We start from the raw sequence: 215,047 nt of genomic DNA on the forward strand, positions 1-215,047 counted from the left end.
ACTTAGTTGAACGGTAGGTGGGGGGAGGTGTAGCATCAGGGTTAAGTGAAGCGTGATTTCAAATTAGTATAAAAAAGTATGATGTAATGAAGTGAAGCAAAGAGCTAAAAATATAAAGTATAATTGTGAATGAAACTCATTTCTTGATATAATTTATCTTAGCTTAGTTTCAATGGAGAAAAGTTTAAAGAAATAGGGCAGGGTATAACTCGAGCTTGAGCTAGAGTTGAGTAAACTTAATATTTTTGCACTACCGGACACACCTGTCTGTTTCTTTATAATCGTGCTAATTGCGTCTCCGTTAAATTAAAATGTCGTGAGAAAAAGAGTAAAAACACTGTCAAGTCATCTGTATAACTTACTAATTAATAAGATTATAAAATAAAAAAAAATTAATAATGTTTTTAAAATTAAAAGTTGAATAATTAAAAGAATTTTTTTTCAAATTGAAAATTCTAGTTGGATAAAATAATTTTAAATTAATCAATAAGTATTAGAAAAAATAAAGCAAAGCGAATGTAAATCAATCAAAGTGGAAGTGAAACTAAACAAATTAATTTCAAAGGCTAATGCATTTACATTTAAGTTCTCAGTAGCCAGTATGTCTATGTACTCTGTATTGAGCCGTGGTGAATGTAGTGATGGAATAAGTGAATGAACCAGGATCGATGTCCCTGCAGCTTGCAATCAGGATCAGCCGATCTGCGGGCAACCTCAAGCCCGAGAAATTCTAGAAGCTAATGGTATAGAGATAGAGTAAATGAAGTTGAGGGTTTGCGAGCACTAACAAGTACTAAAGTCAAACTTCAACACACATGTAGTAAATTTAATTAATTGTTTCTCTACGAAGTATATTTATATTTTATATTTAGTATAATAATATTTAAGTTCATTAGTATATTATTACTAGCTTGAGTATATTTTGTAATTACGTTTTAAGTAGTTTGTAATTCATTTATTATAAGGATAAAATTTAGTTTTAATTACGTGTCCTTTGGTAATTGAAATTAAAAAAAAAAGAACTTAAGTACGTTCTAATTGAATCAATTAAAATGAATTTCTAGTTATTAACTCCTTGATACATGATACTAAAAACGATATTTATCATGACATTGATATTATTCGTGATATTCATCATGAAATCGATATTGTTGAAAATATCCTGCATGATATTGTTAATAATAGTCTGCATGATACTGATATTCATCATGATATAAATATTTTCAATAATATTCACTATCACGTTAATATTGTTAGTGATATTCATGATAGAAGTGATATTGATAATGATATTCATCATAATATAAAAATTTTTAGTGATATTTACTATAATGATAATACTTATGATATTTATCATGATATTGATATTCCTCATATAATGAATATTTTCAATAATATTCACCATAACGTTAATATTGTTGATGATATTCATGGTGGCAGTGATATTGTTAATAATGTTTTTCAGAATATGGATATTTTCAGTAATATTCACTATAACATTAATATTATTGATGATATTCATGATGGCATTAATATTGATAATGATATTCATCGTGATATGAATATTTTCAATAATATTCACCATAACGTTAATACTCATGATTTTCATCATGAAATCAATATTGATAATGATATTCATCGTGATATGAATATTTTCAATAATATTCACCATAACGTTAATATTGTTAATGATATTCATGATTGTAGTGATTTTGATAATGATATTCATCATATTATCGATATTTTCAGTAATATTCAGCATAAAATTAATATTCTTGATGGTATTCATTATACCAGTAATATTGACAATGATATTCATCATAACATGGATATTTTTAGTGATATTCACTATAATGGTAATTATAGTGAATATTAATATTAATTAATATTAATGAGTATTAACTCATGATATTCATCATAAAATCGATATTACTGATGATATTCATCATGATGTGAATATTTTCAATAATATTCACCATAACGTTAATATTGTTGATAATGTCCATGATGGCAGTAATATTGACAATGATATTCATCATAACATGGATATTTTTAGTGATATTCACTATAATGGTAATTATAGTGAATATTAATATTAATTAATATTAATGAGTATTAACTCATGATATTCATCATAAAATCGATATTACTGATGATATTCATCATGATGTGAATATTTTCAATAATATTCACCGTAACGTTAATATTGTTGATGATCTCTATGATAACAGTGATATTGATAATGATATTCATCATAATATGGAAATTCTTAGTGATATTCATTATAATGGTAATATCCATAGTATTTATCATGAAATTGATATTTTAGATGATATTCATCGTAATATCAATATTCATCATAATATTCACCGTAATATTGATAGTGGTGATGATATTCATCATGACATTGATAATGATATCGATATTCATCATGACATTGATAATGATATCGATATTCATCATGACATTGATAATGATATTGATATTAAACATGATTTTTCTTTCTGACTAAAATTTATTTTTTATCACTGTAATAAAGCATTATTAAAACGATCGTAAAGAAACTGATAAAAAATCAATATCAAACTTCAACTGATAAATGAAAAGAGCTTTAATTGACTGTAAGTATATGAGAGTGAAAAAGTAGAATTGCAGTACTTGTTTTAACGCCTATAGTATCTTAAGCGTTGACAATGGCGTCCATAAACACCGATTGTCGACATTGTTTTGTGTTATTTATATTTAACTTTATATTTATTTATTTTTTATTTCCATTAGTTATTTTTAAAAAAAAAGTTTAACTCTTTTTGTTGAGAAACAAACGGTACTTCTCCCAAGAGCCTAAGGTATACTCCTGCTTCACCGGAAGAGATTAGCCGTGGAGAAAAGTTTCCGTAGAACGTCGACCATCCAAGTTTCACGAGAGTTTTCAAGTTCTTCCTCCTCCTCTTCCTCCTAACCCCGGTCTCTTCGCCCTCATTTTCTCCCTTATTCTTTCTACGCTTATATTCTCGCTCTTTCATCTCGTGGCATCATCACGACGACGATCTGTCGCCAACTGGCTCGGTACTTTCCAACACAATACTGATATTTATTTTGTATTTTTCTTTTTTTTCTATTTTGTAAACTTTCATGATAATTATTTCGAATTTTGTTTTTAAGAGAAAATTAAACTGATAAATTACGATCCGATGATAATTAAAGTCAAATAACACGACTAAGCCTTAGTCTCGAAAGATAATAAACTAAACCAACATACCTATGTCATGTTGTCAAATTAAATCCCGTACGTGCCTGATTCGTAAGCAAGTTAATAACACAAAGTCTTCCTTAATTAGAGTATCGCTGTATTCTCGGGTATATCATGTTATGTATCTTCATCTTTATCTAGATCTACGTCTTCTTGTTGTACTCTTTAGGTATAATATAATCATGAAAAAGTTAACTTTATTTAAGAAAATTATCTTTAAAAATATCAATATCAGTATTACTATTACTATTAGTTTTTACTTATTATTATAATTATTAATTATTATGATACCGCATTTTAAAACAACAAATAAATGTCATGATGAATATCACTATCAATATCAATACCATCATGAATATCATTATCTATTATTATACAATAATATCAGAATCTTTGATATCATCGAAAATATTAATTTTATGGAGAATATCATTAAAAAATCTATGTCATGATGAATATCACTATCAATATCAATACCATCATGAATATCATTTTCATTATCAATGCTATGGTAAATATCATCAACAACATCAGAATCTTAGATATCATCGAAAATATTAATATTATGGAAAATATAGTTAAAAAAATCGATATCATGATGAATATCATTATCAATAGCAATGCCATCATGAATATCATTATCAACATCAAAACTATGATAAATATCATCAACGATATAAGAATCTTGGATAACATCGAAAATATCAATATCATTAGGATTATCGCTCAAAAAATTTATGTCATGTTTCGTTATCAATATCAATGCTATGCTGAATATTATTATCATTATTAATGCTATAATGAATATCATCAATAATATCACAATCTTGGATATCATAAAAAATATCAATACTATGGAAAATATCGTTAAAAAAATCTATTTCATGGTGAATATCATTATCAATGCTATAATAAATATCATCAATAATATCAGAATTTTGGATATCATCAAAAATATAAATATTTTTGGGAGTATCGTTAAAAAAATTTATGTCATGATGAATATCACTATCAACATCAATTCCACGATGAATATCGTTAACAATATCAATATCACGATATATATTATTAATATTCTCGTAAATATCGTTGTACATATCTATTTCATGATGAAGATAGTTAATAATATCATGATGAATATCATTATCAACATCAATACTATGATGAATATTATCAATAATATCACAATTTTGGACATTATCGAAAATATCACAATTTTGGATATCATCGAAAATATCAATATTATGGATAATATCGATGCAAAATCTATGTCATGATGAATATCGCTATCAATATAAATTACATGATGAATGTCATTGATAATACCCATAACACGATAAATATTAACATTATCAATATTCTGGTGAATATCATTAGACATATCCATTTAATGATGGAGATAGTTAATAATATCATGATGAATATCATTACAAAAGTCATATTATGAAGAATTTGATCAATTTGAGTCAAATAAAAAAATTCCTGAACTCAAAAATTGTTTTTAGTTTAAGATTTAAGCTTTAATTAAATTTTACTTAGTTCAAGAATTTTTCTGATTTATTTAAAATGATCAAACTCTTTAAAATAATGTTCGTCGTTTAAAATTTCTTCTCTTTAATCAGGTTAATTTTTTTTATCAATGTAGAAATGTTTTTAAGAGAAATTTTGAGATTATTTTCCAATATATGTATATATATTGAACAAAAAAAAATTATTTGTTGTATTGAAAAGCAATTCAATATTATTTATGAAATTGTGTTACCAATGTATGTGTAAAATTTGTTGTTACGTAGGTAAATGTCTGTAAACAAGTTTTATTAAATCTGATTTACATACAAGTTTTAGTAAGTTGACTCAAATATATATTTCATAATAATAATATATCCGGGTATAAGTTTTGTCAACCGATTTTCCATATATGTATCGTTTACCGCAACTTTTATTATTATTATTATTATTATTATTATTATTATTATTGTTGTTATTGTGATTGTGATGCAGTTAGTACTTTGAATACAATAAAAATCGAGAGTTTGAAAAGGAAGTTAAGGTGTCCCGGTATAAAGTACACCAGCGTGTATATAATATCAGTGTAGAGTATGAACGGTCATAACTTTATTTCGCCCCAGCTTTCTCTCTAGCAGTCTATATAATAGTTTATATAAAGATTTATTGGGCGTACAGTGGACACGCTATTTTGGAGGTTATTTATATGAAAACGTCAGACAGTTAAGTCGTGGATATAAGCAACAATGAATTGCACCATCGGATTGTAATTTTATGGAAATTTATAAGAATTTTTTTTCCGTTATTATGCATAGATAATTTTAACTATTCATCAATTTAAATAATAATAATTATAATAATAATAATGCGGGAAAAGTAGTATCTTGGCGCTCTCTGTTGCGGTTGAAAAAGAGCTGTTTGCCTATTTTAAAATTACGCATGAATTTTTTCATAAATGAAACCGTTATTTAAGTGCGACAAGTTTACTTGTCGCACGCGAATTATTTTTGGCGCACTCAAACTATCCTTGTCGCATGCAATTGACTGTGAAAATTGCTAAAATTAAAATAAATAACAAAAAAAAAACACAATCTAACTGTCCATATTAAAGAAGTGAGGTTGACATTACAAAGTTCATACTTTTAACGAAAGTAATAACAATTAATTAATATTGAGCTAACTGTGATAAAAATTAATTGAGCAGAAATTTGATCATTTTAATAATTTTTGTAAAAAATAACTTATGACAAAAAAAATTTTTTTTTTAAATTGACATGAAGGAATTTTATAAAATAAAAAATGCAATTTTTCTCACCTCCGGGCGGAAAGCGTCAACTTTCGTCCCGCTGCGCTAAACGAAAATGCCGCTTTCCGCCTCCGTCGAGGAGAAATAGTATATTACACATCTAGGGCAGTAAAATAAGAAATGTCTCAGATCACATGTAATTGTTGTCCGAGGCGAAGCCGAGGTCAATAAACATGTGATCTGAGGCTTTCTTATTTACTGCCCGTGGTGTGTATACTATTTTTCTCCTCGACGGAGGCGGAAAGCGGCATTTTCGTTTAGCGCAGCGGGACGAAAGTTGACGCTTTCCGCCCGGAGGTGAGAAAAATAGTATACACACCACGGGCAGTATATAAGAAAGCCTCAGATCACATGATTATTGACCTCGGCTTCGCCTCGGACAACAATTACATGTGATATGAGACATTTCTTATTTTACTGCCCTAGATGTGTAATATACAATTTTATGAGTAATTTTTTGGAACAAATTTGTTTTTTTAAGAAGATTAAAAAATTGTAGTGACAGCTAAATTTAATGTCATTTAATTTTATGAGTTGATTGTTTCAATGTGTAAATTTATTTTTTGTTAATTAATATTAGTGACTTTGCATTTATTATGTGATATATATTTGTTTCTTTATTAACTTTTTATTTGTTTTTATGGACTGGAGGGGCTCCGCTCCCCAACCCCCCGCCGGGGCTTTGCCCCTGGAACCCAATTTTGTACCCACATCTATCGCCGCATTTGTAATATAAAATAGTATGTGCAACTCGTGCGACGTTGTCGCACTTGTTGCACAATATACTATTGCTTTATTAAATAATGAATTTTGTTAAATTGCACTGTACTTTCTTAAATACTGACATTTTTAAAGATATAAGCTCATCCCGGTGTTATACTTATCAAGAGTTTTCATTTAAGTACCCAAAGGTATTTTTGATATATTTTTCATATATACGTATATATATAATGTATATAAATATATGAAAAATTGATGTGGGTACTCAAATGAACGGTCTTGATGAGTGTAACATCAGGATGAGCTTATATCGTTTAAAATCGCATCAGTGGACAAATTACAACGTCATTGCTTTACTAGTCACATTTTTTAAGATATAAACTCATCCTGATTTTACACTCATCAAGAGCTTTCATTTGAGTACCCACATGCATTTTGATATATTTTTCATATATACGTATATATATAATGTATATAAATATATGAAAAATTGATGTGGGTACTCAAATGAAAGGTCTCGATGAGTGTAACATCAGGATAAGCTTATATCTTTAAAAATGCTAATAGTTCACAAAATACAAGGTAATTTCTTAATTATGTATCTAGAGATAGAGCATTTTTGAATGCAGCCTAAATATTTATCACAATAAATTGACTATCGGTGAGAATGATATGAAACCTTGAAAAGGCATAAATTCAAGTCAAGACTTTTGAATGATACTAAATTTTACTAAAAAAACTGATTTTATCATGTGAATAATAATAATAATAATAATAATAATAATAATAATAATAATAATAATAATAATAATATAGATAATAATAATAATAATAATAATAATAATAATAATAATAATAATAATAAATTCTATTGTTTTATTTAGTTGGAACTTACTTAAACTCTTTTATTTGTGACATCCGCGGATAATTAACGGTGTGAATTATTCCCAGTGGCATGAAGTATATAGCAGTATGGAACTATACCAGCGGTTTTCGCAAGAGGGTGTGAATGTGGGGCTGGTAATACGAGTGAATGTATTATATAGGGTATAGAGAGACTCCCCGAGGAGTTTCCTTCCCCTGTTACTGCTACTGGTGAGAGTTTATTTTTCACACTCGTGAAAAGCTATATTTTTGCAGCATTATCGTTTATAATATCTCACGCTGAATCGCGGGACCGCCTCAATAAATACCCCGGACTTAGTGGATCTATTCAATAAATATTTTATTGTATTTAATGCAAAGAGACCAGAAATTTATCAGAGTTATTTCAAGAACAAAATTTTTTATCAAAAATCCTTGAAATAGTTCATGTTGTCAAGTATCAAGTGTACATAAGTATTACAGTAAAATATTATAGCTTATGCACTTATTTTAATGTAGCTACACAGAAAGAAAAATTTCTTGACTGGAGAACAAAATTCTTGGCTCAAGAAAATTTTCGGGTACCTGAAGGAAGACCGAAGTTGTGTTGGCCGAAGTAAAAATTATTCTTGAAATTCTATTCTTGGTGGAAGTAATTTTTTTCTAATTCAAATTATCATAAATACTTGATACAATAAATTTTTATAGTTGATCAAGATTTTTAGATACTTTAGGGAAGCAGCGCCACCTACTTCAGCTGAAAAAAAAATTTTCTTACCTTGAGAAAATTTTTCTCTTGAATATTTGATTCCCATTTTATATTATTTTACCGTGCAATTATACATATTGAATGAAAAAAAATGATGAAATATTATTTTATCTTCCCATTTGACATGTTAATCAATAAAAATATTTATGAAAATTTACTTCTATCTCTATATTTAATTTTCGGAGCCAGAGAGAAATTTTCTCAAGACAAGAAAATTTACTTCTATAAAGAACTAAATTTTTTGGAGCAAGGGGCTGAATTTTCTCAAAACAAGAAGATTTTCTTGACTTAAATAAATTTTTTTGGATCAAGATACGTATTTCTTAAAGCAAGAGAATTAATTTTGTTTGAATAAGTGAAATTTCTTATGTCAAAAAAAAATTTTTTTTTCGCTGAAGAAAATAGTTAGGAAGAAAAATATTTTCTTGGCTCAAGTGAGCCTTTTTTTCTGTGTATAAATATATAACATATGTAAAACGCTCCACTTGAGTTGTAGGGGGCGCAGCGTCAACTTTCTTCTCTTCAGTAAATTATAAATAAATCGATCAAATTCCCAATTCGCGATAAAATAAATCCATTACTCGCATTAAAAATTTCTTAGATAAATTTTACAAAGATTTTAGTTGAATCGAGGTTTTATCGCAGATCACACGAACTCATCATCTTTTTCAATCCTCTGATTTCCAATCCCGTTAAATTTTCTTCCTTTTTCTTTTATATAAGTATTCTTGACGATCCTTTTTCTCATCTTCATCCTCATTCTTATACTTTAACCCGCCATCACCCTCCACCTGCAATCGGCACTCCAGGTTCTATCACAGAAGTACTATTTGAAAAACCATTTAGCTTGCCCTATAATGGATAATTGAAAGTCACACTCGATCGCGACTATTATCCTTTCAGAATAAAAAACTACTTTACCATAAAAAAAGTAATAATCGTATGAATGATTTTTACTGCAATAAATATTTGCAACCTACGAATATATTGATGTTGATGGGTATATTTTTTTACCGATGCAATACAGTATATTGCTGTTTGTACCTCCTTTATTTCGATAGATGTTTCATGTTTTTATTTAGCCGCGTTGATGAAAAAAAATTGTAATTGATCCAGATAGAAAATAAAATGTGGATGTAAAATATTTACCTTTTTTTATTTTTAAAGCTCCTGTTATTGGTAAATTTCGTTTTTTTTTTAATTTTTTATTTTTAATGTTGAAATTTGATACTGAAATAACAAATATTGAGTAAATAATTTTAGTACATTGTATTTTTAAACAAATAATAATAATAATGATATCATTCCTGTACTCTTGTAAATTTTTTATGAATGTTAAAATTTTTGTTAACTCTAATATTAATAAAAGTATTGATGTCGATGCAATAATTATTTTTTATTATTTTAATAATTAAAACTAGCAACCTTGCAGTCACTATGTTACTGCCATAACTTGTGGACTATAAATGAATAAAATTTTGCTTTATTAAATAATGGCTTTTGTTAAAATGCACTGTACTTTTTTAACTATTGACGTTTTTAAAGATATAAGCTCATCCCGATGTTACACTCATCAAGAGCTTTCATTAGAGTACCCACATACATTTTGATATATTTTTCATATATACATATATATAATATATATATAAATATATGAAAAATTGATGTGGGTACTCAAATGAAAGGTCTTAATGAGTGTAACTCCAAGATGAGCTTATATCGTTAAAAATATCATCAGTGAACAAAATACAACGTCATTGCTTTATTATTCACATTTTTAAAGGTATAAGCTCATCCTGATGTTACACTCATCAAGAGCTTTCATTTGAGTACCCACATGCATTTTGATAAATTATTTATATATACATACATATAATATATATAAATATATGAAAAATTGATGTGGGTATTTAAATGAAAGGTCCTAATGAGTGTAACGTCGGGATGAGCTTACATCTTTTAAAATATCATTAGTTGACAAGAAACAATGTCATTTCTTAAGTATTGACATTTTTAAAGATATAAGCTTATCTCGATGTTACACTCATCGAGACCTTTCATTTAAGTACCCACATCAATTTTTCATATATACATATATAATATATATATATTATATATGTATATATGAAAAATTGATGTGGGTACTTAAATGAAAGGTCTCGATGAGTGTAACATCGAGATAAACTTATATCTTTAAAAATGTCAATAGTTCACGAGATACAAGGTCATTTCTTAATCATGCATCTAGAAATAGAGCACTTTCAAATGCAGCCTAAATACTTATCATCATAAATTGACTATTGGTCAGAATGATATGAGACCATGAAAAGGCACAACTCTAGGTCAAGACTTTTCCAACGATACCAAACTTAATCATAAAAACCCATTTTATCATATAAATTCACTGGCTACAAAATTTAGCTTATTATCTTAATAATATGTGTTAAGATAAATAATTCTAGTACATTGTCAAACAAAAAATAATAATAATATCATTCTTCGACTGTTGTAAATTTTTTATTAATGTTAAATTTTTTTTTAACTTCAATATTAATAAAATATAGCCAAATATTATTTGTAAAAATGTACTTTAATGACAGTCATTATTTTTTGTTATTAGAAATTATTCTACATATATTTTCAAGTGAAAATGACCATAAAAAATAAATTAAATCAAAACCATTAATTTAACACTTAATCTTATTAAATAAAAATCTAGTTTTTCCAAATCATAAAGTTTTTAAAAATAATAATAATATTCTATTTATAAAAATAGATTTATCTTTATATTATTAAATTTATCTTTATATTATTAAATTTTTCTTACTGTCGAAAATAAATTTTTTTATTATCTCACAGGTAAACTCCAATAAATTTTTCTGTACAAAAAAAATGTTTTCAAATATTATTGAATTAAATTTAAAAAGTTTAGCTCTCGTATTTCGGTAGTGTAGCGTGTGTAGGATGAAAAAGACGGAATTATTAAATGAACTGCGGGCGACAGGCGGCACAATCGAGTAAAAATGAGACGCCAAGTCGCGTCTGGTATAAAGTCTTGCCTAAGGCACAGATCATTTGTCAAGCTTCCTCGGTAGTAGCAAACGCTATTTTCTCACCTCCTTTGCAAATCTATTCAGGACAAAGTTCCTCATTTATTTCCTCGTTCCTGCATGTGTTCGAGAGCCCCGTCTCTTATAAGCTTACATTTGTCTTTATTTTTACTGCATGTCTTTTTTCTGCCACTCACTCTAATCACAATTTTATAAATTATTTATCAAAACTTTAAGCGATCGTTTATAAATTTTTTTTATTTTAAGATAAGTTAAAATAATTTCCTAGTGACATCTTGTCCGATACAATCTCTATTTATCGTTAACAAGTAATTAGGCCACGAAACCAGCGGGAAGGTACTTTGAATAATAAATTAAATTAAAGGGTAGTTGATTTTCTTGAAAATGATTTAAAGTACTGGTATGTGTGTTCAGCTTCGGATCTTTTAACGCCCTTACTTGCCCAATTAATTTTCTTTTCGCACTTGATCTTTCGAAATCAAATAACAAAGTTAATTACTTAATTTAACCTTTGTTTTTTTTTCTTCTTCGTTACCTTTCTAAGACCTTAAAAATAAAAAAAAAAAACTTGAGAAATAGTTCGCTAAATCCCGAAGAACAAAACTGTAACTAATCTGATAAGTTTACGAGAAAACTTGTATAAAGAATACTTTGTTAATTTTATTTGTTTTTAATTATTATTATTAAGAGAATAAGGAAAATTTTGTGTCCATGATAAATTTAGTGTTATTGCAAAGGTCTTAATTTGAATTTGTGCCTTTTCAAGGTTTTAGATCATTCTCATTGATAGTCAATTTATTATTATAAGTATTAAGGCTTCATTCGAAATGTTCGATCTCTAGATATATAATTGAGAAATGATCTTGTATCTTGGGAACTATATACATTTTTAAGGATATAAGCTCATCCTGATGTTACACTCATCGAGACCTTTCATTTGAGTACCCACATCAATTTTTCATATATTTATATATATTATATATATGTATATATGAAAAATCTATGAAAAATTGATGTGGGTACTCAAATGAAAGCTCTTGATAAGTGTAACATCAAGATGAGCTTATATTTTTAAAAAGGTCAATAGTTAAGAAAGTAAAATACAATTTAACAAACATCTTGTGAAATATTGATATTTTTAAAGATATAAGCTCATCCCGATGTTACACTCATCAAGACCTTTTATTTGAATACCCACATCAATTTTTCATATATATATATATATATATATATATATATATATATATATATATATATATATATATATATATATATATATATATGGGTGATTCTCTGTAAAAACATCTTAAATCTGTACAAAATTTTCCGACCAAATTATTTTTGATTTCATTAGAAAAAAAATTAACAAGGGCTACAAAACTATCAGCTTAGTCATAATAAATAAACAGCCGAACTTATTTTTGCTTTTTCGATATTTGTGTATCTTTTGCCATAGAACATGACAGGGGACTGCTTTCCAGGGAACTGTTTTTTTTATCAAATTGAGAAAAATCAAGCAAACTATTTCAATGCATTCAACTTTTCAAGTTCTCAATGAATGTTTACATAAATTAGAATAATATTAAGACTTATGGATCCAATTTTATAAATAAATTATAAATAAAAATAGCTGCCAGGGGACTGAGTTTTGAAGTGGCCCAGACACATATTTCCAGCACAAACGGCGTTTTGACACTAAATAAAATGCCGATAAAGCGCTAAAAGCCCTATGGTTATTAACTCAAGGCTAGTTAGATCCTTATAAACCTTACAAAAGGTAAAATAACACGCTGGATTTTTTTTTTGGCTTTGAACTTCTGGCAGGGGACTAATCTTAAAGTGCCTGGGACAAACTTTGATTTAATGAATTTAATGAAACAAATTAATTTTCGGTACTTTTTATTGAAGAAGATTGTTAGTTAACTAATTAAGTTTATAAACATTATGGACCAAATTATATATTATTGACGAATAACTTAAAATTTAATCTTAAAGTTATAATTTTGGGAATGTGACAGCCCAGGGGACTGTTATTTCGGTGATTTACGAATTTATAGCAAAAAAACCAAAATTTATTTCATTTTAGTTTTCAATGCTCCAAATAGAAATGTTTTTTTACTTTCGTAATAAATTTTTTTTAGTAACAAAATAACAATTTTTCTAATAAAAAATGCCTACTGGGACAACAAAAAACATCCTTACAGAGAATCACCCATATATTATATATATGTGTAGATGAAAAATATATCAAAATGCATGTGGGTACTCAAATGAAAGCTTTTGATGAGTGTAACATCAGGGTGAACTTATATCTTTAAAAATGTCAATATTTAAGAAAGTATAGTGCATTTAAACAAAATTCATTATTTAATAAAGTAAAGTTTCATTTATTAAAGTTTACAAGTCACGTAGTGAGTGTAAGGTTGCTAGTTTTCATAATATAATATAAAAATTTATTTTAAATGAGGGCACAGTCTTTATTCTTTTTACATACTCTGAAAAAAATTTTTTTTATTATTATATTATCATTATTATTATATAAATAAGAATGGAGGTTATAAGATGAGTATGAAAATCCATCAAGGTGAATTAGCGAGCCTCGCTCGTCATCCGTAGTTTAAATTTTGCTCGATAACCTCGCCTCGAACCGCTTCAATATAGCGCGAGCTGGAGGCAGTCTACTGGCGCACTTGCGTGGGCAAAACGTCGTTACCAGCTTGCCATGGAAAATTAGGTTACGTCAACACCATTGATAACTCGTGAACGCTCGGGCAAGTGGCTGAATAACGTCATGATCGTGATGTCTCATGAGAATTTTCTCATTCACTCTCTCACCCTCCGCTCTCTAATCCTCTCACACTCTCACCCTTTCATCCTCTTCATACTCTTCATGCTCTTCCTTTAACCCTATTCCGCCCTCGAGATACAACTCTTTTACCGTTTTAAATCTCATATTAACACCAACTAAATACTTTCAACTTTTTAAATTAATTTTACACTAAATATTATATGTATATTTCATGTGTTTTTACTGTTGTTGTTATTGTTACATCAATTATAATAAATACACTGTAAAAAATGGAGAATAAATTCGGTGTTAATTTTTAAACCACAATTTATAATTTAATATCGAAAATGTGATTAGTAGCTGTCACTATAGTAAATAACGACTCTCTCATCTTAAAAAATTACAGTTTCAAACAGTAAAAATTGCCGTTTCAATATATAGTCTATACTATGAGCAGAAGGGGAAGGTCTCACACTCGGAGAATTTAACACTTGAAACAGTAAAAATTCTACTCTTAAAATATATATTTTACCAGTCCACGCAAATCATTAATAATAGTTTGATTTTTAGCGTTGCGTTTAAAATTTACCATTTTACTTTGTAAATATTGACGTTGCTTGTATAGAAATTTAGTAACTGTAGTTTACATTTTTGACCTATCATGCGATCATTTTTTATTTATTTTATTTTATTTATTTATTCAATTTTTATGTCAAGGCAAACTAGCCGAATGGCAATAATATACATAATTTTTATAATAAAGTACACGTATAACAATATTAAATATATAAGATATATAAGACTAACATCATCATATTTTAAGGAAGTTAATAATTTTGAATGATTTAATAACATAGTTGCAAAATTTAATAGTACTGTACTATTTATAAGAATGAGAACAACAATAGAATCAATGAGCAATATTTGAAAGCTAATTTTTTCAATGGTAACATATTAGATGCTTTAGTAATTTAGAATGTAAATTTTTTATTTTAAATTTTTAAATGGCCTGTTTGACATTTATAGTACATTTCCTCGTTCTAGTTTCACAAAAAATTCAAAAGCTTTATTTTTGAAGGAGTCTTGGCTGAGTGATTCTATGACTTCAGTGGGTAGCTCTTTCCAGATTCGAATTGCAGAGATTACAAGTGAATTTTTTAGGTACCAAATGATAAATATCAAAGTCAAAATTCTTAATTATTATACTTAAACATTTTCGACATTCACATAGCGAATATTACTGTTTGAAATAGTATTTTCTTCCCTGTAAATAATAAATTGTAGCATTTAAATGATAAATATTATAGATTAATTGTTAAAATCACGATTTTACCGTTTGAAATGGTAATTTTTTCCAATTGATCATCAATTATTATAAATCGCCTATTATTTATTACAGTTTACTTTTTTCCGTGTATACCATAAGATGCAACATATTTCGGAGAAGGTTTTAGTATATGATATGTGGGTGATTATTTATCCGGAATCTATATTTTTTTGACTTAGAAATAATGAATTTTTATTGTAACTAAATTTATTCTATTCGATTGTCATTTGTTTAAAATAAATTTTTTAATTTTATTGGTTATCTATATATGCTAGGCAGATTTCTTCACTTGTGAGACCTGCAATTTCTTTAACTGAAACTTTCAATGCTCATTACAAATTTTTTTTTCATATCAATTATTTTTCATTTTTGTAAAAAAGCCACAGAAATTTTATAATGATTGCACATTGAAAGTTACAATAAATATTAGCTAGAATAATTTCATGGATAAAAGGTACATGCCCATTCGATGGAATTTGGAATTTATGCAAATCAAAACAATACTCTAATTAAATTTCAAGTTTAGATATAAAAATGCAATTCTATAAAGCGCCCAGTGAAGCGGGTGAGTTATAGCTAGTTATTAATTAATTAATTAATTTCGACTTTATTAATTTTCGAACCATGATTATTTTCTATAATTCCATTCTGAATTCCTCTAGAATTCATATTTATGTCAAAATATGAATTCCTGAGGTTTTCTTTGTGGAATTCCGCAACTTTTTTACACGAGTTATTATTATTATTATTATTATTATTATTTACTATTTTTTCCGAAGATCGGTGTTTTTACTAAATAAAGAGTTCTATATTTTAAAGCCATTATCCCCGATCCAAATTGATGTTAGACTAATTTTTAAATTTTACATTAAATTTTTATTTATTAAATTCTTTAAATTTTTTTAATTTTTACTTATTATTTATTTTCACCACATTATTGTCGGTATGAGCACTCATACCATCCTTGGGTGAATATATCTCACAATTAAAAATCTTTATTTTAATTTAAGATTAAGCAAAGATGTTATATTCTTTACTCAGTGAGACTTTTTTCGGCCACCGAAAAAATAATAACTCGGAAAATGCTCAGACCAGGAATCGAACCTGGATCTTTAGGTGTCGCGCCAACTGCTCTACGCTTAAGCTATCCGAGACACATTATTATTATTAATATTATTGAATAAATAAAAATATAACAATAAATTGAAAATTTCAAGAATTAAAATGAGGAAAAAAAAGCTTCAGTAATTCATATAAATAAAAATTTATTTACATTAAAGTATTAAGCGAAGCTATGCATTTTTAAAGTACTCATAGAAATGTTAAAATATATACATATTAAGATTCCCGGGTCACAGAAATATAAGTATACATATAGTATCTGTACAAACGTACACCTATAACTAGAAGCTGTAGCAAGAAAAAGTCGGAGAAATAGAAGCAGTAAAGTATTTTGTATTTTATTTTTTATTTATATTCCATTTTATATTTTTTCTACAGTTGTAGTTTCTCCTTCCTCCTTGCTGGTATATATTTTATTCATACCGCTTTGCATGTACAAATATGTACCTGGTTACCGCCTTTTCCTCACCAGACTTACTGAGTATTTCTAACGTACAAATGTACGTGAATATATTTATTATGTCGCTGCACAGTTGGCTATTGAATCATCCAAATAATTTTCCGCATATCAATTTTTTTATCCATTTATTGTCGACTTTTTTTTTTTTATGAAAAAAAAAAAACTAAATAATAATTATTAGAAATTTTATAAAGTGAATTTTTTGTTTACTAGAATGTTAATTTTTTAAAATTATATAAAGTGAATTTTTTGTTTACTAGAATGTTAATTTTTCAAAATTTACGACCGTGATATTAATCCCACTTAAATTATTTCAGTTAAAAAGTTTTAGAGATATTAGTTATAGTGTAGTGCGTGTGTACGAGGAGGCGCAATGCACGGATGCAGTAAAAGCTTAAGCCCAAAGATAATTAACGTGGAATGCTAATTAATTTAACCGTTATAATTACGGTGGTGGAGCTATTAGTAAGAAAGTATTATCCAATGGGTCTAATTTACGCCTGGCTTATTTTCTGCTGTAATATACTAATGCAAGTGTTATTGAAAAAAATGTTTTGATATTTCGCGTGACTAATGCAAAAAGGGCGAATGGCAAAATATGCGCTCTTTTAGCTTTGCAAAGCTAAAAGGGCGCATAATTTTTTTTTTTTATCACAAATCGACTAGTTGACATATTCTTCGTCGAAAAATCAAGCATTGATTTCCTAAAGCTAAAAGGGCATATGTCTCTAATTATGCGCCCTTTTAGCTTTAGGAATTTAAAAATTTTATGACCTAAAGCTAAAAGGACTTATAAATTTTTTTTTTTAAATAATTCATTAAAATGCTCATTTTTAGCCTAAAAATTAAAAAAAAAAACGGTAGATTCACACGAAAGAGGCGTATTCTAACTCAACATAAACTCTTTTAAAATTACAATTAAAAATATTTTTAAAAAATTGCAAAATATGCGTGATTGAATTAATTTATTTTTTATTTGAACATTATTTCAATCCCATTAGTTTTCGATTAATTTAATTATCCATTGCTTGTATAAAAATAGTTAAAAATGATTATTTTTTCAATATTGTTTAAGTACTTAAAAACAGCCGATCCCCTCTTTTTCTCGCGTCGCATTCACTGCAAGAAACGGTACTATCCTCGGTGCATTCATGATTATAAAGCTATTGAAGTTTTATGTTTTTCTTTTAAACAAATGAGAATTTTGAAAAAAATACCCTGCTATACGAATAGATAATTAAAAATCTATTACGTAGCAGAGCGTTTTTTTCAAAATTCTTCTTCATCTAGAATAGAAATATAAAGCTGCAATCGTACGCAAAAAGAACAAGATGACACTGGATATCATCCCGGATTATACTGAGTAAAAAAAAATTTTAGATAGTAGTTAGTATAATCCAGATGACAATGAGTATAATCCAGATATCAGGCAGTATAATCTGGATTTTTCTAGCAACTATCTGAATTTTTTTTTCACCACAGATATCACTGAGTATAATCTGGGATGATACCCAGTGTCATCTTGTTCTTTCCGTGTAAGGACCGACTGTTAAGAAATTTTTTTTTTATTCATTAAACTTTTTTATTTTATGTCTTGTGAAGCTATTTATCAAAATTTTTTATAAAAACTTACATTTTTTTTATGTGCCCTTTTCGCTTTAGGCACTACTTTTCTAAAAGCTAAAAGGGCGCATGTCTTGAGTTACGCCCTTTTAGCTTTAGTAGACTCGAATTTTTTTTTTTACAGATCTTTGTGTTTCGAGTGATTTCAAGAAGAATGACAAAAAAAAATTTTTTTATGCGCCCTTTTAGCATGGATCCCTACTAACCTGTAGCTATGCGCCCTTTTTGCATTAGTCACGCGATTTAACCTCTGTTACAATTATTATCACGTCTCAATATTAAGAAGAATTTTCTCTAATTACTAGTTACTAATTTTTAATCACTTACTCGCTTGAATATATACTACAAAATTTAGGGATTGAAAGCGGAGTTAATTGATTAATTGATTCAATCTCTCTTGAGTAAAATTTACTCCAAAAAGAATTTTATTTATTTTATTTTTTATTGAACAAATTTTTTATTAAATATTGATATATTTAGTAAAAAAAATTACATCAATATTTATTTTCATTTCTAAAGTAGCATTTTTTGACAAATTCTCTCTATTTAATAATTTTAGCTTAATATAATATTAGAACATTTCTCGTCAGGAATAAAATGCCCTCGTTTTATATATGATTCAATATTTATTTAAGACTCATATTTATTTTTATGACAAACAAGTAAACGAAAAACCAATTTTAGTGTAATTACTACACATGTAAGGTAATTCAATTAGTTAAATAAATTTCACATGTTCATATCTTGGGGATAATTAATTAAGTATCCGGTTGTTCATTAAAACTATTTCGAGCTGCCAGCCTGTATCACATGCAGAAGCTTTTAAATTAATCACTATTATTCTTGACCACTGAGGTGGAACTCATTTACCTAGATTTACTAGATAAATATGAAGCTTTATTTACCTAAATAAATATCAAGTACATATTTGATTGGAAATAACGCTATAGAAAACATTACAAACTAAAATCGCTTGCGTTTATGTCAGAAGCGTGCAGTGGATGTTTAATCTTGAAATTGAAGTGGAATTAAAAAATTTGTATTTATTTTTTCTATAACTAGCAAAATATTTTACTAATTAAAAAATTGGATTTTTCTTATAATTTTATTAGTGTAACTGTAAAATTTTCAAACACTATTTTTTTAGTCAGGTAATAAGAATAAAAAGGACGTCAGTGAGTGACTTTTATTAATTGTTAAGGTTAATTATCAGAATAAATAATTATTCAATCGAAATAATTTTATTTTTGTTTGTCAAAAGTTTATTTAACTCTCAGAAAATTTATTTTTAAAAAATTACCAACGAAATTTTTTAAAATTGTATGTATACACAAAGTCTAAATATTTGGATAGTAATTAATAATTTATAATTTATTTTTTCGATAAATCAATTGAATAATTATATTCACAACTAACTATTTTATTTAGACACTTGAATTGTACTTAATGTTTACTTTTAAAAGTTAAATTTTCGAAGAAAAAAATAATTTACAACAGAATTACTTTTTTTTTTATCTTAAAAATTTTCTTTAATTTATTTATTAGTATTTTTTCTGTAAATATTATAATTAAAAATTTTTAAGAGCTTGTAATTTAAATGTGAGTATTTTTTATAAATTATAAAAAGCTTCATATTAAATCGTAGAATTTTTTGATTACATACAATGTATTGTAATTAAAAATTTATGACCAAGATTAAAAAAAAATTGTATTTACAGACAGGAAATAAATATTTGGATAATAATTGAGATTTTTAATTTATTTTTTTGATAAATCAATCGACTAAGTATATTTACAAAAACTTTCAATTCAAATCATTGAACTTTATAGATTACATACAATATATTATAATTAAAAAAGTATGACTAAAAATATCTTTCATTTTTCCGCATTAAACTTTCACTAATGTGAATGATAAAAAAAAAATAAATTCACTAAATAACAGCGTATGAATAATAATAATGATAAACGAAGAGAATGGAAGTATAAAAGTAAAAAAGTAAAAAGTATGTAGAACACTTTCCGATAATTATTTAATGGCGTCTTTCAATTTACATCCCACTGACTGAGTTTTTTTGGTCCCATGCGGCAACGAGAATTCACTGCTGAGACGGCGGATAAAAATAAAAATAAAAATAATAATAATAATGATAAATAACAGAGATAATAGATTTTGTTAATTATCACTCTATCTTTGTTTAACAAGTGGTCCGGCCGTTGGGGCTTTAACTCTCTAATACTTGACAATTTATAACGAAGCTATTAACCAACAAGACTTTATGTATTATGTAACTCTCTTGTGTCTTTTAATTAAATAATTTTATCAATAGTTTTAATGAGAAAGAATTACAATTCTCGATAGGAGAGAATGGTTATAAATAATGGAATCTATTAATTAACTTTAATTAATTTTTTTAATCATTTTGCATTAATTTTTTTTTATCATCTAAAGTAACGCACTAAAGGACTTTCTCAATGAATATGAGTTCAATTTTCTGTCGTTTAATTATCTATATTATTAAGAGAATAAGCAAAATTTTGTGGTCAGGATAGTCACATGATGAAATAGGTTTTTTTTTTTAGTGGCATTGCAAAGGTCTTAAATTGAATTTGTGCCTTTTTAAGGTTTCATATAATATTCACCGATAGTCAATTAGTTATAAGTGTTGAGACTGCATTCGAAAATGCTCTATCTCTAGATACATAATTAAGAAATGACCTTGTATCTCGTGAACTATTGGCATTTTTAAAGATATAAAATTATCCTGATGTTACTCTCATCAAGAGCATTCATTTGAGTACCCACATGCATTTTTGATATATTTTTCATATATACATATATATAATATATATAAATATATGAAAAATTGATGTAGGTACTCAAATGAAAGGTCTCGATGAGTTTAATGTCAGAATGAGCTTATATCTTTAAAGATGTCAATATTTCACAAGATCCTATATACTAAAATTGATGGTAGAATGAAGTTAGCTTAGTATCGAAAACATGGACCCTGATTCCTTATTGGTTCAAGATTAGAGCGCGCGCCTATGCGCGCAATTTGAATTTCTAGTATTTGTTAAATTGCATTGTAATTTTTTAAGTATTGACGTTCTTAAAAATATAAGCTCATCTCGATGTTACACACATCAAGAGCTTTCATTTGAGTACCTACATGCATTTTTGATATATTTTTCATATATACATATATATTTATATATAATATATAAATATATGCAAAATTGATGTGGGTACTCAAATGAAAGGTCTTGATAAGTGTTATGACGAGTTATGGAATTTAGGAAATTTATGCTGTTAGTCCGTAGTCCGTCAGGTTGACGAAAGTTTAGAAAATTGAAGAATTTAGAGGATAGATGCGTAATGGTCTATGATAAATTAAGAGTTTAGATGCGTGATGGTGTATGATTAAAAAGAGTTAGATGCGTAATGGTCTATGATTAAAAGAGTTAGATACGTAATGGTCTAGGCTTAAAAAGAGTTAGATGATATTTAGTTTGTAAGATTTTGGCAAGTGCCGGGTTAAGTGAGCGTTTTCTCACAATTTTGTATTCAGATTTAAGTCGTTGAAACAGTTCTGTTATTTTGTTAATTTATAAAATTTATTTTAATGCTCAATAAATTTTATTAACTGGATAAATTTTTCCTCAGTATTTATTTACAGCCCTGCCTCAACTTCTCACGACCCGATCTTCCCTTCTCATGCTACCCCGGTTTCAGGAACACCGAGTATAAAATCCTAGTGGCGCCCTTATCAAAGAGGAAAGGGGTGACCAATTGAATTGGGTTAACCACCCCGTTACAAGATATAAGCTCATTCTGACATTACACTCATCGAGACCTTTCATTTAAGTACCCACATCAATTTTTCATATATTTTATCTATTTATATATATAAATATATGAAAAATATATGAAAATGCATGTGGGTACTCAAATGAAAGCTTTTGATAAGTGTAACATCAAAATGAGCATATTTCTTCAAAAACATCAATATTGAAGAATTTACAGTGTAGTTTAACAAAAGTCATTGTTTAATAAAACAAAATTTTTTTTATTCATAGTTCACAAGTCACAGCAGTCACAAAGTGACTGCAAAGTTACTAGTTAATTAATAAATAATTTTCTAGGAAAAAATTTTTTTGTATGGCTAAGATTGAGAAATTTCAACAATTTTGTCTGTAAAAATGTAAACAATTGTACATTTTTACAATTGATATTTAACTAATTGCATAAAATTTAATTAGAATGATAATTGCATAAAAGTTTGTCAAAATTAACTCTAACTCAGCAATGATTGATCATAAAAATGTCTAATTATATTTACATTAAATAACTATTTTAGTTAGCCACTTTCCTCAAATTCTGCGACATTTAACGCCCATTGCCGGCCATGAAACTAGAGAACTTGACTAATTATAATTGCAATGGAGTATCAATATCAACAATAACGACGCAATAAATAAGTCTATCGGATAATCTTATGTATCTGTGTGCGATAGATGCGGAGTGTATGTGGAGTGCACATAAGGCCGTTGGTGATTAGCGTTCGAGGTTTCTAAGCGGCGCAGACATAAACGCCACTCGAGGTGATACTGAGGGTTGATATAAAGCATATATTCCTCGAGTAGGAGGAACAGAAGTATGGTAGGAGGTTAAACTCTCAGTAGCATTAATACCACAACTCCCTATTCATTATCAAGCCCCAGTGCCGCTCCTTTCTCCTTCGAGTACTCGTGTCTTCCATGGAAATCGTTGTTAATATCTATCCACACATCACCCTAAGCAACTTTAATCATCTGATGCCGAGTACTCTGCCGAGGTGCCGTAATACCTTTAAAACGCTCTATTATTCGCCATACATCATACATTACGCGTTAGACATTATACATTCAAATCTCCGGTTAGATTTTGATCCGCTGAGGGTTTATGCACAGCTAACAATTACCAAATAAATTAATACGTCTATAAAAGATTCATTAAAAATTCCTCTTGGTGAATATCTTTAAATGTATTTGGTTAAATTAACAAACGGAAAATTTTTTGATGAAATTTTCACAATAAAATTGATTAAAATAAAATACAAAAAAACAGAAAACTCTGCTATGGTTTAGTGGCACCATAATTCTAAGGTAAGGAAAAAAAATACTATAATAAAATGTCTATATAGATATACAAATATACAGTCGTATCTTAGTTTTTTATAACTAACTAGCAACCTTGCAGTCACTATGTGACTATAATTAAATAAAATTTTGGTTTATTAAATCAATGAATTTTGTTAAATTGTACTGTACTTTATAAATGTTGACGTTTTTAAAGATATAAACTCATCTCGATGTTATGTTCATCAAGAGATTTCAATTGAGTACTAACATGCATTTTTATATATTTTTCATATATACATATATATAATATATATAAATATATTAAAAATTGATGTGGGTACTCAAATGAAAATTCTTTATGAGTAAGATCAGGGTGAGCTTATATCTTTAAAAGTGTCAATAGTTCACAAAAAACAAGGTCATTTGTTGATTATTGATATTTTTAAAGATATAAGCTCATCCCGAACTTACACTCGTCGAGAGCTTTCATTTGAGTACCAACATGCATTTTTGATATATTTTTCATACATACATATATATAATATATATAAATATATGAAAAATTGATGTGGGTACTCAAATGAAAGGTCTCGATGAGAGTAAGATTAGAGTAAGCTTATATCTTTAAAAATGTCAATAGTTCACAAGATATAAGGACATTTTTTAATTATTGATATTTTTAAAGATGTAAACCCATTCCGATGTTACACTCATCAAGAGCTTTCATTTGAGTACCCTATACATTTTTGATATATTTTTCATATATACATATATATAATATATATAAATATATAAAAAATTGATGTGGGTACTCAAATGAAACGTCTTGATGAGTGTAACATCAGGATGAGCTTATATCTTTAAAAATGTCAATAGTTCACAAGATACAAGGTCATTGCTTTATTATTCACATTTTTTAAGATATAAGCTCATTCAGATGTTACACTCATCAAGAGCTTTCATTCGAGTACCCTATACATTTTTGATATATTTTTCATATATACATATATATAATATATATAAATATATGAAAAATTGATGTGGATACTCAAATGAAACGTCTTGATGAGTGTAACATTGGGATGAGCTTATATCTTTAAAAATGTCAATAGTTCACGAGTTACAAGGTCATTTCTTAATTATCTATCTAATGATAGAGTATTTTCGACAGCCTAAATACTTATCATAATAAATTGACTATTGCGGAAAATGATATGAAACTTTGAAAAGGCACAACTCTAGGTCAAGACTTTTCCAAAGATACTAAATATAACCATAAAAAACCATTTTATCTTATAAATACACTGGCCACAAAATTTTGCTTCATTTATTAAAAATTATTCACTAAAAATCATTTATTTAATAAATATAAAAATTAAATCATCAGATTATGTTTATATTATATTTTTAATTAAAAATTGTTATATAATGTAAATGTAAAATTGTTATATACGATGTAAATATGTTTTGCCAATTGGCCAGTTTGGCTTTGGCATAAATAAAGTTATCTATCTATCTATCTATCTATCTATCTATCTATCTATCTATTAAAAATTAATAAAATTAATTTAATATTAATAAATATTTCTATTAGTGCATCAGATAATTTTTTTGATTTTACCAATTTTATAAATAAATATTTAAAAAAATTGGCATTTAGATTTTTAAAATTTCTATATTTATCAAATTTAGTAGAACAAAAAAAAATAACATTTTACAGCTAAAATAAACAGCAAGCTAATTATTAAAAAACAGTAATTTTATAATTCATTATAACATTTTTATTGGTATTTATTAAAGGTTTTGTTTGAGCGTAGAAAAAAGTAATGAGAAAAAGGTAAAAGAGTATTAGTATTTTTATCTAGCCGGGTACAATACGATGTTAATGCAATTTCTAGATGGTTAGCGGAAACGAGCCATATCCCTTGGCAGTCGTCGGATGATTCTATACTCAGCTGTACCAGCAACAACTTCCACCCTCGCTTGACGGTGTCCAATGCTTTTTTGCATATCTGCAAAAATATTCTGTTCCAAGGCCGCAATTCGTTCATCACACCCGTGACGTTCTCGCCTCTTTTTTCCATTATTTTCCTTCCACAACTTTTCTTCCTTTTGTCCTTTGTTTTTCGACTCTTTCTCCGTAGCTTCATTTTTTGCTGTCTAGCTTATGGCTTCTCTGTGATAGCGATAGAAGAGTACGGATAGAAAGATTAATAATAAAAAACAAGAAAAAAAATAACATAACAGAACGCCCTCACATATTTTCTTGGGGCCGTAGTTGTGGCATCAATATTCATAACCTGGATGTTTATTTCGAATTGTTTGAATGAGTAACTTGCTACTTTTTGAAGTATAAGAAAAATTGAACAAATTAAAAAATTGTCCATTTATAATTTTTTGCATAACTACACTGATAGAAGGATTTATTAACTATTGGGGCATTCTATGCGAAATGGGAAAACGACAAAAATTTTAAAATTTCTCTAATTCATTCTAATTTAGTCCTAATTTATTATTAAAAGTCTATATTTTACTAATTTGTAAAGAAAATTTTTTTTTAATCAATAAGAAAATCGATTTTTCTCTCCTAGTAACTTTTCAGCCGTACTAACTTAACTTGTATCCGGGTCAAATGTTGTTTTAATAATTTTAAGAAAAAATTCATTTTATGTTTATTATTAACTAACATATTTATTATTATAGTTTTAAGAACAAATTTTTTTATGTTCGTTATTAATTAACACCTAAGTTTATCAAGATCGTGTTGTCAGCATGCTAAATCATTTATTTGTGTTTTTTAATTATCCTAAATAATTTATAGTTAAATATATAAACAATAATGTTTCTGAGGTTAAAATAATATAAAAGTCTTTTTAATAAACAACTTGATGTAGACATTTTGTACTTGTCCACCAGTCGCAAATGCCTGTTCCACCAGTCACGATAAAAACAAATTTTTTTAATTGTTTCTACGTAGGTAATCAGTCTAATTCTTCATAATATTGAATGTTTGTAGGATAAATTTTGTATTTTCGAGGGAAGTATTTTTTAAAAGTTTAGTGGTCGAACTGAAATTGGACTTTAAGTGTACCTTTGGTAAGAGAGAAGGATTTTTCTTAGTCCCACCAGTCACACTCAGTCAAATGATAATTACGAGAAACTTAAAAAGTAATGGAGGTTTTTGACAAAGGGATGTTCTTAATTACATGGAAAGAATTTAATGGTAAATACAACTATCCGAGTATTGTAAAAACAGGCTTCTTAGTATGAATAATTGCAAGAACTATCCAAATTGTTAACTGAACCATCCAGATAGTTACATTTACCATCTGGATAATAGTTATTACCATCTCGCTGGTAATTTAAAGATGGTAAACTTAATCATAATATATGTTAGCCGCTAAAATCATGTTGATTGTAAATTCTACAATCATGATGGTAATTATTACCATCGCAGCTAGTAATATGATTAGTCACTATGTGACTACCGTGACTTGTGAATTATAAATAAACAAAAATTTCGCTTTATTAAAAAACGACTTTGGTTAAATTGCACTGTACTTTCTTAAATATAATATATATAAATATATAAAATATATGAAAAATTGATGTGGGTACTCAAATAAAAGGTCTCGATGAGTGAAATGTCGGAGTGAGCTTATATCTTTAAAAATGTCAATAGTTCACAAGATAGCAATGTCAGTTCTTAATTATTGACGTTTTTTAATATATAAGCTCATCCTGATGTCACACTCACCATGAGCTTTCATTTGAGTACCCACATGCATTTTGATATATTTTCTATATATATACATATATGTAATATATATAAATATATGAAAAATTGATGTGGGTACTCAAATGAAAGGTCTTGATCAGTGTAACATCAGGATGAGCTTATATCTTGAAAAATGTCAATAGTTGACAAGATACAATGTCATTTCTTAATTATTGACATTTTTTAAGATATAAACTCATTTCGATGTCATACTCATCGAGAGCTTTCATTTGAGTACCCACATGCATTTAATATATATATATATATATATATATATATATATATATATATATATATATATATATATATATAATATATATAAATATATGAAAAATTGATGTGGGTACTCAAATGAAAGGTCTCGATGAGTTTAATGTCGGGATGAGCTTATATCTTTAAAAATTTCATTATTTAACAAGATAAAAGGTCATTTTTTAATTATGTGTCTAGAAATGGAGCATTTTTGAATGCAGTCTAAATACTTATCATAATAAATTGACTATCGATGAGAATGATATGAAACCTTGAAAAGGCGGAAATTCAAGTCAAGACCTTTGCAATAACACTAAATTTCATAAAAAAAAAAAAAACCGATTTTATCATATGACTATCCTGGAGACAAAATTTTTTTTATTTTATTAATAATATAGATATACTTTTTTTAATACTCACTCTTATGTCAAACATTAGAATGTTATTATATTCTGACTCTAAAATCGAAAAAATTCAGTTTTTTATACTTCCTGTTTATTTTTTTTATGATTGCAATCATGATGATTTTAACTATCTCCGATGATAAAAGTTACTATCTAGATGATAAACCGTATCATCATAATTGTGGGAATTAATATATACTGATTGTACTAATTACAATCGCCGGATAGTTGCATTTATCATCTTAACTTTGTAAAAGTTAATAACCATCCTAGATAGTGGAAGCTACAAAATCGGGATGGTTACCGTAAACATAAAATTCTCTCCGTGTAGTTATTCTTCTATATTATAAGATAAATTTTACTATAGTATAAGTTTCAGTCACATAATTATAGCTTACAATTGATGGAATTTCAGAGTCAAATGTCCCACCAGTCACTATGGAATGCCCCATGTAGAAATTTAAAAAAACTAAATGCCAATTTTTTTAATACTTCTTTATAAAATTGGTAAAATTAAAAAAATTATCTGATGTTCTGATAGAAATATTTATTAATATTAAATTAGCTTTATTAATTCTTAAAAAGTGATTTTGAACATCAGATGATTAAATAAAAATTAGTTCTTAATAAATAAATAATTTTTTTGGAAAATATTTTTTTATATGACTAGGATTGAGAAATTTTAACAATTTTCGATTAATTTTTTAGTAGTTAAAGGAAAAAAAAATTTTCTTTAACTGTAATTTTAAATGTTAAAACAGTACAAAATTTTTTTTTCGTTTAATAAAACGAATTCATAATTAATTATAATTTCTAAAGGATCGAATGACTGAAGTAATGAGTGATAGGTACTAATTACTCATCTAAAATAAATGAAATAAGGAATTAATGTAAAGCATGAATTTGACATATGTACCGACAGTAACAACAACAATAACAACAATAATGATAATGATGATGATATATTTAACCGAAATTTAATACAGTGATAATTTAACGCGGTCTAAAATGTATTTACCAGGCGTGTCATCGTGATATAACAGAAATGCAATTGCACTCTATGGAATAATACGAGGAAATCATAACATTTCACGGGTTCCGTGGTAACTCGTTGTCATTGTCGAAGCCGCCGAGCTTTCAAACATCTCACTGCACACTGCTACATGCTACATATTGTTCATACAGTATGTTATTATCATTATTATTATCATCACTATCAGTATGTACATTGACGTTGTCAGATTCTCTTCCTTTGTCATTAGAATTTAGATTCCAGTCACAGTTACAGTTGTACTCATACTCATAACTATCACCACATTCTCCGCTTATTCGATCAGATTAATCCTCCTCCAAACTTCAAGCTCACTTCAAACCTCTGGTTAACTAAATTATTTAGTGTCACATATATTATATATTACACGGAAAAACAAAAGTTGAACAAATTTAATTTATTGCAGTTTTAAATACCAATCGAGTCTCTCTAGTGTGAAACTGTAAAAATTACATTATTTCTGAGACTCATAGCAATTATTACAGTTTCATAAAATAAGTAGTTTAATTTAATTTAAATTGAAATGATAAGTGGTTAAATCTTCAGATTTTATATTTTAAACCATTAATATAATTGATTAAATTTTTATATTATATTTATACTATCTTTATGCACAAAACTGTTGTATACGATGTCAATATGTTTGACCTTGGCATAAAATAAAATTATCTATCTATCTCTTTGTTGTAATAATAAAATACAATAAAAAATAAATTTTAGGATATTATCGCCTTTTAATAATGTGTTTTTTTTTTTCAATATTCAAACAAGAAATCTACCTATCCATGTCGGGTCTGGCCGAGTGGTGCTTTTCTTCTACAAAGGACTTTTTTATTTATTTTTATTTTTATTTATTATTAAACCAGAAAATATTACAGATAATCAAATATAATATAATATAATAAATGACATATCTGTCCTATAGAGATGCATAACATCTGTTCATAGGACTGGTATAAATTAAAATACAAATCAAGAAAGCTAGTTTACATATATAATTAATTTATAATAGTAGTTTAGAGAAAAATCATGTCACATTGCTTTATCCATCGAATTAGACTTATTTTCAGTAATTTTGTTGTTCCGGCAAAATATTTCAATTCGTTCGGTAATAAATTAAAATATTTAAAGGCCGTGTATTTTGCACTTTGACTTGTGATGTTATTATTAATTTTAGGAAGTGAGATTGACTTATTTCTAGTATTGAAAAAAGTATTTGAAAGTTTGTGCCTGCAATCATTGAAATAGAAGATGAGTGAGTTCACAATGAAAGTTTTTTGTATATTTAGAACATTACAATTTTCATCTATAATAATTTTTTGAATCAGTCTATTTTGAGTTGATACTATAGAATTTCTAGTGGTACTATAAGCACCACGCCAGGCAATTAATCCGTAGTTAATAATACTTTCAATCATTGCATGGTAAATTATTTTTAAAGTCCTTCTATTCATAAATAAACTAAGTTTATGGAAAACACTTGTTTTTACTCTAAAAACTCTAATTTTTTCCTGAAAACTATTATACTCATGAGAATAAGAAAATTTCCCAAATCAATATCCAATTTATGCTCACATCGCCGGCTTCCCCGATTTAGCATCAGGTGTCGGAAAAATTAAAGCGCCCTGAAATAGAATTTGAAATTGAATTAACTCAGATTGCCCTCGATGGAAAATTATAAATTGAAAGGTTAAAGTCATGTTTAATAAATTTACACGAACATTATTGCCACTAATTAATTTCAATTTCAGAATAATCTAACTGTATGACCCAATAAATTATTTTTTAATTAATTAGCGACATATTAATTGTGAAGCTTAAGAAATTATCGAAGTTTTTTAATTTTTTTCTTACATTTATAGGAAATTTAATTTGATTAAATAAAAAAAATTGAAATGTTAGCTAAAAAATCTCAATTTTTCTCCAAAAAAAAAATAAATAAAAATCACTATAATTTTCCCGAAACCTCGAAAGCATTAGACAAAAAATAAACTAAATCCTGTATGCAACAAAATGAAAAGCGTGTGCAGACACAGCAGGAACACAAGAACTAGGCAGAGCCAGGAGAATACAGAGTATGAGACACGCATCGCTCCAAACGGAATTAACCATAGTTTTCCTCGGCGAAAAAACCGGGGCGTACAAAAGGGTGGATTTTCCATTATGCAAAACACATTCGTCCTCGTGGTGAAATAAAAGGAAAAATTCTCTGGAGCACTGGAGCTAGACTATGGGCGAATAAGAGAAAAATAAAAAAGACTCTCAAAAATAGGAAAGACTGTGGAACAATGCACAATCAGGCGAAGCGAAAGAGGATGACTAGACTCGGAGGATCTATGATAGGAACCCTGTTTAAAATGTCCGCTTAGTCTGTACCAGGTGACCCCGTTTTTCCCATCGGGGAAAATTTCTTCGAGAAAATAAAAAACACTGCAGCCCAGGAATTCTCGCGTTCTGTTCGTCAACATTCGTTCGCCTGAGTATATATTTATATTTATTAAAATTTTCTTCCTTTTATTTAATCAGGTTACGCGGAGCCTTTAAAAAAATCTCCAGACTCTAGCTAATAAAATAATAAATACTTTTGTATATATAGATAAGGTGATGAAAAAAATTTAAAAAGCTGGGAAAAAGTATCTCGGGCATCTTATCGATAAAATCCTCACACCAAAGTCTCAAGTGATTCGAGACTCGTTTCTGTAGACGCGTGATTAGACTTTCTTCTTCTTCTTCTTCTTCTTCTGCTTCTGCTTTTTTTCATTCTTACTTTTCTTATTTCTCTTCTGCAGCCTCGTCCTTTTCCGGCACTTCTTCACTTTGACACTACAGCTTTCGTGACTTGTACGCTAAAGAAATGGTTATGAATTTAAATGTATTTTTTTATCAAAGCCTGAAAAATATATATCTTCTCTTAGCTAATCTTTATTTTAATAAATTTTCTTCATTACTTTTAATAATTTTATTTATTATTATTATTATTATTTTTTTTTTGATGGAATTTTATCTAAAAATGGGGGAAAAAAATAAAACTCGAAATTTTTGCAATAAATAAAATTTTGCTTTATTAAATAATGGCTTTTGCTAAATTGCATACTGTACTTTTTTAACTATTGATGTTTTTAAAGATATAAGCTCATCCCGATGTTACACTCATCAAGAGCTTTCATTTGAGTACCCACATGTATTTTTGATATATATATATATATATATATATATATATATATATATATATATATATATATTGAAATATATGAAAAATTGACGTGGGTACTCAAATGAAAGGTCTCGATGAGTGTAATGACGGGGTGAGATTATATCGTTGAAAATATCATCAGTGGACTAAATGCAACGTCATTGCTTTATTATTCACATTTTTTAAGATATAAGCTCATCCCGATGTTACACTCATGAAGAGCTTTCATTTGAGTACCCACATGCATTTTTGATATATTTTTCATATATACATGTATGTAATATATATCAATTTATGAAAAATTGATGTGGGTACTCAAATGAAAGGTCTCGATGAGTGTAACATCAGGATGAGCTTATATATTTAAAAATGTCAATATTTCTCAAGATACAAGGTCATTTCTTAATTATTGATATTTTTAAAGATGTAAGCTCATCCTGATGTTACGCTCATCAAGAGCTTTCATTTGAGTACCCACATGCATTTTTATATATTTTTCATATATATATATATAAATATATGAGAAATTGATGTGGGTACTCAAACGAAAGGTCTCGATGAGTGTAACTCCAAGATGAGCTTATATCTTTAAAAATGTCAATAGTTCACGAGATACAAAGTCATTTCTTAATTATGTATCTAAAGATAGAGCATTTTAAAATACAGCCTAAATACTCATCATCATAAATTGACCATTGGTGAGAATATGAAACCTCGAAAAGACACAACTCCAGGTCAAAATTTTTCAAACAATACCAAATTTAACGATAAAAGCCCATTTTATCATATAAATACACTGGTCACAAAATTTTGCTTATTCTCTCAATAATATAGATGATAAGATATCTTTTTTAAAGAAAATTTCAAGCTCTATAAAAAAAAGTACTTATCAATTTTTTTGTATCTTCAATCCTTTTGTCAAAATTTAAGATCCAAGTCCAAAAGTCAAAGTAACTAAAAATAACTCAAAAAAGCTCGATAAAAAAGTTAAAACTTAAAATTTTGAGTTAAAAATTAAAGGAACAAAAAAATTATAAGATAAAAAAATGTTTTTATCAACTTTCGCTCATCTCTTCTTTAGATAGTTTTTATTTCAGTACTATACATTTTTCATTCGTCTACTTTATTAAAAATTTGTTATTCTTATTTTCGTTTTTCTAGCTGAAAAAAAAAAAAAAAAAAGTTAATAAAGTAAGTGTTTTATTTTTGTAGTAAAAATGTAGAAAGATTTTTTTTTTTAAACTGAAGTTATTTACTAAAAAAAAAAAGTGAGTTTATTACAGCGGCTGAAAGTGTGTGCTTAAATCAATGGAAATTATGACATTTTTTCCGTAACGTAAACCCATTTTTTATTGAAGTATTAATGGCTGTGTTTGTAACAGTCAAACAGAGAAAATTTTATTGTACCATGAAACTTATGGCCATTAAAAAATTCGAATATAAAACAAACCAAACAAACGAGTATAAAAGCTTAAATAATTTTTTTTGTTCAAGTAATAGAATTTTTTTTTGACAAGTTTTACTTTTTACTTTGAAATGGGAAATTTTATATTAAGTTCATAGGGTAAATGCATCAATTATTGACCAATTAAGGTTTTCTTTTTCTGTACTAAGCTATAAAAAAACTATTAACTTATCAACTACAATTTGTAATGGATTTTATTAAAGTTAAATACTTAATTAATAATAATTAATAACTATTTATAATAAAAATTAACAAAATTATAATAATTTTGTTATTTAAATCTTGAAACACTAAAATCACCAATTATTGACCGAAGAAACCCAATAAATGACCGACCGTTCTCCAATTAATTGACCGCTGAAATAATTATAAGTAATTTTGTAAACTACATGTATGTAATTAAATTTATTCAGTTCTTTTGAAGTATTAACGACATCTTTAACAAAACTAAACTTCCAATATAATTTTAAATCGTACTTTTTTATAAAATAATATAAATAATAGCAATAATTAACATAAAGTCACATTTCTTTAGGTCACAAATAATCACAAATTCATTTTGATGACGATAATTCTTCTGACCCTCGCAGATTTTGAAATGCCGTAAATTTTCGGTATTAATGCGTTTACCATAAATTAACCGTTATAATTCTGAAATAATACGGTATTTCTGTGGTTTTTTTGGCCAGTTTTTCTACTACAGTTATACAGCATTTCTACCGTACTTTTGCTGTAAAGTTCAAAAATTATACGATAAAATTACCGTAAAGCTCTAGAACTTTTACCGTAAAAAATCTATGTATTAACGATAATATTACTATAATTTTACAATAATAAAATGGTATTTCTACGGTAAAAATACCAAAGATATACTGCAATTTTACCGCGTTTATACTGATATAATTAAAGATATAATGCTTTCTACCGTAAGATGGATGCACTGATAAAAGGATTTGTTTATAGTTAAAAATATTTGTTAATATTTAACAAATCATTTATTAGAGGCCACTTTTTAGTCCTTAACAAATATTTTTTGGTCGTGAAAAAGATTTATTAATATTTAATAAATGAATATTTGATTTATTAAATACAAACAAATCATTTTAAATACTAAGAAATATTTGTTTGATACTAAAAATGGTCTCTAATAAATGATTTGTTAACTATTAACAAATATTTTTTAATACAAATAAATCCTTCTATCAGTGTGGTTGTGTTTATTACTCGGTGAGTCTTATTAGGTGACTGAGTATATAGATACGGATAGTATCTCTGATAGCTCAACTGGTAGAGCCTTCGGCGCGTAACTAGATGATCCGGGTTCGAATCCCGGTCTGGACAAAAGAAAATGATAATAATAATAATAACAGAGAAATTAATTTATCAACCTCTTAAAAATTATTCATGATATTTATAATATTATAAAAAAATTTTAAGCTATTGAAAAATAGTAGTAAAGCAGCATATTTTTGGTATTTTGCCGATAATAGAAAGTAGGGATCTTTTTTTCCCGTTTTTTGCTGCAATAGTGCCGCAGATATAAAGTAAATATGCGGTACATTATGGTTAAAATGCTGTTTATGTACCGTAATTTTTCTATTGTATTGCCGTAAATATTCTGAATTTATTTCGTAATTTTTTCGTTGTAATTCTACAAAAAAACTGGCTAAAATAACTGAAGTAATACGGTAAAAATACAGCATTTATATCGTATAAATACCGAGTCTTTACGGCATTTCCAAAACCATGAGAGGATTCACTTGAAATTTTTTTTATTCTTCTTCTTCTTTTTTTCAATTAAAGCTTTTTTACTAGCTTTTAACTCTTTTTTTTTTTTTTTAATTGCTTAGCAATTTTTTCTTCTAATAATTTGTTCTTTAATATAACCGTTCACCAAAAAAATTAGAACAAAATAAAATTTAATAATCAAAAAAGATTTTAAGTATTATTTTAATTATAAATATACATTTTATAATCATTATTTTTATATTTACAAAATATTGAATGACTAAAGTACTTTAAGCACTTGACAGATTTAATTTTGAGGTTAAGAAGTTTGTATTATAAATATTCGGTCATTAATTGGATTGTGATAAAATCAGAGGGTCTAATAAATGACCGAATGAATTTTTTACTGGGTAATGGGCTTCTGACGGATCCAATAGTTGACCGGTCTTAAAATAATATTAAAACTGATAATTTTACTGTATTTTTCTATAAAAGTTGGAATCTGATCTTTAATTAACATAATAAAACGAAAATATTTTATATTATTTCAACACAAATTATTATTTCAAAGTTCAACACAAATTCCTTAAATTTTTAGTATGGAAAATTGACCGAATTTACCCTAAACCGGGCTCGGATAAGGAAGAACTTTGTCGTAGATTTAAAATGCTTTCTTTAAAGGACCGCCGACTATGTGCCAGTGCTATTTTCTTGACGCGACTGATACAGGGCAAGGTTGATTGTCCGAGACTTCTAGAATCAATTACTTTCAGAACTCCGACCTGGAGAAGTAATGTTCCCTTTCAACTTCCACTAACGAGTACTAACTTCGCTGCATCTGCTCCTATTTATCGTTTAATGTATGCTTTTAACTTGTTTTATAAAATTGATAACAGCCTTGACATCTACACGATAAATAATGTTGGCTCTCTTGCAAAACTTTGTTCCTCAATTGGACACTGACTTAGTGCATCCTATCTAATTGTTAATTACTATCAAATGATATATGATCAATTTATCAGATAAAGCATAGACTTACTACTATTAATTTTATATTTAAGCTTTACTATAATAAAACAATTGTTATATTCATTTCTTTTCTATGGAACCCAATTATTGGCATTGCTGTAGGGTTCAATGTACTGTTAAAATAAATAAATAAATATTATCTCACTCTCCAATTGTACACTGATAGAAGGATTTGTTTATAGTTAAAAATATTTGTTAATATTTAACAAATCATTTATTAGAGACCACTTTTTAGTTCTTAACAAATATTTCTTAGTATTTAAAAAGATTTATTAATATTTAATAAATGAATATCTGATTTATTAAATACAAACAAATCATTTTAAATACTAAGAAATATTTGTTTGATACTAAAAAATGGTCTCTAATAAATGATTTGTTAACTATTAACAAATATTTTTTTAATACAAATAAATCCTTCTATCAGTGTACGCTAGTTATTTTTGACCGGTTTATGGCTGGTCGCGTTGTAAACAAACATAAAATATTTTTTTTAAAGCTGTAATCACTGCGCAATAAATTGCGTAATTTTTTATTATGATGATTAATTAACTTTTATATACATCGGTCAATTAATTGGTGACCGGTCAACAACTGGTGCATTTACCCTATGTAAAAAGAAATTTTTCTTACCCTCTGAAAGAAAAAAAAAATTATTTTCTAGCAGGATAATTATGATCAGTGTAAAAAATAAATGAATAATTTATTTTTTCAATACGATATTTATTATACATTTAATTAATGGAAGGAATAATTATTTACATATAAAACAAAATAATTATTTAATTAAAAACGACAATTATTGGCTCGAGTTATATAATATAATTTTATATTATAACTTACTTTAATAACTTATCGATACATACAAGTGTTAATTCATTACTTTTTTTTTATCAATATCAATATTAATATATGCTTTGTTTAATTGTAAATAACAATTTACATCAAAAGATAACATACATTTTTTTTTTTTAAAATGAATGAGTGTTTTTTTTAAATACAAGTGTAGTGTAGCTTAAATTTAATTTAACATTACTTATACATCTTAATTAACCACTTAATTTATTATAATTATCATAATTATTTATACTCTCGGATAAAAATGATTCGTCGTCTATCTAGGTCATAAATAGTTCATATTGTAACATACAATAAATATATATAATAACTGGAAGCCCTAGACTACTAGGTTTTACATGGACGATGTTAATCGCGTATCGATGACGAATAAGTCCGGTGATGAATAAAGCTACCTATTGAGCTTGGACAATGCCAGTGCGCCGGCGATCAGCCAGAGTATCCTCATCCATCGGTCCTCGAGTGTCCCGGACAATGTCGTCTCGCATCCGTTCTCTGTAAAGCAGACCAAGGAACCGTTTTACAACAGACAAAAGCTTCAAGATACTTTATTGTTTTCAGTTATTTACATTCTTTCATTTTACTTTGTTGAATTTACTCGATATGGGTGGAATGAGATAAGGATCTGGAATCCGGTACGTGATTGTCCGTAAGATTGAATTCTTTGTTCTAAGAATCAAATAATGACAATAAACTAACTGGGTAAATAAAGTTCTATTAATGACGATAATTGATCGGGAAACAATTAAAAGAAAACAGAGGTTCATTTTTTTCGAAAGCTTTAATTTTTAATGAGTCTATTTAGAATTTTTCTATTAGTTTTTGACGATATGCCATATATGGGATCGTAAGTCATATATGTGATCTCATCTATACTAGTAAATAGAGAGCCGGTTTTTTTGTTCGGTTATACTGCGAAAACTACTGAACCGATCGGAATAATACTTATACTATAAGATGCAGCGTATTTCGGAGAAGGTTTTAGTATATGATATGTTGGTGATTACTTATCCAGAAGCTATATTTTTTTGACTTAGAAATAATGAATTTTTATTGTAACTTAAATTTATTCTATTCGATTGTCATTTGTTTAAAATAAATTTTTTAATTCTATTGGTTATGTTTGTATACTAGGCATATTTCTTCACTTATGAGACCTGCAATTTCTTTAACTGAAACTTTCAATGGTCATTACAAATTTTTTATTTCATATCAATTATTATTCATTTTTGTAAGAAAGACACGGGAATGTTATAATGATTGCACATTGAAAGTTACAATAAATATTAGCTAGAATAATTACATGGATAAAAGGTGCATGCCAATTCGATAGAATTGGGAATCTGTGCAAGTCAAAACAATACTCTAATTAAATTTCAAGCCTAGATCTAAAAATGCAATTCTATAAAGCGCCCAGCGGAGCGGGCGAGTAACAGCTAGTGTTACATATATGATCATATATATCTCATGTGATCATATATGCCATTTCTGAAACTATATAAAACATTGATAATCACATATTAAATATATTTGATCATATGCCTTATATGTGATCATATATGACGTTTATATAATCTTGTATATCATATATATGACCATGTATCCCATATATGGGATCGTAAGTCATATATGTGATCTTATGTTACATATATGATCATATACATCACAGATGTGATCATATGACATATGTGATCATATATGATCGTGTATATCATATTATATAACCATACATACCATGTATGGGATCATAAGTGATGTATGTGATCTTATGTTATATATATGATCATATATATCACATATGTGATCATATATGCCATTTCTGTAACCATATACCACATTAATAATCACATATCAAATATATACTACATGTGTGACTATATATGTCAGATATGTCATCATATCTGACGAATATAGAACCATATGTGTCATATATACCACATATGTGATCTTATATATTATGGATAATTACATAATTTTCTTAAGCGGTCATATATGTGACCATATATGTCAAGGATGATCATATTTATCATCTATATGATCATATACATCAGATATCTCATCATATATCACAAATATCTGGTCACATATGTTACAAATGCCATATATCGACGGTCTAATTAACAATTGGTCTTACTTATTTTTTAGAAGAAGGTTTTTTAACATTTTGATGTAGCAATAGTCTAATTATAAATTATTTGAATAATCTAAACCAAAATATTATACCTCTATTAGATATTAAATTGTTTTTTAAAGTGATAATAAATTTTGAACTAATTGTTTTTTCGCACAAATGGAAGATTTTCTAAAATGGAGTTAGACAATTTGCTAATTAGAACGTCGATATGTGACCATATCTGTCGTGGATGGTAACATTTATTACATAGGGTCACAGATATCATATATGTGACCACATAAGTCAGATATATTGAATATTTAGCCATATATGTCATATTTACTATGGAATACATCATATATAAGATTATATGTCACATTTGTGGCCATATATATCATATATGATTATTTTTAAGCATTATTTTTAAGAAAAAATTCAACAAATGTCAAATAAACTATCTATTATTTTTTTTCCAGAATTACAAGAACAAAAAAAAATTAAGAACGTCCAACCTGAAATTGTTAAACTTCAGAAACAAAAATCCGATAACTACCCTTTTTTATAAAAACTATTTTTGTTAAAAAAAAAAAAAAAAAGTAGTAATTCTATTTACTCATTTTATATTTTAAAAGAAGCTTTTTTTTACAGCAAAGCTTCTTTTGGTAGTAGAGTAAAAGACTCACTTGAGCAAAGAAAAATCGCATTAGCGACGAGGTGGTTTTTTTTCATAGCTTTGTTTTAAAGACAGAGGTAATGCTGATGTGAATTATGATGATTGTGTAAGTGAATTTCACCATTAAAGTGAGTGTATTATGCAGAAAGTTGAACTCTTTCCCTCTCACCGAGTATTTAAAATTATTTTTAAAAATATATTTTTAAATTTAAATGACTAAGAATTTCATTGGAATTGTTAATTTTTTATCAAAGCCAAAAAGTTTCCAAAAAAAGTGATAAATTTGCTTAGAAAAGTTTATTACTCGATAAAAAGATTAATCACCAGCTGGTTCCATTACGCTCGATGTTGGTGTTCTTTTTTTTTTGCCTTTTTCGAAAGCTCGATTGATAAAAATTCGTAAATTTAACGTCTCGTCATTCAATCTCCGCGCAATGTCAATCCTTATATCTACAAACACACACACACACACACACACACACACATGCATTTATTTATCTTTTTGGATTAGTAAAATTTACTATCAAGGATTTTTCATGACGTGATTAATTTGTATTGTTACTACTTCGTCAATTCGTATCGTGTCAGATTGAAATGTTCTACGACTAATCCGCGTAACAATGTTTTTAAAAAAAATATTAATGGACAGATTTTTTTGGCACTCCTCCATATGACAATTGTTACACATCCCGGGTTTATATGATCGATGTTTTTATTTTCTTTTTTTTTTTTTTTGTCAGAAAAAGAGTATTGAGTATTGAGTTGCGATCGGATATAAATGAAAATAACAGCTTCGAAATTTATTTTCAACGCCCATTTATATTCTTTTTTTTTTTTTCAAATAAAAACAAAGAGATTATTGCCATATATTAATTAAAAACTATCAAATTTTTTTGCTTTACAATCGACGTAAAAATTTTTGTGGTGAAATTGATAGTTTTGAATAAAAATATGAAACTTTTAATGATGTGAAAAACGTTCGAGTTTAATGTTTTTAGAAATTTTATCGTAATTAGACTTTAAATAGTAGATTTGATCCGAAATATGTTTGGAGCTTTCAAAGGGAAAACTTTGAAGCACAGATATGAAATAATTGCCTTTTTATCTGTAATACTGTACTTTATACTGTAATAATTAAGATTATATCTTGTAATAATGCAATTGCAATTAGAAATATAGAATTTAACAGTTTATAATGTATTTTTAGTTGCGTGAAATTTTAAACTAGAAGTTAATTATTATTTTGTAACAGTTATTTATTGAGAAATTAATAATTAATAACTGAAACTGTCAAAATTCTCTTTTATCGGTGAATTTTTTTGTTTTATCAGAATAAATGAATTTTTAATTGTAAGAATAAGATTGAAAATGTAAGCTATTAATTATCGAGAATAATAGATATCCTGTGAATTATAACAGCTAAACCTGTAATTGTTAAAATTTCAAGCTCAGTTATAGAAATCTAGTAAAGAATTTTTACAAAAAAATAAAGTGAGAGTTATTAAATGAGAGAAAAAAATTTAAAGGTTTAAACCTTTAACTATTATAAAAATTGTCCAAGGTTTTAAATAACATTTTTAATAATCGCTTCATCGCTCAGAAATAATGTAAATTTTACAATTTCATACTAGAAGGACTTGCCTGGTATTTAAAACTGTAATAAATTAAATTTTTTCTTCCTAATTATTTTCTTGAGCGAAAAAAAATTTTTTTTTGACACAAGAAATTTCACTTATTCCAACAAAATTAATTCTCTTGCTTTAAGAAATACGTATCATGATCCAAGAAAATTTATTTAAGTCAAGAAAATCTTGTTGTTTTGAGAAAATTCAGCCTCTTGCTCCTAAAAATTAAATATAAAAATAGAAGTATATTTTCATTAATATTTTTATTGATTAAAATATCAAATGGGAAGATCAAATAATATTTCATCATTTTTTTTCATTCAACATGTATAATTGCACGCTAAAATAATATAAAATGGGTATCAAATATTCAAGAGAAAAATTTTCTCAAGGTGAGAAAATTTTTTTCTCAGCTGAAGTAGGTGGCGCTGCTTCCCTAAAGTATCTAAAAATCTTAATCAAATATAAAAATTTATTGTATCAAGTATTTATGATAATTTGAATTAAGAAAAAATGACTTCCACCAAGAATAGAATTTCTCGAAAAATTTTTACTTCAGCCACACAACTTCAGTCTTTCTTCAGGCACCCGAAAATTTTATTGAGCCAAGAATGTTGTTCTCCAGTTAAGAAATAATATATATAAATATATAAAATATATGATAAATTGATGTGGGTACTCAAATGAAAGGTCTTGATGAGTGTAATATCGGGATGAGCTTATATCTTTAAAAATATCATTAGTTGACAAGATAGCAATGTCAGTTCTTAGTTATTGACATTTTTTAAGATATAAGCTCATCCTGATGTTACACTCATCAAGAGTTTTCACTAGAGTACCCACATGCATTTTTGATATATTTTTCATATATACATGTGTATAATATATATAAATATATGAAAAATTGATATGGGTACTCAAATGAAAGGTCTCGATGAGTGTAACATCGAGATGAGCTTATATTTTTAAAAATGTCAATAGTTCACAAGACATTTGTTAAATTGCACTGTACTCTTACCTATCAATGATTTTGAAGATATAAGCTCATCCCGATATTACACTCATCAAGAGCTTTCATTCAAGTACCCACATGCATTTCGATGTATTTTTCATATATACATATATATAATATATATAAATATATGAAAAATTGATGTGGGTACTTAAATGAAAGGTCTTGATGAATGTAACATCTGGATGAGCTTATATCTTTAAAAATGTCAATAGTTCACAAGATACAAGGTCATTTCTTAATTATCGATATTTTTAAAGATGTAAGCTCATCCTGATGTTACACTCATCAAGAGCTTTCTCTTGATCCAAAGCTTTTCTCTTGATCCAAATTAATTTTTTTTTCAGTCTACTCTGCTGCATCTTTAACTTTATTTTCTTCCAAATTAGCATTATCATTTTGTCTTCCATCATAATCAATATATTGACTTGCGATCAAGAATTCGAGGGTGAAAGCCAGTGCGAGGGCACAGTGGTCGTCTTCAGTATCTTACTAATGGAATATGCGCTGGCGCTCTCACCTTCATCTCCCGTCTGTATTCCATTGGTTGTGAGTGGCTGCATACCAAGAACACACCGAATTCCTCCGGTTAATAGTGGTTGATATAATTCACATCCACACAGACCCATAGGTATCAATCAACTTGTCTATTAGCTTCTGTTCCTTCATTAATTGGCTGGTGCATTAGTCGACATCAACATCAACATCAAAATCTTAATTCCTCTTTATTCCTCCAATCAACTGGTCGAGTGGATTAGATGTTTGGAAATAATTGTTAATTTGATTTAAGCTGTCTGTGATGTGTATCACATCTACTCGCCCTGCATCTGTCAGTTATAACACGTATAAACTATTTCTCTTCCTCTCAACTCGGAAAACTCATCCTCAAATATGAGGTTTTCGTTACCTACATAAACTTCTGCAACGGCAAATACTCCGCCACTGGAGAGGAGAGTTTCGCGTACTTAGTGCTACACAAAGGAGTGTGTGAGTGTAAGAGAGGGTGAGCGTCCGAGAAAGATAGAGACAGATAAAGAGTTAGTAACTGCAACTGTAACTGCAGGTACCTCAGTTGTAATTTACTCAACACTCGCTACCAACATCCAACATCCCACGCTCAACTCCGGAACCTTTCTGTCATTAATTTAATGCTCTGAATTCATTTATATGTCTGAATTAGACTAGACGCTTTAATTTATTATTTTTCGATAACTTTTATGTCGAAATTATTTCGGAATTAAAACTTTTGGTATTTGTTAGCAGATTAAGGAAAGTTTGTTTGCTAATTATGTATTGGTGTGTTGTAATCAGTAGTACAACTAATTCTGTTGAAAAAAAAAAGGGGGATTTAAATGAAACTTTTATTAAAAGTGCTTATAATGATTTGAACTTTAAAACAGTATTTACTCTCGAATAAATACTGGAGAAGAAAATTCTTGGCTCAAGAAAATTTTCAGGTGCCTAAAGGAAGACCGAAGTTGTGTTGGCTGAAGTAAAAATTTTTCGAGAAATTCTATTTTTGGTGGAAGTCATTTTTTCTTAATTCAAATTATCATAAATATTTGATATAATAAATTTTTATATTTGATCAAGATTTTTAGATACTTTAGGGAAGCAGCGCCACCTAGTTCAGCTGAGAAAAAAATTTTCTCACCTTGCGAAAATTTTTCTCTTGAATATTTGATACCCATTTTATATTATTTTACCGTGCTATTATACATATTGAATGAAAAAATATAATGAAATATTATTTGATCTTCCCATTTGACATGTTAATCAATAAAAATAGTAATGAAAATTTACTTCTATCTTTATATTTAATTTTTTGGAGCAAGAGAGAAATTTTCTCAAGACAAGAAAATTTACTTCTATCAAGAACTAAATTTTTTGGAGCAAGAGGATGAATTTTCTTAAAACAACAAGATTTACTTGATTTAAATAAATTTTCTTGGATCAACATACGTATTTCTTAAAGCAAGAGAATTAATTTTGTTGAAATTTTGAAGAAAAAGAATTTTGACTTTGATATTTATCATTTCGTACCGAAAAAATATAAACTACAGTTACTAAATTTGAACAATTAAGTTTAAAATAGCGTCACTTATAAACCATTGAAGAGAATGGCGCCCAAAAAAAATTAATTTGAAAAACTATGGCTAATTTTAAAATTTTTTGTTTATCACACAAACAAACATTTATTTTTTTCGCAAAAAAAAATTCAAAGTAGTAAAAAAAAAAGCGATAAATAAAATAAAGACTGCCCCGTACTAATTTGGACTGATTGTATTGTCTCGAATGAGAGGCAGTTGGATAAATAGTGTAACTTAAAGAATTTAGATAAAAGCCTGATTTCCATTACTGGAGTGTCTTGGATAAAATAACAATTTTGGGAGCCATGCCATCGTTTCAATTTTCCTCTTCGATTTGTATCTTATGGGCGCTTACTCCGATGCCGACGTCACTCTCAAGGATTTGGAAGCGAGCCAACGAGGACATGACAAGAGCGACAGATCCTTGGCGTCGCCATAACAATTAAATACTGTTTTATTGTTACTATTTTTTTACCGAAAATTAAATTGAGGAAACTATAAAAATATTATTACGATCATTAAACATTATGTTTTTACAAAATATCTCGTTAAGATCTTCTGCAATATTTTAATAATTTTCATTGAAAATTTAAATAAATTTTAGTCATAATTATTATGAGAATTGAGCAGGGAAAAAAATAATTACTTAAGATTAAGATTTTTAACTGAATAAGTCTTGAACTCAAGATTAAAAAAGTAAAGGACATATTGAAATAATAAAAATGGTTTGCAAAGCCGCAATTAAAGAAACCCCGGAAAGTTGAAAGTAAAGTGGTTAAGAAAACATATTTCTCTGGTATTTATTAAGTATAATTCCGAGGAGAATTAAACCGAACGTTAGGGAGAAAAAAAATAAGTCGTGACATTACTTTAGTACAACTTTTGTGTCACAGGGTAAGAGCAAATTATTTATTTAAATTTAATCTTTTATTTGAGAAACTCTTGGGAAAGTAAAAATAATAAAACTTATACAATTTTTTATAAAAAAATATTTTTAAGCGATCAGATCAAAATTCGTTCCATAAAAATATTTTTTAAAATTTTATTTTTTATTTTTTAATAAATAAAAACTTAAAATTAATTTTTTTTTTTTAATATATATGAAGCTTAATATTTAAATAAAATAAAGAACATAAATAAAATAAATTAAATAACATTTAATTGAATTAATAATAAATTTTTGATTAAGAAATTTTTGATTGAAATTTTTTTGAGCCTAATTGTAAGTTTAGAAATTTTTACCCGAAAAATTATTTTTTTGGAACGAGTTTAGGTTTGACGGGGTCAAAATATTTTTTTCTTAAAAGTTGATATAAATCAGTGGGACTAAATTAAACGATTTCCATTTTCCGATCATTTTCAGCCGCTATCAACTGCACCTGTCTGAAACATTAGTTTCTAAAGTTTCTGGAAGCAGCTTTGGTACTTGGAAGCAAAGTGTTCTATTCGGCCAAGAGAAATTCAGCCTGACAAGAAAATCCGACCTTAGAACTTAACTTGTGTGTCCAGTTGTGCTTGAATTATTTATTTTGATTATATTATGCAAGCCTTGTTTGTGTTTCATCAGGTATGCTGTTTGTTGTACTTTTTATGGCCGTCACTATACTGATAGAAGAATTTATTAAAAGTTACACTAAATAAAACACTAAGTTTTGATAAAGATTATGTTATTTTCTTGGTAATAAATTCTGACGTAAAAAATCACTACGCTTGATTAAATAAAATTAATTACTCTAATGTTAATGAAATTAGTTTTTATATAGCATATTTTAGGGTTTTTTAACAAATCTATATTATTAAGAGAATAAGCAAAATCTCTAGATACATAATTAAGAAATGACCTTGTATCTTTTGAACTAATGACATTTTTAAAGATATGTCCATCCCGATGTTACACTAACATAGAACTTTCATTTGAGTAGCCACATCAATTTTTCATATATTTTATATATTTATGGGTGATTCTCTGTAAGGATTTCTTAAGTCTGTACAAAATTGTCTGACCAAATTATTTTTGATTTTATTAGAAAAAAATTAACAAGGGCTACAAAACTATCAGCTTAATCATAATAAATAAACAGCCAAATTAATTTTTGTTTTTTCGATATTTGTGTATCTTTTGTCATATAACATGACAGGGGACTGTTTGCCAGGGGACTGTTTTTTTTTTATCAAATTGAGAAAAATCAAGCAAACTATTTCAATGCATACAACTTTTCAAGTTCTCAATGAATGTTTACATTAATTATAATAATATTAAGACTTATGGATCCAATTTTATAAATAAAAATAGTTGCCAGGGGACTGAGTTTTGAAGTGGCCCAGACACATATTTCCAGCACAAACGGCGTTTTGACACTAAATAAAATGGCGATAAAGCGCTAACAGCCCTGTGGTTACTAACTCAAGGCTAGTTAGATCCTTATAAACCTTACAAAAGGTAAAATAACACGCTGGATTTTTTTTTTGGCTTTGAACTTCTGGCAGGGGACTGATCTTAAAATGCCTGGGACAAACTTTGGTTTGATGAATTTAATGAAACAAATTAATTTTCGGTACTTTTTATTGAATAAGATTGTTAGTTAACTAATTAAGTTTATAAACATTATGGACCAAATTATATATGATGGACGAATAACTTAAAATTGAATCTTAAAGTTTTAATTTTGAGAATGGGACGGCCCAGGGGACTGTTATTTCAGTGGTTTACGAATTTATAGCAAAAAAACCAAAATTTATTTCATTTTAGTTTTCAATGCTCCAAATAGAAATATTTTTTTACTTTCGTAACAAATTTTTTTTAGTAGCAAAATAACAATTTTTTCAATAAAAAAATGCCTAGGACAGCGAAAAACATCCTTACAGAGAATCACCCATATATTTATGTATATAAATATATGAAAAATATATCAAAATGCATGTGGGTACTCAAATGAAAGCTTTTGATAAGTGTAACATCGGGATGAGCCTATATCTTTAAAAACATCAATATTCAAGTAAGTACAGTGCAATTTAACAAAAGTTATTATTTAATAAAAAATTTCATTTATTTATAGTGACTGCAAGGTTGCTAGTAAATTATTATAGAGAGAATTTATCAAAAAATTTTACTTGTAAAAATTAAAAAAAAATATTAATGCAATTTTTTTTTAAATATTGAGATTTATCGTATTAAATTAAGGAAAAAATCTAAACTAATTTTTAAATATTTATTTTAAAAATTTTTAATATTAAAAAAAAGAATTCACTCCTTAAATTATTGACAAAGTAATAAAGCTTATTAAATATCAACAAATCCTTCTACCAGTGTAAAATTTAAGATTTAAAAACAAGTACTTAAAGTCTGGTTCTGAACTGCAGCTTTAAAATGATATCTCTTACAAACAAATTATTGACCGTTCAATACTTAATACTCAACCAGCAGTAAAACAAGCAATAAAAGCAGCAAGTTTTAAGAAAGAACTTTTATCTTTCCTATCGTGGAAACTGAAGCCCTGTTAAAGTTTAAACCCCTTATAGTCCGGAGTTCTGGATGTCTTATTCATCCTGGGCTCTATAAAGTACTAGAGTAAGTACATATAAGCACAAAATACAACACAAAGTACATAATTTTGATAAGCAGCCTGATGTAAATACCCGAAGTGGATCCGATAAATCGATATTTTATTGTCAATAAAAAGGATCGGGAATTTACGGGGCCTGAGTTTGTGCTCGGTCTTATTTGCCTTTCGAGTTTATTTACACTTTATTCCAGGTGATGTGTTGCCTTTATTTATATACATGCTCGATACATTTATATCCACTTGTACCAGTACTAACACGAGTGTAGCACCCTCTCTGATCATTGAAACAGTTTTTTTATCAAATGTGCACATGCTTGAATTTACAAGACTCTTGTCGCTCCCAAGTTTCTTGCTCTGGCATTATTGATGCCGATAAAAAATCCCTCTATTTTTCAGCTCCCTTCGGGAGAGTTTCTCTTCGCGGGGATTTTTACAAGCCCTGTACAAGTGAAAACAAGTGTTTAAATGTATTAAGCCACTTGGAGTTATTTCGGAATATTTTTCTTACGCCCTTTGTCTTATACTTATAATGCTACTGTGTTTCTTCAGCTGTGGTGTTTTTTTGGTATTGGCAAAGTATTACTTTCTATTTGTTATTTTTCACTCACAATATTATTATTATTATTTCTTATTATTATTATTAATATCAAGCCTAAAATGGTTATATATATCCACACCTAATTTTTTTATTAAAAGTAGTATTGAAAAATTCCAACAGATGGCGCATGATAGCTTAAAATTCTCATTACAAGAGAGTTAAGTTTCAGAAATTAAGTAATAAAATAAAAATTATTTACTTTTCTAAGGAGTTCACCTGATATAGTTTTTTAATTTAGTCAACTACCTATTTATATATTAATTAAAATTTATTAAAAAATACAACTTAGAATATATAAAAAAAGTTTGGAAAATCCAAAAGTGCACGCCTCATAATCTTATTTTCCATAATAAAATTGATTAAAATAAAATAGAAAAAATACTTTTAAATCTTTCGCGCCATTGTCCACCCAAAAAAGAAAGGTACTGCGCATTTATTGTAAACGAACCTTATTTACATAGACATAGATATACTAACGATTAGTAGATTTTTAGTTTATTGCTAATTATAAATAAACGACATTGAATTAGACCGTGATCTTCGAAAGGACTTAGTTTTAAATCATACTGAAGCGTATAAAAAATAAATGGACTTGATCAGTTAAGTTTTTCGGCAGTTATCGTGAACACGCTAGTTTTCATACATACATTTGACAGCCGGACGTCCACGGAACAATTGAAAAAAAATTTTTTTTTTTTTATTTATAAAGCAAAATGTCTTTTAAAAATGTCATAAGTGTTGAAACTAGTGTTTTTTCATTACATTTATATGTAAATATTGTTCTACAAGTGCGATAGAAAATAAATAGAGATAATTTTAGTTCAATAAATCACTTGATTTTTGTAAGGCGAGTGTAGAGCATAACCCTATCCGCTTCGCTTATAAGACGTGCAATAATTTTAGTTTAAAACGACATTTTAATTGGAAAAATATATTTTAACAGCTAATTTATTACTGATTTTTGTATATATAATTCACATATTTTTTATATTAATTAAAAATATAATTTAGAATATATAAAAAATACATATTGTCATTCAGATATATTTTAGACAAATTTAAATATTTATTCAATAGAATATTTAAGTATTTTACTCGTATATGTATTTTTTATGAATTCTAAGATTTATTTACAATGCTTTTAAATTACATTCAAAATATATACGAAAATCGGCAATAAGTTGTCTATTAAAATACATTTTTTATATGAATAGAGAATAAAATTCTTGATTCAAGAAAATTTTCGGGTGCCTGAAGGAAGACCGAAGTTGTGTTGGTCGAAGTAAAAATTTTTCTTCAAATTCTATTTTTGATGGAAGTGATTTTTTCTTAATTCAAATTATCATAAATACTTGATACAATAAATTTTTATATTTGATCAAGATTTTTAGATACTTTAGGGAAGCAGCGCCACCTACTTCAGCTGAGAAAAAAATTTTCTCACCTTGAGAAAATTTTTCTCTTGAATATTTGATACCCATTTTATATTATTTTACCGTGCAATTATACATATTGAATGAAAAAATATCATGAAATATTATTTGATCTTCCAATTTCGCATGTTAATCAATAAAAATATTAATGAAAATTTATTCCTATCTTTATATTTAATTTTTTGGAGCAAGAGAGAAATTTTCTTAAGACAAGAAAATTTACTTGTATCAAGAACTAAATTTTTTGGTTGCAAGAGGCTGAATTTTCTCAAAACAAGGAGATTTTCTTGACTTAAATAAATTTTCTTAGATCAAGATACGTATTTCTTAAAGCAAGAAAATTAATTTTGTTGGAATAAGTGAAAATTCTATTCAAAAAAATTTTTTTTTTCGCTCAAGAAAATAATTAGAAAGAAAAATATCTTCTTGGCTCAAATCAACCTTTTTTTCTGTGCAGGTTAAACCACATATAGTTGTATGTAGCCATAACAGATTACATAATAAAATTTTTTTACAAATAAACTAATCTAATCTTTATCCCCCTAGTCTAGTTTAACACACCAAAACCTAAAAGAATATCACCCTTAACCCAGTGATTTTATAAAATTTGGCCTCATTTATACACACGAGGATATATTTTCCCAAAAGACCAGCGGAAGTAGACTTGTTATTTTCCGGGTGATTCTCGTTCACTCTAAGTGGTCTAAATGTTACGAGTCATAAAGTAAATAGTCCTCGGATTGAAACGGAACAATTCTAACATAGAGCACTTTTGGTGTTTGATCCTTAACTCAAAATATAAGTATACAATACTCCCAATGTATTCGATAAATATATATCTATATACACAGACATACATAGATCCATATATACGTAGTTTTTTCAACCTCGCTGAGTCCAGTGCTTATTTCGGAAATGGAAAGGACAATTTAGCTGAATGGACAGTAAGGGAATAAAAAAAACTGTCAGCATTGTATTTGTTTTTTCTTTTTCTTTTTTTCCACATTCTCTTCTGTTTCTTTCTATATATATATATATATATATATATATATATATATATATATATATATATATATATATATATATATATATATATATATATATATATATATATATATATACACACAAAGGATTATAGGAGGTGCAGTTATTTCCTGGTAGAATATCACGGAATCGAAATTAAATATTTGAGTAGTTTTTACCCAAGACGATGAGGTTGGCGCCTTACTCGAGCTTCATCTCAGATGAATAAAATTCAATGTTATTATAGTATAGTATAGCATAGATAGTGCTCAGAAAATAAAAAATAAAATTTAAGTATATCTGTTTAAAGCGCAGGACGGCGCTGGGTGTCTGGTCGGTGGTCTAAGCGGAGGACAGATAGTGCTCCAGTACATCCAGATAAAAATAATAAAATGACAACGAGCTATACTTAAGACAATAAAACCCGTTACATTTTCGTGTATAACGAAATCTCAAGGTTCGAGCACAGACACTTTCGATGGAAATTCTACGGGATTAAAAAAAATTTTATAAGAATTATGATAATAATAATAATACACGGTAATTTAGATAACTTTCTTTTAGTCTTCCCTTTATAAGGTCCTTTAGTGGTAAGAGAAATGGAAATATGGAGAAAAAAATATGAAATTCTGGGGGATTAATGGATTATGGAATTACATCAGAGGTCATTATTTTTATTGGGGTGACTAATAAGCTTCATTAGGGGTTAATTTTTAATCGCTGTTTATGGGGTCATGTAGGGTTCGAAAAAATTACTTTTGGTTTAGTGTTATTATAATAATATAATTGTAAAAAATTTGTCTGGTATGATTATATATGGTCTCATCTGGTCCTATGACCATATGAAAATAAAGAAACAATTTATTACAATGTTTTTTTTAAATTAAAAAAAAATTAAATTAATTCTTTGGTAGTTAATAAAATAAAAAATAAATGTTTCATAGGATCTTTAAAAGAGTAAAATAAATTATTTTTATTTTGTTACTTAACTTATAAAAATTAACTCTCTTATAGAGAACAAATTTAGCGATCATGCGCCACCTGTTGGAGATATTTGGAACTAATCTTATTCAAAAAATTTATCATATTATATGGCCATTTGTGATCATATAAAGCTATATGTGTGCATATAAAGACAAATATATTAATATATGGCCTGATATATGTATAATAGACATTGTCTATATATGGCTTAATATGGCCAATTGTCATATTAGGTCATAAAAGCTACCACTAGTACGTCAATTAAATTTTTTTATTTATTAAATAAAAATTCTTTGGCAGTTAATAAATTAAAAAATGTTTATGAGATCCTTAAAAGAGCAAAAAAAAATTATTTTTATTTTTTTACTTAACTTATAAAAATTAACTTTCTTATAGGGAACAAATTTAGCGACCATGCGCCGTCTGTTGGAGATATTTGATACTAATCTTATTCAAAAAATTGTATACGGCCGTTGATGACTATATAAAGCTATGTGTGTGTATATGAAGACCGAAATATTAATATATGTCTATGTATAGCTCAATATGGCTAATTATCATATCAGGTCATAAAAAACTACCACTAGTACGTGAGTTAAAATTTTTTATTTATTAAATAAAAATTATTTTGTAATTAATAAAATTAAAAATAAATGTTTTATAATATCCTCAAACGAGCAAAAAAATTCTTAAAAAAAATTATTTTTATTTCATTACTTAACTTATAAAAATTAACTCTCTTGTAAAGAACAAACTTAGCGATCATGCGCCTCCTGTTGGATGTATTTGGTACTAATCTTGTTCAAAAAATTGTGTATGGTCATTTATGACCATATAAAGCTATATGTACGCCTATAAAGACAGATATAATAATATATGGCTCATTATGGCCAATTATTATTTGTTAAAACTGGATATAAAGAATTATTACTCTAAAAATGTCGATATTTATAGTATAAATTTTTTTTATGGATAAAAATTGATTAAAATAGAATCAGAGAGAAACTAATGATCTCTTGCTTCAATAACAGAAAGTAATACAGTGAACAAATAGATCGAAGACTTTCTCATCACAGAAAAAAAGTTTAAATCTGACAAATATAATTATATCAGAATTCAATAATGAAGATATTGCTTTTAAAAGAATGTTCCAATTCAATTTCAAAGAAAGTAAACTTCAATTATTTTTATAAAGAAGTACTAAGGTTCATTTAATTCTGGGAATTATTTTCAATCGATTGATTTTTTTATATAATAGTAATTCCAATTATTTTTTTGAAAAATTGTTTATTAGAAAAGGATTATAAAAATTAATAAAGTTGAGTTGAAGTGAAAATTTGCTCACAGCAATAGTACGAATAAACAGAAAATTTAATCTAAAATTCAATCAAACGGAATAAAAAGTCCATTGAATGAATATTCCTCCCACAAATCCTCAAAGACCGAGTCTATAGATTTTGGTTTTATGAAACTCAAAAGTAAACCGAGCCTGCGAGCGATGAAAAATGCGGGCCATGAATCCGTCTCGTAGCTATGTTACATATAGACAGAAAAAGAGTTTAAAAAAGCCCGGAGTAGTGCGAGTGCGATTGAAAAACTCTGGTTTCACCCGGTGAAAAACCGTGAAAAGTTTCCACCAGAGTTTGTTCCATAAACCTCTGAATTGCTCCGCGAACTTACTCAAGTAAATCAGGTGGGTAAAAAAGGGATGGAATAAAAAATGATAAAACTTTTTAGGTAAATTACGAATCCTGGACGGATAAATTATACGATAAAATAAGGAGAAATAATAACAGTGAATGATAAATCATAGACTAAAATCTGGGAAAAATAAAAATAAAAAAAAATAATGGAGGCCGCCATCTACTTACTACCCCTATGAGGAGATGCATCACCAGTGATCGGAGCAAGAAGAGGTGCGTCTTCTGTTATCTCGTACTCCGCAGTCGCGGTGTAAATTCCGTCGATGTTGGCGAAACATCTCAATCCTAGTCTGCTGTCGCGGAAGAGCCCGCTGGCGGCTTTCAGCTCGAGAGAGGACCAAGTCATCATCATGTTGCCCTTGGGGATCTTTCGGCTGGTGATTTTGAACTCCATTGTTTCGTTGTTGAGCTAAACAGAAATAAAGAAGGTTTCTTATTGGAAAATTGTTAATTTATTTCGCAAAATTAAATTGTATATCATTAAACATATAATTCAGTCAAGATTAAGTTTCCAATTTTCAAAAATTTATTTGTTTTAAAATGATTCTAAATTTTAAAAAATTTTCTTTAAATAGAAGTTCTACGATTCAAATTTTGAATTTTGTCAACTCATTATTAATTATTATTTTTTCGACCGAATTGTATATATAAATTAAAGTTTTATTGCCTAGCAGTCAAGTGAGAAGTAAATCTAAATTCAAGCCAACTTTACATAATTTCGATGGGGGTCCATCGAACTTGAATACTACACGGAAAAAAGTAAACTGTAATATTCACTCGGATTCCGGTTAATTTTTATAGTTTCAAACAGTAAAGCGGACATCGGGGTGGCAAAAATATAAATATTACAGAACTTAATGTAGAAAGTACAAAAACCACAATTTATTATTTAATATCCAAAATAAGTGATCAGTAGCTGTCACTATAGTAAATAACGACTTTTTTATCTTAAAAAATTACAGTTTCAAACAGTAAAAATTTCCATTTCAATATATAGTCCATATTATGAGAAGGGGAACTCAGATAAAAGAGAAGGGGGTCTCACTCTGGGAGAATTTAACATTTCAAACAGTAAAAATTATACTTTTAAAATATACATTTTACCAGTCCAAGCAAGTCAATAATTACAGTTTGATTTTCAGCGTTGCGTTTAAAATTTACCAATTTACTTTGTAAATATTGACGTTGCTTGTATTAAAAATTTACTAACTTTATTTTATACTTTTTACATATCATAAGATCATTTTTTAGGTACGAAATGATAAATATCAAAGTCTTAATTATTATACTTTAACATTTTAGACATTTACATAGCGAATATTACTGTTTGAAATAGCATTTTCTGCCATGTAAAGAGTAAATTGTAACGTTTAAATGTTAAATATTATAAAGTGAATGGTAAAATCACGATTTTACTGTTTAAAATGGTAATTTTTAGCAGTTCATCATTACTTATTATAAATCGACTGTTATTTATTACAATTTACTTTTTTCCGTGTAGTGAAGCTGAAAGCTTTTGTGGTATCTGTTCGAGTTAGAAAGATGTTTATTGAATGAAAGAATGACTCATTATTAATGTTCAAACTATCGAAACTTTTGAAATATTGAAGATAAAAAATTGGTCCAATTTTTTTGGGTAGATTACTTTTTAAGCTTCAATTTCATTTTTGTAATGATTAACTTTTGATTAATATTTTTTGAGATATAGAATTTTGAATAGTATTTAAATCATAAAACTTTGAATTTTTGGAAACTTGTTATTAATGTTCAAACTATCGAAACTTTTCAAATAATGAAGATAAAAAATTGGTTCAATTTTTTTTTTTTTTGGTAGATTAGTTCTTCAGCTTTAATTTTATTTTTGTAATGATCAAATTTTCATCAATAGTTTTCGAGATATAAAATTTTGAATAGTATGCAAATTATAGAACTTTGAATTTTTGGCAACTAATTATTAATTCTTGAAAAGCTATATCTTTTAAACCATTGAAGATTAAAAATTGGTCCAAATTTTGTTCGGTTGATTAGTCTTTTAGCTTCAATTTCATTCATGTAATGATCAACTTTTGATTAATAGTTTTCGAGATATAGAATTTTGAAAAGTATCCAAATCATAAAACTTTGAATTTTTTGAAACTTATTGCTAATCTTTAAGCAGCTATATCTTTTAAACCATTAAAGATAAAAAATTGGTCCAAATTTTATTCTGCAGATTTGTTCTTTAGCTTCGATTTCATTTGTCTAATGATAAGCTTTCGACCAATAGCTTCCGAGATATAGAATTTTAAAATATGATCTTTCTAAATCATGATTACGAATTTTTGGAAATTTATTATTAAACTTCAAGCATTTATAACTTTTGAACCATTAAAGATAAAGAATTGGTCTAAGTTTTCTTCAATAGATTACGAAACTAAAATAATTCGTATACTATCAAACGAATAATTCAATCCCCAATTTTCAAAAATCCATTTAGTGTAATAACGTAAAAATTATTGAAGTGGATCTTTGAATTTTCCAAAATTTGACCAATAAATAAAAACCTAATCGTATCTTCTTATCAAGTCAATAAATCCGGACTTAACGGTTGAATTACATGACTAGCAACCAGCAGATTGATAAGATATTACCCGTTTATAAATATATATTATCTCTCCGATTTTCCAATTCGTACTTAAACAATTCTTACCCATAAAAAGTTGAATAAAGTAAAAAAAGCTCGCCGGATATAAGGTTGATGTCGTGCCAAACTCAAGCAATTCGACGTGCAGTCGAATAAAATAAACTTTCAATATTATTTCCACGAATTCGGCAATTCCCTTCCACTTAACTTGGCAAATTTTATTTTATCGGTATTTTTGGTCGCTATGGCAACCATTTAAATGCAAACAAAAGTTTACAAACACAAACAAGGATACTAAAGAGCCAGTAGAAGATGAAGAAGACAAAGTGGGGGCTGAATTTTTCTTTTGGAGTTGAGAAACAAAGGGAAAATTCTTTTGTCACTTCCTGCCTTGCTTGACACTCAGCCTTCATTTATCGCGAAAACAAAATGAAAGAGTAATAAAAGATTCCACCCGGTAGCTAGCGGTGCACTCGAGTGATACCATCATGGCATCCCTGTTGTTACATTCGACTTGTCGTGAAACGTCGTAATGCAGCCATCTGCACCGCTCGCGACACTGCTGAAGATTCAGCCTAGAAAAATAATAACAGCCAGTGGAATGAAGAAATGAAGAAAGAAGAAATAAAGGCCAGCTCCCCTGGCAAGTCTTATTCGCACTTGGACAAAGGTGTTGACAAGGAGAATCAAAAGCTATCTCTTGCGAATGTAATGTGAGGACGCGAGGTGGGAATGAGGGTGAATATCATCCCGAGTGCCGAGTAAATTTAAACGGAAACTGAAACCGATAGTGCAGAAACGACCTCACGCTCCACTCGTTTCATTTCTTTTTGTCTCTTTTATATGAATGTGTGCTTACAAATGTGTGCAAGCTCACAGCTTTTGCGTGCTTTTTACAGGCACCACCCTTCTCATCCTCATCCACCTACAGAAGGGCTTTTGTTTGCTTCCTTTGTCACAAGTTTTATTTTTTTCAAACTCACCGAGGATTCAAATGAACACGCCGTGCGATTGTACAATGAAACGTCTTGATATGCCTTTTTGTACCAAGAAACAACCTCGATTTTTCCGAACACAACCATGGCTGACACGCTTTGTCGTAGCGAGAAAAATTTTCGTCTCTTCTGAATCTCGTTGGGGCCAAATTTATGCACTTGGGTGTGTTGATTAAGAGTAAGAAAAATAAGGTGGTTCAGAAGAGGTGTTCTTGGTCCAAATAAAATTATTTTGAATAAAGAATTGTTGATTAAAGAATTTTAAGTACTGATATTCGGTTTTTTGGTGGAGAATTGAAAATTTGGAGATCAAGAGAGTGTTTTAATATATGACAATATTTTTTTTGAGTAACAATTATATGGTTTTTTTTTTTGAGAAATGTACTTGATATTTTTAATTTTTCTTTCTATTCGTTAATATTCTATGTATATTTTTAAGCAAATAAATATTAAAAGAAATTAAATCAAAAAAATTGATTAAATCTATATTATTAAGAGAATAAGAAAAATTTTGTACCCAGAATAGTCATATGATAAATTAAGTTTTTTTAGTAAAATTCAGTGTCATTGTAAAGGTCTTGATTTGAATTTGTGCCTTTTCAAGGTTTCATATCATTCTCATCGATAGTCAATTTATTATGATGAGTATTTAGACTGCATTCAAAAATGCTCTATCTCTAGATACATAATTAAGAAATGACCTTGTATCTTGTAAACTATTGACATTTTTAAAGATATAAGCTCATCCTGATGTTACACTCATCAAGACCTTTCATTTGAGTATCCATATCAATTTTTCATATATTTATATATATTTATATATGAAAAATATATCAAAATGCATGTAGGTACTCAAATGAAAAGTCTCGATGAGTGTAATGTCGGGGTGAGCTTATATCTTTAAAAACGTCGATAGTTAAAAAAGTACAGTGCAATTTAACAAATATCTTGTGAACTGTTGACATTTTTAAAAATATAAGCTCATCCCGACAGTATACTCATCGAGACTTTTCATTTGAGTACCTACATCAATTTTTCATATATTTATATATATATATATATATATATATATATATATATATATATATACATATATATATATATATATATATGTATATATATTATGTATATATGAAAAATATATCAAAAATGCATGTGGGTACTCAAATGAAATCTCTTAATAAGTGTAACATCAGGATGAGCTTACATCTTTAAAAATATCAGTAATTGACGACGGACCTTGTATCTTGAGAACTACTGATCTTTTTAAAAATATAAGCTCATCCCGACAGTATACTCATCGAGACTTTTCATTTGAGTACCTACATCAATTTTTCATATATTTATATATATTATGTATATGTATATATGAAAAAGATATCAAAACGCATGTGGGTACTCAAATGAAAGCTCTTAATGAGTGTAACGTCGGGATGAGCTTATATCTTTACAAACGTCAATATTTAAGAAAGTACAGTACAACTTAACAAAAGTCACTATTTAATAAAGCAAAATTTTATTTGTTTATCATTTACAAGTCAAGGCAGTCACAGAGGGACTGCAAGGTTGCTAGTATTTAATTTTATTAAACTAGAATCTAGTTTTTCCAAAATATTAAGCCTATAATATTTAAATAATGACAATATATGTAATCATAATTCTATTGCATATGTTCTGTTGACATATATGAAAATATCCGGCTCAATATAGCTTGATATACCTCCATATAACTCGATATGTTTAAATCAGGCCAGATATAGTCATATATAATTTTTTATCCAAATTAGTTATGAAAATAATCAACAGGTGGCGCATGATCGCTGAATCATCTCATTGCTATATACTTAAGTCTCAGAAATTAAATTTCAAAAATAAAATTCATTGTTTTCTTTCTTTTGAAAAATCTTATCTAACGTTAATTTTTTTTTTTATTAACTAAAACTTATTGGTACTTGTTTTAGAATAATTAAAAAAAATTATAATGCATTATTTATTTTCATATTAGAAAATTTGTTCAAGGAAACTTACTACAAAAAAGAAAATAATTCAAAATGGGATTTATCACACCGATAAAATTCCTCATGATATCAAGAATGTAATCTCCTTGTAGCTTATATATTTTTCGGGCGTAATGTCTACTTAGTCCTGCTTAACTTGGCATATGTAGATGCGGTATATAAATAGGAAGGAAACGAACAATAGAATATGGAGGGTGATGTATATACATATATAAAAAACACACAAAGATGTAAAATGAAAAAGAGTGGGTGGGAAAAGTGAGTCGTCGTCTTGAAGAGTGAGTCGTAAAATCTGTTTTTCCTTCGTGGATGCTTTCTGAATCGGTTATCTTATTTTCTTAGCGTTCCTTATTCCTTATGCTTAAATTTAACTCAAGTAAAGAAAATATATGTGTGTATTTATAAATGTATGCATGAGAGTTATAATACTTTTATCTGAAATGAAAGTATTTTTTATGTTTGATGCTATTTTAAATTTAAAAAAGAACCTCTTGGACTAGACAGATCAATGTGATTTATGAGACTGGCGTAAGCTTATTGAGACGAACGACCATAAAATATGAATTTTGTTTTTTTTTTTTACAAAGAAACTGAACGCTGTTTTACTTTTGCTAAGTAAAGTGATTCCGAGGATAGGATTTATTTAAATGTCTGGATCATTCGTATTTTTATTTTATTACTTTTTTTTTTTTTTGATAATTTTTAAGCCAGAAAAGGAAGAAAAGATTAGGATAAATTTTTGGTGAGGTGAAAACTTTGTGTCAACAGAACGTAAAAGCTTTTAAACAGAATAGAGGATTGGAGCCGATGAATAGTAAATGGACTAGACTGAGTAAGAGAGGATTAAACGAGAAAGCAGGTGAATATAATATTGCGGAGTAATCGACAGGCTGTTCGCGTTGCTTACTTTAGGCATTGCAGAGATTACGCCGTGTTTAACAACCAGGGAATAATGGACGCTATCTCCGAGATTTCATTGTTTTTGTTGATAATGGGATGCTATGACTATGCTGGATTCATTGTTTGTATTAATAACTTGGGTAACGCGGGAAGGGGCTCAGTTGCTTACAAGGAAAAATTATTTCGTTTGTTGCGAGTCGTTGGTAAAATTGTTAAAGAATTTTTTTGGGTAAAAAAAATTGTTTGATTGAGAATAAGTATTCTTGAAAATTTTATTCTTGATAAGGAATCTTTAGTTCGAATTAATTATAGAAATTCAATGAAGAATCAAGAAAAGAAAACAAAAACCACAAGCAAAAATAGTGAATTATAAATAATTAAATTTTGCTTTATTAAATAATAACTTTTGTTAAATTGTACTGTACTTTCTCAACTATTGACATTTTTGAAAATATAAGCTCATCCCGATGTTACACCGGTCAAGAGCTTTCATTTGAGTGCCCACATGCATTTTGATATATTTTTCATATATTCATATATACACTGATAAAAAAATTGACTTGACTCAAGAGCCAAACTCTTGGACCAAGAATACCATTTTGAAGAAAATGATATTCTTAAGTCAAGAGAATAAATTCTTGAGCTAAGAAATTATTCTTGGTCTAAGAAAATTTTCTTGAGTCAAGAATTTATTCTCTTGACTCAAGAAAATATTTTTCTTCAAAATGGAATTCTTGGTTCAAGAGTTTGGCTCTTGAGTCAAGTCAATTTTTATCAGTGTATAAATATATATAAATATATAAAATATATGAAAAATTGATGTGGGTACTCAAATGAAAGGTCTCGATGAGAATAATTACGGAGTGAGCTTATATCTCTTAAAAATATCATTAGTTGACAAGATAGCAATGTCGATTCTTAATTATTGACATTTTTTAAGATATAAGCTCATCCTGATGTAACACTCATCAAGAGCTTTCATTTGAGTACTCACATGCATTTTTTATATATTTATCATATATATATATATATATATATATATATATATATATATATATATATATATATATATATATAATATATATAAGTATATGAAAAATTGATGTTGGTACTCAAATGAAAGGTCTCGATGAGTATAACATCGGGATGAGCTTATATCTTTAAGAATGTCAATAGTTCACAAAGTACAGAGGTCATTTCTTAATTATTGATAGTTTTAAAGATGCGTAAGCTCATCCTGATGTTACACTCATTAAGAGCTTTCATTAGAGTACCCACATGCATTTTGATATATTTTTAATATATAAATATAAATAAAATATATAACTATATGAAAAATTGATGTAGGTACTCAAATAAAAGGTCTTGATGAGTGTAACATCAGGATAAGCTTATACCTTTAAAAATTTCAATAGTTCACAAGATACAAGGTCATTTCTTAATTATTGATATTTTTAAAGATGTAAGCTCATCCTGATGTTACACTCATCAAGAGCTTTCATTCGAGTACCCACATGCATTTTGATATATTTTTCATATATACATATTTATAACATATATAAATGTATAAATATATGAAAAATTGATGTGGGTACTCAAATGAAAGGTTTTGATGAGTGTAACTCCAGAATGAGCTTATATCTCTAAAAATGTCAATAGTTCTCAAGATACAAGGTCATTTCTTAATTATGTATCTAGAGATAAAAAATTTTCAAATACAGCCTAAATACTTATAATCATAAATTGAATATCGGTGAGAATGAAATGAAACCTTGAAAAGGCACAAATTCATGTCAAGACCTTTGCGATTACACTAAATTTCACTAAAAAAACCGATTTTATCATACGACTATCCTGGCCACAAAATTCTTCTTATTCTCGTAATAATATATACATAGATTATATAATTTTACAAATTTATACTTGAATCATGACACAAAATTCTTTATAAGCTAAACTTTTTCGGTCAAGAATGTTTGTTTTGAATAAATAACTTTTTTTGTAAGTGTACAAAAATTATGAAATAATTTTTTAATTAGAGTCAACTATAATTATCTATTTTAAAACCGAATAATTTTGGCAGCGTATTTATCGTCAGTATTGCGGTTTTAATATGAAATAGCTCGAGCCCGAGGACCTATAAAATATTTTAAAATTACTCTCACAAAACACACGCGTCATATTTAATTAATCTGCGGTAACTCTAGTGAATTAAATGACATGTAGTAATTTATAGCGTTAATAATTACTAAATTAAATATCTATGATAAAACGGTCAAGCTGTACATGAATAACGTCAATTATAAAATATCTATTGATATTAATTAAATATTCATAAGATAAATATTCCAATTTATTTTCAATTTTCAATCAATATTATATCAAGCAAATTATCCAAAATTTACATTATAATTTTTAAGTGCCGCAATTTACCGCCATTATATTTTAAACTAAATTATCCTTTTTGTAAAAAAAAAAAAAATACATTAAAATAAATAAATTTAAATTGGATTCCTTTGTACTATTTATTATTTTTTTTCCATCATGGAGACTTAATATCATTATAAAAGCCAACCCATGTAATCCTCTTTTCATTTAGGATTAATCTTTATTTCTCTTTTTGTTTCCATTTACTCTTTTTTGTTTTAATTTACGGGCAAGCTCTGCATGTTTTTCAAATTTTTCTTTTTATTTTAAAAGACTGTTCTTATTAATGATTATGATTGTTATTATGAGATTGTTGAGCTTCATATTCATGATATTTTACTTTCTTCGTTTGAGTTAAAATTCCCTTAATTATAAATGTAAATATAAAATAAAAAAAAAATCGAAGGTATTACATTAAAATTAATGTTCAGTTTTAGTTATAAAAGTTGTATTAATTCGTGATTTTATTTTGTTTGCCGAGTTAAAATTAATATTAGCTGAGGATATAATATTAATTATATCAAGTTTATATATATTTTAAGTTTTACGTTAACGGCGGGATCTTGGTAACTTTTAATCTGTTCAATCAATCCACCGCGTAATTTCAGTTATGGCTTAATAAAGAACTTATTTCATTTTCTCATAACTGATTAAATGATAAACTTTCATTTTAAATTTAATTATAAATTTCAATAACAATGCCATTTTTTTTTTTATTTTTTTTACATTGTGCGACTTGTAATATGAAGCGTAAGAGAGTGCTTCACTAGAAAAAATATTTTGGCCTCTTCTAGAGAGCTATTTTTATTGGTGTATTTTTGTAAGCTTACTTACCCAACGTAATTTTTATATTATCATGATTAGGTTTCCAATTTTAAAAAATATATTTGTTTTGGAACAATTCAAAATTTGAAAAAATGTTTTTTGATTGTTAATTTCAGGGTTATAAAATTTTCAAAAGTATCTAAATCATAGAACTTTGAATTTTTGAAACTCATTAATGTTTAAACTATCGAAACTTTTGAAATGTTGAAGATAAAAAATTGGTCCAAATTTTTTTGGATAGATTAGTTCTTTAGCTTCAATTTCATTTCTGTAATAATCGACTTTCGATCAATATTTTTCGAGATATAAAATTTTGAAAAGTATCTAAAGCATGGAACTTTTAATTTTTGAAAACTTACTATTAATCTTTAAACAGCTATATCTTCTTAACTATTGAAGATAAAAAATTGGTCCAAATTTTTTTTTGATGAATTAGTTCTTCAGCTTCAATTTCATTTTTGTAATGATCAAAATTCGACCAATAGTTTTTGAGATATAGAATTTTGATTAGAATGTTAATCATATAACTCTGAATTTTTGGAAACTTATTATTAATCTTTAAATAGCTATATCTTTTAAACTATTAAAGATAAAAAATTGATCCAAATTTTGTTCAGTAGATGATTTTTTTAGCTTCATTTTTATTTTTTAATGATCAACATTCAACCAATAGTTCTTTACTTATAAAATTTTGAAAAATATCCAATTCTTAAAACTTTAAATTTTTGGAAACTAATTAATCTTTAAACAGCTATATCTTTTAAAAATAAAAAATTGGTCTAAATTTTTTTTAGGTAGATTATTTCTTCAGCTTCAATTTCATTTATGTAATGATCAACTTTTGACCAATAGTTTCCAAAATATAAAATTTTAAAAAATGATCTTTCTAAAAAAATTACTACGAATTTTTGAAAATTTATTATTAATAATTTAATTTTTCTTTTAATACACTTTTTTTGGCCTTTTGTGAAATTTCTATTTGAAATACAAATAAATAACAATAATAAATTTTTTTACTTTTATCAATTACCAACATAATATATTTTTCAGCAAAAGTTCTCTGATCATTATTAATCATGCTCTTTTTGACTTTCCAAACTTTTAATTTCAAATTAAAAATTAACTCCCAATAAAGTTTTCAACCAACCATCAATTAATTGAAAAATCAACTTATTTAAAAGCAATAAATATTCAACCGCACCTGAACCGTAACTAAAAAAACTAGGTAAAAAAAAAGCCAATAAATAAACAAGTGGTAAAATAATCAGAGTAAACACCCGGCTGGTCTGGTACGCGTTGGAAACTAAAAATTACTCGGCAAGTTCCACTTAACATAAATTAAACCTCCAGATTATTTATCACCGCGAAATATATAACCCGTATAAAATCCCAGTATTTATATTAAGTAATTAAACCGGATACAAAAAGCTCTCACTGAATGTTAATTATGTTGAATAAAATTAATAAACAACAGGGATCTTGTATCCTAGGCAGACGCAGCAAAAAAAGGGCAATAAAAACCTCGGAATAATGCTCCGAATACAAATTAATGTTATATGATAATGATAATGGTTTAGTTCAAGGTTTTCAAAACGCAAAACGTAAACCAGGTTTTAATCTGTACAGAGCATTACAGTGAGTAAATATACAGATTTACTCACTGTAATTCCTCGATAAAAATTTTTTCATATATATATACATATATATTCTCCCGATATCTATATTTCCGCATCTACACTCATCGAGTCACTACACGGATAATATTTATCCACTAGCTGGTCATTATAATCCTTGTAGGTAGTTAAATATGAATTCGCCATTGCAATTCTCGATAAATAGAATTAACTGATAGCTCGATCATTTTCGAACAAAGCCCGAGTATGAGCGAGTTTGCACTTCATATTATATAACTAGGTAAAACTATATATGTATATACATCCGTGTACAAGAGTGTTCTTTAGTTAACGATCCAATAGACATTCAACTGATTACGTTCATTTAATATCCATCAAAGCTCGCTCGACGGAATAGTAAATATTTTAACGTTTAAAAATCTTCACTCTGAGAAGATCCGAACATTTTATTATAATTATTAAAATTATTATCTATATTATTAAGAGAATAAAAAAAATTTTGTGTCCAGGATAGTTATATGAAAAAATCGGTTTTTTTTTAATGAAATTTAGTGTCATTATAAAGGTCTTGATTTGAATTTGTACTTTTTCGAGGTTTCATATCATTTTCAATAACAGTCAATAAATATATAGTTATATATATTACATATATGTATATATAAAAAATATATTAAAAATGCATATGGGTACTCAAATGAAAGCTCTTGATGAGCGTAACATCAAAATGAGCTTGTATCTTTAAAATTATCAATAATTAATAAATGACCTTGTATCTTGTGAACTATTGACATTTTTAACGATATAAGCTCATCCTGGAGTTACATTCATCGAGACCTTTCATTTGAGTACCTACATCAGTTTTTCATATATTTATATATTTTATATATATGTATATTTGAAAAATATATCAAAAATACATGTGGGTACTCAAATGAAAGCTCTTGATGAGCGTAACATCAAAATGAGCTTGTATCTTTAAAATATATATTATATATATGTATATATGAAAAATATATCAAAAATGCAAGTGGGTACTCAAATGAAAGCTTTTGATGAGTGTAACATCAAGATGAGCTTATATTCTTAAAAACGTCAAGATTTAAGAAAGTATAGTGCAATTTGACAAAAGTCATTATTTAATAAAGCAAAATTTTAATTTTTCATAGTTCAATTTATTATAATAAGTATTTAGGCTGCACTCGAAAATGCTCTATCTTTAGATTAAGTAAGTACTCGTAAGTACTTTACGATGCAAGGAGATACATAATTAAGAAATGACCTTGTATCTAGTAAAATTTTGACATTTTTTAAAATATAAGCTCATCCCGATGTTACATTCATCGAGACCTTTCATTTGAGTACCCACATCAATTTTTCATATATTTATATATTTTATATATATATGTATATTTGAAAAATATATCAAAAATACATGTGGGTACTCAAATGAAAGCTCTTGATGATTGTAACATCGGGATGAGCTTATATCTTTAAAAACGTCAATAGTTAAAAAAATACAGTGCAATTCAACAAAAGTCATTATTTAATAAAGCAAAATTTTATTCATTTATAGTTCACAAGTCACGGCAGTCACATAGTGACTTCAAAGCTGCTAGTAATTATTATTATTTTATAAGAACATTTTTTGATTAAGTACCAAAATATTGTCTAGCTGCTATAAAAATGGCTATAACTCCTGAAATATTAATTTTATCGAAAAATTATAAGACCAAAATTGTAGCTCAGAAAATTTCCTACAATAGTATATTACATACCTAGGCCAGTAAAATAAGAAATCTCAGATCACATGAAATTGTCGGCCGAGGCGAAGCCGAGGTCGACAAACATGTGATCTGAGGCTTTTTATTTACTGGCCGAGGTGTGTATACTATTTTTCAGTTCGACGTAGCCAGAAAGCGGCAACTTCGTTTAGCGCAGCGGCCCGAAAGTTGACGCTTTCTGGCCGGAGGACAGAAAAAAATGTTTTCATACTATGGAACTATTAGTATTTTAATATGAAAATGATTTATTGGAAATCAAATATGTTAGATTTGATATATTATTTATTTGATTAATAAACATAAAAAGTAAAATCAGATAATCTTTGTAACAAATTACTAACTATAGAACGTTGGACGAAGGTGAAATAAAAAACCAAATAGGGTTATAGTTATTATTATCATAATTATCATAAAATCTAATTACATTAGTCAATTATAGGAATTCAAATTTCAGCGTGTTCATTGATTTCAATAAAGAATTTTCGGAGGTTATGGTAACAACATTCTGTGGTATACTCAACAAATAATAGTCAGGTAGCTGCAAATATACCCAGTAATACCACAATCATATAATATCATCGAAAATTTGTATAGTTATCGCTAGAATCACTGGTTTGTAAAATAACGATTTCAATCTCTACGGTCGACTATTTAATGTAGACCATTCGGTCACACAAATATAATAATCATTCTTCATTATTATTATTTATTATAATTCAATAACCAAAACAATAATAATCTACATAATTAAGAGAATAAGCAAAATTTTATTACCATATTTTTTTATTTTAAAAGAATTTTTATGAATTGAAATATTTTTAATGATAGTTAATTTTTTGTCAAGTTTTTGGATGAGTTTTGAATAGTTTGTTGGTTATATGAGTTTATTCGAGACATCTGATCATTAATTTAAATAATTGGTAATTGATCCTCTCATAGGATATGATATTTTAAATTTAGTTTATAAGCAGCCAGCCAATCTATATATATAATCATTAAAAATTTTGAATTTGTGTCCAATTATTGTTATCATTGTTGTTGAAAAAGTAGTATATAGTTATTTATAGCCGACTCATTACGAAAACATGAGTAAAGTTTGTAAGAATAACGAGAACTGAAAAAATATTGAAATAAACGTAAGAAGCGTCTTCAAGTTTAAATGCGACGGTAACTAAAATACTTTGTGAACTGTATAATATATATTATATAGGAGTAGTATATAAAATATAGTATATAGTGCAGTATAAAGGAAGACTCTTTTAGTTAAAAGGAGTAGGAGTTACCGGTGGTAAAACGAAGTACCACTACCACAGCGAGGAGTAATATTTACTTGCGGCTTAAAAGGTAAAGAGAGTATAGAAGCTAAGTTGCAAAACACCAAAAAACCAGACGGTAAATAGTTACATAGTTAAGTGCCACCTCAAAAAGGACAATTTCACTTTTTTGTAACCTTGTTAAATTGTTAAATTGCTACGATAATCTTTTTGTATGAAGTTAATATTATGTTTAGTATCCGGAAGGAAATTTTATTTATAAATTACCGTGAAAATTATAGCAATTGTAGAACGTGCAGTTTTTAATATAATTACACGGAAAAAAAATCCTATGAAAAATTACTATAGTAACATCGTAATCCAGGACTAGACTTTCAGTATCTCGATTTTTACGATGCTGCCGTCTACAGAATACAATTTGAATTATTGAAAATTACGATGTTATTTAGTAAATTTTTTTTCCGTAAGAGCAAGTGAATAAGGACGCATACTATATGTTTTAATAAAAGAGAGACAGAGTCTAGTAGTTTGCGATGCCACCACCGAAAAGATAACGAGGGTCTTATTATGTGACTGAACAGAAACTTTAGTTAATCCCTCCGATAGCGTGAGGGAATAAACCTTGGACTTGAGTCGGAGAGGACACCAGGTTCGATTCCTGGATGATACAGAGTTATTTTTTCGGTGACCTAAACTTCTTTTTAATTTGAGTGATAGAAATTTACGATGTTGCATCGTATAAATTACGATGTTTGAGTTCTGGTCCGGCACTGCAATATCCGATACTAAAAATTACGATGTTTTCATTGTAATTTTTCGTACAATTTTCTTTCCGTGTACAACTTTTTTTAATTATTTGCAAATATAATGTAAAAATATAGAGCAAAGTACTTTTAAAATAATTTTAAAGAGTTTCACTGTCTTTAATCAAGACAAAAAATTCTCGAATTAAGTAAAATTTACTTAAACCAAGAAAAATTTCTTAACTTAAGGACGTTATAAGAAAAAACCATTTTCTTAAAATTTTTTAAAAATTTTTAGTACTTATACTCATAAGTATCCTCTATACGCACACAAAAAGAAAAATTTCTTGACTGGAGAACAAAATTCTTGGCTCAAGAAAATTTTCAGGTGCCTAAAGGAAGACCGAAGTTGTGTTGGTCGAAGTAAAAATTTTTCTTGAAATTCTATTCTTGGTCGAAGTAATTTTTTCTTAATTCAAATTATCATAAATACTTGATACAATAAATTTTTATAATTGATCAAGATTTTTAGATACTTTAGGGAAGCAGCGCCACCTACTTCAGCTGAGAAAAAATTTTCTCACCTTGAGAAAATTTTTCTCGAGAATATTTCATACCCATTTTATATTATTTTAGCGTGTAATTATACATATTGAATGAAAACAAATGATGAAATATTATTTGATCTTCCCATTTGACATGTTAATCAATAAAAATATTAATGAAAATTTACTTCTATCTTTATATTTAATTTTTGAAGCAAGAGAGAAATTTTCTCAAGACAAGAAAATTTACTTCTAGCAAGAACTAAATTTTTTGGAGCTTCGAGGCTGAATTTTCTCAGACAACAAGATTGTCTTGACTTAAATAAATTTTCTTGAATCAAGATACGTATTTCTTAAAGCAAGAGAATTAATTTTGTTGGAATAAGTGAAATTTCTTGTCAAAAAAAAATTTTTCTTTCGCTCAAGAAAATAATTAAGAAGAAAAATATTTTTTTCTACTCAAATCAAGAAAGTTAAATTCTTTAAATAAACATGAAAAATTAATAATTATTTTTTATTAATATTCAAAATTTAATGCAATTATTTTAATAATATTTTTAAAAATGTAATTTAATGACATTTGTTACTTTTTGTTAATATTTTTCTAACATATAACCTATATTATTAATAATAAATAATAATATTCAATTGATAACAATATATCTAAGTAATAATCCTATTTCATGTGTGTGGTAAGCTGCAATAACAAGCTCAAAAATCTTATCAAGAACGATCAACTGATTAATGATCGAATAAAAAATTCCTTCCGCCACAAATCTAAACTACTTATTTTAAATTATTTTACTAACTCAATCTCCGACTCAAGTCCTCAGAGAAAAATTTATTGAAGATTATTGAAGTTCCCTCGTAACGGTAACATAAGAAGATCGAACTTACAGAGAATAAGAGCCCTCCAAAGTGTACTACAACCCCTATTGTAAGCTAGCATCCATATTACGATAGAACACCGAGATTAATGGTTCTCGCAATAAAAGTATCCACTTAATACTTAATACATTTTCCGATAAGTAATTGTTATTCCGCTCGTAAATAGTGCGATGTAAATGTCTTGTTACTTTGTATGTACTCAGTGTCCTGAAAGAATCCCATATAGGACCTACTTATCCCAGGTGGATCCCCACGGGATACACGACGTACGATCAGACTCAACTCGACGTAAAATGTATTGAGGTAGGTGAGCCGTGCAGTAGGTTACACTGGCGGAAAGACAAAAGGAGAGAAATGACAGGATCGATTTTATTCACGGACTTGGAATTTAGAATTAAGACCTCGTAGAAAAATTTTATGATTTATACGCATTATATTGAACAAAAATTTGTTTACTAGTTAGTTGAAATAACAATTAATGTCAGATAAGCTTTTAAATAGAGAAAAAAAATTATTTTTGACTTATTACTTAAGTCTTCAAAATTAACTCTCTGGTGGCGAGATAATTTAGCGACTATGCGCCGTCTGTTGGAAATTTTCAACACTAATTTTCAAAAATCAATTTTACGATTACTTATTAAATCTAGACTTAAAATAAGAATAGATTAAGTTAAATCTGATGTAAAAAATTATTATGATATCTTTCTTTAACTTTTAATTTATAAGTTTATCTTAAGACAAGATATTATTAAGAAATAATTATAATATTAAAATGTATACAATAAGACAATAAAATCATGTAAGTTGCCGTACGGCCTGTGCCTTGGCATATGTTAATGAAGAATAATGATAATAATAATAATAATTTTAATAGAAAAATTATATACGAACATACACGACAACATATAAGCCTGGTACACGGAAAAAAGTAAACTGTGAAATTCACTCGGATTCCTGTTAATTTTAATAGTTTTAAACAGTACAGAGGACATCGGGGTGGCACAAATGTAAATATTACAAAACTTAATGTAGAAAGTGTAAAAGCCACAATTTATAATTTAATATCGAAAATGTGATGAGTAGCTGTCACTGTAGTAAATAAAGACTCTCTCATCTTAAAAAATTACAGTTTCAAACAGTAAAAATTGCCGTTTTAATATATAGTCTATACTATGAGGAGAAGGGGAAGGTCTCACACTCGGAGAATTTGAAATTTGAAACAGTAAAAATTCTACTCTTAAAATATATATTTTACCAGTCCAAGCAAATCAATAATTATAGTTTGATTTTTAGCGTTGCGTTTAAAATTTATCATTTTATCTTGTAAATATTGACGTTGCTTGTATAAAAATTTAATAACTATAGTTTATATTTTTTGTATATCATGCGATCATTTTTTAGGTACGAAATGATAAATATCAAAGTCAAAATTCTTAATTATTGCACGGAAAAAGTAAACTGTCAAATTCACTCAGATTCCGGTTAATTTTTATAGTTTTAAACAGTACAGAAGGACATCGGGGTTAAATGTAAATATTGCAAAACTTAATATAGGAAGTGTAAAAGCCACAATTTATAATTTAATATTGAAAATGTGATTAGTAGCTGTCACTATAGTAAATAACGACTCTCTCATCTTAAAAAATTACAGTTTCAAACAGTAAAAATTGCCGTTTTAATATATAGTCTATACTATGAGGAGAAGGGGAAGGTCTCACACTCGGAGAATTTGAAATTTGAAACAGTAAAAATTCTACTCTTAAAATATACATTTTACCAGTCTAAGCAAGTCAATAATTACAGTTTGATTTTTAGCGTTGCGTTTAAAATTTACCATTTTATTTTGTAAATATTGACGTTGCTTGTATTAAAAATTTACTAACTTTATTTTATACTTTTTACATATCATAAGATCATTTTTTAGGTACGAAATGATAAATATCAAAGTCAAAATTCTTAATTATTATAATTAAACATTATCGACTTTCACATAGCGAATATTACTGTTTGAAATATTATTTTCTTCCATGTAAATAATAAATTGTAGCATTTGAATGATAAATATTATAAATTGATTGTTAAAATCACGATTTCACTGTTTGAAATGGTAATTTTTTCCAGTTGATCATTACTTATTATAAATCGACTATTATTTATTACAGTTTTTTTTTTTTTCCGTGTATGAATATATAAAGTTTTATCAGATCATATCAAGTCATATATGTTACATGGCCAATTTTTATATTAAGCCATATTTGGACCATTTAATAATTGTATGTAGAAATATTAAAAAATTTTTTTAGGGGACATGAAGTTTGATACTGTCATGTAAAATGAAAGCACATATATTTAGACGCACAGCGAACCGAGTAGAGAAACCAAGTGGATGTATGTCTCACTGGAATGTAGCAATTGCATCCACTAAAATTAGTATTATTATTACTATACATAAGTATAAAGTGCTCTTGCTCATTCTCCACATCACCTGTCTAGTTTCACAGAATCTCATTTATCTCGCTTATAATTTAATCTTCATTATTCATTACAATTACGAAAAATAATTAATGCGCCGGTAAAAACACGGTGTAAACGTGAATTAAAGTGGATCTGGGTCGTAAAAAATTTACTGTCGCGATACTTATTTTAAGTCTCTATTTCAGAGTGGACATGAAAGTTTAACTTTTAATTCGACTTACGTAAGCTCCGTTGAGTGTCCAGGTGACGTTTGGGGCAGGATGGGAGGCACCTGAGGTGCAGTTCGCCTTCAGAATCTCGTTCGGCTCGACCCGTGACTTATCTACTAATATCACAGGATCCGTGTCTGGGACGTCTGTAAGTTGAAAATTTTAATTAGGAAGTCTTATTATAATTAAGGTGGATTATTATCATTAGGAAACTCGTTATTCATTCTGCGGAATTAATTATGATAGCAATTATTTTGGCAGGTGAGAAGGAAGTTGCTGGCGAGCAGCCAAACGTGTGATGGAAGGTTTGTTTCTAAAAAAAGTGCTTCAGAGGAAGTGGTTTTTAATTTTAATATCTAAATACAGAAACAATGCTGATGAATCAATTAAATAAAATTTTAGAGTTAAAAAAAAAAACGATTTTGTCGAATTTTCTTTTTTTGTATTTTAGTTATTTGTTTTTAAGATAATTAGTCAATTGATTTATTAAAAAAATAAATTAAAAATCTTAATTACCATCCAAATATTTAAGCTCTGTCTGCCTACATAATTTTTTAAAATTTCGTTGTAATTTTTTAAAAATAAATTTTTTGAGATAAGAAATTTTTTCAGAAACTAAAATAAAATTATTTCAATTGAATCTATATTATTAAGTGAATAAGAAAAATTTTTAATTTGTCTTTTCAAGGATTCAAAGAGAATTTTCATGATAAGTATTTAAGCTACATTCAAAAATGCTCTATCTCAAGATAAATAAATAAGAAATTACCTTGTATCTTGTGAATTATTGAGATTTTTAAAGATATAAGCTCATCTCGACATTACTATCATCGATACCTTTCATTTGAGTACCCACATCAATTTTTATATATTTTATAAATTTATATATATTATATGTATATATGTATACATGAAAAATATATCAAAAATGCATGTGGGTACTCAAATGAAAGCTCTTGATGAGTGTAACATCAGGATGAGTTTATATCTTTAAAAATAACAATATTCAAGAAATGACCTTATATCTTGAGAATTATTGACATTTTTAAAATTATAAGCTCATCCCGATGTTACACTCATCAAGACCTTTTATTTGAGTACCCACATCGATTTTTTATATATTTATATATATTATATATATGTATATATGAAAAATATATCAAAAATGCATGTGGGTACTCTAATAAAAGCTCTTCATGCTTATATCTTCAAGCTTATATCTTAAAAAATGTGAATTAAGAAATGACATTGAATCTTGTCATCTAATGATATTTTTAAAGATATAAGCTCATTCTGACATTACACTCATCAAGACCTTTCATTCAAGTACCCACACCAATTTTTCATATATTTTATATAGTTATATATATATATATATATATATGACATATATGTATATATATATATATATATATATATATATATATATATATATATATATATATATATATATATATATATGACATATATGTATAGATGAAAAATATATGAAAATGCACATAGGTACTCAAATGAAAGCTCTTGATGAGTGTAACATCGGAATGAGCTTATATCTTTAAAAATGCCAATATTTAAGAAAGTACAGCGCAATTTAACAAAAGCCATTATTTAATAAAGCAAAATTTATTATTTATTCTGATAATTAATCTCAACAATTAATAAAAGCCACTTACTGATATCATTTATTATTATTATCTGACTAAAATACTTGTATTTGAAAATTGTAAAGTTACACCGATAATAGTCGAAGAAAAAACGGATTTTTTAATCAATAAAATATTTCACAAATATTTCAAAAAATATTCGAATTCCAGTTCAACGTAATTTTCAAAAGTGGCACCTACAATTTTTTCTAGGTTAAAAAAAAATTCTCCGTCAGGCGAAAAAGCAAACGGCATTTTAAAATATTTATTCGGTACTCACCAACTACTTGCATGTGCTGCTCCTTCATGGCCGTGTGGTACGTGGGCATGTCCTCGGATACTTCGCATTTGTAGAGCCCCGTCAGCTCCCTCGAGACGTTGATGAGCGTGACACCGTTCTCATCAGAATTCTTGATCTGACAATAAAAAATTTAGAAGTTACTCCTCGGATAGCTAAAAAGTAGAGAGTAGAGTGTGGAAGGCAATAGTAGGTTGCAGGTTAAACTCGACCATTTTTTACAACTTTAGTTATCAGCGTTTCCGTGCTCCGGCAATCTTTTCTCAGCGTATATTTTTTATGGGCACGTCAAAGCTTATTTACAACATTTTCGCCAACTTTAACATCTAAATCGGGTTTTCGCCACCATACATTTATATGCAATGCATCGAGTATCGTGCATGATTCCCTTCGTCTTTCCTCTATCACCTATCGCCATTTTTATGCTCCCTGTATAAAATGTATCTGGTGGTTCGAGGTTTTACATTTTCGAAGATAAAAGTTAAGTAGATGTTTTAAATAAAATCGTTACTGTAAATCGTGTTGTTTTAAGTTAAGCGAGTACTTCTTCAATATTTCTTATCTTCTTCTTCTTCTTCTTATTCTTTTTCTTCATATTCTTATTCTTACAAAAATATCGCTCGTCCTACATCTTCTACTTCTTTTTTGAAGCTAAGATAACCTGTTTTACGCTTGATACTTCACTCCCTATCGCATGCAATGCATAGCCCGAGCTTATAACAACGACAATATGTCACAAATTTATGGTTGAATTATTTTGTTAGTTTAAACGGTAAATTTAAAAGGATATTTACAAAATTTTTGACTTTTAAAAAATATAGTTGGTTCTTGATTAGAGATCAAAATTATTTTGAAGATAATTTTATGGTTTGTTCCAAAAATATTTAATGAAAATAATCTATATTATTGAGAGAATAAGAAAAATTTTATGTCTAGGATAGTCATATGATAAAATTGGTTTTTTTTTTAGTGAAATTTAGTGTCATTGTAAAGGTCTCGATTTGAATTTGTACCTTCTCAAGGATTCATATCATACTCACCGATAGTCAATTTATGATGATAAGTAAGGCCAGGACTTTCGCAGTTGTTTAAATGAGCATTCTTATGTTTAACCTCAAATTTAAATAAAGAAAAAACGCCAACTTCCTGGCCCTAATGATAATAGGTATAAGTATTGAGGCTGCATTCGAAAATGTTCTATCTCTAGGTACATAATTAAGAAATGACCTTGTATCTTGTGAAATATTGACATTTTTAAAGATATAAGCTCATCCCGATGTTACAATCTTCAAGACCTTTCATTTGAGTACCCACATCAATTTTTCATATATTTTATACATTTATATATATGTATATATGACAAATATATCAAAAATACATATAGGTACTCAAATGAAAGCTCTTGATGAGCGTAACATCAGAATGAGCTTACATCTTTAAAAATATCAATGATTAAGAAATGACCTTGTATTTTGAGAAATATTGACAATTTTAAATACATAAGCTCATTTTGATGTTACACTCATTGAGACCTTTCATTTGAGTACCCACATCAATTTTTCATATATTTTATACATTTATATATATGTATATATGACAAATATATCAAAAATACATATAGGTACTCAAATGAAAGCTCTTGATGAGCGTAACATCAGAATGAGCTTACATCTTTAAAAATATCAATAATTAAAAAATGTCCTTGTATCTTGAGAAATATTTATATTTTTAAAGATATAAGCTCATTCTGATGTTACACTCATCAAAACCTTTCATTTGAGTACCCACATCAATTTTTCATTTATTTTATATATATATATATATATATATATATATATATATATATATATATATATATATACATAAAAAATATATCAAAAATGCATGTGGGTACTCAAATAAAAGCTCTTGATGAGCGTAACGTCAGGATGAGCTTACATCTTTAAAAATATCAGTAATTGACGACGGACTTTGTATCTTAAGAACTACTGACCTTTTTAAAGATATACGCTCACCCCGTCATTATACTCATCGAGACCTTTCATTTGAGTACCCACATCAATTTTTTATATATTTTATATATTTATCTATATGTATATATGAAAAATGTATCAAAAATGCATGTCGGTACTCAAATGAAAGCTCTTGATGAGTGTAACATCGGGATGAGCTTATATCTTAAAAAACGTCAATAGTTAAGAAAATACAGTGCAATTTAACAAAATAATTTTTAACATAAAAAAAAAATTGCATCAATATTCAATTTAATTTCTACAAATTGAATTTTTTTTAATTCTCTCGATAACAATTTATTTGTTAAGAAATCTCAAAAATTCTCATATAAAAATTATTTTCCATAATATTAAACTAATTAATTTCATTCAATTAAACGCAGTAATATCAATAATTTATTATTTTCAACTTTCTACATCAGAATTCATCAGCGAAACTTGTAAAAAAAAAAGTATAAAAATTTGGCTCATTATTCTAGTCAAATTTTTTTGAAAAATATTATTAATATTTCCAAACTTAAACTTGAGTTAAATTGTATGAAGTATTTGTTAGTAATTTAAAATATAAAACTCGTTTTAGCTAAATAAAAATCCACTTAAATCTAAAAACTCTATCCGGATATTTTCCAAATTCATGTCCGATTTTATCTTTTTCAATAAAAAAAAACTCTTTGTCGTTTTACTAATAACAATAAACAAAGCAAAATAAAATGTCAGACGCGATTATTTGGTAGTGTAACAACCCGTAGGCAGACTCGACAGCGAAATGACCCGGGATGTTGGACACTTTGTAAATTTAGCTCCTGTTTAAATGTACAATACCAGTTATATGTATGTGCTTTTAGGATGTGTAGTATGTTAAAGTTCAAGCTGTGGAACGACAACTCAACTCAGTATAAATGTATGCCAAACTATATGTATATTTAACAACGACAAGAGAGAAATTGTCGAAGAGATTTTTATTTAAATTTTGATTGACCGAAACAAGAGATAAATCCGCGGGATTTGTACAAGAGAATTTAATTAAAACATTCGTTACCCATGTCAGGGTAAATAAATTATTTCAAACAAGTGCGCTCATTCATTTATTTATTTATTATTATTTATTCATTATTATTATGAATCTGGATTATTAATATCCGGTTCAGTCTGTTGATTAATTGCCAGCGAGCTTGTTGAAAATATTATTCGGCTGGTAATGAAGGAAACTAATTTATCAATCAGCTGTAGCACTTTGTAAGGTTAAACTTGATCGGAGATATAAAAAAAATTGAGGAAAAAAAGTAAAAGGGAAAGGCAAGAGGCAATAAATAGGAAAAAAAGGAAGAGGGCCAACAGGAATTTTATTCAATTCCTTTGGAACGTCGAGATAAAGAGCAAGAACAGGAAAACAAAGACTGTCAAAGGAGATGATCGACTCGTCTCTTCGACGACGACTTGTCTCATTTTTCTGTCTCAAAGGGGAAAGGGGAAAGGGAAGGGGCAAGAAAGAGATCCTGAGCTGTCCGGGATAAAGGTGAAAGGAAAGTATCGGTGAAAAGAAAAACGTCGAAATCCAGTTCAAACGGTCTATGAACAGAATTTCAAAAGTTCGTTTTAAGGGTGGGTATGGATGAAAAGGTCGATCATAACTTAACGGATATATCGACATTCTGAAGGGATACCTTTTTTTTTGTTGGGGCTATTTCAAATTTTTATTGTTATTTTCTTTGTAAATGGCGATTTCAATATCAGGGAATGAGATAGCTTTGAAAAGGTGCTTGATTATTTATTTTGTTGTGCGTAAGTTCATAGAAAGTGTTTAAAAATATTTTTTTGATTGTTAATTTTTGAGGTGTAAAATTTTGAGAAGTAGCTAAATCATAGAACTTTGAAATTTTTGAAACTTGTTAATGTTTAAACTAGCGAAACTTTTGAAATATTGAAGATAAATAATTGGTCCAAATTTTTTTGAGAAGGCTAGTTGTTTAGCTTCATTTTCATTTTTGTAATCATCGACTTTTGATCAATAGTTTTCGAAGTACAGAATTTTGAAAAGTATCCAAATCATAAAACTTTGAATTTTTGGAAACTTTTTTTTTTATTTATTATTATTTAGAGTCGGTTTTAACTACTGTGATCATATCGCCGACTTTTAACTGTTGGGAGTGGTACGTTGGGTCTTTTTGGGTTGTGTATATCTTAACCTACGCGGCAAGAGCCGAATATCAACCAAGTTGGTTTCTAAGACCAGCTTGGGATTCGAACCCACGCCTGGCCGGTAGGTTAATCCGAGTTCTCTATAGGCCATGCGCCTTAGACGACTCGGCTAACGTCACCGGTTTTTTGGAAACTTATTAATCTTTGAACAGCTATATCTTTTAAACTATTGAAGATAAAAAATTGGTCCAAATATTTTTGAATAGATTAGTTCTTCAGCTTCAATTTCATTCTTATAATGGTCAATTTTTAATCAATAGTTTTCGAAGTATAGAATTTTGAAAAGTATCCTAATCATAAAACTTTGAATTTTTGGAAACTTATTGTTAATTTTTAAACAGCTATATCTTTTAAATTACTGAAGATAAAAAATTGGTCTTAATTTTTTTAAATAGATTAGTTCTTTAGCTTCAATTTCATTTTTGTAATGATCTACTTTCGACCAAAAGTTTTCGAGATATAAAATTTTGAAAAGTATCTAAATCATAGAACTTTGAATTTTTTAAACTCATTAATATTTAAACTACTGAAACTATTGAAATATTGAAGATAAAAAATTGGTCGAAATTTTTTTAGGTAGGTTAGTTCTTTAGCTTTAATTTCATTTTTGTAATGATCAATATTCCAATGATAATTTTTGAGATATAAAATTTTGAAAAATATTCAAATCATAGAACTTTAAATATTTGGAAACTTATTATTAATATTCAAACTATCGAAACTTGAAATATTGAAGATAAAAAATTGGTCCAAATTTTTTTAAATAGATTACTTCTTCAGCTTCATTTTCATTTTCGTAATGATCAACTTTCGACCAACAGTTTTTGAGTTATAGAATTTTAAAGTAATTTTAGTGTAAAAAAAACGAAAAAATCTTTTAAACAAACTAACAAATTTGTTCCCGTCAAGCAATAGAAAAATGTTAGTAGCGTGGAAACACCATTACTTTACTTTACTAAAAACAAACAAAAATTTTTATCAAAAAAAATAATTGTTAGAGCAATTCTCTTATCAAAACTCGAAAATCTTTCAAAGTACCGACAGTTACACTAAAAGATACTAAAAAAATAAAATATCCTGGACTTTAAAAAAAATGTTTGTATATCAAAGTTTAGTTCCAGTGCATAAATTTGCTCTCAAAATCCGATATTTGTAGTATGAAAATACCCAGATAAAATGTTTTTTACACCCGGTATTAAAAGCGCAAAATATAATTTAAATATTTATCAGAACATGTTATTTGAATGACAGCGCTTTTATCAACAATAAAAAAACTAGTGTCTTTACTGCAGCAGTATCTCAAATATCGTAAAACGCGAACCTGATATATACATTTATTGTGGAGCATAAAAACACCCAAAGATAAAACACCGTTAGAAAAGAAGCGAAGATGTTTATTGAAAAGAGAAATTAAATATCGAGCTTGCAAGCGAATTAACGAAAAACTTCAATTTGAATGAAAAAAAATTATTTTTGACTACACTGATAGAAAGATTTATTAACTATAAATAATTTAATTTATTTGAAGACAATTATTTAATTTATTAAATTTTAATAAATATTTACTAACATTCAATAAATATTTATTTGGGAGGAAAGTACATTTATTAATAGTTAATAAATATTTATTAATAGTTAACAAATATTTATTAACAGTTAATAAATATTTTGTTGAGTGAATTTGTTTCGCTTGCAATGTCATATGATATGAAGATTGCTTATAAACAAAAATCATCTTTATAAATTATTTGCATTAATTATATTACATTATAATAACGTTTATTGTAACATACCGAATTCTATCACAGCTCATAATTATTTTTTATATTTTTAAATATTAAAAACGTTAATTTATTTAGTGAATTTAATTATTACCATGAATTCCAGCAATAGGGTCATAAAAAGTGTCAAAAGAAAATTTCTATTTTTGCTTTTTATTTTAAATAAATATTTGTTAACAGTTAACAAATATTCATTAACCATTAATAAATATTTATTAACAGTTAATAAATTGTACTTAATAATTACTTATTAACTGTTAATAAATATTTGTTAACTGTTAACAAATATTTATTAACATTTAATAAATCGTATTTAATAAATAATTTATTAACTGTTAATAAATATTTATTAAATCCTATGATGTTAAAAAATCATTTATTAACAGTTAATGAAGCTTATTAAATATAAACAAATCCTTCTATTAGTGTAGTAGCTGTTGAATAAAAGCAATAATAATAATAAAAATCTAAAACTTACATCAACTTTCATGCCGTTGACTGGATAGCTGTGTTGAGTTGGCAAGGCTTTCGGAACGAACCGATAAAATTCGTTGTCATTGAAGTACCACTTTATCGTGTACAAAGGGCCTTGAAGATCATAGATGCATGATAAAGATACGGCGTCGCCAGAACGGGCCATCGGTGGGACATTTATTTTTAAATTCTGTAAACCAGTTGCACCTATAACAAAAAAAAAAAAAATACCGAAATATAGAAAATATATTATTTTTATCTTTATCAGTATCAGTAAAAGTTAAATTATTTATCTGGTATCTATTGATTTCTTTTTATTGGCTATTTTATTGATCCATTATTCCACTTCCACTTCCACTTGTACTTTTATTGTCGAGCCGGGGTTTCTTTTTTCCGTTTTGTTTTATTACACAATAACGGTGACCTCATTGAACGATAAATAAACGAGCTTGCAGGGTACTATTTTACTTGTATTATTTTATCTCGAAACGTGTGTAGCTTCTACTCATGGAGTCGTTATTAAAAGTGCGTATGGCCAATTTATGAGATCGTTAGAGAAATGGAAAAAGTGCGTTAACGATCGGTTAAATTTTGTTAGTTTTTTAACTAACACGTAACGTATAGTTTTTTAACTAACATGGACACCATCGCGGGAATAGTCAGGAAAGCTTCCTAGGACCTCAAAACGTCGAGATCTGATGAAAACTCGATTTTCGAAAAACGGGGTAAAAACAATAACTTCCCGATTTTTGAAAATTTTCAATTTTCTTAGCGAGAAGTTAAAAATTTGGATCAATTTTTTATCTTCAATGGTTTAAAAAATATAGCTGTTTAAAGATTAATAATAAATTTCCAGAAATTCAAAGTTCTGTGATTTAAATACTTTTTGATATTTTCTATCTCGAAAACTATTGGTCGAAAGTTTGTCATTATAAAAATGAAATTGAAGCTAAAGAATTAATCTACCGAATAAAATTTAGACCAATTTTCTATCTTTAATGGTTCAAAAGATATAGCTGTTTTAAGATTAATAATTAGCTTCCAAAAATTCAAAGTTTTATGAATTGGATACTTTTTCAAATTTTATACCTCAAAAACTATTCGTCGATAGTCGGTCATTACAGAAATGAAAATGAAGCTAAATAACTAATCTACCTAAAAAAATTTGGACCAATTTTTTATCTTAAATATTTCAAAAATTTCGTCAATTTAAACATTAATATATTTCCAAAATTCCAATTTCCATAATTTAAATACTTTTCAAAATTTTATATCTTTGAAATTGATCATTAAAGAATCGTTCCAAAGAAAATAAATTTCTGAAAATTGAAAACTTAATATCGATTTAATTATCTGTCTGATGGTATACATGTCGGTTAGGTAAACTAACAAGAATTTGACAATAATAATATTTGCAAGATAAAAGCCAAAATACTTTTCTAGTAGAACATTCTTATGCTTCGTATTATAACTTCAATACAGTTTTAAAAAATTAATAAACTCCTCAAAATGCCCCATAAAAATACTACAAAAAATAATAATGTAAAAATTTTAATAACACTAAAACGAAAAAGAAAAATAAATTGAGTAAATAATTTAGATAAGCAACAGGGTAATAATCTCGATATTGCAGGTTTTGTTGAGTAAACCTATTCTATAAACTTTTTAATGCTTCCTCAGCAGGCTCTTCGGTTATTTGTGGTTCCAATTACCCATTCTTCGCACAGCAAACTAGACAGTTAAAATTCCAGCCCCTCGCCCCGGCTGGCCCGGCGTCACACGACCGACCTCTAATAGGGCGTCATAAAATATCCGGGGTTGTATGAAAATTAATTGTGCCAGCAAGTTTCTCAGGTTTTCGTTAACCAGCTTCACCATCCCCACCCACATTCTTAGTTCCTCCCCGTCATATTGTACTGTTGTTCCTCATGTTTTTTTGTTATAACATCAAAACCTGCTAAGGGAGTTATTTAGTGCACCTGAGTCTTAAGTGAATTTACGAGACTCATGATTTCAATCAGCGACAAATAAAATCGTGTAATTAACAGGAAAAGTCAATATGAATGGACGCCGAGTCGATAATGAACTTTTCAATGAGAAAGCTCTTTACTTTGTTTTAAAGCCCGTCTTTCATCGTTTGTACTTCCACTTAGTTGGTATGAAACTACACAAGCTTCGCTCTACAATACTTGTATAAATAAACACTCTTGTGATTTCATTCCATAATAAAGCATCGTTCACTTTCAAGCTTTAGCAAAGCGCTTTTACTCCCTGTTAATCGCTGAAAGCAACTATTTATGTCAGCTTCTTCAACTAAAGATTTTTTGAGAAATTTGTTTGCTTTTCTTAAATTTTATTATTGTTATTCTTTCGCCTATTTTCAATGTTCTTCCGTTTGTTCATCTTCTTTTTCATATTTTTTTATTTCATTTTTTACTGTTTATTTTCATACTAATGTTCCTTTTCCTTCTCATTTTGATGTTCCATTTCATGTTCTTGTTCTTTTGACAGTTGTTCTTATTCTTTTTAATACCGCTGTTCCGTTTTTTTTAGTTGTTCATTCTTATGTTGTTGTTCCTTTTTCTGTTTACTATTATTCCTTTTTAGATAGCTATTTTGTTTACTTTTTTTTTTTTTTGTTCTTTTTATATCATTGTCCCACGTCTTTTTGTTACTGTTCCTTTCCCTTTTGTTTTTCCGTTTTTTAAATCTTCTGTTCTTCTTAAATCACGTTCCATAATTCGGAGAAATAATCACTCGTTTTTTATTTGAAAATTCGTAACACATTTAATAAAATACAACCTTGCAGTCACTATGAGGCTGCCGTGACTTATAAACTATAAAAAATTAAAATTTTGCTTTATTAAATAATGACTTCTGTTAAATTGAAGTGTACTTTCTTCAATATTGACGTTTTTGAAGATATAAGCTCATCTCGATGTTATATTCATCAAAAGCTTTCATTTGAGTACCCACATGAATTTTTGATATATTTTTTATATGTACATATATATAAATATATAAAATATATGAAAAATTGATTTGGATACTCAAATGAAAGGTTTTAATGAGTGTAATGTCAGGGTGAGCTTATATATTTAAAAATATCATTAGTTGACAAGATAGCAATGTCAGTTCTTAATTATTGACATTTTTTAAGATATAAGTTCATCCCGATGTTACACTCATGAAGAGCTTTCATATGAGTACCCACATGGACTTTGATATATTTTTCATATATACATTTATATAGTATATATAAATATATGAAAAAATGATGTGGGTACTCAAATGAAAGGTCGTGATGAGTGTAATGTCGGGGTGAGCTTATATCTTTAAAAATATCAATATTTCACAAGATACAAGGTCATTTCTGAATTATGTATCTAGAGATAGAGAATTTTCGAATGCAGCCTAAATACTTATCATAATAAATTGAACTATATAAAATTTTGCTTCATTAAATAATAACTCTTGTTAAATTGTACTGTACTTTCTTAAATATTGACGTTTTTAAAGATATAAGCTCATCCTGATGTTACGTTAATCGAAAACTCTCATTTGAGTACCCACATGCATTTTGATGTATTTTCCTATATTCACGAATATAAATATATGAAATATATGAAAAGTTGATGTGGGTACTCAAATGAAAGGTCCACATGAGTGTAACATCAGAATGAGCTTATATATTTAAAAATATCAATATTTTACAAGATAAAAGATCATTTCTTAATTATGTATCTAGAAATAGAGCGTTTTTGAATGCAGTCTAAATACTTATCATAATAAATTGACTATCGGTGAGAATGAAATGAAACCTTGAAGAGGCACAAATTCAATTCAAGAACTTTGTAAAGACACTAAATTTTATTGAAAAAACCAATTTTATCATGTGAATATCCTACAAACAAAATCTTCCTTATTCTCTTAATAATACAGATAATAGCAACAAAAATTAGCATATTTAAAAGTGAAATAAAATAATAAAATGCAAAGTAGATGTTAGAGTATCACTTAAGTAAATGCGCAAAAACGTAAACTGTTAAGCAGAAAGTAAACTAGTAATAGAGGGTAAAGAAGCTGTAATTGCTGCAAGAAGTCCATTGAGGGCTTATTACCCAGTCAGAAGCGTTAACCTCTATCTGTATGCAAGCGATTCCAGAAAGTTTGGAGCAACCCCAAGCTCACAGGAATAAATATACACCCTAACGTGTAATATCGCACTTCTCAGCTCCTGAACCCGCTACCCCGAGCCCTTATCCCAGTTGTTAGTACCCGGATTGGGAGGAATCGGGGGTAAAACTGTCGGGGATGCGATCGCCATCTGACCACAAGTTTTTACCTTTAAGCCGTCTCGTAGATCGCACGCTATACACTCCAAGTTCCTCCTCCAGGCTTAGAGTTACAGTTTCCTGGTTCTGCTCCCGGGTGGTGCTTCGGAGCTTAGTGACAAAACTATTTACTATACGAGAATTTGTTCGGGTTCTTGTGGTGGGTACTTTGAATTGAAAATAAAAACACGCTAGCTCGTACCGTTATCACAAGTGGAGGAGGGAGGTGGGGGAGGGTGAAACTAAGGGTCGGTTTTCCGGATAATTGAAAAATCAATGGAGGATTATTAGCCAGAGGAAACGTGCCAGGGAAGTAATCCCAGACATGCACGGATCATCCTGTGATAATTAACGACCGTCTGTGGTCTACAATGATTATCGGGCTGACATTATAGAGTGTCGTTATAATCGCCGGATTAATAAACCGGAAGATTGAGGATTGTGTCGACGGCCACAAGTAACTAGAGCTGCATTGAAATAAAAACTAGTTGATTCGAGATAAATATTTTCTCTATAGAGTTGTAATCTTGCTTTTAGATACTCAGTTGGGATTAATTTAAAAAATGTAAAACAGACTCTAGAAAATAAAATGAAAAGGATAAACAAGAAAAGTTTTTCTGTCAAGAATTTTAGCAGTTCAACCAATCTGTTTATTATTTCCGTACAAAATTTTTTTTTAAATAAATAACCATATAAAGGCTATTAAAAGTCATATATTGTTAACAACTGTTTGATAGCATGATGGCAATGATTAATGTCAATGATTGTGATGATAATAATATACTAAAATTACTGTATTTCTCCAAATTCAAAATTTTTGTAGACTAATAATATTTTATTTTTATCAATGTTTTTCTTTTCTATTTTTAAATTACAATAGAATTTAAGATAGTAACTAAGTTATTTGTACTTGCTTACGATGTATGGTCATAGGGGATGTAATCTCATGATCTTATAAATTAATAAATAAATAAATAAATAAATAACAACCTTGCAGTCACTATGTGACCGCCGTGACTTGTAAACTATAAATAAATACAATTTTGCGTTATTAAATAATGAATTTTGTTAAATTGCACTGTACTTTCTTAATTATTGACGTTTTTAAAAATATAAGCTCATCCTGACGTTACACTCATCAAGAGCTTTCATTTGAGTACCCACAAGCATTTTTATATATTTTTCATATATACATATATATATAATATACACAAATATATGAAAAAATAATGTAGGTACTCAAATGAAAGGTCTCGATGAGTATAATGTCGGGGTGAGCTTATATCTTTAAAAATATCATTAGTTGACAAGATACAATGTCATTTTTTAATTATTGATATTTTTAAAGATGTAAGCTCATTCTGATGTTACATTCATCAAGAGCTTTCATTTGAGTATCCACATGCATTTTGATATATTTTTCATACATACATATATATTAATATATAAAATATATAAAAAATTGATGTGGGTACTCAAATGAAAGGTCTCGATGAGTATAACATCGGGATTAGCTAATATCTTTAAAAATGTCAATTATGCACGACATAAAAGGTCATTTCTTAATTATTGATGTTTTTTAAGATATAAGCTCATCGTGATGTTACACCCATCAAGAGCTATTATTTGAGTACCCATATGCATTTTAATATATTTTTCATATATACATATATATAATTTATATAAATATATGAAAAAATGATGTGGGTACTCAAATGAAAGGTCTCGATGAGTGTAACATCGGGATTAGCTAATATCTTCAAAAATGTCAATAGTTCACAAGATACAAGGTCATTTCTTAATTATGTATCTAGAGAATTTTTTAATATAGCCTAAATATTTATCATTATAAATTAACTATCGGTGAAAATAATATGAAATCTTGAAAAGGTACAAATTCAAATCAAGACCTTTGCAATGACATTAAATTTCACTAAAAAAATAATTATATAGATGATCATATCAAGATATATATGCGGGTGAAAAAATAACATGACGATTTTTAAGTTTAATTTTTTTTTTCAATATTTTTTCAAGAAAAAGTACGTGAATAAGAGTAACATAAAAATTTATCGAATAAATTAAATATTTCCTTTTTTATCACAAAAATCCTTTATTTTTTGCCAGTGCCTTATCTAACAAAGATAATTTACTTTTTATCAAAAACGGAAAATTTTTCTTCAAGAAAACGAGCTTTAAAATGAGAAATTCTTGATTCAAGACTACCAATTCTCTTCGAAAAATAATTTTCTATTCGAATCTATTTTTTTTTCCCCGTCTAACTATAACTGAGTTAAAAAAATCAAATTTATGTTTACTCTAAACCGATAAAATGAAATAAATAAAAAAATAATTGTCCGTTTTCTTAACTCAGCAATATTTCAGAAACGATTCCATTGGTCTAGCTCCGGATTTACGGCGCCATTATTTCCTGAGAGTGGCTCTACTCGCGAAGGTTTAAAAGCTACTTACCGTTAGCCCGCGGAAAATGCCCGTCAAGAGAATTTGCTGGTAGAAATAGACGAGCGAGCTAAACGGAGTGAGTGAGTGAGCTTGCGTCTATTCTGTATTAAATCCGTTTACTCGACCGTATGTACGAGGAACCCGACGTTTCTTAAATTTAACAAGATTGACATTAAAAATATAAATATAAAATATAAAACAGATTCTTCTGGTGGATGCTTTCTCGGCCGACATTCGGAAATGACTCGTGAATTTTTCAGTATCAATTTCCGTCGGCAAATTGGATTAGGTATTATCAGCGCATGTGTGTGCTTGATAAAATAATTTCATTCTGTCGCTGACTGTAATATGTTACGTAACGAAGTACCACACTGAAAATCGTACGTTTTATTAACTCAAGTCCCCGGGAGGTCTTTTACTCACATCACCCACTTTTTCTCTTCTTTCCTTTCCGTTACGTTCTCTTCCTTCTTTCTTTCTGCTTCTTTCCTTTATGTTTTTTATTTTATACTATACGGATCGTTGTTTCAAGTATACCGTGACGTTTAGTAAATTAAAAATTCTATTTCACAGCTTATTTTTCTTCACCGCGTTATGTTATTTTTATTCTGCTACTGTGATTATTTTATTTATATCTAAGCCTCTGAAAAAATTTTTCTTACTCTCCTAGCCGAAAGTACGCTCTTCCTGGCAGCAATTTACTCCAGGAAGAGCAACTTTTATGGCCAGCTCTAACGCATGCGCGCTACGCATATTTTCTGGCTCGTTAGCACAGAACCTCGCTTTCTTTTGTATTTTCGTGGCGCGACCGGCCTATACAGCGAGTTTCAAGTGTATATATAACAGTCACAACATCGTCTGTATGTAACATGTCAGCGCATAAACTAACCAAAAAATGTCAAAAAAATAAAAATAATTATTAACTAGATCATTGTTAATGAACTATTTAATAATAATACTGCACAAATAATTTATATAAAAAGTTTAAAAAATAAAACATAATAGTTTTGTGAATTTTATTTGCTTTTTTGTTATATTTTGATAGTTAGTAAAGCAATGTTTATAAAACGATCCATGTACTCTACAAACTTGTAATAATTTAATTTCAATCTTTCTTAGCCGTCAATTACTAATTAAAAACTAATTTTTAATCAACTTAAAAAAATAAATTCTGTAATTAGAATGAGTTTAAATATTTGTGACAAATTCTGTGCATGATATCACTCTTAATCAGAGCATTTGTTAGTAAAGTTTAAAATAACATTTTTTCAATTCACGCCCCGACCAGCAAAGCCTCGGCTTTGCAAAAGTCGGGCGGCGTCCCTCTCACGCCCGGCAAAACCTCGGCTTCGCCTCGGTTTTGCAAAACCCCTTCCACGGGGTTACGTACTTTCGGCTGGAGAGCAAGAAAAATAGTATACAACCTATGACCAGAATGTTGGATACCCTGATGTATGTGATATGATGGCCGAGGCTACGCCTCGGCCATCATATCCTATACGCCAGGAAATCCAACTTTCTGGCCTTGGGTTGTAATGTACTATTCTGACATAATCACATTTGGTAATATATGTAAGAGATTCAACTATAAATCGTAAGTTGATACAATTGTAAACGTCATATTTAATTATTTATTTACTAGATGTTACTCGCCCGCTCCGCTGGGCGCTTTATAGAATTGCATTTTTAGATCTAGACTTGAAATTTAATTAGAGTATTGTTTTGACTTGCACAGATTTCAAATTCTATCGATTGGCATGTACCTTTTATCCATGTAATTATTCTAGCTAATATTCATTGTAACTTTCAATGTGCAATCATTATAACATTCTCGTGTCTTTCTTACAAAAATGAATAATAATTGATATGAAAAAAAAATTTGTAATGAGAATAGAATTAAAAAATTTATTTTAAAGAAATGACAATCGAATAGAATAAATTTAGTTATAATAAAAATTCATTATTTCTAAGTTAAAAAAATATAGGTTCCGGATAAGTAATCACCAACATATCGTATACTAAAACCTTTTCCGAAACACGCTGCATCTTATGGTATAAGTATTATTTCGATCGGTTCAATAGTTTTCGCAGTATAGCCGGAAAGAAAAACCGGCTCTCCATTTATTAGTATAGATTTACACAGAAAGAAAAATTTGTTGACTGGAGAACAAAATTCTTGGCTTAAGAAATTTTTCGGGTGCCTGAAGGAAGATCGAAGTTGTGTTGGCCAAAGTAAAAATTTTTCGAGAAATTCTATTCTTGGTGGATCATTTTTTCTTAATTCAAATTGTCATAAATATTTGATACAATAAATTTTTATATTTGATCAAGATTTTTAGATACTTTAGGAAAGCAGCGTCACCCACAAATTATTTAGATCGTAACAGAAACTATTCGTTTTTTTGTTTAAATTTTCCCGCGAGTAGTATTATCCCCTTTGTAGGTCGAGCTAAAGAAAAATTTTAACAGATGATAAAACAGTAAGTAATTATACCATCATGTATGTATAGTTTCTGCTTGTTTATAGTTATTCCAATCCTGTTTTATGAAAAATAATATATATGGCTGCCGAAATCGCAGAAAGTCACCGAACTGGGAGTCGAAAAAAATTAACTGTATTGAAACGGAATTATTTTGACACGCAATTTTCAGAAGGGTTTTGATAAACTTCCTCAGGAATAAAACAAAAAAACAAATAAATCGTGAAAGTGATTTTCGACAAAGTTGTGGTGTTATCAAGCCCAGTGCTCCCGTGAATACCACGCTCTTATTCATTTAATTCATCAAATAAAACGAGTTTTTTCTAAGAAATCTTATTTAATCGATAAGAAAATTTTTTTAACGTATTCTGTAATTATTATTATTTATTTAAATATGCTTTTTATCCATAATTTTTTTCGTTTAAATTATGAAAATCACGTTTTAATCGAAATCAAGATTTTTAGGCTAGAGTAGAGCATACCTGCGCGCTTAAGGCGTGCAATATTTAACACTAAGTTTTTTAACGTAATGACGCAAAATTGTTTACTGTGTGAGTAAAAGTAAGCAAGAGTATGTTATTTGAATATTGAATGTCAGACTTAAGTTTGAATTTTAATTTTAATTTAAAGCACTGCAGATATAAATTTTAATGATTTGGATCATTATCAATGATACCAAATATCCAATTAGTAAAATATGATTACGAAATACATGAAATAGAATTATTATTGAACATATTATGATCAATGGAATACTATTATTTTTATAGGTTTCATATTTAAAAAAACAAAAAACTAGATTTTAGTTGAATAACATTTAATGTTTAATTGATTTTTTGATTTAATTTATTTTTAAGGTGATTTCACTTGAAAATGAGTGTAGTATAATAATCTCATTAAATATATCATTAAAGTACATTTTTACAAAAAACATTTGACTAATTTCATAAAATTTTATTAAAATGATAATTGTAGTAAAGCTTTTTAGTAGTTTTAGTAAAAATATTTTATTTTACTGTAATTTTTAATATTAAAATAGCAAAAAAAATAATTATTCATTTTTTCATTTTTTATGTTTGTTTATTTTTTACCAGTACACTACAGTAAAGACACATCAAACGTATTATAGCAATATTAACGATAATTATAATTATAATAACAATAATACTATCAACAAATGGCGTAATTATTGAAATTTATATCTCATTAGTCGGTATAGGTCATTGCTCATTACTGACTATTCATTACTCATTGCCGGTTGAATCGCAACTTTACACACGTTAAACTCAACCTTTGTACAAGTATCGGGTTAGTTAAGCTTAAATAACCAAACGTACCGTTTACGTATGTTTCTTTCTATTAAATGAATTACGGATTATTACGGACGAGAAAACGCTGATTTAGAAAATCAACATCCCCGTTTCATTTTCATTAGATTTAATAAATCACCTATATGTTAGTTTATACACTCAGCTAGATTAATATTTTTCTGTAGATGATGTTAATGATAATATTACTTAATCAATTTAAGTATTACGGAGAAGAAAAAATAAAACCGTAATAAAAGAAAATGAATAAAGAAAAAAAAAGTTTAATCTGGATTTACGCCAGACGTAAGTTGAGAAAGAAAATAAGTCGTCTTGAATGACATAGAGTGATTGTGGTAAATATAAGAACCTAACTTGTACAATTGTGATAAAATATTGAGCTTGTCTATATTTTTCTTACACTGATAAAAGGATTTGTTTAAAGTTAAAAATATTTGTTAATATTTAACAAATCATTTATTAGAGACCACTTTTTAGTCCTTAACCAATATTTCTTAGTATTTAAAAAGATTTATTAATATTTAATAAATGAATATCTGATTTATTAAATACAAACAAATCATTTTAAATACTAAGAAATATTTGTTTGATACTAAAAAATGGTCTCTAATAAATGATTTATTAACTATTAACAAATATTTTTTTAATACAAATAAATCCTTCTATCAGTGTACAAAATAAAAATAATAATAATATTTAAAATACAGTGAAAACCGTTTATAACGACATTAAAGGGACCTCCTGTTAATGGTCGTTATAGCCAACAGTCGTTATAAGTAAAAATTAGCAATGCTTGGATTATATTCGAAAACAAAAATGCACGGATTAAATTAAAAAACAATACTTGATGAACGTTTATTTAACATTTATTAAACTACTTATAAATTAATTTATTAAACATTTTTATAAAATGGTTTTTAAGAAAACCACGTATAAATTTCAATACTACATTTAATAATATAGATTTAATAACATAATTATTTTTGAAAATAATCAGTTACTTTGTCGGAGAATTATTTTAAGATTATAACGAAATTGTTTTTTACAACTTGTAAGACCATTAACTAAAATGAAAATTGTGATTCTCATTAATTTAAAGCTGCAAGAGAATTTGATGACATCATAAGTATATTTACTGCAAAACGAATGAAAGTATTTATTAGACGCTATAACCAATGCATTTTACTATGAGTTTACTACTATAAGTACTGTGAATTCGATTGCTATAAATGATTTGTCGCTATAAGCAATGTTGTTATAAGCGGTTTTCGGCTTGAGAATTTTATATGTAATAGAGACGGGACTTAAAAATTTCGTCGTAATAACCGGCACGTCACTAAGCAAAGTCGCTGTAAACGGGTTTGTCTGTAGAATTTTTTCTTTAATAAATTTTTTAGGAAATATTGCACGACTCATGATGCGAAGCATCAGAGAGTGCTTTACGATCGAAAAATTTTTTTCGCCTCATTTTAGCAACTATTTTGAGTATTATAGCCTTGTTAGTTCACAGAATCAAGATATTTTGCATACTATTGTTGAGATAATTTAATGGAGATTAATTCCATACTTTCTAAAAATTGATTTACTGCAATAAAAACGGAAAAAAACATCAAAATAGGTCAAAAAATTTTCCTGTCCGTCATGTATGAAACCCTGGAAACACTGTAACTTGTGAAAAAATCAATTATTTGAGTTAAATTTTTTTTTTTTAAATTCTAATCGACGATTGTAGGTCACTGAATGCAAATGGTTAATTAATTCAGTGTCGTTCAATTACAATTAATAAAAAACGAAAACTACAAGACTGTATATCTATATATATCCATGTAAAATTAACATGGATGGTGATATATCTATATCTATAGATATTATGTACATTTTATTCCACCAGGGGCGCTTGTGCAGTACCTTCCTACTACAGCTGTTTTTTCGGCAATTAATTTTGAACGACTTAATTTATTTTTTTTTTTATTCTATATTTCATAATTAAATAAGCATTATGAGTCGTGCACTTTTGGATTTTCCAAACTTTAATTATTTCTGCAGTAACTTAATAATGAGCACTAATTATTACTGTACCTTCTAAAATACGGGAGATAGTATTGAAATTTTTTTTGTAGGGAATTTTCTAAGCTTCAATTTTGAATTCTGAAAATCTTTTCTAAAAATCTATACTTATTGAATTATGATCATTTTTATAATGACTAGATAATAATTTTGCACGCCTCATAGCGCGAAACGCGTGAGGTTGTGCTTTACACTCGACTCGTCAAGATCAAGCAATTTTATGATCTTTTGAAGCCTCTATCACAACCATATTGCACTTACACGATAATATAAGTAGATGTACACCGAGAAAACACTTAAATTAAACCATCTTTTACTTTCTCAAATCATTTTATGTTGCTATTTTGGAAAAAAAAAACGTTTTGAAAAAAAATTTACATGGACGTCCTGATGTCACCCTATTTTCAAAATACCAACGATTACTCCTGAACAAATTGATATTTTGAGACCGGATTTTTTTTTATTAGTTTAAGAATGCGATGAACTAGTGCCGTATTTTATATCAGTAGCCTAGCTTACGTATTTTTTTTTAATTGAATTTTTATTAAAATTCACTACGATACACACGTACAAAAACAAACGAATTATTTCTTATCACTCACTAGAAAACTATGGCGCCACTTGATCAAGATAGATTTTTTTAGACTACGTGCACATATGACAAGAAAAACGGGCGCCAATATTTAAAACAAAAAATAAAAAATACTCTGTAAGAAATTACTTAAATATTATTATCATTTTTTTTTAATCAATTACACAATTTAATTTTTTCTCAAAGAATTAATAAGCGTTATGAGGCGTACACTTTTCGATTTTCCAAAATTTTTCATTTTCTACTAGATGACCACTACTTAAATTTTTTAGGAAATTTTCTAAGCTACAATTATGATTTTTCGAAAAAATGAATATTTCAGGAGTTAAGGCCATTTTAAATAACTTGATAAATTTTTTTAAAAATAATGAGAAAAAAAATGAAACAATATAATAGAAAATAAAATATTTTAAATGCGTGCAATTTATAAAATTACACATTAAATAACTGTAAGCTTAAGTCAATTATATCAAGAAGTGGATTGAGCGAGAATGAAATCTTCTTGGTTAATTAAGTTACTTTTTATCACTTCAATGTATACTCAGCATTACTCAGTAACATTTTATTCCGTCTCAAATTAATTAACAAAATAAACTGAAATAATATTTGCCGTTAATTAGCAGAGATCTTGAATATAAACTGCAGAGTTCATTTTTTTTTTAATACTCAGACAATATTCGTTAGCTGTTTAATTTTAATGAAGGTTTAATATTTAAAACTTTTTTTTATTCAAGCCTCTGTTACTTATTTCTCAATTATTCAGACTGTCGATCCAGCGTATCAGTAAATTTTCAAAATTAAATTCTTTTATAAATATAAAAAAAATTTTAAATTTAGAATGAAGAAAGGTAAACCTTAATTTAAACCATATCCACCGTAAAAGCTTGTAATGAAACGAATTTATAGCGAAAATGAAAATTCCATCGGATAAAATTTATAAATTTAAGCTAGCTAGAATATTGCAGAAAAATAACTCTTTACAAAATAAAAGGCATTGAAAATAAGAAGAGATTCTTCTCATCAGGGTTCTCATTTTCACGGGTGAAAAACTTCATCTCTCGTCGCGTCGACCGCGGAAATGAAATAGAACAGCGACCCCATTTTCTCGAATTTCCTAATATTTTTTTTTTTTTTTGTCATTTTCCCCTTTTTCTCCCAACCCCCGGTTTATTTTTTCCATCACTCTTTCGATTCCTTGGAATTCTCGTTTCTACTAATAAGTCCGCCGACATTTTTTTCTTACAATAAATTTTTTTTGTTCCCGCTTCCCATTTATTTGCTTCTTTTGTCAAATTTACTGCCTTCTCTTTTTTTGTTACTTTTTTTTTAGTAACTTTTTTTTTCTTTTTATCAACTTGCGTTTTTTCCGTTCGTGAAAACCTGAAGGCAAAGATCGAGAAATTAACTGTGTAACGTGTGTCGATACGGCAAACTTTTCCAATCGTTTACATCCTGACGTGTTTCCTTTGTTGGATTTTTCTATAAATAAATGAATATACGTACAGGAAATTTAATATTTTATTGTTATTATTATTATTTTTATTTAGAAAAAAAATTTTGATTTAAATACCAAATCAATATTTAGTCAATCTAAAAATGGTTACAATTCCTGAAATATTAATTTTATCAAAAAAAGAGACCAAAATTGTAGCTTGGAAAATTTTCTACAAAAATATTTGATACTATAGAGCTATCTTCGATATTTTAGGAGATATAGTAACTTAAGTAGTGCTCAAATGATAAAAAAATAAAAAATCATTATCTAGTTTCTATAAAAATGATCGTAACTCTTGAAATATTCATTTTTAGTGAAAATTGTAAGAATCTAAAATTATAAGTTAAAAAATTTTCTACAAAAAATGTACTTATACTATAGAGCTATTTATAGTATTTTAAGAGATACAGTGTCTTAAGTTATGCTCATTATATAATCACTCTAAAAAATATTATAATTCCTCAAATATTTATGTAATAAAGAATTAGCAATCTTGCAGTCACTATGTGACTGCCATGACTTGTAAACTATATATAAATAAAATTGTGCTTGATTAAATAATGATTTTTGTTAAAATGCACTGTACTTTCTTACATATTGACGTTTTTAAAGATATATAAGCTCATCCCGATGTTGAACTCATCAAGAGCTTTTATTTGAATACTCACATGCATTTTTGATATATTTTTTATATATACATATATATAATATATATAAATATATGAAAAAATGATGTGGGTACTTAAATAAATGGTCTTGATGAGTGTAATGTTGGGGTGAGCTTATATCGTTGAAAATATCATCAGTGGACAGAATACAACGTCATTGCTTTATTATTCACATTTTTAAAGATATAAGCTCATCCTGATGTTTCACTTATCAAGAGCTTTCATTTGAGTATCCACATGCATTTTTCATATATTTTTCATATATTTATATATATATATATATATATATTATATATATATATATATATATATATATATATAAATATATGAAAAAATGATATAGGTACTTAAATGAAAGGTCTCAATGAGTGTAACATCGGGATGAGCTTATATCTTTGAAAATGTCAATATTTCACAAAATATTTGTTAAATTACACTGTACTTTTCATAACTATTGATCTTTTTAAAGATATAAGCTCATCCTGATGTTACACTCATTGAGACCTTTTCATTTAAGTACCTATATCATTTTTTCATATTTATATATATATATATATATATATATATATATATATATATATATATATATATATATATATATATATATTAGATATAGCAAAATGTAACTTCCGTGTAGAACCTTTTAAAATTGGAATTTTGAGTTCCACTTTTAACAGGGGCTGCGTTTGGGCATTTCCTGAGATATTTTGGTGTGAGACGATGTATTTGATTTTCATAGAATTTTTTAACAAGAGATTTAATTGGGTAATTCCGGCCAAATTTTGAATTTTCACCGGAAATGCCCAAACTAAGCTTCTGTTAAAAAATTCTATGAAAATCAAATACATCGTCTCACACCACAATATCTCAGGAAATGCCCAAACGCAGCCCCTGTTAAAAGCGGAACTCAAAATTCCAATTTTAAAAGGTTCTCCACGGAAGTTACATTTTGGCACACCCTAATATATATATATATATATATATATGGAAAATTGATGTCGGTACTCAAATGAGAGGTCTTGATGAGTGTAACATCAGGATGAGCTTGTATCTTGAAAAATTTCAATAGTTCACAAGATACAACGTCATTTCTTAATCATGTATCTAGAGATAGATCATTCTTGAATTCAGCCTAAATATTTATCATCATAAATTGACTATTAGTGAGAATGATATGAAACCTTGAAAAGGTAGAACTCTTTCTCATGATATCAAATTTACCCTAAAAACCCGTTTTATCATATAAATACACTGGCCACAAAATTTTGCTTTTTCTCTTAATATAGATTATTATATTATTATAATATAGATTATTATGATTGTTTAATTTTTTAAATTACTATTATTATTATCTGAAAAAATTATAATAATAAAGTTTCACTCAACCGAATTATTTTCCCTAGAACATAAGTGCTCTAGCCACGTAATTCAGATCTTGAAGAGATTTTTTGTCAAGTATACAATAGAATAGAGTCGAGTAGTGAAAAAGCGTATGGTTATTCGAAAAGCAATGGTTTTTAAAATTTGAATGGTAGAAGTAATAGTAATAGTATCTGAATGGGAATCTCATTCGGCGGATTGGTATAATAAAAGAATAGAAGTACTTTCCTACGCAAGTAGAAACAGTATCGACGTAGTCAGACACAATATAAAAGCAATTCACAATGGGTACGACGACAAGTTCTTGTGTAAGTCGTTATCGTCGGGAACGTAAGAACCGAAAGGACGAAATCGTCCACTTTATACTAAAAATGGTTATGGACTAGACCGGGAGTAAACAGAACGTCAAACCAACATTTATTCAGCTTTTTTAAGCTTTCAGGCACATTCTATCCCCTATCCACTATCCGCTATTCGCTCTACCCATCAGCTCAGACTAAGGCACCAGCGTAAGTAGTAATAGAAGTAGTAATCTAGTAATGTCCGTGAGTACTCTAAAAATCTACTTGTACAGATCAAATCCATTTTAATACTCATTCAAACAATATACCATGGAATTGTTTTTATTCAAAAAATATATTGCTCTCTTACGATCAGCTATTTCCTGATTTATTGTCTATTTTATTATTTTTTTTTTTTTTTTAATAATGTTAAGAGTTGCATATAAATAGAAATTTTCTTTGAAAATTACTGCGAAAATGACAGAAATTGTAAGACATTATTCCGCATTTCCTCTAATTACAATTTCTTAAGTAATTGTTCACAAATACAATGTAAAAAAAGGCCATTCGGCAGCCGAAATGAAAGTATATTTCTGAAATAAAAATAATATTTGTTTTTTATAGAATAATATTAATAATGATATGTAACATAATTCATAATTAATAATAACATAATTCAATAATTAAAAAAAAAATCAATAGTTAATTTAAAACTATTTAGAACTAATTTTGTTCGGTTTTAGTACTAGTTTGGTTTTAGTACTACAATATTGTGAATTCAGTAAGTAGAATTCTAATATCAACTTACTGAAAATTTTTCAATTTAATATTAAATTACAACCATCAAACCAAACAAAACGACTGAACGAGTAAAATTTCATTGGAAAGGACCCAGAATAGATATTTTTTGGTCTAGAAATACATTTAGTCATGTAAATTGAAGCTAATTTTTTGAGCTTTTAGATGCATTTTACAGAATTCAATAATGTAAAATTTTTTCAAATATGGTTTTTTCTGAACAACTTTCAAACGGCTTAATCGATTAATTCCAAAAACTAATCAGCTTTCAACATCGAAAAACGACGTCGATCGCCACCAAGCCGGTCAAAATCGGTTGATTCGTTCGTGAGTTATCGTTGACGAAAGAAATCGAAAAAAAGTTTTTTTTCGAATTACACCGAAATTTCTGGTCTGATCAATTTGTGTTTGAAAATATATCATAGAATTTGAAAAATTGCGTCAAATGCCGCCAACCGCGTGAAAATCAATTCATTTATTCAAAAGTTATTGTGGTTTGAAAATTCAAAAAATAGTGTTTTATTAAACTTCTATCAGACTTTTGAGCTCGGAGAGCTCAAAACTACGCGAAAATTATACTTTTGAGCTTGAAGAGCTCAAAAACGTAATAAGTGCAATTTGGAGCGCTTAATTACAAAAGTAGCGGGAAGTTGCAGGGATGGCCTTCAGGGTCAACCGTTTTCGTGATTTTTTTATGTCAAAAGCTGATTAGCTTTTAAAAAAGTTTGTAAAAAAAAACTTGTTTCCAAATATTTCGTCGAGGATATCTCTCGAACCAATTAACCGATTTTTACGTTCTTGGCGGCGATCGACGCGATTTTTTGAGCTATCAAAATTATTTTCGATTATTGAAAACGATCCGAAAAGAAATGTCGGAGTTATGTGAAAAAAAAAAACACTTTTTTCGGTTTTCTTACGTTCACGATATCTCTCGAACGAATTAACCGATTTTGACCGGATTAGCGGCGATCGATGTGGTTTTTCAAGATTAAGGGCAGATTAGTTTTTGGAGTCAATCGATAAAGCCGTTTAAAAGTTATTCCAAAAAAACCACTTTTAAAAAAAATTTTTCCTAGTTTTTTTGAGATTTTTCAAAATTTCTCATAATCTATCTATGGTTGATCCAGAAAGCCATCCGTGCAACTTCCCGCTAATTCCATAGGCACTTATGCTGTTTTTGAGGTTATTTTAATTAATAACAATATATAAACAGTTGTGTCAAAAAATACTTACTTATGCATTGTTTCATCTGTTGGATGTTATGTAAACTATAAAACTAATAACACTTGCTCATTATGAGTATAAATAAATACACACTTATTGGATTGTGGTTGTTAATTAACAAAATTTTTGCTCACACAATAATAAAGAGCGAGTATTCTTGGTAACTTGTACACACAGCACAGCGCATATAGTTTGCGTTGATTCATCTTGGCACAAAATACTTACATACATACGTATAAATATATAAATATATCCCTTTCACTTTGTCGTGGTAGTATCATGTGTTGAGTAAAACAGACTATACATACCGGTCAGTATCCGTGTCGCTCCCCTCCCATCCCCTTCAGTTATAACGGAGTTCAACGGGGTCTTTATTATCCGAAGAAGGTCTCTGTCCCGTGACAGTTAGTTGTCGACAAACCTCAAAGCGCTATGGTTCGAGGTACTCGTGCCAGTAGCTATAAGTTACCCAGTTAGCGTGCTAACGGATTGACTATCAACTAAGTTGATGTTCATTGGTTTACAGTCAACGCTCTCTGTATTTGACTCGCCCGTACAGGACCATCCTCTGTATTTGACTCGTCCTTGTCCATAAGAGCTGTGTAAAATCGTCAAATACAGAGGAAGAATGTGGTCAAATACAGAGAGCGGCCAAATACAGAGAGGTCCAATACAGAGAGCGTTGACTGTACGTCAACATCGCGTCAACCTCTGCATTTGTAACAGTTTCCCAGAACTTGACTCTAACTTACGCATCAAGTTAGTGTAAATCTACTGCCGGAATTTTCTGAAAGGTTCGCTCAAAGTTAACTCAAAGTTTCAGAAAATTGATGTTAACTTCACGTCAACAGTTATAAGTACAACTGTTACTGTTGCTCTACTGTTAGCGTAAACTTTACGTCAAATTCCGGCTGTAAGTTTACGTAAACTACGTTTCGTTTGTGCTAACTAGATTAGTAGTAAGTAAGTCCCCAAGATGGAGGCGCCGGTGCAGAGATAGTGGGGAAGGCAGAGTGAAGAAAGTAATAGGGGAGAAGGGGGTCAATTGAACCAAAAAAGGTTTAGTAATTTTTTACTATTCGAATTAAAACTAAATAATAATTTTTTTTTTCTTGGAATGGTAGTTTATTAAGTTTACTATTATTATCAATACATAAATTAGTCAATAAACAACGTGAATTTTTAAAAATTATTTATTTAACCAAACGCATCGAATGGTTCAATTGACCCACCCTCGCTTGGGATCAATTGAACCAATAATATTTAAAACTCAAACCCGAACTTTTAATGAATAATTTATTAATTATCACTTGCTAATATTACTGTTGTCACATTTTTAATGCACAGATATTATATTAAATAAATTAAAAATCAATTTAAATATAATTTTCATTATAAATTTAGTTCATCAAATTGTTAGGTTATTTCTCTGAGTATTTTTCATATAGAGTCAAGATGCGCACGCATGTCCCATGCTTCTCCGTATGGTTCGATTGACCCCATATAATTTTAAAACAATTAATAGCAAATAATAAATAAATAAACTATTATATCACTATAAACAAAGTTGAAGATTATAAAGTATAAGTATATACAACTATTACAATTCAAACTTTATTAACTAATTCAAAAATTGAAATATTATTAAACAATTTGTCACCAGCCGAAACAAAAGTTTACATGCCTAAAAATAAGAAAATCTCAATTTTTCAAAATTTATTAATCACAATAATTTCAAATTTTGATCATATCCGAGTTTAACATATTAGAATCTAATTTTAAGAGCATGAAGCGTTTTTTCAATTTTTTCGATTTTCTAAGTCGAATGGTTCAATTGACCCCCTTCTCCCCTACACCAACAAATTTATGAAAATCATTGTGACTGAGCAGCTTGGCTGGACAACACGCAAAAAGAAAATCTAACTTAGTTAATTATTTTCTTCCCTCTAGGCGAAAAGTAGAAACTTTGGTCCTCGGTTTCGCCTCGGCCAACAATTACATGTGATTTAAGACATTTTCATTTGCTTTGAAACAAGTTTCAGAGATGGCCTGCAGGATCAACTGTTTTTTTTTTCAGATCTTTTGTTTAATATTTAAATCGATTTGTAAGTGAATTTAAAATTTATGAGGAGTATATAGCATACATTTAAAAAACCAATTAGAGAATGTGTATTATTTTTTTTATTTTTATTCTATTGAATGATGTGAAGCAAAAAATGAATATTAAATTTTTTGTTTGGAAAAGTAGCGTAGTCGTAATTTACATGGAGTATTCAGGTAAATTTACATACTATGTAAGCGGCACAAAAGCGTAATATATTTCTATGAATATAAAGATAAAAAATAATTAAAATAAATAATATAACAATAATAACAATAATAATAATAGAGAGTATTGCGAATTGTCTGTTAAAGCACAGAGTTATATTATATTTACATATAATTTGGTTGAAATTTAAAGTTGCATATCATTATTCTGGTTCTATTGAAACAGTTATTTATTTCTTTCTGTACAGTTATTTGAAGATGCATCCTTTCTATTAAATAATACAATAATAATAATAATATTTTTTTTTTAATCAATATTTACTGAGTTATGATCATTTTTATAATGACTAGATAATAATTTTTGATTTTCTACTAAATGACCACTACTTAAGTTACTATATCTCCTAAAATATTGAAAATAGCCCTATAGTACACTGATAGAAGGATTTATTAACCACACAGAGAAAAAAATTTTGCTATAGGAACTCTATAGTAGTTAGTTAGTTGTAAAAAGTTCCAGTAGGTTAACGTATTCTTATAGTAACAATACCGTTTGGCTCCTGCAACTCTACATCGTTGAGCTCTGAGAGCTAAACGTTATTTACCTCTCACAATTCTACAGGATCGTTCTGAGACTATAACAAATTTTTGGAAGTCTGCTTAATAATTTTTTTTTACGATTTAGCATTGATAATTTAATAAATACATGCAGCAGAATGAATTTATATTGCCAACAATAATTGTATATGACAAATAAGAATAGTATTATAATAGAAATAAAATAATAATAGAACTTATATTACAAATAAAAATTATTTGAAAAATAAAAATATGGTCGTCACAAAATTATCTTATTTTCTTAATTATATTAATAAATATTGAACATAAAATCATTACCGTATATGCACGAGAAAAGATAAATAAACGAAAACAAATTTTATTTTGTGTTAAATTGGGTCTTTTTAATGTATTCCGATAACTTATCACTTATCACAATATAGTCAACTAATAAATTAAATTAACAGTCACTGCAAATGAACCTTGAAAAACCATAAATACAAAACTGTTCTAACCCTGTTGAAAATCTCCAATAAGATCCCATCAAAAGCGACAAAAGCCACTTAGAAACCAATAAAATTTATGGGTTTCTAAGTGGCTTTTGTCGCTTTTGATGGGATCCTATTGGAAATTTTAAACAGGGAACGAAATTCAATTTGACAAAAAAAAAACCTATTTCCTTAAATAAATAAATTGGGAACTTAATTGTCCTCATATATTTTTAATAATATAGATTAGTAACAAAATAATTATGTTTGGCATTTTAGAAGGTTATGAAATATGTCAGCGCACTCTACTACTGCGCAACGTAGAGCGCTCTCAACTATACCGTTTGGCTCTTAGAACAATCCCGTAGAGCTCTGAGAGCTCAACAACATTGAGTTATCAGAACTAAATAACATTTTGTTACTGTAACTCTACAACGAACAGTAAACTATGTATAGTTGTGGTAACTCTGCAGTTACGTTACCAGAACGAAATTTTTTTTTCCGTGTACTAATAATTTAATTTATTTAAAGACAATTATTTAATTTATTAAATTTTAATAAATATTTTTTACTATTCAATAAATATTTATTTGGGAGGAAAGTACATTTATTAATAGTTAATAAGTGTTCATTAATAGTTAACAAATATTTATTAACAGTGAATAAATATTTTGTTGAGTAAATTTATTTCGCTTGCACTGTCATATGATATGAAGATTGCTTATAAACAAAAATCATCTTTATAAATTATTTGCATTAATTATATTACATTATAATAACGTTTATTGTACAGTACAAAATTCTATCACAGCTCATAATTATCTTTTACACTTTTAAATATTAAAATCGTTAATTTATTTAGTGAATTTAATTATTATCATGTATTTCAGCTATAGGGTTATAAAAAGTGTCAAAAGAAAATTGCTATTTTTGCTTTTTATTTTAAATAAATATTTGTTAACAGTTAACAAATATTCATTAACCATTAATAAATATTTATTAACAGTTAATAAATTGTACTTGATAAATTACTTATTAACTGTTAATAAATATTTGTTAACTGTTTACAAATATTTATTAACATTTAATCAATCGTATTTAATAAATAATTTATTAACTGTTAATAAATATTTATTAAATCCTATAATGTTAAAAAATTATTTATTAACAGTTAATAAAGCTTATTAAATATAAACAAATCTTTCCATCAGTGTATATAAAACTTATATTAAAAATATTATCAAAACTTATATAAAAATCAGGAGATTTTTCTTTTTTTTTTTTTTAAATAACAATAATAATAATGATGATTATAATAATCATAATTATTCAGAATTATTTTTATAAGATGTTAAAATATATATATTAAATATTGAATATTTATTAAAATTTTAATTAAACAAAAAGATGAAGAGAACATAAAATGTAAGAATAAACTGCGCAGCTCGTTTTAATGTAAGCAATATTCAAAATTTATGAACTCTAGAGAATAAAAAGTAAAAAAAAAGTATAAACTAACATAAAAATAAATTTAAATTGTAAATTGACAATAAACAACCGCAGAGACATCAACAAAGCTCAGAGAGGAGGAAGTGAGGTTTCGTGGTTACGATGGACGATTAGGCGCAGAGAATGTCACTGGCAAGGGTTAGGAACTGCCGGTGAAGGTGGTTACTATTTCTCGGGCTCGAGACAAAGTGAGAGCAATTGAGAAGTAGAGAGTGCGAGGGAGAAAGTCAGCCGGCGGCGGGTGGAGGCTGACTGAGAGAAATAGGATGAAATAAAGCGAAAGCATCGAATGTGCCTCGTAGAGGCTAGACCTGTAGACTGTAGAGTGTAGAATACAGACAGTACGGGTTGCTTTAGACTGAGACTGACATTAAACCGTGATAGAGACAATGTCCATGGGAAATCTAATAATTACGGCCCTTTGTATGTTGTGGCTAGATAATATAATCAATTGCTTTCTAACAAAACGGGAAGCTTCATTGAGATGTTCCAAATAATTAAGTTACCATCAACAATGTAATTTTAATTCAATCGATTTTTTGTTTTGATTAATTTGATCATTTTTTTGTTCCAATTATTTATTATTATTATTTAAAAAGAAAATTTTTGAGTTAAATATCAAGCCATTATCGAGTTACTATAAAAATGGCTACAAGTCCTGAGATATTAATTTGATCAACAAATTATAAGAGACCAAAATTGTAGCTTAGAAAATTTCTTACAAATAATGTTTTCATTCTATATTTTTAATATTTCAGGAAATATAGTACCTCAAGTAGTGCTCACATGGTAAAAAAATAAAAGATCACTAGCAACCTTGCAGTCACTACGTGACTGCCGTAACTTGTGAACTATAAGTAAATAAAATTTGGGTTAATTAAATAATGCCTTTTGTTAAATTGCATTGTACTTTCTTAAATATTGACATTTTTAAAGATATAAGCTCATTCCGATGTTATACTCATCAAAAGCTTTCATTTGAGTACCCACATGCATTTTTGATATATTTTTCATATATACATATATATATATAATATATATTTTAAAGATATAAGCTCATCCCGATGTTACACTCATCAAGAGCTTTCATTTGAGTAGCCACATGCATTTTTGACATATTTTTCATATATGCATATATATAATATATATAAATATATGAAAAATTGATGTGGGTACTCAAATGAAAGGTCTCGATGAGTGTAACTCCAGAATGAGCTTATATCGTTAAAAATATCATCAATAGACAAAATACAACCTCATTACTTTATTATTCACATTTTTTAAGATATAAGCTCATCCCGATGTTACACTCATCAAAAGCTTTCATTTGAGTACCCATATGCATTTTGATATATTTTTCATATATACATATATATAATATATATAAATATATGAAAAATTGATGTAGGTATTCAAATGAAAGGTCTCGATGAAAGTAACATCGGGATGAGCTTATATCTTTAAAAATTTCAATAGTTCACAAGAAACAAGGTCACTTCTCAATTATGTCTCTAGAAATAGAGCATTTTTGAATGCAGCCTAAATACTTATCATCCTAAATTGACTATCGGTGAGAGTAATATGAAACCTTGAAAAGGCACAAATTCAAGTCAAGACCTTTGCAATTACACTAAATTTCACTTAAAAAACTGATTTTATCATATGACTATCCTGAACACAAAATTTTTTTTATTCTCTTAATAATATAGATTATCTAATTACTATAAAAATAATCGAAGCTCTTGAAATATTGAATTTTGGTAAAAATTTTAAGAATCTAAAGTTGTAGCTTAAACAATTCCCTACAAAAATTGTTTCTATGCTCCGGAGATATCTCCAGTATTTTAAGAAAAACAGGGTCTTAAATATTGCTCATTATCTAGTTATTATAAAAATAGCTTCTTTAACTTCTAAAATATTTATTTCACAAAAAAACATTATTTTTATTATCATTAATAATAAAAAAAAAATTCCCAAAAATGCTAAATATCCCTTTTTTTTTATCAAATAAATCTAAATTTTTACAATCTAATAATAAAAACCCAAAGAATTTAATTCAAGAAAATATCATTGGCCATAAATGCTTCATAATCCTCGTTCGCGGTTTTCATATATCTTTCTCGACGGCTGTCAATAATATCGACTGGAGCAATTATCGAGGATGAAAAAAAAAGAGTAAAAAATAAAAAACAAAACAAAGCATAAAAGTTATGAGTCTCGATATTTTTCCCAGATGAATTTCAAACTATGAATTACTCTCGACGTCAACCTCCTCAATGCATAAATTATTTATATCTAATAAAAACTAACGGGATTGTTTTTATTAAAAAAACTCAGTCTCCCGCATGAGTAATTATTTAATTAAGTTTAAACGAGCCTTCATATTCATTTATTTGTTATTTTTATTAAATATTTATTTCTCTCAAAACCAAAGGAACATTTTTATTATTGAAATAGACGTATTAGAGACATGTATCAATAACAATATTAAAGCTGTAGTATATAAACTATAAACTATACTCGGCTCAGCTCGGCGTACCAATTCAATTGAATTTATTTTTCTTTCTACCGACTTTTCTTTTTTTTTTTTTTTTTTTTTTCTATCCTTCTACCTCCATATCCTGTCAATTTTCCTAACGTCAGCGAATGGAGTTTGCGTTCGCTGCTAAAGGCATACAATTAGTTCTATTCAATTCCATTCCATTCTTCTGTCAATCTTTGATTACACATCACTGTTTAATTAAATATCTTTATTCTACTGTCAAACTTTTTTATACGCTTGACGTACTTTCGATTCATTTATGACATAAACTTCAATATAAATATATCTATTTAACTTTAATTAATATAATGGATAATGAACAAACGGTATTATATTATTCAGTTAATTAAATAAAAAAAATTTTTTTTTAACTTTCAAATTTTAAATAAATTTATTATTGAAGAATTGAAAATAAAAAAAATAGTTAGCAATCTTCGAGGCTTCATTTTTCTCAAGTGAAATAAAATGTAAAAAAAAATTGTTCGAGGCTCGAGAAAGAATCTTATAAAAATATTTAAAGGAGTCGGAAGAATAAAAAAATGAAACGAGGATCCAACTCGTTGATTTAAATTTTTCTTATTCTTTTTCCTTTCGTGAATAATGCAAGGCCGAGACTAGACTGTAAGACAAGCACTGGCACAAGCGCTACAGTAATTACCGTCGTTTCATATTGAAAAAGAAAATCGCGGTCATAATTCCTCCATTAGCATACTGCAAAACAGACTGAAAGTTTATTTTAGCTTTTATAAGGAAAAAAAATTATTAAATATTAAATTGGTGCAAATTCTCGGATTTTTTGGTGGTTAAGATATTTTACTTTTTTTATATTTTAGTAATCTATATTATTAAAAGAATAAGCAAAATTTTGTGGTGAGTGTATTCATATGATAAATTGGGTTTTTATGGTTAAATTTGGTATCGTTGGAAAGGTCTTGACGTGAGTTTGTGCCTTTTCAATGTTTTATATCATTCTCACCAATAGTCAATTTAATATGATAACTATTTAGGCTGCATTCGAAAATGCTCTATCTGTAGATACATAATTAAAAAATGACCTTGTATTTTGTGAAATATTGACATTTTTAAAGATATAAGCTCATCCCGGTTACACTCATCGATACCTTTCATTTGAGTACCCACATCAATTTTTCATATATTTATATATATTATATATATGTCCATATGAAAAATATATCAAAAATTTATGTGGGTACTCAAATGAAAGCTCTTGATAAGTGTAACATTGTGATGAGCTAATACTTTAAAAAATGTGAATAATAAAGCAATGACGTTGTATTTTGTCCACTGATGATATTATTAATGAGACGAGCTTATATCTTTAAAAACGTTAATATTTAAAAAAGTACAGTGCAATTTCTCAAAATTCATTATTTAATAAAGCAAAATTTTATTTATTTATAGTTCACAAGTCACGGCAGTCACATAGTGACTGCAAGGTCGCTAGTATTGAGTTACTTTATTACTAGAGCTAACTAAACATTTTATCATTCATTTTACTTTACTCTAAAAAATGAAAGTATAAAAAATTTTCAATAAATGTAAAATAAAAATAGAATAAACAAAAAAAAAATGATTTTATGAAAAAAAAATCCGTGGAACGTTTTTTAATAAATTTATTTTTACAAATATTTACCAATAAAATATTTACAAAAAAATTTAATTAAACTCTCTTATTTTTACAATAAAATTTAATTTTTAATAACTTAACTTTTGTTATTTAATTAATTTTAAAATATTTTTCTCTTTTAATTTTTCAAACTATAATTTATTATTATACCTATCAATTGTGGCTCACCAATCATTAATTCATATAAATCATTAAAATAATATTTGCCGACCCAATGAACGGTTTACATTACTAAACAGTTCATAATTAGTTACAGCAAGGTATCGCGAAGGGATTAATAATTACGAGGAAATGAAAATTACTGAGACTGTTATCGTAAAATTATTAAGAGGTTTAGTTTGAGGAGACTAACGATGCAATCACAATATCTTATCCTTGTAATATGTACTGTACTGTATACTCTACAGTAGTGAAGAGTAGGATAGGATAGGATAGTGTGATAGGATACTTGAGCATTTGAGGAGTAGATTTATCGGTGAGAATACGAGAAACTTGAGGAGGGCACGATCGGATGTACTGATAACGGTGAAATGACAATACGATAACAGGATTCAACTGCGCCAGTCTAACGACGTCGAATCGTATCGATCGGTAAAAGTTACAAACGACAAACGACGCCTTCAGGACATTTTACGGATTGAGAAACTACGCAAATCACTTCACAAGAATTTTTATCCAAGCTGGTTTTTTAAAGACATACCTTTTTATCGCGAGGAATACCCTCACATTCCGTAATATTATTTCACGATAAATCTCACCTGCCTTTACTTTGCTCCTCTCCCCCTGGCAAGCTCAATCAATAGTCTTCTTCAGTCCACACCGTTTTAAACTTTCAGTCGACTGGGATCAATTCACTGAAATATCTGGGTATGCTAATTCTATTTTTTGTCGTTCTTTGGTTAAATCTGCTGGTAATATGACTAATTCCTTTTTGTACTCTACTGAACAAGAATAGTTAGTTTTTTTTTTTTTTTTTAGATCTATTTTTGTTTCCCGCAGCTTCTGCACTCGGAGTTGCTGTGTAATGTGAGTAAATGGGATAATTTTATATAATGACTAGCAGAACCTGACAAATAAGTGTTGGATATATGAGAAACATTTTTTTATTTTTTAATCCACGCTAAATACTAGCGTTTATTATATTTTTATATCATTTGAAAAATAATTTATTGATTTTTCGACACTAGAAATTAGAATTTTTTTTTGAAGAGTAAATATTGATTTTAATCGGAAAAATATTTAAATACGAAGCTTTTAGACAAAAATAAATTTTTATTTAGCTAAAACGAATTTTATATGCAAAATTACTAATAATTACTTTGAAAAATTTTAATTTGTAAATATTTATTATATTTTTTCAAAAAAATTAAAATCTTGTTGATAAATCCTGACGTGAAAAATTAAAAATAATAAATTATTAACATTATTGTTTTAAATTAAACTAGCAACCTAGCAGTCACGATGTGACTGCCATGACTTGTGAACTATAAATAAATAAAATTTTTCGTTGTTAAATAATGACTTTTGTTAAATTGCACTGTACTTTCTTAAATATTGACGTTTTTATAGATATAAGCTCATCCTGATGCTACACTCATCAAGAGCTTTCATTTGAGTACCCACATGCATTTTTGATATATTTTTCATATATACATATACATATACATATATATATTTATATATATATATATATATATATATATATATATATATATATATATATATATAAATATATATATGTATATGTATATGTATATATGAAAAATATATCAAAAATGCATGTGGGTACTCAAATGAAAGCTCTTGATGAGTGAAACTCCAGGATGAGCTTATATCGTTAAAAATATCATCATTGTACAAAATACAAGGTCATTGCTTTATTATTCACATTTTTAAGATATAAGCTCATCCTGATGTTACACTCATCAAGAGCTTTCATTTGAGTACCAACTTGAATTTTTGATATATTTTTCATATATACATATATATAATATATATAAATATATGAAAAATTGATGTGACTACTCAAATGAAAGGACTTGATGAGTGTAACTCAAGGATGAGCTTATATCATTAAAAATATCATCAGTAGACAAAATACAACTTCATTTCTTAATTATTGACATTTTTTCAAAATATAAGGTCATCCCGATGTTACACTCATCAAGAGCTTTCATTTGAGTAGCCTCATGCATTTTTGATATATTTTTTATATATATATATAATATATATATATATATATATATATATATATATATATATATATATATATATATATATATATATATATATATATAAATATATGAAAAATTGATGTGGGTACTCAAACGAAAGGTTTCAATGAGCGTAACATCAGGATGAGCTTATATCTTTAGAAATGTCAATAGTTCACAAGATACAAGGTCATTTCTTAACTATCTATCTAGAGATAGAACATTTTTGAATGCAGCCTAAATATTCATCATAATAAATTGACTATCGTTGAGAATGATATAAAACCTTGAAGACACAAATTAAAGTCTTCTTTGCAATGCCACTAAATTTCACTTGAAAAAACCTATTTTATCATATAATTGTCCATATAATTATCCTGGAGACAAAATTTTTCTTATTTTCTTAATATAGATAAAATTAGTTAATTTAAAATTACGGAAATTAATTCTTAAGATTTATTAATAAATAAATAATTATAGAAAAGATTTATCAAAAAATTGCTACTTGTGAAAATTAAAAAAAATATCAGTTTTTTTTTAAATATTATAATTAATTTGTTATCAAACTGAGGAAAAAATGACCTCTAATTATAATTATAATTATTTATCCATCAAGAAATGATTAATCCTCTCTATAAAAGACAATAGTTCTGCATAAAATTAATTCAAATCGTTTCTATTCAGTTCTAATTGTTCGGACAAGGTACCAATCACGGACTAACTAAGTAGAGGAAAGAGGGCTGCAGAAGCGCGAGGTCGGAGAGATGCTGGAGGTTATGAAGCTCCAACTAAAGTAGTTTCAGGCGGCTATTAGCGAAGTCCAAGTGAACTAAAAGTCGCGCTTAACTCCCGTCTAAATTAACAAATAACGATTTTAATAACACGTCACTGAATTATAATTATATTTAACACTTATAACATAATTAAAGCTCTAAATTTAAACTCTACACAGCAGCAGCAGCAGGAAGACACAAAAACGTTAAAATAAAAAGTAAGGAAAAAATTGACAGCCGCGTTAAATTTAGCACGTCGTATCCTCACGATCGAGACAAAATTGCTGTTGAAAAATATGAAGAGTGAACGAGTGGACGTGACTTTCCTAAAAAGACACTCTGGCATATTGTGTTCGAAACTCTGGCCCCTCTTGTTCTCACCCTCGTGAAAAAAAATACTCACTAGAAAAAAAACTGCTCACTTGTTCGCTGGTTCCTGGCCCCAGAGGGTTGAAATTTCGGAAAATTTGTCTCGGAAAACTCGAGGGTAGAAGAAGAAGAAGAAGTAGAAGTAGAAGAAGACGATCGATAGTCCGACTAGTATGGAGTGTGGAGTGTAGAGCATTGAGCATTCAGCTACACTCTATATTTCTGCACTAGAGTAAACGGCTCGGAAGACACTGTAACTGCGAAAGACAAACTTTGCTGACTCGGCAGCATTCCCACTCTCCACAGAAATTTATTTATCCCTTTTGCTCTCGTTCTCTTTCTACCAACATAACACGCTCAGCCCGCTGAAATTATTCGATACTCGTCCTGTGCTGTACGCTGTATCCTCGACACTGTGTACTGCAAGCTCTCTTTTTTCGGCGCCCCGGTACATACATTCCGACTGTCACGAATGCAAATCTCTGAATCCCCTTTTTTTGAGCCTTTTATTCAATGTTTTTCGATTGTTTCCGCCTCTATAAGGGGACGTTTAATCGCTTAATGTTGATTTGTGGATATGATAGACATTATGTGTGTTAACTGAATAAATTTGTCGTGATTTGGAGAAAAAATTTTCTTATTTATAATTTGTACATGGAAAAAAGTAAACTGTAATATTCACTCGGATTCCGGTTAATTTTTATAGTTTCAAACAGTAAAGCAGACATCGGGGTGGCAAAAATATAAATGTTACAGAACTTAATGTAGAAAGTATAAAAGCCACAATCTATAATTTAATATCCAAAATAAGTGATTAGTAGCTGTCACTATAGTAAATAACGACTCTTTTATTTTAAAAAATTACAGTTTCAAACAGTAAAAATTGCCATTTCAATATATAGTACATATTATGAAGAGAAGGAGAACTCAGATGAAAGAGAAGGGGGTCTCACTCTGGGAGAATTTAACATTTCAAACAGTAAAAATTATACTTTTAAAATATACATTTTACCGGTCCAAGCAAGTCAATAATTACAGTTTGATTTTTAGTGTTGCGTTTAAAATTTACCATTTTACTTTGTAAATATTGACGTTGCTTGTATTAGAAATTTACTAACTTTATTTTCTACTTTTTACATATCATAAGATCATTTTTTAGGTACGAAATGATAAATATCAAAGTCTAAATTCTTAATTATTATACTCTAACATTTTAGACATTCACATAGCGAATATTACTGTTTGAAATAGGATTTTCTTCCATGTAAAGAGTAAATTGTAACGTTTAAATGGTAAATATTATAAAGTGAATAGAAAAATCACGATTTTACTGTTTGAAATGGTAATTTTTAGAAGTTGATCATTACTTATTATAAATCGACTGTTATTTATTACAGTTTACTTTTTTTCGTTTAATGAAAAATTCTACGTCAAAAAATGTTAGAAGGATTTAGTTCTATTTAATAAAATTTAGTAACAGATACTAAATGATTTAGTAACAAACCTTTCATTCCCAAATATTTAATAATAAGTACTAAATTATTTATTAAAGCCCATTTAGTTCCACCAAATAAATATTTAGTAGTATTTAACAAATGATTTATTGCTACTCAATAAATCGTTTATCGGTATCAAAGAAATTAACTTTTAACTAATTTTAGCGTGTAACCTAACTTTTAAACTTAAAATAAATAAAAATAATTATAATAAATAATTTTAAGTAAAAATATAAGGTATTATAAAAAAAAGAATCTCATTAAATTATATTTTTTTGTTTGAGACATTTATAAAATTTAAAATTTAACAAGTTTTTAACATATCAATAATAGACTAATTGAAAAATGTTAACTAAACCCCACTGAGAAAAGACATAAATAGAAGCAATTTATTGGGAGTATGTGTGTCTTCAAAGGAACGATAAATCTCCCAAAATCGAGCTTAATAAAATAATCTAAGTCAGTGAATAGGTTATGTATCACATAAACATTGGAATTAAAGCATAGCCATCTACCGACAATACTTGCCAAAGAAATATTTAGTACCTGTTACTAAATATTATTTGGTGGAAATAAATATTTATTTCCATGTAATAAGGCTTTGTTCATATAAAGAAATCATTTATTAAACTGTAACAAATAATATTAATGGGTAAAAAATATTCGTTTCTCTCAAATAATTGAATAAAAATTTTGTTACTAAATCAGTTTAGTTTCACTGATAGAAGGATTTATTAACTATTAATAATTTAATTTATTTGAAGACAATTATTTAATTTTAATAAATATTTTTTAACATTCAATAAACATTTATTTGGGAGGAAAGTGCATTTATTATTATAATCAACCATCTGTACATTTGTACAGAAAATATAATTTATTCAAATTTAAATATTATATGAATTTTGAATTTGTAAATGTATAGAAAAGAAATGTTTTTGTCAATTATTAGAACACATATAAAGTTATCATAAATTTTTTATGGGATTTTACATAGTAGTCAGTCTAACTAGATTTTAAAAAAAAAATTGAAATTTTAACGAAAATATATTTTGGGAGCAACTAGTTTTTTTTTTTCAGCATAGAAATAAAAATAATAAATAATAAAGTTTATGGATAGTAAAGGACGATAGAATCGGAATACAACAATAGGAAGAAAGTTATTATCAATTATACTTGCAGGCGGGAGTTATTGAGATAACATTGAATGTAATTGGTCTTACATATAGATTGTATAACCACCTCTCCTCTGTGGTTATCGAAGATAATTGGATGTGGTCAGTGAGAGGAATGTCCGATACGCTTGTAAACGTATACAAGGCACGTGTGACAATCATATTGCTCCCTTGAGTACTCGGTCCATTTGATTGTTCAATTAGTTCTCGTCCATTAGATATATACTGTCAAATTAATATTTGTCTATTTGTAATAGTTGATAGTAATCCTAATCCTAATCGTCAATCATCTTATTTTTTTATTTAAATAAAAATAGAAAATAACAATAATAATGATAATAGTGTTTAACATTTTTACTCTGAATTAAAAATCCAAAAGATAATTCAATCAGTATAAAAGCATTCAAGTTAATTATCGGCTGTCATGGTAATTTCGATTACCCACTGAGCTTAATTAATAGCTGACTTTTCGCATTAACCAAGTTACAAAGTTTTAACATTTGCGAGTAGAGAGTCAAGTGTAATTAAAAATCCAATTGCTCGCGCTAACAAACTTTGTTATTGTCTAAAAAAGTTTTTTATGCGTTTAAATTATCGATTACATACTAATTAATATTTTTCACAGAATTACGAATTTTTATATTCATTTTTTAGTAGTATAAAATTATTTTAAAAGATTTTTTTCTGCCTACAATAAACAATTTTGTGTCATCGCGTCAAAAAAAATTTTTATTAAATATTTAACATTTTTTATGTTAATTTAAAAGAATGAAAACAAAAAAGTACACTGATAGAAAGATTTGTTTATATTTAATAATCTTTATTGACTGTCAAAAAATGATTTCTTAACATCATAAGATTTAATAAAAGACTTAAAAAATTATTAAAAACTTGGCCAAAAAATTTTTGACGATCATTTTCTATCTGAGTAGTTGAGCAAGCCAGATTTGTTTATCATCGTCAGAATTTTTAGATAAATTTTGTTTTGAATATTTAAAATATTTAGGTTGCATATGAAATAGGTTGGTTTATTTTTTTTCTTTTGAGAGGAATTTTCGTAAAGAGAAAAAAAAATGCTCATGAATTTTTGTGACTGACCAAAAAAAAAAAATGACGCCGATTAACGAGCATTTTCTATTGCTCTTGATTTGACCAAAGTTAAAAATGACCGTTATTTTACATCACTAGTCTTAGCTAATTTTTTATTCAACCGAAATATTGTTCATTGTTAATAAAATATTTTCTTGATAAAACTTAATTGTCATTAATTTTTCTAAAAAAATAACAATAATAAATATCAATATTTGATATAATAATCCGACATTATATACCGTCATTAAACGTAGACCCGAATAGATTTAAAGTTTTATTCATAGTTATCGAGGGTTAAAACAGCCAACCGAAATTGCTTTTCCCGTTCATCGACACAAGATAGAGGGGAAAAGCCACTCCGATGCATCGATATATCCAATCGTACGAATAATTGGATCCACTTCTCTCTCAACACATCCATACTCCCTTTCACACCCACACTCACACACACTCGTATACATATACTCATACTTTAGCCCCCTCTCTCAACCAATCCTTCTGCAAGCTCTTCATCCATTGGTCATCGAGCAAGAGACGAAATCTCGGTCAAGCGAGTTTTCAATTTCATTTTCAGTCACTCCTCATTTTTATTTCCTTTACCGTCACAGCATCGCTTCCTTCCAAATTAATGCCCGCGTAAAACGAAAAAATCGGCATTTTCAATTAAATTAATCCTCCAATAAATTTTCCAGGCTCCTTAGCTTTGACTGACGGGCGAACTTGTTATCTTCAAGAGCTTTTTTAATTCCGCCATTTTTTCCGAGAGCACACGAGTGGACATTCTATTAAAATCTGTCATCAGCTCTCAACTTTCAAACTCTATTTTATTAGTTTAACATTTCGAGTTTTTTTTTATTACCTCTAACAAGTTTTACAGTTATTCTTTATTCAATTCGTTTGTTGGAACATAATTTAATTATGAAATTTTGAATTAACGTAGTCAAAGTTTTTCTAATCAGATAAACTGTGAAATAAATTTTATATAGGTGATTCTCTGTAAGGATGTTTTTTGCTGTCCCAGGCATTTTTTTATTAAAAAAATTGGTATTTTGTTACTAAAAAAAATTTATTACGAAAGTAAAAAACCACTTCTATTTGGAGCATTGAAAACTAAAATGAAATAAATTTTGGTTTTTTTGCTATAAATTCGTGAACCACTGAAATAACAGTCTCCTAGGCTGTTCCTTTCCCAAAATTAAAACTTTAAGATTAAATTTTAAGTTATTCGTCCATAATATATAATTTTGTCCATAATGTTTATAAACTTAATTAGTTAACTAACAATCTTCTTCCATAAAAAGTACCGAAAGTTAATTTGTTTCATTAAATTCATTAAACCAAAGTTTGTCCCAGGCATTTGAGATCAGTCCCCTGCCAGAAGTTCAAACCAAAAAAAAAAAAGTCTAGCGTGTTATTTAACCTTTTGTAAGGTTAATAAGGATCTAACTAGCCTTAAGTTAATAACCATAGGGCTGTTAGCGCTTTATCGCCATTTTATTTAGTGTCAAAACACCGTTTGTGCTGGAAATGTGCCGGGGCCACTTCAAAACTCAGTCCCCTGGCAACTATTTTTATTTATAATTTATTTATAAAATTGGATCCATAAGTCTTAATATTATTCTAATTAATGTTAACATTCATTGAGAACTTGAAAAGTTGAATGCATTGAAATAGTTTGCTTGATTTTTCTCAATTTGATAAAAAAAAAAAAACAGTCCCCTGGCAAACAATCCCCTGTCATGTTATATGGCAAAAGATACACAAATATCGAAAAAACAAAAATTACATTGGCTGTTTATTTATTATGATTAAGCTGATAGTTTTGTAGCCCTTGTTAATTTTTTTTCTAATAAAATCAAAAATAATTTGGTCGGACAATTTTGTACAGATTTAAGACGTCCTTACAGAGAATCACTCATATGCCAAATTACTGACAAATAATTCAAACAATTTATTTAGAATTTAAATTTGTAAATATTAGTTATATTTTTCCAAAATTTGACTTTGGAAAATTGAACCAAATTTTCATGAATATTATTTTATTTTAGTCTTAATGATAAATCATGATGTAAAAAATAAAAAAAAATAATTATTAATACTGTTGCGATTAATTAAATAAAATTAATAAATGAAAATTATCCACTCTGGAAATTTTTCAGTGTATAATAACAACCACTCGAATAGAAATTTCTTTCCTCAGCTGTATATTGTATACTGATACTTTAAAACTTATATTCCATTTCGATGTGGAACGAAGCAGATTGACATACGTTCGGTATAAACATACATTACGATGCCCATTTTTCTCTACTCCGAGATTGTTTATTTTGTAAACTATTTTTTTATCGTATTACTTTTCTTTTTATGGGCTTTAGTTTTTATATCGCAGTAAATATGTCAATAATAAAATTTATGGGAAAACTAAATTGTAAATTGTAAATATTTGTTTCTGTTTTCGCTGAAAAAATATTGCGATTATTTATTATTCTGCCAGCAGTGACTTGCTGTTATGCATCCTTGTTTCGATTTGACAAACTTTTTTTCGTATTTTTATCAAGTGTACTATATACACTCAATTGTTTTCATCACAATCATAATTATAAATTTTTGCTTTTATTTGCTCACCAGCAAACTTGCAAAGTAACCTCAAGGCAATCCTTGAGAGCCGTTGATTAAATTCCATGACTAATTTACTTCCATTATCGTCCCGCGAGGTAGCGTAAACATATCTTGGTGCGTGTTTACGACAGCCGACAGTCGGTAATTTGAATTTTAGATTGATACCGCATAAAGAGTAACCGCATAGTAATATTTGATTTACGGTTACAAATGTTACGGTGCTGACTTTCCTGCTAATGACTGATACGTCGGAATTTATTTATGGGCATTTAAATTTATTTATGCATTCATTTTATCGTTGGAAAAAGATATTTAATTTAGTCATATATGGCTAATTTTCATACCTGACTATACATGGCCTAATCTGGTCATATATAGTTTATCAGACTATATATGACAATGAAAAAGTAATGAAATCAAACTAAATGTCAGATAAGGTCCTTGGAAAAATCAAAAAATTTTGGAAAATCCATAAGTGCACGCCTCATAATCTCATTTATCATAATAAAATTGATTAAAATAAAATACAAAAAATACTTTTAAATCTTTCGCGCCATTGCCCACCCAAAAAAGAAAGGTACTGCGCATGTATTGTAAACGAACCTTATTTACATAGATATAGATATACAAACGATTAGTGGATTTTTAGTTTATTGCTAATTATAAATAAACTACATTGAATTAGACCGTGATTTTCAAAAGGACTTAGTTTTAAATCATACTGAAGCGTATAAAAAATAAATGGACTTGATTAGTTAAGTTTTTCGGCAGTTATCGTGACCACGCCAGTTTTCATACATACATTTGATAGCCGGACGTCCATGGAATAATTTTTTTAAACATTTTTTTTTATTTATTTAAAAAGCAAAATGTCTTTTAAAAATGTCATAAGTGTTGAAACTAGTGTTTTTCCATTACATTTATATGTAAATATTGTTCTACAAGTGCGATAGAAAATAAATAGAGACAATTTTAGTTCAAGAAATCGCTTGATTTTTGTAAGGCGAGTGTAGAGCACAACCTCATCCGCTTCGCGTATGAGGCGTGCAATAAGAAATTCATTTTGCAAAAAGGTTTTAAAAAATTCAATTTAGAAATTTAAATCCTTACAGAGAATATAAAAAAGTTTTTTCAAATGTAGATATTTTAATTTTTACGCCAAAAAACCAACATTCTTCTGTTCAATTAATTTTTTCATTGATACCTATATTACACTGAGAGAAAAATATGGTCAACTGAACTAGGAAAATCTAGTTAAATAGCATCACCACTATTTAATTGCAATTCTTGTACCTAACATTATTTATTATATTGAACCCCAATGGATAGTTACTTAAACTATTTTCAGTTAAATATCAGCTTAATATCCATCTTGATTAACTTTAACTCAGAAAACAGAAAAAATAATTCGGATAGCTCGGACCGAGAATCGAACTCGGATCTTTTGGTTATGCACGAAGGGCTCTTCCAGTTTCGCTATCTGAGATGTTGTCCGTAAAAACCTTTCAGTCACCTAATAACTTTTTGTTTAACACGATAACAAAAACATATTCATTAAAATATAGTCGATATAACTATTTATCAATAGTTACTTAAACTAATGCATAGTTTGAGTAACTACAAAAAAAAAGTTCAGAAAACTATATTTTCATAATTATGATGTTATGATTCAGTTAACTATGCACTTTTCTCTCAGTGTAGGCTACGTTAGTTCATACTTAAATTTACAATTTAAAAATTGTGTAAAGTTAATTCTATTTCTCGTATAAGTTCTAATTTATCGTATTATATAAAAACGTGGACGTCCACGGAATATTTTTTTAAACATTTTTTTATTTATTTTAAAAAGCAAAATGTCTTTAAAAAATTTCATAAGTATTGAAACTTAATTTCTAAAACTTAACTCTCTTGTAAGGAGAATATTTAGCGGCCATACGCCATCTGTTGGAGATTTTCATTACTATATTTGGTCAAAAAATAATATATGGACATATATGACTTTATTAGGTCTAATATAGTTACAATAAGTCACATAAGGTCATACTGAGTCAAATTTAGTCATATATGGTCAATTTTTGTGTCAAGCTATAAATAGACACAATAATTTCTTTCTGAGATGGCAATATATGAACATATATGACTATTGGATGATAATTAAAGAAAAAATGAACAATAGAGTTTAGAGTAAGATAAGAGTATACTTATTTTGTTGCAGAATGAGATTAAAGTTCATTAGAGTGGATTAATGCGTATCGCATCGGTGGATAAGTGACTGACGTAATATGTTCCACTCCGGAATTACGAATCAGTATTCTATCTGCTTGGTCACTGTACTGCACTGTTTGTGATTCCGCGTCGGGAATAATCGAATGATAATCGAGGATCGGCATCAGTCAACCGTTTAATCACAAATAGAAGCCAATGACACGATTTGTTCAATTTCATTTTTCTCGATAACGAACCGAGTAGAGGGAAATTGAAAAAAGTGGATTGCAATGGTAGTATATAGAGTATATTTGTATACACTGCGATATTAAAAAATATTAGACTGGAAAATTTTTTTTGTCAAAGGATCCAATAATCACAAAGCGAAAGAAATTAATTGAAAAAAATAATCGATTTAAAATCATTTTCATGATCACTTTTGGTTACATGCATCGCTGGACTCTGCGATTTTTCGCGGATGAAAATATTACTTTTTCATCTATTTCAATTACACTCATAACCTGTACTGAGCTTTTTTTTTTATTGGCTTAAAAAATGATGAACATTTACTAATTTTTGTCAATACTAAAAAAAAAAATACTTGTTTCATTAAAAATATGCTCTTGAAAATTTAATTTTTTATTTTTGGACGTCAGGCTGTCAAAAAAATTTTTTACAGGGATTTTTTCTTAAAGCAAGAATATAAAATTTCATTTTTGTTTCTATATATTTTTCTATCAAGATAAGTTTTCCATTATTATAAATTAAGTGATGATCGTACCTAATAATTTTTCCGGAAAAAATAAAAAATAAATACCAGAAAACTAATCCTCTTTATAGCTCTCGAAAATTATCAATCCAGCAAAGTGGTCAGTATCAAGTAATTTGGTTATTCAGCAACTCGAGGACGAGAACAAGGAGCCGAGAGTCTGAGATTAAATTTCACCGATTCGCCGTTCAATTTCAATGAATCTCTTTACTCCCCTCTTTTAGCAGCCGCTGTATGGCTTATAAACAACCCTCGCAATATTTTATCGCGATGAATCACGAGATTGACGAGGGTCCAGACATTCAATTGTTCACAAACAAAATAAAAAACCGTGTATGTCTGCGAGTGAAATAAAAAAAAAAAAATAACAAGCTAAAAAAACACAATAGTACAACTAAGTTACAGAGATATTTATGCCTGATTGAATTATTTTTTTATTCGTCCGAAGAAGTATATCTTAGATTGTAAAAAAAATTGCGGAGTGGATGATTATTAATTAATTTAATTCTTACGATAAAAAAATTTACATCAAATAAAATCTTCATTTTTTCGATTGCATGAAAATAAAAAAATATTTTCTGTTTATTCAAAAATTATTATAACTTTTTTTTCAGTTTGTTATAACAAATTTTAATATTTAAAAATAATGTATCAATACTTTTCTTTTCAAATTTTTACAATTAGCATTATTTGAAAAATTCTTTATTGTAATCTATATTATTAAGAGAATAAGAAAAATTTTGTGTCCAGGATAGTCATATGATAACATCGGTTTTTTTTAGTGAAATTTAGTGTCATTGCAAAGGTCTTGATTTGAATTCGTGCCTTTTCAAGATTTCATATCATTCTCACCGATAGTTAATTTATGATGACCGGTATTTAGGCTATATTTGAAATTACTCTATCTCTAGATACATAATTAAGAAATGACCTTGTATCTTGAGAACTACTGACATTTGTAAAAATATAAGCTCACCCCGATGTTACACTCATCGAGACCTTTCATTTGAGTACCCACATCAATTTTTCATATATTTATATATATTATATATACGTAAATATGAAAAATATATCAAAACGCATGTGGGTACTCGAATAAAAGCTCTTGATGAATGTAACATCAAGATGAGCTTATATCTTAAAAAATGTCAATAATAAAGCAATGACGTTGTATTTTGTTCACTAATGATATTTTTAACAATATAAGCTCAATACGACATTACACACATCGAGACCTTTCATTTGAGTACCTACATCAATTTTTTATATATTTATAAATATTATATATATGTAAATATGAAAAATATATAAAAATGAATGTGGGTACTCAAATGAAAGCTCTTGATGAGCGTAACACCAGGATGAGCTTATATCTTCAAATATGTCAATAGTTAAGAAAGTGCAGTGCAATTGGACAAAAATCATTCTTTAAAGCCAAATTTTAATTATTTATACTAAACAAGTTTTGTAAAATAAATAATTTATTATTTTTTATTTTTTACGTCCGAATTTATCAAATTTTTAAAATATATTTACAAACTTTAATTTAAGATAAATTGTCTGAATTATTTGTTCTTAATTTGACGTATAAAATTAATTTCAGCTAAATAAAATTTATTTTCTTCTAAAAACTCGGACGTTTTTCAGATTAAAATCTATATTCGCTCCCGATTTCTTACAACGTATATATTTGCAACACATGAAGCAATAAATATAGTATGTATGAGAAAGAACAGAATTTTAGTGATAGTGAATACTACCCATCGATGTATATTAACTTTTATTTATGTTTGTTTCAACGAGGATAGTCTTTTGGAAGTATGTATGTTTTGTTGTATCACAGAACATCGACGTCAGAGTTTGCGTCGACAACAATACTTGTACCAGTTGTAGCCAGCGAATGTGCGCTCAACCAACACTGCGTTTATTTCCCAGATATTCTCCGCATATAATACATACTATACTAGAGTATAGATCGTGTGTATCGTATCCTATCATGTGTATATATATATATATATATATATATATATATATACACATAACTGTATGTGTGAAGTATAGACCAGCTACTAACTAAAGAGTCACAACAGTCTATGTCTCTTTCCTTCTCACTCTTTGTATAAACTCAAATGCAACACTGCACGGGTGCATGAACCCGAGACGATTGCCTCATGTAACTGACGCCCATGATCGGATTCGCTTCCGTGCTTATCGGGAATAATCGAGAGAGCTTTATTCACGCCTTCTTGAGCATTTTCCATTCCACGACTCTTCACGTTCAGCTCCCAGCTCAAAGCTTACTATTTTGTTCTTTATCTTCTGACGTAACTCAACAATTATTTACAGCCCGATAGCTAATTGAAGAAACTGCTTCATTTCGCTTTTTTTTGGATAAAGCGATAATGTTTTCAGACGCTTAGAGTCTTTTGGAAAGATTGAAGAAGGAAGATGGTGGAAAATTTGAGTCGAAATTGTAACACCTCCCCTAACAGGTTCTAATGCTGATGAACTTTTTTGCTTATTTGAATTGTTTTTATTTATTACTAGCTGTTACTCGCCCGCTCCGCTGGGCGAGTATCAGCATTGCATTTTTAGATCTGGACTTAAAATTTAATTAGAGTATTGTTTTGACTTGCACAGATTCCAAATTCTATCTAATTGGCATGCACCTTTTCTCCATGTAATTATTCTAGCTAATATTCATTGTAACTTTCAATGTGCGATCATTATAACATTCTCGTGTCTTTCTTACAAAAATGAATAATAAATGATATGAAGAAAAAAATTTGTAATGAGCATTGAAAGTTTCAGTTAAAGAATTGCAGGTCTCATAAGTGAAGAAACCTGCCTAGCATATAAACATAACCATTAGAATTAAAAAATTTATTTTAAATAAATGACAATCGAATAAAATAAATTTAGTTACAACAAAAATTCATTATTTCTAAGTCAAAAAAATATAGCTTCCGGATAAGTAATTACCAGCATTACATATACTCAAACCTTCTCCAAAACACGCTGCATCTTATGGTATAAGTATTATTCCGATCGGTTCAGTAGTTTTCGCAGTATAACCGAACAAAAAAACCGGCTCTCCATTTATTAGTATAGATTTTCTTCTTTCAAATTTTTATATATGGCCATATAGAGCACATATGACTATAGGTATATTAAAAATATGATATATGAGTTTCTATAATTAATAATCAATAAAAAAAAAAAATTTTAAATAAGAAAAAGTTAAAAAATTAAATGTTTAAATTATAAAAAACTAAAAACTTTTTATCATTACCTAAGTAATAATTATCTCGTGAACTAATCTCAGAAAACTAAACGTGACTTACTTTTCAGTAAGTACTTGAATCCATCTCAAAATTGTGAAACTAATTTTCGAGGTAAGAGCAAAAACGAAATTGGAAAAGCGTGGCCAGGCGAAATTGAAGAGGCGATGCCAATGCGACCCAGAATTTCAGTGTATATAGTAGTAGAAGGATACTACATACACCTACACTCTACCACTTCATACTACATAATATATAATATAGAATATAGAATATGTACAGTATATCCAGAGCGAGCCCGGAAAAAGAGTGACAGCGAAGACGTCCAAAAACTTGAATAAAAAGCTCTCAGTTGAGAAACGCGAAGGGACTTTAACATTCAGCATTTACACCTACACTCGATGCATAATATAACGTCTAGTGGTGGCAAACCGCGGGAATTCTCCATTTCTTAGAGAGATTGAGTTGGAGAAAGTTCGCCCAGCTGAATATAACGTCTTGAGTAATGGGCAACCCTTCTTTCTGCCGGTTAATATAACTGTAGTAAATGCAAAGCATAAGTTAATTGCTTTAAATTTATATTCACTTTGGGGGTTAGTTCTACGGAGCAGAGTAATGGGAACGGGTTACAGTTCCGAATTATACGAATCTACAAAATGGCGGTAAAGTATTCCCACTAAAGGTTGTTTTTAATTAACTAGCTATTTCTCAGGCAAAACTTATTTGCCTTTTTTTCTTTTGGAGGATTATTTATCAACTAGAAGCTTTAATGCGAATTAACAAGGAAATTTGTCAGTATCAAAATTCCTGGGGAGGTGTTACAATTTTGACAATAATTTATAAAATATATACTGAGATCTCTGACGCTTTCTACAACTTTAAAAATATTAATTGGAAATCAAAAAAGCAAAAATTGAGCGATTCTTAAAATTAGCCATTATTTTTAATGAAATTGTAAATAATAAAGAGGAAATATTTATATTAATCACTGTAATCTATAGGAATAAAAGCTTTGCAGAACGATTTTCAGTTTTATGTTACATTTTATTACTACAAATAAATGAGCTACAGAATAACCACTAAATATTGTGAATTACAGTATACTGGCTATTGATCGTGACATCCGAATAAAAGCTGACAATTACATTCAAATTAATACTTTAATAACATATACTCATAATGCTGTTGAGATTTTATTGTAATAATTTATCGAAAATTATTCATTTCAATGAATTTGCTTTGATTTTGTAATAAAGCTTATTATTTTTATTCATTTTTTATTGCCCTGCTTTGATTGCTTTTATGAAAATTTATAATTTACTTTACTATAAAAATAAAATACTTATTACATTTTGATTTTATAAGCTTGTAATTACTATCATTATTATTTCAAATTGTCAATGACGAGTTGATTGTGATTTTTGGAAAAATTATGTACTATTAAAAATGGTTTTAATTTTTGAATATTTGATTTTAGAAAAAAATATTTGGAACAAAAGTTATGATAAAATTCAATTTTAAACAATTTTAAAATCAATAAAATTTTTCTACTAACATCTTAGAAAATATAGTTATTTTTTGTTCAAAATTTGTGACATTTTTGTAAATATTTTATAATTTCAAAAACTAATTGAAGTTTTTAAAATTTTGATTTTTTGGGAAAAATATTCAAAACAAAAGTTGTAGAAAAATGAATCCTAAATAATTTTAGTGTCATTAAACATTGCTTAATTATTAATTCAAAATCAATATTTTAGGAGATAAAGTTGTTTTATGTCCACATTATAAGATATCACGTTTTGATTCAATAAGTTTATAATTGAGGATGGTTTTACTTGTATCACTGTAGAGTGTTTTACAAGGGAGGGTGGGGAATTATTGTCTCTTCACTTTCCATCAATCCCGTTATTATAACTCTCAACCACTTTTTCGTCCCCACCCCCCTGCATGTCGGGATTTTTTCTTTCATGCCCGACACACATGTGCTGCGACTGTGGTCGACTTACGCGTTATAATCAGTAGCTGCATTTGCATTACGGTCTTAAATAGTATGGAGGGTACTTCTATATTGACATTTTACCTCCATAACTATATGGGAAAACCACAGAAAACCCGACCAGTACAGAGGCTGGCAATGAAACGCATATATTTTTAGTTTATAATCATTGAAAAATATTGGTGCGCGCCGGAATCGAACCCTGGTTCCACTCGTTCGAAATGCAGGTACCGAGCCGATTAGGCTATTGCCAACCTTTCAATAAGTTTATAATTATTTTCATTTTTTCCAAAATTTGTGAAATTTTGTTCATTTATTCTTTAAATTTCTATAATCAATTTTTTTTCGTATAACATTATTGACTAAATTTATACAAATAAATGGAGAGCCGGTTTTTTTGTTCGGTTATACTGCGAAAACTACTGAACCGATCGGAATAATACTTATACCATAAGATGCAGTGTGTTTCGGAGAAGGTTTTAGTATATGATATGTTGGTGATTACTTATCCGGATCCTACATTTTTTTGACTTAGAAATGATGAATTTTTATTGTAACGAAATTTATTCTATTCGATTGTCATTTGTTTAAAATAAATTTTTTAATTATATTGGTTATCTTTATATACTAGGCAGATTTCTTCACTCATGAGACCTGCAATTTCTTTAACTGAAACTTTCAATGCTCATTACAAATTTTTTTCTTCATATCAATTATTATTCATTTTTGTAAGAAAGACACGGGAATGTTATAATGGTTGCACATTGAAAGTTACAATGAATATTAGCTAGAATAATTACATGGAAAAAAGGTGGATGCCAATTCGATAGAATTGAGAATCTGTGCAAGTCAAAACAATACTCTAATTAAATTTCAAGTCTAGATTTAAAAATGCAATTTTATAAAGCGTCCAGCGGAGTAGACAAGTAACAGCTAGTATACGAATAAATAGAGAGCTAGTTTTTTTGTTGGGTTGTACTGCAAAAACTACTGAACCGATCTGAATAATACTTATACCATAAGATGCAGTGTGTTTCGGAGAAGGTTTTAGTATATGATATGTTGGGAATTACTTATCCGGAACCTATATTTTTTGGACTTAGAAATAATTAATTTTTATTGTAACTAAATTTATTTTATTCGATTGTCATTTGTTTAAAATAAATTTTTTAATTCTATTGGTTATGTTTATATACTAGGCAGATTTGTTCACTTATGAGACCTGCAATTTCTTTAACTGAAACTTTCAATGCTCATTACAAATTTTTTTCTTCATATCAATTATTATTCATTTTTGTAAGAAAGACACGGGAATGTTATAATGGTTGCACATTGAAAGTTACAATGAATATTAGCTAGAGTAATTACATGGATAAAAGGTGCATGCCAATTCGATAGAATTTGGAATCTGTGCAAGTCAAAACAATACTCTAATTAAATTTCAAGTCTAGATCTAAAAATGCTATTCTATAAAGCGCCCAGCGAAGCGGGCGCTTAACGGCTCGTGCTAGTAAGAAAATAAATTGGAAGATTTTAAGATTTTTGAACGCTTTTACCAATTTCTAGGGATGGATATCAAGGTCAACTGCTTTCTACATTTTTTTTGAAAGAAAAAATTTATTTAAAAATATAACGACGATAAAAAAAAAAAAACAACATTTTTTTCATCTCATAAATGCTGAGTGACATATAGAAAGAGTTGAAGGTAAGACTTTGAAAATATAAGAAGGTCGTAAAAAGTTGGCAAGATATCTCTCGTTTTCTCTGTTCAGTTGGGAAAAAATATCATTCTCTTAACTTTTCAGAGCTATCATACCCGAAAGTTTCTTTACCTCGCGCTTGCTTTCACGCTATCAATTCTCGTTAGGTCAAGTTTGCTGTTATGTGTACATGTATATGCGCATGAAAATATCCCTCGGCGAAAAAGAGCAACCGAAATATATACATATATATCAAATACAGAGATAAATACGATAAAAACAAGTAAAGGGAGAGTTAGCGAAGAGGATGAGAGGATGAGAGGGTGAGACAAATTCCAAGTGTACGTCGTGCATAATAAAATATAAATTTTACTAACGTGATGTATCTCTCACAAAGATAACTCAAAAATTTAAAATGGACGGGGATCGATTCTTTTGGTTAAAATGATATGGATGAGAGATATCGGGTTTGGTTATATATATACTGAAAAATACTCTCACACTCTCATCCATATCCTAGATCAATAGTCGATGCTGAATATATCCGGCTCTTCTCTTTACATACTCTGACTCTTCACAGAATGAACAAACAAACAAACAAACAAGAAAAAACACTTTTTCAAACGTATACAATACCTGTGGGTTTTAAAAGAGTCAGGTGCGCTGTAATTGAACTTTTTCTCACTCCTCCCCTCCTCCACCTGCCCTACTACCAATAATGCTAAATGAAAGACTCTCACAAAGAAAATATTTTTCAATAATCACTCGAGCTTTTTGGAAACTCGGGAATTCAATGAAAAATGTTATGTCGAATTTAAAAGCGTACTCTTTTGTGTTTGATATTCTATAAAGTTTCTAGTATTTTGATCAGATATTTTTATTTGACGAGAAAATAAAAAATTTTTTGAAGAGCTGTTCACCCTCTGTTGAAATTTATCAGCATTAAATAAAAAAAAATTCATTATTTTTTTTATAATTCCTTAATAAAACACTGAAATTTTTTAAACGAATAAAATTTTTTTTTTGTAAAAAAAAAATTTACTGAGCGAAAATTTTATCAATAATGAAATAAAACTAGAAATTTAATGCTCGCGCTCTAATCCTATGCAAATAAAAAATCTTTTTTTCAAAATTTTGGTCATCAATTTTATACACTGATAAAAGGATTTGTTTATATTTAATAAGCTTTCCTAACTGTTAATAAATGATTTTTTAACATGATAGGATTTAATAAATATTTATTAACAGTTAATAAATATTTATTAACAATTAACAAATATTTATTAACAGTTGATAAGTAATTTATTAAGTACAGGAGCATTCCATAGTGACTGGTGGGACATTTGACTCTGGAATCTCATCAATTATAAGCTATAATTATGTGACTGAAACTTATACTATAGTAAAATTTATCTTATAATATAGAAGAATAACTAATTAACAATATCCCTTTGTCAAAAACCTCCATTACTTTTTAAGTTTCTCGTAATTATCATTTGACTGAGTGTGACTGGTGGGACTAAGAAAAATCCTTCTCTCTTACCAAAGGTATACTTAAAGTCCAATTTCAGTTCGACCACTAAACTTTTAAAAAATACTTCCCTCTCAATACAAAATTTATCCTAGAAACATTTAATATTATGAAGAATTAGACTGATTACTTACGTAGAAACAATTAAAAAAATTTTTTTTATTGTGACTGGTGGAACAAGTACAAAATGTCTACATCAATTTGTTTATTAAAAAGACTTTTATATTATTTCAACCTTAGAAACATTATTGTTTATATATTTAATTATAAGTTATTTAGGGTAATTAAAAAAAAAATAGTTAAAAAACACAAATAAAAGATTTAGCATGCTGACAACACGATCTTGATAAACTTAGTTGTTAATTAATAACGAACATAAAAAAATTTGTTCTTAAAACTATAATAATAAATATGTTAGTTAATAACAAACATAAAATGAATTTGTTCTTAAAACTATTAAAACAACATTTGACCCGGATACAAGTTAGTACGGCTGAAAAGTTACGAGAAGAGAAAAATCGATTTTCTTATTGATTAAAAAAATTTTTTTTACAAATTAGTAAAATATTAATTTTTAATAATAAATTAGGACTAAATTAGAATAAATTAAAGAAATTTAAAAATTTTTGTCATTTTCCCATTTCGCATGGAGTGCCCCTACAATTTATTAACTGTTAATAAATATTTATTTATAATAAAAAGCAAAAATAGCAATTTTCTTTTGACACTATTTACAACCTTTTAGCTGGAATACATGATAATAATTAAATTCACTAAATAAATTAACGTTTTTAATATTTAAAAATAAAAAAGATAATTATGAGCTGTGACAGAATTTGGTATTTTACAATAAACGTTATTATAATGTAATATAATTAATGCAAATAATTTATAAAGATGATTTTTGTTTATAATCAATCTTGATATCATATGACATTGCAAACGAAACAAATTCACAACAAAATATTTATTAACTGTTAATAAACACTTATTAACAATTAATAAATGTATTTTCCTCCTAAATAAATATTTATTGAATGTTAAGAAATATTTATTAAAATTTAATAAATTATGCAATTGTCTTCAAATAAATTAAATTATTAATAGTTAATAAATCCTTCTATCAGTGTATTAAACAATATTTTCGGAGGGATTTTAAGTTCCAAACTTTTCTTCCAGTGTATAAAACATATCAGAAAATTTTTGTACGAGTACTTATAGTATTATTCAAAAAAACAAATACATCACTTCTATTGCACATAATATTAAAATTTACCTCTATAATTTCCTATAAAACACATCTGAACAAATTCCTCCATTTTTCAGGATTTGAAGCCGTCAGTTTCACTAAATCGCAATTTAAAACACAACACCCGACATAAGCGCAATAACAACTTTATTTATAGACGGTACGTTGATTCAAAGAAAATTCATATAAATAGTTATTGAACGTGCTTTCGTCGGAAAGTTTAAACCTGACATTTCTTACCGACATGTAATAGCAAGGCAAACGTTAGTCACGAAGTCTATCTAACTGTTAAAGCAAATTCAAATTTTCTCATATACTATTAATCGTGACAAAGAGAGTACTCTTGTTACCCAGCTTACCTCTTTCTACCGTTGGTGAAAATTGCATTCAGTCTACCAAGTTACGGTACGTGCTTCCACAAATAGTTTACGTTAATGCTTGTACTCATACTTATCTTCAGGTACGAGCCTCAACTGTTAATATTTTTGCTACCACACAAAATATTATGAATTAATTAAAAATTAAATTGGAAGATATTCCAGAGTAGAAAAATAAACTAAATAAACAAAAGTACCTCTGATTTACATATTTTTACCTCATAAAATCAAACTTTTAAGCTGAATTTTTCATTTCGCATGCACAGATGCCGGCAACACCTTTCTGTATTTATTTTTACGATGTAAATTTTCCATGAGAGGGGAAAATAAATGAATTACCGCTGCTAACATAAACAAAGGAGGACAAATAAATGTTTATAAGTGTATATATAACTATTTATGGATGGGATGAATAAGCAGGTGTATATATATATATATATATATATATATGTATATATAAGCCCGCGAATTTACAAATGCATCGCACGAAGTGAAATAATAGCGTTGGGTTTTTTAAAAAACACAATATTTGAATAATAAATGAATAAATAAACAAAAAGAGGCGTTTTGGTTTCATGTGCCGCGGAGTATTGAATGTTTGGAATGAATACAAAGAGAAAAAACGAGACAAATATTTTGACGGTTGACGAATAGAATAATCAACGAGAGTGGAAACTCCTATCCCCAGTACTGGATATACTATATTACTATATATACTATACTATATCGGATAGATAGCGATAGCAAGTAGAGTTGAGTATTCAACCCAAACCTGATCGATTCCCTTTTCTCTGTTCCGATAACGAGTCTATTGGCCTTTTCTCTCTTTGCTGCTACTGTCTTTTTACTTCTATCTACTACACTTTCCGTCGAAGAATCGGGGCTTTGTGCTGACGGCTGATGCTTATTATGTATATAGATCTATATTGAGAAAAACTAATAGAGAAATTTATTCAACTGTTAAATATTCGCGGAATTACCGGATCGTAAATGTGGAAATAGTACAAGTATTATGAGTTTTTCTTATGAATTTGTCATTTTATGGTATGACAATTTTATTAACTTTTGAACAAAATTGTTATAACAAAAAAATATAGTAAATGAAATTACAAATAATGTTTTCAAATATAAGACGTTTTCACAGTAATTTAGTAAAAAGTTTTGTAAAATTACCACACCCATTAAAAACATTAATAATTGTTGGTGAAATTAAAATTCACGATATAAATTCACAATCGAAATTTGAATATTACAAAGAAAGTTACTAAATTTCAATGACTCCACTGTAATTGGTCGACTGACAATTGATCCCAGGACAACACTTCCCGCGATGTTGTGTCAGCGTCATAATGTCCGCGACAAATTTAGGAATTGGGTGAGTAAAGGATAAAGGGTGAAAGAGGACCTTTTTTACTCAGTAGGAATTTTTGCTAACTGAAAAAATATAATTCGGACAGCTCCGGACCGGGACTCGAACCCGGATCGTTCGATTACACGCCAAAGGCTCTACCAGTTAAGCTATCCGAGACACTGTCCGTAACTACCATTCAGTCACCTATTAAGACCTGACTTGAGTAAACACCACCGTCCATCTTACGGTAAATAACAAATATTAATTTGTAGTTAAATTTGTCGTATAGACAAGTCAGTGACACAATCGGGGGTGAAATGTCGTGGGACCAATTGTCGGTGGACCACTGTAATTTCTGTTACAATTTTGTTTTGTGATTTCAATAAAAATTTCTCGTAAACCAAATTACAAACAATGTTTGTAAATCTCAAAGTTTTTTATTGAAATTCGACGAACAGCTCCGTAAAATTACAATACAAGTAGGATTTTTACATGAAAATCGTAAAATTACAATACATCCTACTAAATTTTTGATATGTTTTGAAAAATTACCAAAATTGTTTCATAACTTCGCAGTAGTAAACATCGATTTGTAATTTTACCCAACCTTTGTTTGTAAAATGACTGTAATTTTACAAATATTTTTAACAGTGTTAATAAAAATAAAGAATTTTATTTGGTTAAATTGAACTGGAAATCATAAATTAACTATTTATGATTTTTTTCATCACTAGCAAAATATTTTATTGACTCAAAAATCCTGTTTTCTTTAATTTTATTAATGTAACTTTACAATTTTTAAATAATTTTTTTTAGTTAAATTTAAAAAATGAAAATGACTTCAGTGTGTTTTTTTAATTTTTTAAATTACTAACGAAATTTTTAAAAGTTTTATATACAGAGTCTAAATATTTGGATGGTAATTAAAATTTTTAAATTATTTTTTTTGATAAATCAATTAACTAATTATATTTATAACGAATAACTATTTTAATAATCACTAGGGTTGTACTACACAGAATGAAAAATTTCTTGACTGGAGAACAAAATTCTTGGCTCAAGAAAATTTTCGGGTGCCTGAAGGAAGACCGAAGTTGTGTTGGCCGAAGTAAAAATTTTTCGAGAAATTCTATTCTTGGTGGAAGTCATTTTTTCTTAATTCAAATTATCATGAATACTTGATACAATAAATTTTTATATTTGATCAAGATTTTTAGATAGTTTAGGGAAGCAGCGCCACCTACTTCAGCTGAGAAAAAAATTTTCTCACCTTGAGAAAATTTTTCTCTTGAATATTTGATACACATTTTATATTATTTTAGCGTGCAATTATACATATTGAATGAAAGAAATGATGAAATATTATTTGATCTTCCCATTTGACATTTAAATCAATAAAAATATTAATGAAAATTTACTTCTATCTTTATATTTAATTTTTTGGAGCAAGAGAGAAATTTTCTCGACAAGAAAATTTACTTCTATCAAGAACTAAATTTTTTGGAGCAAGAGCCTGAATTTTTTCAAAACAACAAGATTTTCTTTACTTAAATGAATTTTCTTGGATCAAGAAACGTATTTCTTAAAGCAAGAAAATTAATTTTGTTTGAATAAGTGAAATTTCTTATCAAAAAAAAATTTTTTTTCCGTTCAAGAAATAATTAGAAAGAAAAATATTTTCCCGGCTCAAGTGAACCTTTTTTTCTGTGTAAATTTTAACTAAATTTTCGACGAAAAAAATAATTTGCAGTCAAAAGAATTATATATTTTTTTTTTTAATTTTCTTTAATTTATTCATTAATATCCAAAGATTATAATCGAAAATTTCTAAATAATTAAATCCCACTTGTCAATTAGTGACAACCAAACAAAGATAAAAGCACCCTAGGTTAATATCTGACAGTTAAAAATTTTCTTTGAAGCTCAAATTAAACATAAAAATTCCCCGCAAAAAAAAAGAATTTAAATAAAAAGCAGAAAATAAAAGCCCATTTCCTTATGAATCGGTAAAACTAAGTCTTGTTGACATTCTTGTTGAAAATGTCGACATTTAAGCGGAATTTCGTTAGAAAATCCTTCGGGCGTTTTGCGCTGTACGCTTGGATGGAAGAAGGGAAAGCACGCGGAACAAGGTGGGCAGGACAACCAGCTAGTAGTGGAAGAGGAGAACAAGATTTTAGTTCGCGTGTAAGCTTCACTTCTATTTGTAAGAGTTTGGTCGACAAGATTTGGGGCAGGGGTGAGACGCGAAATGGTCTAGCGAAAACCCATGAGAACAAATGCATAAACTGAAGCTCAAGCTCTGCGTTTGTAGTAAACTGCACAAAGTTATATCTATCTGTCTCTATAGCTGTCTTTATCTTTTTCTCTCTGTTTCTGTCTACACACAGAATCGCAATAGTGGGAGGTAAAACCAATTTTGCGTACTAAAGTTTTGAGTTTATTTACATACCAAGTTCCAATGGATCGCGTGTTACGTCAGTGGTAGATATATAGTCAGTTGGTGGGCAAGAACCGGGAGGGGGGGATTTGTGGGGGCGGCTGAGAGGAAACGAAATTACCCAGACGGGAAATTAACTCTGCAATATGAACGGTTAAGTTCTAGTTGGCAGGGAACGGGCTTTACTAGCCTAGAGCTTTCGACGAGCTGAGGCCATTTTAAAAATATATAATTCCCGTGAATGGATTCGTATGAATATTAGCTCAAGCTTAATGAAATGAGGATTATCAGATAGTTAAGAGTTTGCTTTGCTGCAAACAGACTGCTGATTAAGCTCTCTGATGGAGTGCATTTCTGGATTGTGGTTTTGGGTTTTTTATTTTATTTATTTATTGGAAAAATAATTAGTTATATTGTTGATCAAGAATAAAATTATTTTCTTGGTTCAATTTTTTCTTTTGAATTACGTTGATTTTTTTTTCCAGTATAAGCTCATTTATATTATCAAAAGAATAAGAAAAATTTTGTGTCCAGAATAGTAGTATGATAAAACTGGATTTTTTAGTGAAATTTAGTGTCATTGCAAAGGTCTTGATTTGAATTTGTGCCTTTTCAAGGTTTCATATCATTCTTATCAATAGTCAATTTATTATGATAAGAGTTAAGGCTGCATTCGAAAATGCTCTATCTCTATATACTTAATTAGGAAATAACTTTGTGTCTTGTGAATTATTAACATTTTTAAAGATATAAGCTCATCCTTATGTTGCACTCATCGAGACCTTTCATTTGAGTACCCACATTAATTTTTTATATATTTTATATATATACATATACATATATATAAAATATATGAAATATATGAAAAATTGATGTGGGTACTTAAATGAAAGGTCTCGATGAGTGTAACATCAAGATGAGCTTATATCTTCAATAACATCATTAGGTGACAAGATCCAATATCATTTCTTAATTATTGATATTTTTAAAGACATAAGCTCATTGCGATGTTACACTCATCGAGACCTTTCATTTGAGTACCCACATCAGTTTTTCATATATTTTATAAATATCATATATATAAAATATATCAAAATAATCATGTGGGTGCTCAAATGAAATCTCTTAATGAGTGTAACATCGGGATGAGCTTATATCTTTAAAAATTTCAATAATTAAAAAACTACGTCGTATTTTGTCTACTGATGATATTTTTTACAATATAAGCTCATCCTGGAGTTACACTCATCGAGACCTTTCATTTGAGTACCCACATCAATTTTTCATATATTTTATATATTTATATATATTACATACATGTATATATAAAAAATATATCAAAAATGCATGTGGGTACTCAAATAAAAGCTCTTGATGAGTGTAGCATCGGGATGAGCTTATATCATTAAAAATGTTAATATTTAAGAAAGTACAGTGCAATTTAACAAAAGTCATTATTTGATAAGCCAAAATTTTATTCATTTATTGTTCACAAGTTACGGCAGTCACATAGTGACTGCGAGATTGCTAGTTTTAAATAAAACGTTAAGTACATTTTAGTATTATACATGAATAAAATACGAAATGACCATTGAATATCGTTAATTATAAAATATTGGTTATTGATCGTGAGTACAAAAGTAAAAATTTACATTTAAATTAATATTTTAATTACAAATTTTTTAAATAATTAAAAAAAAAATTATTCCATTTATTTTGCTTTGATTTCATAATAAAGCTTATTACTTTTAAAATTTTTCATTGCTAAGCTTTGATTACTTTTATCAAAATTTCATAATTACTTTCTTATAAAGATAAAAAAATTGTTTATTACATTTTGATTGAATAGGTTTATGATTATTTCCGTTTTTTCAAAAATTGGCAAGTTAAATTAATCAAATAACTCTGTAATAACTGGATGTATATTCAACTATTAACATAAACCAATTTCCCTTCTCCATTAAATACAACTGTTCTCCGCTAAATAGCCCAGAGCGAATCAATCTGTTCTAGTGTTTCCAACTTACGCCGATAGATTTTTAAGATATAAGATTGCCCAAAGTTTCCAACTCGGTTGTATCAAACGGTTTAGAATAGACCAAAAGAGAAAATAAACAATAAAAATAACAAATAAAGTAAACGACCGGGTAGAAAAGAAAATGGAGAAGCGAGCTTGATCTATAGTACACTTGTTTTTGCTACAGTAAAGTTTTATACTGGTGTAAAATGACTTGGCTATATTTTCTTTATTCTATCAACTTCTTCTTTCTTCATTCTATCAATTTAGTTGCTATTAATTAATTGAATAAAAAATGTTTGAAGTTGCTAAATTAAATAAAAAAATTAGGAAAACGGTTGACCTTAAAAACCATCCCTGCAACTTCCCGCTGATTCCGTCAATACATGGTCGTTTTTTTCGAGCTCTTTGAGCTCAAAAATACAATTTGTGTGTTATTTTGAGCTCTCCGAGCTCAAAACGATACCTTTTCTATGCTTTTGAGCTCTTGAGCTCAAAAGTCTGATAGAAGTTTCATAGAACATTATTTTTTGAATTTTCAAACTGCAATAACTTTTGAATGAATAAACCGATTTTTACGCGGTTGGCGGCATTCTACGCAGTTTTTTAAGCCTCATAATGAATTTTTAAGTTTCAATTGGTCAAACTAGAAATTTCGGAGTAACTCCGAAAAAACACTTTTTTCGGTTTTCTTTCGTTCACGATATCTCTCGAACGAATCAACCGATTTTGACCGGATTGGTGGCGATCGACGTGGTTTTTCAAGGTTGAGAGCTGATTAGTTTTTGGAATCGATCGGTAGAGCCGTTTAAAAGTTATTCCAAAAAAACCACTTCTGAAAAAATTTTTTTTCCTATTTTTATTTAGATTTCTCCAAATTTCTTAAAATCTATCGATCCAAATCGGTTCAAATTTTCAGGAAATCTAAGCTTGGCGAAGCCCTTTCGAATGGCACCAACCGCGATGAAATCGGTTCAAAACCGTTCAAAAGTTATAAGAGGTTTACATACTCACATACATACACACACACACACACATACACAGACATAGTGATACCTTCGCGGGAATAGTCAGGGAAGCTTTCTAGGACCTCAAAACGTCGAGATCTGAATAAAACTCGATTTTCGAAAAACGGGGTAAAACCAATAACTTCCCGATTTTTTAAAATTTTCAATTTTCTTAGCGGGAAGTTAAAAATTGCGCGTTAATTTTTGAGTTGTAAAATGGAAAATAAAATTTGTTTCTCTGATAGATATATTATAAATATATCCTCATTTAATGGCACATAAAACTGCAATCATAAAGGGGCTCAATGACCAACTACCGCTTTGATGGGATAAAAAATGAATGGTGGAAAGTGCATAAAGTCGTGATTAAAAGGTGAGAAATTAAAAATGAATGTGTTTTTTTTTTTTTTTTAATTTATATTTATAGTAGAAAAATAAAAAAAAATAAGTGATTCGGTAAATACGTCGCTGTTATACTCGAGACGTCGGCCTTAAGGTGAAGAGTCTTGTGGCGGCCTCTAGTGACGGCGTCTCAAGGTTTGTGAGAGCCACTTTTTGCGGTTCACAGAACTAGAAAATTACCGCGCTTTTTTTTGTTATTGTTTTTATTTTTAAACTACTCAAGTGCATCCAGAGCTTTGTTGTCATCTTAAACGAGAATAAAATTAACTTTACACGATTTTTAAATTGTAAATTTAAGTATGAACTAACATAATCTAATATAGTCATCAATGAAAAAAGTAATTGAACACACTGAGAAAAAATTATTTTGCTACTAAGGATATTTTTTTTGATAATCAGAATACTTGGTATTGTGCTACTAAGAATACGTGGTATTTTGATTATCACAATAAGTATACTGATTTTCACAATACCTAGGTATACTGATTATCAGTATACCAATGTAACAGACTATTAGATGTTTATAACCTCACTTTACTGGCACAAATCAATTGACTTATAAAACTAACAAAACAAATTAAAATTAAAATTAAAAGTGTTAAATAAATTTTTTTCAAGCTAATATAATAAATATTAGTTGAATTCTATTTTTATCAGTGCATAAATCAAATAAACTAACTGTTAGTGTTAAAACGTCGATGGCAGTGACAGCGCATATATTATAGTTTACTGCGCAGAGTATAGGTCTTGAACTGACTTATATTCTGATAATCACAATACTTGGTATTTTGACTAACAAAATACCAAGTATTGTGATTATCAAAATACTTTTTTCTCAGTGCAGAAGAATGATTTAGAAAATTTGAAGTGTTAAGGTATTTCACTCGGGACATATAGTTTGTGCTATTTATTTCCTTTTCACTCGCTAGTGCTGCCTTTCTCACGAGTTATCTCCTATTCGCTTTTACTAATGGTTATTTTTATTTAACTAGCCAGTTTATTAACAATTTATAAAAAACTACATGGTCAAAATTTTCAAAATTTCTTTGGATTATATTAAGTATATTCTAACAGGGATCAATTTTTTGAAACAATCTTAAAATCCTTTCAATGCAATAATCATTAATATTTGTGATTTTCTCACTTTCCACCCATACTGTCGGTAATAAAATGTCATTTTTAATTACAATTATCTCATTTCTGGTAAGGTCAATTGATTTCAAATTTCAACAGCACATGTAATGCGCATTCTATTAACCATATTTCAAATTTCAAAAACTTCTTAAAATTTTGCATTTATGACCGAACTACCTTAAAGTCGATTTTTTTATTGAGAAAAAATTCTGTAATTTTTTAATTTTATGGTCATTTGGTTTTTTGACATAAAAATTAAAATATCAACACGGAAAAAAGTAAACTGTAAAATTCACTCGGATTCTGGTTAATTTTTATAGTTTCAAACAGTACAGCGGACATCGGGGTGACAAAAATATAAATATTACAGAACTTAAGGTAGTACTACCGTTACCACAAGAGTCAAATTCCAAAACCTAACCTTATTTGATTAACGTAGTAGATTTCCCTATACTAAATCACTAATGTTTTTTATTAATAAATATTTTCATATGCTCGGAAACCATACTGATTGTAATTAAATATGTTCTAGATATTATTTTCTCTCGTCTCAATTTTTATAAGAATCTGAACGTCCAGTTTTGTGAAATAAAATAAAGTCTGTAATTTTCCATAAGAATCAATGGTAAAGGCAAAAATATGTAAATATTAATATATTTTTTTCAGGACTCGCCAGGCTTCCAAAAATTTTACTGCTTAATTATGATATTATGAGTACCAATATGCCAAATTTCATTAAATTCTGAACACTAATTCTAAAACCGGTAGTACTACCTTAATGTAAAAAGCGCAAAAGCTACAATTTATAATTTAATATCGAAAATGTGATTAGTAGCTGTCACTATAGTAAATAATGACTCTTTCATTTTAAAAAATTACAGTTTCAAACAGTAAAAATTGCCGTTTCAATATATAATCTATACTATGAGGAGAAGGGGAAGGTCTCACACTCGGAGAATTTATTTGAAACAGTAAAAATTCTACTCTTAAAATATATATTTTACCAGTCCAAGCAAATCACTAATTATAGTTTGATTTTTAGCGTTGCGTTTAAAATTTACCATTTTACTTTGTAAATATTGACGTTGCTTGTATAGAAATTTAGTAATTGTAGTTTATATTTTTTACATATCATGCGATCATTTTTTAGGTACGAAATGATAAATATCAACGTCAAAATTCTTAATTACTATACTTCAAGATTTTTGACATTCACATAGCGAATATTACTGTTTGAAATATCATTTTCTTACATGTAAAGTATAAATTGTAGCATTCAAATGATAAATATTATAAAATAATTAGTAAAATCACAATTTTACTGTTTAAAATGGCAATTTTTAGCAGATGATCATTACTTATTATAAATCAACTATTATTTATTACAGTTTACTTTTTTCCGTGAACAATTAAAAAATTTTTTCGTATTCTCTGTTAAAATTGAAATTTCTAAATTTTTCTAAATTATTTTATTTTTACAAAATAAAAAAAAATTTTGTATCAATTTAATTTTTCAAAACCTTTCAGAAAATTGAATTTCTTATTTTTACATTCAGTAACTTTGTGTCAGTAATTTTTCCAGCAAAATTCAAGCAATTTTTTACCTTCTTAATTTTTTCATATTTTGTCTCCGTATCCGTCGCATCGTCCTAGTGTACAGTAACACAATGTTTCCTCATAAAAAATTTAAATTTTACGAATGTAACAGTCACACTGCCAAGATAACTCTTGAATGTAAAAAATATTCGGTCTACATTTAGCTATAAATAGTTTAATGGCATAATAGCACAATTAATGCTTCTATTGATTAACCCGAGGGTTATCCTACTGTCTATACTGTCTATACACGAAGAAGGACTGCAATAACAGAAGGATACCGGTTCAACTACACCACACTACTACTCTCACATTTCAATCATACCAACTTAAACTCGGGCGCTTTGCGAACGCACCCCCTCCCTCGACACATAACACACCGAGATGTTCCAAGACTCGAAAACGCTAAAGGGTTAAACACGGGTCTGGTTACTATGCTCGTGGTAATGATTCTCATTATACATTACTACATACTACATACTACCTTGTGAAGATAACCATTCTGTTCTCTTCGTCTAATGGAGTACTTTGCAAAGCAAGAGAACAATTCACCGGGTAGAAAGTATTCGTGTTTTACCTCATGAAAATGTGGTTATGTTTGTAATTTGTGATTTTTTTTTTTATTATTATAAAAAAAAATTTTCAGACTTTTTATATGAAAATTACATTGAAATTGTTTTAATTTTTATGAAAAAATTTAACTGATTCACATAGCTTGAAATTTTTTCAGTCTTCGAATTGTATAATTCCATGCAAATTTAAACTTTGCATAGAAAATAAAATTCACTAGACAGAGGTTGGAAAAAATTAATTGAAATGTCAAGAAAATTAATTATACAGAAAAAAAAACAAAACTAAACTTTCAGCAATTTCAATTAGTTTAAAAGTATCAATAGGTCACTGAAATATCCGATAAATTTAATCAATTTTTAAATTACTCTTTTTGGTATGACCGTATCGGAATTTGTTATAATGATTTATCGATTTTTTTATATGAAATGCGGGTGGTTTAAGGATTGAAAATAATAATTGACTCTATTTTACTTTGATGAAAATTTGTGTTTTATATGAGGAAGTTAATGCGATGTAACAAGATAGTTATACATTTCATCATTAAAATGCAAATTTATCCGGAGGTTTTAGCTGTTACTAAACTCGAAAATTATATAATTATTGCCTTGGTAATATTAATGTCTAGTTTTTTAACTTTCATGAACTGTTGAAATTAATCCCGAGTGTACGGATGTAAATATTAATTAAATTCTTCCAAAAATTTGACTAGAACTTTAAACCAAATTTTCATAAAAATAATTTTGTTGATAAATCTAGACGTAGAAAGTAAAAAATAATAAATTATCAACACTAGCAACCTTGCAGTCATTATGCGTACAAATGGTTAAAATTTTGCTTTATTAAATAATGACTTTTGTTAAATTGCACTGTACTTTTTAAATTATTGACGTTTTTAAAGATGTAACACTCATCAAGAGCTTTCATTTGAGTACCCACATGCATTTTTGATATATTTTTCATATATACATATATATAATATATATAAATATATGAAAAATTTATGTGGGTACTCAAATGAAAGGTCTTGATGAGTGTAATTCCAGGATGAGCTTATATCGTTAAAAATATCATCAGTGAACAAAATACAACGTTATTGCTTTATTATTCACATTTGTTAAGATATAAGCTCATCCTGATAATACACTCATTAAGAGCTTTCATTTGAGTACCCACATGCATTTTGATATATTTTTCATATATAAATATATGAAAAATTGATGTGGCTACTCAAATGAAAGGTCTTGATGAGTGTAACTCCAGGATGAGCTTATATCATTAAAAATATCATCAGTGAACAAAATACAACCCCATTGCTTTATTATTCACATTTTTTGAGATATAAGCTCATCCTGATGATGCACTCATTAAGAGCTTTCATTTGAGTACCCACATGCATTTTGATATATTTTTCATACATAAATATATATTATATATATCAATATATGAAAAATTGATGTGGGTACTCAAATGAAAGGTCTTGATGAATGTAACTCCAGGATGAGCTTATATCTTAAAAAATGTCAATATTTCACAAGATACAAGGTCATTTCTCAATTATGTATCTAGAGATAGGGCATTTTCAAATGCAGCCTAAATACTTATCATCATAAATTGAATATTGATGAGAATGATATAAAACCTTGAAAAGGTACAACTCCAGATCAAGACTTTTTCAACAATACCAAATTTAACTATAAAAACCTATTTTATCATATAAATACACTGGCCACAAAATTTTGCTTATTCTTTCAATAATATAGATTACTTCGTTTAATTGGGTATTTGCATGATTTTTGTAGCTCGTAACTTTTGATATTTTTAAATTCTACATAATTTTTAGAAATTTTTGAAAAAAAAATATTTTGTTTTTGTTGATAAATATTTAAATTATTTAATAAATAAAAAAAAGCCGATAGTGTTTAAAAATATCAAAACTTACGAGCTACAAAAATCATGCAAATACTCAATTCATTAAAAAAATTATTCTAATTTTAAAATTCTAAAGAGTATTATTTTGAAAAAAATTTTCCGATTTTTTAAGTAAATTTTCCCGCCTATTTCAGATTTCAATAACAGTGGAAAATTTTTCTATCATATTTTTCGAACAATAACCTTCAAGAATCGCATTGAATTAAATAAAACAAATAAATCATAATTTATAATAAAAATAAATCGGTGCTATTTGTTATTTGCTCACTGGAAAATTTCAGTGGTCAAAACCTCCAACGAATTCCACTCTAATATTAGGGGTATCGACCGCGGGATCAACTGGGGATGTTTGTCATGGTTACTTTTGACGGTTCTTATGTTCTAGCTAACGTACCGTAAAATTTGAGGCAGTAAATTCCCTTCTTGTAGTTAATTTGATAGATTTGTTTCTATGTATCGTGAAAGACAAATGGCCGTAATCTATAAAACTAATAATAATAATAATAATAATAATAATGCCATAAATTATAGCAGAAAATGTTATAATTATTGAGATTAAAAACTCAATTTGTTATAAAAACTTTGTGTCTTGCATAAAAATACGATAAAATATTACAAAACACTACTTACAATAAAATATAAAATTTATTCTTCAAATCCCTCCGAACGTCTGTGCATCGCACATTTATCATCGAGAAACGCGAAGGAATATGACACGGTAAAAGGATAAGAATATAGACTCAAAGGATTTCGTAATCCATTTTTACGCTTTTTCTTACTTTTATTTTCCGATATTTTTTTTTAAGTTTTTAATCTAAGTACTAAAAGTAGTCGGGAAAAATCATAAAACTGTCTTACAGTTAACTAATTGACTTTCTACCACACGGACATTTTCTCCCTTTCTTTCAATTTATATATATAGATAAATAGTTTTACTTTTTTTCCCTTCATTTTCTATCTCGTTATCTCGCAATTGAACAATTTGCCATGAATAAAGAATTCATTAGGGCGTGTCTAAGTCAATTGTGTTCTCGATTCTGCGTTTAATGCATATTTTATGAGAGTTAGTTTACTTTGAACTTTTAATTTTTTTAATTAACAATAATAATAATTTAATTATTAGCTATATTCTTAAAAGAAAAATTAATTTGAGCATTCTTATATTTAATGAAATTTCTAATAAATGTAAAACCCAAATTACCTCAATTTTATTTAAAAAATCCGACTATTATCAAATGCGCTTGAACTTAATTATTAACCGTTGAAATTTATACTGTATTAGAACCTAATTTGGGTTTTATATAAATTAGCAACTAAATATTAAATATCAGCAGCCTGCAGTCACAATGTGACTGTTTAAAATGATTAAATATGAATAGAAGAAATTTTAGCTTAAATTAATTATTTTTCGACATTTTAATCACAAATATAATTTGAATATTTTTTAAGTAAATTATCAATTATTTAATAAAAAATGTGAAGAAACAATCTACTTAAAGACGTTCCGAGAAAAAAGCATTTTCTTAAAATTTTTTTAAATGATAAATGGATCATAAATACTATTTCAAACCGTAATATTGGATATGTAAATATCAATGTAAATGTCAACAAAGTTAAAATTTCACCCCAAAGATCGAATTACTATTTGAAACATCACAAATTAACAATAATTAAATACAATAAGCTGAGGCTGGGGCTATAAATAATTTAGTTGAATTTAAAAATGCTTTAATCATTTTTTTCAACGTGATAACTAATAATTGCAATTTTTTATTTTAATCTCATTTCAAATATTATTTTCTATGTTGAATTATGACTTTAAATTATTTCTTTGTATTAAGAACATATAGAACAGTCTGATATCGGTGATTCAGTCTGAACTACTGTCAATATTTAATAATTCTGACTTATAAGTAATCTAAACTAAAATAAAGAATAGCCAAAAAATTAAATCAATCTCAAAGATTATATTGGTTGTACTTATTAGTAATTTCTGTACAGTAAAGTTTATTTAGTTGAATATGTAATGGGTCCTGAGATTAGGCAGTTTTATGCGCGAACACTACCTATTTATTTATCATTTAATTATTTTTTTTTTTTTTTTAAATGATTAAATTTAAAACTAAAAGAATCACGAAGGACTATTATTTACGTACTCTTTCCAAGTTTAATGATTTTTTATTTAATAATTACTTGGTTAAAAAGCGTCGTAACAGTATTTTGTTAAAAATTTAAATATTCATTTGTCTTACATGTTTTTAAATGATCTATCTTTATTTCAATAAAATTTTAAATTTAATTTAATTGTAAACCTTTAATTAATTAATTAAGTAATTTTGCACTGAGTTATATTATATAAAAATGTCAAATAAAATTTTTTATCTAACTATTTATCTTTTTTAATTTATTATTTTCTGTGCTAACTACAAATGATTAATTTTTCATTAATTCAGTGATTTTAAAAATAATTCATCTAAAAAAGACACAGTGATCTATAAAAACATTTAATTAATTATTTATTCCGCATAAAAATGCACCAATGTTCAATTTCTTATAAAAATAAAAAATTAAGTGAGAGAATATTTAAAATGTAAATTACAAAAAGAGTGAGTAAAAAAGAATAAGTTTTGGAAGCTCTCAGCATTATCACCCACTCTCACGTCGATAGTAAAAGCTCAAGTGTTCTACGAGTTGTACGAAAAAGTAATTAAACCCCAGTGAGTCCTCACCTTCTCCATAATTGTCAGCCCTCAAACAAAACGCCACTGAAATCAAATCCAATCATAAACAGGGCATTAATCCAAATCCCCCAGAAATTTATCGAATAATACCCAATTAAACCGGCCCTCATTGTTCCCAGCTATAAAGCCGAATAATTATAATATTATTATATAAAGAGGAATCTCTTCTAGAGGCACTCGTTGATGATACCGCACAGAAGTATGCAGGCGGCGTTAAACTCGCAACGGCGGGATAAGTTCGCGACAAGGGTTTACGAGCTTTAGGCGTCGACGACCCTCGTGGCCTCTTCTACATCCTCTATCACATCCTCTTGAAGCCCTTCCCAATCACACCAGCCCCTTAATCACGACTCAGATCACACTGGAGATCACTCTTAAGCTCAAGTTACCTCGACTACAGAATTTACAGCTCCCGCTAAAATAATACGCGACATATTCCGCACACTTATAGAGAAAAAAAAAAAAAAAAAAATTCTTAAACCATTCAAACTTTTCGCTTTAAAACTTTTATGATTTAATTATTTCTATCAATGCGCTTCTTTCTATCCACTAGAATCCGATCTCAGTATAATCGTCGAAAAACTTTCAAAGTTATTTAAACGGAAAAACGTATTATAGGTAAAAAAAAAAAATTGTCTAAACAAACTTACCGGCGATCAAGAGCAGCAGATAAGTAATTGCTTGTTGAACTTTTTTATCCATTGCACTTGAATTGAAGTTTTCTTTTTATACATTTAAATAAATTCCATCACAATGATTTCACTTGAGCACGTTTTTTTTTTTTTAATAAATATTTTTTCACGAATTTTTTTTTATAGAAAAAAAATTACTACAACTGTATAAAAAATAATTTTTAAATAAAAAATAAATGTGAAAAAAAACTCCGAGTCATTGTAATATTTTCCGAGGAAAAACCGGGAACAATATTCGCGGAACAATCGGTCCTGTGTAAGTTAAACAAACGCGACGATTTCTGACTTGCGACTGATGTAGGGGATGCTGCATCGGGGAACGTTTGCGCCGGCTTAACGCGCCCGCGCATACCAGAATTTTCGCGCATGTAGTTCTCCCCTAGTCATCCCTTAGTTGGCCCTCTTTCGTCTCTTTCTTTCAGTTATCCCTGTACCAGTTTTAGGGATAAATGAAGAAACCCCGGAAAAGCGAGACGGAAAATTAGAGACTCTTATGCCACCCTTATTACTGTTTTTTCTTGGCCGCTTACACCCTCTCCCTCCTTTTTCCTCTGATCTTCGTACTATAAGGGGTACATCGCGTCAGTTTCTTCGGCGGTGTATCTCAAACACTAAAGAGTTTCTCGGGGAGGGAATTCAATAGAATTCTTGCAAACGAGCGAAGAAAGAGACTGATTGTACTCTTCACCGGCAATTTATATGTTAACTCAGATGGATTCGCTGAAAGTCATGCATATTATTTACTTTATTTACTTTATTCTTCGAGAAACTGCCCGGGTAATATGCTAATTTTTTAGTTATGGGTTAATGGTGGTGGCGACATTGATGCTTTTACACTTTTTGGAAATTTTATTCATATTTTAGAGGCATAGGTTGTGATTAACCTCTCTTTGATGATAGAGATTTTGAGAATTTTTCAATATTGCAATTAATGTACCCGGTTGGAATTAAAAATTTATTAATTTCGCGATTCATTTTTTAGTAAATGTTAATATGAAATCTGATGAACTTTTGTATGAAAATTGATTTGGTAGCATTATATTAGTAGAGAAAAAATTTATTAATACAGATTTTTTATCTCAAGTTCAGTATTTTGTAATCTGATGTGAAAAAGTTTTCTGATATGACAACACTGATAAAAAAAATATCTTCATTAAAGAAAAATATTCTTGCTCCAAGAAAATTATTTTGAAAATAAATAGTTGTCTTATTTCAAGAAATAAGACTTATCTTTGATCGATACAAGTGAATTCTTTATTAAAAAAAGATTCTCTTCAATAAAGAATAATTTTATTTCATTTCAAGAATTATTGATTAGATTGTTGATTCAAGAACAAATTTTTTTATTTATTTATTTATTTCGATTTTTACTTGTATACCGTTCTTGGTTTTTACAAGGCTGGGTAGATGGTAGCTGTCGCATTCCGCGAGTGCGCTACCGTCCTGTGTTTTTATACTGTCCTTGTTTATTCAACGCTTTTTTGGACCCCAGCACATCCTCTTTTCACTCCTGTATTTTCACTACATAATCAACCTTATTTTTCGCACATTTGTATACTCAACTCTTTATTATTATCATCACGCGGCTGTGGACCGACTTGTGCTTTCTGTACTGTATTTACCCTATTCCTCACCTCTTTCTATCGGTTGTTGGAATAGTGGCGATGGGGAAACCACAGAGAAAACCCATGCCAGTACAGTTCGGCTACCGGAGTGACCCCCGACGGTTGGTGTTGGAACTATTCGAACAACCGTTGGGGCTCGAACCCTCGCCTCACGGCATGATGTGCGAGCGAACTAACGGGATAATGACTTAACCCGCTCGACCATCATGCCGCTCCAAATTTTTTTATTTATAATGTTATAAGTTTATGTTAGAAAAAAGCTTTGAAACAAAAAAGTTTGTATTTCTCTATAGGCGGAAAAATATTTATTAATACAGAGAATAGCAAAAATACAAAAATTTATATGCTTAAAACAAGTAAAATAATATCTTAATTTAATTCAAGAATTGCGCTATACTTGGAATAAGACGGTAATATCTTGAACCAATGTTACCGTCTATCTTAATCCAAGAGAGAGAAATTCTTGGGCGAAGTTGTGTATATCTTATTTTAAAACATCCAAATTTCTTGATTCGAGAATCAATTTCTTAAGTTAAGAGAATTGAATTACTTAAAACAAGAATGGCATTTTAAAGAAAATGTTTTTCTTGAATTAAGTCTTTTTTTTTTATCAGTGAATATATAGACTTGTCAGGTCATGTCAAAAAATTTAATATGTACTGATAAGACAATCATACTAAATTTGAAGTAAGAATAAGTATAGAATGTTAAATGAATTTTGAAAATGTAAGTCCTTCTTTTTGGCTTATGGAGCTAATGTATGGTACTTTTAAGGCTGAATTATGAATCATGAATTAAATAGATTAATTATTAATATTTCATGGACTTAATTATTTTGCTTTCGAGCGAGAGATTTAAAACAAACTCCCAACATACTTGATACTTTTGTTTTCAAACATATTCATAAAATATTTTCGCCTTCATCTGACCACATTTATTATGAGTTATGTGTTTAAAATCCACCAAAATTTTTTTAACTATTATTAATAATATAAAACATACTTGTTATTAATTCACACTTTTTTTTTTTAAATTTATTCCTCTGCAGACAAATACATATGTTAAGGAATAATTTAATTATTATTAATTCGTAAAAATTTTTTTACGCTTAAGAATTTTATTTTTAATGACTAAAATCCTCGCAATTTCTATTAGGAGTCAAATTTTATAAAAACTGTTTTAATAATCTCTAGGTATTCGTCAAAATATTCGCGCCAAATTTCAATTCGTAATTAAAGAGATTTAGTAATAAAATTTTGAACTGCTAGAAACATTAAATAAATATATAAATATGTATATTTACATGTACAGAGACATAAATAACTCAAAAGTGATTCTAATTACACATTCGAGTGTTAGAAAGGTAATTCATACGTCGACACTTTGCGGCGCAACTGAAGCTAAATCAATTAAACTTTTCACCTAACTCTTGAGATAGATACACGTAGAAGTGAATTGTACGGAAACACAACCTCTATCTTAACTTATATCTGTATTGGTATATATTTATGCATATCCGAGGATTGAATTTAGGATTTGGGATCCAACTTTGAGTTCAAAATGGCCGCTACGTCGTTCATCTTTTCAAGAAGAGGAAAACAACGCTCGTACCGTTCAACATTCAAAAACTCCTTCCACTTTCGATATCGCGACTGCTATTCCGTGACGTTTCTTTTATTTATCTCCGGTTATCTTTTTGGTTAAATATTTATTTAGATTTGAATTTGAATTTGTGAGCAACCGAGCGGCCATCTATCACTCATGTAAGAGATTGCGATTTAATTCAAGATACGGGATATATATTTTAAAATTCTATTAATAAAAAGGCATTTTGTGAAATAAGGTATGTTTGGATTTTATTTTTTTATTTTTTTTAAAGGTAAGTAGTGCTGGCTGGATAGTGTCGTAGAATCAGAGAGTCACTCGAGGGTATATTGCGGTAGCTGAGCAATTTCCAATTATCTCCAGCTGGGGTGGAATGTCGACGTAACGTTAGTGCAAGCTTAACGGCTTTCCGATCTCGATTTTACCTCGTTTTCGCTTCTGTGCCACCTTGTTCTTGTTTGGGAAATATTTTTAAATTGTCTAGTCCGGTTATTAATATTGAAGATGGAATGGAATTTTCATTTCATCAATTCACTTTTTTTATAAATTCACTGATAAAAAATTAGTTTGTTCAAGTAAAATATTCCTTTTTAAAATTTAACTTCTACGTTGAGATACACGGAAAAAAGTAAACTAATAAATAATAGTCGATTTATAATAAGTAATGATCAACTGGAAAAAATTACCATTTCAAACAGTAAAATCGTGATTTTAACAATCACTTTATAATATTTATTATTTAAATGCGACAATTTGTTATTCACATGGAAGAAAATACTATTTCAAACAGTAATATTCGCTATGTTAAAGTCGAAAATATTAAAGTATAATAATTAAGAATTTTAACTTTGATATTTATCATTTCGTACCTAAAAAATGATCGCATGATATGTAAAAAATATAAACTACAGTTATTAAATTTCTATACAAGCAACGTCAATATTTACAAAGTAAAATGGTAAATTTTAAACACAACGCTAAAAATCAAACTATAATTATTGATTTGCTTGGACTGGTAAAATATATATTTTAAGAGTAGAATTTTTACTGCTTCAAATGTTAAATTCTCCGAGTGTGAGACCTTCCCCTTCTCCTCATAGCATAGATTATATATTAAAAACGGCAATTTTTACTGTTTGAAACTGTAATTTTTTAAGATGAGAGCGTCGTTATTTACTATAGTGACAACTACTAATCACATTTTCGATATTAAATTATAAATTGTGGCTTTTCCACTTTCTACATTAAGTTTTGTAATATTTATATTTGTACCACCCCGATGTCCGCTGTACTGTTTGAAACTAGAAAAATTAACCGGAATCCAAGTGAATTTTACAGTTTAATTTTTTCCGTGCAATAATTAAATATTTTGACTTTGATATTTATCATTTCGTACCTAAAAAATGATCGCATGATATGTAAAAAATATAAACTATAGTTACTAAATTTCTATACAAGCAACGTCAATATTTACAAAGTAAAATGATAAATTTTAAACGCAACGCTAAAAATCAAACTATAATTATTGATTTGCTTGGACTGGTAAAATATATATCTTAAAAGTATAATTTTTACTGTTTCAAATGTTAAATTCTCCGAGTATGAGACCTTCCCCTTCTCCTCATAGTATATACTATATATTGAAACGGCAATTTTTACTGTTTGAAACTGTAATTTTTTAAAATGAAAGAGTCGTTATTTACTATAGAGACAGTTACTAATCACATTTTCGATATTAAATTATAAATTGTGGCTTTTACACTTTCTATATTAAGTTTTGTATTATTTACATTTGTGCCACCCCGATGTCCGCTGTACTGTTTGAAATTATAAAAATTAACCGAAATCCGAGTGAATTTTACAGTTTACTTTTTTCCGTGATAGTTACTTTTTTGTCCAAGTCATATTATGACTTTTTAAAAATATTATGTACTTTTAAAAAGGCTACAAATTCACAAATTTTGATTTTAGAGAAAAATTTTTAAATAAATGTTTTAGATAAATAAATTTTGAATAATTTTTATATGATTAAAAATTTTCTTAAAATATCAATATTTTAGAAGATATTAAATTTCTTTTATTCTAGACATAAAACTCTCTTAAAAATAATTTTATTTTAATAATAAAAGTATTTCCCTCTGATCAAATCTTTTTTCTCGTGTAATTATTGAAGTTAAGATAATGAAAGTAATCTGAGTAGCATTAAAAATGTAAGAAAAGTTGTCGAACCACAACTGTTTAGTAAATAATATAAATGATTTAAAAAACAGTAGCAATTGAAACTTTTCAGTATCCTTTACAAATATCTTAAAGAAAAGCGAAACTTTATTTTCCATTCAATTGAACTTTGTTTACATATTTTTGTCCGAGTTGTCAGATAAGACGTAGGAAAGAAGAATGTATACCGTCAATAAAATTATCGGGAAAAGTAACAAAGTTTGTACAGCAGTACGATACTTAATACAATAAATGTGAAAAGAAAAACTTTTATAAATAAAATGTTAATTTTGGGTCATGCACTGGGATGTTACGTAGATCAAACTAATGTAAGAGAACAAGTGTGCATGAGACTCGGTACCGGGACACTTAAGTGGTTAGGTTATGTAGTAGATGTGGAACGGCGAAGGGAGAAGGGAGAAGAAGGAGGAGAGATCATTAGATTAACGCTCCTTGGACTGATCTTACCCAACACGCAGAGTAGATGAGAGCAGGTAGACTATAATCTAATAACGTAGTCTGTAGACAACAAAGTCTCTGAACAAGCCCGGCAATCTGTTCTCTTGTAGTTGTACTTTAGCTTACAATGAGAAAATTTTAGTAGAAAAGATATTATACCTTTCTGCAATAACATTTTCCCTTATTTGCAAGTCATGAATGCTTTTAAACATTATCTATTTTCGTAAGCTTATTTTTACTTCACCCTTTTCCTTTTCCCTCTAAGTATTTTCATGAGTATGACAATGATAACTATCTCAGGACTTTGTACTGGATTCAATAGAGTACAAACTCGTGGAAAGTTGTAAAGAACCGAGGCGACGACAGTTACGGAGAAATCTCTGTTAAGAAAAGTACCTCTACAAGACCGCAGTATATTTTCTAGGCTGCGCATAACTGTCGGGAAACGTGCGCTACTGAGAAAATAAAAAATAAACTCATAGAATAGAAGATAATCCACTTGTTTTTCTCTACTTTTTATCCTATTTTTTCCATTATAATATTTTTATTTTTGGTAATGGATACTACTGTTACTACTGTTCGAGGATATATTGTCCTGAAATTTTTGTAAATCAGAGTGGTGGAAATTCAACTCTCCATTTTATATGCGATAACAACAAGAGTATTGTGTTGTTACTTCTCTGATAAGTTTCGTGTAAAAATCGAAAAATTCAATTGAATTTTTCAAGTTTGAAAAATTTGGAAAATTTGTCGGATAATTCATAGAAAAATTTTTGAAATTGTTTTTGAGAACCTTTCAGAAAATCATTTGGAAAATCTTTCGAAAAATTACTAAGAAAATTTATTCAAATTTTCGTTTTTTTAGAAAAATTCTGGAATTAGTTCACAGAAAGAAAAATTTCTTGACTGGAGAACAAAATTCATGGCTTAAGAAAATTTGTCGAGTGCCTGAAGGAAGACCGAAGTTGTGTTGGCCGAAGTTAAAATTTTTCGAGAAATTCTATTTTTGGTGGAAGTCATTTTTTCTTAATTCAAATTATCATAAATACTTGATACAATAAATTTTTATATTTGATCAAGATTTTTAGATACTTTAGGAAAGCAGCGCCACCTACTTCAGCTGAGAAAAAAATTTTCTCATCTGGAGAAAATTTTTCTCTTGAATATTTGATACCCATTTTATATTATTTTACCGTGCAATTATACATATTGAATGAAAAAAAAATGATGAAATATGATTTGATCTTGCCGTTTGACATGTTAATCAATAAAAATATTAATGAAAATTTACTTCTATCTTTATATTTAATTTTTTGGAACAAGAGAAAAATTTTCTCGAGACAAGAAAATTTACTTTTATCAAGAACTAAAGTTTTTAGAGCAAGAGGCTGAATTTTCTCAAAACAAGAAAATTTTCTTGACTTAAATAAATTTTCTTGGATCAAGATACGTATTTCTTGAAGCAAGAGAATTCTGTTGGAATAAGTAAAATTTCTTGAGTCAAAAAAAATTTTTTTTTCGCTCAAGAAAATAATTAGGAAGAAAAATATTTTCTCTCAAAATTTCTTACTGTGTACTTGAAATTATTTTGGAGAACCTTTCAGAAAATCTTTCGAAAAATTACTAAGAAAATTTATTTAAATTTTAATTTTTTTTTTAAATTCTTGAATTATTGTTAAAATAAAAATCTTATGAAAAAAAGCTTTTCATATCTTTAATTAATTAAAAAAATTTTTAAATCATTATTTATCAGAAAATTATTAAGAAAAATTTTTCAACTTTGTTCTTACCTTTAACGAACTGCATTGATGATTATTCTCGGAAAATCTCTCGACCACCTCCCTAGAAAAAAATGTTTTTGTTGAAATGAAAATCATGTTTTAAAAAAAAATAAAAATCTTTATTATTTATATACTTGTGAATAAAAAATAGTTCACTTTTCATACTATCGAATAATAGAATTTTTTTTATTCAACATAAAAACCAGGAAACATTCTACGAAATAGTATTTCGTAATACCCTTTGCCATTTTTATCATTATTGATGGTCATAAAGCCTTGGTAAATCGATTTATCGCGAGTGGTATATGGACAGAGCAGAGCAGAGCAGAGAGATGATTACGATAAAACGTTCAGCGTTGACGTTTGTCCTCTGACACAACTCCAAAAATTGCAATCTCGAAAAATCTGCTTTTATACTTACTAATATATATATAAATAAAAATAATAAAATAAAACTGCTGAAAAAATCACTAGATTTTTTTTATAAATATTTTTCCATCTCCATCTAGTTTATTCAATTTGCAACATTTCCATCATGTGAAAAAATATTTTTCATTTTACTGTACTTGACATATATGGTGACGTCATTACAACGAGTTATTACTTTTTTACATGCAATAAAAAATATTATTGGTCGATTTTATTATAAAAAAGTATGTACTCGGAAAAAATTATTTTTATAATAAAATTATAGTTTTTAAAAAAAATTTATCTCAAGTTAAAATTTTTAAATATTAATTATATTTTTTCACAAAATTTTAATTTTTCTACGTTTAAAAATTGAACCAAATTTTGGAAAAGAATGATTTATTTTTAAGTCTTTTTAATAAATTCTGACTTAAAAAATTTAAAATAATAAATTATTAAAATTAATTTTAATATAGCAATTTTTTAAAGATCTATATTATTAAGAGAATAAGCAAAATTTTGTGGCCAGTGTATTTATATGATAAAATGAGTTTTTATGGTTAAATTTGGTATCGTTGAAAAAGTCTTGACCTGGAGCTGTGCCTTTTCATGGTTTCATATTATTCTCACCAATAGTCAATTTGTAATGATAAGTATTTAGGCTGCATTCAAATATACTCTATCTCTAGATGCATAATTAAGAAAAGACCTTGTATCTCGTGAACTATTCACATTTTTAAAGATATAATCTCATCCCGATGATACACTCATCAAGACCTTTCATTTGAGTACCCACATCAATTTTTCATATATTTATCTAGTTATATATATTATATATATAAATATATGAAAATGCATGTGGGTACTCAAATAAAAGCTTTTGATGAGTGTAACATCGGGATGAGCTTATATCTTTAAAAATGTCAGTAGTTAAAAAAGTACAGTGCAATTTAACAAAAGTCACTATTTAATAAAGGAAAATTTTATATATTTATAGTTTACAAGTCACGGCAGTCACATAGTGACTGCAAGGTTGCTAGTGAAAATTATTGTAAAAAGAATTTAAAAAAAAAATCCTTGGAGTAAATTTTACTCTAGGATTGAATCGTCTAAAAATTATCAAGATTTTTTAGAGAAAAAAATAAAGTGAAGATTTAATTTGTAATTCCATAAATCGAGAGATTCAAATGGTAATTCAAGACAGGAGCAGTAAATATTATTTTAATAGAATAAAGTGTATTTTATAACAATAAAAAGTGAATAAATATATAATAAACAAGGGTAACATTTTAAAGTAACAATATAAACCGAGGCGAAATGTAGTCTGACCAAAAGTAGTTGGTATCTCCTTGTCCTGACATACGACACTTTCAAGGACTCTAGACTTTTCTATTTAGATTCCTTTCCAAGTATACGAGTTAAAGTACGAGTATGAGTACCACCGGCAAAAGCTCCAGCAAAAGCACTGCAAGAGTAGCTTGAAAGTGAGAAATGCTTGGCGGGACATCGTGTTCCCGTTATCGTACTCGCCGGCACACTTGGTGTGCGTTATCGCGGCCGTTACCTGTCCTATCTCGGAAAAATATATTCCTCCGTGGTGGCCATCAAGAAAAGGAGTACCAGCTTCATGAGGACCAGAGATGGGCGGCGAGGAAAAAGACGTTGTGGCTGGATGGCAATCGATAAGGTTCATCTTGTCACCCAGATAACCTCTTTCCTTTCTCACAAAATATATATATACATATATAAAATGTACTGTGTTTAAATATATACACTCTTAAAATATTATCTCGCCTTAATAATATTTATTACTACTGTTATTTTATTGATATTATTTTTAGTGTTCGCTACGGGACACTGCCGAGATTACACAACTATTTTTTATTAAAGTTTAATACTTTTTTTATCGAGCCTATAGAGGTTCCGTTTTTTTCACCCTATCCTATTTATGGTTAATGATTTTTTCGGGTTATATTTACTGGTTTTTTCCAATAGATTTAGTTTTAGTTCATCGGTGAAAATGGTTTTGATGTTTTGGAAAGAATTTTATACTGGTAAAGTACTAAAAAATTCTTCAATTTATCTCGAGTTTAAGTTTGGAAATATTAATTGTATTTTTTTATTTTTATTCAATTATTAATTGAAACGAAATTCATTTCGAAGTGAATTTTACCTCAAAGAAATTAAATCAATGCAAAATTATTCACTCTGCAAATTTTTTATAGTGTATGGTCTTATAGGCCTGTAAATAAATTGGTAATCGGAAAAAATAGACCGGAAAAAGACCCGAAAAAAATTTTAAAATTATGAAAAATTCATATTATTTCATCAAAATTATTATAAAATAAAAATTATAATCATATTAATAATTTAATAAATCTGAAATAATATGAATTTTTCATGACTTCAAAATTTTTTCCAGGTCTTTCTTTTCCGGATCTATTTTTTCCGGGTTTCAAATAAATTTTCGATCAAAGATAGTATTGAGAACCTCTAAAAGTAAACTGATTTTTCACAGAAAAATTGAGTATTGTTTAGAATTAGGATATAAATCCAAAAAAAAACTAAATTGGACACAATTTTTGAAGTTTATTCAAAGAATTTAATATTTTTTCAGAAATAAAAGCTTAAAAAGTGCCATTCGACAGGCGAAATGGAAATAGATTTCCTACTTAAATAAAATCACAACACAAATAATACAAATACTGCAGTCACATTGATAGAAACCCTTTTTCCTAAATTGAAACGAATGTAATAGTAAAATTTCATTAAATATCTACAGATAAATAGGTTATTTCTCAGTCTAGAAGAATAGAATGATATGAAAATTGAAGCTTGTTTAATGGGCTTTAAAATGCAATTTACAAAAATTCGATGAGTTATTTCATTAAAAAATTGAAAGTTTTCATTCGAAAATTTTTGCATTGTTCTCATTACTGAACTGATCGATAGATTTGGTTCATCTTCGAATTTAACCTCAGAAATCGTCCAAAGAATGAGTATGTCACGTTTTATTGAGATCTGTATAGAATTGCGGGAGTTAGAGAAGAGACAAGGCCGATTATATGGTATATATATAAACTTTTAAACTATATCCTCCATGAAAACAAAGTATATGTCGATATATATAAAAAAGCGACGGTTTAATTAGCAGTTGGTCAGACTCCTTATTTTTTAGAGGGTGATTTTTTAATATTTTGATGTAGTAATAGTCCAATTATAAATTATTTGAATGATCCAAACTAAAATATTATACCTTTATTAGATATTAATGATATTAAATGGTTTTTTAAAGTGATAAATTTTTAACTAATTTTTTTTCGTACTAATAGAAGATTTTCTAAAATGGAGTTAGACAATTTGCTAATTAGAACGTCGAAATATATTTTAAATATATTAAAAATCTATAAAAAATATATAACTATATAAAAAATATGTATAGAAAATATATTTTTAATAACTAACTTTTGGCCGATGTTCATATATATTTTCGATATATTTTAAAATTCATAAAAAAAATATATTTTGAATATATCTAGAATATATAAAATATTTATGAAAATTAGCCAAAAGTTAGTTATTAAAAATATATTTACTATACATAATTTATATATGTTTTATAGATTATTTATATATTTTTTATGTATTTCGACATATATTTTTTTTTTATGCATTTTCTGAATCTTCTTGACGAGCTAAGTCGAAATGTAGCAAAATTTTTCAAAAGTTCTGTCATGAGGATCAATGCAATAGTTAGATTTCTATGAATTCTACTAAAAAGCAAGTTAGGTCAAGTTTAGGTCAAATTATCAATATGAATGAATTTTTAATTAACCAATATTTCATTAGCCAAATAGAATTTTATAGTTATGATAGTAATTTAAAATTTTTTTATTCTAAAAACTTGAAAATTTTTCCAAAAAATAAATTTTTACTATAAATGTAACAAGATTTAGCATTGGTGATATATATTTTATTTCCAGCAGCGTATTCGCATGAGAAACATTGATAATTGGATAAAATAAAGAGTCGAGTTTTACAATCACTTTTACGTGCATCCCCATGCACTGTTAACACCCAAATGGTCTGAGTATTCGTGCCAATTCGCCCGTAGTGATAACATTGATTATTCCGTCATTTATTTTAGCTTTTCCATTTTTATTTATTTTTTTTTTCCTCAATAATATAATCACTATTACCATCCATTAATTTTAGGTAAAATTTCATAGCGTTTACCATAATGACTCGAATGCTTTTAAGTGTACTAATAACAGCACCTCTGTCACCTATTACTATTCGTATTACTATTATCATCGCTAAAAATAATATTTAATTATTATTTGGTTAATGAATAGAGAAGATTTCAATTAAATTTACCGACTACTATTAGACTAGATAAAAAAAAAAAGGTCAGTTTTATTTTGAAAATGATGAAAAAAAGCTTTTAGCAGTGGCCGCAAATGCCAGCGAAAATCCTCTTTTGCAACAGCATTCACTTGAAGGCTATACATATGAACGCGTTCGAAGTGATCCAAAGTGAGTTTTCCTAAATGACTATGACCCAGAGTACTGCTCAAATGGGTTTCAGTTAGTCAAATTATTTTTACTACAATCGAATTGTAGCCCCTTTAGAAGATTATCTTACTTGAAGAATCTGTATGTAAGTTATTTAAAAAGATAAGCAACCTTGCAGTCACTATGTGACTCCTGTAACTTGTGAACAAAAACTAAATAAAATTTTGCTTCATTAAATAATTACTGTTAATAAATTGCACTTTACTTCCTTAACTACTGACATTTTTGAAGATATAAGCTCATTTTGATGTTTCACTCATCAAGAGCTTTCATTTGAATACCCACATGCATTTCATTATATATATATATATATATATATATATATATATATATATATATATATATATATATATATATGAAAAATTGATGTGGGTACTCAAATGAAAGGTCTCGATGAGTGTAATGTCGGGGTGAGCTTATATCTTTAAAAATGTCAGTTGTAGACAAAATACAAGATAATATCTTAATTATTGATATTTTTAAAGATATAAGCTCATCTTGATGTTATACTTATCAAGAGCTTTCATTTGAGTACTCACATGCATTTTGATATATTTCTCATATATACATGTATATAATATATATAAATATATGAAAAATTGACGTGGGTACTTAAATGAAAGGTCTTGATGAGTGTAATGTCGGGATGAGCTTATGTCGTTAAAAATATCATCAGTGAACAAAATACAACGTTATTGCTTTATTATTGACATTTTTTAAGATATAAACTCATCCTGATGTTACATACATCAAGAGCTTTCATTTGAGTACCCACATGCATTTTGATATATTTTTCATGTACACATATATATAATATATATATAAATATATAAAATATATGAAAAATTGATGTGGGTACTCAAATGAAAGGTCTCGATGAGCGTAACATCAGGATAAGCTTATATCTTTGAAAATGTCAATAGTTCTCAAGATACAAGGTCATTTCTTAATTATGTATTTAGAGATAGAGCATTCACTGTAAATCCAAGTGTTTTAACAAAACACACATAAATTGTTTTGTTCCTATCCTGAAGCATTGTAGTCACTTTTAAAACACTTGGATTTACAGTGTTTTCGAATCCAGCCTAAATACTTATCATCATAAATTGACTTGGATTTGGTTATTTTCGTCATAATATAGATAATGAGTCACAAATATCGGCCTAAGCTTTTAAAACGATAAAAAAGATGAATTTTATTTCATTAGTTGATGTCTCGAACTTAACTCTCTAATTACAAAAATATTCAGCGACCATGCGCCACCTGTCGGAGATTTTAAGCACTATTCTTGATCAAAAAATTAAATATAAATATATATTTTCTTTTATTACATTTTTAACCCATCTTTTTCAATCACAATCTTTTTTAATCTAAGTTTATTTTTCCACTCCATAATTTTCCTATACTCTTATAATTTTTCCTACTAAACTTTGCTCAAGCATTCTCTACGTAACCTTTTCCCAAGATTCTCTTTAGTTTATTACAAAAATAAAGTTAACTGCGACAAGATAAATAAATAAATAAATAAATTATAACTTTCGTAATTACGAGGTATAAAAGGGGATATAATTCAATAATAAAGCGAGGTTCTTTAACACTTTGTTAATGCCTTTAATTTAAAGTGAAGAAAGAGAAATAAACGCCCGGGATATCTCATTACTTGGCTTACAGAGCCGTTCTACGAAACCCGGCTGTATTCCTGTCTAATAGACCCAGGAGCAACATTAGCTTAAGTGATTTAGTCGTCCCCTGGCATCAATGAAGAAATAAACACCTTTAACTGTCAGCCGGACAGTCCAAAAAATTAAGAAAAATTTGTTACTGTCATTCACATTTTCCTCCGTTTCTGTTTCACAGAGTAATTCTCATATAATTTTTAAATTACACTGATAGAATAATTTGTTAAGAAGTAATAAATTGATTTATTAAAATTTTGTTACGTAAATTTTTTGGGAATAAAAAAAAATTTATTAATATTCAAAACATTTATTAACGTAAAATAAGTTAAAAAGAAAATTAAATATTAACAAACAATATATTAAATACTAAGAAATCATTTTTTAGTTATTGAAAATACACAGAAAAAAAAATTTCTTGACTGGAGAACAAAATTCTTGGCTCAAGAAAATTTGTCGGGTGCCTGAAGGAAGACCGAAGTTGTGTTGGCCGAAGTAAAAATTTTTCGAAAAATTCTATTCTTGGTGGATGTCATTTTTTCTTAATTTATCATAAATACTTGATACAATACATTTTTATATTTGATCAAGATTTTTAGATACTTTAGGAAAGCAGCGTCACCTACTTCAGCTGAGAAAAAAATTTTCTCACCTGGAGAAAATTTTTCTCTTGATTATTTGATACCTATTTTATATTATTTTAGCGTGCAATTATACATATTGAATGAAAAAAAATGATGAAATATTATTTGATCTTGCCATTTGACATGTTAATCAATAAAAATATTAATGAAAATTTACTTCTATTTTTATATTTAATTTTTTGGAGCAAGAGAGAAATTTTCTCAAGACAAGAAAATTTACTTCTATCAAGAACTAAATTTTTTGGAGCAAGAGGCTAAATTTTCTCAAAACAACAAGATTTTCTTGACTTAAATAAATTTTCTTGGATCAAGAAACGTATTTCTTAAAGCAAGAGAATTAATTTGTTGGAATAAGTGAAATTTTTTGTTTTAAAAAAAAAATTTTTTTTCACGAAAATAATTAGGAAGAAAAATAATTTCTTGGCTCAAATGAACCTTTTTTCTGTGTAATTAAAAATTAAGAAATTTTTTTAAACACTGAAAATCCTATCAGTGTATAAATTTTATTTCGTCCAATTGTTTCGCGAGCTATACTATAATCTAATAGACAATGAATCATAACTGAAAGGTTTTATTCCCATTTCTCTTACTAACTAACAGATAAAGCAGCACCCTTTGTCTTTGGATTAAAATTTGTATTTTTATTTTCGAAAGCTCATAAGCTACTTTTCGAATTGAATACTTATGCATTATACGCAGATTTTCCTCTTTATATCGGGCATCAAACGCAGTATTGTTTTCATTTTAAGAGCCGTACAATTGTGAGCAGCAATCAGGATGAGAATTAACCAAGTTTCGCCGAAGATGAAAACTATTCATTATTTATTTTTCTTTTTTTAATGTGTAATTTTAAAAACCTGCTGTTTTGAAAATTTTTATTCTAGAGAGAATTTTAAATAAAAAATTTTTGTCTCCGTGTAAAGAAAAGCTCATGCTATTTTGCCACTCTCAATAAGCGCATTGTATAAAGCTTCAGATCTTCCAACCACAGCCTGTTTCCCGTCTACCCAGAATTCTCGCGGAATCGAGCCAATGTTTTTGCGTGCCATGCATCTGTGTACAATATACCCACTCAAGCGACCTAACCCTTCTGGGTACACCTAAAGATATTTCCTTTACATAAAAAATCCATCCTAGTTATTCTGTTTGTATCTATATCTATATTTTTATAAATTTTTTACTCACCAGAATTTAATAACCGAATAAAAATAGATACCAACAGATATTTTTTTATACGTATCAATCAATGCAATTATTGTTGTTTGGAATCAAACGCTGTGTGTCAAAAAAGTTGAAAGATAATAAATAAAACGGGTGATACGTGTGCGTAAAAATATTGCAGTAGTAAAAAGCTCACTCGCGGTTCATGTAACCTGATATGAAATTTTTTATCCATATATATGTATATGTGTGTGCTTGTGTGTTGAGAGTTTTATCTGAGCGAGTGTAAAGTTATTTATTCTGTTCTGTTTTTTTTTTCTGTCATTATTATTATTATTATTATAATAAAAACTTTAAAATAAAAAAATTGCCGAAGTAATTCATGAATTTTTTAGACTAATAGAAAAAAAATCTAATTGATTGAAGAACACTGTTAATGATTCTGAAGAGAAGAAATTTTGAATAAAATTGAAAAATTTCTTTGTTATAATTATTTATTTTTTCTAGAACTTTTTAAATTGATCGAGATATTAATTGAAAAAAAAAAAAAAAAAAAAAAAATGGTTTTGTCGACGATTAAAATAAAAAATAATGTTGAATATATTTTTCAAGGGAGTAAAAAATATTATTTTTATTTTATAACTTAATTTTTAAAACTTAAGTCTCTTCTTATGAGAAGACTCAGCGATCATGCGCCATCTGTCGGAAAATTTAAACAGTACTTTTTATCAAAAAGTTACATTTGTAAATTTTGAATGGATAGCAAGCTATCCATGGTAAAGTTTATTTTTTAGATTATTTTGTTGATTTGAAAACGAAATTTTTGAATTAAGTAATTTTTTTTTTGTGTGAAATAGCTTCACAATTAATTAACTAACCATCAATTTTAATTTATAAACTCTATAATCTATATTATTAAGAGAATAAGCAAAATTTTGTGGCTAGTGTATTTATATGATAAAATGGGTTTTTATGGTTAAATTTGGTATCGTAGGAAAAGTCTTGACCTGAAATTGTGCCTTTGTAAAGTTTCATATCATTCTCACCAATAGTCAATTTATGATGATAAGTATTTAAGCTGCATTTGAAAATGTTCTATCTTATTCAATTTTAATTTTAGTTTTTCCAATATTCGTCAAAATTCTTTATTTTAATTTAAAATAATTTTAACAATTTAATAATTGATGATTTTTACTTATTTGATGAAGTAAAGTAATAAAATGACTTTGGTATTTATTACTTGCCGGATTAAATAAACAGATTTGGCAATAGCGCGTTTGATTATATCCATTACAGAGACGTAGATGAGTGTGTGAGTTAAACATTTCTCTCTCTGTAACTATATTTCTATCCTTTTCTTTTTTCTCAGCTGTTGACGCGATGTCGTCAAATCTTTATTCGAATAAATGGCTGACGATAAACGAGTTGCAAACATAAAATTTGACTTTAAATATTTCAAAAATTATATCGGTAATGTATTATTATTAAATTGTTTTTATATTTTGCAATAATCCAAACTTCTTGTGTATAGTTTTTTATCCGTTAAAGTTGGAAGGTTAATATTGAAAAAAATAATTAAAGTCTCGACAAAAGTTTGTTTGCCGTAAGAGCCCGTGTATAAGGAGATAAAATATGTGATTTTTAAAATTTAATATCTAAGTAACTAAACGGTGAATCTTTTTAAAATTTTGGGATTAGATAAATTACGTATTTATTTATACGTATACTTAATTTCAAAGCTCAAAGTTGGAAATTATTTTTTACATTAGATTCGCTCGAACTTCCTTAAGAAATAACCTTGTATCTCGTGAACATTGAGATTTTTAAATATATAAGCTCATCCCGATGTTAAACTCATCAAGACCTTTCATTTGAGTACCCACATCAATTTTTCATATATTTATAAATATTATATATATGTATATATGAAAAATATATCAAAATGCATGTAGGTACTCAAATGAAAGCTCTTGATGCGTGTAACATCGGGATGAGCTTATATCTTTAAAAATGTCAATAGTTAAACAAATACATTATTTAATGAAGAAAATTTTTGTTTATTTATAGATCACAAGTCACAGCAGTCACATAGTGACTGCAAGGTTGCTAGTTTTTATTATTTAATCTTAATGTTATAAAATTCACTTGGCAATAAATCACAAAATAAAATTCCAAATTTTTTCGGAAAAAAAAATTTGAGAAATAAGACATGTGGACTCGGAAGTATTTGGACAATTTGTCACTTGCCACCTTGTAGTAACACAAAAATAATGGTAGTAAAAGTCTCTATAGATATAGACATAGCATCAACAGCCTTGTGAATAAAAGTGATGCTGGCAGTTGAGTAGTAAATGGAGGTGGGAGTGACGACAGCACGTATACCGAATGAGGAGGAGAAAAGATAGTGGGGAAAACGAATTCGTCGAGGCAAACAGTTTTCGTTCGATCCTCCAATGGGTATTAAATGCGGTTCGGTAGACCAAGAGTGAAATTCTGGTCGTACGATATAATGGAATTTTTTATTCTCTCAGGAAGTTCGAAAAAAAAGTAATAAGACAGACCCGATTAAAAAAAGAATAAAAAAATGAACAAACGGAGGATTAAAATTATGGATCGTTATGAAGGTCTTGTTAGCGTACACTGAGGTGTCTTGATGAGAGAATTTTCGCGTTTAAATTGAAAAATAAAAAAAAAAAAAAAAAAAGATAAAATTGAATTTAAAATAAAGTAAAAGAAATTTGCAGAAAGAACTTGATTAATTCCATGAATTTTGCAATTAATTTTATCCGTACCTGTGCTCGTTTCCGACAACCCGGCTGTTGGGTATGTACTCTGTCTGATTAGATTGGGAGTGCACTACTTGTCTTTTCTAGCTTGATGAGATTTTTTTACGGTACAGATTAAAGGAAGATCTCGATCTGAATGATGCATCCCGAATGTATATGTTTATGAATTCAGCCGAATTATTGCTGAGTTTATTATTAATAATGTATATTATTCAATATAAATAATTATTTAGGTCAGACCTAAACTGTTTCTCCCAAAATATCTTGTGAAAAAATTTTCTTATTTATTCTGACATGAAAATTGGCCATATCAGGGGAAATCTGGTTTGACATGCCCTTAGATAATCTATATTATTAAGAGAATAAGCAAAATTTTGTGGCCAGTGTATTTATATGATAAAATAGGATTTTATGGTTAAATTTGGTATCATTGGAAAGGGCTTGACCTGAAGTTGTGCCTTTTCAAGGTTTCATATAATTCTCACAAATAGTCAATTTATGATGATAAGTATTTAAACTGCATTCGAAAATGCTCTATCTCTAGAAACAAAATTAAGAAATGACCCTGTATCTCGTGAACTATTGACATTTTTGAAGATATTAGCTCATTCCGATGTTATACTCATCAAGACCTTTCATTTAAGTACCCACATCAATTTTTCATATATTTTATATATTTATATATTTCACAAATACCATATATATAAAATATATAAAAATTGCCATGTGGGTACTTAAATGAAAGGTCTCGATGAGTGTAACATCAAGATGAACTTATATTTTTAAAAATGTCAATAATTAAGAAATAACCTTATATTTTGTGAACTATCGACATTTTTAAAGATATAAGCTCATCCGGACATTACACTTACCGAGACCTTTCATTTGAGTACCCATTTCAATTTTTCATATATTTTATATATTTATATATTTCACAAATACCAAATATATAAAATATATGAAAATTTCCATGTGGGTACTTAAATGAAAGGTTTCAATGAGTGTAACATTGAGATGAGCTTATATCTATAAAAATGTCAATAATTAAAAAACGACCTTGTATCTTCTGAACTATTTTTACAGATATAAGCTCACCCCGATGTTACACTCATCAAGACCTTTCATTTGAATACCCACATCAATTTTTCATATATTTTATATATATTACATATATGTATATATGAAAAATATATCAAAAATGCATGTGGGTATTCAAATGAAAGCTTTCGATGAGTGTAACGTCAGGATGAGCTTATATCTTCAAAAACGTCAATAGTTGAAAAAATACCGTGCAATTTAACAAAAGTCATTATTTAAAAAAGCAAAATTTTATTTATTTATCGTCTACAAGTAACGGCGGTCACATAGTGAATGCAAGGTTGCTAGTTTTTCTATTAAAAAATTATTGTTTAAACTCAATAAATTTTTTCAGAAAAAACTAATTTACTAAAATCTAATAGATTCTTTCACAATAAATCAGTTTATTAAAATTTACTATATTATTCTATCAATATATATTGAGTAATTTTTGTGTATACATGTTATAAATTTTTTTCTTTAACGGTAACAAAGAACTTAATCCAACTCTGCAATTAAAATAAATTCCTTCATAGGTAAATTGTTCCAGCAGTTCCATCCCCAGCAAAACAAAAAACCTCTTACTGCTTTTATAATAACTTAATTAAAATGATAATGAATAATGATAGCAATAATTACAGCAAATATTTCGTTAAAGTAATAATCTGTTAGATCCCATTTTTTCCTCACAAAAAACTTAATAACAGAGATAATATTTTAAAAATAAGTAATAAGCTCCCTCGTTACGGGATAAAAATGAGCTCCCGAGGAACTTTGATCTCGAAAGCGAAGCAAAATAATATAATTAAAACTGATTAGCAGTAATCTGAGCCGGAATAAAATGAAACAAAATAAAAGTTGTTTAAAGTAACGGAGGTAACGAAAAGGGCTAGAATCTCATTATTCTTGCTTATCTTACTCGGGCAGCTACAGATTGACTAAAACACTAGCACACTCTATTACTCCTGTCACGGTCATGCGTCTTGGTTACTCAAGCATCTCGACCGCCAGCACAAACCGGGAAAATGCCTTCTCCATTGGCTAAGTAATTGATCGACACTTGGGATTAAATTTACCCCCTTTCGTTTAATCTTTTCTTCCACCTCGAGTAAGTGCTCGAGTTTACCCTTCGTCTTTTTTCTTACCGGTACTCTGATGGAGTTCACGTATGAACTCACATCACATACAATAAATATTAATGTTTTTTCCCGGAATTTTAATAATTGCAAAAGTAATTTCATATCTTCTTGAGGATAAAAGAGAAGTGGAAAAATGTTTAGAGTAAAATCAGGTCTTTTGTAAAAAAATTTTCAAGTATTATACTTTACACTGTAATAATTGTGACTGTAATTTGTAATAATACAATTACAATTAGAAATACCTAATGTAACAGTTTTAAATTTATTTTTCATTGCATGAAACTTTAGATTGTTAGTTACTTATTACTTCTCAACAGTTATTAATTGAGAAATAATTAGTTAGTAACTGAAACTTTCAAAATATTTATTTATTGGTGATACATTTCTTTGTTTTATCAGAATAAATGTACACTGAAAAAAGGTTCACTTGAGCCGAGAAAATATTTTTCTTCCTAATTATTTTCTTGAACGAAAAAAAAATTTTTTTTTGACACAAGAAATTTCATTTATTCCAACAAAATTAATTCTCTTGCTTTAAGAAATACGTATCTTGATCCAAGAAAATTTATTTAAGTAAAGAAAATCTTGTTGTTTTGAGAAAATTCAGCCTCTTGCTCTAAAAAATTTAGTTTTTGATAGAAGTAAATTTTCTTGTCTTGAGAAAATTTTTCTCTTGCTCCAAAAAATTAAATATAAAGATAGAAGTAAATTTTCATTAATATTTTTATTGACTAGAATTTAATTTGCGCGCGCCTCATATTTATTGTCATGATATATTTATGTGTCGTTCATGTATATTATATTCACTTTCAACCAATCAGAATGAGAGTATTTATTTTCGACCAATCACAACACGAATAAATTGGTTTCACATACATTTCATCTCAATTTTATTATGTGATTAACATGTCAAATGAGAAGATCAAATAACATTTCATTATTTTTTTTCATTCAATATGTATAATTGCAGGGTAAAATAATATAAAATGGATATCAAATATTCAAGAGAAAAATTTTCTCAAGGTGAGAAAATTTTTTTCTCAGCTGAAGTAGGTGGCGCTGCTTCCCTAATGTATCTAAAAATCTTGATCAAATATAAAAATTTATTGTATCAAGTACTTATGATAATTTGAATTAAGAAAAAATGACTTCCACCAAAAATAGAATTTCAAGAAAAATTTTAACTTCGGCCAACACAACTTCGGTCTTCCTTCAGACACCCGAAAATTTTCTTGAGCCAAGAATTTTGTTCTTCAGTCAAGAAATTTTTCTTTCTGTGTATTTTTAATTGGAAGAATAAAATTGAAAGTATAAGCTACTAATTATCGAGAATAGTAAATATATTGTGAATTATAACCGCTGACCCTGTAATTCTCAAACTCTCAAGCTTAGTTATCGAAATCTAGTAAAAAATTTTTACAAAAAATTACAGTGTGAGATTTTAAATCTGAGAACAAAATTTAAAGGTTTAAACCTTTTACTATCATAAACTGTCAAAGGTTTTAAATGAAACTGTAATAATTGCTATACGTCTCAGAAATAATATAATTTTTAGTTTCACACTAGAGAGACTTTGCTGGTATTTAAAACCATAATAAATTTAATTTTTCCACTTTTCTTTTTTCCGTGTACAGTTAAGAAAATGAAATTTAAAGTGACATACTAGAGTACTTTGAAGAATTTTTTTTCTCAAATGCACATCAACTCACAGACAGAAATCCCCCTAAAAATAGTCATAATTACTTCGTAAATTTACTATTTCAGATAGTAGAAGTTAATATTTTTGTATAGTAAATAGTACAATTAATTTTTCTTCGTGTAGTATTCTTGGTTCAAGATTTTGGCTCTTGAGTCACATTAATTTTTTTTATCAGTGTAGGACCTCAAATGGTTAGTAAAACCAATAACTTGCCAATTTTATAAAATCATTCATTTTCATAGCGGAAAGTTAATAAGAATAATGTAAATGACAGGAAAATGGTAAAAAAAATGACATTTCACCCACGATGTGACCTCTTACATATAGTGTAATTTGGTTGATGCAATAGAACACGTCAATCGATGACGTATCCTGAAGTTGACACATCCTTCTTTACTTCTCGACGTCGACAGAGTGCCGCTCGACGTCACTATTCAAAATCTCTCGCTCCGTCATCCTCCTCTCCCTTTTTCTCTCATTCTCTGGCACATTATATATTTATGTGTACAAACTCTATGGAACTACATTCGAAGTACATATGTAAAGGAGAGTGTGTATATATTTATACACTATATGTATATATGATGTATGGAGTGTGGATGCAGAATGAATGTATAATGTTAAATGTAAGAGAAGAGAAATAGCGATCCTTAATCGTCTGTGCCGACATAACCCGAAATCTGAAATGGAAGTCTCTTACTTCTGCTCGGCCTTATTTCAAATTCGGTGGTTACAACAATCGACGAGTCATCGCCAAACGATTTCTATTTCTCCGCAAGGAATAGTAATCCTGCGTATACCCTGTATGTGTACCACGCGTTGCCTGTATACCGAGTAAAGTATGTGTTTCTGAGCCGTTATAGCAATTACTGTCTTCGTATTTGTGTATATAGATTTGTAAATCGTGTGCTAGAGCCGAGAGACGGATTTCCATTAAACCCTCAATAAGGAAAAGCGAGAGAACTGTTCAAATATTCTCAATTTACCGGGATTTGTAGCAAGTGTTTCAGATGCTGCAGTAATTAATCGTCGGATATATTAAGCGTATACTTCTTTTTTGATATGGGAAAACTTTAGATACAGATGAAATACTAATGAATTAATTAAAGAAAATTTTTAAGAAAAAAAATCAACCGACTGTAAATTATTTTTTTCTTCGATTATTAAACCTTTTAAAAGTGAACATTAAGTATAATCGAAGTAAAGTCCATTTATTTTTTATACGCTTCAGTATGATTTAAAACTAAGTCCTTTCGAAGATCACGGTCTAATTCAATGTAGTTTATTTATAATTAGCAATAAACTAAAAATCCACTAACCGTTTGTATATCTATATCTATGTAAATAAGGTTCGCTTACAATACATGCACAGTACTTTTCTCTTCTGGGTGGACAATGGCGCGAAATATTGAAAAATATTTTTTGTATTTTATTTTAATCAATTTTATTATAAAAAAATGAGATTATGAGGCGTGCACTTTTTCAAACTTTTTTTCTCGGGTAAAAAAATGAATATTTAAATATTGTATAGTGACACTGATAAAATTAAAAGAACATCCGATTTTTGAATTATTAATAGAATATTTTGCAAGTTATGGAAGCCAATTTTTGAAAGTTAGAAGTCAATTTGAACCTTCATCTTAAAATTTTGAAAAACTTTTTAAATTTCAAAATACCATTTAATAACTTCTATACTAATAAATGAAGAGCCGTTTTTTTTGTCCGGTTATATTGCGAAAACTACTGAACCGATCGGAATAATACTAATACCATAAAATGCAGCGTGTTTCGGAGAAGGTTTTAGTATATGATGTGTTGGTGATTACTTATCCGGAACCGATATTTTTTTAACTTAGAAATAATGAATTTTTATTGCAGCTAAATTTATGCTATTCGATTGTCATTTGTTTAAAATAAATTTTTTAATTCTACTGGTTATGTTTATATACTTGGCAGATTTATTCACTTATGAGACCTGCAATTTCTTTAACTGAAACTTTCAATGCTTATTACAAATTTTTTTTTTTTTCATATCAATTATTATTCATTTTTGCAAGAAAGACACGGGAATGTTATAATGATTGCACATTATTTTATTAATATTATTATTATTATATAATGTACTCATTATAAATATATTTGATTGTATGGCCCTTAGGGAGCACTTGCTCTAGGGTCAAAATTATTAAATAAATAAATAAATAAATAAATTGAAAGTTACAATGAATATTAGCTAGAATAATTACATGGATAAAAGGTACATGCCAATTCGACAGAATTTGGAATCTGTGCAAGTCAAAACAATACTCTAATTAAATTTCAAGTCTAGATCTTAAAATGCAATTCTTTAAAGCGCCCAGCGGAGCGGACGAGTAACAGCTAGTATTTTATAAATTGACTTCAGTCGTTAATAAACGCTGAAAATGACCGAGTATCTATGTGACTATATCAAAACTAATCCTGACTGGGTTTAGTTATTGAAAATAGTGGGCATTTGTAGCCTCATCCTCATCCTCATGCTCACCCCGTCCTCATTTGGGGATCAATTAACCACTGCGGAAGGTAAAACTATGCGCTATTAAACCCGTACACACTAAAATCCACAGTTAACACCCGACTGCGGGCCCGCAGCAGTAACGTACGTAGATTTTAAAGGTTTTGAGTTGGAAAGCTCATGGTGTCGGTGTAGTGACTACCAGTATGACCACAATTATTCGCAGCGCGCCATTACCGGAAACGAGGGTATGCCAGAACGGAGATAGAAATCATTTTCTCACGAGGCATTGTCAATTTCTCCGCTCCTGCGACGCTTTTATAACCACACTCACGACATTTTGTTTCCGGTATTTTCGGTCTTGCCCACCATATTCATTTAAAGTTAATGCCAACTGTTATATACACGACACCAACGTCCATATTTTTTTACTTTTTTTTTTCAAATTCTACTTCAAACATTCTTTTAATTACTCTTTCGCTTTTTCGCTTTCAGGTACCAGACGGATTTTTTTGACGTTGAAATCGCGGTATTAAATTTACTATTTATTTGCAGACGAGAATTTTTCTCCTCGAGGAAATTGAATGTCCAGTTATGTTTGTAATATGTCATGTACTTTATTTCTGTCATCCACTTGAGGTTTTATCAAAAATATACAACGCCAAATCAAGTTATTTTTCTTTCAATAATGATAAAAAAAAAAATAGAAAGAATACGCTTTGCTAGAGATGTTGTGTAATTCGTTTAAATTACATGAGTAGACAGAAAATAGGGGAGTTAAATTTATTGTAAAGAATATATGCTCGTAAAGATTACAGTATAAAATTTTTTATGCCGATGAATTTTCTTCACAGTTTTTTTATTTTGATAATTCATATGCCTTACAAAAAAAAATATTAAAAAGATAATAATTTAAAAATATTTGTTAATGTTTAAACACCTTCAATATTAAATGATTTATTAAATATTTATTGATTTTTGATGAATTGTTTACTAATTAAAATTTAGCAACAGTTAATTAATATTTTTTTTTAGTCTAAGAAAAAATTTTCTGACATAACTTTCTATAAAAATTGGCAATTTCAGGCTAGCTGTGGGCATATAAAGCAATATCTGGTTTGATATAACTTGATATGTCTATAAAAAATTTTTCAACCGAGTAAAGTGTTAAAAATCCCTGAAAGATGGCGAATGATCGCTAAATCTTCTTCATACAAGAGAGTTAAGTTTCAAAAATTAAGTAATAATGTAAAAATTTTAATTAAAAATTTAAATTTAAATAGATAAAAATTTCAATAAACTCACAAAAAAAAAGAAAAATAGAAAAATTACATTATATAATGTAACGTTGCGCTTCGTGATGAAAACTAGAAAAATTACAGTTTCAGATTGTAATTATTACAGATCCCTTCAATAAAAATGAATGAGAGTGTGAAGTTAGTCAATAGTCGAAACTGGGAAAAAATGGGACCTGATTCCTTATTGGTCGAAATTAAGACGCGCGCATAGCGCGCTATTTACATTTCTAGTTTTATAAAAATTACATTGTTGAATATAATATTTACATTGAAAGCTCTATAAATTAACATTCCAAGTTTGAATTTAGAAAAATCTTATTTCGAACTGTAATTTTTCTAGTCTTAAATATGACGGGACACTTATTACTATTTATAATGTAATTTTTTGAGTTTTCTTTTTTCCGGGTTCGGTAAATTGATAATTTATCTATAAAATAATATAAAAAATGAAGTAAATAATATAAGACGACAATTGTAGATTAGAGAATATTTTGTTTAATGGTTTCAATTATTAAGGACGTTCCTAGACAAGAAAAAGACACCAATAGGTTATGGGCCATTGTGCTGCCTCCCTTTACAAACTATCGCTCACTTACTTCCACTCACGCAAAATATCCAAAGTCACTAACTTCAAATATTTTTTATAAAAAAATCAATAACGCTCGTTTGTTATTTTTGATAAAAAATACTTGTTATATCTTCAATTAATGATTCTTAGTTTTTTTAAATAATCCTAAGAAAAGTACGATTGAAATTTAATAAAACGTTCGCTTGAAGGTCGGTCAGCATAAGGTTTGTATGTAAAATATACAAATTTTAAATGCTAATATTTCAAAATTTAGTGCTGCAAGGATTATTTAAAAAAATTCCTGCGTATAGAGGATACTTATACGTATAAGTACTCAAAATTTCAAAAAAATTTTAAGAAAACGCTTTTTTCTCGGAATGTCCTTAATGCAAACCAGCTTCGCGGGATATATTTAGCCTTAAAGATATTTATAAAATTATAGCTCATACTTGATAAATTTATGAATTGTTTTTAAATAAATAAATTTATTAACAGTTAATAAACTTTTCTGAAGAGTGATTAGAAAAAATGAAATATCCTTGATCGAAAGAAACAGATATTTAAATAAATGAAAAATATAATTTGAAAGTTTGGTAAGATTTAGTGTCCATATAAATTATTATGAAAGTTGAAATGAATTTCGTGTGGATACGGGACATTGATTTAAACGGTTAGAATCTTTCCACAAGAGCGCACGGGAATTTTTAAATTATTTCCACTTTTATTCACTTCATCCCGGATAAATTGAATTAAATATCTAAAAATAATCAACTGGATAAATAACCATTAGACGACAATATTATTTAATCTGCATTAATCCTCTAATAATTATCGAACATTGTTCCTCAAATCATGTAAATAAATTAATAAAAAAAAAAGTTGACTGTTTTGTCAAGATTTATAAAGTAATTATAATTATATTTTCAAGAATCTCATCTTGTTCCACTTAACTCTCGAGTACTGTAAAATCTAATTACTGAATTTCGGCCGTCATTTTACTCAGACTCTGTCCCACTAATTACTTTATGTCATACTTTTATTTGACATATTTTTGATACTTTTTAATTTAAAAATTCAACTAAATAAAAACTTTCAAAGATTAGGTAGTAAAATTTCTGAATCTCAGACGAAAAAAAACTTCAAAAGTTGGTTTAATTGGTAAAAAACACGGAGTTATTAAAGTAAAGGCAGAGGTGTTGAGTTAAAGCACTGGTTGCTGATTGTTGGTTAAGGGTCCCGGTCCTCTTTGCGAGGAACTCAAGGCTTTGGGAGGTTAAAACAGAAAAAAGAGAGTCAGAGATAAATAAAATGAGAGAAAGGTCACAGGTTGGTTTAACGAAGAGTAGTTTGTTCGGTTACATCGCCAATAAAACCACCATTTCAGGTCTCTCGTCTAGCAGAGGACAAAGGCCGGCAGTGCGTAAAGAAAACGTACAAAGAAAAAAATAATCCATGTGATTCAGAAAATATAGAAAATTTTGTTATCAGCGTATTTATATGATAAAATGGATTTTTAAAATTAGATTCAGTATTATTGAAAAGATTTTGACCGGAATTTTCAGATTTTAAAGATTTTATATACTTTTTCAAGATAGTTAATTAGGAGTAGTTATAAATAGGTTCGAATTTGGCACTAAATAAAATTTTTTTATTTATTTATTATGTTCAGTTGATCTCAATTTAGTTCTAAGTCAAATATTAATCTACACATAGAAAGGAATTTTCTTCAAAATTTATTGTACTAAAAAATCGAGCGCGCTTTTGACAACATGTATAGATCGACAATTTAACTTATCAACATTTTTACTAAAAATTATCTTAAAAAATGTCAATAACTAAGAAATGATGTTGTATTTTGTCTAGTGATGATATTTTTAACGATGTAAGCTCATCCTGAAGTTACACTTATCGAAACCTTTCATTTTAGTACACCTGTGCGCCTAAATTTGAGCGAATTACGGCGAATTAGTATGAATTAGATCTTTTAGTCTGTGCCCCTGGATTTGAGCGAATTACGGCGAATTAGTATGAATTAGATCTTTTAGTCTGTGCGCCTGAATTTAAGCGAATTACGGCAAAATTTGTCTACCGATGATATTTTTAATGAAATATATATCAACTTTTTAATAACGAATAATTGATGAGAAAAATTACTGAACTGGATTGTAATCTAAAGAGCTGCTTTACCATTTATTAGTAACAGCAATACTTTATAAAGATTTTCTAAGTAAAATTTACCGAACTCATCCATAGAAAGAGGAAGAAATTTCAATAAAATAATGTTATTATTCTTTAAGGTTTTATAAATTAGAAAAATTAGATTTTAGTTTAATAAAATTAAATGCTTAATTAATTTTTTTATTAAATATATATAGAATAATAGCTAATAGTAACAAAAAATTAACTATGATTGAGCAACAATTGATCACAAAAATGTGTAATTTTTTAATGAGTTGATAAGTCGAGAGTGATTGCAGCGCTGCCTTAAAGTCGGTAGACAATACTGTTACTTAGATTTATTTTTACTGAGAGATCGGTTACTTTTAAGTAAAAACCATGAAGCCAAAGTTTTTTATTCATAATACGTAATTTTCAAATTTCGTGATCTAATTGTTTTTTCTTTTTTATTCCTTGTTTCTTCCTTTGATTCTTTTCTGGTGTCGAGTATCTTAGGAGGCGGAAGTGATTGACATGCGGCAGAGCAGGGCTTTTGATTTTATAACGCGGTGATGAGATAAAGAAATGGAAAAATAAATGGAATAAAAATGAAGAAGCTGGAGCAAGTTGAGGGATAAAGAATGATAATAAAAGATGAGGGAAAAAAAGATGGTGAAAATACGAGTTCATACCCGGAATAATTCTATTCAGTTCATTTTGAGCGTTGAATTCGCACTCTGAAATTCTGCGCCTCTTCATTCCTCGCTTTAAAGGAAAGACAGAAATAGAGAAAGAGAAACAGAAAGAGAGCAAACGAGAAAAGCACCAGCCAAAGTAAAAGCGGAAAAGTAAGCATCGGTAGAACTCTTTCTTTGCACGATTCTTTCGAGCGTCAAGGGTGAAGAACCACAACCCGCGAAAGCTCATACCTTTTTTCCTTCCTATACTTTTTATTCTAAGCTCCATGCTCTACGCTCGTGTTGCCAGGCCTTTCCACCACATTTTTGTTGCATCCAGCCAGAGCAACTTTTGTACGTGCTCGCGACTGACTATCTAATCAAACTCACACTTACACTTTAATACCACCCAAATTTAAGAGATCTCGTGTTCTGTCTCGAGCTTAGGTAATAGAATTTTTAAGGTGATTTTCAGGTTTGTTTTTTATTTTTTTGATTTTCGAGAGAAAAAAATTCAAAATAATTTACGATATTAAATTTTATTTTTTCTACACTGATAAAAGGATTTATTAACTATTAATAATTTAATTTATTTAAAGACAATTATTAAATTTATTAAATTTTAATAAATATTTTTTAACATTCAATAAATATTTATTTGAGAGGAAAGGACATTTATTAATAGTTAATAAGTATTTATTAATAGTTAACAAATATTTATTAACAGTTAATAAATATTTTGTTGAGTGAATTTGTTTCCTTTGCAATGTCATATGATATGAAGATTGCTTATAAACAAAAATCATCTTTACAAATTATTTGCATTAATTATATTACATTGTAATAACGTTTATTGTAAAATACCAAATTCTATCACAGCTCATAATTATCTTTTATATTTTTAAATATTAAAATAGTTAATTTATTTAGTAAATTTAATTATTATCATGTATTCCAGCTATAGGGTTATAAAAATTGTCAAAAGAAAATTGCTATTTTTGCTTTTTATTTTAAATAAATATTTGTTAACAGTTGACAAATATTTATTAACTATTAATAAATATTTATTAACAGATAATAAATTGTACTTAATAAATTACTTATTAACATTTAATAAATAATTTATTAACTGTTAATAAATACACAGAAAAAAAAGTTCACTTGAGCCAAGGAAATATTTTTCTTCCTAATTATTTTCTTGAGCGAAAAAAAATTTTTTTTTTGATAAGAAATTTCACTTATTCCAACAAAATTAATTCTCTTGCTTTAAGAAATACGTATCTTGATCCAAGAAAATTTATCTAGTCAAGAAAATCTTGTTGTTTTGAGAAAATTCAGCCTCTTGCTCCAAAAAATTTAGTTCTTGATAGAAGTAAATTTTCTTGTCTTGAGAAAATTTCTCTCTTGCTCCAAAAAATTAAATATAAAGAAAGAAGTAAATGGGAAGATCTAATAATATTTCATCATTTTTTTTCATTCAATATGTATAATTGCACGCTAAAATAATATAAAATGGGTATCAAATATTCAAGAGAAAAATGTTCTCAAGGTGAGAAAATTTTTTTCTCAGCTGACGTAGGTGGCGCTGCTTTTCTAAAGTATCTAAAAATCTTGATCAAATATAAAAATTTATTGTATCAAGTATTTATGATAATTTTAATTAAGAAAAAATGACTTCCACCAAGAATAGAATTTCTCGAAAAATTTTAACTTCGGCCAACACAACTTCGGTCTTCCTTCAGGCACCCGAAAATTTTCTTGAGCCAAGAATTTTGTTCTCCAGTCAAGAAACTTTTCTTTCTGTGTATTTATTAAATTCTATGATGTTAAAAAATCATTTATTAACAATTAATGAAGCTTATTGAATATAGACAAATCCTTCTATTAATTACCACCATTATAAATATTTTATAAAAAATTCAATGAGCATTATAACTCAATTTTATATTAACCAAACTTTTTTATATTTTTTTACAATAAAATTTAAAGTCGGTAAATTTTTTACGTAAAAGTATGCAGTGATTACAGTGGAAGTAGGCGTCACTTTGTCCATTTGATGTCAAAATGGGGCAAAAGCTAGGGAACATCAAGTGAAAGCAAACTTAATCGGTTGTGACGGGCTCTAGTAACGTGTACCGAATTACAGGGACGCGTTACTGCTTTCCGATTAGCCAATGGATTGCCTGGAAACGCAATTCATGCTTTCCAATAGCCAAGATAATTGTACTGACACTTTCTAGTACACCTTCGTCACGAAACATGTATTAATGGCTTTAGTACGTACACACACACACACACACACAGACACACAGACACAGACACACAGACACACACACACACACACACACACACACACACATTTGTCCTTATAATATGTATAAATAAACACACATGCAAGATATACATGTATAAGGACGTACATATACACAGCTAAAATTGATCGTAGAGCTTATGTGATAGGTTGATGCATGTCTTCCTATTCGCAAGGATAGAGAATGACTCCTACTGTTTCAGTAATGTCGCGGGGGGCAATAGGGGGCAACCCGGACGCAATGTTGGGATGTTTTACCAAGTGCCGACTCGTGCCAACAGTGTCTCGTTATATTAGATTTTACTGTAAGCTCTAGGCGCCTCATAAATTTTTATACCAATGAAATCGTGACCGCTTGACAACAATAATCGGATACTCAATTCTGCAATCATCTTATCTTACAGTTATATTTGTGCACTCTAAAAAAGGTGTCTTGGCTCTGGGAAATATTTTGTTTGTACCGATTATTTATATTTCGAAGCTGGAAACACTCGATAAGAAAAGTTTATACTGATTGAAAAATTTTATTCTTAAAAAAAAATGACTTGGTTTAAGGAGATCCAAGTACCCTCCTAGTGCACAGAAAGAAAAATTTCTTGACTGGAGAACAAAATTCTTGGCTGAAGAAAATTTTCGGGTGTCTGAAGGAAGACCGAAGTTGCGTTGGCAGAAGTAAAAATTTTTCGAGAAATTCTATTCTTGGTGGCAGTCATTTTTTCTCAATTCAAATTATCATAAATACTTGATACAATAAATTTTTATATTTGATCAAGATTTTTAGATACTTTAGGAAAGCAGCGCCACCTACTTCAGCTGAGAAAAAAATTTTCTCACCTAGAGAAAATTTTTCTCTTGACTATTTGATACCCATTTTATATTATTTTACCGTGCAATTATACATATTGAATGAAAAAAAAATGATGAAATATTATTTGATCTTCCCATTTGACATGTTAATCAATAAAAATATTAATAAAAATTTACTTCTATCTTCATATTTAATTTTTTAGAGTAAGAGAGAAATTTTCTCAAGACAAGAGAATTTACTTCTATCAAAAACTAAATTTTTTAGAGCAAGAGGCTGAATTTTCTCAAAACAAGATTTTCTTTACTTAAATAAATTTTTTTGGATCAAGATACAGATTTCTTAAAGCAAGAGAATTAATTTTGTTGGAATAAGTGAAATTTCTTGAGCGGAAAAAAAATTTTTTTTTTACTTTTTTTTAATTTTTTTTCATGGGGGTTTGTTTAGAAATTAAGATATTTTTTGTGAAAAAATGTGGGAGAAAATTGTAGGAAATTTAGTTGTCTGCTTAGTGAAATTATTGTCGACATTATTCCACAAATGAGTACCTAGAAATCCAAAATGACAATCTGAAAAGAGTAGGGTGGATGTGGGGCAGAACCCATCTTCCGTTTAGCGGTCACACGTCCTTTCCGTCAGTAGGGTATGGGCTGGCCTCCGCTCGGACAAGTACCAGAATACTCGACGAGGCGTTCTGTGACTTCCGCGATAATCCGAAGGGCTCTGAGCGGAAATGGTCCAGGATCCATTGGGATAACCTTTCATTCATCTAGTTGTAAGGAACACGCTCTCAAAATGGGTATAATGAATTTGAAAAGCCATAGAGTGATTTTGATTAATATTCACCTCGACATAATTATTATTTTTTGTCCTCGATCCAATAAATTTAACTCGAAATAGCAATTTGAATTTAGATAAGATGGAAAAGTTAATTTTAAAAAACTAAAAAATGCAAATGGTGAATAAATAAAAGGATCTGTCGGTTGACATCTCTCGAGGCGCCTGAATTTATTTAAATATTGATTTTACAATCGAAATAGAAACAAAACCTTTAAGTCATCGAATGCATACGTAATGTTGACTCAAGTTATTCCCAAAAGAAAGCTACTGTACCTAGTACAGGTGCGAACTTCAACTGTTATATTAAATTGCCCTGTTACAACTCGAGAAAAATGTCACGTATCTTTTGTGCTTAGCAACAGTAAGACAGAAACATGGCGTGCTTACATTTCAGTCTGTACTTTGTTCAAAAATTCATTAAATTGCATTCTGCAAAAAAAAAAAAAACTACTTCATTTAAGAATAACATTCTCGAGAAAATTTCATTTTTGTTTCGAGATATTCAGCTTAAAAAATTCAATAAATTCACGAATAGAATCGAGAAAAAATTTTTTTTTTTTAATTTTAGATGGAGAAATTCTTTCTTCAATCAAAAATATAGAAATTTTTACAAGAAGACAATAATATTGATAGTTTTAGAAACTACACTGATAGGATTTAGTTCTATTTAATAAAATTTAGTAACAGATACTAAATGATTTAGTAACAAGCTTTTCATCACCAAATATTTAGTAATAGGTACTAAATCATTTATTAAAGTCCATTTAGTTCCACCAAATAAATATTTAGTAGTATTTAACAAATGTTATATTGGTACTTAATAAATCGTTTATTGGTCTCAAAGAAATTAATTTTTTAACTAATTTTAGCGTGTAACCTAACGTTTTAACTTAAAATAAATAAAAATAATTAAAATAAATAATTTTAAGTAAAAATATAAGGTATTATAAAGAAAAGAATCTCATTAAATTATATTTTTTTGTTTGAGACATTTATAAAATTAAAAATTAAACAAGTTTTTAACATATCAATAATAGACAAATTGAAAAATGTAAACTAAACTCCGCTGAGAAAAGACATAAATAGAAGCCATTTATTGGGAGTATGTGTGTTTTTAAAGGGAAGACAAATCTTCCAAAATCGAGCTTAATAAAATAATCTGAGTCAGTGAATAGGTTATGTATCACATAAACATTGAAATTAAAACATAGCCATCTACCGACAATACTTACCAAAGAAATATTTAGTACCTGTTACTAAATATTATTTGGTGGGAATAAATATTTATTTCCATGTAATAAGGCTTTGTTCATTTGAAGAAATCATTTATTAAACTGCAACAAATATTATTGATGGGTACAAAATATTTGTTTCTCCCAAATAAATGAATAAAAATTTTGTTACTCAATCAGTTTAGTACTCCGTACTAAATCCTTCTATCAGTGCATACATGTCCATATAAAATTTTTCGATCGAAATTAGTTTTGAAAATTTCCAACAGATGGCGCATGGTCGCTGAATTATCTCCTTACTAGAGAGTTAAATTTTAATCCATCTTGTAAATTTATTTTTTACTTTTTAATTATGTTTTTTATAAAAAGGTACTTTTTACTTTTTAAACTAAAATTTATCTTTCTATATTTACAGTTTTATTTCCGCTTTTCACATGAAATTAATACGCGAAGACTAGAATTTTTATAATTTGTACTTTAACGTAATATTTAATAATTATGATATCACAGGACAATTCTAACCAAAAGTGTTCTATATTAAAGTTTTATTCGTCATAAGAAATATTTAGTAACTGTTACTAAATATTATTTGGTGGAAATAAACATTTATTTCCATGTAATAAGGCTTTGTTCATATAAAGAAATCATTTATTAAACTGTAACAAATACTATTGATGGGTACAAAATATTTGTTTCTTCCAAATAAATGAATAAAAATTTTGTTACTAAATCAGTTCAGTACTTCGTACTAAATCTTTCTATCACTATAGTATGATTTTTATACAATATTACATATTATTTATTTAATATTCATACTTCAACGCTAAAAAAAAAAAAAAAAAAGATTTTTAAGACAATAAATTATTAAATCAAAAAATAAAATTATATTAATTTTATTATTATTTAGGGTCGGTTTTAACTGCTGTGGTCATATCGCTGACTTTTAACTGTTGGGAGTGGTACGTTGGGTCTTTTTGGGTTGTGTAAATCTTAACCTACGCGACAAGGGCCGAATATCAACCAAGTTGGTTTCTAAGACCAGCTTGGGATTCGAACCCACGCCTGGCCGGTAGGTTAGTCCGAGTTCTCTATAGGCCATGCGCCTTAGACGACTCGGCTAACGTCACCGGTTAATAAAATTATATTGAAAATAATTTCTTTGTTCTTGGATAAACAATACTTTTTTAAATCCGATATTTTTTTTTCTAGTATAGCAAAACGAAACGCTATCATTTTTAAGCCCATCCACCAGTAGATGTATGAAACATAATATTTCCATTGAATTTCCGGTAATTATCGAATACATTGTAATTTTACATTCCTGTGAAAAAATAAATTCGGAATTCTCAATAACAATAGAGTATATCGCGTTGCATGTATTCAAATATAAAGTATAAAATGAACATTAATTAATACCATGGAATTTGGAAAAAAGCGAAGCTATGCCAAAAAATTCACCACTCATTTACTGATACCTGACGTATCTTTTAAAGGTATTTCAATATTAAATATTAACAAAGGTACTTACAAATCTTTCAATTTGTTAAAATAAAATACAATGGGAAAAGATAATTAATACTGATTGAATATTTTCAATATAATACCAAATAGTACAATGGGGAATTTAATAACTGAATATAACAAAATGTCAAATAATTGCTACATTCTAATTATTGTACAAAGGATTGAATTTTTTGTTCATTAATAGGGTTTAATTAAAATTAATTCAATTATAAAATATATGGAGTGAGGTTAATTATTTTTTATCTTATTTTTAGTAGTGAAAATTAAAAATTTAAAAGAGGATTAAATTGAGTAATTTAAATGACCAGAGGGATTAAATCCTGTTATAACCAATAAAGATTTCGTTTAGTTTTTTGCAAATAGTTAAGCTTGAGTGGAAAATTAAAGCTAAAATAAAAATTCTCTGGAATTTATTTACGCACGTACTTTTTTTGCCAGAGATTTTTCTTTACTTCATCACTTTACTTCGCATCCTTCCTTCTGCACGGCTTCCTTTGGCATCCTTTACTTTAGTTTTGTACTATTTTAACCAGCAAACGATGGAGCATCCGGTATATTTTTTGGTAAGCGAGCTCGACAAAAAATTCGTAAAATTATCAACGATTTTAACTTTCTTTATTAGCGGAAACCAATTTATAAAAAACAGCATTAATTCATGCTCGGGTGTATGGTGAAGGTTTGTTATTTAAAAGCGAAAATAAATTGGGTGGCAAACAAATTTAATTCGTTTTTTATTAGTAAAAGGGATTTTTTCGCGTATGCATCGCCTGCGGATGAATGTACGGATAAACAATAAACGCTGTGGTATTTAAATTAAAAAAATTGCTTAATTTGATAATAGGATACGGTTTAATCAAAGTGGATATAAATACACTCGGAAATTAATGTTTAATCAACAAAAATGTGGGAAAAATTCAGTGTAATTTTACTTTCAATATTTTGTTCTTTCGCAGTAATATTTTTATCCGAACAAAAACAGTTTCACTGTAAAAAAAATCGTGCCAAGTCCACGTTCATAAGACTATCAAGAAAAAAAAATTTCTTTTTTCTTTACAAAAAGATATAAAATTAAAAAATTAAAAACTCCAAGTAACCGATATGATTGTATTTGATTTTCGGAAATTAAAAAAAATTTTATTGTAAATTTGAAAATTAAAAAAAAAATTTTGGAATGTATTTAGTGTGCGTAGTTGCAAAATATTTTACTTTTAATGAAATTCGTAAAATCTATTTACTAGGACTTTAAAAAAATTGAAACACACAATGACGCACACCAAGTACGTTCAAAAATTTTTTTTTCTAATTTTCAAATTTACAATAAAATTTTTTTTAATTTCCGAAAATCAAATACAATCATATCGGTTACTTGGAGTTTTTAATTTTTTGATTTTATATCTTTTTGTAAAGAAAAAAGACATTTTTTTTTCTTGATAGTCTTATGAACGTGGACTTGGCGCAATTTTTTTACAGTGAAACTGTTTTTGTTCGGATTTTAGTATTTTTTGTAATAATAATAAAAATTTACAATTGGTACCAACTTAAATTTCGCGTTGGCTGCATTTTTTATAGCAAACTATCCCCTTGAAGCTACAGTTTATGTAAAAACAATTCCAGCGCACCCTGGCGGACGTATATGCAAGCTGTGAAATGTATTTTTTTAACTGTAGTTTCCCATCTATTGGAAGATTACCATAAATTCTCGAATTATTTAGTCTGTGGCATGTCACTTTTTCCATAGAAAAAAAGTCAGGATCGAAATTTTTGAGCTTGCTATAGTTTGTGCTGATAAAATTTAATAATTTCAAGTAGATTAATTCTTATAATTGAATATAATTAATTAATATCAGTAAAATAAAGCATGAATTACTGTTATAATATAAAATTAAGAACAAGAAGTACCGTAGAATTAAATAAAATTTTGCAACCTCAAAATACCGTTCTGCTTACAGTAAACACAGTCGGTAGTCTCGCGCTCCGTTTACAACGGATTTGAACGGAACTTGGCGCTAGATTCTACCGAATATGTGGATTACTATTTTTAAAATTCTATAGGGAATGTTGTGTTATTATAGAGAAAAAATTTCTGATCTAATTACAATTTTTTTTTTTAATAATTTACAAAGACCATGTAAAAAAATATACGTGAAAAATTGATGAGATAAATAATTACTTTTTACTGTTGTAATATTTAAAATTACAGTCAAATAAAATATTCTTACTGAAATTATTAAAAAAATTGACCGGACTCTCAAATAAAAATAAATCAAAATAACAGAAATGTCTACTGAGTTTGAGGCAGCGCTGCAATCGCTTTCGACTTATCAGCTCTTTTAAAAATTACACATTTCCGTGATCAGTTGCTGCTCAATTACAATTCATTGCAACAAACTTTTATATAATTATAATTCTAATAAAATTTTATACAATTAGTTGAATATTATTTGTAAAAATGTATTTTAATTACATATGGTATTTTTTGTTATCGTCTATATGATTAAGAGGATAAGAAAAATTTTGTGTCCAAGATAGTCGTATGATAAAATCGGTTTTTTTTTAGTGAAATTTGGTGTCATTGCAAAGGTCTTGATTTGAATTTGTGTCTTTTCAAGGTTTGATATCACTCTCACCGATAGTCGATTTATTATGATAAATATTTAAGCTGCATTCGAAAATTCTCTGTCTCTAAATATATAATTAAGAAATGACCTTTTATCTTGTGAAATATTGACATTTTTAAAGATATAAGCTCATCCCGATGTTACACTCATCAAGACCTTTCATTTGAGTACCCACATCAATTTTTCATATATTTTATATATTTGTTTACATTAATATATAAAAAATATATGAAAATGCATGTGGGTAGTCGAATGAAAGCTTTTGATGAGTGTAACATCGGGATGAGCTTATATCTTTAAAAACGTCAATATTTAAGAAAATACAGTGCAATTTAACAAATATCTTGTGAAATATTAACATTTTTAAAGATATAAGCTTACCCCGACATTAAGACACTCATCAAGACCTTTCATTTGAGTACCCACATCAATTTTTCATATATTTTATATATTTATATATATGAATGTATTAAAAATATATCAAAATGCATGTGGGTACTCAAATGAAAGCTGTTGATAAGTGTAACATCCAAATGAGCTGATATCTTTAAAAATGTGAATAATAAAGCAATGACGTTATATTTTGTTTACTGATGACAATTTTAACGATATAAGCTCATCCTGGAGTTACACTCATAGAGACCTTTCATTTGAGTACCTACATCAATTTTTCATATATTTATATATATTATATTATTTATATAACTTTAAAAAACCATTTAATATCATTAATATCTAATAGAGATATAATATTTACGTTTAAATCATTCAAATAATTTATAATTGGATTATTGCTACATCAAAATGTTAAAAAAACACCCTCTAAAAAATAAGGAGTTAGACAAATTGCTAATTAGACCATCGATATGTACATATGAAAAATATATCAAAATGCATGTGAGTACTCAAATGAAAGCTCTTGATAATTGTAACATCAAGATGAGCTTATATCTTCAAAAACGTCAATAGTTAAGAAAGTACCTTGCAATTTAACAAAAGTCATTATTTCATAAAGCAAAATTTTATTTATTTATATTTCACAAGTCACGGCATTCACATAGTGACTGCAAGATTCCTAGTTAGCAATTATTCTGTATATATTTTCAAGTGACATAATTTAAAAAAAATTCATTAAGCATTTAATTTTATAAAACTAAAATCCAATTTTCCTACAATATAAAAGCTATAAAATTTAGAATAATATTATTCGATACATTTTACTATAGAAATTGACTCTGATACAGATATTTATAATTAATTCCTCTTCATTGTTTACAGGGAATAATATCGGCTAATTGGATGATCATTTCATCCAAAATAAAAACATCATGTTAGTCATTCGAAAATAATATCATAATATTTATCTTCAATCATGAATGTTTAATTGCTAAAAATATTTGTTGTTTATATAAAATACCAAAATGACAATGTACAACAGTAATCAATAACATTAAAATCCTCTACGAATAGTTATTCATAGCAATCAAACATAAAAGCCTCTTATTGCCTTTTCTACGTTGTCAATAAAACACATTTAATCCCGCAGGATTCCAATTAATCACAGTATTGAAAGCTAAATAAATATTATCTCACCAAACACCGACAAATTGGAGTAGCTTAAGTCTCACCCAACTTTCCGAGATAAATGTTCTCTGAAAACTTTTATATAAAACTCTTACTTTCCCCGTACACTCCTAATGCAAATCAAGAAAACTCAACTTTCTTTTAGCTTTTTTCAATGTTTATTAATTTACTAAAATCGTTGAGAAGATTTATTCATCCTTTTTAAGCCGCAATTCCTTTTATAATAATCATTTATAGTTTAAACTCTCTGATTAATGCATGAGTAACTGTTAATTGTTATTACAATCCTTTCTTCTATCTGAATTATATAAATTTAAATAATCAATTCATTTTGCATATGCGCGAAATCAAATTGCGAGCCTCTGTTATTTTGTGATAATTATTAATTATTATTTATCAATCATAGCAAGTTATTAAATACACAATTTTAATAACACATGTTTATTATTAAATTGAATATTACGCAATATTAAAAAAAAATTAATATCTTTTAATAATATGAATTTAATTATTTACCAACTTTGTATTTACTGTTTATTTCGTTTGAATAAATTTATGTTAATATATTTATTAATCAGCATTATTTATTTTTTCATTAATAGAATTTTGAATTATTTTTATTTCAGCTTTGGAAAATTTTGTTTAAAAATATGATAATTAAATTACTCACCATTTTGCAGATGGTATTGTTTTTAGTGGTCAGCTCCAGCGGATTTAGCAAGGATAAGTAGAAATCTGCTTCGCCTTAATGTTTTTCCTGACTTCCATTTGCAGTCGACGCCACACTGATAGAAAAACAATCTTGATTCAAGAAACTTTTTTTCTTCAAAACTTGAACTCTTGAAACTAGATAAAGATATATTTCTTTCAAGAATTTTTGTCTCTTGGTTCAATATAGGCGATAACATTGATTCAAGATGTTACCGACTTGTGTTAAGAATGGCTTTTTTTTGAGTCATTAATTAATTTACTTATTTCCAAGAAACAAGTTTTTTTTGGTACAACAATTAAAGACTATTTAGTTTTTAAAATATACTTTGATAAATTATTTTAAGTTTTTTAAACGATAATGTTATTTTGATTGAAAAACTTAAATGTATCGATTGAAGATAATATAGCTCTTAAGCCAAGAAAATCTAAATCAAGACAAGAAATTCTTAAAGCAAAATAATCATTTGCCTTCCAAAATAAATTCTTAGATCAAGAAAATATCTCTTGAGTCAACATAAATTTTCTTTCAGTGCATCATTAAACATTTATTCACTCTTCCAAGCACACTTTGTAATCTGTAAATAATTAATCTCTCATAATAAATTGTAGTGAGCTAACTAGTCTTGATTATTTACCCTTCTGATTAATTTATTCGCTTAGAGGTTTTTCATCATTTAATTAACCAAGGTTTAGTATTAATTTATTAGTGTAAGAGAAATAAATCTTTATTAGCTGAAAGAAGATTTACATGCAAAATTACTAACGAAAGCTTTTAGCAATCTATCTCAAGTTTAAGTTTGTAGGTATTAGTTTTATTTTTTATAATAAAGTGATTGGAATATTGAACCAAATTTTTATAAAAATTATTTTGTTTTAAAGTCTTGTTAATAAATGAATTATTAATACTACGATCTTTAATTAAATAAAATTGATTAGTTTTAAGTTACTGAAATTAACTTCTACTAGCAACCTTGCAGTCACTAGGTAACTTCCGTGACTTGTGAACAATGAATAAATAAAATTTTGCTTTATTAAATTAATGACTTTTGTTAAATTGCACTGTAATTATTTAACTATTGACGTTTTTAAACATATAAGTTCATCTTGATATTACACTTATCAAGAGCTTTCATTTGAGTATCCACATGCATTTTGATAAATTTTTCAAATATACACATATATAACATATAATATATATAAATACATGAAAAATTGATGTGGGTACTCAAATGAAAGGTCTCGATGAGTGTAATGTCGGGGTGAGCTTATATCTTTAAAAATGCCAATAATTGAAAAAATGCAAGGTCATTTCTTAATTAATGACATTTTTAAACATATAAGCTTATCCTAGAGTTACACTCTTCAAGAGCTTTCATTTGAGTACCCACATGCATTTTTGATATATTTTTCATATATACATATATATAATATATAATATATATAAATACATGAAAAATTGATGTGGGTACTCAAATGAAAGGTCCCGATGAGTGTAATGTCGGGGTGAGCTTATATCTTTAAAAATGCCAATAATTGAAAAAATGCAAGGTCATTTCTTAATTAATGACATTTTTAAAGATATAAGCTCATCCTAGAGTTACACTCTTCAAGAGCTTTCATTTGAGTACCCACATGCATTTTTGATATATTTTTCATATATACATATATATAATATATATAAATATATGAAAAACTAATGTGGGTACTCAAATGAAAGGTCTTAATGAGCATAATGTCAGGATGAGCTTATATCTTTAAAAATATCAATAATTGACAAGATACAACATCATTTCTCAAATATGTAACATATATAATATACATTTTAAAGATAAAAGCTCATCCCGATGTTACACTCATCAAGAGCTTTTATTTGAGTACTCACATGCATTTTTTATATATTTTTCATATATACATATACATATATAAATATATGAAAAATTGATGTGGATACTCATATGAAAGGTCTTCTTGAGTGTAACATCGCGATGAGCTTATATCTTTAAAAATGTCAATAGTTCACAAGATACAAGGTCATTTCTTAATTATGTATCTAGAAATAGAGCATTTTTGAATGCAGCCTAATACTTATCATCATAAATTTACTATTGGTGAGAATGATATGAAATCATGAAAAGGCACAACTTCAGGTAAAGACTTTTCCAACGATACCAAATTTAACCACAAAAACCTATTTTATCATATAAATACACTGGCTACAAAATTTTGCTCATTCTCTTAATAATATAGAATAAGCAATTTTTAGGATTTCTTAACAAATAAATTCTCATATAGAGAATTCATAAAAATAAATGCGACTTTTAGAAAATGAAAAAAAATATTGATTTAAATTTTCCAAGTATTAAAATTTAATTTTAACATTAAATTAAAGAAAAAAGATATATTAATTTTTGAATATCTCAATCGGCATTTAGTAATTTTTAAACGAATAAAAAATTCTTTTATTTATTTTTACTCAATAAAAAAAATAAAAACTCACTTAGGAATGGGAGAGGGGAAGTTATTGAATCAATTAAAAATCATCCACTCCACAAATTTCAACAATTTACAAAGCTGTGACCTTTATAAATAAGAGCAACGTCACAAGTCATAACTCATGTAATTTTCAGAGCAACCTTCAGTGTACTGGCGTCCTTGTAAAACGAATTAATCATTCACGGTTATTACTTTTAAATACAAGTAATTTAAAAGTAAAAAAAGCGATAATAAAATGAAATAATAGCCTTTGAAAAATATAATACGACAGTCATACGTGAATGTCTTAACTATTCTCATATATTTCTCTCACTTCTGGCTTTCCATCCACAAAGTTTGTCTGGGAAACCAAGTAATTTAAAAAGTTTCTGCCCCATGACATACCACGATAACAAATTATCCTTGGTCCATTATCCACAAACGCGATTATGATAAGAAAAAAAAAGAGGGAAATAAGGAATAGGAGGAAAGATGTGAACTTTAATGCAGCAAACTCGTCGCCAGTTACACCAAGACGGTTAGAGGTACCAAAAGAGACGCCTGTTGGTGAGCATTGTACATTTTTTCCATCCACTATCCACCTATCATCTCAATAATAATAACAGTTCTGTTGCCGTGTAGCAAGCTCCAAGTTAACCCACTGCCGAATAAGCGAAAAGAAATAATAATAATAATAATAGGTTGTTGTGAAGGAAGAAAGAGAAAAATAATTGTTGAAAACTCTTCAGAAGTAAGAACTGGAACTAGAAAACAAAAAAACTTCTGAATACTGTAATCGGCTTCACAAATGCTGCTTGTAATAGTGAATTTTTAAAAATTAATTAACCAATTTTTTAAGTGTATATTTTTATTTCAAACCAACCAGAAAAAAATTGTCGATTCAAGAAAAAAATATATTCTTCAAAATTTGATTCTTTAAGATATATATTAAATGTGAATTAATTCAAGAAATTTATTGTTGAACCAAAAATGTTAAACTAATAAAAAGTTTGGAAAATCCAAAAGTGTACAAAGAAATTTTGTAAGCTATAATTTTTCTCAAAAATCAATATTTTGGGAGGTATAATCATTTTTATAGTAACTAGACAATGATTTTGCACACCTCATAAGCGAAGCGGATGAGGTTGTGCTCTACACTCGCCTTACTAAAATCAAACGATTTCTTGAACTAAAATTGTCTCTATTTATTTTCTATTGCACTTGTAGAACAATATTTACACACAAATGTCATGAAAAAACACTAGTTTCAACACTTATGACATTTTTAAAAGACATTTTGCTTTTTAAATAAATAAAAAAAATGTTTAAAAAAATTATTCCGTGGACATCCGGCTGTCAAATGTATGTATGAAAACTGGCGTGGTCACGATAACTGCCGAAAAACTTATCTGATAAAGTCCATTTATTTTTTATACGCTTCAGTATGATTTAAAACTAAGTCCTTTCGAAGATCACGGTCTAATTCAATGTAGTTTATTTATAATTAGCAATAAACTAAAAATCCACTAACCGTTTGTATATCTATATCTATGTAAATAAGGTTCGTTTACAATACTTGCGCAGTACCTTTCCCTTCTGGGTGGACGATGGCGCGAAAAATTTAAAAATATTTTTTGTATATTATTTTAATCAATTTTATTATGAAAAATGAAATTATGAGGCGTGCAATTTTGAATTTTCTAAACTTTTTAAAAATTTTTCTAAAATCAATATTTTAGAAGATGCTTTTTATATATACCAGTTAATCTTCACTGACTCGACTTTATTAAATCATAAATGCGATTTTAGCATGAGTCATTTTCAACCATTCATACTCATTGTTTTAATTAATACTCAGATTAACTTTATTTAAAATATTCACGTTATATTAGAAGATAAAACATTGAACTGATAAAAAAAAATAATTGTTCTGGTTTTATTACACCGAAGTAATTAGTCATGGAAAATTACGTAGTAGCAGACTTCAGTGGATATTTATATGATGACAAATTTACAATAAAATAATTCTGCTATTGCAAATTAGACTAAATGGATATTTAACAAGCAATAATGATTTCTTGATGAAGGAAATAAGTATCGTAGGGTTAGATAGAACAGGCCAAATAAAGTACGACAATATTTTGGTCGCGAATTTTTCATATTTGAAGAGATCGAATGATGTTAAAGAAGACTACGATCGAAAATATTATCAAAAGTATGGTATAAAGTGGACCGAAGGTCCAAAAATTGCTGAACGTATGAAGAAAATTATTAGAAATATTTTCAAGAGCACTCTCGACTTAATAATTACCCTATAAAAAAAAAAAAAAAAAAAAAAAATCTATGTGGTGTAACTCATATATACAAATATAAATAATGCTGTGAAGCGGGAAAAAATAGGAGTTACGGTAATTATTACGTGAAGCGTTTCACATTCACGTAACAGGATATTGGTAGGGAAGGATTGAGAATGTGGTAGAGTATATAACTTCACTACAATCTATGTAGAGTTACTATGTAGAGTTACACTACAAATTATAACATAAAGGAACGACTTAAAGCGTGTATTTATCAAGAATCAAATTATTAAAAGAGAGTTGAAGAAAATTATAGGTCGATCTTACAGTATTATTCATATAAATGCACTAGGATACAAAGAAAATCTTACCGATGAGCCACTGCCTACTTGGTGTAACTTTCATACGCTCGAAGGTGTTAATATGAATTTGTGTGCCAATGTTAGCGCTAAAAAAATGACGGAGTGGATTATAAAAAGAATGTTTTATAAAAATAATGATAGTTTAACATCAGTAATACTCCGTGAATTAGATAAACGCTCATGGGATATAAACTAAGATCCACGTCCTCTTCTAAAACTTATTTATAGAGATGAATGGAAAAGTTCTCCTGGCGTAGCAAAAGGACTTGATCAAGTGACAGTGAATAAATTTTAAATTGTATATAAATATTATTGACGAAAATTATTTTAAAATGAGATGAAATTTAGAAATAATTTTTTTTTTTCGCAGAATTGATAATAGAAGGAATAATTTTACAGTGTAAAAAATTATCTTTGTTTTTTTATTAGTGGAAAAAAATACACTGATAGAACAATTTGTTTATATTTAATAAGCTTTATTAACTGTTAATAAATGATTTTTTAACATCATAAGATTTAATAAATATTTATTACCAGTTAATAAATTATTTATTAAATACGATTTATTAAATGTTAATAAATATTTGTTAACAGTTAACAAATATTCCGCGTGTCTAAAGGTAAAAGGGCTTATAATAATTTATGCGCCCTTTTACCTTTGCAAAGGTAAAAAGGCGCATATTTTTTTTTTTATTGCCAATCGAGTAGTAGACATATTCTGAGCTTAAAATTGAAAAAAAAAATTATAAAGGTAAAAGGGCGTATGTCTTTAATTATACGCCCTTTTACTTTTAAGAATTCGAAAATTTGGTGGTCTAAAGGTGAAAATGCGTATAATTTTTTTTTCGACCAGTTTACAAAAGAACATAATCGTAGTTTAAAAATGTGAAAAAAAAAACTTTCTATGGTAGTAGCGGCGTAAAACCTTAACAATACAATTTTTTTAAAGTTAAAAAAGAAAATATATCCAAAAAACGCCATTCGGCCAAACCCGAAATAGAAGGTAGATTTCACTGATTGATATTCTTGATCAAATAACGTACATAAGTCAGTTGTACTACACATTGCCTGAAAATAGTTCAATTGCAATCTTAACTTAAAAAAAATAACTAAAAATGGTCAAAATGTCAATGTTATAAACGTCAAATTATTTATTTTAAGAAATAGTTTTTATAAAATTTGGATTCTAGATGCTTGATCATGCCGAAACTACTGTTCTGTCAACGGCACCAGGAGTAATATTCAATAGGGCAATTAAAACGGGAAATTTCAAAATATTTCAATGTTATCGGTCATTGTGATTTTTTTTTATTACTTAATTTTTACGTAATTTGTTTTTGATTGGTTTCTTTTCTATTTGTTTATATCAAGCTTTGTATATGAGGCTGTTATTTGAATATAACTTGTCTTGTGAAACTATTATTTAACATTTGGTACAAAAAGTACAATTTTTTTTTATGCGCCCTTTTACCTTTAAGTAGTACTTTTCTTAAAGGTGAAAGGGCGTATGTCGAGATGCGCCCTTTCAGCTTTAGGATACCAACTTTCTTTTTTCACAGATGTTTACGTTTCAGACAATTTCAAACCGAATGGCAAAAAAAAATTTTTTTATACGCCCTTTCAGCATAAATCCCTATTAACCCTTAGCTATAAGTCCTTTTACCTTTAAGCATGCGATTTATTAACAGTTAATGTCATTATTAAGTACAGTTTATTAACTGTTAATAAATATTTATGAATGGTTAATGAATATTTGTTAACTGTTAACTTCACTAGATTAAATTCACTAGATAAATTAACGTTTTTAATATTTAAAAATATAAAAAATAATTATGAGCTGTGATAGAATTCGGTATTTTACAATAAACGTTATTATAATGTTATATAATTAATGCAAATAATTTATAAAAATGATTTTTGTTTATAAGCAATCTTCATATCATATGACATTGCAACCGAAACAAATTCACTTAAAAAAATATTTATTAACTGTTAATAAATATTTATTAACTGTTAATAAATATTTGTTAACTATTAATAAATAATTATTAACTATTAATAAATGTACTTTTTTCCCAAATAAATATTTATTGAATGTTAAAAAATATTTATTAAAATTTAATAAATTAAATAATTGTCTTTAAATAAATTAAATTATTAATAGTTAATAAATCCTTCTATCAGTGTAGTTTTTATTCATTTAAAAATTGTAAATTAGTAATTTTGCATTGTAAAAACTTGGGAGTGCAAAATAATTATATTGTCCATAAAAATGAAGGGATAAATAAAAGTTACAACTAGAAATAGCGGAATTGGACGTGGTAGCGACAATTTGTAAGCTCACCGGCGGGCAAGTTGCAAGAAATTATGAGTCTTGTAATGAAAAAAGAAGTGGAAGAAGTTAAGAGAAAAGCGTATCGAGGTAAAAACCGGAAGCAGAGTTTCTTACGCGAAAAAACAAGGAAACAAGATGATGGGCAACTAGCTGCTGCTATGTTGAGGTTCCATTCCGCGACTGGAAGAAAACGAGAGAAAATATCGAATGGTTTATGCCAACTGCTGCTACGGCAACTTTGTCGCTTTAGATTTTCTACCTCTTTCCGTTTAACGTTTTGAATTATTTCATCTTAACTTTTTAAATAATATCATTTCGTATTATTTTTAAAATTGCATTTTATGCTTTTATAAATTTATCCGCTCGACTATTACGGATTTTCTGCTTTTAAAACCAAATTTATGATTATCACTATTATTGTTATTGTGTGCGCAGTCAAAGTCTATAAACTATAAAATATATTTTAATCCAAAAAATATTCAAGTACGAAATAATTTTTATAAAATATTAAAATTAATTTATTTATTTATTTATTACAGTGAATTTCAATCCAAAGGGAATAAATCGATCAAAAATCGTCCAGTCGACAAATTTTTTACACAGAAAAAAAATGGTAATTATTTACAAGTGGAGACTACCATTTTAATTTTCTTATTTTTTAACGAATATTTTTTTTTTAATTTTGATATTTTTTTTTGAGAAATACATAAAAAAAAAAAAGTTGATTCTCACAATTTTAACAAATTTTCAACAAAATTTTTAAATTTTCTAGAAAATTGTGATATTCAACTTCTTTTTTTTTTTTTTTTTAATTGTTCGTTTTTTTATCTACTTTTTTAAAAAAAAAAAAATATATCAAAAACATCAAAAAAAAATAAAATAAAAATTTTATCCAAAAACATGAGAGCCAAAATTTTTTCCAACTTTTGAAGGCAAAAAAGCTATTGAAATATCAATTTACGATATCACCACCATAAATCTGACGTAAAAACAAGCAGAATAAAAAAAAATAAAAAATGTTAATTTTTCACCTAGATATGGCAAAAAATTTGACCCCACTTATAAATAATTACCAAAAAAATTTACTTGAATCAAGAAAATAATTTTAAAGAATTTCATCTTTTTGATTCAAGTAGAAAAATTTTTAAAGTAAGAAATTATTTTTGGTTTAAGTAAATTTTATTTAATCCAAAAACTTTTCTCTTGATTCAAGACAGTAAAACTCTTCAAAATTATTTTTTTGGTTCGAAAATTTTTCTGTTGATTTGCATCAAGTTAATTTTTTTTTCAGTGTACAGTGTAATAATAATAATTAAAGATAAAGTTGACAGTAGAGTTATTGGATGGGTGATTGGACAACAAATGTTTTGACTTAACATTATTAACTAACGAGCAAACCTGTACCGAGGGCTACGGACGATTAAGCTTGCTTTGCACACGTATGTAACTCAGCAGCGCGACTTGTTCGTAACATGTATATGTAGGTGTCTAAACAGTAATATGTGTGTATGTAGAAGCAAACTACTGTAACTGAGGTACCAAGTACATAGTTACTAAGCCTATGTGCCCATCTCGATGTCCAGGCATGTCAACCCGGGATTTAGTTAACTCACGTACGTTGATTATCGTGAAACTACGTGTAATGTAATTCTGATGCTGATGCTGATGCTACCCAACTCTCTTTCGCGTTTTTAACACTCGATTAGATTATAACCCGATCTAGTTATCGGACGGATAACTTCGTTTCCAACACACTTTCTTTATTTTTAAACTTCAAACAAATTTCGACGTAGATTGGATGAATTCTGATGAAGCAGAATGGAGTTTCTATCAAATTTATAGCAAATACGAACCAATCGTATATGATACACAAAATCTCGATAGTAAAATGAAATACGTTCATTAATACAGCGGTTCAATTTTGAATGTAAATAGTTTTTATGGTTTTTATTTTTTAAAATAAATGATTTTCTGTCACTGATATTAAGAATTTATTACGGAACAGAATATTTTTCTGCTTTCAAGAGCTCTTCATTTTCATGTGGACGAAAAATTTAATTACGAAACAATTTTTCAATTGGAAATTCTTCAGCAAGTTTAAATTCAAGAGCGCAACAGTTTCAAAAGTAATGAAAACGGTGTAACTTTCACATTGCGATTTTATGTGGTACGAAAAACTTTACGAAAGTTAAAGACTACTTGACTTTGATTGGTTTATGTGCGTTATTACTTTCAATAGACGCGTGATTAATTAAATTCACCGTTTATTAATAAAATAGTAATTAAAATTTTTAAATAATTTATAGTTTATGGTATACTAGCTGTTACTCGCCCGCTCCGCTGGGCGCTTTATAGAATTGCATTTTTAGATTTAGACTTGAAATTTAATTAGAGTATTGTTTTGACTTGCACAGATTCTAAATTCTATCGAATTGGCATGCACCTTTTATCCATGTAATTATTCTAGCTAATATTCATTGTAACTTTCAATGTGCAATCATTATAACATTTCCGTGTCTTTCTTACAAAAATGAATAATAATTGATATGAAATAAAAAATTTTTAATGAGCATTGAAAGTTTCAGTTAAAGAAATTGCAGGTCTCATAAGTGAAGAAATCTGCCTAGTATATAAGCATAACCAATAGAATTAAAAAATTTATTTTAAACAAATGACAATCGAATAGAATAAATTTAGTTACAATAAAAACTCATTATTTCTAAGTCAAAAAAATATTGGCTCCGGATAAGTAATCATCAACATATTATATACTAAAACCTTCTCCGAAACACGCTGCATCTTATAGTATAAGTATTATTTCGATCGATTCAGTAGTTTTCGCAGTATAACTGAACAAAAAAACCGGCTCTCCATTTTTTAGTATAGATAATATAGAAGAGAAATTTTTGCACGACTCATGATGCGAAGCATCAGAGAGTGCTTTACGATCGAAAATTTTTTTTCGCCTCATTTTAGCAACTATTTTTAGTATTATAGCCTTGTTAGTTCACGGAATCAAGATATTTTGCATACTATTGTCGAGATAATTTAATGGAGATTAATTCCATACTTTCTAAAAATTGATTTACTGCAATAGAAACGGAAAAAAACATCAAAATAGGTCAAAAAATTTTCCTGTCCGTCATGTATGAAACCCCGGAAACACTGTAACTTGTGAAAAAATCAATTATTTGAGTTAAATTTTTTTTTTCAAATTCTAATCGAAGATTGTAGGTCACTGAATGCGAATGGTTAATTAATTCAGTGTCGTTTAATCCCATAATAAAATTGAGATGAAATGTATGTGAAACCAATTTATTCGTAATGTGATTGGTTGAAAATATTTATTCTCATTCTGATTGGTTGAAAACGAATATAATATACATAAACGACACATAAATATATCACGAAAATAAATATGAGGCGCGGCTTGCGCGCGCAAATTAAATTCTAGTTACAATTAATAAAAAACGAAAACTACAAGACTGTATATCTATATATATATCCATGTAAAATTAACGTGGATGGTGATATATCTATATCTATAGATATTATGTACATTTTATTCCACCAGGGGCGCTTGTGCAGTACCTTCCTACTACAGCTGTTTTTTCGGCAATTAATTTTGAACGACTTAAGTTTTTTTTTTTTTTTTTTATATTTCATAATTAAATGAGCATTATGAGTCGTGCACTTTTGGATTTTCCAAACTTTTCTTGAACCCTTCGTTGGTCGCGCTATGAGCAAATCGCCGCCTAATACTACTCAACCTATAGAGACTCGCTATAGTGCGAGCGAGAAACTAAAAAAAGCGTGACCTACGAAGGGTTAAAAATTACCGCGAAAATTATAGTAGCTATCGAATGGTATGTTCTACAATTCCTGTTCTAATTACAATTTTTTTAATAATTATTCACAAATGCAGTGTAAAAATATAGGAAAATACCATTAATTTTTACTGCAGTGTACAGGTAAAAAATAATATGAATAATTTTTCTCATGAATTTTAACAGTTAATTAAAAAAATAATTTGTTCCGTGTATAAAAAAAAGAGTAATGTAATTTGAGATTATGAAAGTTCATCTATGATCGACATAGATTCATACAGAGTAGATAATACCAACGCAGAGGTACTTACCATGATTATGCCCTTTAAATTCTTGAGTACTGTAGATTGAACTGAACCGACACCCGGAAAAGACTGAGGTGCAAGAGAGAAGACCGACATGTATATACATATCTATACTGATTCAAACTTTGCCATCAGCGCATTTCAGTCTCACTTACTGCACACTATCCTCGGTACCCTGGCTCCCTTAGATTTAAACCGTAGAGATGGTCCTCAGGGAAACTCTCAAACACGACCAACGAGAGCTTTGATTTTGAGATAACTCGAAAATTCTATCCTCAATCCAAACTTTCCGGCATCTAAACAAAAAGAATAATAATTCATTTGACTTTAATTGAATATTCAATTAAAACATTTGAATTTTAATTAAAAAAAAAAAAAGTAAATAATAATAACTAGCAACCTTGCAGTCACCATGTGACTGCCATGACTTGTATGAACTATAAATAAACAAAATTTTGCTTTTTTGAATAATTACTTTTATTAAATTGCACTGAACTTTCTTAAATATTGACATTTTTAAACACATAAGCTCATCCCGATGGTACAATCATCAAGAGCTTCCATTTGAGTACTCACTTGCATTTTTGATATATTTTTCATATATACATATATATAATATATATAAATATATAAAAAATTGATGTGGGTACTCAAATGAAAGGTCTCGATGAGTGTATTAACGAGATGAGCTTATATCTTTAAAAATGTCAATAGTTTACAAGATACAAGGTCATTTCTTAATTATTGACATTTTTAAAGATTTAAGCTCATCCTGTTGTTACACTCATCAAGAGCTTTCATTTGAGTACCCACATGCATTTTTTATATATTTTTCATATGTTCATATATATAATATATATATATATAAATATATGAAAAATTGATGTGGGTACTCAAATGAAAGATCTTGATGAGTGTATCATCGGAGTGAGCTTATATCTTCAAAAATATCAGTAGTTCGCAAGATACAAGGTAATTTCTTAATTATGTATCTAGAGATGGAGCATTTTTGAATGCAGCCTAAATACTTACCATAATAAATTGACTAACGGTGAGAATGATATAAAAGTTTGAAAAGGCACAAATTCAAGTCAAGACCTTTGCAATGACACTAAATTTCACTAAAAAAACCGATTTTATCATATGACTATCCTGGACACAAAAATTTTCTTATTCTCTTAATAATATAGATAATAATAAATATTATTAAAAAAAAAAAAACAATTTTTATTGAGAATTTTCAATTTAAAAACTAAAATAAACATTAAGCACACAATTCAACGAGTCTGTTACTCTAACGTGTCTACGAAATTAGTTAGAAACTCAGATAAATTGTTCTCCTATATATCCGTATATATACATATATAGATGTATATTTGCTTTGGTGGAATGTAATCAACCTACATCTACCCATTCGATTATACCTTCGAACGTTTCGTGTTTTTTTATTTTTATTTTTTTTTATTTATTTTATTCTAGTGTTTCTCTTTGCTCTAGATATCTCTTTCATTTAAACAGCAATCTGCTGACGAAAAAATAGATAGTTATTTGAAATTAGTTTTATAAACAGAGTAAAATAAAGAAAACGGCTGCGGGTATAGGAAAATAATAAAAAAAAAAAAAAAAAAAAGATAAAAACTCAAATGAATAGTGTCAGATATGTCGGATGTATTTGTTCGTATCCAGGGAGACCGATAACTTGGAATTATAGCGACTCTTGACACATTCTCTGTATGCTCGGGGTGCCATAAGTTTTGTGGTTTACTTGTACATACAAACCTCAAACCCCTTATATTTTAACGTCCTTCGTGTTCTCTCATTTCTCATGAAGTCTCGCGTGCAACGAGTTGAGTGTCCTATACCATACTCTGTCTGGCTTTCCATTGCCAACGGCAGTGTCCACTCTAATCAGATTTCACCAGTTGTTAATTAGATTCCTCCTGAAAGCTCTTCGTCTACTTCTCATTTGCTTTGTCCCCGTTACATCATCATAAATTTACTTTATTTTCCATAATATTTTGATTTTTTTACACCTTTTTTAAAACCAATTATCCATGAGAAAAATATTGGAATCATTATCTATATCATTAAGAGAATAAGAAAAATTTTGTGTCCAGAATAGTCATATAATAAAATCGGTTATTTTAGTGTAATTTAATCTCATTGCAAAGATCTTAATTTGAACTCGTGTCTTTTCAAGGTTTCATATCATTCTCACCGATAGTCAATTTATTATGATAAGTATTTGGGACATAATTAAGAAATGACCTTGTATTTTGTGAAATATTGACATTTAAAGATATAAGCTCATCCCGATGTTACACTCATCAAGTCCTTTCATTTGAGTACCCACATCAATTTTTCATATATTTATATATATTATATATAAGTATAAGGTAAAAGCCCCAATAGATGATCATGTACCAGTATATGATCACTCCATGTATTAGTATACCTATATTTGTGAATATAGATATACAGATACACGGAGTGATCATATACTGGTACGTGATCATCTATTGGGGCTTTTACCTTATATGAAAAATATATTAAAATGCATGTAGGTACTTAAATAAAAGCTCTTGATGAGTGTAACATCAGGATGAACTTATATCTTTCAAAATGTGAATAATAAGGCAATGACGTTGTATTTTGTTCACTGATGATATTTTAAACGATATAAACTCATCCTGATTACACATCCAGTTACACTCATCGAGACCTTTCATTTGAGTACCCACATCAATTTTTCATATATTTATATAGTCGTAGTCGTTGTCGTTGTCGTAGTCTTTTCGCAAAATCCGTCATTTCATGAAATACCTAGGCACTTCCAGAAGCTTCGGCGTTTAGTGAAAAATATTTAAATTGCATTATCAGCCTAGGTATTTGATGAAATGACCACTTTGTGCCGGCATCTCGTGTTTAAAACCAAGATACATAATCAGACGCATAGAACAGTTGGACTTTTCATGTAATACCTATTATACATCTTGGCACGTTGAATAAAGAAAAAAAATTAATAACATTAAAAAAAGGGAAGAAATAAAAGCAAATACAGATTAATTTGTAAAAAAATATAACGAATATTTTGGAAAACAACCTAACAAACGACCGAATACTTCAGTTTACTAAAAGAAGGTAAATATTATACGGTCGTTTGTTAGGTTGTTTTTCATAACATTCTTTATATTTTTCTACAAATAAATCTTTATTCGCTTTTATTCCTTCCATTTTTTAATATTATCAATTTTTAACTTCCCGCTAAGAAAATTGAAAATTTTCAAAAATCGGGAAGTTATTGGTTTTACCCATAATATTTACCTTTTATAAGTAAACTGAAGTATACGGTCGTTTGTTATCTTGTCTTCCATAATATTTGTTATATTTTTTTACAAATTAATCTGTATTTGCTTTTATTACTTCCTTTTTTTTTAATTTTATTAATTTTTTTTTCCTTTATTCAACGTGCCAAGATCTATAATAGGTATTACATGAAAAGCCCAACTGTTCGATACGTCTGATTATGATTCTTGGCTTAAAACACGAGATGCCGGCACAAAGTGGTCATTTCATGAAATACCTAGGCTGATAATGCAATTTTAATATTTTTCACTAAACGCCGACGCTTCTGGAAGTGCCTAGGTATTTCATGAAATGACAGATTTTGCGAAAAGACTACGACATATATATATATATATATAATATATTATATATGTATATTTGAAAAATATATCAAAATGCATGTGGGTACTCAAATGAAAGCTCTTGATGAGTGTAACATTAGGATGAGCTTATATCTTTAAAAATGTGAATAATAAAGCAATGACGTTGTATTTTATTCACTGATGATATTTTTAACGATATAAGCTCATCCTGGAGTTACACTCATCGAGACCTTTCATTTGAGTACCCACATCAATTTTTCATATATTTATATATATTACATATATTTATATATGGAAAATATATCATAAATGCATGTGGGTACTCAAATGAAAGCTCTTGATGAGTGTAACATCAGGATGAGCTTATATCTTTAAAAACGTCAATATTTCTGAAAGTACAGTGCAATTTAACAAAAGTCATTATTTCATAAAGCAGAATTTTATTTATTTATAGTTTACAAGTCACGGCAGTCACATAGTGACTGCAAGGTAGCTAATTATTATTATTATTATCCACAAAAAAAAATAAATTAGTTCAAGTAAATATTTTTCTACGAGTTTCAGTCTTGTTTCAAAATTTTTACATTTCTTAAAAAGTTAATTTTTTTTTCTGTGCATTTCTATTAAAACACGAATATTATCTTCAAAAACTGAAAACCCGTTTTCCTCTCAATTTATCAATCTCGTCCTCTACTTTATTTACAAATTTAATTAAATCCAAGAGACTAAGCTTGTGAATAATTATAACTTCATTTAATCGACACAAGGACTGAAGTATAGATGTATATAAATTTATTTAGTACAAGTTTAGTCCCTTGTCGCGTGAGTCTTGGTTAAATTGGTGCTCCTCGCGGCTCGTTAGTTGGCCTGTTTCGTTGCTGTGTGAGCTTTACTTGAGACTCCGATCGTCATGCCTCGTCGCACGATTGGGATCGCTTGTGTTTGTTCGTCAAGCAGAACCAACAAGCTTGTCAGTACTCTTGGATGTTAATACAATTACAAATACAAGCGTCATAATCTTAAAATAATAATTATTATTTACAACATTAAAAAATAAGCAAAAGAAATTTTTTTTGATTTATTTTTAAAAAAATTTTTAAATGGTGAATAATTATAATTAAAAACTCGCGGAACAGGAACACAATCAATTTTATTTATTTCATTTTCCGGTTGTTTTTAAATAAAAACCCCATTTTCAGTGTATTTAGGTGATGGTATATACGGGTGCTTTCGTAAATGAGAATTGTCCAAAGACCTTGAAGAGAAGTGCTGGCAAAATTGTCGGAAAGAGGGTAGATGAGCTTTCAGTAACAGTGGTACGGGGACTCCGTTTGTTGCCCGTACCCACTTCTGTTTCCTCTACTTCTGCTTGTGGTCCGCAGAGTAAAGGAAAAAAAAATAAAAAAAAAAAAAACACAACGCAAAATAAAATAATAAAATAAAAAATAAAACAGAAAACTAAACTAAATAAAAAAAAAAAAAAAAAGAACGTGTAATGGGAAACGAAGCATCTTTTTTTTGCTCTCTCATCCTCTTTTGGTTCTTTCTACTGTCGTAAAATCCTCAAACGATCCTATTGTGGCTGTGAGAATGCCACGGCGAGCCCCCGTATATTTTTCTACCTTTACACTGATCTATAGTTCCGATTTCGTTTTATATCTGCTTCGAAATAAGCTCCTTGTATTTTTTAAACAAAATAAATACAAAATGTCTAATAAAGATTTGCAAATGAAAGAGAGTGCTCTGATATCAAAAGAACCTTTTTTATTTATATGTAAATAATGTTGATTTGCTTCTTTATTGTACGCTTCTATTTTATTTATTTTTACAGGTATTTTTTTTTTTTTTAATAAAAACTTGAAACCTTTGCGATATTTACAGAGGATTGATTTTTTATGCTGTCTATTGTTGAGCGTTCGAGAGCGAGAGATTTCAATAATTTCTTTTTTTAAGAGCTTATATTTTTGAATTTTATTTCTAACAAAAGGGACACAAGCAAACAACGTGAAATTACCAAGATTGTAAGCGTTTCAAAGTAATATTTTTTTTATCATTATTTTTAAAAATATCTTTTTAATACGCTTTTACGATGTCTGGCTTGATATGTCCTTATATTAGGCCTAGAAGGATTTAGTTCTATTTAATAAGATTTAGTAACAGATACTAAATGATTTAGTAACAAACCTTTTATTACCAAATATTTAGTTATAGGTACTAAATCATTTATTAAAGCCCATTTAGTTCCACACGGCAAAAAAGGTGATATAAAATTTGTATCACTGTAGACGCTAATTTTGTATCTAATGTATTATATCCTATACTTTACTATACTATGATACAGCATTTTCTATAGTAGTGAACCGAATATAGCATCACCTGACGTAAAATTTGTATCACTTTTTTTTCCGTGCACCAAATAAATATTTAGTAGTATTTAACAAATGATTTATTGGCACTCAATAAATCGTTTATTGGTCTCAATGAAATTATTTTTTAACTAATTTTAGCGTGTAACCTAACTTTTTAACTTAAAATAAATAAAAATAATTAAAATAAATAATTTTAAGTTAAAATATAAGATATTATAAAGAAAAGAATCTCATTAAATTATATTTTTTTGTTTGAGACACTTATGAAATTAAAAATTAAACAAGTTTTTAACATATCAATAGTGGACTAATTGAAAAATGTAAACTAAACTCCACTGAAAAAAGACATAAACAGAAGCCATTTATTGGGAGTATGTGTGTTTTCAAAGGTTTAATAAATCTCCCGAAATCGAGCTTAATAAAATAATCTGAGTCAGTGAATAGGTTATGCATCACATAAACATTGGAATTAAAGCATAGCCATCTACCGACAATACTTGTCAAAGAAATATTTAGTACCTGTTACTAAATATTATTTGATGGAAATAAATATTTATTTCCATGTAATAAGGCTTTGTTCATATAAAGAAATCATTTATTAAACTGTAACAAATAATATTAATGGGTACAAAGTATTTGTTTCTCCCAAATAAATGAATAAAAATTTTGTTACTAAATCCTTCTCAGTGCATACATGTCCATATAAAATTTTTCGATAGAAATTAGTTTGTAAAATTTCCAACAGATGGCGCATGGTCACTGAATTATCTCCTTACTAGAGAGTTAGATTTTAATCCATATTATAAATTTATTTTTAAATTTTTAATTATGTTTTTCATAAAAAGGTACTTTTTACTGTTTAAACTAAAATTTATCTTTCTATATTTACAGTTTCATTTCCACTTTTCACATGAAATTAATACGCGAAGACCAGAGTTTTTATAATTTGTACTTTAACGTAATATTTAATAATTATGGTATCACAGGACAATTCTAACTAAAAATGTACTCTATTAAAGTTTTATTCGTCGAAAGCGGAATTTGTGATTTCACGACAAAGCTTTGTGTGTTTTACGATGCTTCATATTTATTTCAAGCCGGAAGTAATATTAACAGAGAAATTTTTTATTGTATTCGAGTAATTGAAAAAATGCATCGAGGTAGAAAAATTTAGGCTTGACCACACTGATAAAAGGATTTATGTGTCTCAAAAAATATTTGTTAATAGTTAACAAATCATTTATTATTGACCACTTTTTAGTATTAAATAAATATTTCTTAGTATTTAAAATAATTTGCTTGTATTTAATAAATCTGATATTCATTTATTAAATATTAATAAATCTTTTTGAATACTAAAAAATATTTGTTAAGGACTAAAAAGTGATCTCTAGTAAATGATTTTTTAAATATTAACAAATATTTTTAACTATAAACAAATCCTTCTATCAGTGCAGGTACGGCATTTAGACATGATAAAAAAATGGAATTTAAGTCATGCAAGCACGTTCGTTATTGACATGGCGTAACAATAAATTTTTAATTATTGGCCTTGTAATTGAATGAAATGTATATGATACCGTATTGAAATTCAACCGGAATAATCTCTGCTATTGAAAATTATTTTCAGATACAAGATATTCAATTGTATGTTTCATAATCAATTTTCTGTGGGTGTATGCATGGATATATATCCATGAGTGTACATAGTAGGGAAACGTTAGCCACTGTGGCTGCTGTAGAGGATTGGAAAAATAAAAAAATGGTAATATAGTAATTAATAAAAAGAGATAAATATAAGGATTGTCTGTCAGAATATGAATTGAAATTCAGTGTACGATGATAATTTTCGAGTAGGTTAATGTATGAAGAGGGCGAAAAACCGTGTAAGTAAAGGGCAAAGTAAAAGCTCTAATTGGGAGTATGTAGCTAGCTCGAATATTATTTGCTCCAAGCTTATCGTATATATCACTAGTTTGAATAACTAGCGATGTTAATTAGAGCTGCGTTATTCAAATTTTAAAGAAAAAGTTTCTCTGAATGACGTCCAAGTTTCGACCGCTGGTTTTTTTTGATTCTATGAAAAATTGTAAAGGCTAAAGAAAAATTGTCGAGAAAAAAATTACGGTTTTTTAATATTTCACCCAGGCGTTAATATAAATATATTTAAATTTATATAAATTAAATGTAAATATTTTATTATCATAAATCATAAGCATATATTTAAATGTGACCATATTTGAATTCATTTATGTCGTCTATTTATGATTTCGCGGTATGGATACATAAATGTGTGTGAATTTAGCATTTATATCAGTGAATCACATGAATTATCGATTGTCTCATCTGATTCGCCCCTATGTTCCCTTTACTATGTATATGTATATAAATATGAGAGGGCATTTAATCCTAGCATTAATTCGGATATTTGTTCAAAGTCACTATTTGAAATCAACGTTGATAAATATTTGGTTACGTCGAACTAATATTTAATATGGAAATAACGAGCTGACCGATTGATTTATGTTATTAGTCATTTAATTTTTCACTTATTGTTATTGTTTTTTTTTTTATTAATTTTTTTATATAATTGCACGCCTCATAAGCGGAGCGGATGAGATTGTCCTCTACACTCGTCTTACAAAAATCAAGCGATTTTTTTAACTACACTGATAGAAGGATTTGTTTATAGTTAAAAATATTTGTTAATATTTAACAAATCATTTATTAGAGACCACTTTTTAGTCCTTAACAAATATTTCTTAGTATTTAAAAAGATTTATTAATATTTAATAAATGAATATCTGATTTATTAAATACAAACAAATCATTTTAAATACTAAGAAATATTTGTTTGATACTAAAAAATGGTCTCTAATAAATGATTTGTTAACTATTAACAAATATTTTTTTAATACAAATAAATCCTTCTATCAGTGTAAAATTGTCTCTATTTATTTTCTATCGCACTTGTAGAACAATATTTACTCATAAATGTAATGGAAAAACACTAGTTTCAACACTTATGACATTTTTAAAAGACATTTGCTTTTTAAATGAATAAAAAAAATTATTCCGTGGACGTCCGGCTGTCAAATGTATGTATGAAAACTGGCGTGGTCACGATAACTGCCGAAAAACTTAACTGATCAAATCCATTTATTTTTTATACGCTTCAGTATGATTTAAAACTGTCTTTTCAAAGATCACGGTCTAATTCAATGTAGTTTATTTATAATTAGCAATAAACTAAAAATCCACTAATCGTTTGTATATCTGTATCTATGTAAATAAGGTTCGTTTACAATACATGCGCAGTACCTTTTCTTTTCTGGGTGGACAATGGCGCGGTAGATTTAAAAGTATTTTTTTTATTTTATTTTAATCAATTTTACACTGATAGAAGGATTTATTAACTATTAATAATCTAATTTATTTGAAGACAATTATTTAACTTATTAAATTTTAATAAATCTTTTTTAACATTCAATAAATATTTATTTAGAAGGAAAGTATATTTATTAATAATTAATAATTATTTATTAATAGTTAACAAATATTTATTGACAGTTAATAAATATTTTCTTGAGTAAATTTGTTTCGCTTGCAATGTCATATGATATGAAGATTGCTTAAACCAAAATCATCTTTATAAATTTTTTGCATTAATTATGTTACATTATAGTAATGTTTATTGTAACATACCGAATTCTATCACAGCTCATAATTATCTTTTATATTTTTAAATATTAAAAACGTTAATTTATTTAGTGAATTTAATTATTATCATGTATTTCAGCTGTAGGGTTATAAAAAATGTCAAAAGAAAATTGCTACTTTTGCTTTTTATTTTAAATAAATATTTGTTAACAGTTAACAAATATTCATTAACCATTAATAAATATTCATTAACATTTAATAAATCGTATTTAATAAATAATTTATTAACTGTTAATAAATATTTATTAAATTCGATGATGTTAAAAAATTATTTATTAACAATTAATAAAACTTATTAAATATAAACAAATTCTTCTATTAGTGTATTATGGAAAATGAGATTATGAGGGGTGCATTTTTAGATTTTCCAAACTTTTTTTAAAAGATCGCCGTGTAAAATATCTAAGTAATGCATTCCGTCAAAACCCTATAAATAATTATACACCCAAAAACATAAACCACCTTGGAGAATATGACACATAGTCTTACAAAATATTCCAAGTCCACTGAGGAGCTTAAACATTTTAATCTTCCTAACGTGGATGTTATCCGTGCCAGAGTAAGGCTGCCAAGCTTTGGGGAATACGGAATGTCGCATGGAATTTCAAAAGAGCATTCCCTGAGAAATATTCAACCACGTAGGCATAAAACCCCCGTAAATTCCTCAAAATTTTCCACCTCGTTAATTGAAAAACTATCGACAAGACGAATAATAATAATAATAATAATAATAATAATAATAATAACAAACAAAAATTTTCTAATTACATGATCTGAATCGTATCTAGTGTTGATACATTTTAGATTGTTTGTAATTGCCGGCGTCTGGTGACGCATAATTCAACGTGGAATTTGAGTTTCAATTTAGTTGTACGAGCAGGTATTTTCACAGCTTCGGATCGCTGTTGCCGTTACAGTAGACTGTATTCTGTTCTGCAGTGTATCATATCCAGTGTAATACATAGATGACAGTTGTGTTACAACACGCAACGTTCCTCTGGTATGCAATATCATGTGTACCATGATACTAAACTATAGCATATGCTCATCAAGAGCTTTATCGTCGGGTAGGATCATTTTGAAATTTCTCGGGACGAAATCGTTGTACAGTATCTATTCATTAAGTAGATACTAAACGAGATTTCCATCAGTAATTTCCAGGGTAAATCTACCTCTCCTCACTACTGAACGAAACTACTACCTACTACCTACTACCTACTGTCTCTCTGTTGTCATTTGCATATTACGCTCAATCGTAACGCGTATATCGTGAAATTCACTTCCACTATCCACTGAATGTTGTTCACTGTAACGCTGTCTGTATAGTCTACAGCATACTATCCTTTTTCTGTCACTCGGACGTTAAATTATAGGCCTACAGGATTGTTTATTGCAAGCGTGATGATGATGACAGCGATATTTTTATTATTTATTGTATCCGAGGATAATTTATTGTTTTTATCGACAATTATACACACGTAAGCTTGTTTAAATCTATAGTTATGTTTGTTATTAATTCTGGTTCGTTGAATTATTGAAAAATTTCATTACATCGATGAAAAGTATTTTAATCGCTTAAGAGGATTACTTATTACGAAAAATATTACGGTTGATTTTGTTTTAAATGCTTTAAAATTATAAAATGGAAATAATAATACACGGAAAAAAGTAAAGTAATGAATAATAGTCGATATAATAAGTAATGATCAACTGGAAAAAATTACCATTTCAAACAATAAAATCGTGATTTTAACAATCACTTTATAATATTTATCATTCAAATGCTACAATTTATTATTTACATGAAAGAAAATACTATTTCAAAAAGTAATATTCGCTATGTGAAAGTGCAAAATGTTTAAGTATAATAATTAAGAATTTTGACTGATACTTATCATTTCGTACCTAAAAAATGATCGCATGATACGTAAAAAATATAAACTACAGTTACTAAATTTCTATACAAGCAACGTCAATATTTACAAAGTAAAATGATAAATTTTAAATGCAACGCTAAAAATCAAACTATAATTATTGAGTTGCTTGGACTGGTAAAATATATATTTTAAAAGTAGAATTTTTACTGTTTCAAATGTTAAATTCTCCGAGTGTGAGACCTCCCCCTTCTCCTCATAGTATAGATTATATATTAAAACGGCAATTTATACTGTTTGAAACTGTAATTATTTAAGATGAGCGAGTCGTTATTTTCTATAGTGACAGCTACTAATCACATTTTCGATATAAAATTATAAATTGTGGCTTTTACACTTTTTACATTTAGTTTTGTAATATTTACATTAGTGCCGACCCGATGTCCGCTGTACTGTTTGAAACTACAAAAATTAACCAGAATCTGAGTAAATTTTACCGTTAATTTTTTCCGTGCAATAATTAAATATTTTGACTTTGATATTTATCATTTCGTACCAAAAAAATGATCGCGTGATATGAAAAAAATATAAACTACAGTTACTAAATTTCTATACAAGCAACGTCATTATTTACAAAGTGAAATGGTAAATTTTAAACGCAACGCTAAAAATCAAACTATAATTATTGATTTACTTGGACTGGTAAAATATATATTTTAAGAGTAGAATTTTTACTGTTTCAAATGTTAAATTCTCCGAGTGTGAGACCTTCTCCCTCTCCTCATAGTATAGACTATATATTGAAACGGCAATTTTTACTGTTTGAAACTCTAATTTTTTAAGATGAGAGAGTCGTTATTTACTATAATGACAGCTACTAATCACATTTTCGATATTAAATTATAAATTGTGGCTTTTACACTTTTTGCATTAAGTTTTGTAATATTTACATTAGTGCTACCTCGATGTCCGCTGTACTGTTTGAAACTATAAAAATTATCCGGAATCCGAGTAAATTTTAAAGTTTACTTTTTTCCGTGTAATAAAA

General features: G+C 27.9%; 2 protein-coding genes across 4 annotated transcripts; one reads left to right on the top strand and one right to left on the bottom strand.

The window, feature by feature from the left end:
* Positions 1-1,378: 1,378 nt before the first annotated feature.
* Positions 1,379-1,876, top strand: LOC123272270 (ABC transporter G family member 7-like). Its single transcript, XM_044738968.1, has one exon. The coding sequence runs from the start codon at positions 1,379-1,381 to the stop codon at positions 1,874-1,876; it is 498 nt and encodes a 165-aa protein (XP_044594903.1).
* Positions 1,877-37,828: 35,952 nt separating this feature from the next.
* On the bottom strand, positions 37,829-190,813 carry LOC123271212. 3 transcript variants are annotated; one of them, XM_044737470.1, is made up of 7 exons: positions 190,726-190,813; positions 156,796-156,843; positions 82,254-82,456; positions 75,766-75,901; positions 73,855-73,988; positions 54,674-54,914; positions 37,830-38,183 (listed from the first exon to the last, which is right to left on the bottom strand). In XM_044737470.1, the coding sequence occupies exons 2-7, from the start codon at positions 156,809-156,811 to the stop codon at positions 38,080-38,082; spliced, it is 834 nt and encodes a 277-aa protein (XP_044593405.1). In that variant the 5' UTR covers positions 156,812-156,843; positions 190,726-190,813; the 3' UTR covers positions 37,830-38,079. The 3 variants fall into 3 exon arrangements, with proteins under 3 accessions (XP_044593404.1, XP_044593405.1, XP_044593403.1); XM_044737469.1 differs by lacking the exons at positions 156,796-156,843; positions 190,726-190,813 and adding an exon at positions 149,058-149,404 and having other exon boundaries at positions 37,829-38,183; positions 54,698-54,914; XM_044737468.1 differs by lacking the exons at positions 156,796-156,843; positions 190,726-190,813 and adding an exon at positions 149,058-149,403.
* Positions 190,814-215,047: the final 24,234 nt, after the last annotated feature.

The sequence above is a fragment of the Cotesia glomerata genome, linkage group LG9 (assembly GCF_020080835.1).
Source record: "Cotesia glomerata isolate CgM1 linkage group LG9, MPM_Cglom_v2.3, whole genome shotgun sequence".
Classification (NCBI taxonomy): Eukaryota; Metazoa; Arthropoda; class Insecta; order Hymenoptera; family Braconidae; genus Cotesia; species Cotesia glomerata.

Coding starts and splice junctions, on each gene's coding strand:
- LOC123272270 (XM_044738968.1), top strand. CDS start 1,379: ATGAATATTTTCAATAATATTCACCATAACGTTAATATTGTTGATGAT.
- LOC123271212 (XM_044737468.1), bottom strand. CDS start 149,109: ATGGATAAAAAAGTTCAACAAGCAATTACTTATCTGCTGCTCTTGATC. Junction 82,457..149,057: donor TCTGCTGCTCTTGATCGCCG/GTAAGTTTGTTT, acceptor TTTTTGTTATAG/GTGCAACTGGTTTACAGAAT. Junction 73,989..75,765: donor GCAGCACATGCAAGTAGTTG/GTGAGTACCGAA, acceptor TTCAACTTACAG/ACGTCCCAGACACGGATCCT.